Here is a 288358-nt window from a genome sequence, read left to right as displayed (position 1 = left end):
GTGCTTAAAAAAAGCTCCTGGTTCAAGGTTCACCTCAGCCATAACCTCACCGAGGGACCTTAGCCAAGCCCCCCACACCCTGCAATATAAAGATTTTAATACTGGCCTGCCTTATCTATTTGTGCCAAGTATGTGTAGGCTGTCCTATAACAAAGCTCTCAAGGTGAAACCAAATTTAAAGTTTGGTAGCAATAAGAGTACAAAGAAAATACAAAAAGCCCAGAAAAGCAGCATATAGCTCAAACAGAGTAAAGGGCAGAAGCAGGATGATTTTCACGAGCACCAAAATGACACAAATATAGGTGCCAGGATAACATCTCTGGGGAGGGCATTCCATAAGTGGGGCACCCCTTCTGAAAATGGCTTCTCGCTAGCAGTCACCTTATTTGATGGGGGAAAGCCCAGGTAAGTACATTGTTATAGTGGTTCCTGAGATACTAAGACACTGAGAGGAGATAGAATAGCCATCTTGAAATATCTTAAGGGCTGTCATATGGAGCAATGGGCCCAGATGGACCCAAACCGTGGCTTCAAGTTACAAGAAAGGAAATTACAACCAAACATCAGGAAGAACTTTCAGAGTGTAAGAGCTGTTTGACAGTGGAATGGACTCCCTCAGTCAGTAGTGGCCTCTCCTTCTTTGGAAGTTTTTAAGCAGCGGTTGGATGGCCATCTGTCATGGATGCTTTAGCTGAGATTCCTGCATTGCAGGGAGTTGGACTAGATGACCCTCAGGGTCCCTTCCAACTCTGCAATTCTTTGATTTTATGATTACTGAGACAAGTGCAAGTGAGTTGCATTGAGCTTAAGGAATTCTCCATTTAAATCTTGCTGGAGGAGACTCTTGAGAGTCCCATGGACTGCAAGAAGATCAAACCTATTCATTCTGAAGGAAATCAGCCCTGAGTGCTCACTGGAAGGATAGATCCTGAAGCTGAGGCTCCAATACTTTGGCCACCTCATGAGAAGAGAAGACTCCCTGGAAAAGACCCTGATGTTGGGAAAGAAGGAGGGCACAAGGAGAAGGGGATGACAGAGGATGAGACGGTTGGACGGTGTTCTCGAAGCTACCAGCATGAGTCTGACCAAACTGTGGGAGGCAGTGGAAGACAGGAGTGCCTGGCGTGCTCTGGTCCATGGGGTCACGAAGAGTCGGACACGACTAAACAACAACAACAACAATTTTTCCTATTCTAGCATGTCATTATTTTTTGGAGGAAGCTTCATTCTAGACTAGCCAGTTCTTCTCATTGCAGCACCAAGGGGGGGGGCAATGTGGGGAGGGGGGAAGTAAGAGAAACCGAGTGCCATATGTACTCTGTTGCAGTTGTACCTGGGAGGCACCTATGTGTTTGTTTGGGCCATTCACCCCTCTCCTTCCTTGCCAGGTTCATCAACCTTCTTCTTTCTCTCCCAGTATGAGCACCACCCATTTTACCAGTTTAGGCTGGCTTTGAGTTGGGGTGGGGCAGATGGAGGTTTATAAATGCATGTGCTTTTTATTTTCTGTTGAACTTATTTACCATCTCAGCTCACATAACAAGAGAAAAGCTATATCTTGAGGGTTTGTTGTCCAGCTGAAACCCCCCCCACACACACAGGTGTTGCAACCCACAGGTGTTAGTCCAGATAGCATGCAGGTGAAAGGGAAAATAAATGTGGAGAAGGAGTGAAGAACGCAAATTCAAGCAAGTCTTCAGAATGAACTGGTGCTTATGAATGGTTATGAAATCAAAATGTCTAAAGGGAACAGGGTGAGAGGGCTTTGTGCTCACTGCTTGGCGGTGGGGTTGTAGAGGATTGAGAAATGCCTTATAGTTCCACTGGGGGCTTCATTTAGTGCGATTTTCCTGAAGCGCTTGCGATACTGGTTGCACAAACCCCCAGGGAAGGAGCCAGATGGCACTGTGGCACAAAGCCTTTGCCACAGCAGGGGAGCCAGACAGCAGCCTGATGAAGTCATCTCAGGGGCCTTGTGCCAACTGTCCCCCTTGAGTGCTGAAAAAAACACCTCAGTTTTGTGCCATGAAAAAGTAGCAGCATCAGGAGGTACAGCCATGTTCTTGCCTTTACAGGTCTGAGACAAAAGAACTTGAAGTTGCTGGTTTGAGGCTTATGGGCTATCACCTACAAAATACATAATACATTGGATGACTACTTCAGATAATATAACATTCATTTTAGAATTGTAGCAGGTTTAACAGAGGTTTAAGCCGCAAATGCATTTTATTTTTAAAGGCCTCTCAAAATTATAGGAACAGGTTTAAATTTTGGACGATCCCTCCCCCCTAAGCTTGTTTCTTTTCCAACTTCATTAGAAACGTGTTTCTTTCTTAATATTGCAGAAAGGAGAATTTTTTTAAAAATTTGGGTACATTAAAATTAGCATATGCAAATGAACAGAACTTCTCACTACCCCCAAAACATGATAACTTGCTTCCACAACATTACTCGGTTTATACGTTACAGCTTCCTATTTGCTTTTTCATGGTGGCAAATTACATGGGGCAACTTAAGCCATTCCTGCACAATGGCTAGGGCAATTTCCCCCCTGCCAGTTTCACTGCTCAAGTGAAAGTGGTGCCATGCCAAAGCTGCCTCCCCTTCAGGCAGAAGTCTGGGTGCCTGGTGCTAATCAGCCCCTTCCCTTCTTTGAATGAAATTTGTGCAAATAAGTTGGCCTTGGGGATGACATCATCTGCACACATTGACTTATATCCACTCACATCTCTGTGTTTAGTCCTAGCTGGGATACAGAAAGAAGGGTAAAACTTCTTTCCTATATTCTGGGAGTGACTCTGATGTGATTTCCTTGTAACATTCCACAAAACTAAACTAATGATTTGGCCCCGATCCAATAATTTGCAGCCGAAGCAGAAAGATGGTTAAAATATTTAACCATGATCAAAAGTTAACACTGATTCTATGGAAGAAAGAATTGCATCTTCTCTTCATAATCTTAATGAATATAATTTAATTCTTTTCATTTAAAGATTTTTACTCCATCTCACAGAAGTTGTTAATGTGTGTAGTGGCTCGTAGATTAAAGAAGCATCGCTGTCACTTCTGAGTGTTGAGTTTGCTACAGGGAGATGAACATGTTTTATTTCTTACACTCTGCAAGGCAGGCAAGTCTGTGGGAGCAGAGGCTGAGAGAGGAACTGGCCTAAGGCCACCAAGTGGGTTCATGGAAGAGACAACGTTTGATTGAACAAGGGACATTTTGGCTGAGCGCACTCTCTTAAGCCACACTGCATCAGCTCCCATTTCAAATTAGATTATTTTAAAAGCATTTCTGAGAGGTCTGCCTTTGAACTTTCAGCCTCTTTTTACAAGTGTGAATGCGAGAACTATTTGCAGCAAAGCTGCATAATAGGGCGGTACCAGTTGTGCTGACTCAGATCAATTTATAGCTGGTGAAGAGATCAGTCACAACCAAAACAGACAAACTTAAGCACATAGATACCAAATGGGCCTGAAACGGCTTAGGCTACAGTCCTGCCATGCACATACTTGAGAGTAAGCCCCACTGAAATCAATGGACTTTATTCTGTGTATACACACATAGCATTGCATTGCTGGAATGTGGGTATAGAATTGTAGAGTTGGTGGCAGCCCTCAACAGTGCAGCGTCACAGCTAAAGATTCCCTGACAGATGGCCATCCAACTTCTGTTTACAAACCTCCAATGACTGGTACAACCCTTTCTCTCTGGTGAGAATGCAGACCTGGAAGCTGTCACTCATCCCTTATAACAACAACAACAAACCGAGGATATTTTTCCTGGAAAAATATTTACACCATTGCTAAACTTTTAAGCTATCTTATTTTCATAATTTTCAAAGTACAGCTCTGCTGCTGCTATCTGACAAATGGTAAACAATTTAGTCTGTTGGGTTGCAGCCAGACTGACCCATTAGATGAGTTTAGGTGCCATTGAAATCAATGGGACAAGTTATTCATAACTTTTAAATCCCATTGACATGAATGGGAGGTTCTGCTGACTAAATCTGCATCTAACCCACTGTAGTGGGTTGCTTCCTTCACCCTGTTGTGGCATTATGCCTAAACAGAGGATGTGGGAGCATGCATGTCCTAATTTACAAAGGATCAGCGAAAGAGAGAGCCTGACATGGGATGGGGTTTGAAACCTGACCTGAAGGTTCCTTGTAGCTCCATGCTGGCTCCTAATTAACCGCAAACGGACTGTTCATAAGCAGACATCATCCCCTCTATAACCCATATCATGACTTAAATCAAATGTGGTAAGATTTCTTTTTCATCTAAAGGCCGAAGGGTGGATTAAGCTTATGGGCAACTTTAGAAAGAAGAATTGCAAAACAATGTGATCTTTTATGAAAGGCTGCCAGGAAAGTCTTTTGGGAGCCTGTCTGAAGGGCCTGTCCAATTAGAGCTTTAAAGTATTTTAATTTGCAGCAGTTCTGGCTCTTCCTTAGTACTTGGACATCTAATTTATGGGGTAATGTCTCTTTAAAACTAGCATTAAACCATACAAGTAACAATTGAAGGTTAGGAAGGGTTGGGGCATTATGTCCAGATTAGTTTTATCAGATGACCTGCAGCAGAGGTTATATAAAAATGCCTTTAAGTGCCTTAATTAAAACGGAGGCCAGAACCAGTCTAAATGCTCAACCTCCAGTTATATTCACTAATTATAAAGCTACATGCCACAAAATGACAAACGATTTTTAGCTGCATTATAACACCACATGAAAAGAATACCTTGTCAGCACTGCTCTTAATACGCTGCCTGAGGAATGTGAATATGTCCTGAAAGATTTCACCCTTTTCTTCAGAGCTTTAATCTATTTCTAATTATTCTTGAAAATTAACACACTGGGGGGCATTACAGTGAGCTTAACCTCTTCCATACCAATACAATTCTCCCTCTCTTCTACATTTACTGAAGTTTCTTTTCTTCTTTTGGTATGCCATAAATTTCTTATAAACTGAGAAAATAACAGGTTTTCATGGGAAATGGATGTGCAAAAACTTGCTTCTCTAAGACAGCTTTATTCCACTTTTTCCAATTTAGGTCTCAGAGGCTAAAATTCTGCTGGATATTGTGCATTTCAGAATACAGCTTTTGGTGCAGAATCTATTGCTACCTAGAGGTTTTATACCCCTATTACCCACCATCATTCCTCAGCTCATAAGCTCACAGTGAAAAGAAATAGCCCATGAGCCAAGATTTAGTGGTGCATTCTGACATGGACTACATGCACTCTGCAGATCAATTGCCCATTGAAGAGCACTATATCATTTGCACAGTGTATCTTGCTTGCTGTGAACATGCAGAGTTTTGCTTTCTTCAATGCAGGGGACTTCCAGGGAACAAACTGCCTGTTGATTTATTTATTTTTTAAACCATTTTGTCTCAGTGTTCAGATAAAATTATAGCATTTGATTGTCATACTGAAGCATCTAGGAAAAACTAATTCCCTCCCTCAAACGTCTCTTTAAGTGAAGGGTGGAAAACTGAATCTGATTGGCAGACTGGATCCTTAATTCCCCCGACTCCTGTGGGACAACCTGAGTGATATTGGGTGATCTGTTCTCCTTTGAAATCAAACAGGGCAGGGAGAGAACTGTGCCTTTGCAAAGGCCCATGGGCAGCTGCTCATCGGCACATCACCAAGAATCAGGTGACTCTTGTAAAGGCGCAGTGCTCTGCAAGTGGTGCCAAGTGGGGCTACCTGCAAACCTCACTTTCAGCTGAGCTGCGCCTTTAGTGATACCTACACCAGCACCTACACTTTGGAACTCCCTGCTGATTGCGATCAAGCTGGCGCCCTCACTGTATTCTTTCTGTCATCTGTTTAGTCCAGCCTACCGAGATGCGTAGAAAGTTGAGGTGATTTTAATTTGTTGTAATTTTTTCCCCTGATTTTATGGCTGTTGTTTTTTAACCACTTTGAGGAGTTATTTTTTTTTTTACTATCAAGCAGTGTATAAATTTTATTAAATAAATAAAATAGATAAAGTTACAGCGGGAGCTGGACAAGAAAGCTCTCTGGAGCATGATTAAATCAGCTCTGGCTGCTGCCTTATATATATATATTTGTTCATTTAGTTAGAAATTTAATATTGCTCATCATTTTTGGCCAAAATCTGTATGCGACATAGTATATTCCAGTAAGACTTTTGATATTCTTGTAAGGATGCTGGTAAAATGTGGGCTGGATGAGGTAACTGTTAGATGATCGATTGACTGAACCCCAAGAGGACTCACTAATGGTTCCTTGTCATCCTGGGGAAAAGTGACAAGTGGTGTGTTGCAGGGGTTCCGTCCATGGCCCGTTGTGATTCAGCGTCTTTATAAACAACTTGGATGAAGGAATTGAGGTGATGCTAATCAAATTTGCAAATGACACCAAACTGGGAGGGTTAGCTAATGCTGCAGAATATAGAATTGGGATTCAAAATGACCTTAGCTCTATACTCAAACTCTAGACATCTACAGAATGTACCCCTTTAATACACTCTCCATTTGTTGCTCAGCCTCAGCAACCTTTTCTTTCTTTCCTAAACTAGAGGATGGCAAAATGCAGGTGATGGTCCATTGGTGAATCGCTAACCAGCTTCTGGTGGACCACCTAACATGTGCTGTTCGCTGGAATTCTTGCACATAACAATGAACTAGTTGGACCTTCTTCTAATTCAAAATGGCAATTCTTATGTTCCTTAGCAAGAGTGCACACACACAGCCACACTTTTTAATTATTATTTCAAAAATAATATGATTAAATAATAAGATGGGTTTGTCTCTCATTGATAGATGAGACTGAAATCAGTCTACCTTTCTCTTAAACCACAATGACCGCTCCCCGCTTAAAACGGGGGGGGGCCCTTTGCGTGGGCGCGTGCAGCCCCTAGGTCTGGAGCGGCCCCAACAGCATAGGCTTGGCTTTGCCTTCCCTCAGGTGGGATACCTGGAGGTCTCCGCCTACCTCAGTCAGTTGTCCAATCCCACCTGGGGGAAGCGTTGCCAAGGAGACCAGGCCAGGTAGGGGAGGGATTACCTGCCCACACAATAGAGGGAGGATCTTACCTAGGAATCCTCACTTGGCTCCAGAGCTTCTCCCACCCTACCCACCCTCAGTTAATGTCTTATTTTGCAGGTTAACTTTTCTTCACAGGTTTTGCAGGTTAACTTTTCTTCACAGGTATGCGGGTGCTGCTACGTTAAGGTCGCTGTTAAAGGGCCGGAAAGGAATTTCCCTGCATTGGCAGGTTTCGCCTTTCCCGTAGCAAAACGTCACAACTTTGGCGGTATCAGGCCTTGGGTGGAATCCTTTTGTCCACCTTCCTCTTGCGGCGGCGATACCAGGGTTCCCCATTAAAGGGGTTTTCTGAAGGGAGGCTTTGGCCGTACACCGAAAGGTCGTCATCGCTCTCTCCTGCGGCGGCGGCGTTACGGGGGCGGCTATCTCTGCTTGAACATATGTTCTCCAGAGCCGGCCCATCCCCCCCCCACACCCTGGATAACCCTGATGCTCCCTAGGTCCCCGGCTGGGGACCAGGGAGGGAGAACGCCCAATGCCTGAGCCAAGGTCTACCCACATTTGAAATTTAATAAAGTTGTGGCCAATTTAATCCCATAGCACGTTGTCCTGAGTCGTTATTCCACATGACGGGGGGACCGTGCAGGATCTGGGGACTCCGCCTGTCCACGCAAAGTCTTCAGCAAGTGTCTGATTGGCAGAAGCGTGGGAACTGCAGATGAAGAAGGCACATGTGATGTTTCTGAACGTGTTTTTCAGCTCTAATCATCGGCTTTAATAGTACTTATTAAAAGGCAATGGCTTACCACAAAGGGAACTGGATCTCAGCAGGAGAGATGGTTCTTAGTCCCAGCTGCTCCTGCTATATATTTGAAAATGAAGCTCTGCCCTTGGACTTCTCACTATTTCTGAGAAGCACTTACCGGTAACAATATACTTAAACTGCCTTGAGCTTAAGCCTGTTGCTGCATCTTCTGAATACAACTGTGAGTGCACCTGTATTTATTTAGTAAGACATAAGATGACACACTGTTATAAAATGAAACCGTCTTGTCATTCTTTAAAGAGTTATAGATTGCTATTGAGAAGCAAACAGAATGCACTCTTTCTGAGACAATAAATATGCCTCTTAGCATGTAGTCTGATTTATTCCTGTAGGTGCAAGAAAAAAAAAATCCTGTCATGAAGAGGAAGATAGTAAGTGGATTTACAATAAACCAAGAGTTGTCCCAAGGTCAGAAAACTTTTCCTTATTCTAGCTGAAGGTATTTTCAAAAGAACATACACTTTTCCAGAAAGTAAGTCCCACAGGAGTGGTTAGCCTTCAAAGTGAATGTTCCTATTGCCTGCTCCCTGTCTTTTTCACTCACCATACCTCGGCATTGTCCCTTACTGTATGGAGGGGGGAACGTAAAGGTACTGTACATTCATTTGAGTGCAGGGTCTGTTGAAAACCACAGGATTTGTTTCCAAATAATGTATAGTTCAGCTCCTTGAGAATATGGAGCCGCATAATAGTTCATTCCTTTATAATGATCCGGTTTGGCAATCTCAAGCAGTGTATGTCTTGTGAAGTTTCATGTCCATTATTGGTTTAAAACTGTAGGTCGGAATGACAAAGATGTTGAGAGATTAACATATCTTACTTTCAGAGCACATTTCATGTGTGATAGTTATCTTGTTGAATTTGCAGGAGGGTCAAAACCTACACCACAAAACCACTTCATTTCCCCTCTGGAATTTTCATGCTGCACCAATCAGATAAGGATTCCTAAAGGAAATAATGTAATAAGATTATTTCCAGAGCTATCAACAAGAAACTCTAGCATTTTCAAATGAATGTGGTAAACCATGATACAATCTAAAATATTATGCAGAAAAGGACTACTCATTAGATCTTGTACATTTTTCATGATAGGCAAAGCTGGATGAGATAGGATGGCTTCTGGTCTCACTTAATGAGCAAGGTAAAAAGTAAAGGTAAAGGACCCCTGGAGGGTTAAGTCCAGTCAAAGGTGACCATTGGGTTGCGGCGCTCATCTCGCTTTCAGGCTGAGGGAGCCGACATTTGTCCACAGACAGCTTTCCGGGTCATGTGGCCAGCATAACTAAACTGTTTCTCACGCAACGGGACACCCAGACGTGTGCCAGAGCTCACGGAAACGCCGTTTATCTTTTCTCCACAGCGGTACCCATTTATCTACTTGCACTGGTGTGCTTTTGAACTGCTAGGTTGGCAGGAGCTGGGGCTGAGAAACGGGAGCTCACCCCGTCGCGGGGATTCGAACCGCCGACCTTCTGATTGGCAAGCCCAAGAGGCTCAGTGGTTTAGACTACAGTGCCACCCGCAGTGAGCAGGAAAGCGGGTAAGACCAGTGTTGTCTAGGAATGGCCCATGTGATGGTTTAAGTTGATAGATCTTTGTTAACAGCCACAGTCCAACAAATAGTAAGCAGCATTTAAACCCTTGTAATCCATGGCTTGGTTCCTGAGATTCGCCAAGCACTCAGTGAAGGAAGTGAGGGAAGGTCATTTCCCCCAATCCCCCTTCTTCCTACAGCCCCTCAGGGCCACTAAACATCTGCTCAGGAAGGACAGGTAATGGCCTGAAGCATAGTTAGCCCTAAAGTGGGAAGGGTACAGGGAGAATGATTTGGGATGGTTGAATATTGTCTTCTGCCTTCCACCAATGGGAGCCTCTGCTGGAACAAAGGTACAACAAAAAAAGAAGGGCAACTTAAGACTCAAGCCAATGGGCCTTAAGGACCTGTCCTATTCTATGAACGTAACTTGTTTTAATGCTGCTTTTTAATTTGTTGTATTGCCCTGCATATCTGAAGCAGCGTCTCCACCCCCATCACTCAGCCCAGGGATCCAGGCAGAGGGCTTTCTCGGTGGTGGTGCCCGCCCTGTGGAACATCCTCCCATCAGATGTCAGGGAGATAAATAACTATACAATTGTTAGAAGACTTCTGAATGCAGCCCTGTATAGGGAAGTTTTAAATAATTTATGTTTTACTGTGTTTTTAATATTTTGTTAATAATAATAACAACAACCTTATGGTGGAGGGCGGGTAATAAAATGAAATAATAATCAGAACCATATTGAATTGTGGCCAGAACAAGTTCCCAATGCTAACTTTTGCAGGAGGTATACTGAAGTCTGCAAAGTATGCCTTGCTCAGGAGTGTTAATGGTGATAAAGGCAGTTAAAAGCAACTTATATTTATGATCGATCAAATATTACCAATTTCTGATCAGAGGAAAGGACTGAAGAACTGCACATGAAGACGGGTGGTATATTACTGGTTTCTGAAACATTCTGTAAGTCTACCCACTGTGCTAGTGAGCTTGGCTTAAAACTAGAATCGTAGAATTAAGGAGTTGGAAGGGACCTTGAGGGTCATGTAGTCCAGCCTCCTGCAATGCAGGGATCTCAGCTAAACCATCCATGACAGATGACCATCCAACTTCTGCTTAGAAACCTCCATGGAAGGAGAGTCCACCACCTCCTGAGGGAGTCCACTCAGCTGTCATTCAGCTTTTACCATCAGAAAGTAATCTCCAAAATGTCCCTTATTCTCTCACCATTACTCAGACTCAACTAACTACTAGCTCAGAATGGCGACATGTTGAAGTCATATAATCAGAGATGCAGAATGGTTTGGTTAACAGGGTTTACATACACAAGTTACTAAGATTGCCATGGTGTCATATGACAAATCTCATGTTCCCTGTCTTTAACCTTTCCATGTCAATTGATCTGGAGAACATTTTCTGTGAGGTGGAATAAATGTCAGACAAAATAAGATTGGACCCCACAGTCTCCAGGAATGCAGTTGAGTGCTGCGGCAACTTTGCTATTGTGTTTCCTATACAACCGAGTCAAACTGCTCCAAAGTAATCATGCATCTTCTATTACTAGTTCTGTAACCACAATGGAGTTTTGAGGTTTGGAGTGGAATTGTTATAGGATATATAGGAGAAAGAATAAATTAGCAAAGAATGAACTAAATGGAGAGGGAAACACAGTGTATATAATTTGAAACCTGTTTTAGATCACAAAGATAAAAGCTAAAACCAAGCGCTTCCAAAAATGGGCACCACTCTTGCACAAATATTTAAAGAATGCCAAATAAAACATCCTGCTTTTAATTAAATCAAATGTCTCTCCCATTTTGCTTATGCCCTCTGGATTAGTTAGGGGTTTCCACCTGGAAAAAGCGAAGTGCCAAGGACAGATGCATCCCATATATACACACTGGTGTGATTGAAATTAATGTGAATTACAAAAGCATCTGGCAAATACACGTAACAGCTAATTCCCTAGTTATTATTGCATATTGTGGAAAGATTCCAAATTCCATGCCTCCACTCCTATATGAAAACATGTAGTCTATGTATATCTTAAGAAGTGTGGGCAAAAATTTTATATTTCTGCTGTACATACCATGCATAATCCTAGCTATAAATGTATTGCACTTCTGTGTTCAGCTCTATAATTTTCCTTCACTGCAACCCAAGTGTAGACTTGCCACACATAGATTTCAATAGACTGAATATATGTGTTTCTTTCAGAGTGGAATCTGCAATGTACTTGCATCTCTAGATTGCATGCAAAAGAAAGCTCTTATACAGATGCAGACTGAAGATTAGTTTAAAAATAAAAAATCACATTCAAAATCTCAATTGGATATTGCAAATTTGAATTTGGAGTGGAATTATCGGGGAAATGATCAAATTATGAATTATTGTGGGCATTAGTTTGAGCTCTAAATTGTATGAAATGTGTACTATCCAACCCCCGAGCTGATATGAGAATGAATATTACTAGCAAAGGACAGCTTCTTTACTGGCATAACAGGTATATTTAATGACTGAAATAAGTGAAAAGAGAATAATAATAAAAAAAGGCATACAGTCAAACCTTGGTTCTTGAATGACTTAGTTGACGAACAAATCAGCTCCCGAACGCTGAAAACCCGGAAGTGTTCCAGTTTGCGAACGTTTTTTGGAAACCGAACACCCGACGTGGCCTCTGCAGCTTCCAATTGAGTGCAAGAAGTTCCTGCACCCAATTGGAAGCCGCGCCTTGGTTGTCAAACTGTTTCGGGAGTCAATCGGACTCCTGGAACGGATTAAGTTCGAGAAGAAGGTTCCACTGTATTGAAACAAACTGTCACTGTCTCTGCAATCTGCTTTGCCTGACTGCCACAAAACATTCAAACAGAAACTAGTCCTAAGTGTGTTTTTAAGAGAAATAATTGCACTTTCTTCCCCTGTTTTCCCCGTGCTACCACTTCCCTCCGTTTATCTATCCTTGTTTCACTTTCTTTTGAATTGTAGAAGGTAAGCGCCTCTGGGCAAGGACCTTTTCTCCTGCAGCAGGACACATTAAATCAATCAACAACAACAGAAGCACATTTCATGCTTCTATTGTTGATGTGGACACTGCATCCTATGCCTAAAACCACCCATAAATGGTTTCTTCCATTTATAGTTTTTAGAACTGACCCTCTTGGGCCATCCCTGCAGAATCATACCATTTAAGCAGTCATGGCTTCCCCCAAGAGTACTGGGAACTGTGGTTTTTTAAGGGTCCTGAGAGTTGTTATTCCCTTCACAGAGCTACAATGTCCAGAGTGGTTTAATGTTGTATTAATAAGAGAACTGGTTTTTTGAAACTACATTGATATAAGCTCTTACTGAAGGAGGCTCAGTTGAGAAGTTGTATTTGCAGAGTACATTTAGCCCTCATTTTAAATTTATATGCAAACAAAAGGGTTGTTCTTTTTGAGCTCTGCACAATTGTAATCACAGCCAAAAATAATAATGAGCAGATGCCTTCTGAAAGAGTGTTAAAGCACAAACAAACAAGCATTTCTGCATACCCACATACCCACAGTAAATGGTTTGCATGAATCCAGAGCATTTCCAAGTCACAAAAGCCATGTTTTTAATGGAAACGTTTCATCCTGAATTTTCAGCTTTCCTCACATGGGCGAATGCATAAATCTGTTTGCTTTTCATGCATTTTTCATACTTTCAGTGCAGTAATTCTGTTCAAGCAATTTGTAAGACCTGTTCCTGTTAGAATAAAGGCATTTCAACAGGACAAGTCTGTTCAAATAATAATAATTACTATTATTATTATTATTCTGACCAGGTTTCCCGAGCCACTCTGGGTCGCTGCCAACGATTTATAAAACCACAGTAAAACATTAAAAACATCAAAAACTTCCCTATACAGGGCTGCCTTCAGATGTTTCCTAAATGTTATATAATTACTCATCTCCTTGACATCTGAAGGGACCGTGTTCCGCAGGGCAGGTGCAGCCACCAAGAAGGCCCACTGCCTGGTTCCCTGTAGCTTCACTTCTCGCAGTGAGGGAACCGCCAGAAGACCCTTGGAGGTGGATCTCAGTGTCCAGGCTGAGCAAAGGGGGTGGAGATGCTCCTTCAGGTATACTAGGCTGAGGCCGTTTAGGGCTTTAAAGGTCAGCACCAACACTTTGAATTGTGCTCGGAAACGTACTGGCAGCCAATACAGGTCTCTCCAGACCGGTGTTATATGGTCCCGGTGGCCACTCCCAGTCACCAGTCTAGTTGCCGCATTCTGGATTAATTGCAGTTTCCGAGTCACCTTCAAAGGTAGCCCCACGGAGAGCAAATTACAGTAGTCCAAGTGGGAGAAAGCCAGGGTATGCACCACCCTGGTGAGACAGTGTGCAGGCAGGGAGACAGCTGCCCTGGACACGGATTTAACCTGTGCCTCCATGGACAGCTGTGAGTCCAAAATGACTCCCAGGCTGCGCACCTGGTCCTTCAGGGGCACAGTTACTGACAGGTATGTGACAGGTTGCAGGTGTTGCTCCAAGCAGGGTTTACTTCACCTGTTGATTGAATTCAGCTACTCTCCCTCAACTCTAAGCCCCTTTTTGGCACACAGCAGAAACATAGCATGATTTGGGGGACAGCTTGTCTCCATCTGCAATGGCCCAGAGGAATTCTGTCATCCACTGATGGAACTGCAGGATTAGCCTGTAAGCCAGCATGGTCTGCTATGTACTTTAGGATTTCTGTTAAGTAAGCACTAGTCAATAAATTTTGTGGTAAACCTTTTTAAAAGGGCAGCCTCTCATTTTGGTTCTCTCTGTGTATCAAGTCTTAATAAATCCACGCAAATTGAACTGTTAGTAGTGCCTGCTGCATTACTACACAGATTCTATCCCACTCACTCACCTAACTACTCAGCTACCTTTTATAGAAAGGGAACTAATAGTACCACTCTGTTCTGCTTCTAGGATATATCCAACCTCATATAACCAACAAGAAGGGTCTGGAAACCAAGCTTTATGAGGAATGGTTGAGAGAGTTGGTTCCTGAGATACTAAGACGCTGAGAGGAGATAGAATAAGGTAAAGGTAAAGGGACCCCTGACCATTAGGTCCAGTCGTGACCAACTCTGGGGTTGCGGCGCTCATCTTGCTTTATTGGCTGAGGGAGCCGGCGTACAGCTTCCGGGTCATGTGGCCAGCAGGACTAAGCTGCTTCTGGCGAACCAGAGCAGCGCACAGAAACGCCATTTACCTTCCCGCCGGAGCAGTACCTATTTATTTACTTGCACTTTGACGTGCTTTCGAACTGCTAGGTTGGCAGGAGCAGGGACCGAGCAATGGAGCTCACCCCGTCGCGGGGATTCGAACCGCCGACCTTCTGATCGGCAAGTCCTAGGCTCTGTGGTTTAACTCACAGTGCCAAGAATAGCCATCTCCAAATAGCCCAAGGGCTGTCACGTGGAAGATGGAGCAAGCTTGTTTTGTCCGGCTTCAGAGGGCAGGACTTGAACCAACGGCTTCAAGTTGCAAGACTAAACATCAAGTTTTCAACTAAACATCAGGAAGAACTTTCTGACAGTAGGAGTTGGTCAATAATGGAACAGACTCTCTTGGACTCTTCATTGGAGGTGTTTAAGCAGAGGTTGGATAGGCATCCTTCATGGATCCTTTAGTTGAGAGTCTCTCTCTCTCTCTCTCTCTCTCTCTCTCTGTGTGTGTGTGTGTGTGTGTGTGTGTGTGTGTGTGTGTGCTTGTTTGTTTGTTATACTGTTATTCTACCATAGATCTCAGGTCAATTCACAAGATAAAAACACAAAATACATATTAACAACAAGAACAAAACAAAACAATAACCCTCCTCCCTGTCTAGGTAACCCTTGGGATACCTTCCAGCCCTACAGTTCTATGTTTCTATGATGCCTTCTAGTCTAACCTTTTATTCAACATGCCACTTTTATTTGTATAACTTACTGTTCCCACTTGGGGGACTATTCATAAATGCAGTATCCCCACTTGCAGCCTGAAGTGGTACAGTCAAGGAAGAGGTTTGTCACTTGGTCAGGCAAAAACTGAATGTCTAGCCTAGGGGATAGACTGTGAAAAGACATGTTTAAATTCCTGAGACCTTTGAATATGCTGGGAGGTCACAGGCAAGTTTCAGCCTTAGTTCCCCATCTGAAAATGTGGAACATTTAGGAACCCACCTCACAGGTTTGTTTTGAGCATAAATGAAATATTCTCTGTAATTTGTTTTCAGAAATGGAAACTGCTATGAAATGATGTAGAATATTATATATTGTTTGTAACAATTGTACTGTCCTGGTTTATGCATGTCTTAGCCACCCGCCAGGCTCCTCATGGGACACACATATATATGGCAGGATATAAGAAATAGCAATTGTGATTATAATGCAACATTTTATCCAACAGAGAATAGATGGGGCTGAGTGGTGTTTCAAAATTTATTTTAGAGACTTCTTGGGTCAATAATCTCAAAGACAAGGAAAACGTTTAATGAAATCATACTGCTTTCTCACTCATTCTGCTCCTGATTCCTTTGTTATGGAAGTGGTGAAAAGGCGGCTAGATCGTCTTAATGAAGATCTACAGAGAGAGGCAGAGTTGGCCAAAGATCAATCTTTTCCATTCTGTTATGGCCACATGCCCAATCCTGCTGAGGAGAAAGAAAGCAGCCGTGCGTCAAGAAGTGTGAGAGATTTCTTTAAAAAATGTTTGACACAAATGCTGAGACATTATTTGTGTGAGAACCATCCTGGTGTTCCTGCCCAATTCGTCTGAGGTTTCAAATGGAAACGTTCTTCACTCTGCCACACTTCCCTACAGGCCAGAGAGAAACCATTACCTCTGTCTGTGACAAACTGGCAAATTCTTCCTGTTGGTCTCGATATATCGAGCACCTACCCCTGGTGCCAGCTCCAAGGTTTGGAGGACTTCAGGATCATGGGTGGAAGCCATTCTGTCCTGATGCATCCCAGCTTTCGTAAACATTCCTCTGAAAGGAATCCTTGTAGGCTGCCAGCGGCCAGGCTTAACCTCCTGATGAACAGCTGCCGGGCTGTTTGGGGGGGATTTTAAACCCTGCTGACGAAGACACCTCCTGCTAGCCCAGCTCTGGGCAGGGTAGGGATGGGGAGAGAAGCTTTAGGTTGATTTCCCCAAAGCCCAGAAGATACAGGGAAGGAGGGAAGGACATGTTTCTGTTTGTCTTTAAGTCTTTGAACATACCTAGCTAGTGATTATATTGTTGTGATGGATGAGGCACATACTCGCCCCCCCCCCCATCCCCAAGCCGTCCCTCACAGAGAGATGCTGAGAGCTGCCCTGCTTATTAGTTGTACAGGAGTCGCTGCCCCCAGGCTCAGTCATTCCCTAATTCCAATTCAGGTCCACTGCAAAGGTAAGGAGGGATGGACACTCCTTTAGTTCACTCATAATTGCCAGCTGGATTCCTAGTCACCTCTTGAAACAATGATGGGGAACCTCAGGCCTTCCTAGGGGCCAAATGCAGCCCCCCCCCCGTCTCCTCTAAGTGGCCCTGGAGATTCCCCCCCCCCAGGCCACATCTAATTCCTAGCCACATTCCTCTCCCCAGATCATATCCTTCACTAGCCCCTTTTTGCACTCCCCATGAGCATGTTCAGCTGGCTGCAATGCGCCCTTGACCTGTGATAATGCGTCTTCCTTGCCCTGATGGATGGATGATCAAGAGGTGTGCATCTGATTGTGGGTAGACATTAGCCTACCAAACAAATATAAATGTTACATTTGCTGCTCCACCAACCTTTGCCTCTGGCCCACCAACCATTGGCATGTGGCCCCTGGAAGTTTGCCTAGAAAGGAACGTGCCCTTCGGCTGAAAAAGGGCCCCCACCCCTGTATCCTGTATTCAAAGAATAATAGCATTGTAGAAAGGATCCTGGGGGTCTTAAATGAAACATCTATAGCAGATGGCCATCCAACCTCTGCTTAAAAACAAAGAAGGAGAGTCCACCACCTCACTCCTGAAAGGGTCTTACTGACAGAAAGTTCTTCCTGCTGTTTAGCCAGAATCTCCTTTCTTGTAACTTGAAGCCATTGGTACAGGTCCTACCCTCCAGAGAAGAAAACAAGCTTGTTCCTTCCTCCATGGAACAGCCCTTAAGATATTAGAAGATGGCTACAATATCTCCTCTCGGTTTTCTCTTTTCCAGGCTAAATATACCCAGCTCTTTCAACTATTCCTCATAAAGCCTGGTCTCCAGACCCTTGATCATCTTGGTAGTCCTCCTCTGCACATGTTCCAGCTTGTCAGCATCCTTCTTAAATTGTGGTGCCCAGAACTGGACATAGGACTCCAGGTGTGGTATGACCAAGGCGTTAAGTGATGCACTCAGCCACCTGTAATCTTTCTCAAATAAAGGATTTATTTTGGCAGGGAGGCGAGGAACAAATGTGAATTTACTACAGCCAGTTCCAAGTTTTAATCAGAACTTCTTGGAACTTTGCACATTTGAATAAGAATGTAGTGGACCAAGCCACCTTCTTCAAGACTGACTTGCACAAACGAAGGTGCAAAGGTCCAGGGTTCACCTCAGAGCTGCAGAGTTCTCAGGGGATCCGTATTTTAATACAGGGAGGTTGCATTCCTCTGGATGCTATAGAGTTCTATAGAGTGCAATTAGCACTCTAAGTTATACAGTTTCATAGAGGACAGCAAGAGGTAAATTGGATGGATTTGAGTAGCACCAGAGAAGGGGTGGTGCAAGGTTAGTCATGTAAGAAAACAGCTGCTTCCACTCTGATTTCTGTTTGTTGCAATCAGCATTGTCCCCCTTTTCCTACAGTTCGATTTCGAACCAGCAGTATTCAACTAACTTCCCCACCCCTTTCCTTACCCTCCATGAAACCAGTGCCCTCCCCAAATCTGCTTGGGAGGCTTAGAATATTTTGTTGCACAAGGAGAAATCCTCAAGCTGATGAAACACTCACCTTAGCAGCACACTGGAAAAAACGCTAGGTTATTCTTCATGCTTTTTGCTATTTAACATAATTTACATAATTATCCATGTAAGTTACAGATTTAATGTAATTAATGGCATAATCATTTCCACACCATTCATTTCAGTGCAAAGGAAACACAATTGAAATGGAAAGATGTCATCAATTATGTGTGTGTGTTTTTGCATACCAAAAGCAATAACAGGCGCAAATACCAATTGACATTAATTGGGCAGATTGTTGTTCCAGATATGAGATAAATAAGTAAACATTGCCAATTCCAACTCCTGTTTTCATTTTCATATGAATTCTCCAGCATCCCTGGCAAGACACAGAATTAGGCAATCCAGTTATTCCCGCTGCTATTTCTTCAGCCAGCTTCTCCTTAAGTCAAAGCTTCGGGGAGCAGGAGGAGAATCAGCCACACGCCTCTCCTGCAGCTCTAGGACTTAGCTCTGGGCAGGACTTCAAGAACTTTCAAGCCTTTCTTTTATCTGCTAGCAAACCATCTGAAAGTGATTTTTAAAAAATCTGCTTCTTAAAAGACGTCGTTTGGAAACACATGTGCTGCCATGCAGAGAAGTAAGTATGCAAGTCTTTTAAAAATAGCATGGAATAAAGCTGGAATTTCATCTGTAGAAACATTTATACAAGAATAATCAATGACAGCTACAAGTTCTATCTGTTCTAGCTAATAGTTTGGCTAAATGGCAAAGAAGAAAAACAGTAGTTTTTCTGAAGTTGCCCCTGCTTATTACTTTCTATGGGTGAATTAATTCAGAGAGTGTTGGACCACAATCTAATGGAGAAGCCGAGTTCTCACAAGCCGCAGAGCAGCAGGTGGAGCTGGTTCAGGTCTACCCCACTTCTGACTGCAGGTGGGCCTTGAATGTTCTCACCACATCTGCTGTCCTGCTCAGAATAAATGTCTATTATAAGCATCCAGCTTTCTAAAACGATGATGTTTTCATAGTTAGTCCACAATACGAATGGCGCCAGAAATGTACAATTCAGAATATGTAGTTATGTCAACACTGAAACAGAGCCAAGTATTTGGGATCAGGAGTAGCCTGAGATGTGTAATGAAGAGAGCCTGACATGTGAGGATGCATTACCTGCAACCACAGCCATCCCAGGGGTGGTAGGGAGAGAACTGCCCAGGTCCTCTGCCTCCTCCCTCTCTGCACGGCTCTGGTTAGGGAGGTGGTGGAGATCCTCGCGGGGCAGGGGGTGGGTGATAGCGCTGCTGGCCACAGCTGCCAGTGCTGGGCACAGGTCACCCCAAAACACAGAGCGCAGGGTGGTTGCCCTTATTCACTTCCCCCACCCTGCCTGTAACAGTGAAGTCCCAGCCCCCTCCCATACACCTGTGACTTGGGCACAAGGCAGCCTTTCCACAGCTTTCTCTGCATGTCTAGAAGCATCTTGTCTTGTCTTTTCAGTCCTGGCTCACAAACTCATCTCTTCGCAAACAACGTGTGCTCTTCCTCTCCTCATGGCTCCTTGTTAGCTAGCTTTCCCAAGCTCTCACTCACATCCACCTCCTTCCACAGCTAAACATTTCACTTGCATCCAAGATGTGGATGGAGGAGTTGGAGGCACCTTCCGGGGGATGGATTGTGACATATACAATTCCTTCCAACTGGACAGGCCTAGAAAATTGTTAATTTGTTTTGAAATGAATCTTTGTCTGGAATATTATTGAAATATTGGCATTTCTTGAAATGATAGTACTGTGCTATCATGATCCTTGATATTTGAGTTTTTGTATTTGTTTTGTTTTGTTTCATATATTGTGTGCTGCTTTGAACACAATTCCTTCTGTGAGGACAAAAGGCACATGGGAAAGAAATTAAAATCTTATCTAATCTAAAATAAAATATTACCTTTATTGGACAGAAAATGTGCGACTCTCTTTGGATTTTGTATGTGACACTCTTGGGAGTCTTCCTTTTCATTTGGAAGAGGCTCTGAAGTCAGAATGCATCCTGCAACTAAGTTATTTCAGAAGGTCACGGTGAGGGCTGCCTAGGGGAACCATCTGTCTTTAAAGCAATTTGAGATTACAACATGCTGTCTTCATTCCTCTTTCCCATATTTTTCGGTGAGAGTCATTGCTTAACAGCCAAGTAAGAACAGGCATCGTCTCCAAGACATTGCACCAGAAGAGTGTGCCAGCAAACAGAATTTTAACTGCAAGCCAGAACTCTCTGTGCATTAGTCACCCATGTGGCTTCCCAAAGATGAGGTGATCATGGGCAAATGCTAGAGTCAGTTTTGAGCAGGATTGTCCGAATATGCAGCAAGCTGCTTCAGGTGGTTGGATTTAGGGGGAGAAATGAAGGGAGAAAAGAGAAAAGGAAAGAGGAAGAGGGAGGGGAAAAGGGATGAAGGTGAACTTGGAGGGGTTGCAAGAACAAGAGCTGGAGGAAGTGGAACTGAGGTTAAGACGAAAGTGGAAGTACAGAAGAGGTTTCAGAATAGAAATGGTGGTTTCATAAATTGGTGGAAGGTGAAAAGGGGCACTTCGCAATTGCAATGTGCGGGAGCTGACCATGGCAGTGGCCTGTGTGCCAGGGAGGCTACACAAAAGAAGGGGGAGGCATGGACAGGAGGTGAAGGTGAAAATGGGTGAAAAGAAGGGCTATTGAATAAAAGAGACAAGCGGCTTCAGAAATGGGCATAGGAAGGTGAAAGGAAAGCTTTGGAGATGCATGGGGGCAGCGAGGCTGGAGGAGGTCAAGTTCCCACAAGATCTGACAAGAGCATCCCATGCCTTCTGGAGCCATTGCTTCAAGAGGGCCTTGCTCCCCAAGCAAGGCAGAGAGCTTAAAAGCCCCCTTTTGCATTCGGATTTTCCCAGTGCAAGGAGGACCCTTACCAAGGCAAGGAGGGTTGATTCAGTACCCTGTTGCTCCCGCTGATGACATCATTGCTCCTGGTCTGGGGCAGGGGACCCTAAACTGCTGGCTCCCTTCCCATGCATTCCTGCTCCACTGCATCACTGATCCCAAGACTGGGATAATGAACAGGAATGTCACCAGCAGGGATGTTGCAGGCCATCCCAATGGTGCACTTAAACGTTCGTCAAGAAGATGTCCCCAGTATTCTAATGCATACTTAACCTTGTCACTATACAGACAAATACAGAACTGGAGCTCAAGAACAGTTTGCATACTCACTGCTTCATAAACCTTCATGGAACTACTTCTTTGGGAGACTAAGTTTGCAATTGTAACTTCATTTTACTGGGCGTATGCCCTATTGAATTAAACTGGATTTATTTCTGAGTAGACATGGTTAGGGTGATGCTCTGAAGTAATCCCTCCCTCCAAACCAGAAAGGGATGCAAATAATCTCATAGCAGGGGGGGAAACGTCTTAAGTTTTCTTTCTCAAACCTGTAGCTTTCTGAAAAGGGCACACTTTTACTGTTGGAATTAATAATGATCACTAGACAAAATTCACTTAGATGATATGAACTAGCCTATTTCTCAAAGATTAATCATGGATCCAGTTTAAAAAATGATCATTCAGGTAGTTTCTGTCAGCTGTCAGAAGAGCCCCAGGCTCTCATAATACTAGACATTTTTGCAATGAGCTATGAGATGGTTTTGATGCTTGGATGAAGGCATATAAACCACCGGCTGGAAAGATTATAGGTGCATACGAAGAAACCAAAATCTCCATACTGATGATGCATGAATAGCAGAATAGTGATAGAACAGAAAAAAATTACTGAAGGAAAGATAAATCATAATATATTGCCAGATTTAAGAGGCAAAAATTAACCTGCCACAAATACGTTTCAGCCTCTGACTTCTGTGCAGGATGGGTTGCAAGAGAAATACCATGCAGAGATTCATATTTCAGAGAGCTAATAACAAGCACCTTGCTTTAACAGAGCATTAGAGGTCAAGTCACATTTTTCAAACATCAAAAAGGAATGGCATGACTCAAAAGATTAATAATAGCCTAGGAAGGGTTTTGCTGGTAGGTTTTTAGTTGCGACTTGCTTTCACATTCAGCCCTGTTCTGCTTCTGCCTGGGTCAAACTAGGCCAGATTGCAACACACGGTGTGAAATGCTGAGAGTCTTTTACTCCCCACTCTTGTGGCACATCTGCCCACTATATCCAAAGGCAATGGCTGGGTCAACTGAATTCTGGGTGGGCCAGCAGGCAGCTTGATCCCGATGGACACAGTGTTTTATGGAGTGGAGATGATGGGAGTTGTAGTCTAACAACATCGGGGGCCACAAAATTGAGAAAGGCTGGTGTAGGCTATAATTCTGGAGAGGGTGCCAGGGCGGGAAATGTTTTCCTTCAGTATTTCATGCCTTCCGAAGGCACTTCAATACCTTAAACTTAAATACTGTGCACAAATATCTTGGAAATGGGTCCCAGTGAATTCAGCTGACATTCCTTCTGAATAAATATTATAGGGCTGTCCCTAACCAAGTAGCTTTGAGGAGTTTCAATACTTCATGAACATAATCTACTGTGGGAGAATAAAGGGCATAAAGGAATTCTTTGAGACCTTGTGACCACCATCATGCACCAGAAAAATCACATTTTGGGGGCATTTTTGTAAAAAAAAAAAAAAAATAGCTCAACAACTTTTGGGGTGTCCTGGTTTTTACTTTTTGAAATATGGCAACCCTATCATTATTATTCCTCTTCATGGATCACTGCCTTGTCATGGCGAAGGGGCTTGAATAACTCAGAGAAGCTATGAGCTATGATGCCATGCAGGGCCACCCAAGACGGACAGGTCATAGCCAGGAGTTTAGACTAAATATGATCCATCTGGAGAAGGAACTGGCAATCCACTCCAGTATTTTGCCAAGAAAACTCAATGGACATTAAAAAAAGGAGAAGCTTTGAGAAGAAAATGAGAGTTCCCAAGGCATGCTCTGATTCATGGGGTCACGGAGAGTCGAACATGACTAAGACGACTAAACAACAACAAATAACATCATTATTATTACATTTATATTCCAGCCTTCCTCCAAGGAGCTGAAGGTGGCATAACTGGTTCTCCCCCTCTCTATTTCATCCTCACAAAAGCCATATGAGCTGGGTTAGGCTCAGATGCAGTGACTGGCCCAATGTCACCCAGTGTGTTTCATGGCTGAGTGGGAATTTGAACCCTGGTCACATGGGAGTTTTGGTCTCACAGGGCCAGTGTACCCATGAGGCAAGGTGAGGCACCCGCCTCAGGTGGCAGGAGCCACAGAACATCAAATCCCAGTGAAGATCTTTATTTCCTCATTGTTCCTAATGTAGGTCTTCATTACCTCCTTCTTTCCTGGTGAGGAAGGAGCCACCATTTTGTGGTTTACCTTAGGCACTGAAATATATTGGGCTTGCCCTGGTTTCTCCTCCCGTGGGTTATCAACCTCATTATTCTCTGGCCTTCATATATTTAGGTTAGGGTGTTTTAGTAGCAGGAATTATTTGTGGTAGGTTTTTGTATATTTGACTGGGCCTACTGGTAGTAAAAGTCTGCTTGAATCACAGGTAGATTAAAAGTTGTAAATGTGAATCAATTTTCTTATTTTGTTATGTACTGTGATAATAGAATTAGGGGTTATTCAATGAAATTAACATAGAATTGATTTAAGACAAAAGGCAATATTCAGCTAAATAAGTGAGCGAACAGAACAACTTCCGCTTGCACAACAGGACTCCCCCTGCCCCACCCGCTGCCCCACAGGCCCTGCCCTGTCCCCAAATCTGCTCCAAAGGGTTGAGGGAACCTCCAAAACAGATTTAGGGTGCAGGGGGCAGAGAGGAGGGGAAGTTCTGTTGCGCAAACAAAAGTCATTCCACTCATGCAATTATTTTGCTGAAATAACAATAGCAGTAGTAATAGGCAAACATAAGAATTGCAGGATAAGGGGTAAATAAAGAGTTGGAAAATAATAACTTTGTTTTTTCTACTGTTTGGTTCACCACTACTCCTTTGGCTTCCACATAAAACCATTCCGAAAACTTGACCTGATATACAGTGGTGCCCCGCAAGACGAATGCCTCGCAAGACGGAAAACTCGCTAGACGAAAGAGTTTTCCGTTTTGGAGGTGCTTCGCAAAACGAATTTCCTATGGGCTTGCTTCGCAAGACGAAAATGTCTTGCGAGTTCCTCTGGTTTTTTTTTCCTCCCCCCCCTCTTTTTCTAAGCCGCTAAGCCGCTTATCAGCTGATCCGATCAGCAGATAAGCCGCTAAAAGCCGCTAAAAGCCGCTAATAGCGCTAATCTGCTAATCCTTCAATGGGCTTGCTTCGCAAGACGAAAAAACCGCTAGACGAAGAGAATCACAGAACAGATTCTTTTCGTCTTGCGAGGCACCACTGTAATAAGGTAATGGAAAATCAAGGAATCTCATTGATGGAAGGAGTGACTTAAGCATATCACCATGGAAACCACAGGATGTCATAGCCAGCCATAATTTCAGTACCACTACTTTTTGCTTTATCAGGTAAAGCAGTAACACTGAACACTGAATTGCTTCAAAAGTTTCAGTCAATTTTATTTTGGAGATTCTCAAAAATCTTCATTTTAAGAACATTTTCAGGCTTCAAAGAATGAGTCTGAAAATCCAAAGTAAAATGAATATTCAGGTTACCAAAATTTGGTTTTCGCATTTCAGTGGGGGAAACAAGTTCTCAACAAAACCCAATACCAAGTGTCAGCTTGGGAAACAGTTTTTAGTGTGTGATTCTTGTAGGAACCAAGAAAAGTAAATTCATTTGCAATAATTCTGAAGTAAAATCAAAGTATGCAAACAATGAAAAGATTTGCATCCAAATTTTAGTACTAAAATATTCAGTATAACTTAAACACATAAACAAACGCAATCATATTGATTATTTACATCCCAGTTTTAACTGTCAACATTAAGTATATGAGGAAGGGGGAGGGATAGAGCCTGAGAACTTCGTGACATGAACAGTTTCTTCTCACATCCTACCAGAGTCACTCAGACCTCTTTTTAACATGCTGTGTGATTTTTTTTTGTTGTAAAATCATTGAAAACGGTTTTTTTTTCCCAGATGCCCAGCTACATGATAGAAGAAGTACACAAGTGTCTGTCAAGGGGGAAACAAAGAAAGAAAAGAAAAGAAAACAGCAAGTTGTAGGCCGCCATTGCTGGCCACTTGAATAGGGGCCCTGTGCTTGACAGAATAGTGAATCAGAACAAAACCGGAGTCAAACAGCTATTTGTCAAGTGCAAAGATGCACGAAAGTTGTGAGAATATGGGTCTTTCTGTAAAAATGTGCCAGAGACTTTTTTGTAGTGCCAGTTCAAGGCCCCTGATGGATTGTTGCACTGTGAGTGGCGCATTGTATGTGGCAATAAAGAGACATCTGGTCAGTTCTCTTTCCAAAAGAAAGCTCTAACTCAGCTTAAATAAATTGATCAGTCCCTTGTATTTTTAGAGATTCGCTTATTGCCACTGGATTTGGAGTATTGCTTTCTCTTTCCTGAATTTATCACGTAAATAGCTCACACCTGCCTTTACTCTGAAAATTAAATAATCCATGTTTTCTGCCTGCCACCATTTTTCCCTTTCATTCAGATATATACTGCACATTTAACATTCCAGTAACCCAGGCCATTCAACAGAACCGCATTTTCCTTTTTCCTTTTTTTCCTTTTAGAAGGACTTTTTCTTTTTTTTCCAGCTGATAATTGGTTTATCATGTACAATTTTGCATCTATTATCACATTTTCTTTTTTTTTTTAATAATTTTTATTAGGTTTTACACAAATATCTCCAATTAACAATTCTCAATTAACATATTTTTCTCTTTTGGACTTCCCTCAGCTTCTCTGACAATCATCCGTATTTAAATTTATTATCTACACATTCCCAAAATTAGTATCGCCTTTTAAAATACCTTTACGAACATATTTGCATTCTTGCAATATTCCTTGTTCTTTCACAAAGCTTCTTTAAAACCCACTAGCGTTGTTTGCTCATCACATACACTTTTCAAATACTCAGAGAATTTTCCCCAGTCCTCAATGAACTTGTGATCCCATTGATATCTTATTTTTCCAGTTAGTTTGTCCAGTTCTGCATAGTCCATTAACTTCATTCTCCATTCTTCCAGAGTCGGTAGTTCTTCCTGCTTCCATTTTTGGGCCATTAATATTCTCGCTGCAGTAGTTGCATACTGAAAGAGTTTAAAATCCTTTCTGTTTATTTCATTTCTTGTCATTCCTAAAAGGAAGGCTTCTGGTTTCTTTACAAAATTATATTTCAACATCCTCTTCAACTGGACTTTTTCTTTTTTATTCATAAGATAACTTTTACCTTCACGTTTGTGGAATCAGGATGCAGGAGATGGGTGGGCAGACTCAAAGCCCAGGAAACACCAGAGGCAGAGTCTGGAAGGTCATGGTGTAAAAGTGGGGGGCCTCTCTCCCCCCCCCCATAATGAAGGGTAATTTCTGTGTGTTTTTTTAATAAATCTTTTAAATTGAGTTTTACACTGCAAATTTAAATTCAAACAATAAACATCATCATAATCATTTAGGATTCCCTCCACCCTTTTATGGTTATTTTCATATAATTCTCCTTCAGCGCACAGCATGCTGTAAATTTTAGGTTCTCCTTCCACAACCTTTCCCAAGATGAAAATTGAATATTATGCCCAATATCTTGTGCCTATTGTATCATTACTGATTTAACTTCTTCATCCTTAGCGTGCCACTCTAGCAACAACTTATACATTTTAGAAAGCAAGTTCACATTATTTTCCAATAAATCTTTTTCAAACCTTGAAATTTCCTTACTAAATCTATTTTTCTTATCAATTTTAAACACATCATTTAATTGGTGATATTTCAACCAATTTGTTACTAAATGTCATCTATCCTCAAATCTTTTCAACTTTAATTGCTGTTCTACTTCCAATAATAACTCTTTATAGGTTGCCCATTCACTTTTTTGTTGTAGTTTAGTCGTTTAGTTGTGTCCAACTCTTCGTGACCCCCTGGACCAGAGCACGCCAGGCACTCCTGTCTTCCACTGCCTCCCGCAGTTTGGTCAAACTCATGCTGGTAGCTTCGAGAACACTGTCCAACCATCTCGTCCTCTGTCGTCCCCTTCTCCTTGTGCCCTCCATCTTTCCCAACATCAGGGTCTTTTTAAGATGCTGTCTAGGTTTCTCATTGCTTTTCTCCCAAGAAGCAGGTGTCTTTCAATTTCGTGACTGCTGTCACCATCTGCAGTGATCATGGAGCCCAAGAAAGTAAAATCTCTCACTGCCTCCATTTCTTCCCCTTCTATTTACCAGGAGGTGATGGGCGCAGTGGCCATGATCTTTTTCAAGGATATCGCTTGTATGCCATCAAATGCCAACAGTGTCCTTCAGCTCTCTATATTGGACAAACAGGCCAAACCTTACGCCAAAGAATAAACGGACATAAATCTGACATCAAGAATCACAAAACAGAGAAACCAGTAGGAGAACACTTCAATCTCCCAGGACATTCTATACAAGATCTCAAAGTAGCTGTTTTACTACAAAGGAATTTCAGAAATAGACTGGAAAGAGAAGCTGCTGAATTGCAACTCATTACCAAACTTAAAACCATGGAGAGACCTGGTATGAACAAAGACATTGGATTCTTATCTCATTATACATGACTAAGCCATTTTTCACCTTCTCACCCCTTGCCTTTTCCTGTAAGACCTATTGCAGTCGTTAAGAGTCGTCAACAGGCTCATCTCAGCTATCTGCCAATCTCCCATTCCCACCACCCTTCTGAGTAATACCCCTCCCCACCTTCTCACTATATAGAAGGATCTGGCAACTTCTGTTTCAGTGTATCTGAAGAAGTGTGCATGCACACGAAAGCTCATACCAAGAACTAACTTAGTTGGTCTTTAAGGTGCTACGGGAAGGAATTTTTTTATTTTGGTTTTGGCTCCTGAATGTTGCAAACCCAGAAGTGAGTGTTCCGGTTTGCAAACGTTCTTTGGAACCTTAACATCCAATGCGGCCTCCATGGCTTCCAGTTGGCTTCCGATTGGCCTTGGTTTCTGAATGTTTTGGAAGTTGAACAGACTTCCATAACCGATTCCGTTCGACTTCTGAGGTAGCACTGCAATTTCAAATCCGGCAGTGAAAATCAGCCTCTTTCTTTAACACCTGTTAATAATTTATACTTAATCCTTGGGTTTCCCCCCTGCCAGATAAATCTAGAAACATCTTTTTGCCATTGTTTGATGTGTCCCGCTCCTCTGGCTATGGGTATTGTTTGAAATAAAAATAGCATTCTTGGCATTCATTACCTGAATTCTTCCCCATAGTAATAAATTCATCCTTCCCCAAACATCCATATTTTTCTTTATTTCTTTCCAGGTTCTTACATAATTATCCTTAAAGATATTTATACTCTTAGCTGTCAACCAAAGCCCCAAGTATTTAACCTTTTTTTTCAATTGTCAGTTGTGTTGCTAGTTGTAGCTCATATTTATATTCTGTCATATTTTTTACCAATACTTTCTGTGCGCTCTGGAATCGGCCACAGTGTTCTATTGCACCAAAAGCAGTTTTGTCATGCTGGCCACAGGACCCAGAAAGCTGTCTGTAGACTAACACACTCATCCCTCGACCTGAAGCGAGATGAGTGCTGCAACCCCATAGTCACCTTTGACTGGACTTAACCTTCCAGGGGTCCTTTACCTTTATTTATTTCTTACCTCTTATTATTGTAACATTTTTATATGTTGCTGTGCATTTCTGTAATGTTTTTGTTTTAGTTCTCCATTGTTGCTTCCGTTTTCCATACACCACTTAGAGATACAGTGGTGCCCCGCAAGACGAATGCCTCACAAGACGGAAAACCCGCTAGACGAAAGGGTTTTCCGTTTTTGAGCTGCTTCGCAAGACGATTTCCCCTATGGGCTTGCTTTGCAAGACGAAAACGTCTTGCAAGTGTTCTGGTTTTTTTCCGCTTCCCCCCCTTTTTCTAAGCCGCTAAGCCGCTAATAACCTTTTAGCCGCTAATCCGCTAAGCCTTTAATAGGCGCTAATAGCCTTTTAGCTGCTAATCCGCTAAGCCTTTAATAGCCGCTAAACCGCTAATAGCGCTAATCCGCTAAGCCGCTAATAGGGTTTCTTCGCAAGGCACCACTGTACTTTAAATATATTAAGCGGCATAGAAATTAAATAATCAAATCACTGTTCTGCAGGCAGCATTTGGGAAGCCCTTGTTTCTTGGTATATGAAAGGGCAGAGCTACAATGGCACTAGCCTTTGTCGGGGGGGTCAGACTTGGGGAGGTTACCTCCCCCCACAATCCTTTGGGCTGGGTCAGGTGTTCCCTGGGTCAGGAGAGAGCCCTGGGTTGGTGTGTGTGTGTGTGTGTGTGTGCGCGCGCGTGCGTGCCCTAATAAACTCACAAATTGCATGGTCCATACAGTATTTCTTTGGTACTGGCACTTCCTGCTAGTCAGAAATATAAATGAAATATAAATGAAAATATCTCTGCTATGCAGAACGATCAAGATTATCAAATAAGGTCCATGTATTTGGATAAGCACAGATAAGCATCTTTAATTTGATATGCACATCTGAAGTTCCTTATGTTGGGGGAGATATGTGTGGCCTTTGCTGGGGTATTTGGCCCCTTCCATTTCCCAAATCAGCTGCAGCCTGGAAATTCTTCCGTCTCTTGCAATTAACTGAGCTTGTTGAGCTTCCACAGATTCCACCGCCTCTGGGATATTTGCCCAGTGTGGGCAACTATTATTTTATCTAGGCGTTGTGGGATTATCTGCACTGTGGATAATGACTCTGATGGAGAAATCTACCTTTTCGGGCTTCCCTGGGGGTGGGGGCAGGGGGTGGCACAACTACGTGAAGTGATCCTTCGTGCCTCTTCTCCCCTGCAGTGCTCCTTGTCCCCATTGCCCCCACTGGGGCCATTGCCAGATCACGTAATGGTGAATTGGAGTGAGCTGCACAAGTGTCTCATGTGAAGCGAGAGGATAATGATGTGAGATTGGTGGTTGCGGAGAGTAAGAAGAGAAGAAATAACTTGCATTTTAGTGGCTTTAGGGTGCAGAGTGAGGAGGCAGAGAGCCTCTCTCTTGCAATGTTAGGAATGTGAGAAACAACATTTACGTATGGCAAGTTACATGCAGTTCATATTGAGATGAGGTAACGTGTTGGAAATGCTTCACATTAAGATAAGACCATTTGAGAGCTATCACTTTTAAATGCATGTTTCCTATATCCTTTTGCTATTTTCACAAGAAAAGGAAAACCCTTTTCCAGGGAAAAGCAAGGAGGTGGTTGCGTGGCGATGCCTCGGAGCTCCATGTGCGTTGCCAGAAGCGACAGGAAATGGGTCCTTGAGGTTGGGTGGCGTGCGGACACCCAGGACGTCTTTCGTAATGGCCCTGTCCATAGCAGGCAGTGGGAGGGGCCAGCAGGCCTAGCAGGTGAGGCTGCTTTGTTCTCCTGCCTACTGAGAGGGGAGGGAACAAGGCTGGAAGGAGCTTGGCACAGTGTGGGCACCGCTGCCCATGCAGATGGCGAGAGGAGCAGGAGCTCTTCTCTGCCATTATGTGAGCAATTCCATCATTGCTGCATTGGCAGAGATAGAGATCGCTTGATACCCCACCGTATTGGCATATTGGGCTTGGCAATTTCAAGCCTGTACTAACATGGCACTTCCTCCCCAGTTAAAGTCCAACAGGGTACCCTCCACAACGCCTGCACAGTAGTGACACACAGTCAAGCTGCAAGGCCTTGCAGAAGATGCACTATCGGGGTGCCTATGAAAACACGCAGCCTGTGGCTTTTGACCAGGACAGGCAACCCCAGAGCCAGAGAAGAGGAGAACCAGACAGGTGTCTTCGTGTTTTAAAGAGATACTGTTTTGTGCTCACCTGGAGGAAATTGTATTTCTTCTGCTTTAAAGACAGCATCTAATGTGCGGGTGGCAGTTTTCAAACCTCACATTTAATAGATGGGATTAATCTCCACCTCTCCTGATTTGTTTTCCCCACTGCAGAAATCGAATGCTAGTCCTGATAGCCAATTCTGAATTAATCATAAGCTACTATCAGATATCTAATTAAGAAATTACTGTAACCAGTAATTAAAGGAAATTGCTACATTATAACTGGTAATTTATTAAATGGCAATACTGAATTGGCAAAGACCAGGGATTCAGTTCCAGTTAGTGGGCACTGGAGACAAGCAACGGATTTTAACAGCATCAAAAGTGGATTTGGAAAAAGTTTAATTCCCCGTCGAGTGATTTATTATTCTTTAAGATGCACCTTTAAAAATAACAGTTAGCTGTGAGTTCATGCTCAATGAACCAGCAAGTCTCTTTGCAAACTGTCATCCTTGCAGGCTTTAGACCTATACAGACGACATACCAAAGGATCATAGAACCATAGTTGGAAGAGGCCCTTCAGGAATGCAGGAATCTCAACTGAAGCGTCCAAAGACCGTACCTTCAACTACACTCAGTGCTCCCTTGCCTTTGTGTCAGGAAACCTACGAGGACACGATCACTTCCTCCCAGGGTTCCCAGAAGTTTGAATTTGTCACTCAATTCCTCCATGTTTATGAGGATAAAAAAAGTCATGGAGGGAGAGAAATAGGATCACTGACTTGCTCATAACATCCACTTGCCACTTGGTTCTTCTGCTAAAGTTTAGGCATGTATGAGCTGAATGTGCAATCTGCCCCCTGCAGAAACACACACACACAGCAGCCGATCGTTGCAGAAAGACTTTTGCACATGGACTTTGCACATTTCTTTGCTTTGTGCAGAAATGCCAACCAATGTGTGGAGGTTGCATGCAATGGGGGGGGGGGGGCTGCAATCCTGCACTGATTATCCTCCGTTTCATCATCAACACAGAGTGTGTATATCTTGGAGCTACTGGAGCCCTGTATACGCCGGTTGCCGGTGCCTGAACATGACAGGCAGGGCAGCCTCGTCCCAGAAGAATCTCTAGCGAGCAACAACCACAATCCTTTATCCATGAACACAACAGCTCGAGGCTCATTCCACAGCCGTGTTATCAGCATTCTTCAATTTCCTTCTGTGTCTGACTGTGGTATTGGCAAAGATCCTGGTATTATCCATCTTTATTGTAATTCTCTCACTACATTTGATTGAAAATCTGCGTTAAGCCTTTGAGGCCCTGAAGGCCCCTTCTAATATTCCTTTAAACGCCTAAACAAATGCTTGTGCCAAGTTTCATTCTTTGGTCTTGTCACTGAGAATATTTAAACCCTTATTCTAGCTGTAGTAATAAAAAAGAGGCTAGCTACCAAAATGGTTTTGACTCATTTTATCTAAGAGACTGCTGTATCCTTTATGTGCTCTGATTATCTTCAAAGCAGAGACCTGGGCAGCTTCCTCACTACCTCACCTGAGGACAAGAACAGAGCAGTCAGAATATGATAGGTGGATAAACATTTCCCTCAATTAGAAAGTGGTTTTTATTGCCACTGTCACAGATCCGCATGAAAACTGCTTTCAGGGCGTCATGATGCCACTAGGCTTTCAGCAAACAGGATTTTGAGTGTCTTTTGAAACAATTCGTGGAGGCAAGGGAGGGTTGTATGGATTCATTCATAATGTGGCAGTCTTCACCCCTGGCCCACAGAATTCTTTACCCTTGGAGCCAGCATCATACCAAAGCATTGTCCAAAAATGAAATAAATGTCCCCCTTTAAAAAGCTAGCATGGAATTAAGCTGTGTGTGTTGCGGGGTGAGGACTCCTAGAGTTTTGCACAACTTTATTATTTATTATTATTATTCTGTTTGTTTGTGTGTGTGTGCATGTGTGAAGAATAGAATAGAACAGAACAGACACACTGTTTGCTCTTTTCTATATTCTGTGCCAGAGTTACAGCTTCCTTCTATATCTAAAATTGCAATAACTGAATTAATTTTTCAATGTGCAATTGTACAGCGCACAGTAAAATTCAACACATGCATTTTTAAAGTAAAGTTCGTATTTTCTGCAAATATCAAAGCTTTCCTCTTTACGGGGTGGGGATGGGGGGTGAGACTTCAGTAATAGAAGAAGTTTGATGACTGGAAATCATAAACAGTGGTATTGGAGTAAGAGAGCCAGGATTTCCCAGTGGTTGGTTTGGTTTGGTTTGGTTTGGTTTTCTTTTCTTTTAATTGGAAGGTAACTACAAAGTTTCAGGCAAAGATATAAGTCAAAGTATGAAAGATTTAATCAAGTCCCAGAAGCATAAATAAATTGTTTATAAAGAAGGGATTTAATTCAGACGAACCTGGAAGCATCTAAATAGGTGGCCTTGACTCCTTGTGGGCATCATGCAGATCTTTCTGTGTGGTGGCCGAAGTGTTGATAGGTTGTCACTTGGACACCTCCCCTGCAATTGGTGATCAGTAGCAGCTCTGTGACAACTGCAGCGGTTGCTCATGTGGAAAATTAATACCAGGACAGTGATGAATCTATTTCCATCGTTGTGATTTAGCAGCTTGATGAAAGGAAGGCAAGAAATAGGAACAGCATGTAATCATGGGTTGCCTACAGATTTTGTTGGCAGGTAAACTAATTCTAATACAGCCATTGTTTCCAAGCACTGGCCTGGGATACACATGTGAATTGATATCAGACCCTCTTGCATGTGAGTTACCTGGGTCATGACACTAAGCATAAGAGACAAAAGTGTGCAAGAAAAGTTCAGGAAATGTTATTTATGCCTTAACCAGATACTGCATTTGAGACAGAATAACTGTTGATCTGTGGTTGAACCAGTCAGGTAACATGGCCCCAGAATGTGTTTCCAGAGTAGGGGATTCATCATTGATGTGTAACAAAACCAGGGAGGGATCCCAGGTCACTGTGGAAGGGCATGCTTTCTCCAAGTTCAAACTGAGGACTTTGCATCTCCAGTTAGCAAAGCTGGGAAAGACCTCAGCAGAAAGCAGCTTCCATGTGCTCAACAAAAGTTCCTAAAAAGCAGTAATTCTTGCTCCTAGTAATGGTGAGTGTGACATACCTCCCCTTCCCCATATCAGAAGTGATATCACAGGCACTTATTGGATGATCTATTGACATCAATATAAGGCATCGTATTTCTCCCCCTTGCCATTTTGAATGACTCGCCAATACATAAAAGCATATTTTTTTAAAAAAATTGAAGTTATTTATTCTTTTGTTCCTGCATGCATTGCTCCCTTTGAGGCATCCCAAAGCAATGCAAGATATAAAGCAGTTTACATACACAGCGGTTATTTACAGTATATAAAAAAGCTAAAACAATTGCATATATAAAAGCAAAATTACACACACACCTAAAAACACTTGAAAACAACAACAGCACATATATAAAATCAATTCCACTACAAGACAGATACCAACTGAGATAAAGATTTTAGAAGTCTTGTTAAAAGAGGAACATCTTTAGCACGCACTGAAAAGAAGGTGCCTGTCTGGTAAGCAACGGGAGGGACTTCCCAAGGGTAGGTTCCTCCATCCTAAAGGCCTGATTCCAACACACGGAAGTCCCATTCCTGCAGAAGGGACCTGCTGATAGAGGAGTATCTGCAGGATGTTCCCTCCTGCAGAACACCGTGGTCATCAGTTGGGTATGTAGGGAAGGAGATGATTTTTTTAGTATCCTGGTCTCAAGCTGTGTATACCAAATGCAGCTCGTTGACTGGCAACCAATGCAATTCTTTCAGTAGCAGGAAAATATGATGGTGACCTTCTGCCCCACTGAGCAGTCCAGCTCCCACATTCTGCACTAGCTGCCACTTCTAGGGCAGCCTCAAGTGCTCATACAGGTATGCAAGCTGTACCAGCTCATGGGTGATAGTGACCAGCCTATCCTGACCCAGAAATGCTGTAACTCTATAACCAGCCAAAGCTGTTACAAAGGCCTTCTGGCCACCAGAGGTCACCTCAGATGATGGGCCCAGGAGTAACCGCAGACTATTAACCTGCTCCTTTAGGGATCACCCTATCCCAAAAGGCAACAGACCCATCTGGACTTGGGAACCACCTAGGCACAGTGCCTCCATCGTGTCAGGATTCAGAGGCAGTTTACTGGAGTTCCTCCAGCCCACCACCAAGCCCAGGCCTCTCCTGATTTAGATGTTACAGGGAAATAGAGCCTTATCCTCCAAGTGCCCCAATTTTCCAGGCCCAGCCCTGGAATTATGAAAGCCATCCAGGTTTCCAATTTGATCCCAGAATGCCCCAATTTCCCTTGTCAGTGCCACTGCCACCAAGCTCGGGGAGGAGGATGAGCAAGCACTTGTCCCAAGTGACGGTGGCTTCAGCTGTGAGGGAACATCCCGTTGCCTCTCCAGGGCTACCACTGCCAGCCTCCTCCCTTGGGCAGCTTGTAGCAACTACTGGAGACTACTGGAGAGAGGGGGAGGAGGAGGAGAGGCTGTGGCCACCGGGGCCTGGCCCCATGTGACACGAGACGGTGGTCTCTGAGGGGCAGGCAGAGGGCAGGGCCACCCTGGGTGGGAAGAAAGGCACAGCAGAGTGGAGCGTGTGTTTTTTAAAAAGAATGCTATGTGTGTCCGTGTCTAATCTTGACCTTTCTCAAATTTATTTATTGGTGTGGGGTTTTTTGGTTTTGTAAAATAAGATCAGGATTAAGGGGTTTTCTCAGGATGCTGTGTCCCACTCGCTCTTCTTCTGATAGGAAATGCTCAGGGGGAGGGGAGGGGAACAGCAAAATGGGGGTCGAGGAGGGTCAGTTGTAGGGGAGTGAGAAATGTTCCTATTTTCATCTAAGGAATGTTAGAGGGTATGGCAGTGGTTGAATGCATTCTTATAATATAAGAATGAGTGTATTACAACAATGCCTGTAGCACAATAGAGGAAAGCAGATTCGTCGCAGCAGACAGGGCCTTTCATCTGGAATCAGCCTTATAGAAATGCAAATCAAAGACATGAAAATGAAAGTCGTCTATAATGGAGTTAAAGAGGTGTGCAAATTGACCCTGTGCACTTATTCTCAGGTAAACGTGCATAGAATTGCAGCTTTAGGGCACACCCAGAATATGCTGTGGGGTGTGTGCTGAGAGTTTACAAGCTGATCTTCAAGTTTTGAATGCAATAAAAGCATTATTTCCCATCCCAAGGGGCGCCGTGATTTGTGACAAAGAGCTGCTAGCTCAGCTGAATGCCCCCTTTGGGGAGAGAAAATGGATGGCCATGTCTAGTTCTTCCCCACACTGTGTAAATATCACTTTTGCGAAAGGAGAAAGCCTGCTGTAAGTATGCACGTTTATGATAGCTGGATGGGCTGGAGGTCCTTTCCCTTGCCTCCAATATGCATATGGAAATAATCAATGGGTTAGAGAAAAGGAATAAGCCAGCCTGGCCAATCTGCTGCTTCCAGGTGTTTTAGATGACAACCCCGCCAGATCCAGCTGAGTTGTCCTCCAAAACATCTGCAGGGCATTAGGCTGGCAAAGGCTGGCACAGTCAAATACATTTTCTCAAATATATACTGTATTTTTCACTCTATAAGACGCACCAGACCACAAGATGCACCTAGTTTTTGGAGGAGGAAAACAAGAAAAAACATATTCTGAATCGCAGAAGCCAGAACAGCAAGAGGGATCACTGCACAGCGACAGCAGCGATCCCGCTTGCTGTTCTGGCTTCTGGGATAGCTGCGCAGCCTGCATTCGCTCCATAAGACGTGCCCACATTTCCCCTTACTTCTTAGGAGGGGAAAAGTGAGTCTTATGGAGCAAAAAATACGGTAGTTGGCATATACAATCTGAGAAGCAGCATGTTTGAATGGATGTAGTGTTGCGCACAAAGCTAGAAAACTGGGCCCCTAAAAACCAGCGCAGCCGTAAAGCTGCAATTCTGTGCACACTGACCTGAAAGTAAGGAAACCAAAGTGGACCTTCTTCTGAGGAAACATGTATAAATTCAGTTTAGAACTCATCAACAAGTAATTCTTCTTCCACCTCACAGTCCAGTCCAGAAGGATATAAAGTTCAAGAACAACCCAAAAGACAGTGAAGAGTCTATTCCCATGCATACTTGCTTGCTCAGAAGCCCTCTTTGCTCAATGGGGCTTACTTTGAAGCAACCATTTCCAGAGGGGTAGCCCTGTCTGCTGCTGCAAAATCATGGAAGCATCACTGGATTACAGCCTTAGTTTCACACTGCTTTGCTTATCTACCTTTCACTTCTTCACTTAAGTCAAGAAAAACTAGTTGCAGCAACAGAGGTTCGCATTCCACAGATTCCTTCTCCTTACGCATTCCTCCTGCTCAGGCACACGCCTCTTTCCCTGCATGCAGTGTTTCACCACTGGAGGCTTTTCTCAGCAAATAGATGGTACTTGTGATACTATCACCGCCAAATTTCATATGTCACGCAGCCTTGGAGATTATGACCCTTAGAAGGGATCTGGGCTCTTGTCTGCAAACATTTGTAGATCCGACTTTCTTTTCTTTAATGCGGAAACTGACAGAATGAGCTGTTCTGTGTGACACCGAAATGTAGAAATCAGAATTTAGGTAATTCATTCATTCATTCATTCATTTCTTTTTCTTTTCTTTTTTAATCATCTTTATTGAATTAAAATACAAATATATATACATACCTTGAGATAAAAAAGAAAAGATTAAGACAAAAAAAGAAAAAGAAAGAAAGAAAACACACACACAAAAAGAATTTGCATTATTATACAATCATTCATTGAATTTCTAAATGAAAGACTTCCAGTTCTTCTTATTGTACTTTTATTGTTATTTACGTTTAACGCACAGCCTCCTATTACCCTGATTTGTTTTCATGTACTCTATTAAATTCACATTTACACCTTGTATTTTACAAAGATCAGTTTAGTTCTGCAAGGAGATTGCTATTTGAACAATATGTTTTTAGGTAATCTTTGAATATTTTCCATTTTTTGTATACTTTCTGGTTTGAGAGCCCTCTTACTTTCCCTGTCATCATAGAGTGGCAGGCTCTTATGATTGAATACCTCGAAGTGGCGAAGATGACGGGGAGAAACAGGAGTTTTCTAAATGATGTCCTCAAGTTTCATATTTCCTAGCCTGTAAATATGAATCTTGGTGGCTCCTGTTGCTTGTGACAAATATTATAGTATCAGAATCCCAAAAGTTCTTTCTCATCTCAGCTTTTAATCCAAGCCAAAGAAGAAATCAAATCCCTTCTCCTTTCCTCCCTCTCTTTCCATCATATGCTGCCAAATCCTTTGTCCCATCCTTCCCTCCCATCAATTTAATTACTTTGTTGCTGCTCTGGAAAACTTAGATGTGTGTAAAATTTGCATGCAGATTTATGTGCTGATAGGCAGCCTCTGCTCTCCCTTCCAGTTGTTCTTTATCTTTAAACCATACTTGGAGCAGACATTGCTTCAGACAGAAGACTCCTTCAAACAGAGGATTGTCCTCTATAAAGTAGGACATACGGCCACCTTAAAGGTAAAGGGACCCCTGAACATTAGGTCCAGTCGTGGCCAACTCTGGGGTTGTGGCACTCATCTCGCTTTATTGGCCGAGGGAGCCAACGTGCAGCTTCTGGGTCATGTGGCCAGCATGACTAGCCACTTCTGGCGAACCAGAGCAGCACACAGAAACGCCGTTTACCTTCCCGCTGGAGCGGTACCTATTTATCTACTTGCACATTGTGCTTTCACACTGCTAGGTTGGCAGGAGCAGGGACCAAGCGACAGGAGCTCACCCCGTTGCAGGGATTCGAACCACCAACTTTCTGATCGGCAAGTCCTAGGCTCTGTGGTTTAACCCACAGCGCCAACCGCGTCCGCTACGGCCACCTTAAGCAGAAGAAATAAAACATAAAAGGCAGAAAGAAGACTATCACAGAGGAGCTGTACCGCTGTTGCCCTTCCTATGGCTATGAGGCTATGACCAGCTGGCCCAGAAGTGCCTCAATGCCACTATATAAGCTCCCAAGCCCCCACCAAAGAGGATCTTGAGGTCCTTCTCATGGAGAAGTGGGGAGGGGAGAAACCAGGCCTGGCCGGATAAGGCACAGAGTGTGCAGCAGACAACAGAAAGGAGAGAATGAGAAAGCGTGTTCTCCTTCATGGAAAGCACGTGTTGCGGTGGGGGACGCCAGGACACTCCAAAGTTGGGGGCGGCCTAATTGATCGTTGGCCACTGATGCGATTGGGGCTTCCCTTGTTGTTGGGAAGAAGTTAATGTTGCCATTTGTTGATTGACAGCCAGAAATGCTAAAACTCCTTGCACGAGGCTAGGGCTTCCTCTTTTCGCCCGTGCATCGGATTGCCTGCCCCCCCCCCTAGAATTAGGGTTGTTCGCTTTGCCCTTGCTATGCCTGTCATGGGGTCGTCTGCTTTGAGGCAGGGGCCCGGTAGGAATTTTGTCCATCTGGCTCATTGGCTGGGGCCATTTGGTTTTTGCCTACTGCATAGCAAATCGTCACAACTTGTAAGGTTGCGGTTAGGCATTGGTTTATGGTTTGGTTGGTTGAGGGGCATGGATTGGCTGTGCCTGCCCCTCTAATGCTGCTGCTGCAAGGGATTCCGTTAAAGGAATTGGGGGCTAACTATTGCTTGTCCACTCTGTCAAGGGGGCTCGGGCCATTGCAAGAGCCCCTGGTTGCATTTGGGGAGGGCTGAGGGCAGGTTCCCTGCTCCATCGCTACCCCCAAGTGTATTCCCCTTTTCTGACTTTCACATCATGCGGAATGTCAGTCTGTCCCCCATGGTGGGGGCAGATAGTCCCAACCAATGCCTAAGCAACCATTCACATTTTTGTATTTTAATAAAGTTGAGGCCAAAATTATGCCAAAAACCTTAAACAAAAAATTCTGTGTGATGTGTGAGTTATTGAGGTGGCCCTGGGGACCTTGACACGCAAAGCAAGGACCACAGATCAAAAACAGAAACAGAAGGCACCCTGCCTCATGTAAGGAGGTTAGACTGCCATTGGGCTCCCACTTCAAGCCAGTGGGCAGTTACAAGAATCTCATCCCTACATACACTTTGGATCTAAGAGAGCTCAGCACTGGAAACTCTGGGAACACATGTTGTAGGTCCGGGAGCCCCTTCCTTTTGTTCAGTCTAGGGCCGCCCCACCCACGAGGCATAGTGAGGCAACTGCCTTGGGCAGCAGGATCCACAGGGCAGCGGGTCCCGATGTAGATTTTTATTTCCCCCTTGTTATTGTTGTAGATCATCACTCTCCTCTTCTCCCCTTGCGGAGAGGGTGGCACCATTTTGTGGTTTGCCTCTGGTGCCAAAATGTCTTAGGCCTGCTGTGGTTTACCCAAATGGGTAGGGGGCTCAGGCATCTAGCCAGCAAAACTCGGGGGGGTCAGCAGTGCCTTTTGAGGCCACTCTTACACTCCCAGGGCATGGTCCTTCACAGTGAGGGATAACTGATTTGTGGAATTCAGAGCAATATATATTTTATGTTTTGCTAGAAAAGGTAATGTCACCAGTGTGGTAGGCAGCCAGTGTGGTAGGAGAGCCAGTGCGGTGTAGTGGTTAAGAGCGGTAGTCTCGTAATCTGGGGAACCGGGTTCAGGTCTCCGCTCCTCCACATGCAGCTGCTGGGTGACCTTGGGCCAGTCACACTTCTCTGAAGTCTCTCAGCCCCACTCACCTCACAGAGTGTTTGTTGTGGGGGAGGAAGGGAAAGGAGAATGTGAGCCGCTTTGAGACTCCTTAAAGGGAGTGAAAGGCGGGATATCAAATCCAAACTCTTCTTCTTCTTCTTCTAGAATGGAGGGTTGCCAACCACCCCAAGTTTCAGACCTCATCTAGTATTTTAGGATTTAGGAAAAGTAATCACAGAATGTGTTCCCCAAATGAGCTGCCTCTTGCATTGAAACTTGCCTCCTGTAATGAAGTCCTCCCTGCACCCACCCCACTGAAACATAAAATGGTTGACAAATTGTGACATATGTTTTGAAAATTAAATTTCCACAGCAGATTTTGTTTTTGAGCAACTCCTACAACTTAAGAGCTCTATGGGTTATCATCTGAATGTATTTCTTGTTCAAATAATCACTTTAGGCTGCAGTCCCAAAGGAATTTACTAGGGAGTAAGTCCCATTCAACACTGTGGCACTTCTGAATAAATATGCATGGGCTTGCTCTGATAATCTCACGCTTCTCTCCAAACGTCTCACTGATTTCAGAGGGATTTACTTTTATGTATATCTGTATAGGAGTGCAATTTTTTGCTGGATTCCTGCACTTAGATACACATGCAAGATTGCAGCCTTTGTTTGTATAAGCCTGCTATCTGCCCTCCTCCACTGTGAAGTTTTTGGATTGAATGTCCTACTTGTGTCTTGACCTGTGAATTTGAGATGTGGAGATTTTATTGTATAAAATGTGTAATTAAATACCTGTTTACATTACGGACTGAACATGTAGCATCCATCCCCTGAGGGACCTTGAGGAAATGAACTAGTGCATTTCATGAAGTTCTCCACGATGGTAAGTAAATAACTCAAAGGATGTATCAAGGAGCGCTCCAAATGGCCCTGGTGAGCAAAAATACATTTCTGTCCTTTGATAAAGTGAAAGAATAAGAAGTGTCAGTAATAAAATGAAACTTGCAGGAACCAAATGTTTCCCCAAAGAACTGAGTGAAGCAGTTTTATTTGTTCTCTCTTGTTTGTACAAATATATGGCCTTCTCAAAGACATGCCTTGGGGGCATTTAAGAATAATTCTTCTCATATTCCTCATCTGCACTCATAAGAATGATATTACTATTATTAAGTTGTAAAGTGTTAGCAATGTTATGTTCATGGGATAAAAGAGGGCATTAAATATGAGTAGCCCAGCAGGGGGGTGGCAGTTTTTGAAAGCTTGTGTTTATTTATTCCATTTGTTCCCCAAATTTAATGTTGTAAAATGATGGCAAAAAACAGCTTCAAAAAAGAATTAAAGCCAATCTCCCCCAAAGAAATCCACAAAAGAGCACATACAATGCAATCTGTCACGTGCTGCAAACCCAGAATGATCAGACAAGAAGTCTGAGACTGTTGAAATAAAAAATAAAATGTTTTAACCCATCATAAAATTAAAAAGGACCAGTCAGTTCAGTGGTGTGAGCACTACCACTAAGACAGACTCCAGAAGGCTGAGTCTTCCTGATGGATGGCAAGTGGAGTACAGAATCCTCAAGAACAACACAAAGCCTGTACAATGACACAGTGGCGTAGCGTGGGTTGTCAGCACCCAGGGCAAGGCAAGTAATTTGCGCCCCCTAACCCGTGGATTCGCGCCCCCTAACCCATGGATTTGCGCCCCCTAACCCTAACCCCCAGATGTTGCACCCAGTGCGGCTGGCCCCCCTGCACCCCCCACGCTACGCCACTGCAATGACAGCCAGGTCAATGTTACCTGAATGTGCTTACATGCCGGTCATCCAATTTAAAGTGCATTATCAATGCACCATTTATCTGGAGAAAACAGTGATCCTTTACCAAAAAGTATTACAAAAGAACAGTAGGACAGGCTTCCACACCTTCTAACCCATCTAGCCAAACACAGCCTAAATGGTTATGGCAGTTAACCGATTTATGAGAGAAGCCATGTCCTTACAACAGAAGAGTGAAACGTGACTGTTACCCCACGAGGGAGGAAAGGGGCCGGGCTCAGTGGTCTCGCCCAACTTTTGTGTCTTGGCTGGCCTGTCACCCTCATCCACTTGTTGACGTGGAAAGGCAGAAATGGAGAGCCTCTTGCACGCGTAGGATCCTGACAGCATTGCAGAACTCTAGTTGTGCAGCATTCTCAACCCTGTAGCCAATCCCCTCCAACCGGTAGGGCTCCTGAGACTCCCTGCTTCGGATCTTTCTGCCCTGCGCCAGTTTGTGGAGGGCAGCCCCACTCTCTCCTCCTGCAATTGTAATCACATGAGGGGAGAACGACCTCATGTTTCCTTTAATTGCTATAAGACTTCTTTTATGACTGTATATTGGGGGAGCAGGATTCAATAAGTTACTTCCTGATTTACCACTTTCTGCTCTGAAGTGTAGTCATCACAGAATAGCAGGTCTTAAATGGCTGTAGTGAATTGTATTACCAGTGCCAAGGTATTATTTACTCAAAGCCGGTTCCAATATTTATCTGAGGGGATGAGAAATCCAAACAGAAAATAAAACCCGGCACTGAGAATTTTCCAAATACCTCACGAGGAAATTGCCGCTTGTTTCTGCTCTGTAATCAGCCACCATAAACTGTCTGGATAGTGTTTCAGTTGTTGCATTTTGCATGTGAAGACCACACATATTAAAGATGAGGAGAAAACACATGTAGGGATCATACAAGTCTCAGGGCAAGTAAATTACTGTTAAGTGCAAATCCTTTGATTCTTGGATAGCCAGATGGCCAGCCATGTGTTTTCAATTATAAAACTAAACAAGAATCATAAAAGTGGGGTTTCCATAGCATTCCTTTTTCATTTGCTTGGAAATCCATTCTCAACACTTCAAGATTTAATAATTGGTTCTTCTATGAACCTCTCTCTTTAAGTACATTGTGTATGTATGCATGTACGTATAGTAAAAGCTATGGTTTTCCCAGTAGTGATGTATGGAAGTGAAAGCTGGAGCATAAAGAAGGCTGATCACCGACGAATGGATGCTTTTGAATTATGGTGCTGGAGGAGACTCTTGAGAGTCCCATGGACTGCAGGAAGATCAAACCTATCCATTCTTAAGGAAATCAGCCCTGAGTGCTCACTGGAAGGACAGATCCTGAAGCTGAGGCTCCAATACTTTGGCCACCTCGTGAGAAGAGAAGACTCCCTGGAAAAGACCCTGATGTTGGGAAAGATTGAGGGCACAAGGAGAAGGAGACGACAGAGGACAAGATGGTTGGATAGTGTTCTCGAAGCTACCAGCATGAGTTTGACTAAACTGCGGGAGGCAGTGGAAGACAGGAGTGCCTGGCGTGCTCTGGTCCAGGGGGTCACGAAGAGTCGGACACGACTAAACGACTAAACAACAACAATGCATGTACGTGGGGAGGGGGAGAGAGAGAGAGAATATTGCCCTTTCCTAACCTGAACTGGCTAGTGCTTCAAAAAGGTTATCAAATATGTCAACATTCAAAGTGGTGTCATAACTGGGAAACAATTTCAAATCTGAATAGCTCTGGAGTTTTGTCATCTAATGCTTCAATTCTGCAAGCAATTAATGTGATACAGTAAGCCTTCAACTTACACACATTTAACTTGTGCATATTCAGCTTTATGTGTGTGGCAAAAATGAAAGCAAAAAGGGGGGTGGAAATCAGGGTGGAGGGTTTCTGAAAAAGGGACTTTGGCAATCCCATCCGCCATTGAATCCAGTGTGCTTTGACTATACACGATTTTGGCTTTAGGCACACTTTGGACCATAAGCCCTGCGTGAGTTGTGGGCTCACTGTACTCAATGCTGAAACTAGAGTTGTGCAATAAAGAATATGTTTCTCATCTGGAGCAGAACAGTAGATTTCTGTCAGGCGGCAGAGGAGCCAACCCCCATGGCAGGTTGCCAGGAACAGACAAGACAAGGAAAAGTCCTTACCATCTGCTTTTATTCAGTATTCACAGAAAGAGGCTTGGGAATGCAGCCTCTCAGAATAATGACGTTGTCCCTAGTGAATCTCTCCCACTTCTTTATGAGTCATCACTACGGGTGAAGTGAAGAAATGAAATGTGCACTCTGCCTTTGAGCTCTTTGCTCTCCTACTTTCAAGGCCCGCCAGGTTCTGGGAGATGGAGGGTCTGGAATGCTTTCTAAAGACACTGAGTCCGTCAGCTGTCACCCCCCCCCCGGTGCTTCCTCCTCCTCCTCCTCTCCCATTATTTCCCAGCTTCCTCTGCCTCTGCCTCTGACCTGTGACCTCCCTCAACCCCCTGTTGTAATTCTGAACTGTCTTCTTCTTCTCTGGAAGGGTCAGGCTGGGGAGGCGGTCTCCCCCATTCCTCCTCTGCCCAGTCCCTGATAATTTATTTGGATATATAAAAAACAACAACTGGCTGTTTAAATACCAATCACTTTAGACACAATCCAAAAATTAGTCACTAATAAGTTGCAATGAAAGAAGATGCACTGCAATTTTATGCTGTTTACCCAGAAGTTAGTCCTACTGAGTTCAGTGTAACTTTCTCCTAGGTACCTGTGACAGGGTTGCACTGCAATCTTAGTCACAAATACGTTCCATTCCATTGCTTTCACATAAACTCAGTCTTGGCAAGCATTTTCTGGCTTGTGCCCAGAGCTATTTAACAATATTTTATGCAACAGGAAAATGTATTTTCACAAGAATATGGAAAAAGTTTGTTATGATTTAACAGCGCACTGTAGGTACGAGTGGGAATAGAGTGTGATGCAACTGACTGCTACACTCCTAATAATGATTTGGGGTTTGTTGAAATAATGATGGTTAAAAATGGAGAGATCTTAAGAAGCTGTGGTAAATTTCATGGTAATTTCTAGTTATGACAGTCAGATACTATGGGGGTTTTTTTGTCCCTTCCTCCATTTATTTACATAGAAACACTGAACACTAATTAAGTTCTCAGTAGCAGAAGTGTCTAGTAACTACATCAAAATAGTTCTAATAGACAGTATAGGCAGGAAAGGTATAAAGATGAACAGGTGGCCAGGCTGGCCGTCTAGGGCATGCAATTTTAAGGAGTGAATGCCGTCAAGGGCATGCAATTTTAGTTTTTGCACATTTCTTTAGTGAGTGGTCTTTAAAATGTGATTTTTGGAGGTGTGGAATTCAAATTTGCTATTGTTTTTGTGACTGAACAACATTTAGCTTGGTATGTCTACGTTTGATGAAGAAGTATATAAACTGCTTTTGGAAAACCAAAGCATTTTAATTTTCCCTTCTGAAAATGTCAGGTAATGCTAAATAATGATGATGATGTATAACTTCAAGTACCTGGCAATCATTTGTAATGATTTCTATTTAATAATAATAATAATAATTTATTATTTATACCCCGCCCATCTGGCTGGGCCTCCCCAGCCACTCTGGGCGGCTTCCATAGAAACCAAAAATACAGTAAAATATCACACGTTAAAAACTTCCCTGAACAGGGCTGCCTTAAGATGTCTTCTGAATGTCAGGTGGTTGTTTATCGCTTTGACATCTGCTGGAAGGGCGTTCCCCAGGGCGGGCGCCACTACCGAGAAGGCCCTCTGCCTGGTTCCCTGTAGCTTTGCTTCTCGCAATGAGGGAACCGCCAGAAGGCCCTCGGTGCTGGACCTCAGCATCCGGGCATAACGATGGGGGTGGAGACGCTCCTTCAGGTATACTGGACCGAGGCTGTTTAGGGCTTTAAAGTCAGCACCAACACTTTGAATTGTGCTTGGAAACGTACTGGGAGCCAATGTAGGTCTTTCAAGACCGGTGTTATATGGTCTCGGCGGCCGCCCCCAGTCACCAGTCTAGCTGCCGCATTCTTTTTTTTTTTTTTAATAATAGTTTTTTTATTTGCTTTTTTCCAGGGTAAAAATACAACATCAGTAACACAACAAAAGCGGTTTTACAGAAAAGAAAAGAAGTTATAAAGAAAAAGAAGAAATTCACTTTTTCAGATCAATTTTCATAATCAACCAGACTTCCCCACGTCCTCCATCCCCTGCCTTCTTTACAATGAAAAATAAACAGCAAATTAATACCTTATTTCAGTTGTTTTTGTGTTTTCATTTAGTTATATAATCCATAATTTATACGTTTCAAAATCTTAAAACTTAGTTTCTATCATTTACCAATTTCAATACTGAAGCGTGTTTTTCCAAAGCACTTAGCAAACTCTCAACATTCATATAACTTATAATGTTTTTGTAAATAGTCCTTAAATTTTTTCCAGTCCTCTTCCACTGCATCATCTCCCAGGTCTCGGATTCTGCCTGTCATTTCGGCTAATTCCATATAGTCGATCAGCTGCGAATGCCATTCTTCCAGCGTGGGTAGTTCCTGTGCTTTCCAGTATTTAGCTATAAGAATCCTTGCTGCTGTGGTTGCATATAAAAAGAAGGTTCTATCTTTTTTTAACACTCTCTGCCCCACAATGCCCAGGAGGAAGGCCTCTGGTTTCTTGCAAAAGGTGTATTTAAACACCTTTTTCAACTCATTATAAATCATTTCCCAAAAGGCCTTCACCCTCGGGCATGTCCACCAGAGGTGAAAAAAAGTTCCTTCAGCCTCCTTGCATTTCCAACATTTATTATCAGACAAGTGATAAATCTTTGCAAGTTTAACTGGGGTCATGTACCACCTGTATACCATTTTCATAATGTTTTCCTTTAAGGCACTACATGCCGTAAATTTCATACCGGTGGTCCACAACCTTTCCCAGTCTTCAGACATAATGTTGTACCCAATGTCTTGTGCCCATTTTATCATTGCTGATTTAACTATCTCGTCTTGGGTATTCCATTCAAGCAACAAGTTATACATTCTTGAAAGCACTTTCGTCTTAGGTTCAAGTAGTTCTGTCTCTAATTTTGATTTCTCCACCTGGAAACCAATTTTTTTGTCCTTTTTAAAAATCTCTAGAATTTGGGCATAATGAAACCAGTCTCGCACCTTTCCTTTCAATTTTTCAAAACTCTGCAACCTCCAAGTATCACCATCTCTCTCAATTATATCACAATATCTCAACCAGCCACTCCCCATATTACGTAGTTTTATGGCCTTAGCCTCCGTCGGTGATAACCACCTCGGGGTCTTGCTTTCAAGTAAGTCCTTGTATTTAGTCCAGACAATAAGTAAGGCTTTCCTGACAATATGGCTTTTAAACAATTTATGAGACTTTGCCTTGTCGTACCACAGATATGCATGCCACCCATACACATTACTATGCCCTTCTAGATCTAGGACATCAGTGTTTTCCAACAGAAACCAGTCTTTCATCCAGCAGAGAGATGCAGCTTCATAGTACAATCTTAAGTCCGGCAGGGCAAACCCCCCTCTTTCCTTTGCGTCTGTTAATATCTTAAATTTTATTCGGGGCTTTTTGCCCTGCCAGACAAATTTCGTAATATCTCTCTGCCACTTTCCAAAACATTCCACTCTGTCCACGATCTGAAGGGTTTGAAACAAGAACAACATTCTTGGCAATACATTCATCTTTACCGCAGCAATTCTTTCCGACAAGGTAAGTTTCAATCTTGACCAAGTTTCCAAGTCCTTTTTAATTTCTGACCAGCATTTTTCATAGTTGTCCTTAAATAAATTCAAATTTCTCCCAGTCAAAATAACCCCTAGGTATTTCACTTTTGTAACCACATTTAATTCTGTTTCCTTCTGAAACCCATCTATTTCTGCAGATGTCAAGTTTTTTGCCAGAACCTTAGTTTTTTGTTTGTTCAACTTGAATCCCGCCACCCGACCAAACTCAGAAATTAGTTCAAGAGCTCTTTTTGTACTGATTTCTGGCTCCTGTAATGTCAAAACCAAATCGTCTGCAAAAGCCTTAAGCTTGTATTGCTTTTCTCCGACCTGTATTCCCTCCACCAGCTGATCCCTCCTAATCCAGTTCAGTAAAACCTCCAGGACAGAAATAAATAACAAGGGTGATAGGGGGCACCCCTGTCGTGTCCCTTTTTCAATTTTAAACTCCTCCGTCACCACACTGTTTACTATCAATTTAGCCTTTTGTTCTGAATAGATTGCTTCAATACTATTTTGAAACGCCCTTCCCACTCCCATCCCTTCCAAATTTTTTTTCATAAATTTCCAAGATATATTGTCGAAGGCCTTCTCCGCATCTATAAAAATCAACACTGCTTTTGTATTCATATTTGTCTGAAGTAGCTCCAAAACATCAATAATATTCCTAGTATTATCAGACAAATGCCTACCAGGGAGAAAGCCTGCTTGGTCCTTATGAATTACTTCATTCAAAACTTTTTTCAGTCTGTTTGCTAAAATATCAGCAAAGATTTTGTAATCCACGTTTAGGAGTGAGATGGGACGATAATTTCTGAGTTGAGTCTTTTCAGATTCCAATTTTGGTATCAGAGTGATGAATGCTTCTTTCCACGATTCTGGTGCCCCCTTCCCTTCCATGATCTGGTTGCATACCTCCATTAATGGTTGTGTCAAATATTCCATCAAAGTCTTGTAGTATTTGGAGGTAAGCCCATCTGGGCCCGGGGATTTGCCTATTTGCAGATTCTGAATGGCTCTTTCAATTTCCTGTTGTGTTATTCTACAGTTCAGGGTTGTTTGTTTGTCTTGTGTTAGCTTTTGAAGGCCATGACTTTTTAAGAAATTATTTATTTCAATCTCTGCTTGTGGTCCTTGGGTGTACAGCTTTTTAAAGTATCTCTGGAAACACTTTCTAATTTCTTCTGGTTTCTGAATACATTCTCCTTCAACCTCCAGATTGGTAACAAAGTTCAATTTTTGTCTCTTCTTCAGCTGCCATGCCAGCAGCTTCCCACATTTATTCGCCGACTCAAATGATCTTTGTTTCATCTGTTTAATTTTCCATTCGATTTCTTGGTTTATCAATTTTGTATATTGTACTTGATAAAATTTTATTTCTCTTAAGACCTCTTTTGATTTTGGATTTAATCTCAATTTTCTTTCTCCCTCTCTTATTCTTTCCAAAATCTTGTCCTTTTTACCATTCCAGAGCTTCTTTTTGATGGTGTTCTGTTGTATCAGGAACCCTCTCATAACGGCTTTACTCGCGTCCCAGATTGTCTTCTTTTCCACCGAAGTATTCAAGTTTATTTCAAAATAGTCTTTCAGCGTTTTTTGGGCCTTCTTCACAATCTCCTGATCTCTAAACAAGTAGTCATTCATTCTCCATCTGAAGGATCCAGCTGGTGTGAGTCTCAAGTCCATTTTCAAAGCATTGTGGTCGGAGCAGGTTTTAGGGCAGGTCTCTATTTTTTTTGTCTTAGGTGCCAGTCCTCTTGATATCCAGATTTGGTCGATTCTTGTCCATGATAGATGGGCCTCAGAGAAGAAAGTTCCCTCCATGCCTAGAGGGTTCTTTGTCCTCCAAATGTCAATCAGATCCATATTGTCTGTAAGTTCAAAGAAGGTCTTTGGAAGTCTGGATTGGCATTCTGGATTAGTTGTAGTTTCCGGGTCACCTTCAAAGGTAGCCCCATGTAGAGTGCATTGCAGTAGTCCAAGCAGGAGATAACCAGAGCATGCACCACTCTGGCGAGACAGTCCGCAGGCAGATAGGGTCTCAGCCTATGTACCAGATGGAGCTGGTAAACAGCTGCCCTGGACACAGATTTGACCTGTGCCTCCATGGACAGCTGTGAGTCCAAAATGACTCCCAGGCTGCGCACCTGGTCCTTCAAGGGCACAGTTACCCCATTCAGGACCAGGGAATCCTCCACACCTGCCCGCCTCCTGTCCCCCCAAAACAGTACTTCTGTCTTGTCAGGATTCAACCTCAATCTGTTAGCCGCCATCCATCCTCCAACCGCCTCCAGACACTCACACAGGACCTTCACTGTCTTCACTGGTTCTGATTTAAAAGAGAGGTAGAGCTGGGTATCATCCGCATACTGATGAACACCCAGCCCAAACCTCCTGATGATCTCTCCCAGCGGCTGCATGTAAATGTTGAAAAGCATGGGGGAGAGGACAGAACCCTGAGGCACCCCACAAGTGAGAGCCCAGGGGTCTGAACACTCATGCCCCACCACCACTTTCTGAACCTGGCCCAGGAGGAAGGAGCGGAACCACTGTATAACAGTGCCCCCAGCTCCCAGCCCCTCAAGACGTTCCAGAAGGATGTTATGGTCGATGGTATCAAACGCCACTGAGAGATCCAGCAGAACTAGAAAACAGCTCTCACCTTTGTCCCTAGCCCACCGGAGATCATCAACCAGTGAGACCAAGGCAGTTTCAGTCCCATGATGAGGCCTGAATCCCGACTGGAAGGGATCCAAATGGTCCGCTTCTTCCAGGCGTGCCTGGAGTTGTTCAGCAACCGCTCGCTCAATCACCTTGCCCAAGAATGGAAGATTTGAGACTGGGTGATAGTTGGCCATCGTGGCCGCATCTAAAGATGGTTTTTTAAGAAGCGGTTTAATAACCGCCTCTTTCAGCGGGTCTGGGAAGGCTCCCTCACGGAGGGAAGCGTTCACCACCCCACGAAGCCCATCGCCCAGTCCTTCCCGGCTAGCTTTTATAAGCCAGGATGGGCAAGGATCCAGGAGACAGGTGGTTGGTTTCACTCGTCCAAGCAGCCTGTCCACATCCTCGGAGGTAACAGATTGGAATTGATCCCACTCAACTTGACTAGACAGGACTCTAGCACTCTCCCGCCCCAGCCCTGCTCCCACGGTGGAGTCTACTTCTTCCCGAATCTGAGCGATTTTATCTGCAAAAAACTTTGCAAAATCATTGCAGGAGAACATGTGGCCCGTACTGGGCTCCGATGTTGCAGGTGGGTCCGCTAAATTGTGAACCACCTGAAAAAGTCTCCTGCTGCTGTTTTCTGCAGATGCAATAGAGGCGGTGAAGAAATTCTTCTTCGCCGTCGCTATCGCCACTTGGTAGGCTTTGATTTTACACATGTTTTATGTACCAAGCAAAATTAAATTGCAGTAGTTTCACCAAAACACCTTGTGTATTCCCAGGTCATGTTACAAAAAAATAAGCACCCTGCATTTTTGGAATCTGAAAGCTGAAAAATTCAACACACGCTGATGTCTGAGTGCATTGCCACTTTGCTAGTTTGACAAGCACACAGAATGAGAAACCACTGCTCCAAAGCCTGCTTTAAATTCTTTAATGACTATGAAAATACTTCTTTTTTAGAAAAATAAATCTTAAGACAGCTATACTTCCTGGTTGATTCCATGACCAACTGTTCTAGGGCACAGTTTTACCTCTTTGTCTTGACTGGAATACGTCTCGCCAGTCTATGTGAGGAGGATAATTGAAGTCATCTATGAACACCTCTTCAAATCTAGCAGTGTGCCCAGAAGCTTTAGAAGGGGGGAAAGGACAAGGCTTCTTCTTCCACTCCACTTGATTGGCAAGTCAAAGAACAGCTACAGCAAAAGGGGATTCCGCCAGCTCTTTTCTTGCCTTTCCTGCTCCCTACCACTGTTGGTGGCTGTATCCATTGGGACCTAAAAAAGAAGAAGTTCCATGTCCCATTTCTAGAAATGACACAGGTGAATGGGAAATCAGTTCAGGAGTTTACCCCACTTAAATCTGCTGAGAAATAAATAAATGAAACTGCAGCCACACACCCAATGATATTGGCCCACTGATTTCATACCACAGCTATTCATTTTCTGCCATTACACAAACATTTCACGTGGATTCTGTTTGTGGCACTGAACCTGAATAATCAAGCATTTTGTACTCTTCCTCCGTTATTGCATTTGGATGCAGAGCTAGATTTCAGAATGCACTTGTATAATCTGCAAAAAGCAAGGAGAGTTTAAAGTTTGAATTCTACACCAAGTTGGTCAACTAATGACCCACAGGCAGGCTTTCTGAGTCCTGAGTAACGTATATGGATCACAGTCCAGCAAAGTCGGAGGTTCTGGCTGTTCATATCCAAAACAAAGAACATTTGCTTCATATGTCAAAGTGGCAAACAGATTAATTTTCCTTAAAGGTAAAAGCTGCAATGCCTTTTCTGTTGAATTTTATAGGGTAAGGCATGTTGGAAATTAAATAACATCTGTTACACTCTGTAAAGGGGGGGGGCGTCCTTTAAAATAACGAATACCTGACAGCCCTGCAAAAGAGGAAATGTGGAAGTTCAGCACACAATCTGTGGTTCTGTATACATTCTGAATCAACCCACAAGGGTGGGATATATTTGCAAAACCCTAATTTAAACTGGAGAAGACACTTGGCCTTGCAGCCAGCACTACTGTTCCATAGTGATGGACAAATATGTCAATTTTCATTTTTCTCAGTTCCTAATTTTTCCAGTCTGAAGTTTTGTTTTCCGCATTTCCACTTCAAACTGCATTAAAAAGAAGAAGACAAAATCCCCATGAGAATTCATCAACATGAAAATGCAGGTTTCTCCTAATATACACATTTTTGTATGGAAGTTTATCTAATGTGAACATTTTTGCAAGCAATTTGCCTTTAATATAATACATTTTAAAAATTTTGTTTTCCTGAATACATGCATTTTCATGCACGCTTTCTCCTAATATACACAGTTTTGTACAGAGCTTATGTTGGGGGAACTGCACTGTCAAATCTGAAAAAGTGCAAATGTCAAAGGATAGCTGTGTTTCAGTTTGTGTACTGTTTTGGACGGTGCAAATTCACTTTAAAATATGAACCTAAGTTTATTTCTCCCTCATTACTATTGTTTTGTGAGCAAAACAGAATTCCACTCATTCAACGTAGAAGTTGAGCTCTGGCGCAGCTGCATCAAGTGGGATCGGCCTCCTGGTGGGGTGCAGCTGGGGAGAGACATCCCTTCTTCCTCCGCTGTGCCCACTGTCTGCTAGGGCTCACCCACAGTTGAAGCCATGGGGCATGGTTTGGGGAACTGGCCAGAGGGAAGACTCTGCGGCTATAGAAGCCCAGGGCACCCAGGCCGCAGCTCAGTTGCCGCTGGTTTCCCTGCCCGCCTGCCCTGCTCCTTATGTGGTAGGGCTGCCCAAGGGTAAGCAGGCAGCTCCCACAGAGGACCTTGATATGGAAACCTTTATTCGCCAGCTTTGGGGCCAGGGAAGAATTTGCCTTCAGACAAATTGGGCCTGTCTGGGGGTTTTGCCTGCCTTGTAGTCACGGTCACAAGTTGATGGGGACAAGGCTGGGTCCTTAGTCTAAATGGCCAAGGGGTGGGGTCTTGCTCCAAAGGATCAGGGGATCCCCTTAAAGGGATCCTGGGAGGTGCATCTGTCTGGACACCCCAGATGAGGGTGGATGGGTCATGCCACCCCCAAAAATCGTGATGTGTGGGGGGGAGTTGCCCTGATTTGATGTACATCATAGGGCGATCCTTAACATTGGGTAATCTTGCCAAATAATCAACCGGCAGACAGGTCAGTTGATTCAGGATATACCCCCCAATGCCTGCGCCAAAGCCTTCTAACATCTGTAACCAATAAAATGGTGGCTTGTTTAAATCATGGTTGGTTGTCCTGCAGTTATTGCAACTTTATCTTGCCTTGGCCCCACCACCAGTGGTTCCACTACACCTGGAAATGCAAATTCTGCTTCCTCTCCTCCCTTCAGCACCCAGCACACCCCAAGTGTCCCCCAGCCCCCTGGAGCAGATTTCTGAGGGCGTATTGGGAACTTCAGGGAAAGAGAAGAAGGGAAAGCCCACCGCACGAGTGGAAGTTGGTTCTACACCTACCATTTAGTTGGGCTTCCTTTTGTGTGTACCTAAGGGACTCGGGTGGCGCTGTGGGTTAAACCACAGAGTCTAAGACTTGTCAATCAGAAGGTCGGCGGTTTGAATCCCCACAACAGGGTGAGCTCCCGTTGCTCAGTCCCTGTTCCTGCCAACCTAGCAGTTCAAAAGCACGTCAAAATGCAAGTAGATAAATAGGTACCGCTCTGGCGGGAAGGTAAACAGCGTTTCCATGCGCTGCTCTGGTTCGCCAGAAGTGGCTTAGTCATGCTGGCCACATGACCCGGAAGCTGTACACCGGCTCCCTTGGTCAATCAAGCGAGATGAGCACCGCAACCCCAGAGTCGGCCACGACTGGACCTAATGGTCAGGGGTCCCTTTACCTTTTTAACACATGCAAATCCTGAAGCTTGCAAGAGAGAAAACATTTTATAAAATATTTTTATTCATTCTGCACTGGTGGATCTATCCCAAGATTAGATTTGTGAGATTTTTAAAAGATTTCAGCTATTAAAAATGGCTGTTGTGCTGTGGAGACTATCACAAACTAAGCAGGAGCAGCAATATTTTGAGAGAAAGGTGATCCATTATTATTTATTATCAAGCTATAATACTCTGGGATGGAGGCAGGGCCATAACTAGGGGGTGGTGAAGTGGGCCCTGGCCGGGGCGCAGGCAAGAGAGGGGTGCAAAATCGGCTTTAAAATATTTTCATAAATAAAAATATTGATTATTGCCTCATAAGAAAAGGTTTTAAATAGAGGGTTAATTGAATGGGTGGAGGGTTGGAGGAGAGGTGGAAAGAAGAGTTAATTTGTCTGTGGCTGGGGGCGCAATCTGGATGGTTCTGCCAGGGGCACAAGATCACCCAGCTATGGCTCTGGATAGAGGATGCCACTTAAAATACTGTCAATTAATTTTAGTTAAAAACCTTAGAACAGCATTGTTGTCTCACAGGAACTAAAAAAAAGGGGGGGAGAAACTGGTTATGTTGCTGTAATTGAAGAAATGACTGCCTGATTTCACCAGGGGACAAATTTCAAATATACAAAGAAGTTTTAGTCACTGCATAGGAAAAGAAATACTAGCTAAAACATAATTGAATATGAACCATGTTGGACAGGCCTACAGTACTATAGCTTCAGGTCATTTAAGTTTAACCAAATCATTTCAAAAGACAGCCAAACTTTCAGAAATGTAATGGTCCCCTACTATTCACTTATATCCAATTGAATTTTTGGCATAGATATTCTCTGTGGCACCCAAATTAAATTAATCCAAAATGGAATAGACATAAATCAACATAGCACAGGGCAATGATAGAAAGCTGATAGGATTTGTCAAGTGTGGAATCTCTTTCTTTGAAGACAGTATCTCAATGAAATAAGTCCAAAGGATTCCCCCCCCCCAAAAAAAAACCTGCAGTGACTCTTTCAACAAAACATTATGTGAGGTTCCCTTGACACGATTGGTTTTTTCATTAGGTTTTGCTCCTGGATCTCAGCACAATGGAAGAAGGAGCAGCAGAAGCTGTCATGGGCCCTCAGCTCAATTTTCCACAGTAGAATCTAGTGTCTAAGCCTTGAATCCTCACTACCCGTGAACACGGCCAGACATGTGTGTCACCTGAGGTGACCCATAAAAGGGGACCCACTCCCCGCCAGGAAAGAAAGGGCTGAATGAAGATCTACATCAGGAACAAGGTGGGAATAAAGATATACATTGGGATCTAATGCCCAGTGGATTCTGCAGCCCGAGACAGTTGCCTCACCTTGCCTCATGGGTGGGCCTGTCTATGAAGCATAGCTGTCAACCTTCCCTTTTTGTGGGAAATTCCCTTATTCCTGCACCATTCCCACTGCTATCCCGGATTGTTAGATATCCCGTAGACTGTCCCCGGGACAGGTGAGGCTGCTGATCCCTTATTTTTGAGGCTGCTGATCCCTTATTTTCAAATCTGAAAGTTGACAGCTATGCTATGAAGCCATGTGAAAAGTAGCCACATGTAGCCATGCTCTGTCTGTAAGGAATTCTGGAGGCTTCCCCAGAGACAGGCAGAGGAAGCTAGAAAGGCAGCTAACAAGAAATACTGAGAGCAACGTATGTGACAAAAAGAGAGAGAGGAAACTCTGAATGAATGGGAGTTACAGATTTAGTGGTTAATTTTGGTAAGCAGATAATTGGGAGGGAAAGGAGCACAAAAACAAACCATGGAGAGGAATGAATGCAGTGCTTCCCAGTTGCTGGAAACCACAGGGAGGCAGTGCTCTCTGCTTTTGTCCTGGTTATCGGTTTCCCACATTCATCTGGTCGGCCACTGGCCTGATCCAGCAGGGTTTCCATATGTTCCTTTGCTTCCCTTTGCATTGCCTCTGCTCTTCTCCAGCTTTCTCAGCCTGTCTTTGGGGCAGCCTTCAGAATTCTCAGCATTCACGTCGGAAAGTGCAAGGTGTATCTCTGAGCTCTGACCAATTACAGTTTCCTAGGGAGGTTTACCTGTCAATGGCAGCTTTCAAATTCAACACCAAGTTTAAACCTGTAATTTGTGTCTTAGCCCTAACAAAATTTCCAGGTGCAGACATAAATAAATATTGGTTGAGTGGCAGTATAATTTAAATAACTACTCTGCAAATGCACTGGGCTTATCTCAGGAGATGAAGTCTGCATATTTGCAAGCAAATATTCCACAGCCATTGTCATTCAACTGCTGTGGAATTCCATGTGGTTTCACACCATAAAGTGTCCATCAAGAAGCATTTATGTCTAGTTCTCTGCTGGCTTTGTTTCCCTCCTGCAGAAACTGTACCAGTCTCTTACAAATCATGTGGCTGTTTTGTACCATCAAGTAAAAATATTTGGCAGTCTCTTTCTTCATATTTATAACTACTAATGCCTAATTTCCTCCAGTATGAATGGGCACAGTTCTGGGACAAATCAACTTCCATCTCCTCACTACATTATAGCATTGAAAATTTAGCTGGGGGGAGGTAGAAGAAAGCATTGAAAACATAAAAAACTGGAAATTCCAAATGTTTATTTCTCTCCACCAGAATATCCATCTTGACGTTTAATGGCCGCACCATTGGGACACTGCTGATTTTTTTAATGGCTCCACATGTACTGTTCAGTTTTAAGACATCAGTCAAAATGCCATGGCTCAGCCTATTTGCTCTCTATATCCTTGATAAAGTTTTGAAGGCATTCAACCGATTTGTCCAAAGTCATACATTTTCATAAAATCATTGAATTGAATTTTAGAATTGGAAGGGACCCCAGGGATCATCTAGTTCAACCATTTGCAATGCAGGAATCTCAGCTAAAGCATCCCTGACAGATGGCCATACAACCTCTGCTTAGAAACCTCCAAGGAAGGAGAGTCCACCACCTTCCAAGGGAGTCCCTTTCACTGTCAAACAGCTCTTACTGTCCGAAGTTCTTTCTGATGCTGAGTCAAAATCTCCTTTCTTATAACTTGAATCCATTTATTCAGGTCCTGGCCTCCAGAGCAGGAGAAAACAAGCTTGCTCCATTTTCCATGTGGCAGCCCTTGAGATATTTGAAGATGGCTCTCATATCTCCTCTCATTCTTCTCTTTTCCAAGCTAAACATATCTAGCTCCTTCTCATAAGGCTTGATCCTTGGTCTTCTTGGTTGCCCTGGTTTCTCTGCATGTGTTCCAGCTTGTCAACATCCTTCTTAAATTGTGGCACCCAGAACTAGACACTGTATTCTAGGTGTGGTCTGATCAAGGCAGAATAGAGTGGTACTATTACTTCCCTTGATCAGGACACTATACTTCTGTTGATGCCGCCTAGATTAGCATTAGATTTTTTATTATTATTATTGCTGCTCCATCACACTGTTGACTCATGTTAAGCTTGTGGTCTATGAAAACCGCTAGATCCTTTTCACATGTACTACTAGTAAACCATCTTATATTTGTGCACCTGTTTCTTCCTGCCTAAGTGTGAAACCCTATTGACATTCATTTTGTTAGTTTGGGCCTAGTTCTCTAATCTGTCATCTTGAATCCTGATTCTGTCTTCTGCAGCATTAGCTACCCCTCCCAGTTTTTGTCCTTCTATCTCAAGTAGAGAGTGTCTTCTGCATGAAGATCCCTTCTGCACCAGGTTTAATCCTACAACAGGCCGCAAACTGCTTTGCACTGTTTCCTGTACAACTAAGTTTTCAGTTTCTGAAGATTTTTCTGCTACTGTCATTGAGCTGTTTACATCTCTTAAAGTTTATTAAAGTATCAAAGTTTCTGACACCATTTCTTGGTGTCTCAAATGAAGCGACATCTATTTCTACACACTGGCTGGGTTTTAGTGGACTGGTTTTAGGGCTGAAGAAAAAAACCCTGCTGAAACTTCCCCTGAGAGAATAAGAATGGGATTCAGCAGAGTGAGCTTCAAGGTGCCAGATTAGTGGAATACGGTCAAAGAAAATTAATTTGATATTCAGAAATGGATGAATGATGAGCAACGATGACATGAAGATGGGAAGTATGTAGAGCTATCTTCACAAGAGCTACATGCTATCTGCGGTTTCAAGACACTGGCCATGGGCTCATAGGTCAGCAACCATCTCAATTTCTGGCTTTTGTGCCGGGTTCTGCCCAAATTTGAGGGTGCTGGCATGTGTCTGTGTAGTGATGTGAGGTGAGAATATTCTCCAGAAAATATTCTCGAGAATGAGAATACAGTGGTATCTCGGGTTATATACGCTTCAGGTTACAGACTCCGCTAACCCAGAAATAGTACCTCAGGTTAAGAACTTTGCTTCAGGATGAGAACAGAAATTGTGCAGCGGTGGCGCAGCAGCAGCAGCGGGAGGCCCCATTAGCTAAGGTGGTGCTTCAGGTTAAGATCAGTTTCAGGTTAAGAACGGACCTCCAGAATGAATTAAATACTTAACCCAAGGTACCACTGTATTCTCAAGAATATTCTCTGCTAGAAAATTATCTGGAGAATATTCTCCACAAACTGTAAATGTTCTAATGTAAGAACCAGTTTTGCAACCCACATTTAAAAAATCTAGTAAATAATAAGTCAAGCTGTGATATTGCCAGTGTAATGTAAGTCATGTCTGTGACATCATGCGGTGGGTGGAGGCCCGAGGGAAACCATCAGGGAGCGCTCTGGCCTTCAGCACAAGGATAGAAGCACCTCCCTTATGGGTCCCTCTAACAGAAAAACCCACCATCAAAAGGGCGGGGCAGAGGCTCACAGTTACCCTTCTGCCAAAGACTAGGGACTTACCCAATGCCATTTGCACCAGAAGCTGCTATGAGGAAGGCCAAACCCTCAGAAGGGCCCAATTTGTCTGATGGGAGAAATTTCTCCCTGGCCCTGAATACGATGACCATAAGAACCATAGCAAGGTCAATCCAGGAACAGCACAGTTGCAAAGCAGAACACTATACAATGAATTATGGGAGGGTGGGAGAGAGATCTGAAGCCAACTGCGGTCTCAGGCTGAGACCAACCTGGCTTTTTCTCCTCAGGAAGTGGACTTGAGCGAGGACTCCAGGAGTCTGGCTCAGCCCCACCCCCCATGGCAATGCCCCCAAGTCCACCTGAAATATACTCAGAGTCGCAAAGTGATTCCATGCTCTTTATTTAGCTCATAGTGGTGAGGAGGAATGAATGAAAGTCCCCTCACAGTATCTGCTTTATATACATTATTTACACAATGGGCTGCACATGATCGGCTAATTCCGGAATTCTACTGTAAGCCAATCAGGTTGTGGATTCACTTCTATCTGGAGCAGGATTGGGTGGTTCCTGCCAACCAATCATACTGCTGCATTGTTCTAGGACCAATCAGACTGCTGCATTCTGAATCCTATTGTTCTAGGACTAATCAGACTGCTGCAATTTGGATCCTATTGTTCTAGGACCAATCAGACTGCTTCAGTTTGGAGCCTATTCAACTCAGTACATAACACCACCCATGATTGGTCAAAGATTGTAGGCAGGTGAATTTGAATCCTGGGGCCAGTGGGAGAGCCTATAGTGTTTCCCGATGACCACCGGAGCCACACCATGGGACAGAGGATGGCAGTGGAGGCAGCACTAGACCGCAAACACCGGGCTGCTTCTTTTCATGCTTTCTGTGTAACTGTGAAGCTGGAGTTCATGTATTTCAGATATGCAGAAGACACACAAAGAGAGGGCACAGAGGTAACTCCTTCTTCATATCTCTTACTTGTTTGCAATGTGCAAATCCACTCACAAAGTACTATGTCAATTAGCAATCCTGCAGCATGCTAACCAAGAAACAGTCCAGTCATCCCAAGAGCTTCACCCTTGCTAGCAGCATAGGAATACAGTCATACCTCGGAAGTCAAATGGAATCTGTTTTGGAAGTCCATTCGACTTCCAAAATGTTCGGAAACCAAGGTGCAACTTTCGATTTGCTGCAGGAAGCTCCCGCAGCCAATCAGAAGCTGTAGAAGCCGTGTCAGATGTTCAGGTTCCAAAGAATGTTTGCAAACCGGAACACTCACTTCTGGGTTCGCGGCGTTCAGCAGCCAAAACCTTTGAGTCGCAAGGTACAGTTGCAAGGTACGACTGTACATCTAAGCACAACATTCATTCCATGTGTGAAAACTGTTGCTATCTTTTAGCTAAGTGCATCAACTTTGCTGAATCACCAGGCCTTAGAAATAGTGGAGCTGTTGGACAAATCTTATAAGGAAGCCAGCTTTTTATTTATATGACCTGCCATCGGGGCATCATATTGTAATTAATACAGTTTTTAGGACACCCCCACCCCCAGCATTCCCAAATGTGGCAATCAATATCACTTACCTGATACTGTAGTGTTTTCTCCTTGGGCAAAAGAATTTCAGTAAGGATGGGTTTGTCTAGCTGCCACAAACCACTACATGCCATCAGCTTGTCTTGACTGATCTGATTATTTGAGTTAGGATGGCGTTGCCTGACCAAGGTCAAGAGTGCTGCTACCTAGGGCTAAAGGATCCCCATATTGATCAAAGGGTAAGGTAAAGGGACCCCTGACCATTAGGTCCAGTCGTGACCAACTCTGGGGTTGCAGCGCTCATCTCGCTTTATTGGCCGAGGGAGCCGGCATACAGCTTCCGGGTCATGTGGCCAGCATGACTAAGCCGCTTCTGGTGAACCAGGGCAGCGCACGGAAACGCCATTTACCCTCCCGTCGGAGCGGTACCTATTTATCTACTTGCACTTTGATGTGCTTTCGAACTGCTAGGTTGGCAGGAGCAGGGACCGAGCAACAGGAGCTTACCCGTTGCGGGGATTCGAACCGATCAGCAAGTCCTAGGCTCTGTGGTTTAACCCACAGTGCCACCCGCGTCCCTCATCAAAGGGTAAGTTGACTTTAATTAGTAAAGTATGTTCTAGGCAGATGTGTTAAAAATAGGGCTAGAAATGCACTCTGTGCATATGCAGATGTACAATGTTATTTGCTGACATATTTAAGGTGGAGGCCTGATAGTCAAAACAGGTCTTATCACTGGACCCCCTCTGGGCCTTGGCTCAGATTTAATCACAGCAATTTGTATAGTGTCTGTTTCATCCAAGCATGTGAAGCCTCTGAGCCTCTGTCACCTCTCCCAGCCTTTAATCAGGGTTAAGAATTCTGAGCATACCTGCTGATAGCAAGCGGATGCTGATTCTGCCTGTAGCTCAACATTTTAGGCTTCTAGGCTGGTGAATGAGACTCTTATCAAGCAGCAAACAGATTTAGAAAGGCAGTCACTTGGAAGCATCAATTCTGCAAACTTCTGGGATCACTGACTACCGTTTCTTTTAAGCTCCACTAATAAGTACATCAAGAACCCAAAGTTTTTGCTTCAGTAAGTTGGTTGGAACATTAGGATTTATACCTCTTTTTCCCCATTTGTGAATTGGTTAATCAGGCAAGTTGCCATTTCTTTGTTCCAGAAGAGAATACTCTTCATTCATTGTGCAATTTAATGGTGAAGACACTGGTATCGTGGCAGTTTACCTCATACCGAGTTTCTGCATTTTTCTTATGTATGATGACTTTCCTTCATTTGAGAGATGCTTTACTCTATTAGATTAATGATAATAATGATAATGATTATAAAAAGCAATCTTGGGCATTATTGGTGCCTCTTTGCAGTCTTGAAATTGCTGTAAAATATTTTTGACCATAATATTTGAAAACTCTAATCTAATTGCATGTGAGTTGGTTCTTTTGTAAATAAATAATACAAAAGAAACAGATTAATCTAAGTTATTGCATAAGCCAGTGCAATGGGACTTTCACCCTCTCTTCTCCACCCATGTGCCCCACACATACCATACTATCCAGATGTGGAGGGTAAGGATATCCCCCCAGAACAGTGTGTGGGGAGATGGTTCGCTCTGGTAAGCAGAGATTCTTGCAATGGTGGAATGATCACCTGCGTGCGATGATGTTCCAGTCCCCACCCACTTGTGGACGGGCCTAAGATACTGGAAGAAAGTGCTGACACACTTCCTATGCTGAGAATCCTGATCCAGTAAATCAGTGTTTCCCAACCTTTTTTGGGCAAAGGCACACTTGTTTGATGAAAAAAATCTCGAGGCACACCACCATTACAGCCCCGTGACGTCAGCGCACAGCGTCACGCCGGGAGGGACGCACGAAAGTGTAAGTTTCAATTTTTTTCCCTCCCCCTTGCCGGGGAACCTCCAAGCTTTGGGGGTGGGGGGGGAGGAGGTAGCAAAGCGAGGGACTGAGGGACTCCTCCAACGACAAGGGTTGGGGAAGAAGAGAAAGGGCTATTCCGCTCCAGTCACGGGAGGGGAATATGTACTGGCCCAACTGGTGTGCGGTCTTCGGAAAGCGGGGTGCGGGAAGGAAGCCTAGGCTCGGGGTCCACCGACCTCGGCGGAGAAAGGCAACAACCGAAGCCTCCCGACGGTTTCGGGGGAGACCTTCAGAGCTTCCCTGGGAGTTTCTCAGCCTGCATTTCGGAGGAAGAGGTGGAGGGGGCCTGGGGATTGCGGTGGCCTCGGCCTCGCCCTCCCTCCGTCCCTCTACCTTTGTAGTGGACGCGCAGGTTGTTCTGCGAGAGGCCGATGTAGCTGAATTTGTCCTTCGGGCTCCAGGAGCGCGGCAGCGGCGTCTCCTGCTCGTCCACGGCCGGGTAGAGCTGCTTGAGACGCCGCTTGAGCTCCTTCTCCTGCTCGTTCAGGGCCGGGTCGCCGCCGTGAGGGAAGGGCGCCGGGGTGCTGCTGCTGCTGCCGCCGCCGCTCCCAGCAGGCATGGGCCCAGCTGAGGCGGCGGCGGCTGTTGTGGTGGTGGCGGCGATAGCGGGCGGAGGAGGGGGCGGCGGCGGGGCCGAGGTGGCTGGCGGCGGCGGGGGAGGCGGCGGCGGGTGGAACAGGAGGGCGGCCGAGGCCGGTGAGGGAGTAGGGTTGCCCGGGGCTTGAGGAGCCGTCGCCAGGAGTTGCTGCTGCTGTTGTTGCTGCTGCTGCCCGGACATGCCGGCCTCCTCCTCGTCCGCTGTCCCAAGTGAACTGAGAGGAGGCTTGAAAGAGGTGTAGTATAATATAAAATGGGAAGAGGAAGCCCCAAACCGGAGTGAGACCCGGGGAAGAAGGAAGAGGCGGCAAAGAGAGGCTCCGCTTCTTCGGCTGAGGGACCCGACTGAGCTCGCGCGAAGGCGAGCAGGGGGATTGGAAACAGACGGAGCCGATGACGAGCCGGTACGTGCGTGCAGCGGCTGGCCTCATAGGGAGCCGAGGGGCGGGGCTTCCTTTCTGAAGGAGCTGAGGGTGGGGGTCCTCCGGCGAAACGGCGCTGGCCCAGAGCGCTTCTAGGAGGCTGTCTTTGTGCGCGACGTTAAGCCCTCTTTCCCTCCCTCCAGCCCCGTGTCACCTGTGGAAAAGGGGGCTGGATCCAGTGACGCAACTCGGAAAACTCTTAGGGAAGCCAGAGCAGGAAAGTGAGTGGGGGGCGGCGTCGCCGCTTTAACCCACGTTTCCTTTTTGAAAGAGAAACTTAAGTCAGTATTTCCCAACCTTTTTTGGACTCGCCCGCCTCCCTCCAGGCAACATCTCACGGCACACCAGGCAACATCTCGCGGCACACTAGTGTGCCGCGGAACACCGGTTGGGAAACACTGCAGTAAATACAACCCACATCTGGAAGCTGACCTTCACATCTGGATTCCCTTCAAACTGTGCCCTATACGCAGAAAGGAATGCTGAACATACTCCTGCATCCAATCCTGTCTGGGCCAGGAGAAAATGCAGATGCTACTGCTCTTGGTTTTTTCTAAGAATGTGCATTTTTTTATTTTTTCCCATTTAATTCATGTGGGACTACTTGCCAGGAAAGAGCATAATATTTGACTTTATGACGCATGAGGCTAGCGTGTAAATATTTGTCTGTTCCTTCCTTATTTCCCATTCACATCTAGCTCTTTCTAGGCTCAGGGCAGCTTACACTTTAAAGGCATATTATCCCACTTCCTTCGTGGAGTTCCTACCTACTGAATCTGCTAACCTATTTCTCCTTAATCCTCCTGTAAATTTAAGATTTTGCCATTTTAAACACTAAACAAATGCACTTCCCGTAATATTAATCTCAAAGAAAACCCCAAACTTTCTCCTTTTTAAAAACCGCCTATTCGCAATCATTCTCAGTAGTTCTCTGAATTCAACTATCTTAATCCATCGTATATCCAATCAGAAATTTGGCAGCAAACGCTTCTCTGTCATGGAGATACAGTGGTGTGAAAAGCTTCATCTGCTGAATTTATTCTCCCAGCCCTGCCCAAAAAAGTTGCTAGAAGCTGTGGATGGGCTGTCAGTGTGGTGGTGCTGGTGGTGGAAAAGCCAGTTCCAGATGACAGGAACTGTGGGAAATAGCCTTTGCCAAGAAATTATTATGGTTGGGAGTCCTGGAAGACCTGCTCCCTGCCTTGCAGGCCTTTTCCCACCTGGCCTGGGAGGGCAGGGCCCTCACTAACTCCAGGTTTTCTTCTGCTCCAAAGGGTAGGACCCAAACCGATGCCTTCAAGTTACAAGAAAGGAGATTCCGACTAAACATCAGGAGGAACTTTCTGATGGTAACAGCTGTTCATCGGTGGAATGGTCTCCCTCTGGAGGTGGTAGACTCTCCTTCCTTGGAGGTTTTTAAGCAGAGGTTGGATGACCACCTGTCAGGGATGCTTTTGTTGAGATGTTTGCATTGCAGGTGGTTGGACTAGATGACCCTTGGGATCCCTTCCAACTCTACGATTCTAATGCGGCTAGTCTGTAGGGATTGCAGCAATTTGGTGTATGTCAAACCCAGATCAGGCTTGACCTCTGGTATCCCTCCAGCAGATGGGCTGGAGGAGTTGGTGACTACCCAATGTCAAGCCAAAAGTCACATTTGTAATCAGTAAAGTTGTGGCCTAATTTTAACTCAACAGTGTTGTCTGTGTCTATGTTTGCTGTTATAGCCCATGGGGGCAGGTACATGGCACCTGGGCATGCAAGGCACATTGTGAAGATGCCATTTAGTGTTTTGCAGGTTATCACTGTCCCACTGACCAGTCAAGGGGGCCATGTGTTGTGAGTGCCACCTCTTTAGAGAGCTCCTGTGATGGCCTGGGATTCAGACTCAGAGGCTGAACCTGAGGAATCCCAGCCTGCACAGGAGTCCCCGCCTCCAGGACCAGCTGAGCAGGGGCTGGGGCCTGAGCCTGAAGGGTCCTCACCTATGCTGGATCCTCAGGTGCAGGCACCAACTGAGTCTGCTCTGGCTCCTGAGGGGATGGAGGACCCATTGCCTGCAGGTGGCTCCACTCTCAGCCCCGTCAGGGGAGGCTGAGGTTGCCTCTGGGTCCGGTCACCCTCCAGCCTCTCCTGAGCTGCAGAGGCTCAGGGCAGAGAGGCGGAGGGAACTAAGTTCCTGCAGGAGGCGTGCTCGCCTCCAGGCCAGGAGAGGTGAGTCCCCTGTGGACCGGGGCCACCCTATGCCTCGGGGCAGATAAAAGCCAGTCAGCCCCAGTCCCAGGTTGTGGGAGCAACGTTGTTGGTAGCCTGTTCCTGCCTGCACCCTGTCCTGCTTTTCTGCCGGAGCTCCTGACCCCACCTGACTCCCTGCCTTGGACCCAGCTACAGCTTTGACGGACAGCCTCCATACCGCACCATCGACCTCGGACTGGACTTGGACCACGCCTCTCGGTTAGCCCCCAGGACCAGCACAGCTCCCAATAAAAGATTCCTCTTCTATCTTCACCATCCCAAGATGAGGCTGAGCACTAAGGGATCCATCATCATATATAATCATGTGTAACTCAAGTGTCTGAGTATCAGTCCTTACATAAATCAGCACCATCCATATACAAGAGGAAGGTAGCAGTAGACTTGGTGGAACCCAAAGGTTTGGAGAAGTACCAAAACACATGTATTTTACCAAAATAAATCACCAAAACCTGGAGAAAAGCTTGCATAAAGATTTTTGGAATCTGAGTAACATACTTTAATTATCCAGATTCAAAGATACCTTGCTCAGACCATTTGAAAAAGGCTGTTGCCACAAGGCTCTTGAAACATGTAGCGCAGCAGAAGGAGTCTCAAATCCCTGGATTTGAAAATCCAGATTCTCCAAGCAGAATTGGAACAAAGAAGAAAACAAGGTCAACAAGAGACAGGGCTTCTGAAATACCAGTTTGATCTGGGAAAGGCATGACTGACACTAGACACCTGAACTTCCAATTAGTAAGTAACTAGAGGATAGCAAGTTTCTGGGTATTTTTGTTGACAGAATATACAAAAGAAATGCAACATACTGTACATTGTAGTAAGCCAAGACCATTTTTCAGGATTTTAAGCATTGCAAAATGTAGGGTTGCAATATTTCAAAAAATAAAAACCAGCTCACCATGAAAACACCTGAGTTTTTAAAGGAAGACCCCAAAATTGTTGATTTTTTTTAAAAAAAATTTAGGAAACCTCCAAAATTATTGAGCTTTTTAAAATTGAAAGCTACAATAATTTTTGAGTTTTGGAGCTTTTTAATGCATTTTCGGCACGATATAACCACCATTGACAGTTTTCCAGGACATTTGCCTGATTTCTGAAAAATAACCCAGGACACCATTTTCGGAGGCAAATTCCAGGACATGTCCTGGAAAATCAGGACGTATGGCAGCCCGAGTAAAATGGCAGCTCCTCAAAATGGCCCGTGTCAGTCAAATGCTTCACTTAGGAAACACCCAAATACACCAGACCAGGCCAGAGTCACTGCCCAAAATATGCATGTTGGTGTTGCGTCTTTCCAGGATATTTCTAGTATCATTTGCTGATCATTGTGCTATTCAAAATACCTGCCAATCAAATCCAAGTGACACAAAACAAGAATACGGAATTGCTGGGAAATGCAACAAAAGTTTCTGCCAAGCTGCGGCTCTTACACCTTGATCATCACAATAGTGATTTACTCTTGTGAAGAATAAAAAAACCCAAGAACTGCAGTTTTCATCCTTGTCTCTGGAACTAAATTGATTAAGGTCATTTCCTAGGTAGGCACGAACTCTTCTTTAACAATTTAAGAAAGGGAAAGGAACAAAGGAAAAGAGAGGGAGAGATGTCATTATTGCACAAACATTAAATCTGCTTGGATAGCTCAGAATATAAGTTGGCAAGGCAACATAACTTGGTTTGAACAATAAACCTGTTATGTCAGTAGTTCTGCTATGTATGAAAGAAACCAGTTTCAATATATCATGCTGAATTTACTTCCTTTCAGCCTTTCATGGCCAAGTATTTGATGTTAATCCTTTCAGTGCTGCAATCGATACGGTGACCTTACTTAAAGGTTTCCTGACCTTTGGTGTTAACAGTGTTGTGCTGTTAAAGTGTAATTTAATTCTTTCTCTTTATTCTGAAAATAGTACAGTAGAGAGCATCGATGTGTTTTTGTGGTGTGTAAAGTAAAAGAAAACTTATCCGTCATCAGGTTGTGCTTCAAACTACTGGATAGAAGACGGCTGAGTGGGGGGAAACATGTGCAGGTCAGGGGGCAAATTCCCAGCTGCTTTGTATCATCGTTGCTCCATTGATTGGCTGCTTTCCGTTGAAAACTATACACTCAGCTCAGGATTTAACCTACTTGAATATTTAAAAACTCTCTTTGCTAGAATGTGTTCACACGGCAATCAGTCAATAACTCACAACACCAGGCAAAGACTTGTACATGTGAAATGGGCTTCACATCTACTACAGTATTGCAAACAGGCCTGTTGTATCAGCTGACATCACTGAAAACACAACACCTTTCAATGGAGTCAGCTCACAATTTTGGAAGTTGGTCACTAACTCTTCAAGTGATGAAATGTGGAATGTTGCCCAATATGCATATGAATCAGTCCTAGGACAATGGTAAACAACAGAATTTCAAGCTCTATTCAGATAAGACCACTCCCTTTTCCTGGGGGGGTGGAGTTGTGGGAGAGCACCCGGGACCTCCCTGTGACTCCCAGCCATGTCTGGCGGCCATCTTAGGTGAGGCACGTGGCTCTGCCCCTTGTGCCTCTCTGGAGGCCATTTTGGGTGAGGCACATAGCATAACAAACATTAGTAAATAATAGGAGGTGCAGCTTTTGCCTAAGCGGCTGTGCCATTAATTGGCAGCATATATTTTATGTTATTTCGCCCTGGTTGCTTTATTTTCTTCTTTACGGCCCAGTATCTTTGGTTGCACATGGTGCTGGGGAAATCACTACTTTATTACATACCTGCTCCATACATACATACATGCATGCATGCATGCATGCATGCATTAAAATTCCTGCTTTAATTTCTTTTCATTTACCATTGCTGCAAGCCAGCGTGGGGCTGTCGTTGGTTAGGGCAATAATAACAACAACAAATAACAGAATGCAGAAATAAATAGGTGTTTAGTTGCATTGGGGATCGCATTTGAATTGTTGGTCTTCTTGCTTTCAGATGCTTTGCCTCTTGTTATTGCCAATAACAGATTTAGAAGTGACTGTAGGCAATACTAAATGGTCTACCAGGATGTATTTCTCACTGATTTTGTTTCTAGGTCACTGCTGCCGGTCAATGTAAACAATATTGATTTATCACATTAACCAAAAAATAAATAAATAAATTTAATTAATTAATTAATTAATTAATTAAAATAATATAAAACATAGATAGACACAGGTGGACAATATTGAGTTGTATAGCTGCCGGTCAGTGTGGACAATATTAATACAAGCGGCTGCTGGGTTGCTGCCAATTGGTGTAGACAATACTAATTCTGTATACATGGCTAGCCACTGTCCAGTATTAGCAATATCACCCTGACCCCCTTGAGGCATTGCTGCCATGGGGCATAGGCAGGAGCAAACTGCTGTTATTGCTCGTGGTTTCGGTTGTGGTTATTTGTTTGTTTAACAATTTGTTTATGTATTATACAACTGGATTTAAATAACAATAATAATAAATTATAATTCGTGCTTTCAATTGCTTAGCCCTTGTCTGCTTAGCCTCAGGCTAAGGTTGGCCTGTGGTCATATGTGTCTATTTGCTGGTTTAATGATATTTTGGTTGTGCCATTTTTAGGATATTATTGCACGATTAAGCAGTGCAGGTTACTGCACACCAGTGTGGGTAACACTGAGCCACATAGCTGCCAGTGAGTACAGACAATATTGGGCTTGATTCCTGGTCAGCATGTGGATTTCCATCACAAGGCCACCATATATCAAACTCCATGGGTGGCTTGCCTACGTTGGCGGAATGCTCTCCAGAAAACATCAGGCATGAGGGATTTCCTTTGCTTTTTGCCATATGAGCAAGGTGCCTTTTGGGGAGGCCAGAAGTTCAGCTCACAAACTCTCGAGGAACCCTTGGATCATTTCCCAAGGTTTTAGAAAACCAGTTTTGTCCTCCCTTAACTCAAAGGATCTGCCTAGACAGAAGTCAGTTAGGGAGCAACAATCTGGACACGGTGGCTCAGTCCTCATGCCTTCCCCCAGAGAAGTGTCATCCCTTAAGGATACCATCTCTCCATTGCTCCCTCTTAGGAAAGTTACTCCGGCAGGTTCAGTGGCTTGTGGGGCATCTGAACTTTGCTTGCCATGTGGTCGCCCCCTCTGTGCCCGTTTAGCAAGACTCACCGCCTTCCCAAACCAGTCATGGAGGACTTGGGGGTATGGCTTAGGTTCCTGTTGTGATAAGCTGGCTGCCCTGTACCCAGATTCGACTTTAATCTGGTCCCTGCTATTGGAGAGGCATTGTTGGCATGACTGCCCCCACCTGGTGGCAATAAACGGCCAAGAAAATTGTACGGTGGCAAGGAGGTGCAACTATTGAATAGTCAGGTGACACAGTACCCCACCAATACTTTTGACAGGAGGCCTTGTTTTGCAATGATGGCGTTCAGCTTTCCGATAGGGGAAATGATATTTGGTTGGCCAATATCGTTAAGGGCATTAGGGATTGGTTGCAGGTGTGAGGGTGTTGGCAGCAAGCCTTTGGGGCTCAAGTGGTGGTTAGGCATTGGGTAAGTCTTGTTCACTGGATCCGGGGATGTGGTTCCTGTCCGAAGCCTAGGCGTGGGCTAGGGCCATGGCACGACCCCATTGGGAACCCTGGGGGTGCTCTTAATTGTTGTATATCATAGGGCTCCCCCACTGGTGGTTGACCCTTCAGAGACTTCCTGCAGATGGGCAGGAGAGTCAGGTTATAGTCTGGTTTCACCCAATGCCTAATCCAAACCGCTCACATCTGTAACCAATAAAGCTGTGGCCTTATTTATCCCATTAACTCAAAATATTTGTGTCTGTGTGTTTATTACCTAAGAGGAACTGGAGACCCCAGGACCTCGCCATACAACTGCATGCAGAGTGAATGCATGAAGAAGTAAGCAAGATTGCATTCTCTGTCCCCAGCCACCGTGAAAGTCAGAATGCACAGCTGTATGCAGAAAGGTTCTGTACACACAACCGAGGAAACCGTGTTTTGCAGGGTTCTTGATCACACACCAAGAACCTAGGCCCCTATATGTTCAGGTTCTATTCACTCCTTTAGTTGGGCAGGTTGGGTGCTTTTCTTTCCTCATGTTTGTTCTTAACATCCTTAATCATTTGTCAAATATTAACAGCTAAGTCTGCAGGGAGATGTTTTCACATGCTGCTGTGTGTACCAGGCATTCCTTCCCTGTGAAAAGCATTGAGAAACTGAGCCAGGAAGGAAGGAAGGAAACAGGCAGGCAGACAGATCAATACCCTTTAAACAGGTTTTCAGGAGCTGGGTTGCAGATCTAGGTTTTGTGTTATTTTAATTGTATGATATAAGATATTATCTGGTTTTTGTTACCCAGCCTGAATTCACAGTTAGAAATCTAATGAATAAAAGCCTTCATAATATTTTTCGTCTTAAGTTTCTTGCCTTCCTTGATGTTATCAGTTTTCTCATGACTTCAAACCCTGTGATGAGCATTTGTGCACAGAAACCAGGCATTTGGGGAAACTCCAGAATTAAATTTGAATGAAAATGCCCGAAAGTAAGGATCTTAAACGTATAAGAGCAGTCCAGGATGTAGCTTGAAATGGAGAGGGTGAAAGCCATAGAGATTAAGAACAGATGGATAATAGAAGAAAGGGAGGAAATTCTGCTCAGGAGAGATGAACACCTCCGGGCTGCTCATCTCCATACCATGGGACCCCAGTCACTGAAATTGCTTTGGTTTACTACTCCAATTACTATTATGAGGCTGATTTTCAGCATTTTAAAATGACACGGGCCTTGTGCAGTTTGTATCTTCAATATGCTCCACTGGCAAGTTTTAAAGATGGGGGGGGGGACCTGGGGCTCAGCTCTAATCTCTCCTTGCCCCCCCCCACCTTAGCTCAGGCTCTTCTTAAAGCCCCAGAGAGCTGCCTGGCCCAAATGTTAAACGGAGCCCATTCAGAATGGATGGCAGCTAACTGTGATAGTAAAAGTGTGATGCACATTAGCAATGTCTTCTGCCTAGCACATTGTTCACAGCTGATTTATTTCTTACTTCTGAGAAAATTTAAATGGTTTTTATGCCCAGTGAACTCATCACAAGATGGTATCTAAAGTCAGCAATATTCCATCCAGGAATTGATGGGTAAAAGAGGAACACGCCTGTAAATCTCTGGAACCTTTCACAGTAGGTTATCTAGATGATCGCCAAGGAAATTTTATTAGTAACCACGTGGCAACATCTGAAGATAATTTATGGCTGATAAAGCTAAGAAGGCTGTATTTGTAAAACAGGACTGCATTCATTGCACATTATCAAAAAAAGATGAATTTTCAACGGAGTATCATCTCTACATTTGGTGTATGAGGAACCATGATGCTTTGGAATGCTGCAATAAAAAGGTTTCTACAAAAAGGAATGTCAGCTTTGGTTTTCATACGTTTTTAACCCAGTTGCTTGGTGACCCGTTTCTAGTAATCAACATTTTGTTTGGACTTTTGTGCAAATCTTAGAAAACGGATTTTAATTAGGCTCCCATGCAATTATGTTTGGATATCCAGATGTGTCTACACAGATCAACTTACATTAATTTATACTTTTTTGTCTTTAAAGGGCATGTGCATCTAACAGTCAAATTAATGTTAAAATTTAAGTCCATAGTCCTGTTGATAGATTATGGACCAGATTCAACTAAGCTGTTCCACTGGTGGGAACTAGCGTAAGGGTTCTCACTAGTGCAATGGGGCTCCCCCTCCCTGCTCCCCAGATATGCCCCCTCCCTCCAATCTGCTCTCAGGGATTGCGAGAACCCCCAGAATAGCATGTGGAGCAAGGAGACAAGGTCCTTCCATCGGTCAAGCAGGAATGCTTCCACTGGCAGAATAATCTTTTTACCACTATGCTGAATTTCACAAGCTAAACTGAAGCTTGTGTAGAGGATTACAGCCATAACCTCTGAACTCTGTTTTGGAATTCAACAAACCAGTTAATTAAGCATAGTTTGTCAAGTTCAAATGATGTAGCAAAGTGGGATTAATCTAAAATGGAAGCAAAATGTTCCAAACTTCTCTTTGCAGCTGAATCCAAAGATGAGGAGCATATGAATTTGAGGCTCACCAGGACTCATTCTCATAGCACTAAACATTTAGCATTATGTCTGAACAAGTCCAGTAAGTCTAACCACACTGCTAGCATTCACTGTAAGCATGAACTTCACCAAAACATAGGTATATTGTGGTCACCTATGAGAAAGCGGCATATTAGCATCCACTGTAAGCATGAACTTCACCAAAACATAGGTATATTGTGGTCACCTATGAGTATATGCCCAAAGCCACATTTCAGAGATCCCTGAAACATAACAAAGATCCCAGACTTTGCACTGTATAGATTCCTGATCTCTTAATATTTACAAGTCTAGTTCACTGTAGTTGCTTAAAGCTGCTACTAGTGATCGTTTCCTAAAAGTGTGAAGAAAATCTCTTCTGTTTTTACTCTCTGGACATGGAGAATTTTTAAGAGCAGTAGTCACCAGATGGCACCACTATACTGTAGGTTGATTCCGTGTTACACTGGAGTAGGGCATCCGAAATAAGTGGGACTGTATACAGTCATCTCTGAGCTATCTAGGTGTATAAGATTAAAAGCCTTTGGTCATGCAAGTTTTATTGTTAAAGATTGAGCACACTGGTGAGTGAGATCTTTGCAGCCAGTAAAATAATTTGCTCCCCGTGTTAACCCCTGCTCAGTTTTTGTAGGAATATTCCTGAGGCATTCAAATATTGCAGTCGAGTGATGGCTGCAAGTACACCTGCTAGTTTAAAAGGATAAACACTGCCAATTGGAATATGGATTTGGGAGAGGATGGAATAAATAATGGCCCTCTTTTGGGTGAGAGACAGCTTCTCCCCTGCTGTGCCATATTCATTGGCACAGCTACAGGGGAGGTGCCCAGCCACTTCCATTGCTTGCTAAGGCACTAGATAAACAAAGACACATGGCGACGACTCCTTTCCCACCCGCCCTGCATGCATTCAGAGGAGCCGCCAATGTCTGAAGGCTAACTTCCTTAAGAAACAGCATGGTCCATCCATGATGTCCTCGATATCAGACCATACCTCTGTGAAACAGATCTCATTAAATCAGACCAACATGATTACAGCCACAAAGGAGTGATGAGGAGCAGTACCTTGGTCTTCTCCAATGGAATGGTTCCCAACTGAGCCTAGTAGACTGGAAGTGGCCAGAAGTGTGAGAGGAAGAAAGACTGGAAGACTCCCAACCAAGTGAGAAAGTCAACCTCTTGGTTGCTTGATTTGTGATATTTACTGTAGGGGTTGTGGTTGCTGTCCTTGTGGTACGGTTTGATTGTAATCATTCAGTGAAGAGAAACCTCTGACTTCTGCAGTGTATAAACTCTGTGGCTTAGTGAATGCCACAGCATGTCTAACTACAAAACGAAGCATTAGCATTCAAAATACAATGTTTAGAGCATCAACATGCGGATGTAAAAACAGCAAGTAAAAAGGACACGTAATTTGGAGTTTACAAATTACAGAGAGGCAGCCATGTTAATCTGTTGCAGCAAAAAAAAACAGAACAAAAAATTGTGGCACACATATTCGTTAGTCGACACAAAATTTAAAAATTCCTTCCAGTAGCACCTTAGAGACCAACTAAGTTTTTTATTGGTATGAGTATTGAGTATGAGTATTGGTATGGTATGACTTAGTTGGTCTCTAAGGTGCTACTGGAAGGAAATTTTTATTTTGTTTCGACTATGGCAGACCAACACGGCTACCTACCTATATTTGTTAGTGACAGATCAACACTTTAAAGAGTCTTGAGGCAGCTCCGGAAGGAAGGAAGGAAGGAAGGAAGGAAGGAAGGAAGGAAGGAAGGAAGGAAGGAAGGAAGGAAGGAAGGGACTCTTTCCCTTGGTTTCCTGCACTGACCATAGTCCAAGCCACGGAGGGGGAGGCCGTCAGAGAAAGATAAGGCCCTTTTATTTCCAGCCTCTGGGAATCTCATGGGAAATCTCACAATCCCTTGGAAGGGAGCCTGCCTTGTCTACTGCTACCATGGTGCAGATGCTATTGGGAGGTAGACGCCACTGTCCCCCTCTAAAAAGAGTATCTGATTAGTCTTCCTTTGCAGAAAGAGATGTAAAAATCATAATGTAAAATAAATAAATGAAATGCTACTCCTGCTTCGTTTTCAAATATATTTATTTTTTCAAAAAATAATTTACAAATAAGGAGCTGGGACACTGAATGAAATAAGTGTGTGAGGGTTTTGAAACACATCTTTACACAATAACCACATGGTATAATGAGCATTATATTTTTAAAAAATCTAAATTACAACTATATTGCCACAAAAAAGTTGCCAAGGCCATCTTAGAAGAGAAGAACATATATTTTTCATTTAACAATTGTTATAAGTACTACTCTTACAACAGTAAACTGAATGGAATTCTAACATTAAAAGGACAGCATTCTATATTTGATGACAAGAAGCTTCAAATGCATGATTAAATATATTTGATTTTCCAGTATAATTGCAAAAGCAATAAAATAGAGGTCTGCTTTCTTTAAATACACACTGTAAAAATGTATACAGTGAAGTCAAGGGAAGATAGCTAGGGAAAGGGCTATCTGCTCCCCAACTGGGATATAATAAAATAAGGAACATCTTTACCACAACGTAGCTTTGTTTACTATATATTTCCCTCCCACTCCCAATAGCATAACTGAACAGTGTGGACTAGCTAATGGCAGAAATAACACAAGAAAACATTTAAAATGCAGTATTTTGGTGGTACATGATTTGTTCCGAGAAAAGCACAGTCATGTTTGTATTTGTATTATATTAGGTCAAATTTATTGTCCAGCTAAAGACAGAGCACAGAAAAAGTCTCTTGTGAAGCTGTGATCATTTAGCATTTTGTTCCAGAGCAGAGTACTCCATTTCTGATACCCTGGAAGTATCGATTAGTTTGGTGAGGCCTGTTTTGGCAGAGTACTTAAAGATGAACGCCTTCATGAGCTCATACTTGTAGTTTCGGTTGATGAAGCTGTAGAGTATGGGGTTGACGCAGCAGTGAACCAGAGACAAGCACTGAGTGACATGAAGAGCCGCAAAGAGGAAGCTCTCCATCTGGCAGCTGAAGGGAAGGAAATGGAAGGTGAGCAACAAGTCAAGCAAGACCACGACATGGTACGGCAGCCAGCAGACCAGAAACACAATGACGTAGGAAAAAATTATTTTCCCGTTGCTCTTCCTCTCTTGGTCACTAGAGGCAGATATGGCTCTTGCCAGGAGACAATAGAAAATGGCAATGATGGGGAAAGGAATGACAAAACCTAGAATGACAGAGCTCAGTTCCATGCTAGCCAGCCACTCCTTAGCATTCTCCTCCGGGTAGATGGGGCGGCAGTAGGTCTCATTGTTGGAGGAAACGGTCTTCAGGTAGTGGGTATCGGGGATAGACACAAAGAAAGCAAAAAGCCAGACAAAGATGCAGATGCAACGGCGGATCCTCTTCTTTTTAACACTGCTGGAGGTTGTGAAGCAGGCCACTGAGAGATATCGATCCACGCTCATGCACGCCAGGAAGAAGATGCTCCCATATAGATTGATGGAAAACACGAGGTGAGTGATCTTGCAAGTGAGCTCTCCCATGTGCCACTGGCTGTGCTGGACAAGGGAGACCACCCAGACTGGAAGGGTGATGATCACACACAGGTCGGCAATGGCTAGATTGAAGATATAGAGATGCGTTTCGTAGCCAGTGGTTTTGGCTTGGAAGTTCATCCAGACAACCACAAAATTGGCCACTAAGCCTATCATAAATATAAAGATATAAAAAATGGAGAGGGTGTAAAGCAGGGCATTTCTGTTGAGCATAGCTGGGCATGATAAGGAGTCCACAGTGATGCAGTCTCCACTGCCACAAGTCAAGTTGGTTTCAGTGAAATTCTCCCCTTCCACATGTTCAAATAGGGTTGGCAAATCAATGGTATTCATAGCTGGTCGATCTGGGATGGAGGCAGCCTAAGGCAAAACAAAGCAGAAAGAAGAGAAAGGATAAGCATCTTGGTTAACAAAAACAGCCATTTTTAAACAAATGCCTTCATCCCAAATAACCTGACCACCAGTCCAGAGACAATTTGTGCACTGAATGTTTGGTTAAGTGGCATCTTACACGACACCCTTCAGATTTTAAACAAACTACCACCATTGCCATAAAAATATTCAGAAAACAGTAGAAAGGAAACATTGGCATTTTGTACACTTTTTCTTTAAGTGATAGTTCTGCTGGACTGCAGTCTCTGGCTGTAAGATGCACAACGACATCAGGGTTAAATAACTGCTGGGTGTCTGTTATCTATAACTTAAACCATACAGCTCTCAATATAATCAATGTATCCTATCTGCTCACCCTAGTAGTTTCAAAACTACAATTCTAGGCTAAAGGGTTGGCCTGCAATACTCAGGTTTCCCACGAGAATAAACCCATCAAAGTGTCTGAAAATTGCTGGCAAACACTGTCATCCCTTGCTTTAGAAAGCACTAAAATCGAATGGCTGATGGCTGGATCAGTGTTCAAGGCGTTTACAATTTTAGTGGGATTTTTGATGAAGCTGCATAAAATTGAGAACTGAAGTGCAATGTTTGCCCAGTAAACCCCCAACCATTTTTTTCTAAATAACCTTGGAGTCTTTACATTAAGTCAAGTGGCGGTTTGGGATGCCATTAAGGGTGGCAAGGCTGATGACAGACAGATCTGATCCATGACATTTTCACTGGAAAGTTCTTCTGCATGAGTTGTGCAGACATGAAGAGGAGCTGGGCAAGACCACAGGTGTTCATTAGTGGAAGAAGAGGTGCCATTTATATTTCATTGTATGAGGCATCATCGTGCCTTGGGTTGGCCCTAAGCAATTTGAAAAGGCAAAAGTTGCTGCTTCAGAATTTGATATCTACCTACCACAACAGCCATTTGATTTTCCACACCCTTTACCACATTTATCATGAGGTGATGGTGGCAGCAATTATTTAATGTATTTATCTTGGGTTCTCTTGGCACAGACTGAATGGTTTGGCAAAATGCTTTTTTACAGTATTAGGATGTTCCTTTCCACACAAAGAAGTTGTGAGAGCGAATGATAAGAAGGAACGCCTTATCTGGATACAAGTACAAATTTAGAGAACCCAGTTATGTGACTGTTCTCACTACTTGCCCAAGGTAAAACACACTAGTCAGAAGGGCAATGCCTGGAGGTTCTTTCCCCACAGATTATAGTCAAAAACTACTGAAAAACGATTGATAAACTACTGATAAAATTATTCAAATTTATGTAGCACTTTCAAAAACTATTTGTGCTGGTGATTATTAGAACATTCTGCAGCAACTATATTCATAGACCAATTGCACACTTTGTGAAGAAGTACTCACACTTGCTTCTCCCAAATTTGCAGGCAGTTAATTTCACTGGATGACCCTGTGCAATAGTGTTTTGATGAAGACCAGATTGGTTTTTATATAGTTGGTTTTCCTTTCCATATCATTTATCAATGATAAAACTTTTTTTTTTTACTTTGATTGCTTTTCTGACATTTATATCCCACCATTCCTCCATGATGCAGCTAGTGGACTCACAGCTGTCCATGGAGGCGCAGGTCAATCCTGTATCCAGGGCAGCTGTCTACCAACTCCACCTGGTATGCAGGCTGAGACCCTCCCTACCTGCAGACTGTCTTGCTAGAGTGGTGCATGCTCTAGTTATCTCCCGCTTGGACTATTGCAATGCGCTCTATGTGGGGCTACCTTTGAAGGTGACCCGGAAACCACAACTAATCCAGAATGCGGCAGCTAGACTGGTGACTGGGAGCGGCCACCGAGACCACATAACACTGGTCTACATTGGCTCCCAGTATGTTTCCAAGCACAATTCAAAGTGTTGGTGTTGACCTTTAAAGCCCTAAACGGCCTCGGCCCAGTATATCTGAAGGAGCGTCTCCACCCCCATCGTTCTACCTGGACACTGAGGTCCAGCTCCGAGGGCCTTCTGGCGGTTCCCTCACTGCGAGAAGCCAAGTTACAGGGAACCAGGCAGAGGGCCTTCTCGCTAGTGGAACCCGCCCTGTGGAATGCCCTCCCACCAGATGTCAAAGAGAAGAATAACTACTAGACTTTTAGAAGACATCTGAAGGCAGCCCTCTTTAGGGAAGCTTTTAATGTTTAACAGACCACTGTATTTTAATACTTTGTTGGAAGCCGCCCAGAGTGGCTGGGGAAACCCGGCCAGATGGGCGGGGTATAAATAATAAATTCTATTCTATTCTATTCTATTCTATTCTATTCTATTCTATTCTATTCTATTCTATTCTATTCTATTATTCTATTCTATTCTGTTCTATTCCACATCCAGGCAGGTGCAGCCTTTATTTGTCTCAGAGGCCTCAGGCTTCCCACTCCTCCTTGATGCCAGTATGGAGCCGATATAAATCTTCCTCCACAATTGGGGGGGGGGGGTTGAGAAAAAGCCAGGGGGCAGGTTCTCCACCCCTCCTGCCCTGTATGGCGAGTGATACACCACTTGCACTGCAAGTCTTAAGCCTGCCTTTGTGAGAAAGGCAGACTTTACCCCACAACACACTGTTTTTAGCTAGACTCCACTTGCTGAAATATAGGTTTTAATACTGCACATAGTCTTCTAAATATGGGTATATTGTACGTAGATTGTCATGATGCAGTGGTGTGACTTGCTCATTTTTCTAGAAAAATGTGCATAAACGTTATGGATTAGGCAGAAATTCAATAAGTGAAGCTTTTTCACAGAACAGAGGGACAGTGGTGGTATTTTATGTAGTCAGAAGTGGAAAGGATTACTGTGAAGGCTGGAAGTATATGAGAATGTGAGGAACGGGGAAGTACCACTGAGAGCTAAATATGTAAAGAAAGAAAAAGACTTACAATTGAGACTTCTCCAGAATGCTTGGCATTTCTTTCAGCTTTTTAAGCATTTAGAATAAAACTAACTGAATCTCACTGCTATAAATATATTGGAACTGAAAGATCTGAAGCAGCAGTTATTACGAGAATCAGTCAGGATGAGAAATGGCTAAAAGCCTTCAGAAACTGCTCTTTTCTGATTTAACAATGGTTTTATCTTTGAGCAACTCCAGCAGGTTGTCTTATCCCCTTGTAATCATTTACATTGGCTCAGAAGAGTTCTGAAAATTTAAACTCATGGCACTGAAACCAGAATCCAGCCCTTCTCCTTCATTCATCTCTGATCTCCTTTTGTGGCCAGTCTCTGTGCTGCTATCAGACGGTGGTGGCAACAGACCTAGCAAAGCCTAAAGAGAGATGCTGAATGGCTCCAAGGAGCGCTAGTGCAGTGGTGCCCTCTGGGTGGCGCTGTGTCAACATGAGAGCAAGCGCCTCGTGACCCCCAAGCTCAAAGACAGAAGGCAACCATTTCTTCACATCAGATCTCACTGCATTCCAGGCACGTGTGCCCAGACACAGAGGCTAAGATGTACAGTTGGGTGCCTTTCTGGCCTTGTGGCACAATCACACTTTTGAGCCTATCTCCAGCCAGGTGTATTTCAGTTCCTCAGGTAGGTGGACATGCCACGCCCCCTCTCCACCCAGCAACTTTCCACACTGGCAGCAGTTTCATCAAACAAACTGCTCTCCAAACTCAGGATAGTTTAATGTATTATGGGATGCATGAGTCACTGAGGAGTGCATGGTATTCTAGGATCTGGAATGTGCCTACACACAGAGAGAGGTGCTGTGATTTGTGCTCCCTAGAGCTTTTCAAAAGAATGCCTGCCACTTACGTATCAGAAGGCGGAAACTTTTAGTAATGTTGCCGGGCACTTCAGAGCTTGGGTGGGGAATCTTAGGCCTGGGCCTGAACGTGGCCTTCCAGGCCTCTCAGTATGGTCCCTGGGGCTGTTACCAGGCCACACACCCCATGGCCAAGCCCCCTTCAGAAGCCCTGCTCTGTAGCTCACTCTGTGCTTCTGCGCAACTGGAATGGGCTCTTGGACTCTGGGTTGCCTGGAACGGTGGGGGGGATGTGAGATGGAGTGTGCATGCTGGGGGTGTTTATAGAAACCACTAACATTTATTGTACAAGGTAAGAATAATACCTGTCACTCTACTCACCACTGTGGCCCCCAGAAGGCTGCCCATGAAGGAACATGGCCCTTAGGCTGTAAAAGGTCCCCCACCCCAGACATGGAGATATGGAAGTCAAAGGACTGGTTGAAAATGACCGCATTTGTTTCTTCCCTTTGAAAACATACACAACCCAACCACACCTTTAAGAGTTAGATTATGCATTTCCAATACAGTCGTGCCTTGGTTGTCGAAGGCCCTGGAACTTGGACGTTTTAGCTCCCTAACGCCGCAAACCCAGAAGTGATTGTTCCGGATTGCAGATGTTCTTTTGGAACCCGAATGTCCGACAGGGCTTCCATGGCTTTTGATTGGCTGCAGGAGCTTCCTGCAGCCAATCAGAAGTCGCGATTTGGTTTTCAAACATTTTGGAAGTTGAACGGACTTCTGGAATGGATTCCATTCGACTTCCAAGGTACGACTGTACTTATTTTATGCAAAGTTGTCTACACCCGCTACCCCTGTTTGGATGGTTGCCAGGCCCAACTTTTACAGAACTTGCCTATTGAACTAGTAACCTGCTCCCTTCTCTGCTTACTCTAGCCTGTGGGGCAGCGTTAATTTGATTTAGCAAGCAGTTACATGTGGAAGCCAAGAAAGTACTTATCTGGCAACCTCCTTTTATGAACATCTCAGAGCTCCCTCTTCCCCATTAAACATCACCCTCGTAATGGAACGTCTGGCAAGATGGCCAAGGCGTGCTTCTGCAGACCGACCAAAGACCAAATGAAATCAGCAACACTGGATAAAGCATCCTTCTCATAACATCAGGAAGGACTGAATCTGCAGCCATCAAGAGACTGCTTTGGGAATGCATGCTGTGGACAACTGAAGCAAAAGAGAAGTCTTCTGAACAGAGGAGGGCAGTGAAAAATTGTGGGCAGCTCAGATGTGGTTATGTAGGAGGTACAAAACCATGACCAGCTGCTTTCTTTTACTCCCTGCCACAATTCAGTTAGTTATAATGAGAAACAGCCCTCATATTGTCAAGGTAAAGCATGGAGCTGGAAACTCAACCCTCTCCTCCTGGGGCAGAACCACGGCTGCCTTCCATCCACCTAAGAAGGAAGCGGCTAATAGGAACTATGCCTTGTCGATCTCAAGATTGGAGTACTGGAGTGCCCTCTACGTGGTATGGCTTGTGAAAAGAGTTTGAAAACTGCACCTGGTCCAGAATATGGCAGCTTCACCCAAGTTACCCACGTCACAATGGTGGACACATGTTACATCTGCCCTTAAAATACTACGCTGGCTACCGGTCAGGTTGCAGGCTCACTTAGAAGTAATATGGTCTGCTTTGCTTTTTAAAAACTTTCAGGTTCTAATTCAGCCTTTCTCAACCTTGGGACCCCAGGTGTTGTTGGACAACAACTCCCATAATCCCTATCTGGCAAGACCATTGGTCAGGGGTGATGGGAGTTGTAGTCCAACAGTATCGGGGAACCCAAGGTTCAGAAAGGCTTCTCTGAATTGTCAGGATCAAGGTGTCTGAATGAACACCTTCTCTTCTATCTCCCCCCAATTGGCAAGGAACACCCCACTCAGAATGCCCTGGTCATCTAGTGAAAAGCACAGGATATTCTTCGTGGTGGCTTTCTCCCCTTCTAAAAAGGCCAATCCAGTCAATTCCCTTTCATCTTTCGAAAAATCCTGGGGTGTGAGGCTGCTGAACTGAAGTTGTTTTTATTAATCTGCTGGTTGGACAAATCTATGGATTAATAGTGTTTATACAGACGTTGAATTTTAAGATGCAATTTAAATGCCCAGCCCAACTGCTTCACTAATTCTAGGGTGTATAAGGTGCAGCATCTGTTTATTTCCAAAACACCAACAAACCTATGCCCCACAATTGTCCATTCCAAGTTCTTTCTCTTTCTCTTTCTCTCTTCTGCTCCTCCACAAGCTGCTGTAGTATTGGATAAGAGAGAGAACAGGATCAGAAAGGGACTAACTCTGCACAGATTTGCTCTTTTTGTCTTATCTTTATGTAAGTGTTTTGAATCTTTCACTGTAAGCTGACCTGATAAGGCAAGTTTTAATACAAAAAGTAAAAATAAAGAGAAGTTGGGTTCTCCAGTGTCCTTCCTGAGGACCAAACTAGAAACACGATGGTAGCAAATCTGTTGTTTAAACCCAGAGCTCCCAACATCAGGAAGAAGCTATATTTTAGCAGCAAAGGGGTTGCATGCGTGGAGAGGAGGGTAGCCCTCCTCACATACAAGGTCTGTCCTCAAAATGTCACCTTCTCCAGTGCTGAGATCCAGTACGGAAAGTGTACTCAGTTAGGTGAAAAGGCAAATTTAGCCATGGGTTCTATGCCTTCTCCCATTGAGCTTCTTTAGCCTACCTCCACCAAAACCTGTTTATCTGAGCATAAAGCTCATAGATGTACCATATCATACCTAGTTTGACCCTAACACAATCTGATTTATCTTTCTTTACTGAGATTTTTCACAAGACAGACAAACATCCACACATCATCGAGGCTCAGGACCCTGGACAGATGCCACAGAGCTCATCCAACTTCACAACAAAGACTCACCCACTTCTCTTTGATTTGAGGTAATCCCTTGTTTGTTCATGTCACCAACCCCTGCAATATATTTTAATCCCACTCTTATTGTTGTCAAATGGTGTTTAACAAGATATTAATACAGAGCGTATGTGTGTTTGCGTGTGTGCCTGCAAGTGTTAAAACTGTATGCTTTTCCAGAGAAAGGAACACTGTTTGCCTTGGCAAAGCAAGATTGGTTTTAGTACAACTACTCAGAATATACTGCCCTCTACTGAAAAAATATATATATCAGAAATTCTGGTACGACCTCTCCAAGATTTGCAGGTTTCTTTTGTTTTAAAAACAATCAACAGACATAGCACCATGTGCAGAGGCAGATCTGGGGGTTGGTCCAGCTTGGCCACCACCAAAGGCACAGGCCCGGCCGAGAAGGGGACACAAAAATGAAGCCTCTTCCCTCTGGCTTGGAGTGGCTAGGAGCCTGCCCCACTGGCTGCCTACTCACTGGCTGCCCTGCCACTGCTCTGGGTGGCTTTGATAAGCACACAGGCATTTCTGGGTGGCTCGGTGGAGGAATCCGGTCACTGGCATGGGCCATCGAGCAGCCCTCCAGGGCTCCCTCCCAAGAGAAAGGCAATGAAAAGCAACACTTTAAAGTTTCTTGTCCATGGTCTCTCCTGGCTTCAGAGGTGCCAGTACATCTCCTTGCCAAGGGCACAAGGGATGTGGGGGGAGCACAAATACACCTCCTTGCCAGTGGTGCAAGGGAGCTTAGGTACATCTCTGACAAGTGTGCAAAAGGCTTCTCAGAGTTTTGCATTTTATTTGTGGGCAGAAACATTGGGGTATATTTCATGACATTTATCCAGGGAAACATAAATTCTTAAACAGTTGCTTGAGTGTGAGACTCACCATTAGCAGTGGCAGTAAAACGACTTCTTTTATTTTCTTCCCTCCCAACTGGGGGTGGTGTTGTTTTGGGTACTGCTGCTCTTGCAACTGGCAACAGCAGCAGCAACCATGGGGGCAACATAGCCTCCATTTTGCATCCTCCACAATGTCCCAGATCAAGCATGAAGGGGGTGGCACACAAATAAATGGAGAATATTCAGAGGAAAAGCAGGTTGGTGAGAAAATGAAATGTCTCTGTAAAAAACATTTGCCTAGGAATTTCTGGGTCATTTTGGCCCAGTTCTAGATACAGTGGTACCTCTGTTTACAAACGCTTCTGGTTACGCACGCTTCAGATTTTGAACACCGCTATCCCAGAAGTAGTTGCTCCTGGTTGCGAACTTTGCCCTGGGATGCAAGCAGAAGTCGTGCAGCGGGAGGCGCCGTTAGCGAAAGCGCGCCTCAGGATAAGAACAGTTTCAACTTAAGAAAGGACCTCTGGAACGAATTAAGTTTGTAACCAGAGGTACCACTGTATCAGTAAACAAACATGTGGCTATCAGGGAATCAGGGCCATCTTCCTCATATTTCATGAAAACAGACTGAGGAGGCCTCACAAAAACAATTTGGTTAAAATACATGTTTCCCAAGGGAATAAAAAGAGTGCGAAATTTTGTCATGAAACTACCCACGTTACCTGCCTGCACCACCCATGTCACTTAGTTCTCTACATCCCTGTTCATCACTGCTCGTTCACCTGCAAGTCGCTAACTGCTTCTGCTGCCGCTGATTTGGACATCTAATGGCATGTCCATGGGGCAGAGATGCGATATTTCTATGCATTCAACTCGTGTTGATACTAAAAAAAATTTAAGTTATACCAACAAGAAAATCTTATTAGCAAGAAAAAAAAGCCATGTCATTTACAACCACACGACTCAGAGAAGCTGGAACTCATTAGAGCAGTGTTTCCCAAACTTGGGTCTCCAGCTGTTTTTGGACTACAACTCCCATCATCCCTAGCTAGCAGGACCATCGGTCAGGGATCATGGGAACTGTAGTCGAAAAACAGCTGGAGACCCAAGTTTGGGAAACCCTGCTTTAGAGCTATAACCAATTCCTCCCCCTCCCCCCAAAATAAAATAAGTTTATAATCCTCATTGTTAAGTTTTTTTAAAAGTTTATTACTATCCTACCCTTTCACCAGGAAGCTAAAGAAGGGAATCCTTAAGTTACCCAGGTGGCCTCCCATCCAGGTACTGAATGGGTCCAAACCTGCTTAGCTTCAACAAGGTTGCTGCATCACATGACTTTTAGACTGTAGCCCTGGGACTTCTATACCTTGGGAGGGCTTTCAATTACAGTACTACCCTTTCTTCTTCCCATCTCTGCTCCTCTGACATTCAGTGCAAAAGCAATGCAAGGAACTGCACAATTGGAATGCTGTATTCAACTTGTGTAAATGAAGGAAATCAACACATTTATTTAGCTTATTCATCAAAGGGGTTCTTCATATCTATTTTAAATTGTCTAGATGTATCTTACCCATTACTTTCCTAATACTAACTGGCTAGTAAAATCATTTATTTGCTTTAAAGAATTATGTTACTACTAATACTCTACAATCTGATGGGACAGGGGTGAGTGGAAAAGAAGTTTCAATCATGCTTAAACTAGAAAATAAAATGTAGTTTTACTTGCTTATATGCAGGATTCAGGCATGTTTGCTTTGACTTGCCTTAATCATCTTACTGCAGCTGACAGGACTGGCTTATCACCACAATGGAAATAGAAACTGGAAAAGGAATCTCCTGACTGAGTCAAGCACATTAAAAGTAACTTGGTTTAATGTTGTGGAATCAACAGCTCATTACACTTTAACTGTCCCACTAAAAGAATCACATTCCAACTAATGCAATGAGAATTTCAGTGTGAGTTTTAAGCAAATGTTTTCAAAAAGGAGCTCAGATTGATCAAGGGTAGTGCTAGATCAACACGGTGAAATCAACAATTGGGTGAGTTCCTATTCTCTGGCAAAAGCCATGCCCCTCCTCCCTGCAATGGGATAGAATAACAGCCCATGAAAGAAAAGGATTTAAGCCGATTGTAGGCTTTGTGGCCCCCTGCCAGTGCTCACCCCAGAATAGCAAGGGAGTCTAGCCCAGTGTGCCAGCTGAAACGTAAAACAAAGCAATCTTGACTGTTTGTTAATGAATGGCTCTGAGGTCCTATCGCATGCAGTCCGAAGTCTCCCAGGACAGGCCTGAGAAACTGTGCTGCCCAGTCTACTTTTATTCTGCAGCCACCTCCATGTTTGTGTGGCAAGACCCCATGGTGCTATTTAGATGCTTGCATGCCAACAATGCTCAGCCGCAGCCAGAAAAGTGATATGCTCAAATCGCCACGGGGATTAGCTGTTGATATTGAAGATCAGGGACAGCCATATCCAAAGACAATTGCAGTAGAAGACCCATCTGGCTATTGTCTGGGATTGTTCCAGTAAGCAGAGCTGGGGGGGGGGTCTCAGTCCTCTGGCCAGGGAGACCAGAGCTATTCTGCCCCTTACTCTCGATTTAGAAGGGCAGCGAGAATGGCAGGCTGGGTAACTGTTCTAAGGCAGCACTTAAAGGAACTGCAGGTGGGTTGGATGACAGAGAAATCAGGTTTCTGAAACAGTCCACATCTGGAATCATAGCAGGAAAACAAAGATCTATACAGTCTTCCCTGTTATTCATTCATCCTCTTCATACATAAAAAACCAAGTCCTCCCAGGCACTTGATTTCCCAGCTCGCCCTTTCCTTTTCCTTTGCCCAAGAAAGAATTTGATTCTGTGAGAGGATGTTTGCTGCCGTAACCAAATAGCTCCCCTTGTCCCCTTTGCCTTCAAGAAGCAAAGCGTGATGGAGTTAAAGCACCCGCCTTTGTTACTGCATAGCTGCAAATTTACTTTTAACATGGCCTTTGGCATTTTGGAATTAATATGCAGAACCCAATTCTGCAAACTTCAAATCATTCTGCCCATTATGGATAATCAGGTGGTGAAATTCAGACTGCAGGATGGGTTCTTATTTTGAATGTTTCCCATGTAAAAAATGTCCTACCTTGTACATCAAGGGCTGGGGCTGGGCAAATCTTTATCCCACTTTTCTAAACAAAGTGTTTTTTAAAGAGAGGGAGCTTTAAAAAATACAGAACTACACTTGCCATCCGAAATGACACAGTCCAGAATTCTGCCATGTCAGCCTATCATTTCATTCTGCATAAGGAGTAGAATACTGAGCCTATAGTGTTCCTATTACACATTTCTCTCTCTCTCTCTCTCTCTCTCTCTCTCTCTCTCTCTCTCTCTCTCTTCCTCCCCCCCACACACACCTGATTCCACAGCAACATTTATTATGGTTAATATTAAAACAAAGACAAAATTTCTTATTTTATTGGCATAACTTCTGTTGGTCTTAAAAATCTGAAATCTTTAGTCTATCCACTGTTGAAGGGCTTTTAAAATATTCAATAATATTTTCAGAGCGACTTGATGTTCTTTGTCTACAATTGTTAAAAGCAAAACTCTGGAAGTATTTCTAAGAATCCGCCTGACTGCCATCCCAAGCCAGAACCACCAAGTCCAGTCCATCCAAGTGTAAGAACAGGATCTGAACAATTGGATTAAGAGAATTAAATTAGCTCAATGTGAGGTCAAACACATCACTCACTTTTATTAAGCATGCCTGAAAAACAGTAGTCCAATGCCCTAAAGAATCACCTCAAACAGACATGATAAAGGAGCTGTAGAAAAAAATTGCAGCCTATTCTACATCAGATAGTCTTATTTGTGTTGTCAAGGCTGGGTGCAAACATATGCAGTGTATCTGAAAAACAGACATGAAAGTTGCTCTGTATCTTCTCAACCACCCACAGAACGTCTTAGCTAAATATTCTGAATATTCATTTCCTTTAGCTCTTCTTCCACAAGCTCACAAAGCTATCCTGCCAACAGCTCCCCAACTTTGATTCTGTGACTGAGATCAAGCAAACCAACAGGGCATGAACCCAACTTAATACCATTTTACACCTTCAAAACTAGGCAGACAATATTAGATGGCATGCGATATTGGAAGACATTTATAGGCAATGCTGCTACCTATTAATAAAGTCAATTAAAATAACAGCACGACTCCTTTCTTTCTGGTGTGGTGTCTTGCTGAAGTATATCAGCTTGTTCAAAGAAAAATGATTCCTTGTGGAAAGTGTCTTTGTGGCACACTTTGCTTCTTCCCCCATCAAACCACGTGAATCTTCCTACCTAACGCCTGCTCTGTTTAGACAAAAGTTGACAAAAAGAACATTTAACATTTCACTCTTTGTAGCTTATTTAATAAAACAGTGGCAAACACACAGAAACATCTGAAATGTGCAAGGCAAGGGAGGAGTCTCTTTCTCTTTTTAAAGAAAACTTGTTCCTGGAACCCTTTGGCAATGAATCAGACCTTCTGCTGGTGGAAAATTCAGGGAAGAGAAACACGGGCCTCTTTGCACAACTCTTTGTCACTTTCCCCTGCAAGTCTGAGACTCAACGGCAACATCTAAACTTACAAACAAACAAAAAGTTGCCATAGCCTTGAAACTTTGCAGAATAAAACATTCTTGGGAATGCCCACTAATACTTTCAGAGGATCATAAAACTTTTAATGAGGCACTCTGACTTTTTTCTTTTAACCCTCATTATCCTGCTTTTAGCAACTAAACAGAGTAACTTTACAACTCCTCGTTACTGCTGAAAGTTACAGGGTGGCTGTTTATTGCCCATCCCCTGAATGCTTGTCAGCGAAGGAGCTCCACTAGACTGCCTGACCCCAAGAAATGACAACAACAACACAAAAGCAGCTCTTCTTTCTCCAGGGGTGTTTAGCTTCCTATTGAAACAGGGATACGCATACAAAAGAGCAGGTGACAAGTTCTCTCGCTTTTCAAAGTGTGGCTTTGTGATCCTAGAATCATTTGACTCACGGAATTGTAGAGTTGGAAGCGACCCCAGGGGTCATCTAGTCCAACCCCCTGCAGTGCAGGAATCTCAGCTCAAGCATCCATGACAGATGGCCACACAACCTCTGCTAAAATACTTCCTTTGGTGAGTCTGTTCCACTGTCAAACAGCTCCTACTATCAGAAATTTCGTCCTGATGTTTAGTCGCAATCTCCTTTCTTGTAACTTGAAGTTGTTGGTTTGAGTTCTACCATCCTAAGTATGTTTGCTTAGGGTAAATGAGACTTACTTCTCTAATGAGTGTGCTTAGGAGTGCAGTCCTCATACAGATTCCTGTGATGTGGCCAAAGCATTTCCCCTTGATGTAAATCTCCTTTGTTAACTGGCCTGACTAGCACTGAGGATCAAAAGCACTGACTGTTGCCCGCAGCCCATTTCTGCTGAGAGTCCCTTGACATGTGCAATGTCATCCCAAAACACCACAGTGCATTTGATGTGCACACCCCCAAGGACATGTGGTCAGCATTGTAGCTCTGCAGGCTGATGCCCTGCACGCTTACTCAGAAGTAAGCCCCACTTTCTTCAGTGTGCATGGTAGTGCCACCTGGGTCCCTATCAATAGGGCTACAGGCTGCAATTCCAGGCACTTCGTTATTATTTCTGATCTGCCCCACTGAACAACCCAAAATCATGCATTTGGAAATGGACGAGCAGCCCAAGTGCCGCAACTCGCTTGGCGATCAGGCTGCCCAGCCGGCAGCCCCAACGAGGAAACTCTCCCGAAGGAAGATGCCCGCCCCGGGACGCCCTCCATCCGCTCTGGCGACGCCGATGTCCGGAGAGGAGCGCCGCGGGAAGCAGCGCGGCTCGGCTGGCCCGGCGCTCCGCTTCTCGCCCTCCCTGGCCAGAGCCGCGCTCGGCTCCGCAGACGGAGAAGCGGCCTCGCTCGCCGTCGCCGCGCACAAAGACATTCGGGGCCGATGGCCGGCGCCGAACAAAGAAGCCTGGCGGCGGGACGAGCCCGGGCAAGCCGCCCTCCCTTCCCTCCCCTTCCCTTCCCTACCTCGCCGTCTCCGCGCGCCTCGCTCGTCCTCTCGGGGCGCCGCTCGCCAGGCACTGCGCTCTCGGGCCGCCGGCCGCGCCGCTTATATCGGGGCGTGCGGGGCTGGGCCGGGGCGCGCGCGGCGGGAAGGCGCCTCTAGGGGGCAGCTCGGCCCACGGGCCGCCCCACAGCCCCGAGGGGGCCGGCTCGCCCCGCGCCCGCCCCGCCCCGCGCCCTCCCTCCGCCGAGCTGCGCGCACCTGCATCCTGCGAAACCCGCGCGCAACAAAAAAGGCAGCAGCGCGCCCGGGGCGATCCTTGCAAGAGGGGGAGGCGCCCCGCGCATTCTTCTTTGTCACCGGAGGGAAAGCGGCGCGTCTGCAAATCCTAAATCCTCCTGCCCCGAGGAGGATCCCGGTCCTTTCAACTCCGCGGGTCTGGTTTCCCCATCCAAGGGCAGCCTTAGGATCACGTTTCGCAACGTGCGCTTGTCCGGAAGGCTGCAATTTTCATTTGCGAGTCGTTCTCAGTAAGCGGCATATGTATGCTGAACTTGGAGCGCGCAGCTACTTCGCCAAAGCGGCATGGAAACTCTTCGCGGCTCCGGAACATTTCACTTGCTTCAAAGCACTTCGCGTACTTTAGCTCGGTCGACAAACTGGTCAAGTAGATCATTATTCTTGCTCCCGCCACGTTACAGAGACAGAGCAGTGTACCGAAGGTGAGTCCATGGCAGAAATAAGATTCTAACAGATCAATATCTGACATGATGGTATAAAAAAGGGACAAATCAGGCAGGTGCTCTTGGAGGGTCTTAATCATAGCTGTCAACTTTTCCCTTTTCTTGCGAGGAATCCTATTCGGAATAAGGGAATTTCCCTTTAAAAAAGGGAAACTTTGACAGCTATGGCCTTAACCCATCCTCCACATGCCATTTCTCCCATTTTTATTGCCACCACTCCAGTCTGCTGTTACTATCGTTTATTTTTATTATTTTATTTCATTTGTTATCTTGCCCAAGGCAATCCAAAGTGACTTATAGCCAAGCAGCTATTTGGTTCACTTGAATGAATGTGTGTACATTTCCCACATGAAACAAATAGCAGGTAGCAGTGGGGTGTTAAATCAGGAAAACTGCATGTCTGAATGCCCCACCCGCACCCCTGCTCCAAATTACGGCATTGATCCATGAGTGCCAGTGGCGCCAGGTGCCAATTCGGACTGGGGGCCCAACAGTAGGGGGAGCCAAGGAAAATGGCAGCCACACACAAGGAGGCAGTCAGATGGGCTGAGGGCAGAAGGGTGGGGCAGTGCCCCCTTTGCTCTAACAGACAAACCTCCACTGCTGCTTTGATCTTTAGGAAACTAAACCAACACGTTTCCTTGGGCACTTAGCAGCTATGGCACACTAGCTCTCAAGGTGTGTCAAGGGTCTGGTGAGGTGGGGGGAAGAATGCTCTCCCAACACCACAAGAAATTGGCTCAGAATGCGGGTGGTGCTGTGGGTTAAACCACAGAGCCTAGGACTTGCCGATCAGAAGTTCGACAGGTTTGAATCCCTACGATGGAGTGAGCTCCCGTTGCTCGGTCCCTGCTCCTGCCAACCTAGCAGTTTGAAAGCACGCCAAAGTACAAGTAGATAAATAGGTACCGCTCTAGCGGGAAGGTAAACGGCATTTCTGTGCGCTGCTCTGGTTCGCCAGAAGCGGCTTAGTCATGCTGGCCACATGACCCGGAAGCTGTATGCTGGCTCCCTCGGTCAGTAAAGCAAGATGAGCGCCGCAACCCCAGAATCGGCCACGACTGGACCTAATGGTCAGGGGTACCTTTAATGCAATCAAACACATGGGTGAAGATCCAGTTGCCACCCTCTGATACTAACTAATAATAAATATTCTTTTTCCAGTAATTAGAAAGCGGAAAGTCTGCCAGAGAAGTGCTGGAGGACAAAGGTGCAAAGGAGAACCGAAGGAAGACAGATTCTTTGCCTCTGTCTTCATTGTGAAGGATAGCTGGAGAGATGTTCATACGCCACAACCTGCAGCCTTGCTTCCTGGCAGTGTTGCTGAGACACCAAACGGCAAATAAATGTGACAAAGGATAAGGCCTGAGCTGTGTTTCCGGTAAATGGGAAGCAAACGTGACAAAGGCCACAATGGTTACAACACATGCAGAAGGGCAGTGAGACTTGCAGTTGATGAGTCAGCCATGGCTTCTGTGAGGAGAAGCATCGGCTCAACGACACCGGCCTTTCAGAACGACAACAAACACTCTGGTCCAGTGGGCACGGGATTCCTGAATGTGAAGCATAAACAAATAAACCAGAAAGCAGATGGCAGGCATAAATCTTATTATAAAACAGCACAAAGCAGTTGCTCCAGGCAGCAGATTTCCAAGCAGGAGGGCAACAAGCCTCCAATCTCTTTTTCTGTTCCATTAAAAATGAAAACAAAACCAAGTTCCATTCAAGAATAGGGGCAGCCACAATTCTGACATTTTGATTTGGGCTTGAAAATGGCTTATTTCCTGCAATAAAAGGAAATAAACTGCAGGATCCCCAAGGATCTCTGCATGACATTATGGACTATTCTGCATTAATGTACCTGTTGAGAACCATAAGTGAAAACTGTTGAAAACTGCTGCTGAGCATTCAGCAGATCATATACCGGTAAATGAACAATCAGGTGAAGGGTCATGAAGGACAAATATAATTCTTCTTTTTAAAAGAAAAAGGGGGAAAGAAAAGCTGTAGCAAAAGAGCTTAAGCAGGATATGATTTCATAAGCAGAACAACTCACACACCCAATTTCCCCCAAAAGTAGGTGGTTGGTCATCACAGGAACAGAAATGACCCGTGTGTTTGTTCTGGTCTTCTGGAGGTGTAGTTTGATATGTGACATGCTTTCACCAACCTAAAAGGAAATAATAAACCTTTTGACATGCAGGCACACTAAAACAAAAAAAAACCCAGCTCAGATATCCGAAATAAAAATTGAAAAGCACCATATAGCAGACAGTGGAGTGTTTAATGAGTAATGTACACAAGCAGCCCAGAAGCACAAAGGTGTACAGCTATGCACACACCAGGCCTTTAAAGCACATGGGAAGCACAGTTTCCCCCTCCCAAGAATTCTGGGCACGGTAGTTCATTAATGGCGGCTGTGGATTGTAACTCTGAGAGGTAAGCCAGTTGCCATACACATAAAGCTGAATGCGCACAAGTTACAGGCACAGGAGCTGTGGGTTTGCTCTGTTCCAAATGAGGAGAACTGTGCACAGGTCCTTCAAAAATGCAGAAACAATACAATTCCCATGAAAATGAGCGACGTCACGCATGGCATGTATATAATAAACTCCTGACAACCCGTTCTGGTAGGGGGGAAGCAGCTCAGAGAACGGGTAATCTGAAGCAGAGAAACATCCAAGGAACAAGGACCCTCAGCCAGGACCCTGCCAACCACACTTCCATTGCAGCTCCTCCTCCAAGCTGCCCTCCCCCTTGCAGAGTTCCAGGCATGCATCGGAATTGTTCATAAATCTCCTTGGAGTGGACAGCTCAAACCCAGTTAACACCACATAGTGTACAGTGTTTCCCAAACTTTAGTCCCCAGCTGTTGTTGGACTACAGCTCCAATCATCCTGCTAGCTAGGGATGCTGGGAGTTGTAGTCCAACAAGAGCTGGGCCCCTAAGTTTGAGAAACACTGACTGCATGGGGAAGAAACAGGTATCAAGAATGAGAACAGAAGGGTTTTAGTCCTAACTAAAGAGGCCTATAGGGACGCGGGTGGCGCTGTGGGTTAAACCACAGAGCCTAGGACTTGCCGATCAGAAGGTCGACAGTTTGGATTCCCGCAACAGGGTGAGCTCCCGTTGCTCAGTCCCTGCTCCTGCCAACCTTGCAGTTCGAAAGCACGTCAAAGTGCAAGTAGATAAATAGGTCCCGCTCTGGCAGGAAGGTAAACGGCGTTTCCGTGCGTTGCTCTGGTTCGCCAGAAGCGGCTTAGTCATGCTGGCCACATGACCCGGAAGCTGTACGCCGGCTCCCTCAGCCAATAAAACGAGATGAGCGCCGCAACCCCAGAGTTGGTCACGACTGGACCTAATGGTCAGGGGTCCCTTTACAGAGGCCTGCATCACCTGGAGACAAGGACCACTTGACCTTGCTCCTTATTTTGACCATTATTTTTTTATCCCACCCTATGATGTCATATGGAGAGACTTATAATAATAATAATAATAATAATAATTTTTTATTTATACCCCGCCCTCCCCAGCCAAGGCCGGGCTCAGAGCGGCTTACAAGCAATAATAAAAACAAGATGAGTGATTACAACTTAAAAACAAAAATAAAATACAACATTAAAATAATGGAACATTAAAATATTAAAATGGAGCCTCATTGCAGGAGAAGGAAAAGAAAAAAGAAAAAGGGGGCGGAGGGAATCAAATTGGCTCCAATCCAAAGGCCAGGCGGAACAACTCTGTCTTACAGGCCCTGCGGAAAGAGATCAGATCCTGCAGGGCCCTGGTCTCATGAGACAGAGCGTTCCACCAAGTTGGGGCCAGTGCTGAAAAGGCCCTGGCTCTGGTTGAAGCCAATCTAACTTCCTTAGGGCCTGGGACCACTAAGGTGTTGTTATTTATGGACCTTGAGGCTCTCCGTGGGGCATACCAGGCGAGGCGGTCCCGTAGGTACGAGGGTCCTAGGCCGTGAAGGGCTTTAAAGGTCAAAAGCAGCACCTTAAATCTGACCCTGTACTCCACCGGGAGCCAGTGCAGCTTGAAAAGCACTGGATGAATATGCTCCCATGGCAGAGACCCTGTGAGTGACGTCACGAGAACTTATGGTTCTCACCCAGCTCTGTTTCATCCTCCTTTCAGGTAGGTTAGGCTGAGAGAGAGCCTGAGAGATCTGAGCTTTGTGGCTGAGCAGGGATTGGGATCCTGGTTCAATGGCCTAACCACTGCGGCTTTCTCTGTGGTAGACACCCCTGCTGCTAGTGCTCATGACGCCCATTCATTTTTGGAACAGGAATCAGACCAGGCTCCATCTAGCCCAGTACTGTCTACCCTGACTGGCTGTGGCTCCCAAGGGTTTCAAACAGAAGACTTCCTTTTGCCTCCTTTTGGGGAAACACCATTTTGGAGACTCGTAATTATATGCCACAGTTTACTGATTTTCTTTCCAAGAGGTATTGTTAACAAACAAGCATGAACATGGTGGATGCAAGGGCACAAATAGGGGGAATTATTTTGCTTAGGTGAGCTCATGGCTCCACCTGCAGTTGTCCCTTCTTCATGAGGCCTAGGAAGCAGCCATTTTTAGGATCTTTAGTGTCTGCTGCCAGTCAAATGAGGCCACGCTTCAAAAACACTCAACCATCACCAGAAGAATGGCATTCGGTACCAAAGTTATGAATCTGCCCAAAGACCAAAAGCATCCCTGCAAGAGAGTTTGTGTATTTGCAGATTCCGTATCAGCACCTTGGATCATTTAGCTCCATTTGTAGTCTCAGGATCAGTAAATAACACACTGATAGCTGGCTTATTTAAAACAAGGATAGTTTCTTGTAATCTTTAACTAACGTCTTCAAAAGATATACACAGTTCTAAGTTCTCTGCCCTGTTATATGGCAAATCTTTGACACCACATTCTTTTGTGCTAGGAATATAGACAATCCCAGATATGAAAAGTTATCAGACCCTCAAATTCACAAGAGGTTTGTATTAATCATGAAATTTGAAAGTACAGAAATCTTTTACTTGCCTTTAGTATTTTGAACATTTTGAATATACCATATTCAAACTTATTTTTTAGGCTCACAAATGAAGTTGGTCACAGTGTACGTATTTAAGTGAAGGGCTGAATCCAGTTTGTTCAAACCTACCTGTGGAAAATGAGATTGCCACATATTCAGCTCAGAAATTTTGTTATTTATTGGTCACTGTTTAATTAGCATATTTAATGCAAGTGTTTGTTGTCATGGCAACAACCACATGTGTTCACAATTCCCATTTGTGGTCAAGAGGAAGCTGTAGCTCCTATTGGGCAAACATATTTTTGTTATTTATTATTATTTTTAGGATAATTTTCATTTATGTTAGATCTTTGCACAAATATACAGGGTTTCTGCTTCAGTGGATAACTCAGAAAGATATTGATTCTGTATATTGTCTGAGTTCCACATTTGGTTGGCATGCAGATTGAGAATTAATGCTGAAATATAATTATTTGCTCAAAGAAATTTTATGCCTAAAGTGGAATATGAACAGATCTAGCACTCATTCTTGGAAACGTAAGACTTACTGCAATCCTAGAAATACTTACCTGGGGTAAATCCTATTTCATTTAATATAGATGTCCCTAAAATTGTGCTGTTACTCAAAATTAATACTAAGCATCTTTGATCCGACATGAAGATTCTGTAAGGTGCTGGAAACTGGAATCTGTTCTATCTACATTGAACTTGGCTCTTGTTCTGTAAGGTCAAAATGCATCTATATCTCACCATTCAGCCTCTAAAATGCATTCTCCTTTGAATGAATGTGCACACAAATCTTTTCACAACTCCAGTGAAGTTCCTCCATAGACAGAAAGACTCTTCATAAAATGGAGCCTCTTTCACATAGAGAAAGAGAAAGAGAAAGAAATATTTCTCTCAAGGGAGGGAGGGAAGGAGAGGGGGGCAAAAGGCTTAACTATTTTCCCTTGGCACCAAAATCTGAAAAGATTCTAGAATGGAGGATAACAAACACACCTGTACTCCTGGACCAAATGACAGAAAAGCAACATGGGGGTAAAAAGAATTGCCAGTTCCAATCAGCTCAGGGCTCTAGTGGCTGTTACAGAACTAAAAGCAAAGCATTTAGAACATCCCACTTAACAACAAGGAATGTTGCAATGTACCAACTTATAAAAACTTCAAAATGCACACACTTTCTGCTGTACAATTAAATCCAAAGCACACTTCAATTACTCAACAATTTCCTCCCTAGAGAAAATACCAGCTAAACAGTCATTCACTTTAGTGACAATATAAATTGTGAGATGCAAGTCAAGCACACCTACACAGTGAAGCTTTTGAAACAGCACTGACAGCTATAAAACACCCAACTACTACATGTGGATGGCATGCACCAAACACTTTTGAATAAAGCAATTCTGTCCCACTAACATGGTTAACTTTTTGGAGGATGTGGGAGTAAGAACAGAAATACCTTGGTTTGAAATTTTATTTTGCATATTTTAACAAACTCATTTTTAATAACAAATAAGCATTGTGAATAAGCATTAATTTAAATCATGCCTGCCAGCTGTGGTTAGCCTTGGGTTCTTGAACATGCTGACGCTCTAAATAAATATTACATAAATGTTAGGCTTCTTATATAGGCCTGGGGTGATTATTCAGTTCAGTCCTTTGCTCAAGAGGTTTTTTTTGTTTTGTTTTGTTTTGTTTTTTACTGAATGCTCACTGAATAGAACATTCAGATAGATGCTCCAGCATAACCGGGAAGTGGGGAAACTCCACTTCCAAAACTCCAAAACTGTGTGGGACAATCCATCCTGAAAAGTTTATATACAGTACAGTAGTACCTCAGGTTAAGAACTTAATTCGTTCCGGAGGTCCGTTCTTAACCTGAAACTGTTCTTAACCGGAGACAGCACTTGAGCTAATGGGGCCTCCTGTTGCCACTGCGCCGCCGGAGCACGATTTCTGTTCTCATCCTGAAGCAAAGTTCTTAACCCGAGGTACTATTTCTGGGTTAGCGGAGTCTATAATCTGAAGCGTCTGTAACCTGAAGCGTCTATAACCCGAGGTACTACTGTATATGAATTTTAGAGTAGGAAAGAAGCCAGTGATCTTAAAAATCTCAGTTATGACCAAACAAACATACAACAGGATAACGGGAGGTGCTGCAAAAATGTTAATTTTACAGGGGCCTTGAGAGTGAGGTGTTGCTGCCAAAGACCATGCTTCAAATCCTAGTTTAGTTATAGTGATGAATTAGTAAAGTCACAGGTCCCATCCATGCATGGGGGGGAATGTATTTCTGCATATGCATCACCCCAATATATGCAAAAGAGGTTACTGGCACCCCCAGTAACACAGAGAAGGGAAGGAGAACAGCCATCCACTGACTGCAGTAGGTCCCATGCTCCATCCCTGATATCTCCAGGCAGGGGAAAGACCTGGGAAGCCACTGCCAGTCAATGGCCAGCCATCATGGTATAAGGCAGCTTCCTATGGAAGTACAGCAGCTTTAAGATACCCCTTCACTCCCAGCTTCCTTCAGTGACGCTGGAATCAGAAATGCAAGCGAGATCTATGGCTCCTCATCCCACAGAGAAAGGCACACTGGCATACTTACGGAGTATGTGGATGACAATCTCAAGACCTTAGCCCTATTCTCACACCCATCACTGCCCACCTCAGCTAGTTCCAAAAAGGACCTGTCTTCAGTTTGTCTCAGATTAAAAAAAAACCACTCCTGAATCTTAGACTGAATTAAACAGAAGTATATATAGGTAAGGTAAAGGGACCCCTGACCATTAGGTCCAGTCGTGGCCGACTCTGAAGTTGCGGCGCTCATCTCTCTTTATTGGCCGAGGGAGCCGGCGTACAGCTTCCGGGTCATTTCCGTTTACCTTCCCGCCGGAGTGGTACCTATTTATATACTTGCACTTTGATGTGCTTTCGAACTGCTAGGTTGGCAGGAGCAGGGACTGAGCAACAGCAGCTCACCCCGTCCCGGGGATTCGAACTGCTGACCTTCTGATCAGCAAGTCCTAGGCTCTGTGGTTTAACCCACAGCGCCACCCACGTCCCTGAAGTATATATACATACGTTCTATTGTAAAAGTATTAGACCAGGAGGAGGGAGTAACTGATACCAAACTTTTAAATTAAGCATGAAATTCAAAGATTAAAAGGACACATTTGAAATGAGTGCAGAAATTTGACCCGTTTCTAAGAATATGAGGAAAGGGGGAAAAAATTAACAAGCCATTTTATACAGTGCAAATGCTGCTGATTATACAGAACCCTTTCTGCTCAATAGCTTTTTCATGGCACTTCCACAACAATCTCTGCAATCTCTCTCTCTCTCTCTCTCTCTCTCTCTCTCTCTCTCTCTCTCTCTCTCACACACACACACACACACACACACACACACACACACACAGAGAGAGAGAGAGAGAGAGAGAGAGAGAGAGAGAGAGAGAGAGAGATGGCAATGTGATGCACATTTATGCAGGACGAAGCTCCAAAAGAGAGGCATCATGACTTGCTTCCAAGTGAAGATGCATAAAGGGCAAGTCTCCAAGCCTGTGCACATTTATTTGACAGCCTACCTGATTTAACTCAGAGGCATTTAACTTCAGATCAAACATGCATAGAATTAGTCTCATAAACACAAGATCAAACTGAATACCCAGCTCCTTTGTCCGTCAAGAATAGCTTATTGCTGTTTTATATTGGAATGTTCTATTCCAAATCACTACTATTCTCTCTTGCATCATTCCGGTTTCTCTTCAGTCTCTTCAGGCAGGAAGAGTATGGATTTATTGTCATTCTAGTGGAAATGTTTGATGACTAATAGTGCTAGATTTTATCTAAGCTAATGCCTGCTGTACTGTGTTTCTATTCTGCAGGGCATTACAGTACAAGGTGGCCAAAGGAATTTAACTCTTGCCCCCAAGCAGGTCTAAGTCAAGTTAAGCACCCTCTCCCACAAATGTCAGGCAATCCAAAGTGAGTGCTCTTCTACTGTGTCCTTTATGCCAGTGGATTTCCTTTTCAGATGGAAAGGAAGTAGTGAAAATGGAAGGAAACAGTGGAGCACATTGCCTGGCTTTTGTTGGTTTCTTCCAAACCCTTACAAACCTGATTGAAGGCTGCTGGAAACCTTTAGGTGAGTTTTATTCAGACACTGTTTACCTTAGACTGTCTCTCTCCAATGTGCTACAGTGGTGGCCACTGGCACATCCAACCTCCCTGAACAAAGCTGTGTCAGCCAGAGCACACAATTCTTCATCGCCCTTTAAAATGACCTATGGAGCTTCTAGCATTTTCTTACTTTCTTTCTTTAGTCACACTTCACATTTCTAAGCTAGATAATCTTTTGGGTAAAAGGATTCAGCACACCAGAATAAGAGTTTGAGCATCTGCAGGATTAATATCAATGAGCACAAAACACACGGATGCAGAAGCAATGCTAAGAAGAGTGGGAACTGAGCTGAGATGTGGGGTGTAATCCATTGGAATAGTCAAGTTCAACACTCCTTGTTTCCCTAGAATGGTCCCAGGCAGAATGATGTTATTCCAGTCAGTGTAACTTCCTGTTCCACTGGTCTGGAGCGTCCTCTACCTGCATGTGATCTGAGAGATGAGCGTGACTCCATAAAAGAGCCGAGTCACACAGCCATTTTCTCTCTATTGATCTCTCTCTCGCGCTGTTCTCTTGCTTGCTGCTCTCCTGACGCCATTTTGTTCTGTCTGCTGGCTCTCAGCCAGCAGCACATGATCTCAATCTCCATATGAGATGAACTCAAAGATTGTGATGTAACTACTAAGTACAGTAAAGCCGGCTTTTCAGGGATCAAATCGTGAAGTGAAATGTGAGTAAACTTCTTGTTACTTTTAAGGAAAGACTCTTGTGTCTTTATTCTTTTAAGAGGGATAAAAGGGGACACCAGGAATAATCCATCTGGGCAAACCAGATTGAATTACTTAACTAAAGAGATTCAAATGAATCTGCAAACTAGCTTCCTGCTATTTTGAGGGGAATCTGCTTTGCTATATATACAGTGGTACCTCAGGTTAAGTACTTAATTTGTTCCGGAGGTCCGTTCTTAACCTGAAACTGTTCTTAACCTGAAGCACCACTTTAGCTAATGGGGGCTCCTGCTGCCGCCGTGCCGCCGGAGCACGATTTCTGTTCTCATCCTGAAGCGAAGTTCTTAACCTGAAGCACTATTTCTGGGTTAGCAGTGTCTGTAACCTGAAGTGTATGTAACCCGAGGTACCACTGTACTATATACATACTAGCGTGAGTGAATGAAGGATAATACTTATTCAATATATCCTTTCCTACTATCCTTAACCTTCCCACATGAGAGTCCTGCTGTCACCAATAGTCTAGAGTCGACAAAAGTGTGTGCTAAAAGTGTGTGCTAAAATAAGACCAGTGGCTTGGCAAGTTGCTCTGAAGCAGGTGGGCCAATCTAGACATACCAATCACACAATCAGCAATTAACAGTGCAAACAAAGGAACTAGCAGGTGGGAGGCAGAGAGGCTTTTCTCCTTCTCTTTGCTGTGGTCCCGATCCAGATCAAGGTCCTCAAGCCTGCTGTGTACATTGGAAGAGACACTTCAGTTAATGCCAGTGGAAACTGTCCTTCCAATCTAAACTGGAAATGTAGACGTCCAGATCTGCACCTGCTATTTGCATTTTTTTAAAAATGTGCACATTTCATAACTGTAGATGCTATCAGGTCTCATGATGAGCTGGGTGGACCAATTCAGAAATAAGGCAGATCTTTATAGCGGGGGGTGGAGAGGGGATCCAGATGATATTTTAGTTCCTTCCATGAAATGCTTTGATGTTGCTGGTCCTTGGCATTTCTTTCTAGAAGGGCAAAAGGAGATAAATGGGCAAACCTTTTTTCTGAAGTGCTAAAGCCCAAAACCTTCAGCGTAATTAGAAAACTTTCCCATGTAACTAATTATTGTAGATGACCCCACTTTGTAATCCACCCTCCCCCCCAGTCTAAGCCTTTGCCCTCTAAATAAAAGTGTAACTTATGGATGTCATTGGTACTTTCATAATTTGCTGTCACTGACATAATTTACTTGAAAAGGCAATGGACTGTGACAGCACAGGATGAAGGAGGATACTGAGCAAGCATGAAATTCTGTCATCAGCAGTTATTGCACTTAGCTAAGAAAATCTTTAGAGTAACCAGTTTATAATCTAATCATTATTTCTAAAAGGTTTCACTGCCATTCAAAATTGCCTTGGAAAGGGGCCCCAATTATCGAACTGTCATTTTGAGTAGAACTAGAAAGTATTAGGGCTTCAAGGGAGCACTGGATTACTGGGTCCAAATGCCCAGTCCTAGATTATGCCAGAATCATGCCTGTCTAAGGGTGCATAATAGAACATTTCACAAGGCAAAAAAACCCCACAGAATTTCAGCAATGCAACATATTGTCATCCTTAGCACGGGTGTGTAAATGTGTGTGTTGTTTAGACAACAGCAAAAAACATTTACCAAGTTATCTTGACGTATAGAACTGGAGCAAATTGCAGTGTGGAATAAGGACTTCCCCCTCTACCTCCTGAACCTTTCTGCCTCAGTCACATGAGCAAAATCTTCTTCCTTAATCGCAAATGACCAAAGGAATGTTAATAACCTTATATTACTTTCTTTTAAATGTTTAGACAAGCCAGAGTGTAAGAAGCAGCCTTTGAGCCACTGAGGCTGGCATTGTTGAAGAGAAAATTGAGACTGCTGTACCACAATTTGCCAGGATTATAGTTTTGTCAAACTCACTCGAGGAAGTTGTATCAGAGGGACAGCGTATTGTTTCTGTTGATGATAACTGACTTGAATGTGTTTTTAATTATAATAACCTTTTGCCAATCGCTTTGAAAGCTTCTCAGGGCTATAAGTGGAATAAATAAAGTGGAATAAATAAATAAGAAGCAGTGTTATGGGTATTTGGCAAACCAATTAGCCAAAAAGCAGTGCTTATCTGTGGCCTTCTGCCCCCATTTACAGAATCATAGAATTGTAGAGTTGGAAGGGACCATGAGAGTCATCGAGTCCAATCTCGGGCAATGCAGGGATCTGTTGCCCAACCTGGGGCCACGACCCTGAGATGAAGAGTCTTGTGCTTTGGGAGAGTGGTCTTGGGAGCCCTGATCTGGTGCCTGCCTTGACTGGCTCTGGGCTTCGGCTGGAAAAAGCTTTGCCTTGTCCTGGGAAGCCAGTTACACCCGTTTTGGATCTAGGCTGCCTTTGTGGAACTCTGTTTCCCCTTGCTCCAAGGTGATCTCAGCAGCCCACAAGGAAAGACTCTCACCCCTCTTGCTCTCACCAGCTTGTCCAGTTTCCAGCCTCTCTTTTCCTGCTGTACACTGACGCATTAAAGGTAAACGTAAAGGGACCCCTGACCGTTAAGTCCAGTCGTGGACGACTCTGGGGTTGTGGCGCTCATCTCGCTTGATTGGCCGAGGGAGCCGGCGTACAGCTTCTGGGTCATGTGGCCAACATGACTAAGCCGCTTCTGGCAAACCAGAGCAGTGCACGGAAACGCCGTTTACCTTCCCGCTGGAGTGGTACCTATTTATCTACTTGCACTTTGACGTGCTTTCGAACTGCTAGGTTGGCAGGAGCAGGGACTGCGCAACGGGAGCTCACCCCGTCGCAGGGATTCAAACCACCAACCTTCTGATCAGCAAGTCCTAGGCTCTGTGGTTTAACCCACAGCGCCACCCACATCCCTGGACTGAAGCATTACTGTACTTCAAATGCCTGATACTTGAGGAGGGACCAGCGCCTTGTGGTAGAGCATCCGTTATGCCTGCAAAAGGTCCCAGGATCAGTCCCTGGCATCTCAAGGTAGGGCTTGGAAAGACTCCTGCCAGGGCAGATCTACCTTGAAACACATGAAGCTTCAGCCTCAGGGCCCCAATCCTGGAGGGGCCCCAGAAGCAACGTTACTCCACATTCCGTAAAAAAAAATTAAGGTGTAGTAAGTAGACCCAATTTGAGTGGCACAACTCAGATTGACTGATTTTGTTGTTGTTGTTGTTGTTGTTGTTGTTGTTGTATATATTTTTGTGACAATTCTTACACCAAAGTAATTGAGTTAAATGGGGGAGGGGGCTGAGGTTTACCTAAGGCAATCTGGTCAGTTCAGGGCAGAGGTGAGAGTTAAATCAGTGATTTTGTGATCCATACCTCTGGCTTTTAGTTGCTACACTGAAACCAACTCTCAAATCACCCAGACTGTCTTCACTAAGTCCCTATTTCTGTAAAATACTAACGTTTATAGCAGGAAACCTTTGCACTTTTAAAAATGAAAATACATTTGTAAAATACTTCCTATGCATGTGTATATGCCCAACTGTGTAAACTCCAAGACCCTAATAAGGGGTGATAATATGGGGAGGTTCTTTCTTTGACATGGTAAATAATTTGGGATTGACGGATGCTTGGAGATTTAAAAATCCTACTGCAAAACAATTCACTTTTTTTTCAAATCCGAATCAGAGCTGGGGGAGGATAGACAGTATTTGGGTCTCGAGGGAATTGGTACAGAACTTAATTAAGTCTGAAATTTGGCCTCGAACTTTATCTGATCATAGTGCGGTTTCCATGGAGTTAAAAGGTAGAGAGGTTAAAACAGCCAGATGGAGAATGAATGAATATTTATTTAAAGATCAAAAGATAGTAAATAAGGCTATAGAAACAATTGAAGAATACTTTAGGTGGAAATTAAATGGAGAAACTTCCATAGAGACGGTGTGGGACGCAGGAAAAGCGGTCATGAGGGGTTTTTTGATTCAGAAAAATAGCCAATTAAGAAAAGAAAAGGAAAAAAAGAAAGAGCAGATTTTAACACAGATTATGGAAAATGAAAGAAAATTAACTGTTAACCCTAGTGAAGAGAGTTTAAAACAGAACTTAAAAATATTACAAGCTAAATTTGCTACAATAATTAACCAAGAGATAGAGTGGAAAATTAAGAGGATGAATCAAAAGAACTTTGAGTCCGCAAATAAGATAGGGAAATATCTAGCGTGGCAGTTGAGAGAAAGGAAGAAGTTGAGTACGATCAGTAAAATAAAAGAAGGAGATATGATTATGGAAGAACCAAAAGAAATAAAAAGAATATTCCAAAGATATTATAAGGATTTGTATAAAAGAGGAGAGGAAACAGAACAAGAAATAGATCAATTTTTGCAAAACCACCATCTGGAACAAATTGTAGAAGATGAAAGAGCAGCACTAGATGAGATAATAACACAGGAAGAGATAAAAAAGGCTATCAAAAAGATGAAAGTTGGGAAGGCGCCGGGACCGGACGGCCTTCCGGCCAAATATTACAAAATATTAATTAACCAAATATCACCAGTGCTGGGAGAGGTTATGAACAATATATTGAGAGAAGGAAAGATACCTAATACCTGGAAGGAAGCCTATGTTACATTGATTCCTAAAAAAGAGGTGGACACTATGGAAGTAAAGAACTATAGGCCAATCTCATTATTAAATAATGATTATAAGCTATTTGCAGACATAATGGCGGAAAGATTAAAGAAGGTCTTGATTAATAAAATTCATGGTGACCAAACAGGATTTCTCCCAGGGAGACAATTACGGGATAATGTAAGGAATTTGATTGACATTATTGAATACTTGGACATGAAAATAGACAGAAAAGCTGCACTGGTTTTCATAGACGCCGAAAAGGCATTTGACAATGTTTCCTGGAACTTCCTAAAGAAGGTTTTGGAGAGGATGGGAATTGGCGAAAAATTTAGAAGAGGCATAGAAGCAATATACAAAGAACAGAAAGCAAAGCTGGTGATAAATAATAATACAACAGAATATTTTAACATTTATAAAGGGACCAGACAAGGTTGCCCCCTGTCCCCCTTATTATTTATTATAATTTTGGAAGTACTTAATAAGAGACTGAGGGAGGCAACAGAAGTGAAAGGAATTAGAGTAGGAAAGAAGGAATTCAAAATCAAAGCCTTCGCCGACGATATTGTTCTGACTTTGGAAGATCCACAAGATAGTGTAAAAGAAGCACTACAAAAAATTGAGGAATTTGGAGAGGTGGCAGGTTTTAAGGTAAATAAGAATAAAACTAAAATGCTGGTTAAAAATCTAACTAAGGAAGAAACGAAAGATCTAGAACAAAAAGTGGAAATCATGGTGGTGAAAAAAGTGAAATATTTGGGAGTGTGGATCACGGCAAAAAACATAAACCTATATAAAGATAATTATGAAGTTACATGGAAAAAAATAAAGAAAGATCTGGAAATATGGGGGAGGATGAAATTTTCCTTTTTAGGGAGGATAGCAGTGGTTAAGATGAGTGTTTTGCCGTGGATGTTGTTTTTATTTCAAACTCTTCCTGTTATTAAAGGTTTAAAACAATGTAAAGAATGGCAGAGAACCCAGATGAAATTCATCTGGCAGGGGAAAAGACCAAGGATTAAAATGAAAATATTAACTGATAAAAAGGAAAGAGGAGGTTTTGCTCTCCCAGATTTGAGCCTATATTATGAAGCAGCATGCCTACTTTGGCTAAAAGATTGGATAAAACTGGAGAACAGAGACCTATTGGATTTAGAAGGTTTCAATAATTGGTACGGGTGGCACGCATATCTCTGGTATGAGAAGGTGAAAGTCCACAGGGCTTTCTTAAATCATATTTTCAGGGGACCAATATATCAGGTCTGGGAAAGAAATAAGAACCTTCTTGAAAGAAAAACACCATGGTGGATCTCACCGGTAGAGGTCTTAACAATAAAAAAAACCAACATGGAAGGGAAGTTAGCCACTTACGAAGATTTGGTAAGAAAATCAGAACAAGGGCTTAAACTTAAACCGTATGAGGAAATAAAGGATCAATTCACCGGTTGGCTACAATATCATCAGGTGAATGATATGTTAAAGCAAGATAAAAGAAAAATGGGCTTTGAGGACAAGAAATCAAAATTCAATATAGAAATAATAGAAGGTAAAAACAAAACATTGTCTAAATTATATGACATATTACTGGAATGGCATACAAAAGACGAGGAAGTCAAAGAGGCAATGATTAAATGGGCAATTGACTTCGGCTATAACATCGAGTTTGAAAAGTGGTTGAAATTGTGGAATAGAGATATTAAATTTACGGCCTGTACGAGTTTGAGAGAAAATGTTTGGAAAATGCTCTATAGATGGTATCTTACGCCGGCAAAATTGGCTAAAATCTATAGATCAGAAAATAAGACATGCTGGAAATGTGGTGAAGTGGAGGGAGACCTCTACCATATGTGGTGGCAATGCAACAAGGTGAAGGTTTTTTGGGAAGCAATTTATAATGAACTTAAAAAAGTTTTTAAATATACTTTCCCCAAAAGACCTGAGGCCTTTTTGCTGGGAATTATGGGTAAGGAAATAAAAAATGAAGATAAAAAAATATTTCTCTATGCCACCACAGCCGCAAGAATTATGCTGGCACAAAACTGGAAAACAGAAACTATACCTAACGTAAGTGACTGGCAGGTCAAAATGATTAAGTATGCCGAGCTAGATAGATTAACAGGCAGAATACGAGACCAAGACGACCAGAAATTTCAAAAAAATTGGAGTAAATTTTGGAAATATATTGGAACGGATATATAGGAGGAACTGGCGGTATTAGAAAAACTTTATCAGCTAATAATTATAAACTTTAATAAACTAATTACGCAACCCGGGATTTATTTGATACTTACCAAAAGGGTGAAGGGAAGTCAAAGGCTAAGTAGAGCCTAATGTTTATATTATTTTTTTGTATGATTGTACACTTACTTTTTGTATAGCATGAAATTAGGATGAATAATTTATGTTAAAATGTTTATTTTTGCATTTGTTTGTCCTTTTTTCTTTTTTCTTTTACAAATTCTGAATAAAAATTTACTTGCAAAAAAAAAAAAAGATAATATGGGGAGGTTCTGTCTCGCTTGATGTTGTTGTTTTTTATTTAATGTAGACAATGCATTGTTAGTTCATTACAATGTTAACCACATTGCAGGAGTTTACATCCCATGAAGGAGTCTTGGAATATGCTTATGGTTCAGAATTAGGTCAAAGAGTTGAGATGACCTTAAAAACAAACCCAGGTGAGCTAAGTCAATGACCCCATTGACTACTGTTTGAAACATGATGAAGTTATAGATCAAGATTAGTTAAGCCCAGTGCAAATAAAAATCCAAAGAGAGCACAAGAACAACATTCATGTACTAAAAGAAAAAAGAACCTTGAACTTTTGAGCAGAACTTGGCTCAAAGGTGCCAAGCATCTTTTACAAATAGCAAATGCTTTTTTAAAAGTTTAACCAGTACTGATGCATCAAACAGCTTAGCAATTAGTTTAGATGGCGTTGGTCCGCATGCATATAAAAGGCCTCTCATTGCACTCTCAAGGCAGATGTGGTTTGTACACACATTGAATGAGGGAACTGGGCAGGCTTTAAGCATAATGTGGGTGCGTGTTAAGATTTAAGCAACCAGTTATAATTTTGTAATTGTAGTCAAAGGAAATTAAAACCTGAAATATTTAGAAATGAGTGGAATTTGACTTGTATTAGAAATGCTACTTTGATAACCTGATACCTTACAGAGTTCTGTATTGAAAAGGCCCAATATTTTCTCCAGTGATTTTAGACTAAGAAGCTGATTTACTAGTTTCTGAAGGTCACACGTCACTCTGTTAATTGCTTAATACACATATCAATCAAGTAGCAAAAGGTCAAAGGCCAAAATGTCACTGTAACACTGACTCTCACTGGAAAACTCTGGGCTCGGGTGTTCTGATCCTGGTTTCCCCTCTTGAATACAACCCTCATTCAGTACAGGGATGGAGAGCAAAGCTTCTGGTGTTGAATAGAATATACAAGGTGACACACAGAGGTGGAAAATGGCAGAAGTAAGTTATGCTGAATCCAATGGGATTTCTTCCCAGTTAAGTCTGTATAGGACTGCTCTGTTAGTTACTCAGGTCCTTAGCTGTTCAGCCCCTTAAAAGTTAAAGCCAGCAGTTGCAACTGAGCCCAGGCAGCAACGTGATGGCAATATTGTGTACCAGTTGTGTCTTCTAAAACAGTGGCAGGGAACCTATGGACCTCCAATTTGCTGCCCTACAACTCCTATCCTTGGTTGGAGTTGAAGTCTAGCAATATGAGGAGGACCACAAGTTCTTCAGCCATTTTCTAAAGCCAACCATATGCATAATTTGTTCTAGGAATACAGCATGGATTACTATGGTGATGCCCAGCTTACCCAGAATAGAGTGTAGCGGGTGATCCTGCTGAAGCCAGTAAAAGCTTGCTGCCACCATCCTCAGCTTCACCTGAGGCTCTATTCATAATTCTGGACCAAGGAATTCCCCCCAAGCCAGGCTACTTAACAGATTACCTGCCCGCCAAGTGCTACTGCCTGGGAGATACCACCAAGCGCTACTGGGGAGATATCATCTGTGGGTTGTTTGCAGTGCTGGAGTGGGCTATCTGTAAGGCTTTTGAGAAAGACGTGCTAGCAACCTGCTTTTCCTACTTTGTCCTCAGCTTAGACTGTTTAGGCCCATGTGATCCCTTTTTGTGGCAATTCTTACACCAAGGTAATTGAGTAACAGTTCCTCTGGAAACAAGACTACAATCCCAACATTATTTATCTGGAACTAAGCCCCAGACTTCCTTCTGAGTAGACATGGTTAGGATTGTGCCGTAAATTACCATGTTATATGAGAAACTGGACAGAAGCTTATTCGTGTGGGTGGATTTTTATTATATGCTAGAAGCCAAATACTTGCAAAGGAATGTTTCAAAGAAGACAGAAGCTGTCTGAGGAGTGAATAAGTGTCCATATTTTCAGAGAGGAGATGGACATTCCTTAGAAGGTGCATTTGAAATGGTATTTGAAATACCCTGAATGCCTATTTTGTGCAAAGCAGTTGATAGACTATTAAGGTGATGATGACATGAACAATTTAACAATGCTAGTAGCTACGAAAATTAATCTTAGCTGTAAAAAACAGCAACTATCACCGAAGCCAACAGAGTTTGGGTAGTTCTTCATAATGAATCCCATCAAGGGGATTGGGAGAGCGGGCTTTTTGTCATCATCTGTGTTAATCTTAGTCGCCTGTGTATTAACTACCTTGCGTAATAACAGTACGAAATGGGACCACAACAGAAGACAAGGTGAACAAAAAAAGCATTTCCTAATGAGTTTTGGTTCTCTTAATCAGGAGAGTTTATTCAGCAGTTAGCTAGACAAGAAAATCATTGTCTTGCAATCAAACAAATGAAGAGTAGGAATGGAAGGGGCTGTCAGTTTTGGCTTTCTCAGTTTCTCATTCTTAAAATTCAGTTTAATTTTTGCAGCAATTTGAATTTTTTCTTTTAAAAAAATCTTCAGCATTTTAGTATGAATTTATCACGATCAACACATTTTATATGCAGTTTTGACTAATGTACACATTTTTTGCAAGCAATTCCCCCTATTACAGTGCATTTATGTGTGTTATTTTTACTAATATATTCATTTTTATCCACATTTCCCCTATTAAACATATTTTTTGTAAACGCTGTTTACAAGGAAGAGTGATTGCAGTACAGATTGTAGTGCAAAGTGTAAAATTATTTTAGTCGGAATTATTTTAATGGATCATTTAAATTGGGTGTTTTCACTTGAAATAGACAGAACACTAAAGACACTAAAGAATGGAGACTTCCAACAAGTTGTTTTTTTACATGGTAGAGAATTTAAATTTGATAGATATATGGAGAACCAAACGCCCATTAAATAGGGAGTTCACTTTTTTCACACGTGCATGAAAGCGCAATAATTGAGGCAATATAGATTTCTAAAGAATTGGAATTAAGAGTTTAAAAGGTAGAAATAAGGCCAATAACAATATCAGATCATAATCCTTTAATCTTAGAACTGCAAAATGAAAACCATTTCACTCTTAGATGGAGACTGAATAAAGACTTGTTAGAAGATCAGAATTTGCTAGAAAAAGCAGAGAAAACATTAGGGGATTATTTTGAGCTAAATCTAAATAAAGGAACAAATCTTAAGATGGTCTGGGATGCTAGTAAAGCAGTGATGAGTGGTTTCTTTATCAAACAAAATGCATACCAAAAGAAATTGAAAGAACAGAGTAAAAGGGAAATTTTAGATGCCCCGATAAAAAAGGAAAAAGAGTTAACATGCAAACCAAAGAAAGAGAGTACAAGGCAAGCTATTAAGTTATTACAAACACAATATTCAATGATCATTAGCAAAGAAGTAGAGTGGAAAATTTAAAAAAAATGAAACAAAAATATTTTGAGCATGCCAATAAACCAGGGAAGCCTGTTGGCATGGCAATTAAATAAAAATGAGATGAAAAATACTATTAATAAAATTAAAGTCAAGGGAAAACTTATAGACAACCCAAAAGAGATCAGGAAAGAATTTGTCAAATATTTTACAGATTTATATAGGACAGGAGCAGAAAAAAGATTGAAATAGAGGAATATCTGAGAATAAGTAAACTACCAAAAATCACAGATGAGAAATTAGTAATTCTAAATGCCCCAATAACACCAACAGAAGTATTGGAAGCAATAAATCAGGCAGAAATAGGGAAATCACCAGGACCAGATGGATTGTCAGCTAAATACTGTAAAAAATTAAATAGACAACTATTAGCACCATTAAAAGCTACAATGAATGAAATTTTAAAGCTAGGGAAGATCCCAGAGATATGGAGGGAGGCCTATATAACTTTAATTCCAAAGCAAGATACAGATTTGATTTCAATAAAAAATTACAGACCTGTTTCATTATTAAATAACAACTACAAATTATTTGCTAATATATTGGCTAATAGGATGAAAACAATATTGAACTAATTTATACATCAGGATCAGGGAGGCTTTCTTCCAGGCAAACAAATGAAAGATAATATAAGAAATCTTATAGATGTCATAGAATAGCTGGAAGTAAGAAATGAAAAACAGGCAGCATTGATGTTTATAGATGCGGAAAAAGCATTTGATAATGTCTCATGGGAATTTATGAAAAAAGTCCTTGAAGGAATGACTTTTGGAGAAAATTTTAGGAAAGGGGTCCAAAGTGATATACTTTGATCAAAAAGCCAAATTAATTGTGAATCAGGTAGTAACAGATAACTGTAAAATTCGGAAAGGAACGAGACAGGGATGTCCATTATCACCTTTATTATTTATTTTGATTTTAGAAGTCCTGACAAGAAATATCAGGGCAGATGAAACTATCAGTGGAATTACGGTGGAGAAGAAAATGTATAAATTAAAGGCATATGCAGATGACCTTGTAATTACAGTTGAGGATCCCAAATACTCTCTTCCAAAAGTGTTAGAAAAAATACAGGAGTTTGGGCAAGTGGCAAGTTTTAAGTTGAATAAAAATAAGACAAAGCTGTTAGTGAAAAATTTACCAGAAAATGATAAAAAAGAATTGCAACAAAATATAGAAATAAAGATCGATAAAAGGTGAAATATTTAGGAATTTGGTTGACAACCAAAAATATTAATATTATTAAATATAATTATGGAAAAAATTGGAATGAAATAAAAAGAAATTTAGAAATATGGGGAAGAATGGATTCATCATTGTTAGGAAGAATTGCAGTGATTAAAATGAACGTATTGCCAAAAATGTTATTCTTATTTCAGTTAGGACCAGTTATAAGCAATGCAGCATGCTTCAAGAAATGGCAAAAGGATATTTCAAAATTTATCTAGAAAGGGAAAAAACCAAGAATGAAATATAAATTACTTACAGATATTAAAGACAGAGGAGGCTTTCCTCTTCCAGACCTGAAATTATATTATGAGGCTGCCTGCATTCCTTGGATCCAGGACTGGATTAAATTAGAAAATACAGATTTGTTAGATCTTGAAAGACATGATAATAGATTTGGATGGCATGCGTACTTGTCGTATGATAAAGTGCATAAAGGATTTTATAATCATATAATCAGGAGATCACTTCTAAAAGCCTGGGAAAGATATAAAGATTTATTTGAACAAAAGACTGTGGTGGTTGTCACCAACAGAAGCAATATCAATAAAATAAATAAGAAAGAAAAATAGTTTACATATAGAGATCTCTTAAAGAAAAGGAAGGGAAATTAAAATTGAAGGATTTTGAAGAGGTCCGAGAACACGTCAATGACTGGTTGCAGTATTTTCAATTAAATGAGGTATTGAAAGAAGACAATAAGAAAGGATTTAGATATTCTTTATTTAGATTTCAAAGAGAAATTATAGAGTACAATACTAAAATATTGAGGAAGATGTACAATCTGTTGCTAGAATGGGAAACTAAAGATGAAGAGGTTAAATGTGTAATGATTAAATGGGTGCAAGATTTAGGACATAATATACAAATGGTTGACTGGGGAAAATTATGGGAGGTGGATTTAAAATTCACTGACTGTATAACCTTGAAAGAGAATTATATGAAAATGATGTATCAATTGTATATGACCCCTGTTAAACTTACAAAAATGTACAGGACAAACTAATAAGTGCTGGAAGTGTGAAGAGCTAGAAGGTACATTTTATCGTATGTGGTGGAGTTGTAAAGTACCGTAATCAAAAATCATTGGGAAATGATTTATAATGAATTGAAGAAGATGTTCAAGATAACTTTTGTTTAAAAAACCCCAGAAGCCTTCTTGTTAGGTATTATAGGGCAGGAACTGCCAAAAAGAGTGGAAGAAGTTCTTCATGTACGCTACAACAGCAGCTAGGATTCTAATAGCCCAAAAATGGAAAGACGACAAGATACCAATGAAAGAAGAATGGCAAGTTAAACTTATGGAATATGCAGAAATGGCGAAACTTACAGCAAGACTCAGAGACAATGACAATGAAGACTTTTAAAAAGACTGGGAACCGTTCATATTGTATTTACAGAAATACTGCGAAGAAATAGACTCATTAGCAGGATTTGAGTAAACACAATTAAGAAAACAAATGTAAAGATTAAGAAACAACAACTTGGAAACTAATTAAGTGTAAGACATAATTGGAAAGAAAATACGGTAGAAAAAAGTGATAGGATTATAAACGCATTTAATTAAAAGATTAACAAAAAAGGGGAAAACAAATTAAGCAGAAGTAGCAAACATGTAATGAACCGGAAGGGGAAGTTGAGGGAAGTCATAGGGTGGGGGGATAATTGGGTTCTTTTATTATTTTTCTTTTATATGATAAATGTGTGGACCAAGACCATATAACACCAGTCCTAAAAGACCTACATTGACTCCCAGTATGTTTCCAAGCTCAATTCAAAGTGTTGGTGCTGACCTTTAAAGCCCTAAACGGCCTCGGTCCAGTATACCAGAAGAAGCGTCTCCATCTCCATCGTTCACTGAGGTCCAGCTCCAAGAAGTGAGGTTACAGGGAACCAGGCAGAGGGTCTTCTCGGTGGTGGTGCCCGCCCTGCGGAACGCCCTCTCATCAGATGTCAAGGAAATAAACAACTGTCTGACTTTTAGAAGACATCTGAAGGCAGCCCTGTTTAGGGAAGTTTTCAATGTATGATGTTTTATCGTGTTTTTAATGTTCTGTTGGGAGCTGCCCAGAGTGGCTGGGGAAACCCAGCCAGATGAGCAGGGTATAAATAAATTATTATCATCATCATCACCTCCACCATCAGCAGAGAAAGCACACTGAAGATAATTTACAGATATGCAGCCTATATTCATACATAAAATTAATAATACTGTCTCAATAACTTACTGGAGAAGTTGCAACAATACAGTTTCTTTTTTCCACATGTGATGGACTTGCCCTCAAGTATGTTTGCTTTGGGATAAATCTGTCAGTGAAATAAGTCTTATAACCAGGGCTTTTTTTCAACTGGAACTCACCAGAACACAGGTCCAGCATCTGTCAGGTGAGCGCCATTGCCATTATAAGAGAACGAGGGAGGCTCTGATTCTCTGAATTCAAGATACACAAGAAGATGTCACTCAAGATACTTTTGCTTTAAACCCCTAATAAAGAAAGAGGACACAGTATCAATGCTTGTTACCAGACTGTTTGTTGAATGACGCCTAGCAGACCAGAGTGGGCCAGATTCACATGTACCTGTGCTCCACTTCAACACCACCCCCCTGGCAAAATCAGAACATCATCATGGAGCTCATACCTCCCTTTCCCATCTGTTTATGTATCTTTGTGGTTCTTGCCTCACTTTGAGAGATCTCATACTACAAAGGCAGGTCAACAGGCAAATGCAAAAGGAACAGGAAGATCTCCATAGTGCATGAAGGCAAACTGTTGCTGCAGTTGTGAATCTAACATGGCTTGCTTAAATACATACATACACACACACACACACACACATTTCCTAGGGAGACATCTTTTTCTTAAGGAGGTGTAAATAATTTTTTATGGGCATTAGGGTGTGCTTGACTGGCAGTGATAGCCTTTCACTTATGAGCACTATTAAGGGTCAGCTAAACATCTGGAGCAAATGACTCGTTGCTTCCATCTCCAGCACTCTGCACATGGGGCCCTGGCTCTGTCAGAGACAATACCGGAGGGAATGTAGAGCCGCCACCAGGATGTGGGCTGTAACTGTTACTTAAAGTGTTGTGCAGTCTGTTTACACAGAAGGGAAGGTGCCACTTACCATGTTTATGTTGCATCTTGGGAATGAGATGGACTATCAATAATACTTTGTGATTTACTGCAGGTTCAAGATAGGTCAATGTGCCATGAAGAATAACCTCAGGATGGAGATTAATGGTCCACTGGAGCTACTATTTACTTTATGCCATCTGCAATGTAACTTCTGCCAGTGGTGCACAAACTAACATAGACAGGCTGCAGCATGCTGATTATATTAAAACCCGTAAGAGCTGTTTTGTCGAAAGACCACCAGGCCTAACTGCTGAATTAAAAGAAATAGAAACCTGAGGCCATGCAATATCAAAAGGATCATCGTCATCATCAACTTTCCACATTCCTCCCTGCTAGTATTGCAGTATCAATATGATTGAAATGTTGCAGGGCAGGAAGTCAAGAGAAGGCTGCTTCTCTTTCCAACTCTGCAGGATTGCCCTGGAGTTGCTGTTCAGAAAGGGAACACCGTGCTTTCCAGAATGACTGGACAGTCGTACCTTGGATTTTGAACAGCTTAGTTCTCGAACGTTTTGGCTCCTGAACACTGCAAACCCAGAAGTGACTGTTCCGGTTTGTGAACTATTTTTGGAAGCTGAACGTCCGACGGGGCTTCCAGTTGACTGCAGAAGCCGCGCTTTGGTTTTCGAACATTTTGGAAATCGGACGGACTTCCGGAACAGATTCCGTTTGACTTCCAAGGTATGCCTGTATATGCCTCTGCAAATGGAAGTATGTTTGTACAGTCATAGTGGTCTAGCAACGACAGAACTGCACAAACTTGCGACAAAAACAGAAGGGAAAATAGCCAGGCTGGGTTTTTTCTTACAAAATGACCTCATGCATTTCAAACTTTGCCATTTTCTCCAGCCAGTGATAGTCTACTGTCATCTAGACGGATAACAAAATTAACCTCTAAAGACATGCACTGAATGATCCCTGCTGCTGTACTTCCAACATGAAGAAATGTATTTTCCCAGGTAGAAAGTTATTCAAGTGGACCATTAATATCTCATGACGTTTCCATCACATGCAGCATTCAAATTTGCCCTTTACCGCCGAACTGGACCAAATGGCAACCAGTTTTCTGCAGATTGCTGTTTGCATTTGTTCCAAGTGAGTGGTAAAGAACAGGTTTTCGCAGGGAAAGCTGCAGAGCAAATGCAAAACCATTCAGACCTATCCTTAGAAAGCACAAGACAAGCAAAAGGCTTCTTGGATCAGTGCTTTCTAGGCACAGAACAAATGGAAGTGTGGATGAGTCCCTGGTTATGAGACTAAGGTCCCATCCATGCCACGCATTTCAAGCACTATCCTACCACTTTCCCCAAAGAATCCTGGGAATGGTCATTTGTTAAAGAAGCTGAAAGTTGTTAGAAGACCCCCTATCCACCCCCCCCCCGCTACAGTTCTTAGGGTGGATTAGCGATCATTCCCTCTTCCCAGCAAACTCTGGGCTTGCTGGGTAGGATAGGAGCTGTAGTCCAGCTACATCTGGAGGGCCAAAGTTTCCCCAGGCCTCTTCTAGCACTTAGTCAGCAATTCTGTTTATTTAGCAAATTTTTAATACTCCAGGGTGGTTCACAATATTTCTGATTAAAGCAATTAAATTCTGTACAACAACCAACAAACCCAGTGATAAGCCCATCTACTTAAAAGAAGCAAAACAATACATCTGAGGACATTATCATTACAGCTGGCCTCGAACAAATGATTGATTGATTGATTGATTGATTGATTATATTTCTGTGCTGCTTTTCATTCAAATGAATCCCAAAGCAGTCAAACAATCAATAGCAATGACATGATAGAACATAATAGAATATCACAAACACAGCACAAATCATATAGAACAATTAACAACTGTTTAATCATTAATTAAACAATTATACTCTATAAAACACTAATAACAAAACAGCTAAAAAAGAAACCTAAACAACACAATTGCAACCAAAGTCATATTGTAGTATTCACAAAGTATTACAGCATTCACAGTCTATAAAACAACACTAACATTAAAGGCAAACCATATTCAGAGCGAATATGCCTATGTGTTTTGAAGAGGAAGTTGAAACTGCTACTCATGCCCTAGTACATTTTCATTATTGCAAGGCTATACATTCTACCTCCTTCATGGATCACTGCCTTGTCGTGGGAAAGGGGCTTGAATAATTCAGAGAGCTATGAGCTATGACATGCAGGGCCACCCAAGATGGACAGGTCATAGTGGAGAGTTTTGACTAAACGTGATCCACCTGGAGCAGGAACCGGCAAGCCACTCCAGTATCCCTGCCAAGAAAACTCCATGGACAAAAACAACAGGCATATAAAAGTTATGACGCTGGAAGATGAGCCCCTCAGGTCAGAAGGCATCCAACATGCTACTGAGGAAGAGCAGAGGACAAGTACAAATAGATTCAGAGCTGATGAAGCGGCTGGGCCAAAGCCGAAAGGACGCTCAGTTGCGGATATGCCTGGAAGCGAAAGGAAAGTCCAATGCTGTAAAGAAAAATATTGCATAGGAACCTGGAATTTAAGAACCATGAACCTTGGTAAGCTGGATGTGGTCGAAAATGAGATGGCAAGAATAAATATTGACATTCTGGGCATCATGAACTAAAATGGATGGGAATGGGCGAATTCAGTTCGGATGACCATCATATCTACTACTCCGGGCAAGAATCCCATAAAAGAAATGGAGTGGCCCTCACAGTCAACAAAAGAGTGGTGAAAGCTGTACTGGGATGCAATCTCAAAAATGATAGAATGATCTCGATACGAATCCAAGGCAGACCTTTTAACATCACAGTAATCCAAGTTTATGCACCAACTACCAGTGCCGAAGAAACTAAAATTGACCAATTCTATGAAGACTTACAACACCTTCTAGAAATGACACCAAAGAAGAATGTTCTTTTCATTATAGGGGATTGGAATGCTAAAGTAGGGAGTCAAGAGACAAAAGGAACAACTCTCCCTAGAAAAGACCCTGATGTTGGGAAAGATTGAGGGCACAAGGAGAAGGGGACGACAGAGGACGAGATGGTTGGACAGTGTTCTCGAAGACAGGAGTGCCTGGCGTGCTCTGGTCCATGAGGTCACGAAGAGTCGGACCCCACTAAACAGCAACATACATTCTATATTTAGAAGTCCAATCAGTGCTTTTTTCGGGGGGGGGGGCACGCAGGGGTACAGATACCCCTAAACATTTTGTGAATCTTTGTACTTTTGTCCAATTACTGTATTTATTTTTCCCGATTTGAACTATAAAATGGTGATTTTCTTGAGTCAAAATGAGAGTACCCCTAAACATTTTTTTAAGAAAAAAAGCACTGACTCTAATCCTGCAGCAAACCCCAAGCTTAACTGATGATTACTGCTTAAAATAGAGTGGTACCTCGAGTTAAGTACTTAATTTGTTCCGGAGGTCTGTTCTTAACCTGAAACTGTTCTTAACCTGAAGCACCACTTTAGCTAATGGGGCCCCCTGCTGCTGCCGCGCCACCAGAGCACAATTTCTGTTCTCCTGAAGCAAAGTTCTTAACCTGAGGTATTATTTCTGGGTTAGCGGAGTCTGTAACCTGAAGCGTCTGTAACCTGAAGCGTATGTAACCCGAGGTACCACTGTACTGGGAATTTTTTTCATTCTTCACAACTGAAATGCCACAACAACCCTGTGAGGTGGGCAGAGTGAGAATAGTAGCTGGTCCAAGATGAGCAGAGTCTCCTTGTTCCATGTACGCAACTCTGTTTTCTATACCACAATGGCTCACAAGGTCAGGGGAACTATTAAAACAATGTGTGAACCAATAAATTGTGTGGACTTTGCAGGGCTGCTTTCCTTCTAGGTTCTGCTTTCCCCAGCCCAGCCCTTCATGGATTTAATGGTCCTGTTTGGCGCTCATAAGCTTTGCTCCATTGGGACAGGAGCAGCTTCTAAACCAATGGCTTCCTTACAGCACTAGCATCTCACATGCTTCTAATGCTGCTTTCTTATGCCCTGAACTAGAGAGGTTCAACATGCTGTTGCTCGTATGGGGTGGGGTGGAACGAATTGGATTTAAAAATAAATAAATAATCCAGACCACATCCTGTGGATGTTGACGTTGCTGGGATGCACGTGCATAGATATTTACAAATGCTTTCAAAATGCGATTGAAAAAAACAAGTAGTAACAAATTATGAACCTTCTTGAGTGGTTCTGGGTTCCCACGGTGCATTTTAAAAAGATTTACAAGAATCGTTTAGAGCTCTTTTAATACATCGCTAGTACTTTTAAAGAAAAACACTTTTTGCAGAGCAAATGTAAATCAATTCATGAGAGTTGTTACATGCAGTAATAGGTATCTGGAGAGCCGAAGCCTGTGAAATTCACCTTTATCCATGTAAGTGCATTCTAAGCACTAAAAGCAGAGCGCACATGTAGCAAGCATAGGACAATGCACAAAATTTTCCCACTTCCAAACACCACCAGCAGCCAGCCTGCTTTAGTTGAGAAACTGAAAAGGAGACCTACCAGGCTATATTTTTTTACTGCTGTTCATGAGAGTGAGATCCTTAAAGCAGGAAACCAATTAACCTTCCAAAGTCTTATACATAAGCCTAGTACCATCAACTAACACAGTAAATTTGGAAAGAAATATAATTTGCTATGTGAGTAAACACAGATATAAAAACAGGGTATAAAAATGAAAACAGAGGACTTTCTCCCCTTGTATTTAGGATACAGATCAACTCTCTGCAATCATCCCTTTCCTTCCCTGACTGCATGAATGACAACCAGTGATCTGGGTGCTGTACTTCTGTTGATGCAGCCTAGAATTGTAGTAGATTTTAAACCCTGGTTTGATGTATCAATTACTCTGTGTGGCACTGCAAAACACAGCTTTGGGCTTTTGGGTGACCCTGTAACCTCCAGATCTCAGGGTCTATTGCTTCATTTGTGGGGCTCTGCAAAACATGGGGTGTTCACTGCAAAACAACGGCAAAACACTGGCACAAGTTTTGAGGGTGCATAGTTAATGAAGCTACTGCTGACTCATGTTTAGTTTGTGGTCTGCTAACACCCCTGGATCCTTCTCAGATGAACTGATGATCTTCTCTCACCTAAATGCAAATTACTAGTTACCTCTTTTGACATTCGTTTTGCCCAATTCTCCAACCTGTAAAGAATATCTTGAATCATGTTTCTCTGATCTACGGTATCAGCTACCCCCATAGCTCCCATTCCCTTTTCTTGCAAGGAATCCTATTCGGAATAAGGGAATTTCCCTTAAAAAGGGGGGAAACATTGACAGCTATGGCTACCCCTCCCAGTTTCGTTGTCCTCTGAGAACGTCATGAGCCTGCCCTCTATTTCTTTGTCCAAGTAATTCATGGAGATACTGAAGAACACCAGACGCAGGAGGACAGACCCTGTGGACCCCACAGCATTTCTCTTCAGGCTGTAAAGAAGCCATTTTGGTACAATTTGTCAATTACTGATCCACCTAACAGTAGCATTGTCTAGCCCATATTTTACAGCTTGTCAACAAGAGTATCAAAAGCCTTGCTGAAACCAAGATATATACAGTGGTACCTCAGGTTACAGACGCTTCAGGTTACAGACTCTGCTAACCGAGAAATAGTACCTCGGGTTAAGAACTTTGCCCCAGGATGAGAACAGAAATTGTGCGCCAGCCACGGGAGTTCCCATTAGCTAAAGTGGTACCTCAGGTTAAGAACAGTTTCAGGTTAAGAACGGACCTCCGGAACGAATTAAGTTCTTAACCCGAGGTACCGCATACAGTACACAGCTTAGCCCTGATCTACTAAGATAGTAACTCTATCCCAAAAAAAGGAGGTAAGAATGAGTCATACCCTCCTCATTGTTAAGAAACTAGTACTGGCTCTTTATAATCACAACATTCTTTTCTATATTCTCACAAACTTAATATGTGCATTTGCAATATTCTGGGCCAAAATAATTTGAAATTTGGTTTAAAATATCACAAAACAGATTTTTCTGTGGGATCATTTATATAAGCACCAATTGTCTACATAAGCATTTTACAGTACACTTCTATGGACATATGGGGAGCAGAAAACAATCCTTGGAAGGCTTCCACCCGCTCCTGAGAAAATCAGGAAGTTTGTGGTCTCTGGTGTGTTCTCAGGTTGCCCTTGAGAGAAGGATAAAAATAAAACAGGGAAACGCTGGACAGCCCTGGATTTCTTAGAAGTTTCCATTGCATGCTAAAGAAGCAAGCGGATCTTAGTTTACTTTTTTAAATGTAAAGTGGGGGGATAAAACTACCCATTTACCACTTTCATTGCAAATACTAAATGTGTGAATGCTAGTTGCAAATGCTAAAAAGTGGTTAAAAACCATACAGTGTCTCATTTGTACTGACCACTTTTCAAGTCAGACAGCCATAAAATGCATTCATTTAAGGACTACCCCACTATGAAATGCACCTTGGTAACCCACTACTCGGGGACGCTGGTGGCGCTGTGGTCTAAACCACTAAGCCACTTGGGCTTGCCGATCGAAAGGTCGGCGGTTCGAATCCCTGCAACGAGTGAGCTCCCTTTGTTTGGTCCCAGCTCCTGCCAACCTAGTAGTTCGAAAGCACACCAGTGCAAGTAGATAAATGGGTACCACTGCGACGGGAAGGTAAACGGCGTTTCCATGCTGCTCTGGTTCACCAGAAGCGATTTAGTCATGCTGGCCACATGACCTGGAAGCTGTACGCCAGCTCCCTTGGCCAATAAAACAAGATGAGCGCCGCAACCCCAGAGTCGGCCACGACTGGACCTAATGGTCAGGGGTCCCTTTACCTTTAACCCACTACTATTCTCCTCTAACCTCAGTGAAGCTATGGGATGGTAGAAACTGGGGTGGAGAAAATTGATAGAATCATAGAATTTTAGAGTTGGGAGGGACCTGAGGGTCATCTAGTCCAACCCCCTGCAATGCAGGGATCTCAGTTAAAGCATCCATGACAGATGGCCATCCAACCTCTGCTTAAAAGCATGCAAGGAAGGAGAGGCCACCACCTTCTGAGGAAGTTGATTCCACTGTCAAACAGCTCTTACCGTCAGAAAGCTGAAAAATACATGCCAAAAGAAAATAGAAAAAGAAATAAGGTGGAACAAATAGGTTACAGGTTCCCCATCTTTGGTTCAAAAGGCTAACAGTCATGAAAAATGAAAAGAAATAGGACCTAATTATGGATGAGGGACTTAGTTTTCAACCATGAGAAATACTTAGAAAAAGAAGAGTGGTCTTTTAGCAATGTTTGGAATATTTCCCCACCACCACCTGAGGGTGCTCCACACATCTTTTTTATTGTGCTTTCAGCATGGATTGTGTTCAAGATGCCATTGGGGTGGTTATATGCAATCACGTTTTCAATACCATTTGCGCCTGCCCATGTCTCAGGATGTTTGTAATGCTTTGGTTGCAACTGATGTTTGCCCTGTGGTTTCCTGCTAAAATCCCATAGCTTTCTATGTTCCAAATGTACCAGTCTTTTTCTTATAACCTCTTCCTTATGCTGGACACCGGCACCCCTGAGGGCTTTCCATAGAAGCAGACACCCATTTGGCACAGCAGCCCCAGCCTGAGCAGGAAAACTGAGCAGGAAAACTGTGAGAAAGTGTCCAGATGGAAGTAAGGTGGGATGGCAACACAACGCAACCAACTCACCGTTGAAATGAAGAGGGCGAAGCTTGCACTAGTGTGTCATTATCCCAGCAGAGATTTAACACGGCAAAATATGCAGCAAATAAAAGTGTGGAAATATAGGCTGTAAAACTTTTAAAACATGCCTTTCCACTGAACTCCAAAAGTATCCCACTTTTAATGGTTCTCTCCAAAGTCCCACTTCCCTAGCGAAAGGTAGACCACACATTTGATAAGTTATAACATATTTTATTTACAAAACTCTTCAAAGGTCAGATTCATGTGCTTTTCCATACAGCGGTCAGAAAAAGTTGCACAGGCAGTAAAACGTTGCTTGGTTACAAAATGGTAAAAGTTCCTAAACTATTGGTATAGAAAAATGCAAGTTTCAGGCTCTCTACTTGTATGAAACAGAAGAGTCTGGTTAAAGCCATGCAACTGAGCTGGAGCAACCAGCTCAGACCTCTTCACACACAGACTGTGTACTACAAAAGGCTTGGTTGCCCATTTCCTCCCAATATGAGGGAAAGTGGCATAGACTAAGTCTGGCAGGGCAGCTTACTCTAGGGCAGGGTTCCCCAAACTTGGGTTTCCGACTATTTTTGGACTACAACTCCCTTCATCCCTAGCTAGCAGAACCAGTGGTCAGGAGTGGTGGGAGTTTGGGAAACCCGGCCCAAGAACATTGATTAGACTTAAGCATGCTTGTGATAGGAGGCTGGTTGCCCTACAAGGCTGTCATCAATGTATCCCTGGAGCAGGAGAACAGTGTGGGGGTCAGGAACATGGACAATGGAATGGACAAGGAAGAGGATGGATGCACTAATGCAGGAACATTCGGTAAGCATTGCAGAACATGTCCAGAATAAATCCATGTCAAATCTGCTTTGAACACATCCATGGCATGTTGCTGCGTATGCCCACAATAAAACAGCAGCCTTTAGGTTCACCACACCTCACACACTTATAATTGACCTGTGGTCTTCTTTTACAGTTTTGTGTATGTTGCCCCCACATTTTTTTTACTTTAAGAATAAGTGTACAGTGGTACCTCAGGTTAAGTACAGTGGTACCTCGGGTTAAGTACTTAATTCATTCCGGAGGTCTGTTCTTAACCTGAAACTGTTCTTAACCTGAAGCACCACTTTAGCTAATGGGGCCTCCCGCTGCCGCCGCACTGCCAGAGCACGATTTCTGTTCTCATCCTGAAGCAAAGTTCTTAACCCGAGGTACTATTTCTGGGTTAGCGGAGTCTGTAACCTGAAGCGTATGTAACCCGAGGTACCACTGTATTTCCTCTTCTGATCCACTCTACTTCCTCCTCTGATCCATGCCCAGAAACATTCATCACTTGCTTAATCAACACAGCTCAGACTTAGAATAGAATCTTAGAATCATAGAATCATAGAGTTGGAATAGACCACAAGGGCCATCGAGTCCAACCCCCTGCCAAGCAGGAAACACCATCAGAGCACTCCTGACATATGGTTGTCAAGCCTCTGCTTAAAGACCTCCAAAGTAGGAGACTCCACCACACTCCTTGGCAGCAAATTCCACTGTCAAACAGCTCTTACTGTCAGGAAGTTCTTCCTAATGTTTAGGTGGAATCTTCTTTCTTGTAGTTTGGCTCCATTGCTCCGTGTCCGCTTCTCTGGAGCAGCAGAAAACAACCTTTCTCCCTCCTCTATGTGACATCCTTTTATATATTTGAACATGGCTATCATATCACCCTTTAACCTCCTCTTCTCCAGGCTAAACATGCCCAGCTCCCTTAACTGTTCCTCATAAGGCATCGTTTCCAGGCCTTTGACCATTTTGGTTGCCCTCCTCTGGACACGTTCCAGTTTGTCAGTGTCCTTCTTGAATTGTGGTGCCCAGAACTGGACACAGTACTCCAGGTGAGGTCTGACCAGAGCAGAATACAGTGGCACTATTACTTCCCTTGATCTAGATACTATACTCCTATTGATGCAGCCCAGAATTGCATTGGCTTTTTTAGCTGCCGCGTCACACTGTTGGCTCATGTCAAGTTTGTGGTCAACCAAGACTCCTAGATCCTTTTCACATGTACTGCTCTCAAGCCAGGTGTCCCCCATCTTGTATTTGTGCCTCTCATTTTTTTTGCCCAAGTGCAATACTTTACATTTCTCCCTGTTAAAATTCATCTTGTTTGTTTTTGCCCAGTTCTCTAATCTGTCAAGGTCGTTTTGAAGTGTGATCCTGTCCTCTGGGGTGGGACTTGGACATGCATCCAAGTGTGTACTTGAGACTATCCACCGAGTCTCCACTGTGTTGCTCTCGGTGAAAAGGCACACTTCCATCTCTTTAGCGGACAACCTCACTAACAATGGCAGTGACATCTAGAGCAATGACCCTTCAGCTGACCTGAATTCGCAGGAAGTATTCACATGTGGGGCAAGGTGCTTTGTAAGGCATCATGATCCCAGGCCACTTGGGGCTCTGTAAATCAAATCCAGTCCCTCAGACCTGGTTCAAAAACAAACTGACAGCCAGTACAAATCAACAGAAAGAATTAGATTCTTTCTCTGCAGCCTGCTCTGGCTGAGAGCTGGACCGCAGTGTGCAGAATAAGTTGGAGTTTCCCATGGATTTTGGGGAGCAACACCAGGACTAAAGTGCCTGCACAGAAAATAGCTGTCTGCTTCAATAGCTAGCAATTACATGGTGCCACTGGAACAATTTGGGCTTTGGAGCCAGAGAGAAAATAACAGTCCCCCTGAGCATGTATGGAGTTTATTTACCATAGGATGATAATATAAGTGTGTTAAACTTAGTGCACTTACTACATGTTTCAGCATTTTAAATTTAATTTAATTATCAATATGTGGTTCCTGACTAAAGGAAAGTCTTGGTAGACACATCAAAGCAACTATTATTTCCTTCCAATTTGTAATAATATTAACAGTTTTAAGTGGGATGCACTGTAGATAAAAGCTGATTTTCTGGGGGTATCTTTCCAGAGTGTGATCACTGCATCCTCCATCAATAGCCACCAATGTGCACAAATGTATACCAGAGTCATATACTTAACAGGCTTCTTTTGTTTGTGGGCATCTGGATGTAGCAATCCTGACAAAGGGCTGCAGCTCGCGAGTCGATCCCATGTAATATGCATTTTATGTTTTGCAGCAATGGAGTGGTTGGGTTTTTTTAAAATTGTTAAGTCAATGCGAAATGCTTAATTCCGCATTTATTTTCCTTGCGAAAAGGAAATGGCTTTGTAGCTAAAAGCCACCAAGTAATGAGATATGGCCTATGTGAGACCAGGTCGCAGGTTCAAATCCTGATGACATCAGTGAGGACAAATGCTAAAAGTTCACAGAAACTGATTTATGAACTAATGCAATCAGGATGGTTACCATGGAAACAGACTGGTGGGACAACTAAGGGATTCCTTTCCCACTGCTAGATTTTTATGCTAATTCTTGGAATGAACAATCAGATCTTTTAATCAACATTTTACTACATATTTACCCCAAAACTAGATGAATTGAGAAGTATGTACTAACGATGTATTTTTTAAAATCAGTATATCAAGAAAACACCGTCCTTTCTCTCAACTGAGTAAAAATAAGCCAGAAGTAATGCACAAAGCTGCTGGAAACTTCAGTTGCCTGCAGCAGCCCTGCTCCATTCTTCCAGCCCTCTGCTTTTGCTCTTCCATTACATTGTATGGCACACAATGCCATACCTGGACTCACAACTACGAGCCGCAGAATGGGTGACCTAAGTGTGCTCCCAGCCATTCTCTAGCAGCCAGGCTTTGCAGCAGCAATATCAAAGGGTACTTGTTAACTTCCTTCTTAGGCCCTCAGATGTGAAACGTAAAGTTCCAGGGTAAAACTCAAGCCGCTGTGGAAATACCTGTGATTTACAAACTTCACAGCAAAATGTGGATGGGGTAACATCCAGCCTCTGGTAGCCTTCTGCTTATCAAAATAAATGATGTCCTAATTTTATAAGGAACAAAACTTATCTTTATAAGGAATGGAACTTTTATGCTGTGCAATGTTAGAATGCTAAAACCCAGTTCCATCTTAACTGCAGAGTTCTGCCGCAAATGCACCACAAGATAGCCTTCCGAATGGGGGCTTAATATCGCCAACGGCTCCAGAGACTACGAACATTCTTTGGATAGTCTCACTGTATCCTTTTTCTCAATTTGATCCCTTTTTTCTCTTATGCCAAAGTACTCTGATTTCCTTTGAAGTAAGCCTTTTGGAAATCAGTTCTGAGTGAATCTTTATCATCATCATCTTGTTTCTCTCTCGCTTTTGCTTAAAGAGGAGCCCTTGGTGTAAGTGTGCTTAGAATCACAGTCAAATTCCCACCGAAGTAAAGATACAAATGGGCTTAAATTCTCGTAATTTACCACGCTGTGGTTCAGGTTGTCCACCTCTTATGAAATATTTATTGCTGACTGTAGTTAGCCCTGACATTGAAATTGCAGCCAAACTGATGTGAAAAAAATAAGATCTTATATAGACAGCTTGGCGGTTGTTTGTACAAAAGACAGTCTTTTCAGGAATGCATGTAGGGAAGCTGTGGGAGCAAAAGTGGAGGATGAGAAAAAGCAAAACTATGCAGTGTTTGAGCTGTAGGTCATGAAGAGAGGAACTTAGGTGGGGCTCAGGAAGAATGCATTCTGAGGAGGCTCCGAATTCTCAGCTCTTTCATTCTCAAATTGGATGAAGTTGTCACCCTTTGAGGCTTTAGATACAAGAATGCAGCGCTTGGCCCCAGCTGGTGCAATCGCAGTACAAGGACATAAATTAAGACCTACTGTCTGGAGCCAGATGCTTTTGTTTAATTATTGGTGACATCTTTTTCTCAGCTAGTGTTTAAATCACATTGATGTGAAGATTAGCAGGAATATATACAAAATTGTTTTACCACTTCCAGATGAAATTGTCTACTCCCTCTCTGTCTGCAGCAGCCAGTCCAGGCCTCAAATCTGTTTTACAACAGCACTCAAATGCTGTAGGCAGCAGAAACACAAAAAAATGTAGAATAATAGAAATGGTGTTTTTCAGGCCATCAAGTCCAATTGCCTGATCAATGCTGCATCCAAAAGACAGGACACAAGTATTACAGCATCCCAGGCAAATGGCTATGCAGCCTCACTGTGAATGGTTTGGAACCTAGTTATTTAAAAGGCAGCCTCCAGTTCTATGAAGCTGCTTGGAGCTTAGCATCTGCTCCAGGTACCTGCTCTCTGGCCTGTCCAGGGACAGGGCCCTTTCTGTGGTGGGCCCTCTTCCCCACTAAAAACCCCACCTGGCTGCTTCATCTGTTGTCCTTAAAGTGGTCCCAGTCTAAGCAGTCCCTGAAGACTTCTTAATGCTGCAAAGCGTTTTATTGATCTTAGTTCTGACTCTGTATGCGTGTTTTAATTTGTTCTGGGGTTTTTATTATTGTTCCATTGTTTTGTTTTAAACATTTTTGTTAAAATGCAAGGGCAGACCCTCCAAGAGTCCCTGTTTTCCAAGGATAGTCCTGAATTTACAGAAGCCGTTCCAGTTTCTGATGTGTTCCCGGAATGTCCCACTTTACCTTAAGACATCCCTATTTTCATCAGAGAAATGTTGGAAGGTATGATATGATGTCCCTATTTTTATTGGATAAATATTGGAGAGTATGGAGTTATGTTGTGGCATCTGAATATAGACTGCATTTTTAATCAAGGCATATATTGGCTTATATCTTGATCAGGTTCCTAAATTAAATGGGCTTAGATTTTCAAAAGTTTCATGCCAGGCAGGCCAGCTGTTTTTAGAGAACCTTGACAGTGTTTTCCTCCTAGACAAGGAGACGCCATCCGAGCTATCCTGATATATTAGTTGTCAGACATTTGTTTGGAAACCTTCAAATGAAGGAGATCTTTCAATGTTGATGTGAAACTCAAGATCCTTGACATATGTTTAAGATAAAAATTTAAGATTAACCATTTGTTTTAGAAGGCAATAGGGCAAGGAAGGCAAGAGGTGAGCTGGTAATTAAGATTCCTTGTTGAGACACATGTAAGATATATTACTACTTATTTGTCATTTATAGATGTAACAATATATAGCTCTTTGTGTTCCATATAAGGACAGGAGGATATGAGTGTATCTTAAAATTGGTTATAGCAATCAGCCAATAGGAAATTCAAGCAGGCTGATTGAACAGAGGCAGCCACAGGAGGAGCAAAGGGGGGTGGATTAAGGAAATATAAGGGCTGGCCATAATGGCAGGAGGCCAGGCCAGAGCTTGGTAACCATATACCACTGTGCCTCTCATTTATTTGTCTGACAAATAAATTATTATTTTAATTTCTCTGTTGCTGCGTTGAATATTTCATTCCAGCTAAGCGTTAACCACAAGCAGGGTGCTACATTTTATGGTGCCGTGACTCGGATCAGTGGTCTGCTGGAACGCAGCTCCTTCGCCTCACTGGGCGGGGTACAAGAGAGAAGACAACTGATTGCCTACCCAAGCGGCACTGGGAAAAATTTTTCCAGGGGAACGCAGCAGTCTCGTCTGTCTGATACCCTGCCCACCGACGGCGACGGACCGGGGGGGAACAGAGAAATAAACAGGGAACCAGCTAAGGGTGAGTGCACTAAGGGGTTTTGGCCCTCCAATTAATTGGGAGGAAGAGAAGTCCTGATCAAACTTCTGCGTCTCAGTAAAGGGGAACTGAGTACGCTAGGTGGCTGGGTACATCAGATGGTGATCTGGTGTAGGGAAAAGGGAAGATTGGGAGGTAGAGTATGGTTGAAGTATCTGGCGCATTGCATGTGTGAGAAAGTACAATGTGTAGCTGACCTAAGTGTGGAGTGAGTACTACTTCGTTTCCCAGTAAGGTGTGTGTGTGAGTGACTGAGTGGATACTTCACAGGGCCATACAATGGGAGTTGGGGGTTCAAAGGGGGGAAATACACCTTTTTAATGTATGTTAAATAATTTTAAGAAAGCCTTCTCAGGGGCGTATGGAGTCAAAATGACGCCAGAGCGCCTGAGAACGTTATGTGAATTAGAGTGGCCGAAGCAAAATACTGAATGGCCATCTCGAGGAACCTTTGATATAAATTTAGTAAGCAAACTTTGGTCTAACATCGCCAAAGAGACTGGAGGGTGCCCAGAACAATTTTCACATATAGATTCTTGGCTGAGCACATTAAATAAAAATCCTCCATGGATAAGGGAATGCAAAGTCCAACGATGCAAATTATTGGCTGTAAAAGCCAAAGCTAGGAAAGGAATCTTGCCAAATAAATCCAAACACTCCACCAGTTGTAACCCCAAGGCAAGAAAGTGGAATGAATAATGGGGGTGGAGTCACAGAACTTGATTCCTTGATAGATTATGAAAAATATCTTCAGGAGGCATTGGAGTTCTATAATGAAGCCCAAGCAGAAGTGGTTATTCCACCTGTGAGTCCCAGTAGAACTCCATCTACAGTCTCCTTTAGTGGAACAACTAATTGCCCACCCCAAATCCCTGTACATCCAAGTCCTAGAGAATTATTACAGAAGTTACAGGGAGACCTTAATCGGTCAGCAAGCAATACAGCCAGGCGTATAAAGCTGCTAAAAGAACGCCTTGGGACAGATACCATCCCCTATGATTTGAGGCCCCTAGAGCAAAGCGAAGAGAAAGATCACGTAGTAGCCCCTCTCAGAAGAGTATTTGATGCACTTGAGGAGCCTGTGCTGGTTAACGGGCAACTCGGACCACGGCCACCTCGAACTTCGACCCTGTAATATATTCCATTCACGACTACAGGTCTGATGAATTGGAAAACACCCCATATTTCGCAGAAAAACCTCAGGCTATGATGGACTTGGTGACTTCAATAGTAAATACTCATAGTCCTACTTGGACAGATTGTCGCCAGCTCCTGAATACTCTCTTCACCACTGAGGAAAGGAGAGACATAATTGAAAAGGCACAGATATATTTGCGTGAGCAGGCCAGAGTGGGAAATATTTATAATATTGATCGTCATCTCCAGGACAACTTTCCCTTGGAAGATCCTAATTGGGATCCAAACAATGCAATTCACCTGGCCAGGCTTACTACCTACCGCCAGACGCTTGTGCAAGGTATCTGCAGGGCATGCCAGAAGCCCACTAATATGTCTAAAGTCTCAGGAGGGTAGACGTGTTACCCATAACACTGTTTCGTGTTCGGTGCACACCCACAAAAAGACTTAAGTTGTCACCTTTTGAGCTCCTGTATGGGAGGCCGCCCTCCTTTGTTCAGGATATTCCAACTGACCTCCAACAAATAGGAGACCATGCGACACAGGGACAAGTGCAATCTCTCTCCCGTGTTTTTGTCTCTCTCCCGTGTTTGTTTGTTTTTTTTTTTATCTTAACAGGTGGGCCCTCGAGCGCACGCCGTGCAGCATTGCCGTGCCGATTCATCAGCTTCAGGCTGGCATAGCATATGGGTGAAAGAGTGGAAACGTGATCCACTTGCACCTAAGTGGCGTGGACCTTACACCGTCTTGCTCTCTACTCCAACAGCGGTGAAGGTAGCTGAGGTGACCCCCTGGATTCATCACTCCCGTTTGAAGAAGTCCGAAGGCAGTTGGACGTGCAAAGGTGACCCCTCTAATCCTCTTAAACTGACTCTCTCCAAAAACCCCTTTATCTAGCCCTACGGGGAACGGGCTAGGTCACGGGCAACATTAGACGACCGGCCTGCTGCAGCCACCACCTGGAAGCTGGCTGACCTGCGCACGCCTGAAGCTTGAGGAGCGTCTGAACCAGCGACTGTGAAAGGGAAGATTCTCTTATACAATTGATTGACTGCCCCCTTGTGGAACAATTATCAGGGATATTACACATTGGGGATCCTTGGGATATATGTTTTGGTCTTGGTGGTTCCCCGTTTCTGTCACTGGGGGAATTATATTGGGACTAATATTTATATGCTATCACAATAAGGTAATCTTTTGTGGAAGGAATGCATATGCTAGACATCAACATGATTTTATTATTAATCCTGATCCCTTGGGAAGGGGAAGGGTCCTTGAATCTGACCAAATTTGCTAAATATGGATTCCGCTATGACCACAGTATGTGGGTAGGTTTAGCTGAAATGGTAAGCCAATGTTGCAAATAGGACTAATTGCCTTGTTTGCTCTCTTGGGCCAGATGATTCAGAGGGAGGTATGCCCTTATTACCGATACCATTAAATGCCATTGGTATGGTAAGCGAAATGCCACACCAAACAGAAGTACAGAATTTCCCCGGATGGAACTCAACTAAACATTACGAGTTATACCTGTACAAGGGGAATTCTGTGTACATAAATCATCAGATGCAGCTGATTCTACCATGATAGGCTCTTCTCATTGCCACTATACTTGGGATTATATTAAGAATAGTCATACCTGGGCAAACGGTATTACCTATCGAACTCGGAATACCTTGCCCTGTGCAACCCCTTTTATTCATGCATGGAAAGTGGTATGGAACATAACTGTGACAGAGAAAGGCAATCTAACATACTGCACTGTGAACTCTCTACCTCTTTTGATATTTCGCCTTATGCACTCCACATACCAAAACCCTCAGACCCGATGGTTGTGGTGGATATGTGGAGAATGGGCATACAAGAAACTCCCTTCCAAATGGAGTGGGACTTGTTTCCTGGGATGGGTATTACCACCAATGTGGATTATGCCCACTAGTTCAGCTAAGCGAACACGAAGAAACGCTGATATTTCTCATATAGCAGGAGGAAGTACCCAAAGTTGGAGCGGTACTGATGATTGGCCACCAGAGCGCATTATAGCCTATTATGATCCTGCCTCCTGGAATCCTGGTGAGCTTATACAAGGGGCACGGGATCCTATTTATAATCTAAACAGAATAATTTGATTGCAAGCAGTAGTGGAACTTGTAACCAATGTAACGGCCCAGAGTTTGAGACTTATTGCACAACAGTTGGATGAAAGTAGAGCCGCATTTTGCAGCTGAAAATGGGAATGGATTATGTACTTGCCAAGCAGGGAGGCCTATGTGGAGTCATGAACTTGACAGGGAATGCCTGTTGCTTTAACATTTCTGATAATGGTGAGGCAATCCGTGTGTTGGCCACAAAGATGGAGAATATAGCACATGTCCCAGTACAAACATGGGAAGGATGGGATATGGGATGGTTACCTAATGTCACAGGACTCAAAGGGATACTATTGTCTTGCTTGTTTTTCTTGACAGTAGTGGTAATGGTTTTATGTATGATGCCATGTATCATTTCATGTTTTAGAAGTACAATTAGCAAGATGATTTCGAATGAAACTCTACCTCATATCATGGCCCTATACAGAGCTTTAACTCAGGAATATAATGCAGATCAAGCTATCAAGGACACTTGGTACCAAGGTCCTTGAGCTTGAAAGGGGGGAATGTGGCATCTGAATATAGACTGCATTTTTAATCAAGGCATATATTGGCTTATATCTTGATCAGGTTCCTAAATTAAATGGGCTTAGATTTTCAAAAGTTTCATGCCAGGCAGGCCAGCTGTTTTTAGAGAACCTTGACAGTGTTTTCCTCCTAGACAAGGAGACGCCATCCGAGCTATCCTGATATATTAGTTGTCAGACATTTGTTTGGAAACCTTCAAATGAAGGAGATCTTTCAATGTTGATGTGAAACTCAAGATCCTTGACATATGTTTAAGATAAAAATTTAAGATTAACCATTTGTTTTAGAAGGCAATAGGGCAAGGAAGGCAAGAGGTGAGCTGGTAATTAAGATTCCTTGTTGAGACACATGTAAGATATATTACTACTTATTTGTCATTTATAGATGTAACAATATATAGCTCTTTGTGTTCCATATAAGGACAGGAGGATATGAGTGTATCTTAAAATTGGTTATAGCAATCAGCCAATAGGAAATTCAAGCAGGCTGATTGAACAGAGGCAGCCACAGGAGGAGCAAAGGGGGGTGGATTAAGGAAATATAAGGGCTGGCCATAATGGCAGGAGGCCAGGCCAGAGCTTGGTAACCATATACCACTGTGCCTCTCATTTATTTGTCTGACAAATAAATTATTATTTTAATTTCTCTGTTGCTGCGTTGAATATTTCATTCCAGCTAAGCGTTAACCACAAGCAGGGTGCTACAATGTGACCACCAAGCCAAGGAGATAAGTAACTATACAACATTTAGAAGACATCTGAAGACAGCCCTGCATAGGGAAGTTTTTAAAATTTTTAATGTTTTATTATACTTTTTTAACATGTTAGAAGGTGCCCAGAGTGGCTGGGGCAACCAAGTCAGATGGGCAGGGTATAAATAATATTATTATTATTATTATTATTATGGAATAGAGCATCCCTATTTTCAATTGAGCAATGTTGGAGGGTAAGGGCAACATTAAGAAAATGTGCTAGCATATTTAGAGAGAGAAAGGTGGAAAAATACTTTTGTTAATATTTCTCAGTCTGCTATGTTTTAGACTGGCGTGGCCTTAGACTAAATGTCTGTGTAGATTTTACTGCATGGATTTTATTTGGTGCAATAAATTACATTGTTTATATGAATGATCCACAGAGGGTGAGTTAATGGATTCACTTTGCTTGTGATAATGTCCGTAGCTTCTGGGAGGCTTTTGCTTAGAAGAGGCAAGCATTTGGAAGTAATATTTGTCACTTTAAGCCAGGTTTGGCTGCCTTCATCCTCCATGGAAGTCCTTCTAATTCTGCCATTCTATGATTCTATGAGGACGCAGGTGGCGCTGTGGGTTAAACTACAGAGCCTAGGACTTGCCGATCAGAAGGTCGGCAGTTCGAATCCCCGCAACGGGGTGAGCTCCCGTTGCTCGGTCCCTGCTCCTGCCAACCTAGCAGTTCGAAAGCACGTCAAAGTGCAAGTAGATAAATAGGTAACGCTCCGGCGGGAAGGGAAACGGCGTTTCCGTGTGCTGCTCTGGTTCACCAGAAGCGGCTTAGTCATGCTGGCCACATGACCTGGAAGCTGTACGCCGGCTCCCTCAGCCAGTAAAGCGAGATGAGCGCCGCAACCCCAGAGTCGGTCATGACTGGACCTAAGAGTCAGGGGTCTCTTTACCCTTTACCTTTATGATTCTATGAACACTGTCTTTTCCGCTCATCCACAAGGTCTCTTAGCAGGTGGTTCCAGCTTCCAAATGCTGCCTGCCCTAACAATGAAAGGCCCCATCAAGAGCCCTGCCATGAAGCAGGAGGACCCACAATAGTGGACTTAGGTTTGGAGGCAGGCTCATATCAGGGCGGAGGGATGATTCTTGAGATACTTCCTCAAGCCATTCAGGACAGCGCATTGAATTGTGCCCCGAAGCAAATGAAGATGAGAAAGAACCGGTTTAATGTGATCTGATCTATCAACTCCCATCAGACAGTCTTCAATGCAGTCCTACACAGAGGACTTTACAATAATCTAATCCAGAAGAGACCACAGGATGTATGATCAAGACCAGGTCTGGTGTCTCTAAGAAAAAGGATCAGGTGTACAAAGCAAAGTTGGTAATTCTGGCCACTCCTATCCATTACCCCACTGCTGCCTGGGCAGCCTGAGGTGGGACTAAATCCAGGAGTAACCCCAAACTGCAGGCCTGCTGGCTACTTAGCTCTTGAGCTGAATGTTGGAAGAATAAGCCCTGGTTCTGGCATAACACTTCATAGAATCATAGAATCTTAGAGCTGGAAGGAACCCAAGGGTCATCCAGTCCAAACCCCCAGCAATGCAGAAATCTCAGTTAAAGCATCCCTGACAGATGACCTCCGCTTTAAAACCTCCAAGGAAGGAGAGTCCACCAACTCCTGAGGGAGACCTTTCCACTGTCCAACACCTCTTACTGTCAGAAAGTTCTTCCAGCATAGAGGCACAGAAAAACTGTAGCAAGTAGCTTCTCACACAATCTGGTTAATTTTAGTTATGCCAACACATCACTCCAATGATGACGGTGATCCCGTCCTGCCCGCTTTGCTTCCATGATGCCTCATCACTCCTGGTCTCCACGTCATCCTTCTTCTGCTCTGCGCTGCTTTTCAGCTGACTGCAGTGCTGCACTCGGGAGCAATCAGCCTTTATTTCCAGGTGGTGGACCAGAGTGAAGACTTCTCCACTCCAGCCCGCCATCCAGGCCCCACCCCTCAGCTTGCCCCTGATAGGGCAATTTTGAACTTCAGGATGGCAGTCAGCTGGGGAGGAGTTCCAACGGCCACTCATCATGGCAAAGTCCTTCCCCCCCTGGGTGGGTGAGGGGCTGCCACTCAGGGCCACAACCACTGCCCACCTCCGGACCAGACAAGCAGCCATTCTGTGTGTGTGTGTGTGTGTGTGTGTGTGAGAGAGAGAGAGAGAGAGAGAGAGAGAGAGAGATGGTATAGTTGACAAATAGATAGTAAAATATAATGTAAATTTAAGAAATAAACAACACAGCCAATAACTTCCTGAATTACATTTAATTCACAGAGATTTGTCCACTTTCCTGCGTTACTTGGAGCTGTTTTCTGTGACAGCACATTCCTGTGGTGTGCCTGTTATCTAACCGTGGAGTACTGGAATTGGGATTGTATTGACTGAGAAAGTTGGCCATTGTAGCAGTGGTCAAAAACATGTCCTTCTTGTCTTCTTGAACTGCGTGATAATAGAACAGTCCGTATGTGATAATATGTATGCTAGTCAAATAGTCCTGCCTTGCAGGAAGGTGGACTAGATGATGATGATGTTTAATTAAATTTATATACTGCCCTATATCTACAGGTTTCAGGGCAGTTCACAGATGGCCCTTGAGGTTCCTTCCAACTCTACAACTCTGATTCTATTTTTTGTTTTCCAGTGTTGCTAAATTTGCCTTTAAAAAACTGGATAAAAGAGAATAAAAAGTAAGGACAAGAACAGATATTTTCTCTTCATTTTTTTAAAAAAAAAACCTATAGAACTATTTTGAATCATATGGAGTAGAGCATATGGATCCTCTAATCTAGTCCGTATCCCAAAGCAGGAAATCTTAGGCTGAAAGCTTCCTTGAGAGATGCCTCTCCAGCCCCGCAGGCTGCTAAATGGAGGCCTTTCTACACCTTCCCGTTCAGCTTTACCCACCAACAGGCTGCTTTTGTAGCAAGGAATATTTTCTCATTATTTGAGCTTAATATCACTTTCCACTATTGAAAACTGCTACTACTCCCACATCCCTATTAAGGGCAAGAAAATGAAAGATGATTCTGCCGCAGCCTGGTATCCTGTCATCTTGTTCCCAGCTTCAGATTGCTTTGCACACACCCCCCCCCCCCCAGTCCCACAAGTCCCTTCCTAGATCCTTTGGCCTTTTCACATATTGATTTGTCTTCTGGGCACCCCGTCGTTACTCAAGTATTACACAACAAATTCCCAGTTTATAGGAGACTATTCTTATTCCTTGAACCTTTAATTGGATTCCTACTCATTCCATCACATGCCTTGCATTTGTATTGGTGATTAGTAAATTGCTCTTTCAGTCTTCTATAGTCCTAGCTACAAATAGCTCAATACAAAGAACTCCAGTGTAATACATCTTTGCTTAAATCCTCCTAAAGAAGGTGCCAGGTGACTGTATATCCAGGACCCCTGAATAACGGATCCCTGAATGCTAGTGAATTATCTGAAATGTACATCACTCTCTAATCGGCAGTTTCTTGGTTTGTGGGCAGCCCTCCATCACTTCTAACCAAGTTATCCCTTGATGGAACATTAGCCTTTTAACACTGAAACATTACAAGTGCGAAAGGAGCTCCCTTTTGTATTGCTTCATATTAATCACTCCCACTGCTGTATTCCAGTTGTGGAATGAGTCATGCAGCCAATAACCATAACCCAAATGTTTCCACTAAAGTCCCAAGGCCTTCTTTTGCATCATTTGTATAAATAACTAAATGCCCCCACAAGTGCACGCGCACGCACACACACGCCTGTTTTAAATTTTCACTTTCCAAGAGAAGCTGCCAAGAAAGGAATCCACTGCACCAAGCAGCCTTGCACCTCGAGGGAAGGTTAACTGCTTGTGCAATTTGGCATTAAAACCCAAGGATGCTTTGAGGTTAAACACACACCAACTAGAATTTCAGTGCACTTAAGAAACTAACTCCTTTGTCCTGTAGTTTTCTGTACAGAATTCCAGCTGTGTTCACAGACCAGGGCATTTGCAAGTTTTAGGGTGAGTTAGTAAGTTCCTGGAAGGCAGGTCGGCATAGGAGTTTCTCCCAGTACAGTGCTTTAGCGTTAAACAAGAAGTCCAGGAAAACTGCCAATTAATGTACAGTGTGGCATGGGAGAATTTTGTGTCAGTCTTGGTAGACAGTGCCACGTCTGATGCCTCTGCTATTGTTCCTGTGCAGGCAGGAGGCAGGAGACCTCAGCACAAACTGAGGCACAAGGAGACATGGCAGCAGGACGCAGGCCTGCCAAGTTCTAAGAAGAAGTAGGTCTGGGGGCAATTTAAAGTTCAGTATGGTTGGATGTGGAAGAGGGAATCTGAATGCTCCCTAGCTCATACTTTTTCATTCCATCTTGATTTTTCTAACATTTTATCTCTCTCTTGGCGGAGCTAATGTGAAGTCTCATTGGGGGTGAAGTAACTTTAAAAAACAGGTTCGGGGCCAAAACATGGGCCCTGCCAGCCCTTTAAATCTCTCACTATGGCAGATCCAATTTAATACACATTTATTCTGGCCCAAAGGAACTTGGCGTGTTGAGTGTCTCAGGTGCTGCTGTGAGTGAGCACATTAAATCCTTCTAACTTGAGCCAGCTCAGGGGTGTTTTGCTACCTGAGGCAAAGGACATTATTATGTCTCCTTCAGCCATAGGAGTCAACTCCTGAGGGCCAATGTCCCTTCATGCCCCCCCTAAAATTAGGGGGGATTATCACCACAGCCCCTCTCCAGATCCCAGCAACCACCTCCTGAAGCAGCTGCCTCACATTTTCTCAGGGTAAGCGGGGCAGGCCTCCCAATGGATCCCTTTGTTGAAGGTAGGGGAAGTCTGCTCTGCTCCGTGTGCTGAGCTCCTTTAACACACACACACATACACACACACACACACACACACACACACCGGCATCTGGTGTTTTTATTCTATTTAAATGACAGAGGAGCAATGGCTGTGTCACCTGTTGTGGAAATGTATAAAATACTTGTACCGTGTTCAGGATCAGGACCTTTGGTCTGGGTACCAGAGCAGCTTGGCTTGTCCCTGTGATGCCCTTGAGGCTCCTCAGGGTGTGCTGGAAAAAGGCTATAAGGTGGTGCACACACATAGCCTTGGGTCACCTATTCACAGCACACTTTTGGACATAGCGATTTGCATTTGTACACACCATCATCATACGATCACATCTGAAGTGGCAGCTGCAAGCTGTGTTGTCTGTACACAAAGGGGGCATGTTTTTGTTAGGTTGCGGGTGAACATATCAGACGACACAGCGATTCTTCAACAGCTCTTGTTTATTCACAGGCCAGAACAGAACTGAACTGAAGGGTTCAGCCGGCCTGCTTATATAGAGCTCCACTACAATGCAACTGTAACAACTTTCTGTAACTATCCAATCACCGAATGTCACTTTCAATCCCTTATTTGCATATGTGGACCTGAGTGAAAACTATCTACAGTCTCCCCCTGCTGGCCCAGGGGAGAACTTCTGTACATAACAGTTTTCAAATGAGTGCACAACACTGTTCTCTGTTTTTGTCCCTTCAATTAGTGCTTCCACCATCCTTTTAAAGAGAGAGGGGTTGGCAAATTACTGTACAGCTTCCTGTGTGCCTGTTTCATTCATAGACAAGTTATCAACATGGTGTTGTGGAGTGTCACAGCCCTGCCCCAAAAGGAGGCACCCTCAGAAAACGCTCTCTGTGTACACACATAGGGAGCAAGCTCTTGAGAAGTGCATTCTGGACACAAAATGGATTACTTTACAATCGCATCTTACTCCGGGGTTTGGTTCCAATGGTTCTGCGTATACACAAAAATCATGTACAGTGGTACCTTGGGTTACATGCGCTTCAGGTTACATACGCTTCAGGTTACAGACTCGGCTAACCCAGAAATAGTGCTTCAGGTTAAGAACTTTGTTTCAGGATGAGAACAGAAATCGGGCTCCGGCGGCAGCAGGTGGTGCTTCAGGTTAAGAACAGTTTCAGGTTAAGAACGGCCCTCCGGAACGAATTAAGTACTTAACCCGAGGTACCACTGTATACCCAAAGCCTTGGAGTTGCTCGGCAGCTAGTGGGTGATAGTGAGGGGGAGAGAGACAGAATCCCCAGTGTTCCCAGAGCCTACAAGTTGAGCAGGTTTTGCTCAGCAAACAAGGTGGGGATATTAAAAGATCTTTTTGCACCAGGTAAGCCAAGTGGACCCAGCACAAAAAGAGCTTTCAAGCTGTCTGCTTGGATTTAACTTGCACAATTTCAACCAGTCTGCTTTCAATCATGTATGGTTGAAATTGCACAAATTAAATGTGTGCAAGACGAGATTGTACTGTATAACAGCAGAATGTGCATTATTGAATTGACAAATAGGGTGGGCCAGGGATGACACGAGGATGACATGCACCCAGCACCCCCAAAAAGTGCCTGCATCCAGCACTGAAGGCTCATTATTGTGCAGTATGTACGCACCCCATGAGAGCTATAAATCATGCTGGCCTCAATACAGTTCAGCATGAGGTCCTTAAGGAGCAGTCTCAATCACTGCCCTTTCCTGCAGTATAAAAACTAAACTTTTTATACTAAACTTTATTTCAAAAATTACATTTTTCATAAATGCATACACTTGAATTAGTTCTTTTGTCTTATTATTTCCACACGCAACCTTCAAAATGTCTGGCTTGTGGGTTTCCTTTTGGCTCCGCTGAAAGGCTTAGGAAGGGCTGCACGTTAAGTGAAAACAGAATGTTTTTTTTCATTAGTCTTATGGCTGAGGAGGCAGTAACACTTCAACACACAGCAGCAGTTTGAAAAGTATGGAGCCAACAATCACCACAGTGTATTTGATAAACTGGGGCAGCCGCAGTTCGCAGGAAGTGCCAGGGTGGCTAAATGTGTGAACAAATTACGGATGTATACGTTCTCATAGAATCAAACTGCATATATTACAGGCCAGTCATTTTTCCTCTTGAAGAGGGGCTACAACAATCTTCCATTGTGAAAGCCAGACTTCCAAGGACTCAGTATAAGTGATTAATTTCTAAAATGTGGCACAAACCTATCTGGAAGGTATTCCTTTGGACTTTGAATCGCATGTCCCCAATTTGGGATTAGTGAGACAAATGAACTGTGTGCATGTTCAAAATACCCTCTTGGTCATTTTTGCTTCACAGATTGTGAAGAAGAACGCCAATAGATTCTGTTGTGAGCCCTGGTTCAAAGTACAGTAAGGTCTGGATCCCTGTCAGGTATGACACATACAATATCCTGTTCATTCCACAGTTGAGGAAGTCTGTGATGAGCCTATTGGCAGCAGGGGGAGCAGAGGAAAAGAAAGAAAGAAAGAACTAGATGGGAAGATTAGATAGAATTCACATGCTTCTTTAATTGAAGTTATCTGAAGTGTTGCTGAACACACAATTTGTTTTCAACTTCCCTTTTCAGGAGTCTACAAGTCACACAATACATACCCTCCAACATTTCTCCAATCAAAATAGGGAGAAATACTATTCCTTAATAATAATATTACTATTTATACCCCACCCATCCGACTGGGTTGCCCCAGCCACCCTGGGCGGCTTCCAACATACGTATTTAACAACATAACAAAACGTTAAACTTTAAAAAACTTCCCATTACAGGGCTGCCTTCACATGTCTTCTAACGGTTGTAGAGTGACATATGAACCGTGTTCAGAAAGTGGTGGTGGGGGATGAGTGTTCAGACCCCTGGGCTCTCACTTGTGGGGTGCCTCAGGGTTCTGTCCTCTCCCCCATGCTTTTCAACACCTACATGCAGCCGCTGGGAGAGATCATCAGGGGATTTGGGCTGGGTGTTCATCAGTATGCGGATGATACCCAGCTCTACCTCTCTTTCAAATCAGAACCAGTGAAGGCAGTGAAGGTCCTGTGTGAGTGCCTGGAGGCGGTTGGAGGTTGGATGGCGGCTAACAGATTGAGGTTGAATCCTGACAAGACAGAAGTACTGTTTTGGGGGGACAGAAGGCGGGCAGGTGTGGAGGATTCCCTGGTCCTGAATGGGGTAACTGTGCCCCTGAAGGACCAGGTGCGCAGCCTGGGAGTCATTTTGGACTCAGAGCTGTCCATGGAGGTGCAGGTCAAATCTGTGTCCAGGGCAGCTGTTTACCAGCTCCATCTGGTACGTAGGCTGAGACCCCACCTGCCTGCAGACTGTCTCGCCAGAGTGGTGCATGCTCTAGTTATCTCCTGCTTGGACTACTGCAATGCGCTCTACGTGGGGCTACCTTTGAAGGTGACCCGGAAACTACAACTAATCCAGAATGCAGCAGCCAGACTGGTGACTGGGAGCGGCCGCCGAGACCATATAACACCGGTCTTGAAAGACCTACATTGGCTCCCAGTACGTTTCCGAGCACAATTCAAAGTGTTGGTGCTGACCTTTAAAGCCCTAAACGGCCTCGGTCCAGTATACCTGAAGGAGCGTCTCCACCTCCATCGTTCTACCCGGACACTGAGGTCCAGCACCGAGGGCCTTCTGGCGGTTCCCTCACTGCGAGAAGCCAAGTTTCAGGGAACCAGGCAGAGGGCCTTCTCGGTAGTGGCGCCCTCCCTGTGGAACGCCCTCCCACCAGATGTCAAAGAGAACAACAACTACCAGACTTTTAGAAGACATCTGAAGGCAGCCCTGTTTAGGGAAGCTTTTAATGTTTGATGTATCACAGTATTTTAATATTCTTTTGGAAGCCACCCAGAGTGGCTGCGGAAACCCAGCCAGATGGGCGGGGTATAAATAATAAATTATTATTATTAATTATTATTATTAATAATAATAATATTAATATTAATATTACATATCTCCTTGGCTCATGGGTCACTGTCAGTTTGTGTTTCTTAGTGCAGAAAGTATTGATCTGATGCGTAGAGATCTTTCCTATTCTCCTTAATTCAAGAGGGTTCTGGAAGTTTCTCTGTGAAAGAACTGAGAATGCTACCTTCTGAGTTAAAGCACTATTAATATACTGTTACATGGTTATAAACATCTTGTTAGCGATTTGCAATGCAATTCTAGTCACCTCAAACATTCACAGTGCTATGCAAATTACAGCTTCGACTTTCATTTATAAATGCAGCCGATTTTTTAAAAAATGTTGTTAGGATTTTTCTCACACTGACACCTTGGATATTGAAACCATTGTTCTGTATAATTATTATGATGGAGGAAATCTCTTTCCTCTCCCAATAAAATATAATGAAAACTGGGCAGGTGCTAGTTTCTCAATGGTTTTACCAAATTATCCACAAGGTTTGGCCTGCAAATTATATTTCTTAGCCTGTGTTTTCTCAATGGCTTATGGAAATAGTGTCCATTTTAAAGGACAGCAGGTGTTAGAACAATGAGTAGCCGCCTCCTTCACATCTGTGCTACAAAAGCTGCATCAGTGTTTACAAGAAACAGGATCATAAAAAACATCCTGCCACTAGAACACACACAGTCACACAGAGAGTTGCTATTCTTCCCCCCTTTTTTCTCACACACTGGAAGGTTTATTTATAGCCTGTCAATAAAAGCATACCTGCTTGGAAAGAGGGGGAAACAATCCTCACTTCCATGGGGAAGTGATGCAGAAGCAAATGAAGGGAAGCCCTTCTCTTGACCAGTCTGTTTTCCATTCTCTTGTCCACTCAAACCAGATTGTTAACCCTTTGGAGATGCTTTGGGATTTTTGGGGAAACAATCCAGTGCAAAGTAGGCACACTTGTGAAATATTAAGCATGCACTTCACTGTCTCCCTTTGAAACCAAAGGAACTTTCAAACTTAATTTTGGCCGACTTATGTTTTACCATATTTGCCAACTTAGCATGTAACAGGCAAAAACAAAAAACCACAGCTAGATTTACAAACCAAAGAGAAGAACGTCCCTTTTCAGCAAAGGGGAAATACAAGTGTACTATTTTGTGAACACCAAAGACCAAATTTAGCACACACCATCTTGGTCACCTGCAGGATGACTTCTGTTGAGACAAAAGAGACAGGAGGAGTACAGCTCTTTAATTCTTGTGGACCTCTCAGTGACTTTTGAGACCACTGACCCTGGTCTGAGTCAGGTGCTGGAGGCACAGCTTTGGAATGGTCCTGCTCCTACTTGGCTGGCCAATTCCAGAAGGTGGTGCTGAGGGACTTCTGCTCAATCCTCTGGCAATTGTGCTTTGGCGTCCTGCAAGGTTCTCTCTTATCCCCCATACTGTTAAACTTCTATGTGAAGAAACTCCTGGGTGAGGTAATATGGATAAAGGAAGAGAAGTGTCAAGAGGTAAATGACAACAAGTTCTATCTTCATCTTTCATCAAAACCAGAAGAGGCAGTGGGCATTTTAAATCAGTGCCCAGGTGTGGCAATGGCTGAAAACCAATAAACTGACACTGTCTAGGTCTAGGTGTGGAGGAACACTGAAGGGGATATTTACCCCTATTCCCTCCAGCCATTTTCTGTTCAAAACCATGCCTCCAACTGTTTTCCCACCCATCGGAAGTAGCTAGCTACTGTACTTATGTTGAGCTGGAAAATGGTAGACAGTTGAGATTCCATCTTCTACTCATTTTCTTATGCACACATATAAGATTACTGGGAAAGATATAAACGAAGATGCCACCATTATGGTATTACAGTTCAGACAAATATAATTTATCATGTGATTGTGGTTGGGGAGTGCAGGGACCCATTAAATATGCATGGGTTTCACATGGCCTTCTCTCTGATGCTCTATTCTCCCTCTCCTGATTCATGCATCATCCCACTTTTTGCTTTCTGGTCAGCCCATTTTTCTTCCCCCTGCCCAGTCTCCCTGTTCACTTCCTCTCTTCTCCTCTTTCCTTCCTACTTTCTGCTTAGCAGCCACACTTGAAAAGTACTTTGAGCTGAAAGAGGAAATGAGTAAGAGGATAGCTCTTCCAACTTCCTCTCAACTTTATGTACTTCTCAAGGAGAAGGGAGCTAAGTACCCTCACCTGATAACGGAAAGGGACTTCAGGGGCTTCAGGGGCACCAGGGGAAGACCTGGAGGGCCCTAACATCAATTTCGGTTTCATCATATTTCCATGCAGGTGTAGTTTTAAAGCAACAGATATATGTAGAAAGGGTCCTTGAACAGCTGTATTCAGCAAGAAAATGTCGTGGGATAATATCCTTCAGCCATGCTTTAACGCGCATATGGTACAGAGGCGGTTCTATTTCCATTCATATTAAAAACATTAAAACTTGACAGATTGCAGGTTGCAGAAAATATTAAACATTGCACATGTTCTGGCCATCACTGTTTAGTTTCTAATTTCCTGATATTTACTTTTTACTATACTGCAAAAATGACCTCTAACCTCCTAACTGGTTAAACTTTGACACTGTTCTGGTGTTGATGTATTGTGAATATATACATTGACCCTTGCAAAATGTTAAGCCAAATAGTTTTCTAAACTATCTGCTAATAAATTACTTGGCTAATAGCCAGAGGTTTAGTATTCCTTTCTTGCCCAAACATCTGGTATATGTTAAGTGCAATTTGTATTGTGTGTAAGATTTGCAACATTATCTGTTTTAGAGTGGCATCCTATATATATATATACTGGTGAAAAAAACCCCACCCTGTTTTCCCATGAAACTTTCATAATAAAGTGTAGTTTGACCTAGATTTGTTTATTATTATTTTAAAATCTACCTTAATTTGCACAAAAAAACATGATTTAGGTTTTTTACTCTGCAGTAAAAAATGTGGCATATAGCATAATATTTAATATCTGGCCAACTCCATTTTTATTATACATGACATTTTGTATTTGTCACCATGGGGTCCCTTCCCCTGTAAGTATGGAGTGGGATTCTTCCAATTAAATTTGAACTTTATGTCTTTCAACTTTCCTCCAAAACCTCTAGGTCCATGCACTATGTGCAGCCCTGAGGAACATGCTGCTACTGTATCAAAGTCAAACAAAACAAACTTCAGTACTGTACTGACCATCTTGCCTTGAACTGAGCATCACTGCAGCAGTAGGTCCTTGTAGCCAGCAGCTGTTCCCCACACCCTCAATGCTGCCCACAGACTTCATTACAAGACAAAATGAAGTAGCCAGGAAAGCTTATTAGGGAAGGTTATATGGCCTGAGGACAGTTAGGAACCTGAAATTAAAACTACCACTCATGCTGAAAAACAGACCTAAGTGCCAATCCTATGATTCCAAAAGTATAACTGCATTTGTCCTTTGCAGTGCAACATAAAATGGATTGTATTCAGAGAGTGGAGATTATTATTTTGTTCACTTGTGAGTTCAACAAAGGGTTTCAGGGTGATGGTCAATAAAGTAGTATTAAATGAGTTTAAGGATACGTCCTGGAAGTGGATGCAGGTGGGGAAGTGGACTGATGTGGACTGAAGAGGGAGAAGTGAAGAGAAGTGAGAAGGTAGTAAATCACATCTATGGGTAGCTGGAAAGTAAATGTCAAGGGAATTATCCTTCCCCCCCCCCCAAGTCTAACCACATCTACTCAGAGTAAATCCTATTGAATTCAGCAGGTTTACTTCTGGCTATGGGTTAGGACTGTACGGGGACCTCTCTCTGTGCTGCAAAGTGTTTGGGGACAGGATGGTGGTGGCACCAAAAGAAGAAGTTTGGGGGGGGGGTGTCACAGAAAGAGCAACATATATTTCTAGCTGGCAGAGTTGTGCCCTACACGATCTCTGAAAGAAAATAACAGGAGTGCAGCAATTAGGGGGTGTTGGAGGGCAAGCTCCTTGTTTGGGGGACACATGCTGCCCCCCACATCCAGCACCACCCTGTCTTTTATTAACGTCCTCTTATACCTTTCTAAGGGACATGGGTGGTGCTGTGGGTTAAACCACTGAGCCTCTTGGGCTTGCCGATCAGAAAGTCGGCGGTTCAAATCCCTGTGACGGGGTGAGCTCCTGTTGCTTGGTCCCTGCTCCTGCCAACCTAGCAGTGCAAAAGCACGCAGTGCAAGTAGATAAATAGGTACCACTCTGGCGGGAAGGTAAACGGTGTTTCCGTGCGCTGCTCTGGTTCGCCAGAAGCGGCTTGGTCAAGCTGGCCATATGACCTGGAATCTGTACGCCGGCTCCCTCAGCCAATAAAGTGAGATGAGCACCACAACCCCAGAGTCGGTCACGACTGGACCTAATGGTCAGGGGTCCCTTTACCTTTATACCCTTTCAAATGTGGTTGTGGGAGTGGGTGGGGGGAGAGGAGTTATTGGTTAGTGGTTTCTTGTTCTTGTTTTTATTACATACTTTTGTGTTTTTATCTTGTATTTTCATGCTGTGAGATCTACGGATGTATACCCCTCGGCGGTATACAAATTTAATTAATCATAATCATAAATGTTGTTTAGTTATGACATATGTGCACATCGCCCTTAGGGCGGTGCACAGCGCAGAAACACAAAATAAAAACACAAAACGCTTAATAAAGGCGAGGAGGGCAGCAAGGCCAACCCATCACCTCCTTGCTCTTCTGCCTTAGTGTTGGGGGGGGCGCGTAGCAACAGCAGCAGCAGCAGGGCAGGTAGGCAGCCCGCGGGGGGGGGGCGGAGACAGCCTCCCTTTCCCCCCCCCCAGGCACCACGTGGCCCTGCGCTGCTGCCCCGCGGGCCGCCCTGGCCCCCCCCGCCTCCGGGTGTTCCCATAGCAACCTCCCGGGGCGCCTCCGCCGCGGGCCTGGCTGGGCCTGGCGCCCCGTTGCTAAGCAGCGCCTGGAGCAGGAGGAGGAGGAGGCTGCGGGTGTCGCCGTGCAAAACCCGGAGCCCGGCGAGGGCGGCTTGGCTTCGGGCTGAACGAGCCTTCTAACAAGCCCCCCCCCCTCTAGGAACAGGGTCCGGGAGCGCCCCTCTTCGTCCACCCCGCCAGGAACGGAAGTCTGGGCCGCCGCCGCCGCCATGTCCCACAAGTAAGTGCGACTCTGCCCCGGGGAGAAGGAGGCTGGCTCGCTCCTCGGGGCCCAGAAGCCTCTTTCCTAGCAGAGGCGCCTCCAAGGAAGGGCCCGATCCCGGCAGAGTTCAGCCTCTGGTTAAACCCCAAGGGGAAACTCTCCCCTAAGTGCATATTATATGTAAGAGACACATGTTGCAATGCGATTCAGGAGCTCAAGCGCTCCTTGAAGATGATCCGAATAGCTGGGTCGCTTTGTGCGGAAGAAGGCAATCCGAAATTACTTTGGCCTTTAAACGTCGTCATCACAAATGCTCTGAGTTCTGCCTGGAACAAACTTTGAAGCCAGTGCAGCTGTTCCATTAGGCCAGCCATGCTCTGAAAAGTTTCCCCTATTAACATTCTGGATCAAGGAGTTGGCCAGTTTCAAATGCAATGCAATAATCAAGATGTGCTTCCTCCAGAAACAGGTGTCATTGGCACACCCATTTCAGCTGGGCCAAGGCACTCTGGCTGTAGCTGACTCTTGGCCATCCAGGGTCAAAGCCAGGTCCAAAAAAACACACTAAGCCACAGACCTGCGTTTTCGGGGGGGGGGGGCGGTAATCCCATTCAACATTGGTTAAACGTAAGTACCTGTGGATTCTATCGGACTTGGTTAAGGTTACCAGACGTCCCCCGTTTCCTGGGGACAGTCCCCAGATTTACAAGTCAGTCCCCATACAAAATCCATTGAAGCTGAAAAGTGTTCCCGGATTCATTGAAAAATATCTGGTAACCTTAGACTTGGTGCTGCTTACTTCTAAGTAGACATGAATAGGGTTGCACTATTTGCTATATTTTACTTTATTCTCTTTGTATGTACTAAAGTGTTCTCTTCCCCAACCCTCCAATCCACTTTATTAGCACTTACAATAAAATGTGGGCGGAAGCCCAGGAGTCCCTCAACTGCCTGTTACAGAAGGAGATAGAAGGGAAATCCCACAAACCATTGAAAGATCGCCAAGTAGTGTTTCAAATGCTAGGCACTTTCTACGTCAAGTATGTGCAGATATTTCGAAATTTGGAAGCTGCTTATGACCAGATTGTTCACCCACAAAAGCGTTTAATTATTCGGCAAATGCTTGATGGAGTAATGGGTCGTATTTTGGAGTTAAAGAATGAAATGGTGGAGCTGGAGTTGTCAGAATATCATTACTTTGATGACATTTTACAAGATCTTAAGCTGGCTCCTGTAAGTATAGTCCCTTCATGTTGTTTTTCATATTGTAGAATCAAATCCTAAATAACTGTTTGTTTTCTTTAAATAACTGACTTTTGTGCATCTTAATATAGCTGTCCAATTGTTCTCAGTTGTAAAAATCACATGAAAAAAATTCGAAGAGCCCCACTCCATTGAATACTTGGTTCTTGAACTGTTATTCCATTTCCATTTTTCAGCTATAGTATGTGAGGGGTTTTTCAGTTTCACCATAGAAATGCAAAAAGCTGCTCCAACCCACAGCAGGTTAAATCTAAGCCCTGGCTACCAAGTGCAAAGAAAATAGTAAGGATGGACCTAAGCGGAGACATATCACCTTCACCTGTAATCAAGGAACACATACAAAAACTGGGCTTCAGTGAGTTGGGGGGGGGGGGAGCTGATAATACCCCAGCAAGCCTCATTGAGAATCACGGATTTAATTTATTTCTCTCATACAGCTCCACCTGTTGCCCACTTCATGAACTGCATCAAACTTTCATTTAAAAAAAGATGTTAAACTGTAAATTCGGCACATAAGCTATGTTTACATTCACACAAAGCTACCTTTACAAAAGATGGCTACTGAGAACCTTCACATTGCTCCTTGAGAACCCCTAAGTTCCAAAATCAGTTTTCAAAAGGCTCTTTCACCAGGGTGGTTTGAGGGAAAATAGCCTATCAGTGGTGCATCTCCTGTACTAATGGTTATCAAGCCATAAATGTCTCATTCTTCTCCCACATGCAGAAATAGCCCTGATCCGTGTAAGCACTTTATCCAAGCAAGAAATACAACACATTAAAGAAATTGTATAGCTAATTTCTAGACAACATATTGAAGTTATAGCATTCTCTTATTTTACCTGTAAAGGCAGATTACCAAGATAGTATTTGTGAGTGAAGTTCAAATATAAATAATACAGCTTTGGCATTCTACACCCTATTATGTTAGTATAAGTTGCTCTTTCCAACAGTGGGTTGCACTTAAGGATTTCTTATGCAATAATTAGTAATAAATAAGTACACTCAACAGGTATCTTCTGTACTGCAGCCTGATGCAGTACCTTTTGTGCTTTTATTAACATCTTCAAGTGTTCATATATCACATTATCTTGTTGATTTATAACCCATTTCATAGCCGAGCACTCAGTATAAGACAACTGAAAGGCAACATAACCAGATTCAGGAATCCCTTCATTGGGATTTTATATTGCTGAAATAAGTTAAGACAATTGCAGAATAATAGCAACTTTTATGCACATCCATAATTCAACATTCCCAGAAATGTATATTTAATTGGGCACTTGTGACTGTTTTGTAGAGAAATTGTATTCATTGAATGACCAGCATGATTTACAAAATTAACTTTTCCTCTCCAATAGGAAAACATTGAAATTCCAATCCCAAGGTATTTTATTAAGGAGAAAATAAAGGTGTTGAAAGAGAGGGAGAAAATCCTTGCTCAGATAATGCTTGATGCTGGGATGTATGATGGCGAACCTGTGAGTATATCTATGTAATCAGTTCAGGCAGAGCTGCTGAAAGAGATGGTTCTACCTCCTGCTGTCCTCTTCTTCCTCCATTGCCATTGCTGACCCATTCCTATTCCTATTCATCTTCTCCACCCTTGTTTATCTGATGCCTTAGTGGTGATAGCAGAGGCAGTTTCTCTTCTAGTCCCTGCTCTTCACTTACTCACTCTTGGAAGGGCCAAGGGCATCCTTCCTCGCAGCCAGGCCTTCTGGGAGAGGTGCCAGGAGAGTGCCTGCGCTGCCATCAGTGCAATGTCTAGAATTCATGCTTAAACCTAGTAAAAAAAAGACGTCGAACCTACTTTAAAATGTTATAACATTTCCAAAGTTTAAACCACAGTTTTAGCGACAGTGATGTTTCATGCACTCTCTTGGCCACCTTGCCCAGAATATATTGCATTTAGTAACGACTCCTAGGTTGGGTGACCAGGGATACCAGCCGTAGCAGGAGGGCTAGCTGGTGAGAGAACCAGGCAGTAATAAGGCAGGCAAGGCGGTGGCCTAGGAATGCTCCAGTTTGCACCTGAGAGGTGTATGGGGTGTTAGGGGAGGGATAGTGCATCTGTGGGGGGAACACCTTTGTTCACCTTTTGCCCCCACCCTGCACTCGGCTCTCACCTGTGGCTCCTGGAAGCTGTCAGCAGGCGACCGCAGCCACACCCCAGGAAATGCCTTTGACTGGCCAGCTAAACCAGGTGAGGGTGGCTGATGCATCTCAAAACCTTATTGAGTTAGGGACTTCCGCTACATGCAAAGAGAGGCTCTGGCGCATTGAGCAGATGAGACCAATAGTGGACCCAGTGGTCAGGAAGGTGGTTTCTGCATGTGCTGTAGAGGGAAGTGAGGGGCAGATGGGGCTCATCAACCTGGGAAAGTAGCCCTCTAGGAGAAGGAAAACTCTGATTTTAAACCTCTGCTGACTTATGGGAGAAGAAAAGGTTAAGGAGCAAATCCGACACAAATCTGGAATGGAGTCCCTAAGACAGTTGGATGGCGCCTAGTATGGCAAGTCCTGCAACCATGCTGGTGCCAAATGTCTTACTCTGCTTTCCTTTGGACCCCATCGGCGAGGCTGAGAGGGGGTTTTGTCATCTGGGCAGCCTAGGACCTCCAGACACGCTGCATCCTGGAGCAGTCACTTTGGTGCTGCTAATGCAGCGGTTTGACTTCACCCCGGAGGTGCACTCCATTTTCTCTTGAGACAGATGGATGCCAACCAACACCACCTGAAATACAGTGGTGCCTCGCAAGACGAAATTAACCCGTTCAGCAAGTCTCTTCGTCTTGCGGTTTTTTCATCTTGTGAAGCACGGCTATTAGCGGCTTAGCGGCTTTAAGAAAAAGGAAACAAACTCGCAAGACGTTTCGTCTTGCCAAGCAAGCCCATAGGGAAATTCGTCTTGCGGAACGACTCAAAAAACGGAAAACTCTTTCGTCTAGCGAGTTTTTCGTCTTGCGAGGCATTCGTCTTGCGGGGCACCACTGTAGTGGTCTCATTCTGCCACATGATTAGACCAACCCTTAATACACAGATTCTGGAGCACCCAAGGAAGGACCATGATCCATTCACCTCTTACATCTGCCATCCTGTTTCTGACTCTCTGCACAGCATACCTTTCACTGCAGGAGTGCTAGACATTTGGACAGAGAGCAGATATTAGGATTTTTAGGTAACAAAGTTATCTTGCTATTTCCTGAGTTGATGGAGACAAAGCAAAATTACGATCCAGGAATGGGGAGTGCTGTCAGATGGTTGCGTGATTACAGCGTCCTAGACAGATATTCCTGTTAGTATTTCCCCCTCTGGTAAATTATAAATGGTGAGCCCCTTCATTCAGGAGTGTGTTGCTTTTATTGTCTCATATAATGCACCATGTAAATGATCCAATACAAAAATAATATTATAAAATAATCTGTTTGGATCAGGCTGTGAATTACCTTGGAATTCTTTTTTAAAAAATGCTTTATTGATTTTAAAACAAAACAATCGAAAATCGATACATATTACAAAAAAAAATTTAGATTCATACATAACTAATTCCAACATGACTTCTATTGTGGTTCCTATATTACATTTTCGACTATGCACTTTCCTTTATCTCTGCTAAGTTATTTCAGTTGTATTGGTTTTGTAAAATTCTCTTACTTCATGCAGAAGTCAATTCATGCCTGCCAAAGAATTTAGATTTTTACAATATTCTTTTAGCTATACTCTGTAAATGTCCCACTCTCTATTGAATATTTGATCGGTATCATCTCGGAATCTTGCTGTCATTCTTGCTAGCTCTGCATATTCTAACATTTTGGTCTGCCAATCCAATTTGGAAGGAATGGAGTCTCCTTTGCATCCTTTTGCAATTAGAATTCTTGCTGCTGCTATTGCATACATAAAAATTCTCCTTAAATTTTTCAGAATTTCATTACTCATTATACCCAGCAGAAAGGCTTCAGGCTTCTTAGGGAAGGAACATTTAAACATTTTCTTAAGATTATTATATATTGTATCCCAGAATTCCCCCCCCTTTTTTTTTTGGCAGTTCCACCACATGTGGATCATCGTTCCTTCCACCTCCCTGCATCTCCAACGAATGCTTTACCTGGTTTAATAAATTTGGGCCAATTTTACAGGTGTTAGATACCATCAGTAAAGCATTTTCATGAAATTCTCTTTCAAATCATAGCACACAGTGAATTTCAGGTCCTCCCTCCATAACCTTTCCTATGATTCCATTTGGATATTGTAACCAAAATCTCTGGCCCATTGGACTGTAACTGATTTTGCTTCTTCCTCCTTGACCTCCCAGTCAAGGAGAAGTCTGTACATTTTAAGAGAGCGGGTTTTTTTAAATTAAATATTTCTCAAGTCTTGAAAGTTCTGTGGAGAAGCCTTTTCTGTTTGTCTTTTTGGAATGTCTTGTTCATTTGCAACCAATCTGTTAAATAGGTTTGAATTTCTTCCAATTTTTTAAATTTTAGCCTATTTTCCTTTTCTTCCAATAAATCTTGGTGAATTGACAATTACCTCTCATGTGTTTTTTTCTTTACCAAGAATGCTTCTGTCGGGGATAGCCTCCATGGCGTTTTTGGTTCTAGTAAGTCCTTATACTTAGCCCACACCATATAACGATTTCCTAACCATATGGTTCAAGAAGCCTTTTCATATCCTAGATAAGTGTGCCAACCGTACTGATAATCATTCCAGATCCAGCAAATCAGTGTTTTGTAGTGTCAACCATTCCCAGATCTAGGAGAGACAAGCCGCCTCATGATACATTTTCAGATCTGGCAGTGACCCCCCCCCCTTTAACATCAATTAATAGTTTGTGCTTAATCCTGCGGTTTTTACCCTGCCAGATAAATCTTGAGATGTCCCTCTGCCAATCTTTTAAATGGCTTGCTCCCCCTGATCACTGGAATTGATTGGAACAGAAAGATCATTTTTGGGAGCACGTTCATTTTAATTGTAGAAATTCTTACCCCAAAGGAGATGTTTAACCTGCTCCAAATCTCAAAATAATATTTTATCTCCTTCCAGGTCTTAACGTACCGTACTTTTCCATGTATAAGACATGGGTTTTTTACTAAAAAATAATGTTAAAAAGGGGGGGTAGTCTTATACACGGGGGCATGTTATACACAGAAAAATACAGTAATTATCCTGAAATAGATTAATATTTTTTGTCATGAGCCATATACCCAGGTATTTTACTTTTTTGCTAATTTCCAAACCACAAATTTCTTGTAATTCACTTTTTTCCTGGATCCCCATATTTTTTATCAGTAATTTCGGTTTTTTGCTATTGAGTTTAAAACCCGCCACCTGCCTGAATTCGTTTATCAGTTCCAACAGTCTTGGTAAACTTTCTTTCGGGTTTTCTGTGGTTATAATGAGGTCATCTGCAAAAGCTTTTAATTTGTAGGATTTCCCCTGATACCTCTTATCCTCTCGTCCTCTCTTATTTTCCTATTCAAGGTTTCTAATACTAGAATAAATAGCAGTGGGGACAGTGGGCACCCTTGCCTTGTCCCCTTCATTATGTTGCAACTATCCGTGATATTGCTGTTTATGACAAGTTTGACTAGCTGCTCAAAATTTATTGGCTGTTTTCCTCTGCAAAATGTTTCTTCAAGACCCATTAAGTTGTGTTTTCATAAAGCTCCAAGAGATGTTGTCAAATGCCTTTTCTGCGTCTACTAGAATAAGTACTGCTAGTTTTTCATTTCTAGCTTCTAGGTATTCTAGTATATTAATAAGGTTTCTTATATTGTCATTTATCTGTCGTCCGGGAAGGAAGCCTGCTTGGTCCTCATGGATTATTGCTCTCAGGGTCTTTTTTAGTATTTCTGCTAAGATGGCTGCAAAGAGTTTGTAATCGTTATTAAGTAATGAAATTGGTCTGTAGTTTGAGATGAGTGTTAAGTCTGTCCCCTGTTTGGGGATTAGCATTCTGTATTGGCTTCCTTCCAATCTCCGTTATTTTTCCTTTGGTTAGTATATCGTTCATCACTTCTTTTAAAAGTTGAGATCTAGCTTCTTTCATTTTCTTGCAATAGCAGGCTGACAGTCCATCCAGCCCTAGCGACTTCCCTGATTTCCCATTCCTGATTACCTTGGAATCCACATGTATTTTTTTTCTTGTTAGTTATAAATAATGTACTCATATATAGATTTTCTAACAGGGGTTTGGAAGAAGCAGGAAGTTTATGCATGTAAATTTTAATAAAACATGTAGTAGAAGTTACTGGCATTGCTGAAGTTTGTAATGTCTTCCTCCTCCTTCTGAACCTTAGGGGTTTTTTTATTTGTAACATTTGCCTTTAATCTGAGGCAAACATTACTGCCATGTGAACCGTTCTGTGGTGCATGTTGTAATCTGAGTCAAAAATACACTTCTTTCCATGTCTCCCTCCTGCCTTCATAGGTTCTAGAGAACCTGGGAAATGTTTCCAGGGTGTCTGAAATCCACTGAAAGGACTTTGGTGTGCTGACTTAAGCTTCCCCTGGCTTCTGATACCTAGTATGCTGCCATAGCAGCAAAGAAAAAGTGGGAAGCATAAATGCAGGAGTATAAAATACATGCATTTTGATGGAATTTTGTGCACCTGACACATTTCTGCAAAGAAACAGGAAAGAGCAACATTGTTTAATTGGAATTCCTCTGGGACAGGATAAAGACAATGTTCTAGATGTATTTATTTTTGTCCTATGCTTCCATTTTATGTTATAGAAAAAAGATGTGAAGCTCATGCCCTTAGAAGAAGCTATTAGAACCATTCAGATAGCTGAGCGGGCTCGTCAGGGCCGACTCCGGGCTACATTCATGAAGCAAATCTATCTGGAAGAAAAGAGAGAGAGGCTAGCCAGGCTTACGGGTGAGAAAGGCCTAGATATAGATGGCGCTGTGTTATTCATTCAGAAGGTAAAATATCTTCTTTTTAATCAGAGATATATTGCTATGAAAATGGAATGCATGTTTAGTTGCCTTTGGGAAAAGATAATAATCTATATTTAAATTAGTAATCCACAATCTCTTCTAATCCTGGCATGCTTTGTTAATTGACTTGGTTTTTCTGAGATGTTTTTAGAGGTCTCTTGGAGAAAGCTCAGGGTTTTTTATGAAAGTTCTGTAAGAAAAAGCTTGGAAAGCCTGGATCTGTGATAATCCCTTATTCTGCTGCCAATAGCCTCCTGCTGTCATTACTTCTTCCTGCTCCTCAAATGTGCTACCACCTCCCTTACCAGGGTTGTGTGGCTGTGGAGGCAGCAGCTTCTGGTGAGGTCTTGTGGAACTCCTGCAAGATCTTTCTGGAAGCTGCCACCGCACAACTGTGGTGCTGGAGGGTGACAATAGAATCATAGGACTCTGCTAGATTGGTAAAGAAAAAGTGTTTTATATGTGCTGTTTATGCATTATAACACTGTGACACCAGATGGCGCTGCGGAGTTCCATTTTCCCCCAACGCGATTTCTCATACAGTGGTACCTTGCTTTGCATACGTCTTGGATTACAAACACGTCAAACCCAGAAGTGCGTGTCCCGGTTTGCAATCTTTTTTGGGATTACAACTCATCTAGTCCAACCCCCTGCAATCCAGGAATCATTGCTAAAGAACCCTGACAGATGGCCTTCCAACCTCTGCTTAAAAACCTTCAAGGAAGGAGAATCCACAAGCTCCTGAGGAAGACTGTTCCACTGTGGAACACTCTTACTGTCAGAAACTTCTTCCAGATGTTTAGTCGGACTCTCCTTTCTTCTAACTTGAAGCCATTGGATTGAGTCCTGCCTTCCAGGGCAGGAGAAAGCAAGCTTGCTCCACTTTCTATGTGACAGCCCTTCAGAGACTTGAAGATGGCTATAATATCGCCTCTCAGGCTCCTCTTTTCCAGGCTAAACATACCCAGCTCCTTCAACTGTTCCTCATAAGGCTTGGCTATTAGACCCTTGATCATCCTAGTTGCCCTCCTCTGCACACGTTCCATGCTCCAGAGCATGCTTTGACACACCCAGGCACTATACTTTTCTGTTCTTCCTGGCTCAGTTGATTGAGCCAGGAGGAGCTGGGGGAAACAACAACTCCAAGACAATGGATTCTACAATACTGAAATCTGCTGTGACGTTTCCAAACAGCTGTTTGGCGAGCTGTTTGTTTCTCTGGTAAAAATGGCATCTTTGGCAGGATAGGGGCACTTAAAACAATAGGGAAGAATTGTAAATTGCCAAAAATATTCTGCTCACTTAACAATTTTTAGTAAACAAATATATCAGGTAACTATAAGATATAAAGAAAGATATATCGTAATATTGTAATATTTGTAAGAAGTTGTGTCACTGAATGCATTCAAGGGATGGTACTTGAAGCCATTAGGGTTCATGTCTTCTAATCTTCCTTGTAGCCCTCCCCCCCCCCCACTGACTGGGAATATTTCAAATGACATATGACATTAAATGGCAAACAGATTTTTTTTATGCCTAGAAGAATGGGCAACCACAGCCCTGTGGAGCACATGCAGCCCCTGAAACAGCTGGAAAACCCATGGGCTCTTGGTAGAAGATCGAAAATCATTCTAGTTTTCATTTAAAAATATAAATCCAACCCTCATATTTGCAGGAAATGTGTTATGGGAAAATTGCCCAGCAGGGTTCTTGATATCAATCAAAGGAGCATTCGTTTCATATTAGATTATATGACCAGCACATGTTTCTCAACAACATGACTCTATGTAAATATGTGTGGATGATGTTATTTATCCTTGGAGCAGACTCATTGGGGGGAAATTATTAATTTGAATGTGTCTACCCTGATTATGAATTAGTTGGATGTTACCCTATGATCGTAAAACGCTTTTTGATGAAAGCTTAAGAATTTCCTTCAATTCTTACAACTGTACATATCCCTTCTTACATTACTTCTGCATTTGAAAAGTATTTTTGTGAAAAAAGGATGCAGCTTCAATGATTAGGTCATTTCTTAACATAGCATTTGTGTGCATAGTGTTGTGCAAAATTATTTGAAAAGACAGAGAGAAATAAAGGATTAAAATGGGTTAAAAGATAAATCATACAAATTCCAAATGAATTCACAGAATTATCACCTCCAAATTACACTACAAACAAAGCAGGAAAGATTAAGACCCAATGCCAAAACCCCCAGATGGTAACTGTTAATGATACATTGCTAGATTTGGAGTCTGTTTTTTCCTTCCTCTATTTGTTTTTCCCCTTGCTGCTGTGCAGGAAGTTGTAAAAAGGGCAATTAATCTCATTAGGTTTGTATTCCAAATTCAGCTTTGGCGTGGATATGCCCAGTGGAAGAAAAGTTTGAAACTCAGAGAAGAAGAAATGGTATTTCTAGGGATGGTGAGTCTTCATGTACCTTTCCTTCCAATTTGCCATTTTAAATAATTCCAGATTTTAGATGCTATCAAATGGGTGTTCTAAAACTCTGTGTTATAAAGGTTACCTGCTAACAAGAATAAATGTCTACATCAAAACAGTTCCCAGTTGTCATTACGAATACTGTATCCTGTATACCTAACCAAAATAAGAACAGAAAAGTGATAATTTGGGTGGGGGGTGAATGTAGTATATCACTACTACCACTAAGTGGCAAATGAGGAGAGAAGTGTGGGGTGGTCAGCTGCACTGCTACTCCTTAAGTCATCACCTAACATTGATAATAGAGTAGCTTCTCTCCCACACCAGTACTGAATATGACTCTTTTAAGTTAATAAATATTACAATTTCCTTGATATCTGTGCAAGTGCACAGTCCTTGCTATGTTTTGCCTGTCTTTCTGTCACTTCCAGAGGTAGCACTCAGGGAGGATTCCCATAGCGCTTAGTAGAACCCACACTTTGTTGCCCCAGGGCAGAAACATCTTGCATCTCAGGGGAAGGGACTGCTCATTCCCCACACTTCATCCATTTATTTCTTAACCATTGTATACCACTTGTTGTAGGAGAAAACATCACAGTGGGATTTCAAAAAGGTAAAACAATAAAATTATCTCCAAAAAATTTTACAGCCATAATTTAAAACTGCAATAGAATAGACTAAAACAGATTAAAGCTGTTTGGCAGGGGCCAAAAAGAACACAGCAAAGTCACTGGCCTGATACCAATAGTGTACTCCTAGTGCGTGTGAGAGCGAGGAAAGAAGAGAAGAAGAGTTTGGATTTGATATCCCGCTTTATCACTACCCGAAGGAGTCTCAAAGTGGCTAACATTCTCCTTTCCCTTCTTCCCCCACAACAAACACTCTGTGAGGTGAGTGGGGCTGAGAGACTTCAGAGAAGTGTGACTGGCCCAAGGTCACCCAGCAGCTGCATGTGGAGGAGCGGAGACGCGAACCCGGTTCCCCAGGTTAGGAGACTACCGCTCTTAACCACTACACCACATTGGTTCCTATTGAACCCCATTAACCTACAGAAATGAGGTTAAGAATAAAAATTACAAGCAGGTTTTAATGTGCTATTTATTCCAAACCAATCTTGTTAATGACGTTGATGTGATTGAAGAGCATATCAAAAGTTGGATCAATGGTACTTCTCATAGTCACACCCCCCTGCCACCCACTAGAAATGATTTGGATATTGTTGTTGTTATTTATTATTATTATCACTGCCCAACATTTAAAGAAAGCTTCCTCTGCCTAATGGGTTTCTGAAAAATATTCAAAGAGTGGCGAAAAATACTCTCTAAATGTGTGAGAAAGAAAGATACTTAGCATTAACACAATTTCTATCAACAGTGTCTCACTCCCCACCCATATGTAATTGCAAGGAACCAGGGTGGGAAAAGGAAGATGACTCCTTTAAACCATAGGCTGATGCCTTCCCATTGGTAGAGGAATGTGTCCTGCTAAATAATAATTAAATAAATAAATATTTATACCCTGCCCATCAGGCTGGGTTTCCCCAGCCACTCTGGGCAGCTTACATCATATCTAAAAACATAATAAAAATATCTAGCATTAAAAACCTGCTGATACAGGACTGCTTTCAGATGTCCTCTGCATGTTGTCTAATTCTTTATCTCCTTGACATCTGAAGGGAGGGCGCCACTGCCAAGAAGGCCCTCTGATGAACCAGGGAAGTGGACGCTAGTCTAGATATGCTAAATTTAAATCACTTAGTGTCTTGCCAGTCAATTAATATCCAGTAAAGAGAGTATGGGTGGGATTAATTCAGAATAAAAATGGCCTTTTATTCATAAGTCCTGGTTGTGATCCTCTTTAAGATTATGTTCTCTTCCATGAACACTTGGGGAACCTGGTAGGTCTCATACACGTTCGCGTTGATGTTCATGTGGGGTGGGGCAGCAGGTAGTGGTCAAGCCCCCTTTGATATATGATTGTACCAGCATATTTTTTATTATTACTATAAAATTATTTGCAGGGCTTGCTTTTCTTACGCATTCAGAGTTACATGAATTGCACATGGTCCTCTGTTGTTTTAAACTTATCCTCAAACAGATACTGACGTGTCTAGTAAGAATGACTAATTTTTCCTATGGGGGAGGAAGATATTCTCATCTGGGTTGCTTCTCCTGCTCTAGGAGGCCGGGCTATACAAATCAGGCCATCGTTATTCCTTGCGTGGGAGAGGGCTCCCCCCACAGTTTTTCTGTCCTTGCTGCTCTAGGAGTCAGTGTCAAACTATGTCCTCACCTTCCCTATTTCTTAATCTAGTTTTCCTCCATCTCTCACTTCACTTTTCTTCCTTGCTTCTCTCTGCCTTTCTCCCTTGCTAAAACCTGTGTGGCTTTCTTGCTGGCATAATGAAGGAGCCATTTCCAGCCAGCCCAAGACCTTCAACACTCAAGAGCAGCCCTCAACATGTAGGAGGGCCTTGCCAGTGGAGAGGAGAGACAAGTTTTGGATGGGTGGTGTTAGTTGCATGCAGGTCAGATATTTTGCTGTTAGCTCATGTACATGGAAACATGGTTTCCTGTCTGCCTTGTGTGACATGCAGACAGTCTTAAGAGTGGCTGCCCAGAAAAGATGCAACAATCTAAGTGCTGTTTCAAGTCCAGGAAAAAGTCAAGCCCTTCTTGACTAACTGAGCTATGGATGGCCATATACAAATACTATTTTCCTAATCACTTTTAAATGCAGCTTTTTCATGTGAAAGGACATAATTTGACCATCAGTAACTTTTCCTCTCTGTCTCTTTTAATGTGTATCTTATATATACTTATTTAATTACATGGCTTGAATAATGTATTTTATTTCCTCTTGTGCTTCAGCTAGTTAGAAAAGTAAATCTCTCCATAGAATGGCTCTCATTATAAATAATATAAACTGTGGTCAAAGAAATAATTAGATTCCTTATAGCAAAACTTCAAGCTCTATAAATAAGTAGAGCGTGAATATTCTTCAGCTCCTGCAAACGGGAAAATAAGATAGCTCAGGGGTGTCAGATGTCTGTTTCATTAAGCATATCTGAAAATGCCATTTTGGCTTTATTTATTTTCTGCAGTTACTCTCTAGAGTTCCTTGTTGTGTTACTGATCTCATTAATCCAAACTTTGACTACTTTACATCCTTTTTATACTCTAAAATAACCGTTGTTTATATATCTGCTGGTTTTTCATTTCACAAAAATGTAGGATGCTCCCTGGAAAAAAACTTGTGTCAAATAAACTGGAGCAGGACCTTTGGAATCCAGAGGACGTAGAGGAATGAAATTCTGGGGAAACCTGTTCCTTAAAGAAAGAGGAGGAGGAGATTCACATTGCATTCCAAATTTAGGAATCTTCTTGTCCCCAAGCTGCACCATGTTCAGGTGTGACAGCCAACCCCAGTCCTAAGCCCCTTTGCTCTGTATAGCTTAGCAGCACAAGCCTGGAAAAGATGAAAAAGTTATCCTTTACAAGGATAGAGCACTATAAGACTTCTGATGCAGGCTAGCAAGGTTTTCCTTGTTGGTGTTAAACTGCAACACTTTGCGGGAATTGGGATTGTGTGTGTGTGAAATTAGATTTTTAAAAGTCCCATAGAGACAAGGCAGTTTTTGAGAGGGAGGAAGTGGGAAAGGGCACCTTTTTACTTTTCAGGAGATAAGCAATCACTAGGCGTACAAGAAATATGGTTTTGTCTTTTTTAAAAAAAAATGATATTTACTAAGGTTTCAAAGAAAAAAATTACATCGATAAAAAGAAAAGAAAAAAAGGCAGAAATAAGAATAAAAGAAAAATACATAATACAAAAAACAGATAAAAAACCCTTTAAAAAATACATCAATCTTTCCACCTTACATTCATTTCCTTGCTTCCCTGACCTCCTCACACCTCCCTTTTTTGTATTCCAATTCAGTTAGTTAATTCAGCAATTTCTTTCCCTCTTTGTTTTTATCTTAATCCTTTAACTTAATATATTATAGCTTTGGATTCTCACCTGTTAATAATCCATTTTTACATACACCTTTATAACATTGCTGCTTAAACCACTTAACTTCATTCTGACATCATTCTAACATTCATTAATTTTGCAATATTTCTGTAAATAATCTTTAAATTTCTTCCAATGAAATATGGTTTTGTCTTATTGTACTAGTGATATAGTGAAAGCAGCTTAAAAGACACAAAATTGGTAAAAGACATTCCACTAGTTCTAAATTATGCATTTTCCAAAAGTGAGCAAGAGGCTGCCGCTATGCAAAAAAAGGAGCCCTATCTATCAAAGGGGTAACACCTTTGGAATTGTGTGCATTTCCCCATTGGGATACCCATGTGGCCAGAGGCATAGCTAGGCTCCCATGTGCCCTTGGCCAGGAGCTGTTTCAGCATCCGCCTTGTCCCTTGCATTCCTCTGCCAAGGCACCCAGAGCAGTGGAGTGGCCCAGGGAGTGCCCAGGCAGGCAGGCAGGCTCCGAACCAGAGTGGAGAGGGGCAGTTTTTGTGCCTCCCTGGGCCTGCGCCTTTGGCAGGGGCCAAGCTGCCCAACCCCTAGGTATGCTCCTGTGTGTGGCAGGCCTGCTTTGAGCATGCACTGTTTTAGTAATCTCCTTTGAATGAGGGGATTACATTAGTAAAAGAGGTTTAACAGCATACCCAGAGCACACCTAGAACGTTCTCAAGAAAGCAGCTATTTCATTGCAACATTAGTGAATTTAGCAAGAACTCTCATTGTCATATTACATTGGTAAAATATTTCTTTATTGCATTATTGAGCATCCTACATTCAGAGCTGTTGCTCTGAGTTAATTATCAGCCAACCTGCAGATTCCTAGGGCCAACACCAGAGTTTATTTTTATTTTTCAGGTGAATCGAAACTGTGACCACCATGCATGAAATTCAACGAATTCCCATTTTTAAAAATGAAAATAAGGAGTTTTTTCGAGAACAAAGCATACTTTGTGACTGATGGGCTGGAATGGTTTGTTTCATGGACTAATGTCCACTTTTGCCTTATCAATTTAAACAACAGTTTAAGACAAAGCTCATCAAACATTAGATAAGCATTTTAAGTTAATGGGCCATATAGTCCTATCATTTGACAAACACGAGAAGTGCCTATTGCAGCCTATTTTTACAGAAACATCAATTATTAATAGGCATATTATTGCTGACAGAGGACACAGCTAAATATGTGAATTTCGTTATCCTGTTTTGGGTCATTAACTGTAGGAAGCTTGTAAACATAATGGTTTCTATGCACATAGGAAACCTTCATTAAGATGTATTATTCTACTGCTGATATGACCATCACATACTACTAAATATGCAGCCTGCATCTAAGACGTATACATTTATTTTTAAATGAGTAACTGCTCATAGTAACTGCTCAAATTTGAAATTTGCACAACCAGGAAAAAGCTTGAACATAACAATATGAGGCAATTCTAAAGGAAAAGCGAAGGTGCAATACCTCCCATGTTTAGGAAATCTACATAATGGGTAGAGTGTAAAAGGATCAAGTGTTTGCTTTGGTTTGAATACCCACAATCGCTTACGCACAGATTTTAGTAGGCATTCTGAAGCTTGGGGCACAATTGAAAATGGCACAATGAAAGCAGGTTATTAAGAAGAAGATGAAGAATTCAGTTCTAGGATTTCAAAAAGCCAATTTCATTTCACGTGGTACTTACAAATTCACTCATGCATCAAAATAAAGGGGGAAAGGCTAAGTTAAGGTGCCTGCTTAAGCTTCCATGTCATGTAATAATAATAATAATAATAATAATAATAATAATAATAATAATAATAATAATAATAATAATAATAATTTATTATTTATACCCCGCCCATCTGGCTGGGTTTCCCCAGCCACTCTGGGCGGCTTCCAAAAGAATATTAAAATACAATGATACATCAAACATTAAAAGCTTCCCTAAACAGGGCTGCCTTCAGATGTCTTCTAAAAGTCTGGTAGTTGTTGTTCTCTTTGACATCTGGTGGGAGGGCGTTCCACAGGGAGGGCGCCACTACCGAGAAGGCCCTCTGCCTGGTTCCCTGTAACTTGGCTTCTCGCAGTGAGGGAACCACCAGAAGGCCCTCGGTGCTGGACCTCAGTGTCCGGGTAGAACGATGGAGGTGGAGACGCTCCTTCAGGTATACTGGACCGAGGCCATTTAGGGCTTTAAAGGTCAGCACCAACACTTTGAATTGTGCTCGGAAACGTACTGGGAGCCAATGTAGGTCTTTCAAGACCGGTGTTATATGGTCTCGGCGGCCGTTCCCAGTCACCAGTCTGGCTGCTGCATTCTGGATTAGTTGTAGTTTCCGGGTCACCTTCAAAGGTAGCCCCACGTAGAGCGCATTGCAGTAGTCCAAGCGGGAGATAACCAGAGCATGCACCACTCTGGCAAGGCAGTCCGCAGGCAGATAGGGTCTCAGCCTACGTACCAGATGGAGCTGGTACACAGCTGCCCTGGACACGGATTTAACCTGTGCCTCCATGGACAGCTGTGAGTCCAAAATGACTCCCAGGCTGCACACCTGGTCCTTCAGGGGCACGGTTACCCCATTCAGGACCAGGGAATCCCCCACACCTGCCTGCCTCCTGTCCCCCAGAAACAGTACTTCTGTCTTGTCAGGATTCAATCTCAATCTGTTTGCCGCCATCCATCCTCCAACCGCCTCCAGCCACTCACACAGGACCTTCACTGCCTTCACTGGTTCTGATTTGAAAGAGAGGTAGAGCTGGGTATCATCCGCATACTGATGAACACCCAGCCCAAACCCCCTGATGATCTCTCCCAGCGGCTGCATGTAGATGTTGAAAAGCATGGGGGAGAGGACAGAACCCTGAGGCACCCCACAAGTGAGAGCCCAGGGGTCTGAACACTCATCCCCCACCACCACTTTCTGAACACGGCCCAAGAGGGAAACGCATTCTGCTGCCTCACATACTGTGCTCACTTCTAGTTTGGCCTCCACATTTTCATTTGATGCCTCAGCCACAGTCTCCTTACTCTGTTGAATGGGAGCAACACTGATCAGTAGTTAAAAAAAAAAATTGTAAGATACTTTTTAAATCTAACCCTTAAATTCTGACATTCAAAGGCAGGGAGGCATCAATAGGAACAGATATCTCCAAGAACCTTGTTTGGAACCATGGCAGTAGAAGTTCAAAATGCATGCTTTAATTTAGGGAAAGTACCAACAAGTTCAAAAGAATGCCAGGGTGCTTCATAAGCTATGTCTAAGGAACTATATTTCTTTTTCCCAGATAAGTAAATTCCTGTCTAAGGAGAATGGAAAGGAGCACAATTCTGGCAAAACTAATAGAAGTGGGGCAGAAATTAAGGAGCATATTACAAATGCATGGAGACTAGGGAACTGAGTGAAAAAGTGATAAGAGAAGTTATTGGACTTACCAATGAATTAAAATCGATGTCACTAGGCCCAGAGAGCACCCATCCCATAGTTCTAATAGGAATCTAAGGTGAAACTACTGGTTGTCTAACAAAAGAAAGCAACTTGTTAAATTGGCTTATGTTTTAGAGGATTTAAAAATAGCCAATGTAACGTAAATGTTTTTTAAAATATCAAGAGGCAGATATGGACAATTACAGGGCAGTTAGTTTATTGTCCTAGGGAAATTGGTGGTAAACATTATTAAATTTATCAAACATACAATAAAACATTTCTTTCTGAGTAAGGATCAGCATCACTTTTGCAAAGGAAAATCCTGCCTCAAATTTAAGTACTTTGAGAGTATTAGCAACCACGTGGATCCAGTAGGCATATTTAGACTTTCAAAAAAATTGTTACGAACTCAAAGGTTCCTGAGCGAATTAACAGTATGTACCAGTAATTCGAGGATAGACTCATGGATTGCTAACCGGTCAAAGAACAGGAAGCAGCAGGAAGAATGGAGAGATGGGATCTCCTTAGCAGTGAAATGGCTACATTTATTGATGACTTCCAATTATTCTGGATACTGCGAATTTAAATTGGTTTTAAATAGTTCCCATAGCATTGCTCCAAATTGAGCAAATGGACAACTGAACACAGTACTATTTACTAGAAAGCAACAGCAGATTATTATTAGCTTCAGGCATTGCTGTCAACTTTGGGAGCATGTTGGGCTAGATGGACTAGGCATGGGACAACTATTCCAAGCAGTGGCAACTGAATATGCAAGCCCTCCCTTTGAATGACTGGCAGATCTGCTGTGGTCCCTAAACTAGTCATCCATCTTCCTTCCCTAAGGCAAAAATTGCTCTTGCGGGGGGAAGCAGCTAGGAAGAGGTGGTGGCAGTGCTCTGAATTTATTGTGATGCCAGATTATTTAGAGTTTTTTTGTGCCAAGTGCCTTTTCAACTATACTTCCTGTCACCAAAGTTCCCTGAAATATACTCAGAGTCGCAAAGTGATTTCATGCTCTTTATTCAGCTCATAGTGGTGAGGAGGAATGAATAAATGTCCCCTCACAGTATCTGCTTTATATACATTATTTACACAATGGGCTGCACATGATTGGTTAATTCTGGAATTCTACTGTAAGCCAATCAGGTTGTGGATTCACTTCTATCTGGAGCATGATTGGGTGGTTCCTGCCAACCAATCATACTGCTGCATTGTTCTTGGACCAATCAGACTGCTGCATTCTGAATCCTATTGTTCTAGGACCAATCAGACTGCTGCAATTTGGATCCTATTGTTCTAGGACCAATCAGACTGCTGCAGTTTGGATCCTATTCAATTCAGTACATAACATTCCCACTTGTGTGTATGACATGAGGTCATCCTCCCTATCATCTGTTACGGGATTTAGATTTGAGTGCAGCAGATTTTGTTGAAATCCTATGCTCTGCTGTGGTAGGGACAGTGCAGAAGTTGATTCTTGGGCGCTGAGTGGAAGGGTGTTGATGCTTTACCTCACCTCATTTGGGAATGTAATTTTAGTTGGTATGGTGGCTGGGAGTGAAATCTGAGCGAGTTTAATACTCAGGCTAAGGCTGCTCCTTCCCCAGGGAGTCCAGATGGGTCAACAGAGGCTACATGGAACCAATGCAGAACTCTGGCTAGTGTGAAGTTGAGCACAGGATTCAACTATTAATTTTTTCAAAACATCTACAGTCACAGTAGTAGGTAGAAATGAACATCTTTTCTTGAAATGTTGTAATAAAAGCAGCAAGAAGGCTGAGCTTTTGCTCCCTATGCTGGTTTACTTTTTCTTAGATGAAGCTATTAAAATAATGGGAAACATCTATAGTATATTTTTATTAAAGCATTTTACCCTTTTAATTTTTATTTTATCCATTTTACCACAGTTCTCCCCCCTCAGGGGAAGTGGATTTTCTCACAGTCTCTTACCAGCTGCAAGAAAATGCCAGGAAGCAACTGACTAAACAGTGCACATAAAATTTAAGTGAACAAATTAGAAACAATACTTCACTAATTAAACAGAACCAATGGGAAGTGCAAACATTGGGAAATTCAATTTAAAAATCCTAGGCACCCTTCTGACACGGATAAACATTGCATTTGTTAAACAGCAGTCTTCTCACCCGCCTTTATGAAGCGTCCCATGACCCAACACTTAAAGCATTTTTCTACAGTATTGCTAATTGACAATGAAACATTCATAGTAATCCACTGTGTACATTCAGGGATTTTGTCTGTTTTATTTTTAAAGAAGCAGGTCTTTCCTGATGTTGAGAAAATTAAGTTAAGACTGGGAATAATTTGATCCAGCAGCATTTGCTATGCATCCTTAGATGTATACTACTGTACAGGCAGTTTACTACTGTTTTAATGTGGAAACTTGATACTGGACTCATTTAAGTCAGTGCTGTATCAACCAGTTGTAGTTCCAAACATCTCGGTGAAACTGATAGTAAAAATATCGGTAGGAGTGGTTCAAGGATGGGGAGACGTGTCTTTTATGGTGATAATTGGTTGAAGTACCCTTTGCTTATGAGAAACACTGCATCCTTTTATGGAATGAAAATGTGATGATCATATGCACACTAATCAGACAATCTTCCATAGCAATCTGTGAATTAACTGATGACTTTAAGTGCTTACGGTGCTATCATAGACTATGAGAAACTTGTCTTCCAATATTTTGACTATGGCAGACCAACACAGCTACCTATCTGTAACTTGTCTTCCAATATCTGTTTAAAGTAAAAAATGTGATAGATGGTCCCACATATAGCATGGTATTGAGAAAGGAAACGCTGTGTGGCACAGTGGCGTAGCGTGGGGGGTGCAGGGGGGGCCGGCCGCACTGGGCGCAACATCTGGGGGTTAGGGTTAGGGGGCGCAAATTCACGGGTTAGGGGGTGCAAATCCACGGGCTAGGGGGCGCAAATTACTTGCCTTGCCCCGGGTGCTGACAACCCACGCTACGCCACTGGTGTGGCAGCTTATCCACTCTCTGCAGCTGATCATCTGCAACTCTCTTGAGCTGTTAGCCATTGATCCATCTAGCTCAGCAGTGTCTACTCAGATGGTGGCAGCTCTCAAAAGTCACAGGCACACTTTCCGCTGTGGTAGAACCTGCAAAGCATGCCTTCCTTCCACCACTCAGCAAAGAACATGGCTTGATTTACCACTGAGCCATGCCATATAACTGATATCCATGTGGTTCACACATTCAGGCATTTCTTATGTAGCGCTTGCCAGTGTCACACGAGTGAGTGATGTAGGCTATGACCGCATCCTAATCCAGATGCTAAAGATGAAACGAGAAGTGGAATGAAGGAAATGGGCTATTATCCAAAACAAGACACATAAGTGAACATATTAAGACAAACTGGGAAATAACATTTGATTGTGACAGAACTTGAAATAATTGCCTCTGATGTTAGTACAGTGGTACCTCAGTTTACGAACTTAACCCGTTCTGGAAGTCTGTTCTTAAACCGAAACCATTCTTAAACCGAGGCTTGCTTTTCCTAATGAGGCTTCCCGCCACCGGTGCCCTTCCACCATTCGGCTTCTGTTCTTAGACTGAGATAACATTCGTAGACCGAGGTAAACTACTGTTTTTGCGGAAGTTCCTAACCTGAATCATTCAAAAACAGGGCTGTTTGTAAACGGAGGTACCACTGTACCAGAATAACACCGTTAATAAAACCAGGAATACAACATGGACTGATTTTGATGTTTATTCCTGCTTCTTTTTTAGATTCCACCTCCTCATTTCAAAAAACCTAGCATTTCAATACTGCGTGCCCAGAAGGTGGATAATATAAGATGTGAACTTCAGGAGAAACATGAATTAGACTTCCAGAAAGCTCTAGTCAGCATCAAAGAGCGTGTGAAAGAAATTGAAGGTCCTGACATCAAAGAGAGCCTCCAGGACCAGATCCGCCAGTGGTTCATTGAATGCCGGTGAGGAACTAGCAGATTTATATATATTACCACAGCAACTACACTTGTCATTTTATCTAATCCCATTGGAACTGCTTTTGTGCATTTAACGGTTTTGGAGAAACACTTGTTATTCACTTGTAGATTATTAGGCCATCTCATTTCTTTGCGCCATCGTTACTTCATGAGCCTAGAGTCGCTCACGTTGTAGGAACTCTGGTTCAGAAATCTACAGCAGCAGATTGCTTTTTTGCTTTTGCACATGTGGATCTACACTCCCTGCTTCCCTGCATAAAGGAGGATTTGGTGCAATCATCGCTTCCTAGCCCCCCACACTTGCTTGTTTACAGGTTTCTAGTACTACTAGACTGGGTCCCTCCTTGCTGTCCTTCCTCTAGCAGGTGAAGGCCTTCTTGTTCCAACAGGCTTTGGGGAACTGGCTGCTTTTGATTAAATGGTTGGTGCTGTGCTTGTTTGTATTGTAATTGTTGGTGTGTTTAAACAGATTTAATTGTATTTTAGTGATTGGTTTTTCTATATTTGTAGCAGTTCTTGTTTTCATCTGTAAGCTGCCTCAAGTCCTCTCAGGGAAAAATATGGGGTATAAATCAATATAAATACAGTCCTACCTTGGTTTTCAAACGCCTAGTTCTCGGATGTTTTGTTTTGTTGTGTGTTTTTTTATAAAAATTTTATTGGTTTTACAAGAATTTTTTATAAACACACACAAACAAATAAAGAAACAAACAAACATGTATAATTTCATATCCTTTTTTTTCATAAGCCTTACTTCATCGACTTCCCCAAACCTCCCCTTTCTACATCCCAATTTCCAAAATTATTTCAGCAAATCCTAACACTTGATTTCATCAAATTTATCCCTTATTCTTTTCTTTTACTTAATCTTTTACAGCTGAAAACCCCTCTTTTTTCCTAAAACCTCGACATTTTAGCTTTCATTAATTTTACAATGTTTCTTATGATAAATTTTGAATTTCTTCCAATCTTCTTCCGCCGTCTCTTTCCCCTGATCACGGATTCTGCCAGTCATTTCAGCCAGTCCCATGTAGTCCATCACCTTCATCTGCCATTCTTCCAGAGTGGGTAAATCTTGAGTCTTCCAATGCTTTGCAATGAGTACTCTTGCTGCTGTGGTGGCGTACATAAAAAAAGTTCTATCTTTCTTTGGCACCAATTGGCCGACTATGCCCAAGAGGAAGGCCTCTGGTTTCTTAGGGAAAGTACACTTAAGCACCTTTTTCATTTCATTATATATCATTTCCCAGTTCTCGAATGTTTTGGCTCCCGAACACCGCAAACCCGGAAGTGAGTGTTCCGATTTGCGAACTATTTTTGGAAGTCGAATGTCTGACACGGCTTCCGCGGCTTCTGGTTGAGTGCAGGAAGCTCCTGCAGCCAATCAGAAGCCACGCCTTGGTTTTTGATCATTTTCGAATGTCGAACAGACTTCCGGAACGGATTCTGTTCGAGAACCAAGGTACCACTGTACCAATACCTACTGTACAAAGATACAGTCTCCACCGGTCTTTTGCCTCTCCACCCACATTGGCTAAAAGAAAGTTTGTCCCCGCCCCCCATGTGCTGAATGCAACACCGTGTTAGGGATTGTGAACTGCAGTCTGAATCTCAACTGCAGAAGTTACTATGATTAATTCTTCAAAATAGGTCAGTCTTCACCGGTTCTGAAGAGTTAAGCATTAAGATGCTCCCATTGTAGTTAAAGCAACCCAAAGTTCTGTAGAATGTCGGGATTTAGATATATCTGAAGGGAAATCAAAACATTAATCAAGTAAACACTGGGCCTTTTGGAGAGCGACTCAGCCCGGTTCACAGTCAAGGCCTTAACCCATCCTGTGGCCTCTGGCTAGAACACATTAGTCTGAATTTCATGGAGGATTTATGTGTTTCTGAAGTGCCCTGGGGAACTCTAAATTGGCATTCCTGACCTAATAACAGAAGATCTAAGTAATAGTAGCTTTCATGTACATACTATGCATTATTCTGACAAATGTAGATTAATTTTTTAGATGGAGAAGAAAGAAATGCCCTTTCAGACTAGGTTTAAATGGATGGTGGGCCAAGTGCAATGTCAACAAGCTTTCAGAGGTTTGTGGAAAGCAGGAGTCAGATGGGGAGAGGAAGTGGAGGATGGAGACAAAAGAATGTTTTCCATAATAAAAGATAAAATAATAGTGCTTGTGTGCTGATGTGAATTCTGGATTTCTTTTCACCATACTTGTACATTCTTGTGTCCAAAGATAAATGTAATATTTAGTAAAAGTGCTTGATATTATCTGATTCAATCAATCCATAGTTCAGAGAGTTTAATAATGTTTTCTTTTACCAAGTACTCGTTTTGTCTAGGAAATAAGCCCTTCTTCTTACTATAGCTTCACACTTCTGCAATTAAATAAAGTTTACTGTCTTTTTTCTTGTAGTGGTAATAAGATGTTTTTTAAAGCATGTAGCTTTGAGCTTTTCCTTTTGTATTTTCGCCTTCCCAATCCCACATCCCTCTCAAAGTATTTTTACTTTTACTTTTACTTTACTTCCCCTATAATTTTCCCCCTTATCCTTTCATGCTTCATTTGTGCCTTATTCTTCATTCCACCCTGCAATGGCTAGTTTCTTTCATCTCCTCTCTGGCTGTTGTGCATTCACTTCTGCCCTCTGTAAGAGCTTTCCTCTATTACCACCTTAATTTCTAATTCTCCTTGTCATTCCTTGCCACCTTTTCTCTCCCTTTTCTCCTTCTCCTCCTCTTCCCTCTCCTTTTATCTCACTTTCTAATTTCCTCAATACCTCCTCTACCTCTTTCCTCTCAGAGAAGGGAAAACTTTCACTTCTCCCCGCCCACCCCCATGATATCTTGGCACCTTTACCCACAAAAGAAGGAATTCTTGGTTCAGGAATTGGTCCAACCCAGAGCTATGGCATAGCTTGGAGGTAGAGGCAGATAAGTGAGGAGGAAAACTAGGCAGTGCTTGAGAAATCACTGTTCTGGGGAGCATTCTTAGTTCATGTGGCGTGGCTATGAAGCCCGGTGAGCCTGGTGTCAGCAGTCATCATATTGAAGCACTTGCCAAACCTCCAGACTGAGGGTGGGCCCCCATTTGACTGAGAAACAAAGGAAAAGACTGTAGAACTGTAGAGTTGGAAGGGATCCTGAGGGTCATCTAGTCCAGCTCCCTGAAATACAGGACTCTCAACTGAGGCACCCACAACAGAAGACCACCCAACCTCTGCTTAAAAACCTCCAAGGAAGGAGAGTCCACAACCTCTTGTGGGAGCCTGTTCCGCTGCTGAACAGCTCTTACTGTTAGAAAGTTCTTCTTGATGTTTCGTCGGAATCTCCTTTCTTGTAATTTGAAGCCATTGGTTTGGGTCCTCCAGAGCAGGAGAAAACAAGATTGCTTGGGACAGCCATTCAGATATTTGAAAATGGCTGTCATACCGCCTCTCAATATCCTCTTATTCAGAATAAACACATCCAACTCCCTCAAACCATTCCTCATAAGGCTTGATTTCCATATCCTTGATCTTCTTGGTTTCCTTCCTCTGCATGTGTTCCAGCTTGTCAATACCCTCCTTAAATTGTGTCGCCCAGAACTGGACATAGTATTCCAGGTGTGGTCTGACCAAGGCAGAATAGAATGGTACTATTACTTCCCTTGATTGAGACACTAGACTTTTCTTGATACAGCCTAGAATAGTATTAGCTTTTGCTGCTGCATCACACTGTTGACTTACGTTAAGCCTGTGATCTACTAAGACTCCAAGATCCTTTTCACGTGTACTACTGGCAATCCAGATGTCCCCCATCTTATATTTGTGCAGCTGGTTCTTCCTGCCTAAGTGTGGAACCTTACATTTGTCCCAATTGAAATTTATTTTGTTAGTTTTCATTTTGTCCCTCCTCAGATATATCCTGCTTGGTCTCCTTGCAGTCCATACATTTCAGATGGGTACAGCTGTACTGGTGTGGCTGGGTACCACTAGGAAATATAAATCGCCCCAGAGGCCCCTATGGTGACATTGAGCAGTCTTACATTTCGCAAAGAGCTCAAGCCAAAAAGAGCACCAGGCATCTAGCTTGCCCCACCCTACTGGGTGAGAAGCAGTGTCCTTCGTATTTGAAGCAGGATGACTGATGACACATGAAGGCATATTTGAAGGAGACCCACTTTCATGTGGACATCCCAAAATCTGGAGTTGGCACTGTTGGTTGTGCCACACATTGACCAGTAATCAGTCTAGCATATTCTTCATGGGCAATTTCTTAGCAGACAATTTGCGTGGAAAGTGTTCTCTGAATGTAGAAAGTTTGAAAATGATTGTATTATTAATCATTATAGGAAAAGAATAAATGCCTGGCTAGATAATGCATTTCTTGATTAATAGATAAGCAGTCAAAACAAATGGCTAAGCGTGTTGGTCCACTGAACAGAAGAGAAGTATTTTAGGGGGAGCAGAAGGAACAGACTGAAGGTTAGGAGAGCACTGTAAAGAATGAACACATTGAAGAGGGAAACATCTAAGAATTGCTTTGCAGGAAAATTTTACTCAATTTGAAACCTGAAAGATATATTCAATTGTTGTTAGTTTAATTGTATAACCCTTTTCAGACCATTAGTGTGAATCATGTTTATTTCCAGAAAGAGGGTAGTTAAGCCCATATGTAGTCAATCTGTTTTATTGAGTGCTGTGGGATTTACAGGAGGCCAGAGACACTGATGTAGCTTCTGTGCAATGGCAAAAGTTGCCTACTTTAGTCTAGACATAAATATATGGGGTTTCCGACAGTAATGGAGGCAGCTTGGGGGCTTAGGAGAGGATCAGCCAGAAGCCCCTGTTTCTTACATTTTCTGTACTTGATTAAACAAATAGAAAAAGTTATTTTGCAGTCATATAGCCTGTTGAACACCACAGTCAAGCCACCAGATACAATATTTTTCCTACTGCATTAACGTTTACAAAATTTGAAATGCTGAGTTGTGTCACCACAACAGTTGTAAATAGTTTCTTGATTTTGCCATTCCATTAAGTGTTTAAAAAAGAACACATGTCATTTTTTAAGCAAACCAGATTTTCACCTCCTGGACTAATATGCAGATTATAATACTGTTATCATTTGGATTTTTCACTTTTCTGAATTTTGTGACGTAGTTCTCAGCTCAAAAAATTGTACCAAAATGCATAAAAGCATGCATAGAAATGCATACATTAAGATTAAATGTGTAGTTAAATACAGTGGTACCTTGGTTTAAGAACAAACTGTCTTATGAACAAACTCAAGTAAAACTGACATGGACCCGAAATAGGGTAAATGTCCATCCCTGGAGAAATCCAGGGCTGCCAGGTCACCTGAGGCTTCCACATGTGCTTTTTCCTGGAGTTGACATCCTTTGTTTACTCACTTGCTACAATGCATCCAGACAATATCAGCCCATTGAATTCTGCTGTTTTCTGTGTTGACTCCTGTGGTTTTTCAGAACTCATTTCTTGTGTGAGCTGGGTGAATTGCATTACAATTGCAGCACCAGCTTGTCTAGTTGGGGCAGGCAAAGTAGTATTAAGGCCTTTAATTGCTGCTTTGCCTTTTATTAAACACTTCAAGTCTGCCCATTTTATTGCTTCCTGATGAGTGTGGGTGGAGGTTTAAGTGATGAACAACTTGTAAATTGCCCCTTGAATAGTGTTAATTGCCACAACTTCAGCCTAGGGTTTGTTTTGTTTTGTTTGATTTGTGGGGGGGGGGGGAAGGCATTGATTATAGTTTTCATCTCTTCTTTTTTTTCTTTCTCTGTTTTTATAACATTGGCGCTTTTCCATGTTGTCAATGCTTAGCTAAGGTTGTGTCTCTTGTTTTGGGGAAGTTCCTGTAAAAAGTAGATTTATCCTGGAGACCTGCGCTGTTGGTTTAACCTGCAGATCTGTAAAGAAGACTTCTAAGCAAGTATTACAATCACTAATTTTGCATTTTCTTTATTCGGTGCTGTAGTGAAACAGTACATATCCAGAGATGAACTGGGGTTGCCATAGTTCTAGCCAACCTGGAACAGCAGCAACTGAAATCCTTTTCACGCATTCAATGCTGAATGCACAGAACGTGTGTGTGCCCCAGGAAGGGAATATTAAAGGCTAGATGGGTGTTCTCTAAACCTTTAGATCCAGGGAGGACCTCTTCAAGAGGAGCTGTACCATCACATCTTACAAGGCAGTAGATCCATCCAGTCAACCTTGTAGTGGACTTTCCCAGCCATGATGGGCAGAGATCATGAGGGCTATATGGTAGGGTAGAGGCTTCTGTAGAGTTGAAAAAAGATGTGCTGTTTTCATTCCTATCTCCTGACACATCCATGTATTGTGTGGGAAAAGGTGTTGTTTTTACTTTGAAGCACAGAGCCCTGCAGCCCTAGATCCCTAATCTGGCTAATTCTCTCTCCCAGTTTCCAGTTTTGTCCCTTTTTCAACTGACACTTCAACATTCCATATATCTTGGAAGCTCACAGAACCTCTGTAGAACAAATTACCAGCCTTCAAGTCACATTTGCAAGCATCTTTGTAATGCAGCGTTGGTCTGCCAGGGGGCCTGGTGCCTGAAGCCAGGTCTGTGTACAGCGTGTCCTTGTGGAGCCTGCCATCTACTATTATATGGACATGACCAAGCCAGCTAGATGTCACTGGGACAGGAGTGCAAACATGTTGGGAATGTGGGCTTGGGAGGGCTCATCTGTGTTTGAAGCTGTCTTGAAATGTGATGCCCATGGCTCACTTCCATTAAACAGAGTGCTCAACACACAAGCCTGGTAGACATTCATCTTGATATTGGATATTTATGTTCACATTATTTGGACAGGCAAGCTGTTTCCGTAGCTGCCTTGCCAGTACACTTGTGCAACTCAGCAATGATGAAGAGGTTGCTGGTTATGGTGCAGCCCAGGTAGACAGAATCATCTATCACCTCAAACATGTGATCACCAACGCTGATGTGTGGAGTATTGGTGGCGTCCTGACCCAGGATACTGGCCTTCGTCAGGCTGATGGTAATTCCAAACTCCCTGCAGGCTTGGGTAAAACAGCTGATAGCTACCTTGGAGTGCGCTATCACGGCTGCATCATCAGCAAACAACATCTGTATGTGCATGTCTGATTACAGTAGGAATTGCATTTCAGAGTAATGGCACCACTATGGCTAAAAGTCTTTGCTTGTCCGTGGGACAATCGGGAGAGGTGCTTTGGATGATCTTGAGTGTACAGTCGTACCTCGGAAGTTGAACGCCTTGCGACTTGAACGCTTTGGCTCCTGAACGCCGCAAACCCATAAGTAAGTGTTCCAGTTTGTGAACATTTTTTGGAAGCCAAATGTCTGACGCAGTTTACACAGCTTTCGATTGAGTGCAGGAAGCTCCCGCAGCCAGTTGGAAACCACGCCTTGGTTTTCAAACGTTTTCAGAAATTGAACGGACTTCCAGAACAGATTCCGTTCAAGAACCAAGGTATGACTGTATAAGGGACAAGGTGTATAAGGGACAAGGCAACCTGGTCCTAAGCTGTTTTGGCTCTGTGTACTGCATAACAGCCAATTCCTAGGGGCCAAGGTCTCTTCACCCTCCCAATAAAATATTTGAGGAGGCCAGTCTCCCCCCCCCCCAGTCGATGGTATTTAAATGGTATGGGAGAGCCCCGTCATGTAATTGATTATGTAGGGTGGGGCTTACCTGCCCCCCATATTTTATTCAAGTTGGCACCCCTGATTTACTGACAGTAGGACATGGAACTTAGTTCAGTAGTGCACTGGGTATGCAGAGCTTTCAGCACCAATGTAGCGTACTGATGCAGAACTTTTCCAACCAGAAGCCCATCTTCAGAATTCTGCACTCAGTGCAATCAACCTAAAGAGCAATAGCCCAATCTGAAGGTTACCAGACCAAACTATCTCTGTCCATGAATGGTCATAGCTGGCAGAGCACATGCTTTTGCATACCTAGGGAGTCCCCCAAGTATACAGAAACCTTACCTTATTTTAGGGATGCCTGCTTTGACTCCTGATCAGGCAGTTGAGCTTGCTATTTGAGGAAACAGACATGGTAACTATATGGATAAAAACACAAAGCTGTCGGTTTCTCTTTTGCAAATATGAAAAGTGGGAGCTAATGAGATTGGCATCCCAAGGCACTCTAATGTGTTTTTTGGACTGCAAAGCTAACAGAGTTTTTCAATTAGCAGCACTGATAAATGGGCTCTCCGCATTAGACTAGGGCTAGCTTCTAATTGAAGACATCTGGTTTATTTCTCTTCATCATCTTTCACACTTCAGAAGTCACAGAAAGCACGCCAAGGTTTTGGCCAATTTGTATCAGCTTATGCTTTGTATTAGGAATCTGGAAGGTATTTGATCTTCACTGTCCAGCATCCCTGAAAAATAAATAAATTCAAGATTACATTTCTGTATAACTAAACTGATAGCCTAGTTTCTCTTTTCTCCTAAGCATAATGGTTTATTTAGAGCAGGCCCCAGAAACAAGATAGTGTGAAACCATTGTAACCGCTTTTGTATATATGCTATTTATTCCATTCTTGTTCGAATAAAATCATTATTACCATGAATGAAGCTTAATAGTTCTCTTAACATGCAGTGTAATGTTCTGATATAATAATGTCTAGTGTGTGCTAAAAATTAAGCATAGGAACAACAGTCATCTAATTTTTTTTTAATGGTAAATTGCCTTCTCCGATTTCTTTAGTAGAAAATGCACTTGTAACCCTCCTTAATCAAAGTGCCTTCTCAAGCGTAACAGTAATGTCATTAGCACAACACTGACATGAGGCTAAAAAATGCCTTGCACAATTCAAAATATTGATTATAAAAGATTTAATCCAGGCATAAATTACAGTCACTTGTAAGCATAGACAATCTAGAGGCATAAATGATTCTTCAAAAACGTCAGAAAGGAAACCATTTAGAACAGAAGTACGCAGCAGCCTTCAGGAGAATCAACATAGCAAAATAGCTTATTGTTACTGGCTGTGAGGTAAATAAATTCTTGGTTTCATCCATATTTTCTAAATAAACTGTGTTTGCTGTGCTGGGAATTTGTGGGTGGGGGGGATTCTTATAGGATGCCATTAGAATTGAATTAATGTTTAAGTTAGTTTAGTTCACATATCATATTAAGCCAAACTTCGAATTCTGGTAAATTTGCTTATGACCTGCATTAAAATATAGGCTGGATTTGCTGGCACAAAAATCTTTTTTCAATGGGCTGAGTGAAGGTTATGTGTTAGTGACTGAAAAGCAAAGAAATCCAAAACTGCACAGTTCTTTTCATTTCATCACAATGTTGTATTCTTGTAAAAAAGAAAGGAAGGATCTAACATAGCCAGTTTTGATTGTTTTTTTTCAGTGCTTAGGCTTATAGTTTGTCCATTATTTGTGTGAGGTAGTCAGAGGTGTGATTCATGACAGAAACATTTATGACCCTATTTCTGACCCTATCCTTGGAGGCCACTGCAAGCAAGCACCCCTGGCAGCTTCTCCATCAAATGCCCATAGTCCATAGCTCAGTGAAATTATGCACTCGAGTTTCCTGCATTTGGGGAAATTGCAGGGATCAGCACATTTTGCAGCCAAAGTTCTGATCCCTGGCATCTTATCTCTGGCAGCAGTAGCCAATGATCTAGGTCAGTATAAGACGGCTTTCTGTGTTCATAGCATAGCTTAGCATGCAGATCTTTCATCCCTTATGAACACTCCACAAAATGTGGAAAAGCGAGACGTTTGAGAGGATTTTCTGACCACATTTCCCTTTGCCTTTTGGTTGGCTTCTGGAGAGGCCAGCTGCTGTTCATTTGAGCCTGGCTTCTCCAGTTGTTGATATCCCCAATATCCCTTTCTTACTTGATAACACCAGACTGAAATCTTAACTGCTGCACTTTCTGGTTGTCCATCTCGGGAATGGTTTGGATGTGTCAGATGCTTTCTTAAGTCGGTTCTTTAGTGAATGACAGAATTTCAGAAATTTCTAGTCTCTTGCAGTTTAATAGTGCAGGCATGTAGAATTTTCCCCTTTTTCAGTGTTTCAGAAGCCAGATCTGAAACACATCACCATAACTAGGATGCTTTTATAAGTTACAGATACTGGGTTTCTCCATTTGTTCCACACTTCCTCCTCCTCCATGTAAGGGGCAAAGCAGACAATGATATCACAGGCCAGGGGTGAACCTCTCTCTCAGTTTAAGTGCAATTGCCATGTGTGCCCATTCAAAATCAGCAGTAGAGATTATGAGGTCTGGAAGCAGTGATTTAAGCCATGAAGCAATAAATTGTGCAGAATCCATTCTCTTCCGCTCCCTCTTCAAAAAAACCCCAGAAATGTAGAAAATCAAAATAGGAGAATCAATTTGGATCTTCAGACTTGTTGCATATATCTCTGTTTTCATTTTGTCATTCTTTGATCTTTTTGTCAGGGATTTGGCTTAATTCTTTTGTTGCTGTACAGGCAGCCTCCTGCTTACGCAGGGGTTACCTTCGGAGGTACCGTGTCTGTCGGGGAAATCATGTAAAATTGAAACCCATTGGAAAGCTGCAAACATCCCGTCCCACCCCCAGCCTGCCCCCATTCTTCCCTTTCAGTGACGTCTTTATGACGTTTCTGGGTCACTTCCAGGTTCAGCCTGATGCGCTTACACATGGTTGCGCACGTACTGAACATGCGTAAATTGGGGGGGGGGGAGCTGCCTGTAAAGAGTCAAGCCTCGTGTTGAGTTCTGCCAACTTTGTTTCCATTGGGAGCATTCGCTCTTTCCAAGTGTTTTCAATAAGCTCCTTTATGGCTTCTTGTTGTGCTGCAAACCCTTCCCTTTAGATATTCTTACCATTTTCTTTCTCCAAAGAGGAAGAGGCCTCTTGAGGGCAGTGCCATCTTCACTGCCGCCTGCGTTAGTGTCCTTGAATGCATTAGTGCTTTTTGAATAAGATCTTTTCTTTTCAGTTTTTTGGAGCCCTTTTGCTCAGCCCTCTCTTTTCTTCAAGGTTTGGGGTTTTCTTAGACAGCAGGGGGCTTTCATTCCAAGCTGTTTTTCTGGGCTTTGGAGCAGCCCTCTCCTTTCCTTCACGGCCGTGCCCCCGAGTCTCGGCCTTTATCAGTCTTCTCCAAGGATTCACTCTTCTATATTAAGGCTGCAGCCCTAGACTTGCTACTCAGGCGGACATTGCATTGAATACAGTGGGACTTATTTTTCTGAGCAGACGCAGGTTTTTGTGGCCCCTGGGCCCTTCTGAAGCAGAAGGAGGATTTTGTTGCTCAAACATTCAGTGCTATAACAACCCCTCCTTCCCAAACCGTTTTTATTATGTAATAAAATTATGCAATAAAAACAAAAATAAATAAAGTTTGCCTCATAACTGGTTATAAAGAATGACTCAAAGGTGGGATTTTGAAACACAGAGCCCATTACTCCCCAGAAAGATTGACTGTGCTTCTTACACTGCACAGTAATTTTTCATGTCTTGTTTCATAACAAATCTAACATTCCTTATAATCTTGAAAATGAGTGCAGCTATCCTTATTCTCAGAAGAACTATTTTTTATTATCTTGACAGAGCCCTTTAGGCAATTAGGGAGAGGAGTTATGGCGAGAGGGAGAAGGGAGCAGCACACATAAAGCCATGCAGAAATATAGAGATTAGGTAGTACACAGTTGAGTCTATTACTAGGGAAATGTTTAGGTTAGAGTTGTACTGACATAAATCTCCATCAGTACCGCACTTTGAAGGATACAGAGAGTAAGTTTGAAATTGAGAATGATTTGCAAAAAGGTGGGTAGGGAGAAGTCTGTTAGCGTTATTTGGGGTGTACAGTGTGCAGCTCCTTTGTGTATTTTGACACAATTAATTCACTGCATATCTTAACTAAAATAATTTGGAATTCTTGGCTGTCCTTAGGGCATTTTTTGCCAATTACACTTGAGGGTCCAGGTAAATAATATGCTTTAAAAAACACATACACATTTAACTCAGTTCTAACCAAATTTCCAAGTAACTCATAAGCAGAATGAAACAGCTACATACAGGTAAGGGAGGGAAAGTATTTGGAAGGAAATATAGCATACCAGCTTATTTCACAAAGTGAAGACCACTCCATGTAAACATTGGAATTTTGTTTTACAAAACTGTGAATATGTACATCTTACAGCGTTCCTCATATCTTTACCCAAAAGAGTCTCTGTTATTCTATCTCACTGTGCTTTTCAATTTATAAAAGAGTGTGTTTTGAAATATTTGTTATATATGCTTGTGGCAGAGCCAGACATTCATTCATGGGGAACTCTGTTGCCTCCCATTGTTTGAAATATTTTATAGCTCCATCTTAATTGCCCTCAACTGCTATTTAATACTTTCCTCCCTCCCCACTCCTTGCTGTCAAATATTCCTTCCCTCCACCCCAATTTTGTCCCTCTGACACATACTGTAAAATGCTTCGAGAAGCATCTATTTCTGCGCACTGAACCTTGCAGAGGCTGGCCTTATCTATGTCAGACTTTGTGTGGCAGAAAACCTGGCTTAGGCTGCAACCCCAAGCAGTGCTTTTCTTCTAGGAAAAAAGGTGCCAGGACTCCAGAAAGAAAGCACGGATCCTAACCATGTCTTCTCAGAAATAAGCCTCATTTAGTTCCGTGGGAATTCCTCCCAGGCAAGTGAGGTTAAGATGGCAGCTTTAGCCACCAAGGCTGCTTGTACGCAATCATTTGTTCGGTTCGTATTATGTTTCCATGATTGTTAATTTCAGCAGTATATTTGAGCTTTCACATTATTTAAATGCTACTTTGTAAATATAGCAAAGTAGAGTGCAGGTTTAGTGTTCATGTGAAAGCTCAAATATAATGAGAAATTAACGTTAGGGAACATTGAGAAAATGCATATAAATGCAGCTTAAGTACTGTATTTTTTGCTCTATAAGACTCACTTTTTCCCTCCTAATAAGTAAGGGGAAATGTGGGCACGTCTTATGGAGCGAATGCAGGCTGCGCAGCTATCCCAGAAGCCAGAACAGCAAGAGGGATTGCTGCTTTCACTGCGCAGTGATCCCTCTTGCTGTTCTGGCTTCTGGGATTAAGAATATTTTTTTTCATGTTTTCCTCCTCCAAAAACTAGGTGTGTCTTGTGGTCTGGTGTGTCTTATAGAACAAAGAATACGGTATATACTCCATGAAAAATCACAGGTAATCACAGCTCCCTGACATATATTTATATAATGCAAGTATTTACAAACCTCTATTTGCCATATTCACATTGACTTTATAATTGTATTCATGAAACATTCTGGATGTGAAAATATAATGTGTGAACTGAGAGTACTTTGTAACAATTCAAGGGATTTCCAACTTTTCTGTGAGTTGCACGCTGCTGCACCTTTTACTGTGTATTTTATTGTTAGCCATATTGGGCATCCACACAGAAAGGCAAGATACACATTTAATAAATTAATAATAAATACAACCAATGTTGAATTTTCAGAACCTTTTTTATATATTACAAATTCTTTGAGTGAAACACCCCCCCCTTCCCACAAAGAGATCCTTCTGCTACTACATACAATTTTTAGAGATCAATTCAACATGCGCTGCAACCAAACACCCAGGACTATTGCTTGAGTTCCCTCTTTTTAGTCCAGGGATCACCAGGGGTGGTACTTAAGCAGCACCTTCCTATTGGACAAAGAGGAGGAAGGGCCAGTAAATTAAGTTGTTTTACCTGTATTATTATTATTATTATTATTATTACAAATAATCATATTTTAATTATTTTTATGTATTGCCTTTATTTGTGACTCACTATAAATGTTTGCAAGTGACTTACAGCTATAAAATCATACAGAATACAAAATTTTACAAAAACTTCAAAAAGGGGAATGAACATTAATGACTAAAAGTGGTCATCTTGTAATAACAGAAAAAGGATGAATAATAATAATAATAATAATAATAATAATAATAATAATAATAATAAATTTTATTTATATCCCGCCCTCCCCAGCCGAAGCCGGGCTCAGGGCGGCTAACAACAATCAAAATAATCCAGCATTCTAAAAACATTCATTATAAAATTAATTCAAATCAAATTGATGGCAACCATTAAGCAAGATTCTGTGCAGATTGCCAGAGGAGGGAGTCAGGCTGTGCCCTGGTGGAACAGCTCTGTCTTGCAGGCCCTGTGGAAAGATGTCAAGTCCTGCAGGTCCCTAGTCTCTTGTGACAGAGCATTCCACCAGATTGGAGCCACAGCCGAGAAGGCCCTGGCTCTAGTTGAGGCCAGCCTAACCTCTCTGAGGCCTGGGATCTTCAGGATGTTTTTATTTGCAGACCGTAAATTTCTCTGTGGGACATACCAGGGCCCCCTGGGCCAGGTGGAATTAGCCTGAGGAGGGAGCGGCCTTCCCCAACTCACAGTGCAGCAGCAGCAGCCGTACACTTCCATAAGGACATATATACCGCATTTTTTGCACCATAACACTCACTTTTTTCCTCCTAGAAAGTAACCTAGTGGAAAGGAGTATGAAAATAACTGAACTATAAGAACAAGGATGAAATCTGAATAATATTATGTCAAGCTTAAATATTTTGAATATTTGATAACAAAAGGTAAAAGTAGGAGACATAATTGTTGAAATGCACAATTTAAAACAAGTTTTGAGAGAAGGTGTAGTATTGCAGGACATGATTTTGTAACTAAGAACACAGAAAAGGGAGACGTGAGGGAGTCATGAAAGAAGATTATGGAAACAATACTTAAGAAAATGAATTATTTTCTTTTTTGTGCTTTTTTATGTATTTCTTACTTGTATTTTTGTATGTTTTTTATGTTTTTTCTTTTTTTGTTGTTTTGACTGGTGTATTGTCTGAATCGCTTAAAACTTATAATAAATATTTTATAAAAAAAAAAGAAAGTAAGGGGAAATGTCTGTGCGTGTTATGGAGGAAATGCCTACGGGTGGCATGCCTACAGATTTTCCTCCTCTAAAAACTACGTGCGTGTTATGGTCGGGTGCGTGTTATAGAGCGAAAAATACGGTACATAGTTTTACTTGTATGCCACCTTTCCATAGTTCAAACCATGCTCAAGGTAGCTTACAAGAGGAAAAAACCTCAGAATTTCAAACATAACAAAAATAGTCATAAACCATAAATAAAACATCAAAAAGTACACAATCAAATCAAACAATTTCCATGTACATCATAAAAATAAAGATACATAAATTAATATAAAATAACAGCAACAACCCCACCCCAGCAAAAGCCCCTAAACAGCACCCCAGCCCAAGAGTCTGTTCAGCAGCTTTAGCTTTTGTAGCTGGAGTCCGTCAGGTGGGCAAAGGCTAGCAAGGCAGTGAGCAGGTCTTCTCTTCCAGGCCTCTCAGCCAAGGTGCGCTCTGGCTACCTTGAGTCAAGGCTGTGAAAAGTATTCCCAACGCCCTCCAGTTGTACTGGCAATTAAGGTAATGAGGTCTGCCTGTCTGCAAGCCAATATGTACCGTATTTTTCGCTCTATAACACGCAGTTTTTTCCTCCTAGAAAGTAAGGGGAAATGTCTGTGCGTGTTATGGAGCGAATGCCTACGGATGGCAGGGGAATCTGCTGCAGTTGTGAGCAGTCCGTGGCTCTCTTTGAAACTGCAAAGCGGGTGTAAGCGGCTCCTGTCAGCGAGCCGAGCCGGGGAGGAGGGAAAAAAGCAGAGCGGCGCTGGCTGCTTTAAAACAACCCGTGCTCTCTGTCCCTCTCTCCTCACTGAGCTGCTACGTAGCAGCAAAACGTTTCAGCCAGCCTAGCCGAGGAGGGAAAAAAGCAGAGCGGCGCCATAGGCGCCGACTCCATGGGGCTTGAGGGGGCCCGAGCCCCCTCAAAAATTCGTTTGGGGGGGCTCCGCCCCCCAATAATCTCCGGCGCCCCTCCAGCAGAGCGCCATCGCCGCCCCTCCCCCAGCCCAAAATGCACAGGATCGGGCTGCATGCCTCCTGCCCTCCCTCCCGAGCAAAAGCTCCAACCAATTTCCTTCGGAGCTGATTAATAGGCGCAGCACGCTCTCCCTTATTCGCTCACGAGGAGGCGGCACCACTTTATTTGCATATTCATGAGCTTATTTATTATTCATGAGCTTTCCCGGGCCCCCCCAATATTTTTTATAAGTCCGCGTCCCTGAGCGGCGCTGGCTGCTTTAAAACAACCCGTGCTCTCTGTCCCTCTCTCCCCACTGAGCTGCTAAGTAGCAGAAAAACGTTTCAGCCAGCCTAGCCGAGGAGGGAGAGAAGCAGAGCGGGGTTGGCTGCTTTAAAACAACCCCGTGCTCTCTGTCCCTGCCTGCAGTTTTTTGCTGTCCGATTTTGGATCAGCCACTGTAGGGGCTGTGTGTGTGTGTGTGCTTGAGCTATCGTTCTCCTCCTCCTGCTTCCTGTTCTCTCTCACAGCGCCCCAGCGCTCTCCTGCGACTTTAGGATTGATAGTGTGTGTGTGTGTGTGTGTGTGTGTGTGATCGTTCTCCTTCTCTTGCTTCCCACTCCCAGCCCCTACGTTCTCCTGCGACTATAGGATTGATACTGTGTGTGTGAGAGAGAGAGGGGGGGGATCGTTCTCCTTCTCTTGCTTCCCACTCCCAGCCCCTACGTTCTCCTGCGACTATAGGATTGATACTGTGTGTGTGTGAGAGAGAGGGGGGGATCGTTCTCCTTCTCTTGCTTCCCACTCCCAGCCCCTACGTTCTCCTGCGACTATAGGATTGATACTGTGTGTGTGTGAGAGAGAGAGGGGGGGGATCGTTCTCCTTCTCTTGCTTCCCACTCCCAGCCCCTACGTTCTCCTGCGACTATAGGATTGATACTGTGTGTGTGTGAGAGAGAGAGAGAGAGGGGGGGGATCGTTCTCCTTCTCTTGCTTCCCACTCCCAGCCCCTACGTTCTCCTGCGACTATAGGATTGATACTGTGTGTGTGTGAGAGAGAGAGAGAGAGGGGGGGGATCGTTCTCCTTCTCTTGCTTCCCACTCCCAGCCCCTACGTTCTCCTGCGACTATAGGATTGATACTGTGTGTGTGTGAGAGAGAGAGGGGGGGGGATCGTTCTCCTTCTCTTGCTTCCCACTCCCAGCCCCTACGTTCTCCTGCGACTATAGGATTGATACTGTGTGTGTGTGAGAGAGAGGGGGGGGATCGTTCTCCTTCTCTTGCTTCCCACTCCCAGCCCCTTCGTTCTCCTGCGACTATAGGATTGATACTGTGTGTGTGTGTGAGAGAGAGAGGGGGGGATCGTTCTCCTTCTCTTGCTTCCCACTCCCAGCGCCCCTGCCTCTCCTGTGACTTTAGGATTGATACTCCGTGTGTCTGTGTGTGTGAGAGGGATTGTTCTCCTCCTCCTGCTTCCTGTTCACTCCCCCAGCGCCCCTGCGACTTTAGGGCGACTTTAGCATGGATCCACATGGATCCTCAGGATTTTTGCATTGGGCTACCCCAAACTCACCGTCAGATCACATGTCTGTGGCCACAGCATGAACCACAAAAATCATACATCCACTGTTTTGTTTAGAATATTTTTTTCTTGTTTTCCTCCTTTAAAAACTACATGCGTGTTATGGTCTGGTGCGTGTTATAGAGCGAAAAATACGGTACACACCTGGGTTTTCTGCATTCTGCAAGCCACACTGTAGAGGTCCATATGTTTATTGGATCAGAGGTTATGGGAGCAATACAGCTTTAGAATTGCCAGACTTGTGCCACCTCACAACTTGATTGAACCTGGGATGTTTGCCACAACCATGTTTCATGCGTGTTTCCATTGTAAGGTGGCTGCAATGACGAAAGGGGCATACCAATCTAATTTTAGAAGCATTCTTTCTCTTCAAAGTCTGCCGGGCACCAGAAAGAGTTTCAGAACTACGCTCTAATTGGAGACTAAAGAGTATGATTAGAGACTTCCTTGCAATTCAGTGCTGGGTATTTTTTAAAAACTGGGAAAGCTCTTTGTAGCTGAAGTACTCTTAAAATAATTTAAGTTCATCATAATACTATTATTTATAATGAGAATATTTTCCGTTCATTTGCTTTAATTAACTGTGACATAGTTCTTTGTTATACTACTCACTTTTCTTTGGCGTAGATTTTCAAAAAATACAAATTACAAATTCAATTCTTTTGAGACCTACAGTATAATTGTAAACGTGTTTGCTTACAGGTGAGTCCCAAGGAATACAGTAGGTCTTATGTGTCAAAGTAGTCATAGGAGTGAAAAAATGAAAGGATTGTATCCAACTAAGTTATATATAAGTAGACCCATTAAAATGAATGACCCAAAAATCAATCATGCCTGAATAGGACTAGTATTGGATGCCACCCAAAGAGGGAGAAAGTGCTTATTTTGAATGCTTTCAGTTAATCTGCTACATCCCAATATAGGCTAAAAGTGAGCTAGAACTATGGCTAAAAGATATCCGGATTCTTGCTTATGTGAACATAAGGAAATATTTCAGAAAGTCAGTATTGAATCTACTGCCTTTGGAACAATTCTGGCTTCTCCGAACATTTAAACCCTAATGATCACTGTCTCTTACTTATTGTGCTGTTCTGGGGGTATGGCTATGCAGTGCCAGGACTCCTGCAGACCAGAGGAAATTGTGGATCAGTGTCCCTGGCATTATCTACATTGGGTAATGTTGTACAAAACTCCTTTTAAGGTGGAACCTTTTGGAGAGTAATGGTTCCCAAATTTTCCCTTTAACACTAAGATAGTAAATGATCATCATAGGGAGTACGTGTGTGAACCATGGAAATATGAGAAGTTTCTTTGGCCCTCTGAAAAGGAGCTTTTTTTGTTGGATATAACTGTCCTGAGTTAAAACATGAATAAGTTGGCCTTGTTGTTGTTGTTGTTTAGTTGTTTAGTCGTGTCCAACTCTTCATGACCCCATGGGCCAGAGCACGCCAGGCACGCCTGTCTTCCACTGCCTCCCGCAGTTTGGTCAAACTCATTAAGTTGGCCTAGCAGAATCTAAAAAGCAGTCATAACTGCAATAAATTACAACCACAGCCTTAAAACAACCCCAGATATTAAATATACATTTTAGTCTGAAAATAATTATTACTGCATTTTGAAAGACAGGATAATCTAGTTGATGCCCCAACATTGGGCAGGATCCAGCAGGCACTGTGGCCAATGAACCCCTCTGCCTTGAGCTTGCTTGTGCTTGGCACTGGCGCACAACACATACAGATCACAGCACCATGTTCCTCTTCTCCTCAGTGCCTGAACCTCAACATTACTCTTGTTCCAAAAAGGAAGAGGGCTTCTTTGTGCCCTACATTATTGATTTACAAAAGGTAATTCAGCCTTCTCTCTGCATTGAAGTTCTTTTTCATCTGCACCTAGCTCTTTGGAACATATTTGCAAGGTCAGGATGTAGTAGGGAACAGCATGTCAGCCTTTGCCACTGCAGAGATTCAGCTGGTGTACATATGTTTAAAATTTGACTAATTGCATAATGTTGAGGCACAGTGCAATGGAGCATAGCGCAGATGTACAGAGCCTGAAACCAGTGCCTCGTGTTGGACCATCTTTCCCCACAGAGGACATGACAGATTAATAATGGGAACAGCTGAAACTGCTAAAGAATTGACTTGGGGGCAATCAAGGGCTGCAGTGAGTCATTAGTTATGCTTGTTTTTAACAACACATTTCTCTCTAATGTGGCCTAAATATGAAGCAAGCCAAATCATCTGTACTTCAGTTCTAGTGCCAAGTGCCATTTTTCAAATGCATGCATTGAAAGGCAGTAAAAAAATAAAAAAGAATAATCTGGCATGACTTCTAATATTTAAGTTAAATACAAAATTGGATCTGTACCTTATATTTGTTCTTCTTTGTTAGAAATAATTCTGTATGTAAAAACCATTTCCCCCGTCATGTTAAAAAAAATCTGGGAAAGAAAGAAAGAGCCATTTACTGCTCAGCTGTGGGATTTACTCTACTAAAAGTTGAAAATAAGGGAAAGAGAGATGTCCATTATTGGGTGAGATATTTCACGTTAAGCAGATTCTGCCCCTTGTCCAACACTTAATTTTTATGGACAAGGAGAACTTTGCAGAACCAAGGGAATGACTTCAGAAGAATGAAACACAGAGTTTCATTTTCCACATGTCGACAAACAATTACTGAAAGGTACTGTATGGGCACTGAGCTTGTCAGAGAATTTCTGAATTAGATGGAACAATGTATGAATGCAATTTCAGGAAGCTAACTTACATAAAAATGTGGTCCAACATCTCATTCTTACAGTTTTGCCTCAGTAATTTAGAAGATAGGATGAAATGCATGGGACATAACAGAGTAAGACTTAATGTAAATGATGTTTAGGGCAGTTGCAAGAGAGTGATCGCAAGAACCCTTTAAGATGCTGAAATATACTCAGAGTCGCAAAGTGATTTCATGCTCTTTATTCAGCTCATAGTAGTGAGGAGGAATGAATGAATGTCCCCTCACAGTATCTGCTTTATATACATTATTTACACAATGGGCTGCACATGATTGGCTAATTCTGGAATTCTACTGTAAGCCAATCAGGTTGTGGATTCACTTCTATCTGGAGCAGGATTGGGTGGTTCCTGCCAACCAATCATACTGCTGCATTGTTCTAGGACCAATCAGACTGCTGCATTCTGAATCCTATTGTTCTAGGACTAATCAGACTGCTGCATTCTGAATCCTATTGTTCTAGGACTAATCAGACTGCTGCAATTTGGATCCTATTGTTCTAGGACCAATCAGACTGCTTCAGTTTGGATCCTATTCAACTCAGTACATAACAGATGCCTTAGAAAGGAGTTGCATCCGGGTCTTGCGAATATATAGCTGTCTCTACCACATCACACTTCATCTCTAGTTATTTGCTTCGCCTGCCCACATCAAACTGCTTTTGAGTAGGAACACCATTTTGCTGATTAGCCATATATAATTATCTAACTGTTTTGAATTAATGCTTAAAAGCAACATGTGGCTTTGTGCTGTTTTTGAAATGGAGCCTTTTATTTCACACAGGCACATGACAGGAAGATTTCCGGACTACCCTGACGAAGAACAAGGCGGTTCAGCTGTTCTTTTTGCTGAAAAAACTCCAGAGGAGGTAGCCTTTGTTTCAGACATAAGGTTAAAAAAGGATTATTATTTATTCCCTTTTTGAAACAATGTATGGTAGGCCCACGGCGTTTACGTGCGCTGCTCTGGTTCACCAGAAGCGGCTTAGTCATGCTGGCCACATGACCCGGAAGCTGTACACTGGCTCCCTCGGCCAGTAAAGCGAGATGGGCGCCGCAACCCCAGAGTCAGTCACGACTGGACCTAATGGTCAGGGGTCCCTTTACCTTTACCTATGGTAGGCCCAGATTTATAGTACCAAATTTGATCTTATTGGGTTGGATCCACAGGTGCAGCCAAAAAGGATATTAGGAGACCCCAAATTAAAATTAAAATCTCATCTGGAACTCAGAGGTCTGAACACAGTTGCACTAGGGCTTTTTTATCCCCTTTCCTAACTCATATTCTCTTTTTAAAAAGCTTGTTACGTGACTTCTGCATAAGAGAATTTGATTCTGAGGCCCTGGTTACAATTTCTAGACACCAAACAGTTCCACTGCAGAGTCCTTTAATGAGATCTGCCAGTCAAGTCACATGAAGGTTCCACACATGTATTAACAATTTCTGCCACGTTCCAGGAGCCATTCCCCATCCCATCCCACATCTGGAAAGCAATGCGAAAACCAGCCTAAAGTATTTCTATATCCACAGAACGCTAGGCGTGCAAATCTCCGTCGGGGTAGGCAGCATGGTGCCTTCCAGATGTTGCTGGACTCAAAGCTCCCATCGGCCTTGAGCATGGACTGAAGGCTGGGGCTCTCTGGGGGCACCACATTGACTATCCCTGGTTTATGCTACTGGTCGCACTTCTTCTTCAGCATGTAATTACGTACAGTGGTACCTCGGCTTACATACGCTTCAGATTACATACGCTTCAGGTTACAGACTCCGCAACCCAGAAATAGTGCTTCAGGTTAAGAACTTTGCTTCAGGATGAGAACAGAAATCATGCTCCGGTGGCGCAGCGGCAGTGGGAGGCCCCATTAGCTAAAGTGGTGCTTCAGGTTAAGAACAGTTTCCGGTTAAGAACGGACCTCCAGAACAAATTAAGTACTTAACCCGAGGTTAAGTACTGTGTACTGTGTTAACATTGCCCCTTGACAGTGTTCCAGAAGTTACTGTTTCTTTGGTAAATACTAGCCTACAGAAGCCCATGTCATAATAAATCTATTCATCCTAAAAGAGCCACAAGATTATTTAATGCCAGCGTTTTGGAATTTGTTACATATATAGGGACACTCAGTGTTGAAGATTCGCCAGTGGGTGTCAAATATTTAGGAGATACAACTGTAGAAATGAACCTCACTCAGCTGCTGTGAGCTTCTAATTTCTCCACTTCTCCCAGGATCCCTGGGATCCTGGCCACTGCGCCATTTCAACCCTTGACACTTCTTCTTGTTCTTCCTCCCAGTTCCTTCCATGCCTCTGTTTCCCTCCTCATAGGCTTACTCAGATATGTACAGCTCTTTGCCTACTTTGCATAACAATAGTTAGCATTTATATCAAAGTGCTTCACGCATATTATTATACAGTATCTGTAATGCTTAAATTGGGTGGGAGTCCGTGCTCCCTACAAAATGGGCTAGAGGGGTCAAGAGAGCTGCCGGGAAATGTGGGGCGGGGGGAAGAGAGGGGGGTCGTTTCATAGTGGAGAGAGATCCTGCGCATGGATCCTGCTTACAGGTTTCCCCATCGGCTTCTGGCTGGCCATTGTGAGAACAGGATGCTGGACTCGATGGGCTCTTCTTACGCTCTTCTGTTTTTATTTTTCCTCTGAAATAATTATACGTGTCATCATTTCCATGTTACGGGTGGGGTGGGGGGGCTGAGGTAGTGCCGGCTGCTCTAGGCAAGCCACCCTGGTGAATTTGTGACGGATGATATGTGACCCTGGAGACTCCCATGTGCAGCTTGGACTATTGTCTGCTTCTCCAGGCAAAAGATTCCAGGTGGGAAGGAATCTACTCAGTTTCTTACTTAGAACCCCAGATCCACCAGGTGCAAAAGACAGGCACTTGGAACTAAAAATTCTGAGCCTAGAAGTTGATTTTGAGTACCAGCATTACACAGAGCTCACAGCCCTTCCACAGGAAAATTCAGTCCTGCTCACCCTCTTCCCCAAGCTTTTAAAATAAAGGTAAAGGGACCCCTGACCATAGGTCCAGTCGTGACCGACTCTGGGGTTGCGGTGCTCATCTCGCTTTATTGGCTGAAGGAGCCGGCGTACAGCTTCCGGGTCATGTGGCCAGCATGACTAAGCCGCTTCTGGCGAAACCAGAGCAGCGCACAGAAACACCGTTTACCTTCCCTCCGGAGCGGTACCTATTTATCTACTTGCACTTTGACGTGCTTTCGAACTGCTAGGTTGGCAGGAGAAGGGACCGAGCAACGGGAGCTCACCCCGTCGCGGGGATTCGAACCGCCGACCTTCTGATCGGCAAGTCCTAGGCTCTGTGGTTTAACCCACAGTGCCACCCGCGTCCCAAGCTTTTTAAATATCAGCAGTATAATTTACTTCATTGCATGTAGGGGTGGCTAATCAGATCATCAATTTGATTTGATCAGCCAGAGATCTATCAGTAGATCCTGATCTGCCTTGTGCCCACTCCTGATTACTGTTCAAGGAAAGCACTACTTCCCACTCCCTTTTAAGCCTATAGGCCTTCCTGCAAGGTGAGGCACATGCCTGTCTTTTCTACCCAGGCCAGGTTAAGAGTACCTGCTGAGCAATGGGCTGCTGCAGCCTTCCCCAACCTAGTGCCCTCCAGAAGTTTTGGACCAAACAGGGTAGTTTTCATGTAACAGTTATTCTGTGCCAATATCTCTAGAGTAATCTTTTTAGCTATAGACAAAAAATGAAAAAGTATTTTTAAAAATAGCACAGTAAGAAACACATATCAGAAAACAGGAGACTGATAACGAATCTGATAGTGGTAGCAAGAGCATTGATTGCTAAAGGTTCCTTCTTTGGAGGAGTGGCCACATGAAATGTTATGTTTTTATTGTGAGTAAAATAATAGCGATGATTCGTTTTTGCTCAGGGTGGACTGATCTTGGTGGCTGAACTCTATATCATTTAGCAAGAAAATATTCAAGATAACATAAAGTTGCAAGGGTTAACTATGTTATGTTTGTTAGATTTGTTGGTTTGATAGCTGGAATGAAGCTAGTTGTTTTGTTTAGACTCCTTTCTTCATTCTGCCAGGTGGCTGCTGAAATAATTGCTAAAGAAGAAGAGGAACTGAAAAAGAAGAAAAAGAAAAAGGGGAAAAAAGAAAAGAAAGAAAAAGGGAAAAAGAAAAAACAAGGGAAAGAAAAAGAGCCGAAACCAAAGAAGAAAGAGCAGGCAAGAAATGCTAATGCACAACTCTTATCAAATTTTGTTGATTCAGTTGATGTTGGGTAGAATCTGGATGAGAACTATGTGTACACTTTGAGACCCACAATAAGCTTCTGCTTAGGCTTCCAGCCAGCCTGGAATATGAGCCATATGGACTCTCAGAGGCTGTAGAGAGGTATATGTACTTTGGAACATCCAATTTTTTTTGCCAAGGCTTTACAAATTTGTGTAATAAAACTTAAAGGGAGAATGGGAAATGGTTTACCCTGTAAAGGTCGGGAAGTAGAAATATAAACCACTATTAATAGCAGTATTCTTGTTATGATTATTTTTAATGCATGTAATGGCTGCTCACTAAACACAGTAAATCAAACTGAACTGAATCTGTCGGAGGCAGTAAGAGTCTGAATATCTTTTGTTGGGAATGGCAGGTTGAAAAAGTGCTGTTCTGCTTGCAAGCTTCCCTCCCATGGGCACTGAGAGAACAGGATGGTGGGCTGGATGGGCCAATGTAGACTCTTCTTCTATTCTTTTGAGCCCCAAATTCTTTTTACCAGATCATAGGGACTCCAAAACACCAGCACCTCTAGCTTTGTTAACCCCATCCACTCAACCACAGTTTCCAGAAACTGATGAAGAACAATACTGATTAGGTTGGGAAAAGAAAACTTATCACTTCATGAAATATTAGACAACAAGGATGTCTTCTGGACATCAGTGCTCCAATTTCAGCTGCCATGAGAGTGAAATTGGAGCACTCACGCCCTGATGAAAGGAAGTGGAATCTTGTTGTATGGGGACCACTGATACCATCCACTATTGATTTTACCTGTTTTGTAACATCAACTTTTAATTGTTTGTGTTTCTAAGTTATTGAGGTCAAGGTTTTATTTTGTAAATTAAGGAAGAAGAAGAAGGTTGGAAAATGTCACCTAGTAATTTTCTCCCGGTAATGGAAGCAGGAAACAACAAATACAAAGGCAAGTAGAGAAAGCATAGTTAGTGTAAATGTTGACTGTAAAATTTAATGCATGATATTCAGGCAAGTCTGTGGATCCAGAGTATACTCCATTGCTGGGCACAATCATGACAGCACAAAACCATTTAGCATGTGCCTAATTCAACAAATGAAAATGTAGGTTGAATATTCAAGCTTTAAGACATGCCTAATGAGATAAATTTATGTGGGTTCTTTACCATAGGGCTTGTTTACCATAATATGTAAGCAAGAGTCCAGAAATACAAATGGGGATATATATATATATATATATATATATATATATATATAATGATTTATGTTCTAAATATGCATATGGGGATTTCAGAGCAGCTTAACAGGATATGGTATGGTGGATTTCTTCATCAAACAATTCCATTTGTCACGTAGACACGGTGGCAAGAGGAGGGTAGTGTTAATTTCTTGAGACCTAACTGAAAACAGATGTGTGCTTATTTCCAGGAGTTGCCAGTATAGGAACTCCCACTCCATTGTTATAAAAACCGTACATATATTAGAGGAGGCCAGCACAACTTGTGATCTACCGACCCAAATATCAGGCAGCCCACCAGAAGCGTCATAAACCTGCATTTCTTGGGCTGGAAAAAAGAGCAGGTTGTCAAGAAGCTGAAAGGCCAGGGTAGGGCTGGAGGGCTGCATTTGGCTTCGTTATGAGTCACAGTTTCTATAAGACTATGCTTGGAGCTGGGAAATTGTTTGGTGGAACAAAGGAAGGCAGCTGGTGAATTTGCCTCTAGCTTAATTTTCCTGCTTGGGATGATTACATGTGGAAATACACTAATGTCCCCAAGCTTTTACTGTTTAATACAGGTGGTGTGTGATACTTGAAGAGTTATCCTAAGTTAGTGTGGGTGTGGGAGTGTACACACACAGAGATATATACAGATGGGGTTGTAAAAAGTGAGGTTAGAAGGAAAGGAAATGCAGTAAAGATTGTGATAATTAAGTTTTTAGAAGAAGTAATTCACAGTTGTGTGAAACTGTTGAATTATGGTCAAATGTTTTGGTGCCATCACGTGTGTACTGACTGAGACAGAATTTTTAGCGTTTTTTGTGTTAACTGGCTTACTAATGCCATAATGTTAGTGTCATGAAGAACTGTTTTGTGAATTGGACTTCTGAGGAGGAATCATGGTGGATTAGACGTCTCTTGTCAACACTCCATTGACAAAGATAATTATGTGGTGATTAATAACAGCCAAGCCATAAATCTTGGTTATCACATTATCTCTGGAGGAACAGAAAAAACAGGGAAACATAGAATCATAGAATTGTAGAGTTAGAAGGGACCACAAGTGTCATCTAGTCCAACTCCCTTCAATGTAGGAATCTTTTGCCCAATGTGGGGCTCAAACCCACAACCCTGAGATTAAGAGTCTCATGTTCTACTGACTGAGCTATCCCAGATTCTAAACAGCTAAGAGGTGTTCCAACTGTGATAAATTTTCATTTTATTGTGTCCTATTTTTTGGCCTTCCAGTTTCTGCAGATGGTGGAAAGGGTCTGAATCGCCTGACAGACTTGAGCCCCGCAGAGAAACGGGGAAGCGCCAAGGCGAGGCGCACCCTCCAGAAAGCCCTGAGAGGGTGCTTAGGGTGTCAAGAGGTCCAGCAGCCCACAAAAGGGCTCTCCTGCAACCCCCAAATAATCATAAAATAATAATAAATAATAAAAGTCATGGCAAAACAATAACAATATTGAAAAAAACAAGGAATCCTGTCCATAGGATTATATTTGTAAAACAGATAAACATTTTGGGGGGAAAGGGAAGAGAAGAAGAGAAAGGAATGTTGGGACATTGGTATATTCTGTGTGTTTTGTGTTTTTATTACATTCCTTCCGAAATTCAAGTACTAAAACTAGATGACTTTGCAGATTTTTTGCAAGATACTGTCACAACTATGAACATATTTCACATTTATTTGAATAAAGGTTACCCTATACATACCTTACTAGTTATAATATGTGAACATTGTGACCTTAACCTTCTTACCATTCCTTTGAGGTAGAGTGAAGTCTTTGCTTGCCTTGTCCTTAGAGAAATGGTATCATTCATCTGGTTACATATTAGTACAATAAATAAGTTCTTTCTTTAAAAAGCCAGTGTGGTCCATCAATGAATAACAAATAACTAGGTCCTAATGTCCATGTGAAAACATAACACTCCAAACCTGCTGACCCACCCAGAAAACTCTGTAAAAATCAAATAATCTATATAATGGTCATATTCCCCATAGGCTTAAAGTCCAAACTCTGGTAACCCTGATGGAAGTGTCTTTTTAACCACTACCGTTACTAATACTGCATGCCAGCTTTCTCAGCTTATATATCTCAGTGCATCCATCATATTATTTAAAAGCTTAAGAGCAACTTTTAAAAATTAATGCTTTTCAGCATAACCCATTTTGGTTGCATATGAGAAAAACTCACTAAATGTTTGTTTTAAGAACCTAGGAAGAGTCTCCTGTTCTCACAGTGGCTGAACAGTTGCAGTGAGGATCCGAGTGAATCCTCACAGGTCAAAGCCTCCAACTTGTATAGTATTTACAAATATATACAACGTGGAGGTCTTTTGAGGGGTTCACAGCATTAGAGGGTCCTGCTTCTTCCATAGCCACAGCCTTGGATTCCAGCAGAAACCAGGCATGGTTCTGTCTCCCAGCTGCAGTTTCTCACTTCTAGTTTTCACCCACATCTCTCTCTCTCTCTCTCTCACACACACACACACACCCATTTCTCTTCCAGCACGGAGCCACTTCCTTTGTTGCCTTACTGGCCTATACTTAGAGGGCCATTAACTCACCAGGAAGCTAGCTTGGCTATTCCAGGAATTAAATCAGTTCTGGATCCAGGAATTAGAAGGGGGCTCGGGAATACAGCCGCCGCCACCACCCCCGGGGAAAAACTCATAATACTATCAACCTACCTGATTAAGTCACATATTTCACAAAACAGGGCAACCTTTGCGGGGGTGGGTGGGTAGTGCAGTATGGCCATGTTTGATTAATGCCTTTTCTGATCCAGATCAGTGACTCAGGAGAAACAAAGTAGATACCCAAACATATTTTGCCAGGACACATTTGCCCTGCTGATTCCTGTGTTCAGCTTGCAATACTGGCATTTGGTGCCAGTCCTTCACTGTGCAGCTTAGAACATTACAGAAGAGGAAACATGGGAGAATCAGGAGAGGTGAGCTGTGCGTTTTAAGTAGTACTACCTTCTCCTCAATATTCTGGGCATAAAGTTTGGCCAAGGACAGTGGTAGGAAACCTGATCATGAACTCATGGAATCTTGCTCCAAGGTGATTGACAAGCATTCTCAAACCTATTCTTTGTAGGCACACAGGGAATGAGTAGCAGTCTTTCTCATTTTATTCCAACAGCTTTGCAGGGATAGGCAGAATTAAATCATAATGGGGGAAATTATAATATACATCATAATAAGACCAAAAAAACCATGAAGAAGCATCTTCCATGCATGATATTTATAACTATAATATGCCCCAAGTCTCCTGTGAACTGCGATTCAAACAGGCCTTGTACACTAGTATTCTACTGGTGGTTCTGCCTTCACCAAGAAGACAGATGTGTCATTCTTTTCCTCTTCTTATGGAGGAGTTAAAAAGGTTGTTAATTTCAGCTTCTCTGTTGTAGGGTTCTTTTTTTAAAAAAAAAATCTACTGACAATATAAATTATGAGTAGGCTTCATTAAAAGCCACAAACCTACAACAGAACAGCTGAAATTAAGCAATTTTATAACATTATATTTGCCATGGACTATATAAAAATCAGTCTAATACAATTGCAACTAAAAGTTGAAACTTAATCATTACAGACACCGTTCGTTTTCCATTTCAGAATATGATTTCATGCAGTAAACTTGATGAAGGCGGCAGTCCTTCTGAAATCCGTGGGACTTACTCCTGAGTAGAGATGTATAAGCGTGTGGTGTAAAGATGCTAGGGCTTGTTACTGTTAGCCAGTTGTCAGATAATAGCAATATAAACATCACTGTAGAGCTACTTTCACAAAATATAAAACAAAGCAAAAACGCCACTCTCTTTTTTGCTCTTGGATAATAGATGTTTGGCAAAACAGAGATGAGGGATGGAACTTCTCACAGGAATATGACCCTGAACTGATCAAGGAGGAAAAGAGGAAAGAAGTTGAAGAAGAGATCAGAGTACAGGTGAACTTTGAATAGCAGGCCACAAACACTGGCTGTTGCCAAAGAGAATTTCTACAGAGAAGTAAAAGCTTGTTAGGCATATTAATCGATTGACATCGATCTGCCTTTCCCCAGTCACTCTGTGCTATGAAGTAACTAAAGTATAGTCCTTTGATAGTTCCTTTGGTTAGAAATGGGAGCTCTTTTACAATTGAAAGTTGCTTTGAGACATTTGAATAAATGCCAACAACAATAGTTGCTGAGCATTTATATAGCACTTTAGGACATCGCATGCATTATCTCGGGTCTGATCTACACATGCAGTAGAATGAGGCGAGAATAAGATAATAGAGTCCTTAGGTGACAGAACAGATTGTACCATAAATTTTCAGGTTGGGATCAGATTTTTAATGCTCTCCTATGTAATCAAAAAGAATTAGCAGGGAGAAGTGTGGGATAAAACTTTTCTATTTGATATGCCAGTTTTCATCTTGAACGTGAAGTATTTAAATCATAACCCCCCATCTCTATTCTCTAGTAGAGAATATACCACCTCAGGAATCTTGATGCCCTCATTCTGCTAAATGTGTAGATCAGTAATCTGCGCAACAAAGATCACTTAATGGAGATTAAGGGCAGAGACTCTCGCTGCCTTAGTGGCTTGCCTAAGGCCACCTGCTCTGTAGTTGCAGAGTAAGAGTGAAACTGTAGACTTCCCAGTTCACACCCTTAGCCACTAAACTCCACCAGCTCTTTTGCTATGCTTCCCAGGGTCCTCAGCACAATGTAGAATTGGAAGAGATTACTTCATTGCCCGCATGAATGCCATAGTAGTTCCTGAGGTGTTTAATCACCTCAACATATAGCCTAGAACCTCTGGGCAGCAGCTGCACTGCCCAGGAGACTCCATTAATTTCAGACCAGATACAGTGGTACCTCGCAAGACGAATGCCTCGCAAGACGAAAAACGCGCAAGACGAAAGAGTTTTCCATTTTTTGAGTCGTTCCGCAAGACGAATTTCCCTATGGGCTTGCTTCGCAAGACGAAACGTCTTGCGAGTTCTTGCGAGTTTGTTTCCTTTTTCTTAAAGCCGCTAAGCCGTTAATAGCTGCTAAGCCGCTAATAGCCGTGCTTCGCAAGATGAAAAAACCGCAAGACGAAGAGACTCGCAGAACGGATTAATTTCGTCTTGCGAGGCACCACTGTATGGACTCTGGATAATGTGAAGTCTTGGATGAAAAGAATTCACAAGGGATTGGTCGAATCTGATAAAAAATATGCTTGATTTTGCCATTAGCAGGCTTCCAGTTCCTGCCCTTCTGCCTCCTGATCTTGTAAGATTTTACACGCCCAATCCTACAGCACATAGCAAAAACAAAAATATACATGCCAAAATTGGATAATGCATGTTGTTCGCCTATTTCCAGCATATGATTTGTATTTTCTGGTTAAAGAGTCTTTAGGAGTAAAAAGCATGCCATTCCAGACTCCCTGTATATATCTATCCAAACAGGTTGATGAGCTAATGCGCCAGGAACTGAAGAATTTAAAGTTAGCTGTGGATAGAGAGATAGAGAGAAAAGGCCAAAAAGGCAAAAAAGGAAAGGTGAGTAGACGTTTATAGCTATATTAGAAGCAGAATTACTAATTAACTTCGAACCAGTGCAGACACTGTTTTCTACAAGTTAGCAGCAGAAATAACTGCTTGTGGTTTATATTGCTTCAAACAACAGTGAGATGTAGCCAAGAGTTTTTGTTGGCATATTGGATGTGGTTTGTCTGGAGCGAGACAAACCGCAAGGCCAGATTCAGATGTAATGGCAGAAGTAGGAAAGGAGCAAAGTGTCTGTGGTTTTTCCTGTGAGTACCTGCACACTTAGTCATAGTTTTACTCAGGTTTTTGTGTGAACTGGACCTGTTTCTCAGCTATCCATAGGGCAGAAATAAGGAGACAGCTTTTCACATTCCTGTGAACTTTTATTCTTAATGTCTGCTATCTGTCTTCTCCTTCTCCACTTCTAGAGTTAGCTGTTCTCCAGGACAATTTCTGCTTGAAACAATAATACAAGTTTAATTCACCAAGTAGTTTATCTCAGAAAAAAAGAGTTAATTCAGTTTGTAATGAAGAGCTTTCTACAAGAAAAACATAACTCACAACAGTCCATAGGCTCATAAAACATTAGTTCCACTTTAAATGTTCAGATAAATGTCAGCTACTGGGAGCTGCTGCCAGCCTGAACCCAACACCTAAAGCATTTTGAGTTAAATAGAATAATCTGCACTTACAGTTTTCATATCCATGAAACAGCTGGTCAGCTTGGAAACATACAGAATCTATGGATGTGCCAGGAAGACCTTGAAAATAGTATGCCTTTGGGAATGCGGCAAGTTGAAGAAGGGAAATAAGCCTCAGCATGATGTGAATGGACCACTTAATAATAACAATAATAAAAAATAATGTTATTATTTATATGCTGCCCATCAGACAAACCACTCTGGGCAGCTTCCAGCAAAACATAAAAACACAATAAAACATCAAATTTTAAAAACTTCTGACAATGTGTGTGTGTGAAATGCCAGGCAATGAAGAGCATGGCTCTTTAAGTGCCAGAAGATGTTTCATAGATTTTGATGGATGCTTCATGGTTTTATCCATGCATATCTGCACATGCACTAGAGACAAGGCGCACCCACGCACTTGCTTTGAGATGCAGCTTCAAGAGATCCTGCAGAGAGAGCTGATAACTTACAGATAACAGCAGCAGCAGCAAGGCATGATCGGAAGGCAAAAATAAAAATAGGAACAGAATGGGATAAGTGATTTACCATGGAGAAATAACAACTCTCTCTCTCTCTCTCTCTCTCTCTCTCTCTCTCTCTCTCTGTGTGTGTGTGTGTGTGTACTTTATTGTGTGCTTTATTGAAATGAAAGAAAAGTAGCAAACAGAAATTCGTCCATAAAAATAAAAACAGTAGTGTATGTTACATCAAATAACAGTAAGTTCTTCTTTCATCTATAATGACTTCCCATCTACCACTTATTTTGTCAAGCGCACTATCCATTTTCCTTTGTTAATTTTCATTCATGACTTATTATTCTGTTAAGTATTCACAGTATCACAGAAGGCATTCAAGGAAACAACAACAAAATAGAGGCCATCCCTTTTATAATAAAGCACTTGGGGTATGTGCAGTTCCGAAACATTTGCCCAAGTATCATATCATCAGGTGCAAGCAATAATATATATATATAAAGAAAGTAGGACATTTCAACAAATGTAATGTAAAAAGGACACACCTTATTTGTAAGAAACTCTTATTTAAATCAGTTCTCCTAAGATAAGTTTCTCTGTTCGTCAGAATTCAAAAATAGTATAAAATGGTAATTTAAACCTCGGAAAGCTGTGTAAAATGAAAGCATTCCATGCAAGTCCAGTATTTTGCTCTGGGGCAGCTTGATAGAAGGTTCCCTCTACAAGTGGAAAGGAACAAAAACACAGCTGTCTTTCCGTATTTCATATTTGCCTTCTGCTTTCCATAAACAAGTTCATACTGAGCAGGGCTCCCAACAACGCCAGCTACACCAAGCCATAGTTCACTTAAACTTATAAAAGCAATACAATGAATATATCAAATTCATAAAGATAGCACACAAAACAGTTCCATAAAATTTTTTAAAATGAATGATAGTAATAATAATAATTACTACCTAGCAAATTATCAATTAATTTACTAATCCAGTAGCATTGCATTAGACTAAATAAATAACACAAATAGTTCTCAGTGCAGCAACTGGACTGTGGAAAAGTTTCTCAACAGAGATGACAAATAAAATAATTTCACTAGCCAGAACCTTCCCATATGAAACAGGTTTGAAGGAAAGATCACTGATGTCAAATGATTGAAAATCATGTTGGATATAGCTAAGAGAGGACCACTTTGCAGATGTTAGAAAACATGTCTATTTTGCTGGTGCAGCAGAAAATGGGGCAAAACTGGAAGATACTTAAGTAGGTGCTTAGGAGGGATTTGGGGGCTCTTAGAAAGGCCTTATTTCATTTTATACCCACATTTGGATTGACTTTGAAATAATCTGAGCAATTCCCGATTATTTTCTTAGGAAGTAGCTTGGTTTATTTGATTATTGCATAGAGCTTGGGTTTCATGGACTTAGAATTTGAGATTTCAGTGAAGAATTCAAAACATACATATCCACCAACACCTTGATTACCCCCCCAACAAAAAAAGTGCATGCATTCAACAGAAAAAGCCACAAAGAAAAAATCAAATAAAGATGCAAATAAAGAGGACTGTTGCTAATTAACTGTTTTGATATGTTTTTGTGGTTTTCATTAAATGTGTTTCATTAAATTCATAAGGGGGTTAAAGAGTTTCTCTCAAAAGGAAGTTTTTCTATGGCATGAAGTAGAGCACGTAGGAAAGCCACAAACAAAAATATTTTCTCAGTCTCTGCTTAGCACATGCCAATTTTCCCGTAAATCTTGATGTTAATTAGAAAGACTTTTCCCACAGCATACTGTATATAAAACTTCCAAATTACTCTAGTGGAGAAATTGCCTTAAGGAAGCTAACAGTTGGCCAATATGCTGAACATATGCTCATTGTCTATGTAAGCAGAAATGATCTAATCTCCATGATGTGATCATTTTTAAATTAGGGAAAGATAATGGGCCAAAAGATAATAGACCCTAAAGAAAAGAAACAGGGATGGGGAAGAGGAAATTGGTGCATCTTCAGTGTCTTTGCGGAGCTAAACAAAGATGTATTGTGTTATGTATCCCATAAGAAGCTTTGATTACTAATACCAGATGCATGCATAAAAATGTTACTGTAATATGTTGTTGTTGTTATATTTGTAAATCCAGGTTGATATGTGATATACTTTCTGGTGCTGCCCAAATCGCTTTAATGATAGAATCCGATGTTGAGCTTCTATTTATTGATTAACTGATACCTCAGACTGCCTCTGTGTCTGTCTGTCTGTCTGTGTGTGTGTGTGTGTGTGTGTGAGAGAGAGAGAGAGAGAGAGAGAGAGAGAGATCCCTTGCGTCATAAGATGTTCTGCAAGTATCCAAAATGTCTTGCTAATAAATGTGCATCTGTCTGATAACAGATGGTAATGTGATTCCTGTTGGGCCTTTCCAAGTTCAAAGACAGGACTATGGGATCACCAAGTGAAATTGATTCAAGTCAATGGTGGGTGGGGCTGGTGCCAAAACTGGATAGGACCCAAGGCAACTCCACACATCCATCCATTTACACACACAAGCACCCACCTCATTCATTGGCTTTCTCAGTCACTCATAATGCTCAGAATCATTGGCCATTGCAGATCCCCTGCCTTCAATGAATCAGTCACTTTCCTCAAATCAACAGCCTTTTAGTTATTACTGGTTTTTTTATTATTATTAAATCTATATACTGCCCTTCATCTGAAGATGTCAGGGTGGTTCGCAAGATAAAAATACAGGATAAAAGCACAAATGAATAGTTAGAAGAAAAGCAAAACAATAACCCCCTTCCCACAAACACATTTAAAAGGTGGTAGAATATTAGTCAGCCAAAGGCCTGGTTGAAGAGGAACGTTCTCGCCTGGCGCCTAAAGATGTATAATGAAGCTTTTTAAGAAGTTGTTTGATAGCTCTATTGTTTCATGTTTTTTTCAATCATTCCAGGAAGTGCTGTCATTGGGAATCTTGCCCCCACTGCCTCCTTCTTCCACTGCTTCACCAGTTCCTCAAAAATGGCTTTTCATGCCCTTAGGCAGACACAGTTTTATTTTGTCTTCGACATTTTTAAGCCTAGCAGGGGAAAAAGAGTGGTGGTTGGGGAAACCGTTGTGCCAGAGTCTCCAGCTGTCTCTTCCTGGAATGAATGAAATGCTGGTAGTTGGGAGCCAGCATCAGGCTACCTGGGCCACTATAAGTGATCCTGGCAGGCTTTCACCTTTAACTCCCCCCCCCCCACTGCCAAAAAAGCAAGAAGGGCGCTGCAGAGGCGTGTGCTGCAGTGTCTGGGTTGTATGTCACTCTGCTGATTCTGAATGTCACCGCTGTTACTCAGAGGAGGGCGGAGGTTGAGCCCAAAGGCTGTCAGGCCAGTGGAAAAGACTCTCAGGTCTGGCTCCTGCCTGCGGGCCACCAATTCCCTGCTGCCCTAACACTGTTCCAGGCAAAATCATGTAATACAGATGCCAGGGAGTTGCTGTTGTGGCAAACCCCCTCTTAACTATTGCTCAGGTTTTGGTTTTTATGAAGAAGACTCTTCTAGGGAGAAGCTAAACAGATAAAAGGTTTTATTTTACAGAACAATTGGTAAAACAAAAGATGTGTTAGGAGATAGAATTCTTTCAAGAAACAGATAACTGTCTGTCCTCTCTCTCTGTCTCTCTAATTTGGTGGCTGTTTCCTGCCAACCTAGCAGTTTGAAAGCACGTCAAACTGCAAGTAGATAAATAGGTACCGCTCTGGCGGGAAGGTAAACGGTGTTTCTGTGCGCTGCTCTGGTTCGCCAGAAGCGGCTTAGTCATGCTGGCCACATGACCCAGAAGCTGTACGCCGGCTCCCTCGGCCAATAAAGCGAGATGAGCGCCACAACCCCAGAGTCGGTCACGACTGGACCTAATGGTCAGGGGTCCCTTTACCTTGACCTTATAGGCTTCTCAAGGTGGTAAACACATAGCTTCTTTTCAGTTATTTCACTTCAGCTCCTTAAACTTGATTGTATAGTTGTTACATCTTAGGTCTTAACATTTGGAGGCCCACAATGTCTCATATGCAATACGGCACGTGTTGCTGAAATCTTTGTATGTCCCAATTAATGAGATTGATGCAGTGATTCACAAGTTGCAGCCCAGACCACACAAGTGTCCTGCCAGTGGGACTGAACTTCACCTTGAAAAATGAAGGCTGTGTGTTGGAGGATGCATCCAACATGTCTCCTCAAGAGGGAGGAGGACCATGTAACATTGATCCCTCCTGAAGAACATGGAAATAATCACAAGGAAATAATAACACACCAGGATTTCCTGGCCCAGCCCATGCTGCAATTCCTCACCAGTGTGTAGCCAGAACAGTCCCACGTGAGCCATTGCAGACTGGGCAAAGGGGAGAGAAGAAGACTCAAGGGAAATATTAAATGTTTTGGGAGTTGGTCAAGAAAATACAGTGGTACCTTGGTTTAAGAACAGCTTAGTTTATGAACAACTTGGATTAAGAATGCTGCAAACCCAGAAGTGAACTTTGTGAACTTTGCCTTGGAATAAGAACATGTTTCGCTTCCTGTTGAGTGTGTTTCATTTGTAAATTGCGTCCCCCGCTGCTGTGGGAAAGCACACCTTGGTTTAAGAATGCTTTGGTTTAAGAACGGACTTCCGGAACGGATTAAGTTTGTAAACCAAGGTACAACTGTATTTGAGTGTAGTTAAGTGTGCTTGCAATTTTCCTCCAAGAATAAATTGCAAACACTAAAGTGAAGAAAGCATAAACAATGTGTATAATATATATATATATATGGGCAGGAGGAGTTAAATCACCAGAGGCCACTAAAACTATTCAGAATCTTGTGCTAACTTTTAGCTGGGTGTAGAAGTATTGCCTTTGCTAACTTTCTCCATTTATGATCCTTAGAAAAAGAAAAAAGGGAAAAAGGGTGGAAGGAAGAAAAAATCTAAGAAGGAGAAAGATCTGACTCCTGACAGGTAAAAATGCACCTGCTCCTCTGAGATTCACATTGACACATCTCTCTCTCTCTTTGCTTTGTTCAAACACAAAAGAGAGTCAAAGTTGGTATGCCTAAGCCTGAACCTGGTAGCTCCAATTCCTTAGCAATTATGGAGAATCTAACATAGAATTCTTTTAAAATGGATAACATATAGAGAGAGATTTAGATAGGAAATGTCAACCACCAATTTGCAGAGAGTTCATTTTAGGTTATATGTACTGTGGACCTTAGTTCTGTGCATTTTCATCATATCTCTAATGGTTCTTTGAAGAATTGTCATTAAATTTTATTCCTTGTGGCAGGTGTAGGAACACCTGGTAGTTTCAGATATGTATCAGATTTTCCATCTGTTTTTAACATCCCTGAAATAGGACACTAGCTAGTCCTTCTGTAATAATTGAACAAAGCAGCATTTATTCCCTATATAAAACAAATCATAAAGTATAATCCTTGATGTTGCCTCTTAGATTGCTGCCCATTGGGCTGACGATAGGAAGCTTAGGGTAAATAGTGTTGCCGGCTGCTCTGGAATCTCTTTGAAGCCGTATTGGTGGGGTGGACATTAAAAAACAAGTAAACAACGAATAGCTGTAGTTTTACTACCTTTGCCAGTTACCTGACACTTCAAATCTAAATGTCCATCCTTGTTTTTTATTTAGATTTTTCCAGACTACCACAAATAACATTACTAAACTCCATCTCCATGCAAAAGAGTTTATATTCATTGAGTGGTGGGGTTTGGGGAGGCCATCCCACTCTCAGAACATTACTGACTACCACTTCCAATATTAAATACAGAATAGTGCCCCTATGATTCATTCACAAACAAGGCTGGCCCAAAACATTTTGGCGCCTGAGGTGAATTGCACAGTGGTACCTCTCCTGCCAGCAAAGAAGGGGTGGGTGAAGATAGACACCAGAAGCAAGGCTGGGAGGAGACCAGCAGCTCCTCCTCTTCACCAAGAGGCCACTGTAGAGGTGGCATTGGGAGGGCTGCCAGGCAGCTGGATCTGACGCCCCTGTGGATCCTGCCACCTGAGGCGGTCACCTCACCTTGCCTCATGGGTGGGCTGGCCCTGTGTGGTATTGTACCACTAACTAGGTCCAAGATAAGATCTGTGTACTACAAAGTTGCCTCCAGCATTTCAAAATACACGATCTTTTTCTTTCTTTTTAAAAATAGCTTCCTAAAAGCTGCTTATTCACCCTGTTCTACTGACTTGCAGGAACTCTGCAATGATGTTGAACGGTGAGGTTATGTTTCAAGTAGCCTGGACGTAGTAATGTGAGAGGACCTGTGTTGGGAAAATGTTTAAACTCCAAATTTCTATGAAATAATTTCATTATTGTATTGTTAGTGTTCCACAGTATTTCATACTGCTAATAGATGGAAATTGCTGTTAATGTTACAATAAGTGTACGAGTGTGTTTTCCCTAAAAATGAAAATGTAATTATTGTACATTTTAGCCATATACAGACATTACAAATGCTTACATGAGGGTGTGTATTTTAAAAAAAGATTTGCATTTTTATCTGCAAATCTGGGTGTTAAATTATGTATCTCTTTGTAGGACAATTGATTCTCTCTACCAGGAGCTGGTAGAAGCACAGATATTAATAAGAGCCAAGAAAGTGAAACTCAGCGATTATGTGGGTAAAGTATTAACTTTATGTACCAATACAGAAGTACATCTTGATTTCCTTTACATTTACATATAATATTTTAAAAGTGCAATGTTGTGCAACCTGTCTTGTGTTCCTATAATAGACTATGAATAGACAAGCCACACCATTCATACCGATGTAGCTGGTTCCAGATATAAAAATTAATATAAGCTTAACTTCTGACCCAGTATGACAGTTGAAGCAGAGATCTTCAGGATTTAGTCTGTGATTTATAACCTTCATATTTTCTAATTCTGGTGCTTTGTCATTTCTACCTCTGGCTGGCACCAAACACTAAATTAAATTATGCTTCCAATAGCATTTCCCTACCTGTGTTTTGAAGATGTTTCTTGGGACGCTGCAAAGGTCAGACTGTGCACTTCAGAGATGCCACAGGAACTGAGCACAATTCTAGTCTCATAGTTAAATCTGACCCCCTTGCTGTTGCAAAGGCACTGGCACCAGCTATCTCCAGGCTATTTCCCCTTACAGGCTTTTAAAACCTGGGCAGAGAAAAGTAACATCCACATCAGCCCTAAATATGGAAGAATGTAAGCATTTATTCAAAAGCATAATTTAGACCAAGTTAAAAACATCTGATAGAGTATAAGTGGGTTCCACTATGGTGCCACTTCTCTGACTCACTTTTATACTCTGCTCCAGTTATGCAAACTGCTTCAGGTCCTGATGTGCAAATCAGTCATCCAGCCAGCGTATGGGGGCAAAAGACCAACCGAACCATCCAATAGCTGCTGCTTCCCTCTGAAGTTTCACTCGGGGTAGCCAGTGCTCATTACCCAAACCCTCCTGCAGTTTATCTGGTAAAGCAATTGATTAGTGGTTCTTGGGCTGAAACAATCTCAACATATGCTCACACTTTTAATGGCGAACAGGTCTGGCTTGCTGGCATGGAGCTGCGTATGGTATTAACTCTTGCGCCCCTCTGAAACAGGCTTCACAAGCCTGACCCTTTTCAGGATCTGCCTCATGGGTCAAATTTGAACAGGTAGGCAGGGGCAACCCACGTGTATATCAGATGATGTCAGTGTCAAAATCTCTTGTGTTCCAATCTCCAAGGCAGCAAAAAATTGCAACGTGGAATATCCCTGTTCAGGGTTCCTTCCAACCAGCCAGAATACTCTTCTCCACCACCCGCACGTCAGGTTTCCATTCCCCCTCCCAAACTACAGTCAGTATTCTATGCCCACTGAACATTGGATCGCGTGTGTGTTCAGGGGTGTTTCCTCTCCTTATGGTTTAGTCTTCTAAACATTGTTTGCACTTCTGCACACCTTGGTTTTCATCCAACCCTGCAAACACTTCCCTGTAGTACAGGGATGGGGGAACCCTTTAAGCCTGATGTGCTAGATCTTGCCCACCCACTGAGGGCCAACTTTAACAGGTGGGCAGGACCACCTGCCTGTCAATCATATGACATCAGGGAATTGTTCAAAGATGGTTGCTACACTGCAGCCTCCTCTGAGCATGCCTCAATCCTTTTAGCTGACAGTCAGCTGATGGTTGCTTAGAGGGAGCCCCTTTGAAGTCTCAGCATAGGGGGAAATGTCCCTAGAACTGGAAGACTTTCCCCTCTGCAGAGAAAGCAGCTTGTATTCAAAGTGCTGGGAGAAATGTTTTGAGTACGGATTGTGCATGGATTGTGCCTTTGGGTGATACAAAGATCAGCTTTCACGGAATGGATTTGCTATTGCCATATAAGATACCAGAAGCTGCCAAATTTGTCCAACACTAAAAAGATCTGCCAGCTTTACAAATCCTTAACAACCAATGGGCAACTAAACTGGTCATTTATGCAGTATTTTCAGTGTTCAAGGTGCCTCACACCCATTGCCGCACTCTCCTCACAACAACTCTGTGTGGATGCTGTGGATAAGTATTTCCATAGGGAAGAGAGGAGGCTGAGAGTTAGTGACTTGTCTCCTCAGGCCAAGTGAGTTTGGAATTGAGATGAGACTTGAATTAACAACCTCCTGCATCACACCTCATTATCTTAGCCAGTGCACCAGCTCTCTACTGTGGGCTTGTAAAGAAAACACCCACTTTTTCTATTTTTATGATTCAGTCTTATTTAATTTACTGTTTGATAAATTTGCATTTATCAAAGGCACATAAAGGTTTTGTCAGGGAACTGACATCGGAGCGAGAGGCGAAGGGCAGGCTCCCAGATGATGCTGGCGAAGGACCCAGCAGCAGGGGGAGAAACAGCTCAGTAGAGGGGGAAGCCAATCAGCGCAACACCAGGGATAAAGGGGGGCAGACGGGGGAATTGGAGAGAGAGCTCCAGGACTCTTCACTGGACATCAGTGAGGAGAGCCCAGGTCCTCCGCTACCCACGCCTTCCCGGCGCAGAAGACTCCCGCGCAGTGAGAGGAGGAGGAGACTGGGTGTCAAACAGGAAGAGGTTCAAGAAACGCCCACTGACGGATTCTGCCAGTGACTGAGGCAGCCACGATGAGAAGGGGCTGCGCAGTCAGAAAGGTTTAACAAGGCAAATTAACCGAGAAAGGCACCAGTTTACGCACGAGTAACTCATACCTATTACAGGTTTCAAAAGCAAAACCTTTAAAATATGTTCATGTAAATAAATACTAGCAATAAAAAGTTTACATAAATGTATGTCATCAGTACAGATTATGCTTCTACTGATGATGATAAATGGTACTCTTAAGACATTTCTCCTCACCGCATGTCAGTCCTTCTTAACCTGTGATTATGTCCATGGGTTACATACTCTGTGGTGTCTCAGCAGCTAGAATCCACGTTTCCATGCTGAATGACTCAGCTAGCAAGGAGAGCCACTGTGGTCCCAGAGATAGCACACTGGATGCCAGCTGCATTTAGAGACCTGTCAAGCACACCCACAATCAAGCCCTTGTTCTTTACCTATAAAATTGGAACAGTGTTAACCTATCTCACATCAGTGCTGCAAGGATTCGATCTATTTAGTTTGTCTATGAATTCTGCCCACTGTGCAGTTGTCATTTTTATGTACTTGCCAATTGATGGTATACTTGTGAAATAATTTACACATTTGTAGAAAAATAGCATGAGGGTCAAAAATCAAGTCCACATTCATTTAAATTGCCGGCTGAATATTTCCACTTCTGTTTTTATTTTGTATTCATGTTGGGGGATGCATTCCAAAACCATATTAATAACTATTAGAACTGATAGATTTAAATCTGTTATGGCTTAACAGGATGCTAAACTTGTATTCCCTGGCAGTTTCTAATGTCTGGAGTTACACATTTTGTAATAATACAGTATCACCTATGAAGAAGCCTTTGTCTCTTCCCTGTAGGTGAGTACAGCTATCTGGGATCTACCCTTCGGCAGAAAGACATAGAACCAATGCCCTCTCTCACAGATGTCAGGCAGCTCATTGCTCTGTATGGCATATTGCCATTAGGTAAGATCACAGGAGAAATGGTCAGAGGGCAGACACCATGCTTTGCTTCCCGTCAGCCTCATATACTTTTACTAGCTATGACAGTGCTTGATTGATTTTGGTTGAAAGCATTCTGCAGAATTCTTTTTCAATTAAGTATTCTGAGCTGATACAGTATGGTTTTAATAGCATACTTAAAAGGGGAGCGTGGTTGCTATGTGTTTGACATGGCGTTTCTTTGCCATTTCTTGTTTGCATGTTAACAGTTTGGGAGCTGTAGCACATAAAGGAAGTCACTTGGGAAAGGTAATAGCTAATACAAGCTCCAGTGATTATAAATTTAATCAAGTTAGGGAAAAGGCTAAGGTTGCAATTTACCTTTTACAAGCCAGCTAATGTGTCTTGCTGTTGAACAATGGAAGCATTTATGGAATTAGTCAGCTCATTTCATATATTGGAGAAAGTGCTTTTAATTGTTCTTGCCTTCTAAAACTCTAGAAATTAATAACCAAACATGTATGTTTTCTTAAATGTACTATCTGCATAGTATATTGTTCCAATATGATAAGTATAAACCTTTACTCGGGGGGGGGGGGCTTTTCCTTAGGCTGCAGTAGAGCTCCTGACACTTTTCTGAAGATGATCCAGTCAATTTTACAGAAAGAACATCCTATCACACCTCCAAACTGGGCCAGTTTGCAGATTTTCAGAACAGATCCATGTTAGCAGTAGGGATGGAAGGATCTGTCAATTTCGGTTTCTCATTTTTCCAATCTAGAATTCTGCAAGATTTTTGCAATTTTAAAAAATTGTGGAGATTAGTCAGCATTTTTGTGTGAATTTCTCCCAATAAACAGGTTTTTGTTTGCAGTTTCTCCCATATATAATACTACTTGTATATAATTTCCATGAATATAATCATCTTTAGGCACATTTCCCCCTAATACATGCATTTTCCTAAACGTAGTTTGGATGGAGAACTGCATCACAACATTCAGATAAGTGTGAATTTCGAAGGATGACTGTGTTTTGGTTCTCAGATTATCTCACAAAGTGCTAATTTGATAAATTCAGCTTTAAATACCGCATTGGCCCGAATATAAGCCACACTTTCCCCCCAAATTCCAACCGTTAGCAGCATAGGCGCCGACTCCATGGGGCTTGAGGGGGCTCGAGCCCCCTCAAAAAAATTTTTTGGGGGGCTCAGCCCCCCCCCAATAATCTCGGGCGGGCGCCCTTCCAGCAGAGCGCCGCCGCCGTCCCCCGCCTCCTCCCCACCTGCTCCTTCGCCAGCCAGCCAGCCAGCCGCGCGCCCTAATCGGAGAGCCCCGGCCGTCCCCTGCGAGATTAGGGAATCCCCGGGGGCGGGGGCTCCTGCCTCGCTGCTTCGCCAAGGCACTGCCGGAAATCCCGCGAGAACAGGGGAATCCCGACTGGCCACACCTCCCAGCCAGCCAATCGGCTGGCTGGGGGGGCGTGGCTTGCCCTATTTAGGGCCGGAGCCACTTTATTTGCATATTCATGAGCTTATTTATTATTCATGAGCTTTCCCGGGCCCCCCCAATATTTTTTCTAAGTCCGCGTCCCTGGTTAGCAGTTAAAGTGTGGCTTATATTTGCGACCTTACCAAAATTGGCTTTTAGATCGGCTGCAAGGCGGCACACTGTTGTGGGGAGCCATTGAACTGGTCTGCAGCAGCGACACTGTTGGATTTGGCAGAGCCTCACTGCAGCGCTGGGGACCACGTGGGCTCCAGGCACACTGCAGAAGCCTATCAGCTGTGAGGCAGCGTTCCCCCAAGCTGAGCAGCGGCCCACGCAAGGTCTCCTACGCGCTGCAATCTCTGGTCAGCTGTGAGGCAGTTCCTTTACAGCTGGGCAGCAGGCATTTTCCAGTTACTGTATTCGGCAGCAGACGACCGCATGGGCTTTGGTGGTGAGAGTGTGCTTGTTTGGGACGGGTGCTTGTTGACCCCCATTCCCCCCCCCCTCCCTGGACAAGCGTCATGTGTGTGTTCCTCGTTGTGTGATTGCGCTTCGTTGGGCGGGTGCCTTTCGGAATTCCCCCCTCTCCAATTTTAAGGGAGAGGCTTACATTTAGGGATCGTCTTTTTTTCTTTTTCCTCCTTGAATTTTAAAGGTGCGGCTTATATTCGGGTGCGGCTTATTATTCGGGCCAATACGGTATGAAATGAACTGAATTCCCTCACCTCCATGGCCATGGCCAGAAAAGGTGTGAGAACAATTAGAAACTCCCAAGACTGCAATCCAGTCAAAGTTACACACTTGTAAAGCTTATTGATTTCAATGGGATAGATAAGTACTTGCTCTTTTACTGAAATCATTGGGGCCTACAAGTACATAACTTGCCAAGTGTTTTGCCATACTGAATTTTTGCAGATGCATTATTAGATACACTATTTGTAGAAGGGTGCGTGGATTTTCTTATCTGTGTCTCTTTTCTAAACTGTTTAGAAGCAAGAGTTGTTTTTAAAAGTTTATGGGTGATATCTACTCAGAACTAAATCTTATTGAATTCAATGGGACATACTCCCAGGAAAGTGGAGTTTGGTCAGAGTAGACCCATTAAAGTCAATTGACTTCAATTACTTAAACCCATAAATTTCAATATGACTATTTGGAATTGCCTCTAGGAGACGACTCCATATTTTACTCGTTCCGTTTGTAATTATTGTAGCTCTTATCCTGTTGTATTGTGAAAAACTTTAATAAAGATCTTGTTGGGGGCGAAATGAGTCTATTCAGAGTATGTCTGATGTTAGACATCACCCTACATGTTCCAGCCGCTGACCTGAAAACAAAAGCTCCTGGTTTGGCACTGTCAAGTCTTCCCCCAAACCACTAATGTCTGGGTCAGCACTTGGGAATCACATGGTGGAATACTGGAATGACTACATATGTACCTATACATCGTCATATTGTTCCCATTTCACCTTCATAGGTTCTCAGTCTGTACATGAGAAAGCACCTCTGGTGAAAGCCTTGCTTTTGGCTGGACCCGAAGGAGTGGGGAAAAAGATGCTTATTCATGCTCTCTGCACGGAAACGGGAGCCAACCTCTTCAATTTATCTGCAGCTAATATTGCTGGCAAATACCCTGGCAAGGCTGGTCTGCAAATGATGCTTCACATAGTGTTTAAGGTAGGAACACAAAAGATCCTCTCATTTTAATTTTTTCTTCAAATTTATATAAAACTGTATTTTAGTTGTACAGTAAGTATTCTATTCCATATGCTAATAGGTGATTTATTGTGTATCTCATTTTGATTCATTGTTATAATAATACAATAATACAATAATACATTAGGGAAGTTTTAATGTTTGAATTTTATTCTGTTTTTAGTCCTCTGTTGGGAGCCACCCAGAGTGGCTGGGGAAACCCAGCCAGGTGGGCGGGGTATAAATAATAAAATTATTATTATTGTTGTTGTTGTAAATAAAATTGTAAGGCAGACCCCACAAATAACTCAGAGATGCATTTTAAATAAAAACACACATTCTACTCTTGTAAAAACACGCTGATTCCTGGACCGTCTGCGGGCCGGATTTAGAAGGCGATTGGGCCAGATCCAGCCCCCAGGCCTTAGTTTGCCGACCCATGGACTAATCATTCACTAGTAACCCCAGTTCTAGCAGAGAGTGTTAAATTGCTTACCAACTTAAAGTTTCAAACATGACAGAGCACATGACACACTTGGGAAGTAAATAGTAAGAATTCTACTAACATTTTAATCATTCTTTTTAACTGCCTATTTATTAGCAACATCTTTTTTGTACAGTGGTACCTCGGGTTACCTCCTGCCAACCTAGCAGTTCGAAAGCACATCAAAGTGCAAGTAGATAAATAGGTACCGCTCCGTCGGGAAGGTAAACAGCGTTTCCGTGCGCTGCTCTGGTTCTACTATCAGTGGTTGGTGGTTATTATAACATTAGAGAATCTTAAGTCATTAAACTTGTTGTTACTGTTTAGTCGTTTAGTCGTGTCTGACTCTTCGTGACCCCCTGGACCAGAGCACGCCAGGCACTCCTGTCTTCCACTGCCTCCCGCAGTTTGGTCAAACTCATGCTGGTAGCTTCGAGAACACTGTCCAACCATCTCGTCCTCTGTCATCCCCTTCTCCTTGTGCCCTCCATCTTTCCCAACATCAGAGTCTTTTCCAGGGAGTCTTCTCTTCTCATGAGGTGGCCAGAGTATTGGAGCCTCAGCTTCAGGATCTGTCCTTCCAGTGAGCACTCAGGGCTGATTTCCTTCAGAATGGAGAGGTTTGATCTTCTTGCAGTCCATGGGACTCTCAAGAGTCTCCTCCAGCACCAGAATTCAAAAGCATCAATTTTTCGGCGATCAGCCTTCTTTATGGTCCAGCTCTCACTTCCATACATCACTACTGGGAAAACCATAGCTTTAACTATACGGACCTTTGTTGGCAAGGTGATGTCTCTGCTTTTTAAGATGCTGTCTAGGTTTGTCATTGCTTTTCTCCCAAGAAGCAGGCGTCTTTTTATTTTGTGACTGCTGTCACATTTGCAGTGATCATAGAGCCCAAGTCATTAAACTAATATGCTTCAAATGTAGAATATCTGAATATTTATTTTTATAATTTTTTTTGTAGATATTGTTCAAAGCTACAAGCTTTGTGAAAAAACAAGTAAGGGGCTCACCTGGTGCCTTTGTTACATAAGTCTAGGCGCCAGGCAAAAACATTCCTCTTCTCCCACCTCTTTGGCTATTTAAGCAGTCCTTTTAAATTGTGTGAGGAGGGTTTATACTTTGTTAACTATGTTGTGTAATTTTGTGTTTTTATACTGTAAACTGCCCTGTGAGCCTCGGATGAAGGGTGAGCAACCAACCCCTAAGCTGAACTGATAGGCTTTCTAAATAAAAATGATGGGCATGTGAAGCTGATGGAATGAGATGGGGGAAACAAGGAGGCCCAGAGCTTCGTCCTCAACTCCGTGTTTGCATCAGGCGCCTCTGTGGCAAAGCAAGGCAGAACTTACGCTGGGTGCAAGGCAGACTGAGACAAGGCAAGCGCAAGAAGGGTCTGGGCTGATCTCAGGGCTCAGGCTGTTTTCTAGGAACACAGAGCTCCAATGTTGCATTAGCAAGGAACAAATGTGACCCCTGCCAGCCCTGTATAGCAGCCACAGCTGCATCTAATGGTTAGCACCATCTGTACTAAAAGGTGCTAAAGGGACTCAGCCCTCTCCATCAGTCTCCTAGAGTGGCAGAGCCAGGGAGACTTTAGCCTCACGGGTTCTTCAGTAGAGTCCAAGGGTAGTAGATGTGCTGGGTCCAGGGGTAACCCGGGAAACGCGGTCCAGGACCAGTCCAGAATTTGAAGGTTCTGCTAGGAGTCAGTCCGACAGGGTCAAGGCAGGACACGAGGCAGTAAACCAGGCAAGGATAGGTACAGGATCTCAGACAGGATCTAGCATACAGCAAGCAATGTTGCTCCCGCAACCTGGGGCGGGGTCCGACAGCCTTTTATCTTTGTCGGGGTAGCGGCCGGTCCTGATCCCCCAGCGACTCACCTCCCTGTTTCTCCCGAAGGCGAGCACTCCTCCTGCGAGTACTCAGGTCTCTCCTTCTCTCAGACCATAGTCTCTGCAGCTCGGGAGACGTTGGTGGGTTACTAGACCCAGGGGCTGCCTCAATCCAACTGGTAGTGGAGCAGCTGTAAGTGATGGCCCAGCTGAAGGCAACGAGGTCGTCCCCGCATGTGGAGCCAGGGCAGGCTCAGGCCCCTGACTCGGCCCAGCTGGTGTTTGTTGCAGGGGAACCTGTGCAGACTGGGACTGGCCCTAGACTTGGTACAGATGATGCCTGAGGCAAAGGATCCAGTGCAGACTGAGTCTCCTCTGGGTCCGAATTTGAGCCCGAGTCACAAGCCATCACAGTAGAGCCACACCATCTGGGAGAGGGATGCTGATCTCACAGGTGTGTCAGGTAACAGCGTTTCTGCTTGCCCCACCCCTTCCGAATTGGTAGTCCTCAGCTCCATCACCTGAAGAGGAATTGCATTCCTGGTTCCCCACAGAAACCTCTGCCCTCCCACCTTTGCAGATTAGGACTTAAAATTGCCCAGAATTTGCTTTTGAAACTTTCCAAAGCAGTTAGTGAGCAATACTGTGGCTGCTGTTCAAGAACTAATAGAATCATAGTATTGTAGAGTTTCAGGGGACCCTGGGGGTCACTGAGTCCAACTGTCAAGGTGGTGTCTCCCCTTCACATTAACACCCCGGCACAGTCAGCTTGGTATTTACAGACTTTATTACATATGTACAAGAAACAGATGGGACACGGGATGCGCTGTGGGTAAAACCTCAGCGCCTAGGACTTGCCAATCGCATGGTCAGCGGCTCGAATCCCCGCAGCGGGGTGCGCTCCCGTTGCTCGGTCCCAGCGCCTGCCAACCTAGCAGTTCGAAAGCACCCCCGGGTGCAAGTAGATAAATAGGGACCGCTTACTAGCGGGAAGGTAAACGGCGTTTCCGTGTGCTGCGCTGGCTCGCCAGAGCAGCTTCGTCACGCTGGCCACGTGACCCGGAAGTGTCTGCGGACAGTGCTGGCTCCCGGCCTATAGAGTGAAATGAGTGCACAACCCTAGAGCCATCTGTCAAGACTGGCCCGTACGGGCAGGGGTACCTTTACCCTTTACCTTTACCTTACAAGAAACAGCTACAGTTCAGGATTATGCGTCCAAACCCATTGAGTCAGATTCGGGGAGTGGCTTCCTTTGATTCCCGCGCCAAACGTCTTTGACCCTTACGTTTCATTTTCCTCCTTGTCTGTGCTGATTTGAAAGCTCCCTCCCTTCCAGAGTCTGAGCTCCCTTCCCGAGCCTCTGGGTGGTTGAAGGGCTCTGCAGGATCCCTGAGCCCTTCCTTCTCCTGGCTACTCTCCGCCCTCTCTTCCGCTTCCTCTGTCTCTGGGCGGTTGAATCCCCGAGCCCCTGCTCCGCCTCTTCTGTCACTTCCTCCTCCGAATTCTCCCTGACACCAACCCCCTGCAGTGCAGGAATCTCAGCTCAAGCATCCATGACAGATGGCCTTCCAACCTCTGCTTAAAAACCACCAAGGAAGGAGAGTCCACCACCTCCAGGGAGGGACCGTTCCACTGATGAACAGCTGTTACCATCAGAAATTCATCCCTGGAGTTTAGTCGGAATCTCCTTTCTTTTAACTTGAAGCCATTGGTTCAAGTCCTACCCTCCAGAGTAGGAGAAAACAAGCTTGCTTTATCTTCCATGTGACTGTCCTTTAGGTATTTGAAGGTGACTATCATATCTCCTCTCAGTCTCCTCTTTTCCAAGCTAAACAGACCCTGCTTCTTCAACCATTCCTCATCAGGCTTGGTTTCCAGACCCTTGGTCCTCTTGGCCGCTGTCCTCTGCACATGTTCCAGTTTGTCAGGATCCTTCCTAAATGGTGGCTCCCAGAACTGGACACCTTGGCTTTGTGGAACATGTTATGCAGTCTTTTAGCCAATGTGTGCTAACTTTTGTTGCAAATTTGCTTGTCATTCATTTATAATGAATACAACATTTGTACTAAAGTGTTAGTAATATGCAAATTTAAATTTAACAAGTGTGGTTACTCAGTTAACCAACTGATTAGCATATTGATTAAATGTAAATACATTTTACTGTTTGGTAACAAGGAAAAAAAACTGATTGTCTTTCTCTCCCTGGGTTTTGGGAGGGAGGCACTGACCTTCGGAGTTTGGGAAATTGACATATTACTTGTAATTCGCTGATTCTTCCAGAGAGATTGGGCGCTGGAAGTTCTACACTGGTGTGTGCAAAATTATCACAGGTGATTATAATCATCTGTTTTTCAGCTGGCCATACCAGTTAACATACTAGCTAAATTTAATTTAAACAGAATTGTAGAAGGCACTCATTACTTCCCCAGTCAAAGGTAGTTTTATGTTATCTTGAGATGCAAGTACAGTTGGACCTTGGTTCTCAAATGCCCTGGTACTCCATGTTTTGGCTCCCAAATGCTGCAAACACGGAAGTAAGTGTTCCGGTTTGCGAGCATTTTTCAGAAGCCGAACGCCCGACGTAGCTTCCAATTGAGTTTAGGAAGCTCCTGCAGCGAATCGGAAGCTGTGCCTTGGTTTTCAAACCGTTTCGGGAGTCGAATGGACTCCCGGAACGGATTAAGTTTGAGAACCAAGGTACCACTATATATTTACATAGGAATGACTTAGTTAATGTCACTATTTTATAAAAGCTGAGTAAACAAACAAGTATAGCATTTATATTGTGTTAGTGACCAGGCCAATGACATTGGAAAATAGGTATATATTATGCTGAAGTAAATGTAACAGATTACTAAGTATAAGTATCTTATAAGCATCAGGTAGAAAGGAACAGATCCATAGACTAAATCTTGAGTTAATATCACTTTATATCTATATAAGCAAATAATTAGACTTGCCTTTTAACTTCATGATAACGATCCTTTTGGTCTTTTCTGACCATGTATTTGTAATGTGTCTGGTAGTAGTAGTAGAAAAATAATTTGAATAATTGCAAATATTATCAGTATTTGATGAATTAGGGTCTGCCAATTGAACACTTAATTGAACACAAAACACCCAGATTTCTGAGTATAAATGTTATTCTTGTGAATATCGAGTAAAGCACGAGATAATTCTCTGCTTAAAAGCATGATTATATGGTTATTTGGTTTCTGAGTCTTTTTTTTTTGGCTGATATCGCTGGATGTGTAAACTATTTCTGTCCAACCTTGAGTTTAAAAATATAACATTAAGAAATATTCTTGAGGCTACAAATTGCTCACACATAATAGAAGCCTCAAACAGCTGTTTTTATTGCTACTTCTCTGTAATAGAAATAGAATGCAATCACAACATGAGAACAAGCAACAAAGGAATAAACTTCTGCTAAACAAGCATTAAAGGGCTGGTTTACAGAACACTTCTTGGAAACAAAGGCTGAACAGTTGAGAACAACAAGCTTCATCTGCCATGAAATGCTATCACAGTCTTCACTTAAAGCAGTATTAGAAAGGTTAAGGAGCCATCTGCTGGTGGCTGCAACAAAATGAAGAGCAAAGCACTCTAATAAAATTTCAATTATAAATTAATTGCATAGTCCATTTAATTATACATAGATTCAAACTACTCATGGATAATTCAAATGAAGTACTTTCATTGGAACATACAGTCTGCTACATATCCGCCAACAATTTCAATTAGATACCAATGGATTGTGGGTGTCTCATTTGGTTAAAAAATACAGCAGAACAGTAGACTCTTGATCAGATCAAGACAACAGAATACCCCTGTTCTACACATAGGCTAATCTGCTCATTAATAGTTAATTCTTGTAAACTAGAAAATAGAGGCCATCAGATGGATGATTTATCTGAGTTAATATAAAGTGGGAACACTCCCTGTTTTGCTTTAGGTTATTTAACAGCAAAACAGACAGTAATATTCTAGGATCTGCACCTGTCTATTTAACAATATTGATTATACTGTAGAAGCTTAATTGTACAGTGTGTATAACTGATCAGCTCCTTAGAACAAATGTATTTAAAAACAAAAACACAGGAAGAGAAGGAAAAATAGGAATTCCAAAGTCACATAGTTTAAAAATCCATAATTTTATCTAGAATTGTTAACAGAAAAAAATGGCAGAATTATCAGTGAATTTATTATGTACTGGCTAAAGGGTGCATTTTATAATGTTCTTGTGTTCAGCAGGGTGAATGTGGTGTTAGGGGATACATTGTGCTCCTTCTGGGGTAGTTTGTCCACCTTTTGCCCCCACCCTCAAGAGCACTCACCTCTCACCTGGGGCTCCTGGAAGCTGTCAGCAGGCGACTGCAGCCACACCCCAGGAAATGCCTTTGACTGGCTGGCTAAACCAGGTGATGCATCTCAAACCCTCAGTGAGTTAGGGACTTCCACTACATGTGAAGACTGAGTGGACAAGGTCAAGAAGGCTGTTTCTGCACATTCTATAGAGGGAGTGAGGGGTAGATGGGGTTCATCAACCTGGGAAAGGAGCCCACCTAGGAGAAGGAAATCTCTGATCCTAAACCTCCACTACCTTGGTGCGGGGCATCTTTGGGATAAGAAAAGGCTATGGCAGAAGTTTTTAACCTGTGTGCCTCAGCACCCTTGGGTGACTTAATGATTGGTCAGGGGCGTAGGGAGGGGCAGCTGCCCCCTCAATAAATATCGATAAAAATACAAAACTAACTGATGTTCTGCCCCCCCTCCCAAACAAGAGGCCTGCCCTCCCCCAACAAAAATCCTGGCTATGCCCATGGTCAAGGTCCTCCTCTCTCCCCCCCTCCTTCCTCACATCAGCCATCCTTCCTTCATATCTGCAAATCTCTCTGTGTCTTTATCCCTCTCTCTCTGTCTCTTTGGAGGGCAACCAAAATGGTCAAAGGCCTGGAAACGATGCCTTATGAGGAACGGCTAAGGGAGCTGGGCATGTTTAGCCTGGAGAAGAGGAGGTTAAGGGATGATATGATAGCCATGTTCAAATATATAAAAGGATGTCATATAGAGGAGGGAGAAAGGTTGTTTTCTGCTGCTCCAGAGAAGCGGACACGGAGCAATGGATCCAAACTACAAGAAAGAAGTTTCCACCTAAACATTAGGAAGAACTTCCTGAGAGTAAGAGCTGTTCGCCAGTGGAATTTGCTGCCAAGGAGTGTGGTGGAGTCTCCTTCTTTGGAAGTCTTTAAGCAGAGGCTTGACAACCATATGTCAGGAGTGCTCTGATGGTGTTTCCTGCTTGGCAGGGGGTTGGACTCGATGGCCCTTGTGGTCTCTTCCAACTCTATGATTCTATGATTCTTCCCTGGCCCAGCCCGAGTCCTGCTCCTTTTCCTCTCTGCATTCCAGTCCCGTCCAGATACCTTCTCTTCCTCCTCGGCAGCCAAAGGAGCCCCATTTGAAAGTCGTTCCCTTGGCTGTGACTCCTTTGACTGAAGTCAGTGAGGGAGATACTGCATGGTCTGGGAAGGCACGAAGAAGCTCCCATCCCTGGAACATAACATGGCGCTGGGTCAAGACGCAGAACTCTCATCTTCACTTAGCCTGACTGGTATATTGTAGTGTTATGACGTGAAACTCTTTCACCTCTCAGGTCGCCAAACAGCTACAACCATCAGTCATATGGATTGGAGACGCGGAGAAAACTTTCTACAAGAAGGTGCCTAAAGCTGAAAAGGAGGTAAATCCAGTTTTCCATACTATAGTAGCAGAATCACAGGTTCACAAACAAAAGATAGCATTTCACAGCATCACAAGACTGGGTGGCTAGTCTTCGTTTTTCCTTTGAAAAACAGACTGCCTCATCCTCCACTGGTTGGTCATGGAACATATGCTAATTTCTGGCTTATACAGAATTCTTCACTGGGCCCTATGGAAATGGAAAAACCAAATCATTTTAAAAGGCAAAAAGGAGAGGCGAGTTTAAAAGTAAAGGTAATGGTGACTTTATGGAGAACATTGAAACCAAATTTTCAGTTTTGTATTGATGTTAGAATCTGAATTTTTTACTTTTTATAAATCAGTTACATATAAGACGCTCAAATGTGAGTCTTGAACAAGCACAGATGTATCAAGCTTCAGATCTTGAAACTCTTATCTACTCATTAATATGTCTTAATTACTTTCTATTCATCATTTGTTTTCATGATAAAATGAAAACGGCAAATTTGCCTACTAGTGAAATATTAGTTGAAAAGAAGCTTTAATCCTGCAGATGTTACCCCTTGATTTTAGTTCTAAACTTGGTCGTTTCTAGGTGTAACTGCAGAGACATCTGAGATAAGCTTTTCAAAAATTGCATGTAAATGTTGAACCTGGCTATGAGGTGACTGATGCCCTCTACTGGTTAAAGTTGGCATAAACAGCTTGCCACACTGATCTCATGGAATAAAGCTGCACGTGTTATTGGGCCAATGTTCTTCCACAAACTCTTTCATGTACTCTTACAGCAACAGAAAGTACTCCATTAAATGTTTTGTATCTCATAGCCTAAAGTAAAAGAGTCCGTTAATCTCAAACTGTTCCACATAAAGACTTGAACTGTGACCAAGCGTTGATTTTGTACCCTTTGTGTGTAAAAGTTTGAAGGTTCATAGAAGGCAGTCAAGTCAAAATGAAGCACATTGATTTCAAAGGGAGAATTTAACAAATGATTAAATCTCATCCATCAATATTAGTGAACGCAATAAGTGTTTTGAGTTGGCTGAGTTAATAATAATAATAATAATAATAATAATAATAATAATAATAATAATAATTTATTTATACCCCGCCCATCTGGCTGGGCTTCCCCGGCCACTCTGGGCGGCTTCTAAAAGAATATTAAAATACTATAATACATCAAACATTAAAAGCTTCCCGAAACAGGGCTGCCTTCAGATGTCTTCTAAAAGCCTGGTAGTTGTTGTTCTCTTTGACATCTGGTGGGAGGGTGTTCCACAGGGAAGGCGCCACTACTGAGAAGGCCCTCTGCCTGGTTCCCTGTAACTTGGCTTCTCGCAGTGAGGGAACCGCCAGAAGGCCCTCAGCGCTGGACCTCAGTGTCAGGGTAGAACGATGGGGGTGGAGACGCTCCTTCAGATATACTGGACCGAGGCCGTTTAGGGCTTTAAAGGTCAGCACCAACACTTTGAATTGTCCTCGGAAACGTACTGGGAGCCAATGTAGGTCTTTCAAGACCGGTGTTATGTGGTCTCTGCGGCCGCTCCCAGTCACCAGTCTAGCTGCCACGTTCTGGATTAATTGCAGTTTCCGGGTCACCTTCAAAGGTAGCCCCATGTACAGCGCATTGCAGTAATCCAAGCGGGAGATAACCAGAGCATGCACCACTCTGGCGAGACAGTCTGCGAGCAGGTAGGGTCTCAGCCTGCGTACCAGATGGAGCTGGTAAACAGCTGCCCTGGACACAGATTTGACCTGCACCTCCATGGACATCTGTGAGTCCAGAATGACTCCCAGACTGCGCACCTGGTCCTTCAGGGGCACAGTTACCCCATTCAGGACCAGGGAATCCTCCACACCTGCCCGCCTCCTGTCCCCCAAAAACAGTACTTCTGTCTTGTCAGGATTCAACCTCAATCTGTTAGCCGCCGTCCAAAGCTGGTTAAAGCGAAGAGTCCATTCAGTGGTGGCCGTGTTACATGCATGAAGAGCCTGCCTACTCCAGCATCCCGTTTTCACAGTGGCCAAACAGGGAGCAGAACATGAGCTCCCCACTCTCTCCCCTCCCCTGGTTTCCACCAATGGGTTTTCGGAAGCATGGCTGGCTCCAACCGTGGAAATAGAGCAGGGATATCCTAGCTCGTAGCCATCGATGCCCCTCTCCCCCAAGGACTTGTCCTGTCCTCCTTTAAAGTCATCCAAGTCGGTCGCTATCACTGTCTGCTGGGAGAGGGCATTTTGATCAGACATACAGGAATAGCTTCTTCTTCCTGTTTTCAGAAGCTTCTGTTCGGAGTGCTGGTTGACTGGTTCTTACCCACTTCCTCTTCTCCTTTCCATGGCAGTTAATTCAATTTGAAATATTGAAAAGAGGGGATTAATTAGTTAAACGAATGTACATATAGCACTGTAAGAGATGAAGACGGGCGAAACATCATTCTGTACCTTATGAGATGCTGCTCTAATGAGGCCCCTAACTTTAGGTAGGGTTTTCTGGCATATGGGGGCTGCTGTTTAAAGGGGGAACCTTTCAAGTCCCCTGAATGTGAATGGAGCAACCCTTACTCCAGTCCCAATCCAGAATACCAAAGCACCACCCAATTAATTACTAGTACATCTATCAAATTTAGTTGCAGCATTTACAAACTTGCAATTAATTTAAAACCAAAAACTAGCTTCAGAGTTGTGCTTTGAAAATAACCATTTCTTTAGCATGGACAGAAGGACCATGCTAAAGATTAGTGCTGTACTTTGACTCCTGGGTTCTAGCCTTAAAATCTTGTTACACAAGACTTCTCCCTATCTAAGCCAAGTTTTCCACAGATACAGCAGAGATCAAGTATATTCTTTTGTGGATTGAGTATTTTTTATTCCTAAGTATGCCACAGTATTTTAACTTAATATTTACATGTGGGTCCCACTTAGTGAACACAATGTTTTTCCTGGAAATCGTTCATTGGGTAAGTGTTCACATAGCGAGTCCACAATTTCCATTATTTCCTATTGAAATATTTCCAATCCGGGATTTGTCTGATCTCTTCCCTGCCCCGCTCTCTTAATGATTTCTTCCTGAAATGGCTTCAGCCAATCCACAAAAGAGAGGTAAAGGCGGGGGGGGGGGAATGTCTGAGCTGCCTGATTTATCCGATTTTTCCTCCTCTTTGATTCATCTGATCTGCCCCACCCTTTGATTTCTACCTGAAAATGGCTGTTGCTGGCTAGCAAAGCACAAAAAAAGGAAGTAAGAAATTCATCTGTTTGGATAAGTGAATCTGTGGGGCATATAGTGGGTTTTGGGCATAATTCTCTTAAGTGAGGATAAGTGAATTTTCAGATAGTGAGTGTGCAGATAGCAGGACGTGTGTGTAATTGGTATGGGAATGATTCCATAACTTAAAAACTGTTATCTGTTTACACACTCTTTCTTGTGTATATTAATAGCTTTGTTCCAAAGTGTGATCCATAAGGAAATAGGCTGCTGGAGTAGCAGCATATATTTTACTGTAACATTGGAACATCACAATAATGATGTAAGAACATTACTTTGATACTGTCGCTAGATCAGTGCAGCTCAGCAGATATATAAACAGAATGTCTAGGAATTATTCCAAGAATATTAACCTGAGTTTTAGCAAGCGTCTCAAGGCAGAGTTTTAAATTTGTAAATTCAACAAGGGTGGGTTTGAACCTGTAAATGAGGCTAAGCAAGAAAAGGAAGGACAGAATCACCATGACAAATCCTAGCAAATATGTCACATTTTTGTGCTATGAAGATTGAACAGGCTACCCAAAAAAGCTTTTGGTTTACTGTAATCAAAGCAAGTCCTGCCAAATAGAATTGACTATTCCTGCAAATATATGAGAAGTCTAATACTAAGTTATGCCTTCATAATCATAAAATCAAGTGAGTTTGTTCTAAAATCGTATATTGGTCCAAATAAAAGTTTCACATATGATACCTACTCCTATCTAACATTTCACTTACTTGTATTTGATCTGGAAGTTGGAACCCAGACGACTGAAAAAGCAACTTCCTAAAATTTTGAAAACCCTGAAAATTGAAGACAGAGTATTGATAGTAGGAACCAGTAAGCGTCCCTTTGATGCAGACCTCAAACCCTTCTGCAGAGTTTACAAGAAAATCATTCTGGTTCCAAGGCCAGACTACGCATCAAGATTTGGCAAGTATCTGAAAACGTGATGAATATGCTGTTTACATAAAGCTAATTTATGCAAACATGCTCAAAACATTTGTAAAGTGCATTATATTAGATAGGCTGTCAGAAATGCATTCTAGACAAAGTTGTTTGCAGCGTTTGTGGTGCCCACAAGAGTTTCTCTGGGTTTCAAATGTATCCATGGGCACAAAATGATTGATGGCCCCTGGACTACACATTGTAACATGTCCCCCTCCAAAAAACACCATCAGGAGTAGCAAACTATACAGTAGTTGGCTGCACAGTAAAAGTCAACCGTTGGTTTGTTTCACTAAATCAAAGTTAAGATGAGGTGCAGTTTGTTTGTGTTCAGACGTAGCAAGTCACCACCATTAATTGAAACAGAAGTGAAAGTTTCTGATCTCCAGAGGAGACAAGAAGAGAGGGAGCATGCAAACCTGGAGGCCCTAAACCAGTGTTTTCCAAAGTGGGCAATACCATCCCCTGGGAGGCACTGGAACGATCCAGGAGGGCGGCAGGAGCCTCGGATGCAATGGGGGGAATTGGATAATAATAACGGGGTGGTGGAAGCGTAAAGAAAGGAGAAAATTTTGAAAAACTGTTTCATCTGTTGTGTAATGACACTTCCTGCCAGTGGGGTGCTGTTGCGGGATGAGATGCCTCCCCTGAACTTCTTCTCAAGGCAAGAGGTTTTCCTGGGTTTGGGTGAACCCTTTTCGTCTTCACTCAGCCTGGGAAGTGGATCATAGCTTGCCTGACTATTTGGCAGGTGGGCTGCAACACCAAACCTGCCCTGCCCCTGGGGTGAATTGGACTGAGCACAGGGGGGCAATGAGTTGTGTTTTTGTTTAAGGGGTCCATAAGCCAAATAAGAGGGACGTGGGTGGCGCTGTGGGCTAAACCACAGAGCCTAGGGCTTGTCGATCAGAAGGTTGGCGGTTCGAATCCCCGCGACGGGGTGAGCTCCCGTTGCTCGGTCCCTGCTCCTGCCAACCTAGCAGTTTGAAAGCAGGTCAAAGTGCAAGTCGATAAATAGGTACCGCTCCGGCAGGAAGGTAAACATGTTAGAATATAGAGATGACAAAGATGACAGAGGTTGGAAAGTAACAATTGGGAGTTGCTATAAAATTATGGACATTGGGATGCAGAAAGGGGGGGTATGGGGAAGTCCCAGAAAAGAGGTTTATGAAAATATGATATGAAATTATACGTGTATGTTTGTCTTTTTAAGTGTTTGTTTGTTCTATAAAATTTTGTAAAACCAATAAAAATTTTTTTTTAAAAAAAGGAAGGTAAACAGCGTTTCTGTGTGCTGCTCTGGTTTGCCAGAAGCGGCTTAGTCATGCTGGCCACATGACCTGGAAGCTGTACTCTGGCTCCCTCAGCCAGTAAAGCGAGATGAGCGCCGCAACCCCAGAGTCGTCCGTGACTGGACCTAAAGTTCAGGGGTACCTTTACCTTTTTAAGCCAAATAAATTTGGGAACCTCTGTCCTAAACCATTCTTTATGGTACGTGCAAAGTAGGCCAATGTTTATATTTTTTTACAGAGGGAAGGTTCTTTGTGCAGCATTTGCCTAGTGCTGCTAAGACTGATCACTCCCATACTGACGATTTCCCCTGGCATCTTAGTCTAATATGGAGAAATGGGTAGCCAAATTTTCTCCAGGGTTTTAGGGGTGATATAACCACAATTTATAGAACAGTACTGTAGAGTTGCCACATAGTTGGTCGCCTTCATTTTAAAAGCAAGCAACTGAAATAAGCACAGTCAGAGCAGATTCCTGCAGCCATATGACCTCTGCTGAAGCAATTGTACTTTTACCTTTGGGGAGAGTTTTGCAGGAGGAGCCAGTCCTGGGAATGATTTTGCACAGACAGACAAAAGTTATAGCTTATTACATTCTGTATCAGTTTTTTAAAAAAATATTGCATCAGGATATGTGGAACCACAATTTTGAGATTAATTGTAGTGTCCATTCAGAGTCTTCTGAAGAAAGTCAGCATGCGATACCAGACATTCTCGTTGTTTCTTAAATTAGTAGACATGCAGTCAGATGCTTAAACTTACTATTGTGTTGCTAGAGCTGCTACTGCTACACAAGCAGGTTTCTGAACATTCAGGTCATAACCTGGTTGTCTTTTATTATTGGACAGTTTTATGGAAACACGTCATTGAGCAGAATGGAGGGGTATTCTCCAAAAATCTGAACATCAGCTGCTTGGCACAGGTTTCTGATGGTTACACTCAGGGACACATAGTCAAAGCAGTTCAAACAATCTTAACTGAACGGCGCCTAATGCAGCTGAACAAGAAGCCACTGACTGCTGCTGAATTCCTGGTGTGCCTAGCCAGGCAGGATCCAGTTTACAAGGAGGAGGAAGAAACATACAAGGTAGTGCTTGCCTGGTGATAATCCTTTTTGCCTTAATTAAACAGAAAAACAGAGTTTTGCACAGCACTTTCAAGAGTACGGTTTGCCTCCGGGGTCTCAACATATATTTGGAGGTGTGTGTTAACATCCTGATTTCCCTTCACCTCCACAGATTTGGCATGATGCCGGCATGCTGTGTGTGTTGCATGCAGTACAGATATGTCTGATAACCTGTGATCTTTTGACCATCCTGATTTGGAGGGATAAAGACTCCGCAGCATCTTGCACACCTGCCTTGCAATCAGTTCTCACACACTGCATGTAGATACTACATTTCCCTACTGAGGTGAACTAGGGTGGTACAGTGGGGTCAATCCTGATGTCCCACTGCATCCTGTACACAATATATGAATGAGCCTTTTACTGTGTTTTACATACTGTATAACCCACCAAAATGTCTCCCAGCAAAGGGCAGGATACAAATTTTAAAAATAAATGAAGGAAATAAATAATGTGGAATGCAAGCTGATATTCTCTACCAACCATATTGAGAAAATGATGAGAGGGCAAAATCTGTTGATGCAAGAAAATGTTTTGTTGACAAATTGGTTATACAACTGTCCTGTATTTACAGAGAGTTAAATATCCCACTGAAGATGACCAAGCATGCACTGAAACCAACTATCTAGCTTCTAGCCTATGTCACATCAGTACATGTAGAAACATCATATTTTTTATTCTTTTATCACGTTTATATTTAAGCTTTCTTCCAGCAACCTCTGATTCTCCTGAGTCCAGTCCACAGTCACATTTCAAATGAATATTTCTTCTATTTCTGTTATTTAGAATAACAGAAGTACTTTCTATTATTACTCTACAAAACATGACATGCCTTACCTGACATGCCTATAGTAAGAGTGCCAGTCCATAATGAGAAATATCCATTATCCCAAGTTTTTTGAGATGAATACCCAATGAATTCATTCTGTCAAGAAAGAGACCCATCTCAAAAGCAGCCATTTCCTACTTCTTGGGATACCGGCAGTGTTTTAAGGCCAAAGAATTCCCATATACTATAGTATTTGAAAACCAAGTGTTGCAAAATGATTTTAAAATTTTCTATCACCTAATTGTAATCATTGCCCGCTTGCATCTACTTCATTTTTGTAAAAAACAAAAACACTATTAAAATTCCTAGCTGACATTCCTTGTTTAATTTTTGCAAAAAAAGAAAAGAAAATCAGGAAAGCCTGCGACAAACAGTTAATGATTTCCCCGCTCACTGAAATCAGATAACCCAACTCACTCACTCATCTTGCGACATTGCCAAATTTCAAAGAGCAGAATTTTCAACTACAGTTATATACCCTGGGAAATAGGGTTGATCACAGAGATTGTAATGCTATCATAACTATAGCAACTTAAGTACCACAGCTATGTATTCATGTTAATGAGCCACTTCAAGCAGATGATTGCTACTGTTCTCGTTATAATAGCGTTCTCAGGAGATCTAAAGACTGTGATGCCGCTTCTACATGAGCCACCCACAATTAGGGTTCTTATCAGAAAAGGACTACAGCGGGCAGAAAAATACATGTTACTTGCATACTTTCAAGCTTCTAAAAAAATTGTTTCCGTCTGATTCTGTAGGCTTGGTATGCAAGGACTCCTTTGGGGAAAGCTCGAATCAAGTCGCTGACCGTGAATGAAGATACCGGAAAGGGGAAAGGGAAGGGGAAAGACAAGGGGAAGGGGAAAGAGAAGAAGAAGAAAGGGAAGAAGAAGAAGTAGGAGCGGTTGCTTGCTACTCAACACAGCTGATAGCATTGTTACCTATTGAATGGATGGGGGGGGGGAGTCTTCCTTTGAAATCACAGTTCCCTGCTTGATATCCCAGAACAGCCTATATCTAAAAATGTATTGAACAAGGCATCAGTGTGACGCTGAAATCCTTTAAGGTAAACTAGTGACCACTGAACTTTATTATTGCTACCTAGACTATTTCTTATAAACTCAGATAGGATAGATTCTTAGAAATGTATTATTAAATTTATGGTAATCTGCCTAAGAATGTAATTGCATATTTAGGCGCTCATTTTTTATCATTCCTCCTCCTTCACGCTTCCCCCGTTGAAGGTGCAGCTTAAACACATGCAAAGGAATCTCCATAGGGCTCCACAAAGCCCCATTTCTCACTTTCCACCTTCTTCATCAGCCCACAAAGAGCTGAGCAGTGAATGGGACGTCCCAGAACTTGAAGAACTTGTCAGTGTAGAGAGAGGGAGGCACACGAATTCCCATTCCTTGGGCATGGAAGTTGGGGCAGGTAGGAACTCAACTGAGCATTATGGAGGTGCTTTTCTGTGTTATAGGTCATATATGTTTACGCCTGACAAAACTTTTTCAGAATCTGTATGTATCTGTATGTCTTGATGTATTTACTTTTCAATAAAATGTTCAGAGCTCAAAAGGTTGTTTTCTATTTTAATATAACTTCCATTTCGAAACATGGTATCCAAACCACTGAACATAGATGATGATGATTTTTAAAATTACAGGGGCCTGCCTGGGTCTCAAGTTCCACAGATTCCAGAACCAATGAGTCCAAATTTCAGAAATGTTTGGATTGGCTGGAGTTCATAATCTACAAAGCAAATGACTAGATGCACATGCAGTTTTCAATAATATCAAAAGATGCAGCCAGTTCAAAATGTATAACTTACCGGGGGGGGGGGGGGCAGAGGCCTTCTCCAGTTTTGAGTGGGACCTTGGGAGAGTCTTACAGTGGATTTAAGTTTTGCTTCCACCACCAATGGTGGCTGCAGGCCTTTCTCAGTGGCCTCCAGATGGCTCCCCTTCCTTTTTTTACAAAGAACTTTGCCACTGGTGCTTGTAGGGAGTCGCAGCAGAAGCAGAACTCTTCCTTGAGTGGTTTCCACCCAATGCCTCAGGATCCCAGTGCAAAACATTAAAGCCAGGGGTTGGTGGAGACAGGAAGAATTGCCACCTATAAGTTGCTGAGAACTCTGCTAGTGACCACAAAACTTAGGATTTTTTAAAGGGATTGTATAGGACAGGCACCACCAGTTTGGGACCCAGCATCTGCCCAAGGAAGTTGGGTGCCACTGCCAGCCTAGTTTGATACCAATATATGAGGGCACTATCATTTGAGAAACAGTATGCAAATACTGTAGAATAAGTGAAAGTGTTTTAAAACCACTATGCTTTGGGGGGAACCTGTGCCCACCCCCAGATGTTGTTGGAATCCCAAGCCCACTCATGACATAATGGGAGTTATAGTCCATCAACATTTGGAGGGCCACAGACTCGCCCTCCCCACCCCAGCTTCAGGCTATTCTGCCTGTCAGGATTTTATGATTGCCTAAATAGTCTCACAGGGACGCAGGTGGCGCTGTGGGTTAAACCACAGAGCCTAGGACTTGCTGATCAGAAGGTCGGCGGTTCGAATCCCCATGACGGGGTGAGCTCCCGTTGCTCGGTCCCAGCTCCTGCCAACCTAGCAGTTTGAAAGCACATCAAAGTGCAAGTAGATATATAGGTACCGCTCCGGCGGGAAGGTAAATGGCATTTCCGTGTGCTGCTCTGGTTCGCCAGAAGCGGCTTAGTCATGCTGGCCATATGACCCGGAAGCTGTACGCCGGCTTCCTCGGCCAGTAAAGCGAGATGAGCGCCGCAACCCCAGAGTCGGTCACGACTGGACCTAATGATCAGGGGTCCCTTTACCTTTACCTAAATGGTCTCACACTCATCACAGGCAGTCCAGGCAGCACCAAGAGCCCTGACAGCATGATGGGCACCCTTAAAATAGGGCGGAAAACATCTGACCTCCTTCACTATGGATAGGGACTTATTTTCCATTAAGATTTTGTCATGGAAATACTGGGTTACACTGACCCACCATTTCATGAGGCAACTTTTAAGCAGGGCATTGACCCCTCTGTTGTTCAAATATGAACCACCATGAGTACAATATTCTTTTTAAAAGGCTATGATTTGAAAGCAAATGTGCAAGGAAATTCACTGAAGAGTGTTTCAAAAGAGGCCTGCTTTTGCCTTCCTTTTACTGATTGCTACTAAAGAAATTCCAGTGCAATTACTCAAGTACTTTTGGCAGAAGGAAGTGATTCATCTACAGCAGACTAGTCCAAGGTGACTAGAAAAAGAAGATGTCATGTTCTCATTTGTAAATGAGATGGATCTACCAAATTTTAGTTAAATTATTTATATCCTCTATTATTATTAAATTACTGGGTGTTCATTGCAAGAACAATCATAATGCCTGTAATTATGGTAGTGATGATGTGAATGTCAGACTTCCATTGCAATTATTCTGAGCTTCATCATAAGATAATTTACCAATAAATTGAGTTAACTACTTTTTTTAATCTAGAAAAAGTTGCATGGTATTATGAAATTAAAACATCTTAATTACTGTGAATGGGTTGATGATTATGATTTTGTCTGATGGAGACCAGGAATTTCACAAAAGAAATTTAATGTCCCATTATGACCTGGAATTTATCCCCAAACTTCTAAAGTCCAGTGCGCACATACACATACACATACACATAGAACTAGTTTGTGGCAAGTTTTAATTAGGAGACAAAAAGACTTAGGGAAGAAAGCTGGGAGTCCAGGCTGGCCCAAGGCATTTGGCTGCCTGGAGTGAAGAAAGCAGCCTGCCCTGCTTCTATTTCATGCACAACAGATGACCATCCTGGCTGTTGAATCTCACTTCAGTGCGTCGGGAGTGTATTTACCTGAGGGTAAAAGGAGTGTGGACCAGGCCCAGTAAGATTTACCGTATTTTTTGCACCATAACACTCACTTTTTTCCTCCTAGAAAGTAAGGGGAAATGTCTGTGCATGTTATGGAGCGAATGCCTGTGGGTGGCGGGGGGGATCTGCTGCAGTCGTGAGCAGAGGATCCATGGTTCCCCTTCCTTCCCTCCTCCATGGTTACAAAGCATGGATCCACATGGATCCTCAGGATTTTTGCATTGGGCTACTCCAAACTCACTGTCGGATCACATGTCTGTGGCCACAGCATGAACCACAAAAATCATATATCCACTATTTCGTTTAGAATATTTTTTTCCTTGTTTTCCTCCTCTAAAAACTACGTGCGTGTTATGGTCTGGTGCGTGTTATAGAGCGAAAAATACAGTAACTGCCAGTTCAGGTGGCTTCCGCAGGTAGAATCAGGAGGGAGAACTATCCTGTCCTTTGCCTCAGGCAGCAAATGTCTTAGGCCAGGGGTAGGGAACCTAAGGCCCAGGGGCCGGATGTGGCTCAATCCGGCCCACGGACAGTTCAGGAATCGGTGTGTTTTTACATGAGTAGAATGTGTCCTTTTATTTAAAATGCATCTCTGGGTTATTTGTGGGGCATAGGAATTCGTTCATATTTTTTTTCCAAAATATAGTCCGGCCCCCCACAAGGTCTGAGGGACATTGGACCAGCCCACTGCTGAAAAAGGTTGCTGACCCCTGGGTTAGGCCAATCTGTACAGGAGACAACTAGTCAGTTTTGGGAATCTTAAACAGGTTCAGTAGTTTTGCTATCTCCATATAAGAGCCTAATTGCTCTCTTCAACACTCTACTTCAATATTTGAAACACTGCACTGTAAATCTCCAGGGTGTCTCTTACCCAAAGGAAACTAAATCCAACAGTGCAGGCCATAAAACCTCTTACTACTCGGGGAGGTAAGATACACTTAATATATTACTTTAAAATGCTCAGGTGCTCTTCTGCACAGTCCAGGCTTTAGACATGCCACAACATAAGTGTTTAACAAGGCTCTGTGTAAGTAGCAAGAAACTTTGGAGTTCCTACAAGTGCAGAATGAGATTTGGGGGCAGTGAGTACTTTATGGGGGAGGGACTCTGGAAACATTACAAGGCAGTCTTCTTATTGGCTATGGATCCACCATCACATAACATGGGTGAATTTCACTGCTAACAAGTGATGGGGGTTAAATCAATAGCAACTTTTGCTCATTTTCAGCTGAAAGCTATGGAAACATTGTGCAAAGTGAATGCTTCCGTTATGGTGCCTTGGCATTAGCAGTTATCGGATCACAAACACCCGTGTTGAGGGGCAACATCAGCACAGACTTTCCATCATTCAGGGCCAAAACAGGTGTGTCATGAAATGTGTGGATGCATCTGTTTGTTTGTTTTCCTTTAGGAGCAAGCAGGATTAGGACTGTGACATGCGGGGAGATGAGGTTGAAAACCTTTCCCACCAAAAATATGTCTCCATTTCCCAAAGTTGGTATTTGGCATAGGAGAGAAGCTCATGTTTTCATAGAATCACAGATTTTTAGCGTTGGAAGGGTCATGTGATCCGACAGGAATCTTTTGTCCAATGTGGGGCTCAGACCCAGGACGCTGAGACCCAGGTCGTGCTCTGCCGACTGAGCTATAGAAGCATCATTCGTGGGGCTAAAAGCAGCTGAAGGACATTTTTGATGGAACTGTGGCATAGGGAAGGTTTTAAAAAACTTCTCTGCATACTGTGACCCTCATCCTGCTATGAACCCAGCACAACTGCTTTTGTTAAGCGGGGAAACAGCCATGTGTATTCATACTGTTATTCTTTACGGAAAAAGTTCAGCTTATGCATTATATTAGAGCTGCCATACGTTTGGCTTTTCCAGGACATTCAAAGGCAGAAATGAGGTCCGGGGGGAATTTCAGAAAGGCAGTGCTTTGTCTGGGATCTTAGGCAAGTCTCTTGGAAAAAAAGCTCAACAACTTTCAGGGGGAGCTTGGTTTTTTTCTGAAATATGGCAACCCTACATTATATGCCCCTTTCAAACCCTAGCAAAGTCATCTGTCTTCACTGTTTCCAACTAACCAGAAACCCACTTTTATTTTCTTATTCAGAGTTCTATAATAGTGATTTAGGTATACAAGAGAAATCATGGAGGCATCCAAACCATCCTCCAATTTACTGGGCAAGTTTAAAATTGAGTTTTTGAGACACATATGATTGCATGCAGTCTATACCACTGTGATTGAACCAATGTACAGTGGTGCCTCGGGTTACAGAAGCTTCAGGTTACAGACGCTTCAGGTTACAGACTCCGCTAACCCAGAAATAGTACTTCGGGTTAAGAACTTTGCTTCAGGATGAGAACAGAAATCGCGCTGCAGCGGTGCAGCTACAGCGGGAGGCCCCATTAGCTAAAGTGGTACCTCAGGTTAAGAACAGACCTCTGGAACGAATTAAGTTCCACTCCATATAGATCAGCCAATTGTCAAATACCAGGAGTCTGGTACGCTATTCTGCTACGTAATTGCAAATTTGCATAATTTCCAAATCCGCTAGGTATGAGGCAAGTCTACTCCACACCTGTGCGTCTTGACCAATAAGAAAGCAAAAACTATCTAGAGTTTGAACTTTGGAGAAAGTAAATGCTAGTAACCTAAACATGCAAGCAACTGAGAACAAATTGTTTTTAGATTGCTTTGGCAAGGAATAAAATAGCACAGTTTAATGTATTTTAGTCTGAGCATTTCTCGACTGCCCTTCAGCAATGCTCTCAAGGCAGGCCTTTCATGTACCGAGAATGAATGAAGAAAGAACAATGCTATTTGACCTTTGAATTCTCTTTCCAAACATAGGACCACAAATCCTTGTTGCCCATAAACAAAGCACACACTAAATCATATTTGCAGAGGAGCAACAGCCTGCGCCTAAGCTGATGGGATTCATGTGGTTCAAGAAAGCATTGCATTAAAATAGAAGATAGTTATACACCTCTGAAAATGTCATGAAGTCATAGTTTCATAGTGCATGCCTACAGCAGTACAACCCTGAGCAATGCCAAACCCTAGATTATTGGACTTTGGACCCAAATCCTTTTAGCAGATGTGATCCCCATAGCCACTATTGCCTTTGAATATGGCTAGTCGCATACTGAGCATTCTTCGTTAGCACTATTTGAAGAGAGGTTTAGAGAAAGGGTGCTTGTGAAAAAGCAGCTGGAGTCCATTCCTTTTTTGGTATGGGTTTTATAAACAGCCCTGAAATATCCAACACAGTTGTGTCACTTCTACTATACCTGCTTTATACATTTTTGCCACTATTGCTCTGATTCATCAATTAGTCTCCCCATGCTGTTATGAGCATTTGATTGCCAGCTCGTTTCCAGGACCAATTCAAAGTCAATGTGTAAAGCACTAAAAGACTCAGGGCCCCCAAACCTGAAAGACAGCCCCCTTCCCTAAATACCTTCTCTGGTGCTAAGGTTGGCAGAGGGGGCCTTCTTGGTGATTCCATCACCCTCAGAAGCATGGGGTGGTGGTATCCCAGCAGAGGGCCTTCTCTGTGCCAGTCCCTGAGCTGTCCCTCCCCACAGAGATGTGTTTGGCACCCTCCCGAAACAGTTTCCAGACTTTGACACTTGAAATGTATATTTTCAGGACTCATTATTTGTGATTGCAATTTTTGGGAATGTTTAAATTGTTGTATCCACCTAGGGTGAAGGGCAGGAAACTTAATTAATTAATTAATCCACATAATAATGATTTAATATGATAACAACAACAACAACTTATTATTTATACCCCACCCATCTTGTTCCATTTTCGCAAACATCTACCAGATGCTACTATGTGCAGATCAAAGGGCCCCAGTCCACAGATCTACCTTACAAATTTATACCTTACAAACTGTCGAGGTTTGCTGGAGGATGGCATCCCAAGGGGCAACAGGATCAAATCTCTAGGTCTAAAGGGAGCAAGCATTCATCCAGCTGGGGACAAAGGCAGAAAGCATAACCCAAAGTTGTAAAACAAGATTTCAGCAACAGGAAGTAGAAAGAAGGATGGTGAGAGCAGCTAGGCCCAGGAAATATTTTCTCAAGTAGCTCAGATTGAATAGCAAACCTTGGGCCCAAAGCATTATAGACCAGATGGAGTGGGTAGCACATTTCAACCTGTCATTTATTCAGCAGAAGGTGCTGCCTTGATGATATAAGGTAAAGGTAAAGGGACCCCTGACCATCAGGTCCAGTCGTGGACGACTCTAGGGTTGCAGCGCTCATCTTGCTTTATTGGCCGAGGGAGCTGGCATACAGCTTCCAGGTCATGTGGATAGCATGACTAAGCCGCTTCTGGTGAACCACAGCAGCGCACGGAAACGCCGTTTACCTTCCCGCCGGAGCGGTACCTATTTATCTACTTGCACTTTGACGTGCTTTCGAACTGCTAGGTTGGCAGGATGATATAGGATGATATATTGGCCTTGATGATATAGTACCTGCTTAAATAATAATAATAATAACAGTGGTCATTTTTCCCCATCCTCAAGTGCACTACTTCTGATGGGGATGAAAACAAGCTCTAATGCACGTCCCATTCTTTGGGCTGCAGGATATTTCAGGCCGAGAACAATGGCACATTGCTACCTGCAAAGCTTCAAGCCCCTTTTCGAGTTCTTTATGCAGATGTATTCAGTTGTAGGACGTATGTTTTTTTGAAAATAATGTAAACTCTTGTACATAAGACTAAGAAGCCCCACATCAATAACCAGCATGAGGGCTTGTCCTCCTTCCCAACCGCGGTTCTTTGTGAGCAGCAAAAGATCTCCATTTCGCCTCCATGCCTCAAAGCATCTTTAATGGCACACCTCAGCATTCCATTCACACACACACACCTGAGTGCAGCTCATTGTTTAAATGCCCATTAAGAAAACAGAATATGCCTTTTCTCTCAAGCAAATACAAAACTCTGTAATACAAAGTGAAACTGACTGTTCTATTAACGTCCATCCTGCATCAGGAAGTTTCTAAAGGGTGGAAATTTTATAATTGACTTTTCTGCTAGTAGCAAATGTCAGTTTTTCCTTAATCCTTCATAAGTCAGTAAGGTGTTTCAAAAGCCTCCAAGGCTACCACCACAACAGGACTTACAAATTAGCACATTTTTTCGCTTTTCATTAGACACAATGCAGAAATCTTCTCATATTAGGGTTTCTCGCCTCATTATTGAAAGTACTAGTACTTTGGAACTTCTGGTAGCAAATTAGAATGTGCTCAGCTAGGGTCTATTGTAAAATCAGCACTTCAAAAACTATCACATACTTGTTCCTCTTTAAGCACTGGAAATATTGGAGTCTATTTTAAAAAGCCTTATGGAGTCTGTCTAGCCTTGCAAATCATCACTGTGCTATGCTGAGCTCCCTTTTATTTTCTGAGGGCGCAAAGCCATTATTGTTCTTTCAAAAATAAAAAGGGATCGTTCCTTGCTGTGATTAAAAATTACTTGAGGTAACGGGCTGTATTAAAACCCCAAATCATTTAGAGCTCTCCTCTCTGGAATTCGCTTTGCAAGTTTCTGGCACTGTGGCATCGACTGGATTGACCTCCCCTCCTAGTGAGCAGGTGACATTACACAAACCTCCCAGGATCGGGAAATGGGAGCTTCAACAAGACTCTGATCACTGCCCAGAGGGAGGAAGGAAGAAGGCTCTCTAAAGAAGGCATCACATACCAGCCACATGCTGTCCAATAGAACTATTTTAGCACGTCAATCAAAGCGGGAAATGCAGCTCCAGCTAATTCCCAGCTACACTTTCCCTACAAACATAAGATGTTGCCAGAGTTCATAAGGGAAGTGCCATTTCCTGCAAAGGTATTTTCTTCTGACGCATTGCAAACAGGGGGCTCTTTCTCCTACAGAACAAACAAGCACTGGTGATTCTTTTTATGCATTTCTCAGATGAAAGAAAGCAGCATGCTCTCTCCCTGGCCCTTCTGAGTCAGAATGACCCTCTTTCTGGATTCCATTTTCTGTAGCCAGTTGCTTGATTTTTAAAGGAAGGAAGGTGACTTCCTGGCCCACAAACACAGCAGAGGGTGCCTTCCATCCATGGGCAGCATGCTATACTGTTTGTACTGCTATCCTCCTGAGGTCAGTGCCTGAGTATCAAAAACTTCATAGGGATATCTGGGCAGAAGGGGAAATCTGACAGACGAGTTGAAATGTTTGCAAGAGGACTTCAGAAAAGGCAGCGCTAGTAATTTCTTTTTTGAACCCATTAGGGCATAATCTAAGCCCCTGCAACCTCATTTCATTGCCAAGGAAAAAGCTTCAGGATCTCTGGTGAGGAAGGGCCAGGCGCGTGCCAAGGGATATCACTTGTTAAAGAAGAGACATGCTTTCTGACCTGATAACAACACTGTTTCCAGGCAGTGCGCTCTCTCTCTCTCTCTCTCTCTCTCTCTCTCTCTCTCTCTCCCCACAGGCATATAGAAGAAGAGTTTGGATTTGATATCCCGCCTTTCACTCCCCTTCAGGAGTCTCAAAGCAGCTAACATTCTCCTTTCCCTTCCTCCCCCACAACAAACACTCTGTGAGGTGAGTGGGGCTGAGAGACTTCAGAGAAGTGTGGCTGGCCCAAGGTTACCCAGCAGCTGCATGTGGAGGAGCGGAGATGCGAACCCGGTTCCCCAGGTTACGAGACTACCGCTGTTAACTACTACACCACACACAAATATATCAAAAGGCTTGTGGGCATTCCACAATTCTGCCCAAGTATGCAAAGCAGGGAGCGTGGCATTTAGTAGTATGACAATATGAACTTTGAGATAGCTATGTCTCTAAATGTTCTTTTCTTCTAGCTGCCAATACAGAATCTGGCAAAGCCCTGAAAGGCAGGAATCAGCGACTGAGGAGAATGAAGGGCTGCACACCATTCCAATCTGCCTTGCTTCTCCCCATGACTGGCCAGAAGGAGAATACGAAGATTCATTTACATGTCTTGCAAAGCTCAGTTGTTCATGGAATTGATTTTCTGTTACTTTGGAGCAGAATTTTAATCTATTTTCCATGTACAGTGGTACCTCCGGTTATGAACTTAATTCATTCCGGAGGTCCGTTTTTAACCCGAAACCATTCTTAACACGAGGCGTGCTTTCGCTAATGGTGCCTCCCGCTGCCACCGCGCCACCGGCACGCGACTTCTGCTCGCATCCCAGGGCAAAGTTCACAACAAGGTGCATCTACATTCGGGTTAGCAGAGCTCGTTACCTGAAGCGTTCGTAAGGAGGACGGTAAGTAACCCGAGCTTCCACTGTACAAACTCCCTTGCTATACTTGAGGCATTCTTATTATTCTTAGGTGGTATTAAGTGTCGCACTGGGTTGAATATTTGCAGCTTGCAAGATGGGATGAACCCCCCCCCCCCTCCTTCCACAGCACACTCTTCTGGGGTTTCTCCCAACCTCTCCAGCCCCTGGGGGATAGAGGGAGGAGAGGGGGAAAGCCTCATTGTACAGGCCATAGTCCTTGTGCGTGGCTTCTGCCAACAGACTCATTAGGTAAATCCTACCTATTATTAGTAGTAAAGAAAGAAAGAAAAGTGTGTAAAACCTATGCAACATGAGGTGTACAGGTGTTCTGTTGCCTAGATGTTGCAACCAGGAGGACGGGAAACTAAAAAAAAAAAATATTTCAGGAACCAATGTTCTACTGAGGTGTGAAAATCCTTCTAGAATTTCATGCATATGTCATAGAATAACCTGGCTGAATAAAAGTGTGTCTTTAAGAGGTACTGACAAGCTGATTTTAAACAGCTTTCAAGCAGCTAATAATACTGCAAATGCAAACCCAGTGGTGTGCAGTCAATGGACTAGGGGGACTAGGCTAGTCCCCTAAATGTTCTGATTAAATTAGAGTATTAAAGCATTAAAGCCTGGCGCCTCTTCCCCAAAGTCCAGGAAGATTCTGCCTGGCTTAGGGAAGGAGGCGGGGTGCTCCTGTGTACAATGTCACTTTCCCATAGCCCTTGCAAGTTGGCGCCTCTGGCCCTAACTGTTCCCCTATGAAAAATGTTGTCACACTCCACTGTCAGCAAACCCCTCTCACAGCTCAGCAAACATGGATAGCTATAATGCAGAGATCCAGCTTAAAGCAGTGGATTTGTGTTCTTCGCACCAGAGAAACCTATAAATAGGAGGGAACACTTAGCAGAGCAGAATATTAATGGCCTATGGCAGAGTTTTCATAGCATTATATTGTTTCAGGTCAAGGTGCAGAGAAACTCCAGGCTCTGCAAACATCTCTTACTGTTAGAAAGTTATTCCTGCTGTTTAGTCAGAATCGCCTGTCTTGTAACTTGAAGCCATTGGCTCAGGAGTAGGAGAAAACAAACTTGCTCTGTCTTACATATTGAAAGATGGCTATTATATTTCCTCTCAGCCCCCTCTTTTCCAGGCTAAACATACCCAGCTCCTTCAACTGTTCCTCATAAGGCTTGTTTTCGAAACCCTTGATCGTCTTGATCACCCTCTTCTGCACATGTTCCAGCTTGTCAATATCCTTCCTAAATTGTGGCACCCAGAACTGGTCTGACCAAGACAAAATAGAGTGGTCGTTACTTCCCTTGACCTGGACACTTGATGCAGCTTAGAGGAGCATTAGCTGTTTTTGCTGCTTGTGGTCCACCAAGACCCCTAGATCATTTTCACATGTGCTACTGGCAATCCAGATGTCCCCCATCTTATATTTGTGCATCTGGTTCATTCCTGCCTAAGTGCAGAACCTGACATTTGTCCCTCTTGAAATTCATTTTGTTAGCTTGGGCCCAGTTCTCCAATCTGTTAAGGTAATCTTGAATCCCGATTCTCTCTAGCTACCCCTCTCAGTTTTGTCTTGTCTGCATTTGGTGTCATCTGCAATTCCTTCATCCCAGTCGTTTATAAAGGTGTTGAACACAGAGGCATACCTAGGCTCCCTTGCACCCTTGGCAAGGAGCTGTATCCGTCCATCCCCCTGTCCCTTGCCCACCCTTTGTGCCCTTGGATCCCTGCTGGGGAGGTGCCCAGAGGAGCCTGTTGCTCCTGACAGTCCTGCTTCTGTGTGTCACCTTCCTCCAGGGGGTTGTCTTCTGCTACAGGTGATCTTCCTCCTCCCTAGGAGCACCCCACCTGCATCGCTGTCCATTCTGCTCTTTTGAGAAATTCCTCACCTTGCCCAGTAGCTCACGTTGCTGTACCTTCTCTTCTTGCACTTGCTGCAGGTGTGGTTTTGCACAGGCTCAGGCCGGAAGGCAAACATGGCACAGCTGTTGCTGGTCACTGCAGCAGCTTCCTTGTGTCCATGTCTCTTGGTCCTGCGTACATCAGGCCTCCCCCTCAAAGCGCCCTCACTGACACCCCTGCCTACACATCCTGGTCAAGAGCTTCCAGAGGCTGCAATCCACTAAATAGAACTGCTGCTGGCTGCTAACACCTCCTGAGGAACAAAAGGTGGTGGTAAAAGGCATTGTGTTTCATCTGCTGTTTGTAAAACTACTGGTTTCAACATGTGAGAAAGGTTAGCTATCTAAGCAAGCCAAAGTAAATTTGTTTAATTTTGTTCATTTTCAGCCATTTATCAAAAGGAATCAAATTAAATTAATAAAACCAGCCAGACTTGATTACTCAAAATCAATTCAACTGAAAGAAACAGTAGTGGAACATGTCCGATTTTGATCCAGGACTAGTATAAGCTGTGCAATGTGCTATCAAAACCATGCAGAAATGTGAAGTCAAATGAAAAACAACCCTTAAGCTCACACATGGTTTGGCATTAGTGGACTCTTAGTTGTTTGACAACTAAGCCGTTCGAGAACCAAGGTACCACTGTATAACAAAGCTAAACACACTGATTTCTAAGCATCTTCCTCCTGTTACAACATGACTCTTGGAAGGCCTGTCAAGAGCTCTGGCGCCGGAGCAGCCCAAGCTGCAAGCCATTTAGGCAGCTTAGATTTATGTTGGTGGGACTAAAATTAGTTTGCATCCAAGCAAGTGTCCTTAATAACCGTGTTGTTAAAATGGGCTTTAAAGCTTTTGACAAAAACTGTGGTTTCCTGTTGTGTGGATGAGCCTTACCAGAAGCCCGTCAAAATTATTCATTTGTCACAGCTCTTCCTTGACTGAGGGTGGATGAAGGTTACTTTGCACTTAGACATCACACAGGATGTTCGCAGCTGAGAAGTCTCCCATCTGAAGGGGGAGGGTCCTGTATCAAAGACCTTCTTCCCATTTCTCTGACTCCTCTAATCTCCTCCATTAAGGCAAGCAGATGCCTCTGCTCTCCCCTCTTCCCATCACCGCATAGCCAGGCTGCTTGTACAGGGAGACTTTCAAGTGAAACTTACTCAGTGCTACGTCCTACTTGGAGACACAGCACAAGGCAGGGGGAACAGGAGCAGGTTTCTTCCTGTTGTGTACTGAGTTGAATAGGATCCAAACTGCAGCAGTCTGATTGGTCCTGGAACAATAGGATCCAAATTGCAGCAGTCTGATTGGTCCTAGAACAATAGGATTCAGAATGCAGCAGTCTGATTGGTCCAAGAACAATGCAGCAGTATGATTGGTTGGCAGGAACCACCCAATCATGCTCCAGATATAAATGAATCCACAACCTGATTGGCTTACAGTAGAATTCCAGAATTAACCAATCATGTGCAGCCCATTGTGTAAATAATGTATATAAAGCAGATACTTTGAGGGCACTTTCATTCATTCCTCCTCACCACTATGAGCTGAATAAAGAGCATGAAATCACTTTGCGACTCTGAGTATATTTCACTTTCTCTGTGCTGTGGGCCGGGAGGAAGAAGGGAATCTTCCACATACATCCAAATAATCATCCTGGGGAATCCACAGTGACTGCTCTACATCAACGCCATTCTTCTTCAGCAACCAAGCTGATAAATGAATGTGGTAAATACCAGAGTGCTCTCCACAGCTCCCAAGCAAAAATTAACCCTAAGGGATTAACAACCTTTCCCCAACACAGCTTCACCAATCAAATCAGCGGGTCCCTCGAGGCTACTTTGAAGTAAAATGAAAGGTGTTCACAGATCCAGTCCTCCTGGGTCTCCTGTCCTTTGGCCCTGAGAAACACATGCTTGCTTAACAAAAGCACATGCAGTCTCTCTTTCTTCAGGTTGTGTGTTCTACAGATCAGTTCCATTTGTTGTGAGATGTTGATGTTGGAGTATATAGGGTTAGGAAGAAAAGAGGGGGGGACAGGAGAGAGGGGGTGGAGTGGGAAAGCTTATGTTCTTTTACTTAGTGCATGGGGGGGGAATTGTGTCAGCATGACTTGGCTAGGCTCTCTATTCACTTGTGCATGTGCGATTGTAAACTAGGAAAATCTTTAATAAAAAGTATTAAAAAGTAAAAAAGAAAGAAACACACGCTTGCAAAAATGAGCCCTACCTGTGTGTGAGGCAACGTTAGGGCCAAACTTTCTGGGTAGTTTTAGGAATTGTGTTAGACATATTTGCAGTGTCAAGGCTGCAGAGAGAGAAGGCAACAAGTTTGAAGAGCAAAGCTGTGGCTTTTAGGAAAGGCCTGAAGGGAAAGGCCAGGTCAAGAGCTTTTGAAGCTAATCTCAAACTTGTCCTGAAAGAAGACTCATATAACATCTTGAACAAAACTTGCCAGTTCTTTCATCAGGAGAATTGGGTCCCAAAAATGCTCCCTCCCAAGTTTGCTAATGAACTGTTCTCTCAGTTTTGGTTCGGTGATAGGAAGCGGTTTAGGAAAAGAGCACCTCTCCACTGCTATCAGCATTTCTCTGTGTTTCCATTTGGAGAAAATATTCCGCAGTATTTCTCAGTTACTGAGTTCTGGCTCTTTTCAATTAGTAGCCCCTTTTCAATGACTTCAGTTACACCTCCCCCTCCCCCCACTAATCCCACTGGCGAAAGAGGAGCTAGGCTCTTTCTATTTTTAGCCGACCAAGGAACACTTTTCATTTACAGCAGGTTTGGCTTCCTACGCTGCCCGAAAAAATGGTTCCCATCCACAAAGTGCTTAGACAGTCCTCCTTTGACTGCATCCCTGATCATCCACTCAACTCAGATTTGGTTACAAGATTAAAGAATGCGCTAGAAGCCGGGGACGAAAAGGTCGTAATGGATTTACTCTGCAGTGAAGTTAAGCATGCAGATGCCACCATAGAGCTGTCTAACGATGACTGGATGAAGACCCCAACTGCTCAATTGCACACTCTGGTGTTAGTAGGTAACTGGATCATTTGTGCATTTAAAAACTGACTCATTTTAATTAAGGAAGCAACAGTAAAGAGTGCGCTAGGTTCAATGTTTCCCTTTAAGTTTAAAGGATTGTCACTATACCAAGAACACTTGAATTCTGACCTAAAAAATAGTTATGTATATAATTATTGCCATTTTTCTTTCTGAACATAATCTTGCTCGATTTGAGAAGGCAGTTTTAGGTTCCGCAGAAATTTTGGCAAGTAGCATATTAGGATGAGGGGTGCTGTGGTCTATTCTTACAGGCAGGCAGACAAGTGCTAGTAGCTACATTAAAGGGCAATGTCTGCTTCATTCCCAGTTTCTGGAAAGCTTGCAAGGTTCTCTGGACATAAAATGCACCTCCTCACATCATGAATGCAACTTCCATTGGGTAAAAAACAAACCCTCTGCACAGCTGAAATAATGCATAATAAAGCCACCACTAAAAGATTGTTTCACAACCTTTATCATATTAAGCCCTGGATGTTTCTTGCTTCCAGGAGCAACAGTAGTACCAAACAACAGCGAGGGAGAAAAATACTTTCCTGAAGGAAGCATTGACTAGCATGAGAGTTTGGAGATCCTATAACCATTGAAACTTAACAGCCTCACAGATCCTGTGATTCGACAGCAGAAAGCAGCACAGAGATTGGGACAGATCCCATTTGATTTGTGGGAGTCAGCGCTGCTGGAACTTAAAACTTGTATCTATTGGAACGTTCCATGTCTCAAACCCTTCACTCTGAATATGCCTTGACAGCCATACTTTGGTTTTAACCTGAAATGCAATCTTTCATGCTTGAAGACTAAGCACAATCATATCTGACTCAGGTTGTTGTGTTTTAAGAAGTGAAACTGCCAGCAAAAAAGGAGACTAGGGCCTCCTTCAAATGCTTGGCTGTCTTTAGGTTGTTGTAGGAACAGCAATCTGAGACACCGAGTGGCTAACTAGGAATTATCGTGACGGTCCAAGGCAAAAATTTAGTCTAGTGGAATCAAATAACCAACACTTTGTCTTTCATTTTTTAAAAAAAATAATCTTTATTAAAATTTCAAAAGGTTACAAAAAACAAAACAGAAAAACAAAAGAAAACACAAAAAACAACAAAAAGATTCCACCTTTTAGATCTCACTTTCAGTAACTTCTTTTCATGACTTCCCCACGCCTCCCCTTATTGTATTCCAACTCCAATTGTTTGTTCAAACAAGTTTTTGTCCTTAATGTCCTAATCATAAATTGTTAATTTGCTTAACCATAATTTGTTAATATGATTCTATAGTAAGTTTATGTCTTATCATTATTATCCTTATCCTTAGCTTAACTTATTCAACCATTTTTAAAATATATACCTTAATCATATATAAAATAAAAAATAAAAAATATAGAAACAAGAGAAAAAATATCTTTCCTAAAGTTGCCCTTAATTCCCATCCACGGATTCCCCATTCTTATAATAATAAAGAACATATAATTTTTACACTGCAAGATGAGAATCGGGCCGCCTTTGGACTTCTAAATCCCACCCTTCTCTCCCCGGTTTCAATCCCAAACCAAAGTCCAGTTAGTCCATCTTTTTAGCCTGGTGACCTTATGTCCGAGGCTTTCAAATCTCTCTCAGTCCCTTTCAGCCGGCATCTTCGAAAGTCTCTCATGCGAAACATCCAGGGTCGAAAAGGTACCTTCTCAGTGTTGACCATGCTTCTTCCAGCCATGCCTACTTGTTTAAAGATGGAGCTCCAACTCTGCTTCTTGAATTTGTATGTCCCAAATGATCCAACTTTCACCTTGGTTGAATTAGAGTTCATCTTAGCAGGTCTCTGGCTCTCTTTTATCTTCTGTGGCATTTCAACCACCCCTTCTTTCTGCTCCTCCTGTTCAGCAGGTGTCTTTTCCTCCTCTTCAATTTTCAGTTTCTTTTCTTGTCCAGCTGCCTGTGTTTTGAGCATCAAGTCCCTTTCCAACTCAATAGGTGTATTTTCTGTTAGCTTCGGTTTTGTGGGGCTTGTAGACAAAACATGGCCTCGCTCGCTCATCTCTCGCAGCTTTCCCACAAGAAAAATAAGCTCTTGCAAATCAGCTCGTATTTCCCGACCTAGTTCCATTCTTGTAATGTCCGAGAATCCACTCTAGAGGGATTCTGGTTACTTTGTATTCTTTTCCCTTCCGATCCAAAAGTCAGATTTATTTGTATCAGTCTTTCTTTACTTTCAATATTTTGTAACAATATGACCGGTTAAAATTTAAGCTTTCAGTTTTTCCCAACTTTGACAGCTAGTTTGACAGCTGTCAAAAGTTTTCTGTAAATCCTCAGCAGGCTCTTTTCATGGGTTACTCCCGGGCTTGAGAAAGGTGGTACTCAAACAAATAAACTCTTGTCCTCCAGCACACTAACTTAGTCCTTTAAATCCGTGGAATTTATATTTTTTATCCAATCACAACAATTCTTCTCGCAACCTTAGATGACAGATCCTTGCTTTAGGCTGTTTACAATAGGGGGGGAGACGGACTTCCTTTTTTTTTCACCTCCCCCGCTCGTGCCAAATCCAAAACCGAATTATTTGTAATCCAATTTCCAAATTACTCACGGGTTGTTGCTCTTGATTTTAAGTCCAAATTTTAACAGGAAGAAGTCAGCGCTCTCCGACAAACGGCATGCGGCTACGCTCGGCAGGGGAAGCAGAAGACTCACAGCACCACGCCACTCCCCGGCACCCGTTCCGTAGCCTTTAAAAAGGCTCCTTCACGAGTCGGGAGGGCGCTAACGGTGCCAGCCGAGTCACCATGTCCACGGGCTCCGTGCCCGTGGTTTTTTAGGGTCCCCGTGTCGCCGGCACGGCAAGACCCAGCCCCCTGTCAAGCCGATTCCCTCCGGAGCTCGGAGGGAATCCGCCATTAGTCGACCGCGCTAACCCGGAAGTCCCCCCAACACTTTGTCTTTCAGCCTAGTTTACTCAGTGGCCTGATTCCACATCACATTGAGGTTGAATCCTGACAAGACAGAAGTACTGTTTTGGGGAGACAGGGGCGGGCAGGTGTGGAGGACTCCCTGGTCCTGAATGGGGCAACTGTGCCTCTGAAGGACCATTTTGGATCATTTTGGACTCACAGCTGTCCATGGAGGTGCAGGTCAATTCTGTGTCCAGGGCAGCTGTCTACCAGCTCCATCTGGTACGCAGGCTGAGACCCTCCCTGCCCGCAGACTGTCTCACCAGAGTGGTACATGCCCTGGTTATCTCCCGCTTGGACTACTGCCATGTGTTCTACACGGAGCTACCTTTGAAGGTGACTCAGAAACTTCAGTTAATCCAGAATGTGGCAGCTAGACCGGTGACTGGGAGTGGCTGCTGAGACCATATAACACCAATGCTGAAAGACCTACATTGGCTCCCAGTACATTTCTGGGCACAATTCAAAGTGCTGGTGTTGACCTTTAAGGCCCTAAACAGCCTCAGCCCAGTATACCTGAAGGAGCGTCTCTACCCCAGTTGTTCAGTGCCAAGGGCCTTCTGGTGGTTCCCTCCCTACGAGAAGCAAAGTTACACCAAACCAGGCAGAGGGCCATCTCGGTGGAATGCTCTCCCATCAGATGTCAAGAGAATAAACAACTATCTGACTTTTAGAAGACATCTGAAGGCAGCCCTGTTTAGGAAAGTTTTTAATGACTGATGTTTTAATGTATTTTTAATATTTTGTTGGAAGCCACCCAGAGTGGCTGGGGAGACATGGCCAGATGGGTGGGGTATAAATAATATATTATTAATATTAATATTAGTATTAATATTAATATTAGTATTAGTATTGACCATCTTTATCATAAACTATGATTTCATGTGAACACAGCATAAAGTGCTGTTGAATGCTGCTGAGATAGTGGGCGTTTTGCCCCTCGCCAGGGCTGTTGAGAAATGGCATGGTCTCACTTACTGCTACATTTTGACCTAGACTCATGGTCTGTGTTTCTCCAAAAATGCCATGTGTTGTAACAAAGTTTTGCTCTTGGCTTACCACTTATGTTTTGTTCTGGAAAATACACCATGAGCCTGGATTAAAACATAATGCTAAGCCAGATCACAGTTTGTTTTTATTTCAGCTATAATTTAATGTCCTTCACTTAATGATGGCAGAACTAACAGCTACCTGTTAGCACTCTGTAGGTTAACCCAAGGCTTACCAGCCATGGGCAGGTTCACTCCCACGGAGATCATCTGTGGGCCGGGCCAGCGCAGCATGATGCCGGAAATTGCATCTGCACATGCCCAGACACTGAAAATCACACCTGTGCAGAAGCGATTTTCGGCAACTGGGCATCCACAGAAGTTTAGCCCAGCACACAAGGGACTTGCCGAGTGGGCGACGCGGTTCGGGGGTGGCTCATGGACCGGTGAAACGGTTTTCGTGCGCCGGATCCAGCCAACCCCTGCCCTAGACTGATAAAACTCTAGACTGACAAATGCTGGCCAACTTCTGTGTAAATCTGAGATTTTCATTCATTGCTCTCCTTGTGTGTGTCTGCCTGCATCTCAACCAAGCCCAAGGCCTCTGCATGCGGCTAGGAAGTGGTTTAAATCAATTGGCATTTGCTACTACTTGAGGTATTTGGATAATTTGTTCAGTTGTTGTATTCTTTTGTTTGATACAAATCCAAACCAGTTCTGACTGAGAAAGGTCAAATACTGTGCTTAAGTTATTTGTGTGTGGTGGAGACACACACACAACCCAGTGTTAAATGGACACCTTTCACGGGGCAGCCATTTTGTGCGCAGCTGCTGCCACTTTCTGAGTTTCAGCTCTTTATTAAATATGCTATAAATTTACTGGAATGTGAGATCTTGTTCATCCTCCTTTACTTTTTTCATGTGGAATGGACAATTCTTCCCTGTTCCCATGCATTTCTTTTGCAACCCATTCTTTGGATGTCCTAAATAAAATTAATTCCTGGTGGAGGGGAGTTTGGAAGTAATAGGGTACACATTTCGATGGAGGAGAAAAGTGAATCACCCTAAGGCAAATTGTTTGAAATAGTTCTGCTATCAGTTCAATAAGCAAACAAGGAACACAAAGGATAATTTTACCTTGAAGAGAGGATATCCTCAAGCAATGTATGTGTTTATAATGAATCTTGTATTATTTGCACTTCTACTCCAGTTGACTTCCAAAGATATAGAAAATTGAGTCATTAGGCTGAGCTACAGCATGATATTATCTGCTTCTACTTACCAGCTAGGGCATGGGATTGAGGAAAGTAACTCACTCGCCAGATCTTTATCTCCCCTACCACTCCCCCGCAATTGGTCAAATTGGACAGGAAGGCAGGGTTGCCCATGTGTCAATCAGTTGACATCACAATGGCATCAGATGAAACGGTGCTTTGAAGGTCCAACAATCAGCTGGTTGTCAGGAGCTCAAAGCTCTTTGCAAGCCCCTGCTAAAGGTTATTTTGGCTGCAAGCTATCAGATGGCACTTTATGACCTGAAAACAGAATGTCAAGTGTCTGACTCCTGCTTTTCAATAACTGCTAAAGAAATGAAGGTGGCATGCTTGATTCTATTTTTCCTCCTAGAAAGCGCTTGGCTGTTATGAAGGAGTGCTCCCAACTGAATTATGTGCTGAAAAATACATCATATTTTAAGTATGGCATAAGTGGTTGGTTTGAAAAAAAAAATCTACTGCATTGAAAACCAAGGAAAATAAGTGTTCCAACCATTTCCACCACAGTTAGGATGAAGAGAGAGGCAGTTTGTGTTTCCAGTTTCTGGAATATGCTTTAAGGGCAATGAATATGTGGTTTGCGACTTCCACCATATTAGGATTGTTACATCTGCCATCACCCTTGAAGTGTTAATACGTCACCCTCGGCAGACACAACAGCAGCCTGCTCTCGTGCCACGTGTTAAGTTCTTCATATGTTACAAAAAGTGTCACCAGCCAAATGGGTGTCTAGCTGTGCAGACAGGATGGTGATGTCCAGGGCAGCAAAGTTACAATTTGTGTGTGTAGACACACACACACACACATATTAATGCTGACATTTCAAGAGTATTCTGTGGAATATTCGCAGCAAGCTTCTCCCACGCCCTGATGGTCCTACTAATTGGGTGCTAGAAAGGGGAATGTTTGGGTTAGAGGAATAGCAGGTATTCTGAATGATGGGGAAAGAGGCAGCCTCACCCTTGAAGTCTCTAGCAGCACAAAATCTCTGGAGTGAAAACAGTCCGTCTCTTTGCAGGCCAAGCAGTCAAGAAAGGTGACCTTCCATTGCCCACTCCCTCCCTGCATGCCTCTGTGCTTGAATGAGAAATTATGCAGACTGGGCATGCTAATTTAGTCTAGCTCATTTGCATAATTAGTACACATAATTTTATCAGGCAAATTACATCATCCAGATTGATTGGGGGCAGCCAAGGGTGTGTGTGGAATATAGCAGAAATAAGGTGAAGTTCTTTGCTTTATTCCATCAGAGGCTTACTCAGACAATTTTTTAAAATAAGAGGCCTACGCTTAGATGCACCACCCCAGTCCAGCTGCAGGCGCTCAGTATTCTGTCCACAAGGGAGGTTTGCTAGCCCATTTCCCTTTTTCCTTCTACAAAAACTAACCAATAGAAATGTAATCCTCCAGTGATAGGGAGAAAAGAACATTTAAAATAAGTTTTCAATGGTTTGTGAAATGGTAGGTAATGGTATCCCTGTTGCAGGAGGAAGGGGAAATGTTGCTGCTTTTTGTCATCTTCCTTTTTCTTATGCAAAGCAAGAAGCAGCACCATAAGTCCTTGAGTTGTACAAGAGTAAGCAATCTGCCAATGTGGAAACTTTAAAAAAACAACCACCATAAAGGTGATAAAAAAATCAGGCAAGTGAGGTGTGTGTGTTTGCAGGAGTTGTTTCACTCATCACGGAGAATGTCCAGAAGAAGCTATCCAAAATTCTACATGGCAAGGAGAACAATGTATGCCCAAAGATGAAGGAAGACTCGCTGGTGTCTTTGCCAGAGAAATATGATTCCACTACAATAGACGTGCTAATTGGAGGGAAACTATCTATATCCCCACATAAAACATGTTAACTTTGCTTTAAAAGAAAGCTAATCTGTAGTGGCCTGAAGTTCACAGCAGAGATTCAGATGTGCTAGCTTACACATACAGAATATCTGCTCATTCAAAAGAGTTCTATATCACTTTTCAAACAAAAGCCTTCCCAAAGCAGTGCATAAAAATGTACACAAGCAAAATATACCATAATACAATTCTCAAACCAAATTTTACCAAAAAAAAACCAACACCCCAAGCTTTTCATTACATTGTATGCACTAAAATGACCACACTAAAAACCCAGATACAAGCCAATAAAAACTGCTATAATCATATGTGGGTGCATGGAGGCTGCCTCACTTCACATGGAGTCAAGTTCCACAGCCGCCACTCAGGACAATTGCCGGTTCCTCTTCCCCCTCCTGGAGCTTGGTGGCTGTAGCACTGGTGGGAAACAGAGGGACTGTCCCTGGAAAATGGGAGCCTTTGGAGGGGATGCAGTAGGTATCTTCTCATGAGGTGGCCAAAGTACTGGAGCCTCAGCTTCAGGATCTGTCCTTCCAGTGAGCACTCAGGGCTGAATTCCTTATGAATGGATCCGTTTGATCTTCCTGCAGTCCATGGGACTCTCAAGAGTCTCCTCCAGCCAGTGGCGTAGCGTGGGGGGTGCCAGGGGTGCCGGCCGCACCGGGCGCAACATCTGGGGGGGGGCGCACTCGCTGCCTCCGGAGTCGCCGAAGAGCCTCGGGCGCAGGCTGTAGCGGAGCCGCATGTCTCGCGGAACCGCCGAGCTGTGCACGCGTCCGGGCTGAAGGCGCCCGGCAGGCAGCGGCTCTCAGCGCTCGCCGCGGAGGACGCGCCAGGCAGCCCCTCTTCACAGCCCCGCCTCCGCCGGTGCTGCTGCAGCTGCTGGGCAGTTGTCTTTTCCTCGCCTCTCTGCCCCCCTCCTCCTCCGGGCAAGCGGCGTCGTTTGGGCGGCAGCGCCAGCGGCAACTCGCGGGTTAGGGGGGGCGCAAATTACTTGCCTTGCCCCGGGTTAGGGGGCGCAAATTACTTGCGTTGCCCCGGGTGCTGAGAACTCACGCTACGCCGCTGCCTCCAGCACCATAATTCAAAAGCATCCATTCTTCGGCGATCAGCCTTCTTTATGGTCCAGCTTTCACTTCCATACATCACTACTTGGAAAACCATAGCTTGAACTATACGGACCTTTGTTGGCAAGGTGATGTCTCTGCTTTTTAAGATGCTGTCTACGTTTGTCATTGCACACCTTTAAATCAGCTCTGAGATTGTCCCCAAGGAAGGAATGTGCATTAAATGTGCATGAATCACTCTCAGATGCCAAATCCACAGCAACTCATTAATTTCTCCAACAAGATGTAGGTTTGTGATAGCTTAGTCAGTGTCGCACGAGACTCTGAGGGCCACGAGTTCGAGCATCACATTGGGCAAAAGATTCAGCCTGTATTGCAGGGGGTTGGGATAGATGACCCTCATGGTCTCTTCCAACTCTACAGTTCTATGATTCAAAGATTAATGTGGTGGCCTGGGAATCTGATTCAGAAACTGAACCTGAGGAGTCCCAGCCTACACATGAGTCCCCGCCTCCAGGGCTGGCTGAGCCGGGGCAGGGCCTTGAATCTGAAGCTCCTGTGCCGGATCATCAGGAGCAGACACCAGATGTATCCACTCTGGCTCCGGAGGTGGTTGAGGACCCATTGCCTACAGGTGCGCCTCTCCCAGCCGTGTCAGGGGAAGGTGAGCCTCCCCCTGGGTCCAGTAACCCTCCAGCCTCTCCTGAGCTACAGAGGCTCAGGGCAGAGAGGCAGAGGGAACTGGATTCTCTCAGGAGGACTGCTCGCATTAAGGCCAGGAGAGGCAGGTCACCTGTGGGCTGGGACCGCCCTAGGCCTCAGAGGAGATAAAGGCCAGTCAGCCCGGTCCCAGGTTGCGGGAGCAACGTCGTTGGGAACCTGTTTCTGCCAGCACCCAGACCTGTTCTTCCGGAGTTCCCGACCACACCCGGCTTCTTGCTTTGGACCCCGCTTCGCCCTTGGTGGACAGTCTCCAGACCCTCGACTCAGGACCGGACTCTGACCACGCCTCTCGGTAACCCCTCCCCCCCCGCCCCCGGGTCCAGCACAATAAATTTTTCAAGTAAATTAAATAAGTGTCTTGTTGCACTCATGAAACAGAGGAGGGATAATCTAGTCTAAGTGCTTTTCATCTAAACTGGCTCGTCTGTATGAGTCCAGCAGACAGCGAAGAAGGCCACAAAGGTTGCCAACTTCCAGGCCAGCTTGCCACCATTTTTCCCACTTCCCAGTTATTTAACCATCATTTCCACACATTTCAGCCCAGACACTTCAGTCCTCTCTCTCTCTCTCTCTCTGCCTCATGCAGAGAGGTCATGAAGCACCATGGGGTGTGACTTGTGCAAAGCACCACTTGGATGAAGATGGCAAGAGATGAATTTGGGTTGCCATTTGCTTTTGCTCCAGCAGACCTTTTGGCTACAATGCAAAAGGGATTGCAGTATCAAAAAGAGGAAATAAGTATTTCAGCAATCTTAAATGTTCAGGTTTGTGTTTTGGGCAAACAGCAAATATCCCTAGGGATTGCATCCCAATAGGCACTAGAAAGCGGGTTGTGAGTGTTACAACTCTTAGCCACTAGTGGATAATCTCATTGCATGAGGAATCCTTCAGCTACAGGAGAACTTGCTAGAATTCTTCTGCCAAACAACAACTGGCCACTTCTCACTGAGCTAAAGCGAAAGAGCATTTAAGAGCATCCTTGTGAAGTAACATTCTAGTCTCACTTGTGAGATGTAAAGCTTCAAGGACCCGTACTTCATAACATTTCCTCCTGTAAATAAAAGGGACCAAGGTGAAAAATGAACTCCTGGGAAAAGAAGATGACTGGAAAGTAAGGGGGAAAGAGATTAAGGAAAAGGTAATGACCCCAAAGACTTGATAGGGAATTTAAGCTTTGAACGACAGAAAACTCTTCACCATTCAGATTGACAGAGCAGCTAATTCTTTCCTCTATAGTGAGCCAAGGAAGATGCAGACTATTATTATTTATTATTATTTATTAAATTTATATACCACCCTAACAGGAGGTCTCGGTGTGGTTCACAGAACAAAATTTTATCATTTTAGGCAGATTCTGGCCTAACCAATGTTAACTGTAAGCTTTGCAAACACATGCTAAAGGACAGTCATAATTGATGGCCGACAGCAATGTATGCTGAAACTTTATAGCATGCCACAATAAACACCTGACATGTTTTGAAAAGGGTATAATGAATCAATTAATTAATTAATATAAGGTTTTAAGTTGAAAACCTTCCTTATTGAAAAGTGTCCTATCTTTTCTAAGGATGCCCTATTCTGCTCTGCAACAAGCTAGGAATCAGCTTGCATTTGATACAAAAGACCATAGAAACAGTTGGGACCCGAATGTTTGAGATTCAATGCAGGAATCTCCTATATGGCTGATGACCGTCCAATCCCTGCTTTAAAACTTTCAAGGAAGGAGAGTCCATCACCTGCTTAGGGAGACCCCTGAATTATTTCTCTTATTTATTATGATAATTTCTAGATTTGCAGATGTACTGCTGTGGGGATGTGTTGAGGCATTTCTAATTACACACCCTATTGGCAAAAGTTAGCCCCTGGTGGTGATATCAGATACTTCTTGCATGTAAACAGCTTTGTTGCCGAACCCTAGGCACAGCCCTAGGCACAGACAGGAGTTAGGCATCTCCTGTTTCTGGCTTGTCCCCTGTGTGCCCTTCAGTCAGTGAGTTTAGGGACTGATCCTACTTCTAGAGTCAAATATTAGTCTAGTCACCACCAGCACCACTATTAACCTAGCTGAAAGCAATGGAAAAATTGTCATGAACCTTAAGCACAGATGGATTCTATTGCATTGGCTTCTAGTCCTTAGGAATTACAGTTTCTGCAGCATAAAAAAGGGCTAACAGATTCGAATTTGCTCAGTGAAAAATGCTATGACACTTTAATGCAATAAAGAAAGTCAATATTTTATGGCATTGTACATGACCGGGATATATATCCTAATCACAGAACTGTATTTCATGGTGATGGCATGGAAAGAAAACCTGGTGCTGAAAATCATGTGGATAAGCAGACGATAAAAGTTTGCAATGCAAGAGATCCCAAAGCATGCAAACCATTGCATGTCATCGGGACTAAAATAGGCTAACATCAATTATAGGGAAAAACCTCACTGTGGATGAGAATGTTTCCTTGCCAAGATCATGCTTGGAATTAAAATACCTCCATGAAGGAATTCCAGCACAAGCAGACTTGTGAATATTTGACCTTGTCAAGCTATATTTATTTCCACATGTAATCTCAGTAGTAAAGTGGCTGTTATTGTAGCCACCCACCCACCCACCCACGTGACTTTAATTGTATCAAGTAACAATTAGCACCAGATTTAAATACAAGCTATGTCAGAGCCCTAACTAGAATTTAATTGGGCAGCACAAACTGAGTCACACAAACAATAAGACCTCCGTAATCTGCACAACAAGGTTCTGGACTAAAATTAGCTGCAGATTAGCACAATGGAAGAGGTGCCAGGACCTGCTGTAGACAAGCTGCAGATCTTTGAACCAGGAGGATCCAGATGCAAGCTGAAGAGTCGCCATGCCCCTCTGGACAAATACTTTGAGGCTCTGGTCACAGGAAACCTCAAGAAGCTCAAAGCTCTGGTCGATCAGTATTACGAAGATGTCAATGTGGTCTTTGAGATCAGTAAAAATGAGCTGGAATGGCAGGTGAAAAAGAAAGCTGCTTATGGACTGTCAGGTACTCTAGATTTCAAGGACCACTTTCAAACTTAAACAGGTATTATTTACTAATCCAAATTAAGGCAAGTGGTGCTTTTTAAAAAGTGTTCTCTTATTTGTGGCTATCCAGTTGCTCCCAGAGTCTGTGTGCAGGGCTGGTTCCTTCCTCCCTCTGTCCCTCCCAGCAGCTCTTTCACGTGGGTCAGCAAGGGTCTTTGGCTAGTATCGTAGAGCACTGTCAGCAGTGAACAGGCTTGTAGGCTTGCTATCACCATATGTTTCTAGACCTGGACAGGTTAATGGAAACTGAGCAAGGTGGCAATGGTGATGTGCTAATCTGGTCTAAGGAGCAGGACTGACCCTCTTTGAAGAGGATCCAGATGTGTCCAGTATTGTTAGCATCATAGAAAGTCTCAGCAAGGAGTTCGGGGTTCTTGGGTTGGGATTCCCGCTGATGCCACAGACCAAGTGAAAGGGGTTGAGCAGCCCGCCACTTTCCTCCTCCTCAGGTTCGTGCTTACCTTCCAGTCAGCCAGCCGTGCTCCAAGGGAATCCTCCTTGGTCTGATCACCTCAGGCTCATCAGTGCTGTCTCCCAGGTGAGCCCCCCCCCCCCGCCGGCCACATTTCCTGTTCTCTCCCCAGCTCATTCATGGCTGCCATACCTTTCGAAGGTAGGGAGCACAACTCCCTCACCTGGCAATGGAGCCAGTGCTTCTCTCATATCACCTTGGGCAGTGTGTAGGACTTGCATCTCTGCAGTCATGCTGAGCAGCTCCTGCTGCACCCCCTCAGTCCTCGGCTGTCCTCCCAGGCCTCGGCTCCCATCTCTCCCCACATGCTGAAAGGAGAGATCTATGTGACACAGTCTGGTGCAAAAGCTCTGCAGCAGGACTGTTTCCCAGTATAGGCAGAGCTGCCACCCTTTTCCCCCCTCCTGCACATCTCCTCTTTTTACCCTTTCTGCCTGCTGTTCTGTGTGGGGTGCTCACAGGTAAAGGTGCTGCTGAATGTTCTCTGTGAACCTTGGTCATCCAGCATCCTTACTGCTGATCTCTCCCTGGCTGCCTTGTGTATAATGCAAGGAACAGAAAAGAATGAACCTTCTTGCCTCCTGCTAAGGCCATCTCTGACTTATGTTTGTTTGCTCAGTAGGTCAGGCAGAGTCTTCTTGGAGTCCCTGTATTTGCTTGAACAGCTGCAGAATCAGGTCTCCAGCTCTGCCATGTGATAGCAATGTAGAAAATATAAATATCCTGTTAGCCAGGCAGAATGAAATAGTGTTCCTAATTTATTTGATTGGCTGGCATGGTTTAGCAAGGAAAAACTTCTTGATAGATGGTGGGATTACCAAATATAGAAATCTCTACACAAAGCTTTCTATTTGGTCTGTTTGCGTATCATGATTCATCCTAGGGCTGAGCCAAAACAGGCAAATTCTTTCCTCCAAATTCTTGATCAGTATTGAAAGATATCCATCAGAAGTTTTCAGTTTTTAACGCTGACCCTAATTGGCAAGGATTGCCCACATAATTTATACAGGAAGCTTTGCCCTCACTCTAAATAGGCTTCACCTGCCCTTAGTGATATCAGAATATAGTTATATTGGTTCATTTGAGGAGGGGGAGTGGCTGTCATCCATAGTGAAAAGCCATGAAAGGGATAGAATTAAGGGGTTTAGAGGGAATAACAAAATAATTGCTTTAAAACTGAAAAGTAAACCTGTAGAACCAAAAATGAAAAAGGGGGGGAAACAGAAACGAGTAAGATTTGCACAAAAGATCTCTCCCTGCAATGGGAAAGGACCGCATTCTGTGCTAGCAACATTTTGACCAGGGCCCCAGGATAAACATTTTAGTGTTATCTCTTCAAAAGCAATGTAAGCCTTGTTAGCTCATTGTCTAGCGGTTGGGTGACCAGTATGTTGCACATGCTTGGACTTCAATAGGCTGCATATTTGCTTTAAGTGCAGTGGAGCAATTAGCACAAAGTCTTTTCAAAAGTTTCTCAGCAAAGTTTCTATAGCTTGTTACCGGCATAATATTGATTTGTTCCTTCATGACAAGAAGGCACCTCTGTGTGCCATGTGAAATCGAGGCCACTGATGTATATTCACTGGGGACTTCTTCTTTTTATTGTTGCTTGCTTTTTATACCCACCCTGACTCGTATTGGCTAACCCCCAGCCCCGCATGTTGTCGGAGGGGGGAGAGTGTAATGTGTCACTGTCATATCCAGCAAGAGCACTTGGCAGCATTTGCAGAACGAAGGAAAGTATTGAAATGGTTGACTGTGAGGTGCCAGTGATCCTTTTCAATAGCAAGACCATTTCCCTTGGCTGAAGTTTCCCCCAGTCCCTTTTCCACACGTTGTCAGGAGAACCAGGAGATATTGCTGTCTTTTTCAGTCAGGTACCTTCCAGTTGCGTAAGAGTTACATTTTCTGTGCTGCTTAAAAGGATTGCATGCTGATGTCCTGATGTCCTCTTCTCCCCACCCTCACCCTGAGCCCCCTTTTGCAGCCATTTTATGTCACCTGCTATATCTCCACAACAACCACGTGACAAAGGTTAGGCTGAGAGTTTGTGACTGATCCGAGTTAGGAAGTGAGCAAAAAGAATGAAAAGTGAGTTTAAAATATGCACATGCTTAAAATATTAAGGTTGCCAAAATGTCTTTTGTTTGTGCTTTGCTGAGAGCTGTGAAACTGCACACGCTCAGTGTATTTTTGTAGTCCATGAAAGCTTATGTAAAAATAAATTTGTTAGCCTTTAAGATACCTCGAGCTGTATTCCCTGGTACCATATTTGATGCATTCCTTTCGGGGGAAGTGGCTTCCTCTTTTGGCAAGTGTGCCAAGGCCTCCAGCCACAATTTTCTCTCTTTCCACAATCCCATCAATTTTGGCAAGAATGTCAAAATGAAAAACAGAACCAGGGCTAAGGTGGGTGGAGAGGTTGAAGTTTCTCTCCCTTGCCTGTGGCCAGATGAGCAGCCAAACTTCCACCCGGAGCCCCATTTTCTGATGAGCAGGGAGGGGGTTAACCCCCTACCTCAGCTATTCTGCACAGATTGGGAGGGGGCTGCATATGTATCTAGACCCATGGTTCCCAATTTGGAAGCTTGTTTAGACCAAGTTAATGGCCTTTTAGGCTTCCTCCACATGAATAGGAGCTCACTTTTTGAATAATAAGAATTACCACATTTTTCGCTCTATAAGACGCACCAGACCACAAGACGCACCTAGTTTTTGGAGGAGGAAAACAAGAAAAAAAATATATTCTGAATCTCAGAAGCCAGAACAACAAGAGGGATCGCTGTGCAGCGAAAGCAGCGATCCCTCTTGCTGTTCTGGCTTCTGGGATAGCTGCGCAGCCTGCATTCGCTCCATAAGACGCACACACATTCCCCCTTACTTTTTAGGAGGGAAAAAGTGAGTCTTATAGAGCAAAAAAATACGGTATATGTCACAGTGGGGAATCAGGATTTTAGAGATGCTTAGGTGAGGCATGGCCAAAAAAAGGTTGGGAACCACGGGTCTAGACTCACTTTGGGGATGAGGCTCCTGGCGGGTTGCCTAACAACGAAAGTGGCCCTCAAGCCCCAAGCTGTTTGCAACCCCTGGTCCAGCTGTAATGGGGTGAGTGAGGCCTTGTCAGCACAAAACATGTCTGCTCAGAGATCTGAACTGGCTGCTGATTTGCTACCAGGCCAAGTTCAAGGCTATTAGCACACAAAGCCCGTAGCAACTTGGGAGCAATTTACTTGCAATTTACCCCACATGTGTCCACCCAGCCGCTTGGATTGGTGGAATTGGCATTGCTGCTGGTGCCACATGATGCCCACTCCACATGTGTAAGAACTTGGTCGTTTAGTGTGGCAGGACTTGCACTTTGGAACTTCCTGCCTAGTGAGGTCAAGCAGGTAATTTCGTTGTCCCCAAAGGGGGCAATGACAATAAAGATATTCTTATTCTTATTCTTCTTGCTGTACTGTTTTTGGTGACTGCTAAAGACATTCCTCTCTAGACAAGCCTACCCAGATGCTTAGAAAGGTGAGATAATTTTAATCTATTTTAGTATTTTAACTTTTGTATGGTTTAAAGTAGGGTTGTATTTTTAAAATTGATTTTACTGTTTTCTCTCTTCTAACCCACTCTGAGGTTTTTTACAATTAAGCAGTGTATAAATTTTATGAAATAAAAAAATGTGTTTGAGTGCCTTCGAATGCCACATGATTCATCCACTGTTTGCATGTTTGTTTAATCATTTCAATACTGAGACATGACAGAAAGCTCATAGAAGGATTATTATTATTATTCAGACTTATTAATTGCTTGTTACCTGAAAGGTCTCCAATCCACTTGCATTTAAAAATGTTAAGCATACATAGATTATACCATTCAACATTCATATTGTTACATGCCACCCAAATCTGCATGGGCACTGCGAGAGTCCATGGGCTGCAGGCTCATCTTAACCCAGCCTCTGTGTTTCCTTTTGGGCAAATGAGGCACAGCAAAGACTGTAGGGTCCTTAGGATAAATGATTTATTTACACACACACACACACACACACACACACACACACACACACACCATAGCCTTGCACTCAAACAGACAGCAAGCAGCACACCCTGCCCCCTCTCCAGCTGAATCCTTCTTAACTCCAACCTGCTGCTTTAAACCCCCAGCTTTTATCCCCTGAGGGAGGGAGGAAGCCTTTTCCATGTGCCCTTTCCACACCTAGCCCCTTTGATGAACTTCCTAATTGTTTACCCCTCCTTCCAAGGAAACTTGCCAGAGTTAATTAGTGCCTAACTCATGTTGATTTCCTAGATTAAGGAGGGGGTCATAATTTGGGACGCTGACCTGACTTAATTAGCTTTCACTATGCCAATAGCATAGTGGACGCAGGTGGCGCTGTGGGTTAAACCACAGAGCCTAGGACTTGCCGATTAGGAGGTCAGCGGTTTGAATCCCCGCAATGGGGTGAGCTCCTGTTGTTCAGTCCCTGCTCCTGCCAACCTAGCAGTACGAAAGCATGTCAAAGTGCAACTAGATAAATAGGTACCGCTCCGGCAGGAAGGTAAACGGTGTTTCCATGCACTGCTCTGGTTCGCCAGAAGTGGCTTAATCATGCTGGCCACATACTGGGAGCAGCTGCCAAGACCATATAACACCGGTCTTCAAAGACCTACATTGGCTCCCAGTACGTTTCCGAGCACAATTCAAAGTGTTGGTGCTGACCTTTAAAGCCCTAAACGGCCTCAGTCCAGTATATCTGAAGGAGCGTCTCCACCCCCATCGTTCTGCCCGGACACTGAGGTCCAGCTCCGAGGGCCTTCTGGTGGTTCCCTCACTGAGAGAGGCCAAGTTACAGGGAACCAGGCAGAGGGCCTTCTCGGTAGTGGCGCCCGCCCTGTGGAACGCCCTCCCATCAGATGTCAAAGCGATAAACAACTACCTGACATTCAGAAGACATCTGAAGGCAGCACTGTTCAGGGAAGTTTTTAATATGTGACATTTTAGTGTATTTTTCATCTTTGTTGGAAGCCGCCCAGAGTGGCTGGGGAAACCCAGCCAGATGGGCGGGGTACAAATAATAAATTATTATTATTATTATTATGACCCAGAAGCTGTACGCCGGCTCCCTCGGCCAATAAAGCGAGATGAGCTCTGCAACCCCAGAGTCGGCCACAACTGGACCTAATGGTCAGGGGTCCCTTTACCTTTACCTTATGCCAATAGCAGAGGCTTTTCAGTGGGGCCACCCCACCTTTTGCTACACCCTAATACACACTTGGGTCTGCCTACAGTAGAGATGAGCCTGTCTATTCCCCAATTCTAACATCTCAGCAGTGGCGTAGCGTGGGGGGTGCCAGGGGGGCCAGCCGCACCGGGCGCAACATCTGGGGGGGCGCGCTCGCTGCCTCCGGAGTCGCCGAAGAGCCTCCGGCGCAGGCTGTAGCAGAGCCCCATGTCTCGTGGAACCGACGAGCTGTGCGCGCGTCCGGGCTGAAGGCGTCCGGCAGGCAGCAGCTCTCAGCCCCGCGCATCAGGGCCGCGGAGGACGCGCCAGGCAGCCCCTCCTCACAGCCCCGCCTCCGCTGCTGCTGCTGCAGCTGCTGGGCCATGTTGCATTTTCCTCGCCTCTCTGCTCCCCTCCTCCTCCGGGCAAGCGGCGTGGTTTGGGCGGCAGTGCCAGCGGCAACTCACCTCAGATCGGCAGGTATGGGGTTAGGGGGGGGCGCAAATTACTTGCCTTGCCCCGGGTGCGGGGGCGCAAATTACTTGCTTTGCCCCGGGTGCTGACAACTCACGCTACGCCGCTGCATCTCAGCCTTCATTCAGGGTGTCTTGCACCCACAGATTCATAACAATAACAGACATAAACACCTACAATCCCTGTACACCTAGAGACATGGAAAAACCCTCTGATCCCAAATCTCAGCCCCAAGCCCATCCTTGCTTTTCTGTTTCTCTTCTGTTTCTCTTCTCCCGCCCTCCATCCCTGTCTGCTCCAGGACTGTGGTCTCTGGAATACAAGAGGGATCTGACCAACCCACTCTGCATCTCGGCCATCCACGGACACACTGCCTGCCTTCGTCACCTGCTCTTCTGGCGAGCAGACCCAAACGCAGCTCCAGGAGGACGGAGCGCCCTGCATGAAGCCTGCCAGAGGGGCAACAGAGAATGCGCAGAGTTGCTACTGGAACACAAGGCTAATCCCAATCTTCTGAGTGACGATGGGCAAGCACCTTTGCACCTGTGCACCAGCCAGAACACCTTAGGGTAAGGAGCAAGATGTTTGGGCAAGATTCTAGTCCTTCCACAGATTCATTCTGACAACTTTAGGCCTCAGAATTAGATATAGGCATAAAACGTGTGTTTATTTCTTGGCTCCTTATTGTTTCACATTAGCAAAGTGGCATACAAGATTGAAACCATGAAATTCAATAAAAACAAAGATAAAAATCAGCGAGCAGAAAACAACACAATAAATAGTTTGAAGTACACACGTGAAAATACCTTCCTAAACAAAGATGTCTTGAGTAAGTGTTGGAAGCCTAGTATTATCGGCACTGATTTGACATGGAAAGGAAGAGACTCCAGGGGGCTGGCACTGCAACACTAAAGGCCCTGCTCCAAATTCTGCCACCAATAGGGACATGCCCATGATGAGGAAGCAGGGCATTTCTTAACATATAAAGTGCAGGGGAAATTCCCCACCCCACCCTGTCCTCTTGAATTCATTTGGCCCAGTAAACTCAAAACTCTCCTCAAAGTCTTTCCTTTTTATTGTGCTTGGACCTAGTTCACATTTGGGGAAAACAAAATGTGCCTGGGGCCATAGCCCCCAATCCTCCCCCCTGCTACACCACTGAAGAATGCAGAGCATCTTCAGTCAGTCCCGAGCTCTTCTTTTTATACCTATTTATCTACTTGCACTTTGACGTGCTTTCAGACTGCTAGGTTGGCAGGAGCAGGGACCGAGCAACGGGAGCTCACTCCGTCGCGGGGATTCGAACCGCCGACCTTCTGATCGGCAAGTCCTAGGCTCTGTGGTTTAACCCACAGCACCACCCATGTCCCGTGTGAGGGGGAGGGCGTGCTATTTTACACCCAGGGCTGCTCCCCCTTAGCCCTCCCACACTATGCCACTGAGGGGGGGGATATTTCCCCCCCATAGTTCTGGAAATTTATGGGGTCCTTTGCCAGCCCCTTTAACTGAAGAAGGAAGCACGTGAGCAGGGCAAATAATTTATGAAGTACCACAACCCTCACACTGAGTCTTGGCAGCTGTCACCTCTCATTTTATTCATTTACTTTATTTCATTAAATTTGTACACTACTTGATTGTAACAAAAACCGTCAAGGCAGTTAACAAAAAGATAAAACCATAAAATCAGGAAAAAAATACATTACATTGAAACATACAAGAAGTTAAAATAATAAAACATTAAAATTCACAACAACATTTCTAAGCCATTGTGTGTAGGGCCATAGCTTCTGGCATGGTGCAGAAACGTCTGGCAGAAATGTTACAACTCTCACCACACTCAATGCAAACTGAAAGAATTGTGTCCCCACATAATCTTATAGTAGATGACACATGAGCAAGCATGACAGCACAGATAGTTAATGCACAGCTAAACATAGCTCTGAATGGGATTGGCACAGCCTATTGTGATCCCGGCCGGCTGTTGTCCACTTTCTTTGAATCCAAGACAGAAGAAAACAGCCTGCTCCAAAGAGTTAGGCTGAGCAGAATTTTTTAAAAAAATAAATAAATTCAGAGTTCTGGCCATTTAAAATTAGATTTTAAATGCCTTTTAATTGCAATAATTTATCATTAGAATACATGATTTGTGGCTGTTATGAGTTGTGGGTAGAGGGGTAGGCTGTACCCTTCTTATTCCTGGGTCTAGTAAGGGTTAAAATCTAAGCCACGATTCAGCTTCCTGGACTAGCCAGGCTAGCTTCTGGGGTGAGGTAATGGCCTAAGTAGGAGTCATTAAGGTAACAAAGGAAGTGTCCCATCCCTCAACTCGCTGGTAGTTACAGATAGGTAGCCGTGTTGGTCTGCCATAGTCAAAATAAAAAAATTCCTTCCAGTAGCACCTTAAAGACCAACTAAGTTAGTTCTTGGTATGAGCTTTCGTGTGCATGCACACTTCTTCAGATACACTGAAACAGAAGTTGCCAGATCCTTCTACATAGTGAGAAGGTGGGGAGGGGTATTACTCAGAAGGGTGGTGGGAATGGGAGATTGACAGATAGCTGAGATGAGCCTGTTGACGACTCTTAACGACTGTAATAGGTCTTACAGGAAAAGGCAAGGGGTCTCGCTGGTAGTTAGAAAGACAGAGTTGAGAGTTGATTGTTGTGAGCCAGGAGTTGGAAGGTGGGCAGCTGAGAAACAGAGCTATGCCTGATTTCTGCTGCAATCCAAGGCTGGGGCTATGGGAGAAGCAAGTCCTTCTTGCATAGCTGCCAACTTTTCCCTTGTCTTGCGAGGAATCCTATTCGGAATACGGGAGTTTCCCTTAAAAAAGGGAAACGTTGACAGCTATGCCTTCTTGGGGTGTCAATGCTGACTCAGGTTGCATATATGTGTAAATAAACCATATACCCCTCATTCCAAAGGAAACACAAACCCTGGGTAGGAACCTGGAACCTCTGGAATCTCACGCTGCTCATGGGCAGCAGGCGAATTTATTTTAAAATGTGTGTGCTTATTTAAACTGAAGATTTAAAATTCCCTTTAGCTTGATTTTTAAGTGTCCTTTTGAGTTCACCAACCCCTCCAGTGACAATGCTTTAAAAAAAAAAAAGCCCAGTCTGTGGGAGAACATAGGATGCCATGTTAAGTGTGTTCCTCCCCTTTCACCAGCTTGCCCCACCCACTTCCCTGACCCATTTAGGCGGCTCTGCTGGCGTATCTTTGCTGGTGGAATAGCTCTGCTGGCATGATTCCCTCTACCTGTGAGCTGAGGGAATTCTGTCCGTGCATTTGCCATGCTTCGTGATGTTTCTCATGTTGTGTCGATGTATCATAAATTTCTCAAGCCTCTCAGTCGGTATTGCTCCAGTAAAGGCTTGCACCCTCAAACAGGCTAAATATTTCCTAGTAAGTGTTGTAGGATTTGTGATATTAATGCATGAAAATTGCTTAGAAGTGGTATGCCGTGTATGTATGTATGTATGTATGTATGTATGTATGTATGTAAAGGTACCCCTGACCTTTAGGTCCAGTCGCGGATGACTCTGGGGTTGCTGCGCTCATCTCGCTCTATAGGCCAAGGGAGCCGACGTTCGTCCGCAGACAGTTTCCGGGTCATGTGAACAGCATGACTAAGCCGCTTCTGGCGAACCAGAGCAGCGCATGGAAATGCTGTTTACCTTCCCACTGGAGCGGTACCTATTTATCTACTTGCACTTTGACGTGCTTTCGAACTGTTAGGTTGGCAGGAGCAGGGACCGAGCAACGGGAGCTCACCCCGTCGCGGGGATTCGAACCACCGACTTTCTGATCGGCAAGTTCTAGGCTATGTGGTTTAGACCACAGCGCCACCTGCGACCCTTGTATGTATGTATGTATGTATAAATAAATAAATGAAAAGCTCGCAGTTAAATGCACCATTAACTACCAGTAGGTATTATGACTGGTTGAAATTTTCCTTCTTCTGAGTGAAGTCAAGTAACCTACCACAGTGCAACCAGAGATGTTTGCTTTGTTATGCTGCTGCAGGACTCCCATGTACCCCATACAACAGCACTAGCGCAAAAGAGAGCCAGTGTGGTGTAGTGGTTAAGAGCGGTGGACTCATAATCTGGTGAATCGGGTTCGCTTCCCCACTTCTCCACATGCAGCTGCTGGGTGACCTTGGGCTAGTCACACTTCTCTGAAGTCTCTCAGCCCCACTCACCTCACAGAGTGTTTGTTGTGGGGGAGGAAGGGAAAGGAGATTGTTAGCTGCTTTGAGACTCCTTAAAAGGGAGTGAAAGGCGGGGTATCAAATCTAAACTTCTTCTTCTTCAAAGAACTTCAGGTTCAGATTTCTCAGTTATTTTGTATTCTTGAGTCTCTCTAAACACCGAAAGGCGACTTAGGTCAGCTAGAGATTGGTCCTCCACATGTTAGCAAACAGGACAAATTAAAATACTGTCCTAGAAGTGGAATGAATTCAGGCAGCTAATTTCTAGCAGAAGGGCTCGCAAAAGGAAACAGTTGATTTGCATTCTCACCCGCCAAGGCATTTTGAGTTTAGATGCCAAGTTCCTTTTTAGAATGTAGTCCCCTCACCTGCTGTTGTTGCATCCTGCACCCTAGAGGACATTTGGAGAAGTCTGGCACGGACTTCTTGCTTTTGAAAAGTGCAGGGTGGACAGAATCCTTCATTCTACCCATGTTACCGGAGTTTTCTGCATGTCCCTATGTCTGTCCAGCTGTGAAGGCCTCTTTGTTGATTTACATCATATTTTATACAAATGCCGAGGGGGCAGCACTTGAACTGCCGCCCTATAAGCCACGCACATCACAGGTGCAATGTTGAAAGAACGGAGCCAGCCCTAAGCCCTTGAATATTATGGCTTTATAATGGAAATGCTGCCAGAGCCTTAACTACAGCAGCACAACTGGATGCCTCTACAATAACTAAGCCATCTACTTGGAAGGATCAAAAATTAACAGACATTTCAGAAGGGATTCGACCACTGCTTCTCAATCGCAGAGAGTTGTGCTAAAGTTAGATAGTGAGGAGGTCAAGCTTTGGGTAACAAACATTTTCTCTTTGATTAGGGGAAACTACTTCTGCTGATTTTTTTCCCCAGGTAACGGATTGAAGGTCATCCCTAATTTTTTACTGACAATAAAGAGCAGGTCATTGACCTACATAGGGAGCTATTTTATTTGGCTCCCTCTTTGTAACAATGGCCTGAACACCTATGTGTCAGGTTCTTCTGTGTTCCCATATTCACCATGGGGGCAGGACTTAAAACCTTTGAGCCTCTCAGTGACTGGGATAAAAAAAAAACTATCTGGGCTTCCTTCCAGCCATTTCAACTTTCACAATCCATGAGAATTCAACCAAAAAAAGGAAAAGAAAGATGTAGGAGCTTTAATCTAGAAGCTTTTTGAAGCCCCCCCCTTTTTTTTTTAAAAGTTCCAGCAAAGTTCATTTCTATCTTCTTCACTTTGGGAGCCATGCATGCCAACTTCGCCCTATTTAGTTGAGTTCCTCTCCTTGACCTTCTTTTTATAGTAGTGATAATTAACATGGTGGGGTAAGAGGAGTCTACAAATTCACTGCACTCCCTTTGCTAAAGCTGGGATGATTAAAAAAAGGAGAATCGTGCAGGCTTTTGTAGAAACTAGAATTGAGGAGGAGAAACCTGTCTTTGTTTCTATACTTTGGCCATGCCACAGGGTTAAAAATAAGATACAATACAAATACAGGTCTCTGAGTCAGGGCTAAGTCCAAAAAGGGCACTCTCTTAACAAAACACCGGGGAAGCTGTCATAGGCTTTAGAGCAGAAGTATAAAAGTCAGAAGGAAAATTAATGGCCCGTTGATTTCATTCAGGTGGTGGTAAATGCAAGTATTTTGAAATGAGTGTGGTATTCCATGTCAATCTGAGCAGGAATCTCATTTGCAGATGACAATTGTGCCCTGTCCAGATAGCTGCCTTTTGAAAATTATGCTCTGGAACAGGCATAGGCAAACTCGGCCCTCCAGATGTTTTGGGACTACAACTCCCATCATCCCTAGCTAACAGGACCAGTGGTCGGGGATGATGGGAGTTGTAGTCCCAAGACATCTGGCGGGCCAAGTTTGCCTATGCCTGCCCTGGAACATAAATTAACTATAGGTCTGATGCTGTACTAAACCTGTTCTTATTTTAACTTGTCCTAGCCAGCCACCTGCCCTCCAAAAACCGTTTTAGTACAGAAATAAATTCTCTTATTTTATCTTATTACTACAACTGTAAGACCTCTTGAATGTGGAGAAAGGGGGTGGCATATTTCTTGAATAAACAGTGCTGACACATGGCAGGAAATGCCTTGCTTGAGTTGCTACAGAGTCTCAGTGTAGCTTGTGACACTCGGCTCCTATTCCTGTTGAGTATAAGCAAGAAACGTTCAGTTTTTCCTATTTATTTATTTTCTAGCAGAAGCAGCAGCACAAAGTTTGATGCCCATCTGTTGAGATTCCTGCATTTCAGGGGGTTGGACTAGACCCTCTGGGACCCTTCCAACTCTATGAGTCTTTGGTTCTATGAATAGCTGTACTCTTCTTTTTACATCTATGGCTGAAATCAGAAGCACATTTACCAGGAAAAAAAGGTTCACTGAACTCAGTGAGACTTCCCAGAAAACATGCATAGGCTCAGGCTGCAAGTTTTATTTTAAATACACCCTAACCCCTCCTGGCCTTTCAACAGAGCAGGCTGAAATCCAGTTAGAGTGCCCGTGCCACAATGGAGTATCTGTGTGCTAAGTTCTACATAGTTATGCTGACCATAACTATGGTGCAGACAAAAGACATTGCCCAAATATCAGATAGTTTCCTCCCAAGAGATGCTCATGTGTTCAAATAACAATGTAAAGTCCAGCAAATGCTACATTTCTGCAGCATGCTTTTGTAATTCCTCCTTCAAACGGTTGTTTGCTGCCTGAATGATGAAGTGGCATCATCAGGAGTCAGGTTTGTTTTGTTGTGGGCTGCAGTCCACGGTTTATCTTATCACAGGCAGCAGATGCAGCGATGGAGGAAGCCGCTTGGGCACCTGCAACAGCGTGCCCAGGAGCGAGGCGACCTCTGGGGACTTCTGGAGTCTGCCTGCCTCCTCCCACTCAGCCGCCCTATAGCTGGGGGGAGGCAGTGGGTGAACCGTTTGGGCAGCATGCAGCCTGCGCACACCCAAGCCACCGCTTCTCTCCCAAGAGAAACATGGAGCTTCGGCGTGCGGCAGGCCCTGCGGTGAGTGCTGACTGGCATTTTGTCACCCCCCCCCAGTGGAGACACCCAGGGTGGCCCACACCCACTGCACCCCCCCCCTTCCTCCGCCCCTGAGCAGATGAAGTGATAAATCTATTTCTGGGTGCAAGCAAGGATTCACAGGATTTCTTTGGGGGGTGCATGGTTGTGAGCTTGGAGGGTTGAACAGGAGAAGGGGCTATTGGGGTTGGCATCACTGCAATGTTTTAAGCATCAGTGATAGAGTTGGCCAGACACAGTTTCTGTTTGGGAAATTAGAGAGAGGAAGAGAGAGAAGCATACAAACCTAGCAGATCAGGGAGAAGGCCGTGCTAGAACACTTTCCTCTGACATCTAGGCTTTGGTGTGAGGGAGTTTTTGGATTATTTAAATTTTTGTATGTGAGCCTTCTTTCTTACTGTACCTGACTTATTTAATAGTTTGTGGGCGCTCAGACCATGTCTCAGTTTCTGAACATTTGGCAAGTCTCTCTCTGGAAAGAGTTCTGGACGTGACTGTCACACATGGGGACAAGGAGCCAACAGTTGCAGTCCTTGTGTGTGTGTACCTGAGGAGGCAGCCAGGAGTTATGGGATAGAGCACCATTAATTCACTCTGCCTAAATCCCACATGTATAGATGATATTTCCACTATGCTAGGCATACAGTACTGAAGGGGAAAGAATCCAGGATGGTCTGCCAGATTTCTTATATCCCAAACCTGTAAGTGTCTAGAAATAGCATATGCAGAGCAAACTTTCCGGTAAACAATGTCCTCCCCCACCTGCTCCGTTCCCGGTTCTCCCTCTCCTGCTGGCCGTGTTAGTGCATTCCATCCACGTCTGTTTTCAAGGCTATTTTTAGCTTAATAAGGTTGGTTACTTAAGATAAAACGGAAGGCGCCCCTTGCTGTTCAGGAGGCACCCTGCAGAGCCTCCGGGGAGCTCACCATCCAAGGCGGTGCATTCGCCTCTAGGCTTCTTTTTTATCACCACCTCTCCGTTAATTACGTGGAACAGCAGAAAAAGGGGTTCAAGAGGTGATTGCAGGGCTGGACCCTTTAGGGCTGCTGTGTGACAGTGAGTGTCTGCCAGCGAGTGAAGGAGGAGGCCAGGAGGCACAGTCAGCTGTCTGGTAGGACCAAAGGGCACCGTGGTGTGTCCATACACTTCTCAAATAATATACTTCTGTAACAGGCAGACACGCTGCTTTCCTTTACCTCAGCAGCCAGAACTGAGGATATATACCATTGCAAATATTTTAAGTAGACACCTTTGGGAGAAAGTCTAGTCCCATAGCCTTTATAAAATGCAATTTAACATTTCCCATAAAGTGGAAGTGAAGGGGAAGCTCTTATCAGAGAAACAAAGGATGAAAAACATCCCCCTTTGACCCCAAAAGTCAGGGTCTGCATGCACAGCCCTCCTCCACTCCAGCCCCAGACACTTGCAGTGCAATAACTACAAAGTCGTTGCTTTGATTTCACCAGCAGCAATAGGTTATGCCATGTTCCTAAAACAATTGCCTACACAGAGGTGTGAACTTGCTAAACAACATAGCAGTCTTTGATTCCTTGGCAGTTTATCTTCTTGTTGCCATCTGCTGCTACCAATAAAGGCCTACCTGAAAAGATACTAATGCAAATATTCACATAGTCATTTTCTTTTGCAGTATCAGTTTCATTGTAGCATCCTTTTTTTTTTTTACCTAATGAAGATCTTTGTGGAATTAAAAACCTTGCAAATTTTCCTGCATCAGATTATCTTGAAAGGTACCATGCAATCTCTTATATGCCTGTCATTAAGACTACACCCTAGTCAGTTATGTGTAAATGATGCCCCTCCCTTTGCCAGTGTTCCTCACCTTTACAAAATCTTTGGGTTAGGTAAGAGGATTGGAAAGGCTCCTTGGAGGGGCTTTGTTGCCAGCTCTTCTTCCACCTGCTGGAAGATTTGACCTTGCTGTGTGACTGTGCCAACCATTTCATGAGTAGCAATGTCAACATCTCAAAGCAAAGCAACAGTCATTTTGATTCATTTAGACTAGCTTATCACATTAATTTACTTGCACTAAAAACATTGCTGTGGACTGTTTTATCTCTAAGCCTCTTCTGTTTGTCAGAAGGTATTTTAAGCAGCGAATGTAAAATAATATTGTGAAGACAGAAGGTGTCCCACATCATTGTTCAAAGCTTTGTCACATTCTACTGCCTTAATGCTTTGGAAGTGATTCAGATCTGTGCATGCTTGCTCAGAAATAAATTCCACTGGTAAGTAGAACTTCCTTCCAAGTAAATATGTTTAGGAATGAGGCATTCATAAAGGAGGGGACCCCATACTACAGAAAAATTGATGTATATCTGTCAGCCCAGCCCCCAGCTTCTACAAAAGGACTCCTAAACCCAGAACAGATTTTAGGCAATTTTCATGTATGTACGTATGTATGTATACATTGATTGGTTGGTTGCACTAATATACCAAATTTTACCAAATGGTCCCAGGGCAGGTTGCAAAAATATAGTGTACTCATACTATCGGTCAATTCCAAGTACATGCATGGATCTCTGATTAGTTTCTTATTTCACCTGCAGATAAGTTATGGGAGAAACGTGGGGTGGGGGGCTTTATCTACTAGGGTCTGTCTGTCTGATGCCTGCATGAGCATGTGACTGGCAACAGGGAGCTGGGAGACCATGGCACAAGAATGGAAATAGTTCTCACAAAGTGGCTCGCTGATTGCTGCTAGTTATGTGCTAGCTAACCCGATCCTTCAAGCAAATGGGAACTACGTAAAGAAATCTCTGCAAATGTCATAGCCAGGGGGGCAGAGGAGGCCCCCCCATAATCAAGTACAGTCGTACCTTGGTTTTCGAACAGCTTAGTTCTCGAATGTTTTGGCTCCTGAACGGCGCAAACCTGGAAGTGACTGTTTCGGTTTGAGAACTATTTTTGGAAGCCAAACGTCCGACGGGACTTCCACAGCTTCCGATTGGCTGCAGGAGTTTCCTGCAGCTAATCAGAAGCTGCACTTTGGTTTGTGAACATTTTGGAATTCGAATAGACTTCTGGAACAGATTCTGTTCGACTTCCAAGGTACGACTGTAAATAAATAAAAATTCTTAACTAACTGACCCACCAACTGCATGACTGATAGCTGGGTTCTGCCCCCATAATTTTTGGGGGGGGGCACATAAATCCTGGCTATGCCCATGTCTCTAACCCTTTTTGTTAATCCACAAAGGTCATTCATTTCTCTTTGTATTTATCAAAACAGAGAGTGGATAGGTATTTACTATTGTATTAGCCATTGGCATTAGAGCTTTGCACCTGATGCAGGGCGTTGCCAGGAATTTTTTTGGGGGGTGGGCAGGTGTTTTCTTAGTTGGGGGCAGAACCTCAGTTAACTATGTATTTTTATTGTTTTTTCTTGATGCCTCTCCCTCCCCCCACTCCCACCCCCCCCCCGGCTACACCCATGACCTGATGTGATATGTTAATAAATTGAAGAGTTATTCCACCACAGCATTCCATAAAGAAATAATGAATAAACTCCCTGCATGTGGGCATTTGCCAAAAGAAGTAACTACTAAAATTTGATTCCAAATTTTAAAAGGGGTGTATGCGCGCGCACACACACACACACACACACACACACGCTTCCCATTGTTGAGGACTCAGTTTAACACCATATTTGCATTTCTAGAAGATGAAAGCCCTATGCAGACATTCTGGAACTCTAGAACACATGATGCCGGTTGGTGGGAGGAGCAATGCAGGGATGAATTACTGAAATGATTTCAGCTCCAGAACCTCTTGCACCCAGAACACATGAAGCTGCCTCACCCCGAGTCAGACGGCTGGTCCACTTTGCCTAGCCATGTCTAATGTAACTGCCAAAGACCCACCTTGGACAGAGGCCTTTCCTACTGGAGAACGTGGTCCTTCCATGTGCAAGACATGCGCCCTGCCACTGATCTGTGGGCCCTTCCCATTCAAACAACACATTCCTCAAAACTAGAGGCAAACGCGTCTTGTCAGTCCCGGTGCTGGTCGTGTGACTCTCCCGGCCTTTGCCTGCCAGTTCACTGCCATTATGAATCTACGAGGATTCCCTCCCCCTCGGTTGAAATAACTTGTGCTTCATTTGTAATGCTTCCTCGCGCCTGTACATGTTCCACAGCCGCTCAGGTCATGTACTGTGCAGTTACAGGACGTTTATTTATCTGGTAACAATGAGAAAGTACAGAGCTGCTCTGACTCCTTGATCACACACGTGGAGGGTCAGGGGACAGAGTCGCTTTGTGGCTTTGTGTTCTTGGTGTCGTAAGTTGTTGGGGCTAAAATTAACACATGGGTAAAGAGCGTTGCCTTTCAGGATTGCCTTTGTTTGAAGAGAAGGCTAAACACATAGATCCCTCACCCCCAAATCAAAGAGGAACAAAGTAGTCTACATAGCACTCTGGGGAGGTGTCTATGTATTGTTTTTGCAACATCTTAATATGCAGAAGTGTTTTTTGACATTTTCAGGCACAGCATGCCCTGCTGATATTATTTATTTCACATTTATATACTGCTTGATGGTAGTAAAACCTCCAAGCAGTTTACAAAAAAAGAACCTTAAAAAATTCACATTAAAGCAGGTAAAAGATAACTAAAATCCACTGTAAGCAAAAGGAGATTAAAATGCATGTCAACATTCTGCATAGGCTTGTTTGTATTTTATATGGCTTTAAATTGTTTTTAATGCTGTAAGACACCATGGGAAAATAATGAATTTTGAATGGTAGCTCATAATTTAAAAAAATAAATAAATAAAATTCCTGTTTTGTAGGTGTGCTAAAGCTTTGGTGACTTTTGGTGCCCTGGTAAACCAGCCAAGTGAGGAATCCCAAGAAACCCCTCTTCACGTAGCAGCTAAGCATGGTCTTCCCGACCACACACTCCTGTACCTGCGGTGCGGTGCTCTTGTGGACCAGAAGAACAGCCAGGAGGAGACCGCACTCAGTGTGGCTTGCAGAGAAGCAAAAAACAGGGAGAGCCAGCAGAGCTACTTGCAAGTATGTCAGCTGCTGCTGGAATATGGAGCAGAAGTCAACACTGTGGATGAAGAAGTGAAGACTCCGCTTCATAAAGCCTGCGGAAACGCTCATCACAGCTTGGTTGAGCTCCTGCTGCAGAGGAAAGCCGATGTCAACGCCATCGATTACAATGGGGCATATCCAATGTCCTGTGTCCTGCAGACTGCAGCTTTCAAGCAAGAGCAGAGGCCCCATCTCACAGTACAGACCCTGATAAACCACGGCTCTCAAAAACTGTGGCCCACAGCTTTCGTCAAGGTAAGTGAAATATACTCGGAGTCGAAAGTGGATTTCATGCTCTTTATTCAGCTCATAGTGGTGAGGAGGAATGGAAGTTCCCCCAGAATGTCTGCTTTATATACATTATTTACACAATGGGCCCCACGTGATTGGCTAATTCCCAGATTCTCCTGTAGGCCAATCAGGTTGCGAATTCCCTTCCACCTGGAGCTGGATTGGGTGGCTTCTGTGGGCCAATCAGACTGTTGCATTCTGGATCCTATTGTTCTAGGACCAATCAGACTGCTGCATTCTGAATCCTATTGTTCTAGGACCAATCAGACTGCTGCATTTTGGATCCTATTCAACTCAGTACATAACAGTAAGGAACTGTCTTTGTGTTTATTGGTGCCTTTCCTTCAGCTTTGAAATTCTGCAACTCCCCTTCAGGAAGCAGAGCTTGTAGAAGACCCATCTGCAGCCATTCCTGGATTGGATGGATTGTTAACCCAGTGGATTACACCCTTCGTTGGTCTGCTGACTAGATGCAGGCTCTTTTACACACACTCAGCAGCTGGGGAGTTATTCTCACCATATTGGGGAGGGAATGTAAAAACGGCAGTCGAGCCATCAGAGCCTTTTCCAGCCAACAGGCAGCTTTCCTCTATGCAGGATGCTGACCTGTGCAAGCAGACCCACCTTTGCAAGAATTGCCAGGCATGGTCATTCAAAGGGAATTGGAGAAGTTTTTGGTGCAAAACTGTAATAATCATCAGTGTTTATCATCAAAAGTGCTTTCCTGGTTTCAAAAGTTATCGCAGGAAGATTCCACCATTTTGAGTTAGAATATCAGAGTTAGCTTGTTTTTCATATATTTGAAATGAAACTCGCTTATACCATAAAAACTAGGTGAAAGAAACCAAGGTGAACCAATTCAAACAGGTTCCAGAAAGTAGCAGGTTTAATCTACCAAGCTTTCACTAACTGGCATCACGTCAGTCTTGAGAGTTTGCATCTTGCTCTTCTAATCCTAATGGGCACAGCGCTGGATGCTCACATTCTCAATCCCTAACCTGTGTTTCTAAGTTAAAAATGAGTGAATTAACTCTTCAAGGCTATGACTCCAGCCCCTTCAAGGGCTGTCATAATAACTCTTTTAATGATTTGGGAATCTCTGATCCAAAGGAGGTCAGCCCAGCTTGTTAAAGTCTATACAGGTAATGTAGGAACTGTGAAGCATCTGTAGATTTGCCTTGCTTTGTAAGAACTATTTAAATAGTTTAAACAACCCTATTTGATTGAAATATGTGCAGTTCACATCTTGAGCAAAATTAACAATTTCCTTATTTCCCTCTACAAAAATACAAAAAACACCCAAACTCTCCATAACTCAAATTTCAGGTTGAGAATAAGGAAGACATAAACTGGGATTTTTAGTGGCTTGCAAAATAATCTAGTTTGACCATGGCAGCAGCTACTTCTCATGAAGGACTGGCCACATACTGGGAGTCAATGTACAAATACCATTGACCTGCAGCAGTCACAGTGCTTGACCCATACCTTTCCCTCTCCCTCCCTCTCCCCCTCTCTCTCGATCTCTGTATTTACTGCGATGATTTTTCCTCCACTAGGTACTGAAATCTTGTGCTTCTGTGCCAGAGATTATCGAAATCCTTTATAATTCTTACCCTCATCTTCCCATCTCTGAAAAATGGCTGGAAGTCATCCCAAATGAAGAATTTCAGGTAACAGCTATACAAATTGTGTTGCTTATATTTGTTTATCTAATCTGGGTTTGATTTTGCAACTTTAGCAAATGGAGTAAAGCATAATCAGATTAACATGTGTCCCACTACAGCCATAAAACTTCTTTTAAAATAAAGTTTATTATTATTATTTCATTTCATAATGTATATAAAACAGAGAGAACCAATTATAACAATAGACAAAAGTGAAAAGGGGGGGACACTATAAAATAGGCACACAGAATGATTATAGTTGCATATGTTGTTAAAATAACAACACCCAAGTAAAGGCTTATCAACATTATCAGATTATAAAGCATAGTTTCAGATTTTCCAGGCTTGTGATGAGCATTGCCTTGAACAGGCTTCCTCAAACTCGGCCCTCCAGATGTTTTAAGACTACAATTCCCATCATCCCTGACCACTGGTCCTGCTAGCTAGGGATCATGGGAGTTGTAGGCCAAAAACATCTGGAGGGCCGAGTTTGAGGAATGATGGTTCTGCTGCATATGTCATAAAAGAAACTTTCGATTTTGGAGATTCTATTTCTTGTCAAAATCTTAAATTAAGTGTAACTTTCTCCATTATACTTATATTGCAGAGTGAGCAGTAACTGTACCAAGAATCCAGTGTAAGATTCTGGGCTGTTTTCCATTGAGTTGTGATAGCTACTTGTGTTGCCAAAATAAGACCAATTCTTTTGTGCTGTTTTGTCTAGGATGTGTGCAATGTTGTTAATTGTTATTTATTTGTCTGTTTACATGGTTTATATACCGCCATTTAGCAGTGCTGCCAGGGCAATTACAAAAACATGGCAAAACAGAAAAATACACATGGAATATAATAAATTACAACGTATTGAAATAATAATACATTAAGAAGGCTGGGAGAAATGTTACCAAAAAAATACCAGGTGCCCCACATATAGTAATGTTGGTAACAAGTTAGCTTCTCTATGGACAGAACTCCATAACTGGAGAATCTTGTTTTGAACTCTATGGAAAGAACAAGCAAGCCAGATATTTTTTAAAAAGTGCTGTGCCAGGGGCTGCGCCCTTCCTGGAAGCCATAGTGCCAGCTGCCTGGTTCCATCCCAGTTCAAGTGGAGTCTCTCTCTTCTGAACAGGCCTGGCTCCTCCCAAAATGTTCCCCAGTACCTAACAAATCCAGATCCCTCTTCCCAACACCACCATTGACACATACCTGTACCTGTCTAGATAACCCTACATGTGGAACGGGTGGTATTTGGACTGGCGGGAGACAGTGTGGTGTAGTGGTTAGTGTGCTGGCCCCAGGAGATCAGGGTTCAAATCCCCACTCAGCCATGAAGCTCACTGGGGGACCTTGGGCCAGGCACTACCTTGCAGCCTTTCCTACCTCGCAGGGTTGCTGTGAGGGTAAAACGAGAGCAGAGCACCATGCATGCCACCTTGAGCTCCCTGGATAAAAAGGTGGGATATCAATTGAAGAAATAAAGACAGTAAAGAAAATCTCAGAAAACAGCTGCTTTGTAGGGCCTCATCTAGATGATGAGCAAGGTAAAGGGTGAAGGTAAAGGACCCCTGGACGGTTAAGTCCACTCAAATTTGACTCATCTCTACTTTCAGGCCAAGGGAGCCAGCATTTGTCCACAGACAGCTTTTCCAGGCCATGTGGCCAGCAGGACTAAACTGCTTCTGGAGCACAGAATACCATAACAAGTGCCAGAGCACACTTTTGTACAGCTAGGTTGGCAGGAGCTGGGACGGAGCAATGGGAGCTCACCCCATCACGTGGATTTGAACTACCAATCTTCCCATCAGCATGCCCAGAAGGTTCAGTTGTTTAGACCACAGCACCACCCACGTCCCTTATGATGAGCAACATCACCCTGCAGTCTGCCAGCCCACCACACAACCAGCTCTCCTTGATCCTAATGATCAAATCACCCACTACTAGTATCCCTCCAGCCCCTGATAGAGGCATCCTTAGCCCAAGAGGATCACTGGTCATCCCCCAAGGAATGGGTCCCTTCAAGCAGCTTAAAGGAATTGCATAGTCGTCTTCTCCTCTGGATTAATCTTTCCTGCCTGAGGACTTAACCATCCAGGGGTCCTTTACCTTTACCTGTATGGAAGAAGAAGAGAAAGTTGCTGGTCTCCTCTTGGCTCCTCTCACTCACATTTTTAAACTGTTTATGGAGCTCTCTGCTTTTCTGAAACATTCCACTCTTGTGTTCAAAGGCTGTAATCCTAAATACACTTATCACAGGGACTTACATCCAGTCTGAATAAGCATGCATTGCCGCCAGAGCATTTTACCTTGTGGCACCTATATTTTCTTTTTACTCTACAATCCCATCTGAGAATGCTTTCCAACCACTACCCTGACCCAGTTTCCTCCCAAATTTTCCTTTTAGGTGCTCTAATCTCATCCAAGGCCAAGAGAATTTCCTCTAAACTGAACATTGATTAGGAGTTTGGGGGTAAATTTCATAATCCACTGTGTGAGAGTAGTGCTTTGTAAATAGCACCTGAACCTTTAATTATCTAATTATTTTGGGATGGTCTCCTCCAGGGCATTACAAAGGAAGCTTTCCTGAGCTGTCAGTGCTTTAGCAAGTGAGTGGGGAGTAAAACAATGTATGGTTTCACTCTCTTCAAAATACAGAGTAACAGGATGACTCAGGGCAGCCTTGGCAGCATCAGATTTCTTTAGAGGACTTTGTGCTGGAGATTTATAGGCTGTGTGTGTGTGTGTGTGTGTGACAACCATCTATTCAATCAATCAATCAATCAATCAATCAATCAATCAAATACCTTTATTGGCATCACAGTGTAAAATGTTTCAAGTAACTGGAATAATTAAAAAGACAAGGGTGAAGCTATCGAGGGTTATAAGGTCACACTATAGTCGTGTGCATTTGGATATTCTGCTATGCCCTGTCTATTTCCCGAAAGGATAGTTGGTTGGGAACCCTGTCGGGTAAAATTGTGGCTAAAAAGGAAGCTACTAAAGCAGTAATATCTTTGTCCTGATCTGCCGGGAAAAACCTTATTTGGCTTCTTCTCGGAGTTGTGGGCCGGAGGTGCAACATTTTGCTCAGCATCAGTTGGGCGAGGTCTGCTGTGTAAAGGGCAATCTAAGAGAATGTGGTCCATTGAGAGAGGTTAACCTTGTTGAATGATTCCAAGAGATGAAATACGAGGTGAGGCTTCACCTCTTTATGGAAATTCAGCATCAGGAGAAGTGTACCCCTGGGTGGAGACAGATTGTTTGTCTCAGTGGTCTAGATGGCCAATTAGATATTTATTTTGTGACCTCTTCCGTGATTCTGCACTTATATTACAAAAGGACTAGCCAGTTCAACCTGAGGATGTATAATGGAAAATAAAATTATAAAGCCCAGGATATACCTATAGGGCTCATAGGGGTGCAGTATCAAAGACCCTCAAGAGGGAACTGTTCAGAATATAAGCATTGGAAATACAGTCATATCTCAGGTTACAGGTTGCGTTTTTCGGGTTATGCACCCGCCGAAACCCAGAAGTACCGGAATGGGTTTCGGTGGTCACGCTTTGTGCATACGCAGAAGCGCCGAATTGCAACCCTGCGTGTGCGCATACGCGCAGCTGTGGGTTACAAATGTGCATCCTGCACGGATCACGTTCACAACCCGAGCATCCACTGTATAGGTAAATATGTTGTTGTTCTGTCACAGGATTATGCTGATTTTGTTGCATAATTTATTAAACGTGTTGCACTGAGATTTATGTTTTTAATCGTTTTGAATATGATTGTTTTTATCTGCTGGTTGGGGGAGACTCATATAAGAAACTGTATCTAGAGAAAGTGAGTGGATGGCCAAGTCATACAAATCACTGCCACTTTCACAAAAATGCGATGACTGCTGTATTTTTTTCATTCTTTCTCAAGATAATTATGCTGCTGGTCCTAATCATCAGTTGACAAATACCTCATATTACTATTACTAACTCTGGTTAAATCATCTTTTTTTTCTTGCCTCAGTAATGGACTGGATGAGAGTCAACAAACTGAAACTCAATCCAGATAAGATGTAGGCCCTGTTAGTGAGGGGGGGGTCCCCGTTAGCAGAAGGCTGGGAGGTGGCTTGCTCCCAGTGGGCTGCACTCCCTCTGAAGGAGCAGGTACATAGCACGGGGGTCCTCCTGGATCCTTTGCTGTCGCTTGAGGCTCAGGTGGCCTCGGTGGCGCAGAGTGCCTTCCATCAGCTTGGGCTGCGCCCCTATTTGGACAGGGACAGTCCGACATCTGTCATCTATGCTCTGGTAACCTCTAGGTTAGATTACTGAAATGCAGTATATGTGGGGCTGCCTCTGAAGATGGTTTAGAAACTTCAGCTGGTGCAGAATTCGATGACCAGGTTGCTCACAGAAGCAAGACAGTTTGAGCAGATCACACTGACCCTGGCCCAACTGCACTGGCTGCCAATTATTTCCCAGGCCCAATTCAAAGTGCTAGTTTTGACCTATAAAGCCTTTAACAGCTCAGGACCACAATACCTCAAGAACCACCTCTCCCCATGTAATCTGTTCTGGACTCTGAGGCCCTTCTTCATGTTCCTCCTCCTCAAGAGATCCGGAGGGTGGCAGCACAAGAATTGGTCTTCTCTGTGGTGGCTCCTCATTTGTGGAATGCTCTCCCCTGGGAAGTTCGCCTGGTGCCTTCATTACAGTGGTACCTCAGGTTACAGACGCTTCAGGTTACAGACTCCACTAACCCAGAAATAGTGCTTCAGGTTAAGAACTTTGCTTCAGGATGAGAACAAAAATTGTGCTCCAGCGGTGCAGCGGCAGCAGGAGGCCCCATTAGCTAAAGTGGTGCTTCAGGTTAAGAACAGTTTCAGGTTAAGAACAGACCTCCGGAACGAATTAAGTACTTAACCTGAGGTATCACTGTATATACTTTTAGACACCAGGGGAAAATGTTTATCTTCAACCAAGCCTTTGGCTGATTAATATTTTATGGCCTTTTAAATGTGTTTGTGAGAGGGGGGTTACTGGTTTGTCTTTGTTTTTGTTTTATTATGAATTTTGCCTTCTCATTTCGAATTTTTATGCCGTGTACCACCCCGTGATCTTTGGATGCAGAGCAGTATAAAGGTAAAGGGTAAAGGGACCCCTGACCTATTTATCTACTTGCACTTTGATATGCTTTCGAACTGCTAGGTTGGCAGGAGCAGGGACCGAGCAACGGGAGCTCACCCCGTCACGGGGATTCGAACCGCCGACCTTCTGATCGGCAAGTCCTAGGCTCTGTGGTTTAACCCACAGCGCCATAAATAAATAAATAAATAAATAAATAAGTAAATAAGTAAGTAAGTAAGTAAGTAAGTAAGTAAATAAATTTCAGGTGGTCACACCTTGCAAACTGTTCTTTCTCTTTCAGAGGCATCTATCTTTCTATGAGTCCTTCCAGAATCAGATGTACAAGGTCCGGTGTCTGCAACATTTGTGCCGCTGTGCCATCAGGAGAAAATTTGGCAGTAGGTGCCATTTTCTCATCCCTTTACTGCCTGTTCCCAAACCACTACAAAATTATCTACTGTTACAACCTGAGGGAGTCTTGCTTTGAATATCTTGTCCCAAGCCACCAAATCTCATCATATCTTGGTCCTCATTGGCGCATGATAAATGAATTGCTTATGAATACAGTAAAGGTTTTTCCTGTTTTCTAACAAATAAGTGTTTTCAGGGGTTTACATTAATAAAACAATAGATTATTACAATGACTTGAAGCTTTTATTTGTATACCATTTCTGTAAAAATGTACTTTGGAAATCTTTTGATGCAGTTTTGTTTGTGGCCTCACAGATTTTAGTGATCTGTTAATACAATATAAATAGCACAAATAATACATAGTAACAAGAATAGAGGCTTTGGAACACTTAGGTAAATAAAATTTCATACTCAAGTGCTGAACTCTAGTAAAATGTCATTTTTTTTAATAATGTTTTTCTTTTCCAAAATAATAGTAATTGATGACTGAATTCCGAATTAACAAACTATTGATAAAGAGCTAATAAAATGTGAAGGAACAGCTTGTAATGGCAATGTTGTCATAATCTTTAATTTAAAAAATGTAATTTAGAAATAAGCATCTCTGTTTATTACTGTGGTGTTTTTTTTAACCAAAGGAGTGCAAATGGAATCCTGGTTTCAAAACAGCCTCCTGACTTCCCAAAAGCTGAAAGCAGCAGCTAGGAGAGTCCCAAAGCACTGCCTCTCCAAAGACCTCTGTTATTTTTCCACCTCTCTCTCGCTGCTTCCCAAATAATTCTGCCTGTGTCCTCTATACAGAGCGCGGGTCATGTGGTGATATTCAACTAAGTACTACTTGGAGTTGAACGGTTGAAATTAATGAGCATGGCTAAATTAGGTCTGTTAATTTCAATAGGCCTACTCTGAGTAAAACTTAGCTGATGAAATCCTGTGCAAAATGCACATGAAACCTAAAGGTAAAGGGACCCCTGACCATTAGGTCCAGTTGTGACCAACTCTGGGGTTGCGGCGCTCACCTCGCTTTACAGGCTGAGGGAGCCGGCGTACAGCTTCCGGGTCATGTGGCCAGCATGACTAAGCCACCTCTGGCGAACCAGAGCAGCACACAGAAACACCGTTTACCTTCCCGCTGGAGTGGTACCTATTTATCTACTTGCACTTTGATGTGCTTTCGAACTGCTAGGTTGGCTCACCCCATCGTGGGGATTCGAACCGCCGACCCTCTGATCTGCAAGTCTCAGGCTCTGTGGTTTAACCCACAGCGCCACCCGCATCCCTTCATGAAACCTAAGCAGGCAGCATATTGGGCTGAAAGCTCCAGCAGCAAGCCAGGGAGGGAGGAAATGTCTGAGTCAGGCTCAGGAGTTCCAAAGCTGAAATGGGGGGCTGTGCTGTTTAGAAGCAAAGAAGGGCAGAGAATAAACTAATAACTAAATGGCAAGTGCTTATATTCTAGGAGAGGACACCAGATTCCAAGATCCCATCACCACCACCACTGCTAGCATGACATCCAAGGAAAAGTCCCCATTAGCAC

At 43.2% G+C, this 288358-nt stretch overlaps 3 protein-coding genes and 3 long non-coding RNA genes across 10 annotated transcripts; 2 read left to right on the top strand and 4 right to left on the bottom strand.

Moving 5' to 3' along the window:
- Positions 1-32656: 32656 nt before the first annotated feature.
- LOC308582348 lies at positions 32657-37554 on the bottom strand. The gene is made up of 3 exons (XR_014005633.1): positions 37257-37554; positions 33665-33874; positions 32657-32783 (listed from the first exon to the last, which is right to left on the bottom strand). It is a non-coding gene; the product is annotated as an uncharacterized lncRNA (long non-coding RNA).
- Positions 37555-75867: 38313 nt separating this feature from the next.
- On the bottom strand, positions 75868-91455 carry ACKR3 (atypical chemokine receptor 3). 2 transcript variants are annotated; one of them, XM_081181924.1, is made up of 2 exons: positions 91308-91455; positions 75868-77713 (listed from the first exon to the last, which is right to left on the bottom strand). In XM_081181924.1, exon 2 carries the CDS (start codon positions 77684-77686, stop codon positions 76592-76594), a length of 1095 nt encoding a protein of 364 aa, XP_081038050.1. In that variant the 5' UTR covers positions 77687-77713; positions 91308-91455; the 3' UTR covers positions 75868-76591. The 2 variants fall into 2 exon arrangements, with proteins under 2 accessions (XP_081038050.1, XP_081038049.1); XM_081181923.1 differs by lacking the exon at positions 91308-91455 and adding an exon at positions 90534-90584.
- Positions 91456-142161: 50706 nt separating this feature from the next.
- LOC308582381 lies at positions 142162-145659 on the bottom strand. The gene is made up of 2 exons (XR_014005644.1): positions 145556-145659; positions 142162-142310 (listed from the first exon to the last, which is right to left on the bottom strand). It is a non-coding gene; the product is annotated as an uncharacterized lncRNA (long non-coding RNA).
- Positions 145660-149231: 3572 nt separating this feature from the next.
- On the top strand, positions 149232-234329 carry DRC11 (dynein regulatory complex subunit 11). Its single transcript, XM_081213489.1, has 19 exons — positions 149232-149517; positions 150405-150732; positions 152121-152240; positions 157499-157690; positions 160058-160129; positions 171360-171565; positions 192639-192723; positions 195940-196080; positions 196979-197054; positions 201176-201282; positions 202776-202868; positions 208912-208982; positions 210578-210660; positions 213994-214101; positions 217042-217241; positions 225241-225327; positions 229312-229489; positions 231642-231880; positions 233510-234329. Exons 1-19 carry the CDS (start codon positions 149507-149509, stop codon positions 233648-233650), a joined length of 2538 nt encoding a protein of 845 aa, XP_081069615.1. The 5' UTR covers positions 149232-149506; the 3' UTR covers positions 233651-234329.
- Positions 179834-261641, bottom strand: LOC308581748. 3 transcript variants are annotated; one of them, XR_014005242.1, is made up of 5 exons: positions 261448-261641; positions 191448-191520; positions 189225-189397; positions 185164-185275; positions 179834-179983 (listed from the first exon to the last, which is right to left on the bottom strand). It is a non-coding gene; the product is annotated as an uncharacterized lncRNA (long non-coding RNA). The 3 variants fall into 3 exon arrangements; XR_014005244.1 differs by lacking the exons at positions 179834-179983; positions 261448-261641 and adding exons at positions 203957-204007; positions 204561-204575 and having other exon boundaries at positions 185073-185275; XR_014005243.1 differs by lacking the exon at positions 179834-179983 and having other exon boundaries at positions 185073-185275.
- Positions 248666-287365, top strand: ASB18 (ankyrin repeat and SOCS box containing 18). 2 transcript variants are annotated; one of them, XM_081181249.1, is made up of 5 exons: positions 248666-248915; positions 267306-267573; positions 279092-279596; positions 281189-281302; positions 286712-287365. In XM_081181249.1, the coding sequence occupies exons 1-5, from the start codon at positions 248684-248686 to the stop codon at positions 286895-286897; spliced, it is 1305 nt and encodes a 434-aa protein (XP_081037375.1). In that variant the 5' UTR covers positions 248666-248683; the 3' UTR covers positions 286898-287365. The 2 variants fall into 2 exon arrangements, with proteins under 2 accessions (XP_081037375.1, XP_081037374.1); XM_081181248.1 differs by lacking the exon at positions 248666-248915 and adding an exon at positions 260481-260802.
- Positions 287366-288358: the final 993 nt, after the last annotated feature.

This window comes from Podarcis bocagei (assembly GCF_964188305.1).
Source record: "Podarcis bocagei genome assembly, chromosome: 1".
NCBI lineage: Eukaryota > Metazoa > Chordata > Lepidosauria > Squamata > Lacertidae > Podarcis > Podarcis bocagei.
This window is presented reverse-complemented; position numbering and strand designations above follow the sequence as displayed.

What these genes read in the sequence shown, in the direction of transcription:
- ACKR3 (XM_081181923.1), bottom strand. Translation starts at nt 90,569, where the DNA reads ATGAGGACTGCACTCCTAAGCACACTCATTAGAGAA. An exon ending in TAAGCACACTCATTAGAGAA is followed by an intron (nt 77,714 to 90,533) that starts GTAAGTCTCATT and finishes GTTTTGCCTTAG; the next exon opens with GCTGCCTCCATCCCAGATCG.
- DRC11 (XM_081213489.1), top strand. An exon ending in AAGAAGAGATCAGAGTACAG is followed by an intron (nt 201,283 to 202,775) that starts GTGAACTTTGAA and finishes CTATCCAAACAG; the next exon opens with GTTGATGAGCTAATGCGCCA. An exon ending in AGACTACGCATCAAGATTTG is followed by an intron (nt 229,490 to 231,641) that starts GCAAGTATCTGA and finishes ATTATTGGACAG; the next exon opens with TTTTATGGAAACACGTCATT.
- ASB18 (XM_081181248.1), top strand. Translation starts at nt 260,559, where the DNA reads ATGGAAGAGGTGCCAGGACCTGCTGTAGACAAGCTGCAGATCTTTGAA. An exon ending in GGCCCACAGCTTTCGTCAAG is followed by an intron (nt 279,597 to 281,188) that starts GTAAGTGAAATA and finishes TTCCTCCACTAG; the next exon opens with GTACTGAAATCTTGTGCTTC. An exon ending in TCCCAAATGAAGAATTTCAG is followed by an intron (nt 281,303 to 286,711) that starts GTAACAGCTATA and finishes TTTCTCTTTCAG; the next exon opens with AGGCATCTATCTTTCTATGA.